General features: G+C 41.6%; 1 protein-coding gene across 5 annotated transcripts; it reads left to right on the top strand.

Moving 5' to 3' along the window:
- The first annotated feature begins 144,919 nt into the window (after window positions 1-144,919).
- ZFAND3 (zinc finger AN1-type containing 3) lies at window positions 144,920-287,950 on the top strand. 5 transcript variants are annotated; one of them, XM_082305767.1, is made up of 7 exons: window positions 144,920-145,063; window positions 180,321-180,361; window positions 182,431-182,457; window positions 238,538-238,717; window positions 249,181-249,246; window positions 266,949-267,119; window positions 287,562-287,950. In XM_082305767.1, the coding sequence occupies exons 1-7, from the start codon at window positions 144,993-144,995 to the stop codon at window positions 287,714-287,716; spliced, it is 711 nt and encodes a 236-aa protein (XP_082161893.1). In that variant the 5' UTR covers window positions 144,920-144,992; the 3' UTR covers window positions 287,717-287,950. The 5 variants fall into 5 exon arrangements, with proteins under 5 accessions (XP_082161893.1, XP_082161894.1, XP_082161895.1 ...); XM_082305768.1 differs by lacking the exon at window positions 182,431-182,457; XM_082305769.1 differs by lacking the exon at window positions 249,181-249,246.
- The last annotated feature ends 408 nt before the right edge of the window (window positions 287,951-288,358 follow it).

Here is a 288,358-nt window from a genome sequence, read left to right as displayed (position 1 = left end):
GAGAAGGCGAGGAGCTGCCTCGCTGGGCAATGCATGTCTCAGTGCCACTGAACTTCCCAGCTTTGGATCTGTAAGTAGGTGAGGTCTGAAGGGATAGGGTGCTGCAAGTCTTACCTCCGTGAGGGAGGACTCTCTGAGCTCATCTGTGGGGAGTCTGGGTCTCTCAGCCCTCATTTACATTCTCCAGCAGTCTCTGCACAGGTACTGCTTGTATATACACTTTCATCTCAGTGTTTTGACCCTGTATGACTTTAAGGAAACTTGGATGCTTGAAGTCCAAGTGTCAAGAGAAATGTGGAATGCAAAAAACCAAAGGTAGTTGGCCCCTCTGACGTAATCCAAAAGCCACTGTCTCCCTGTGACCCACATCTAGCCCATGGTGCAAAACTAGCCCCTAAGGCTCGGCTCCTCTAAGTGATTTGAGAATGAAGCCTCTACGGTTAACTCGCGCAGAAGTAGTTTCCTTGTTGGATGCTACATACAGTCTATGAGATAATCTTACGAGTTACTATTGCCTCTTCATTTTCAGGTGTTGACCACTTGTGGAACACTCAAGAATCCCATGATTTTTGTCTGTGCATGAACCTGTATGTACACACACACACACAGAGACATATCCTTTCCCCTCCTGTCCAGTGACACACTACAGCTACATTTTTAACAAACCACTTGTTCAAGTCAAAATATCTTCAACAATTCTTTGCACAAATCCAGAAGTCGCAAAAGAAATGTGCAAAGATGAGAAAATGTTTGGAACTGTGCCTGCTGAAAGGATGCTTTAAAATACAACACCCCTGCCTCCCCTGCAAGGGTTGCTGCTCCCTCCTTACCTTGGGGTGGGTCTGAACCACAATTCCATGTTGCCTCTATGCTTAAATATCCTCATATCCTTAAGGCACAGTGACATCTTTGTCTTTCCTCTGTACTTGATCCATTTTAGAAAACCTGTGGTGAAAGACTGTGTTTCAATTTACCATGACTATTTATAACACAATTCTCTGGCAAACCAGAGTTAGAAGGGCCATTACTGTAAAACGAAGTAACATGAGATGATACATACAAGAAATTAACAGAAAAACCCTATTGGGAGGAAATTATAGAAACACCAACCACATTTACCAACTTGTTTTTCATTTGAGCTGCTCTAATCATTTTAGAGAAGCTGGGGCTGGGGCTACCTGGGGACACGATACAGGTGTGCGGGTGTTGTGCTGCGCTGAAGCGCTGCTGGTGGAGAGGCACGGTTTCCCAGCAGAGCTGTTCCTGCCAGGATCACCCATCTCCCCACTGCTCCCAAGAAAAGCAAGAAATGAATCCGCGCTCACACAGACGGGTTTTGCTAGCATAGCCGTCTCAGTTGTGAATTGCACCCCTGATCAAAAGTGAATATGAAGGAGCGCTCCCCTGTGTGAGGTGGGGGGGGATGAAACACAAAGTCGAGGTGTGACTCACCCAAATTCAGGCAGCGAGGCAGAGACACGAGCAGAGCTGGAACAGAGTATTTTCTTCCCTCATTTCTCAGTGCGGCTGCTGACAGACAGCATTGCCACTGAACTGTGTATTCCGATGTATAATTACTTGCTTATTAGCTGGCTAGCTCATCATGCCAAGAAAGTTAGCGGGAATGTGGAGCAAAGACATTTCTCCTCTCCCTGTCTTTCAGACCAGAGAAGAAACGACAGATCATACAACCTGCTGGGAACCTCCGCCTCCTCCACCCTTTATAGGCTGGCCGAGGTTGAAGTTTGATTGATTTCTCAGTTACATCTAGTCCTCAGAAGAAAGAGAAACAGAGCTAATCATGCTAGCCTGATAACTAGAGCCAGAGACTCTGATGGCGGTGGCTATTACCGCTTCCAGAGTGATGTGCTGGGCACATGTGCCTGATGGGTGACCTCGCACTGAGCATGAAAATGTTGGGAGCGACCAGCTCTACCGCACACCATTGCTCAGTACCTCACAGAGGGGGAGCAACATAACACAGAGCGCCAGCCTGAGGTAAAGCTGAATACAGGGCCACTGGAGTCAAGATAGGGCTTAGTTTACATACTGTATAGGCGGCACTTCTTTTAAAGCTTGAAAACATAATCCCCTCTGTTGCAAACTCCCTCTAGGGGCTCACCAGGTGCTGCAGTATTTTCATGCATGTCCCCTCATGTCTTGAGCGTTGCACACTCACCCTGTGGGTTTCCAAAGAAGTTTCTCCATGCAGCTCTCCAGGTGGCTGCACTCCGGTGAAGGCTGAAGAGATTCTCCTTGTTAAATCAATCCCTGCATCCAAACTTCCCCAGGAAAACCAGATGAGGGTTTTGAGTAGCAGCAGCAGACTTCCCTGTTAGTGAAGTCAAGCAGGAAGATTAGTGGAAAATAGCATAATTTGTATATGGACCAAATCATTCATAGATTACAGAGAGAGAAGGAAACACTGCTGGCCTGACCTGTTCTAATCAGAGCGCATTGTGAGGAACAACCTCCAGTCCTGATTTCTGAGAAGCCAATAATAAACCATTCATTTGTGTTTCACACAGAGCAGTGCCATATTCCATCAGGATGCACAAACCGGTATTCTTAAGGAACAATATGCATTTGGGATCGGATTTACAGCTGTTCAGTAGCCCTCAGATTTACAGGTAAACCACAATATCTGACTTGCTGGAAGGTTTCATGGCATATGATGCTGGCACTGAGGAAAAATGCCTCCGATTTCCCCCCTCTGTTTTTTCCCGATCTCTGGCATCAGGACTGAGGGAGACAGGAGCCACATCTCCACACGGCTTCAGGAGTGACTGGGGGAACCAGCAAGATCCAGGAGAGAGGGAGAAGCCGGTGGGAAGCCAGGACAGGACTGACTCAGGAATTAATGGGGGCTGGCAGAGAAAGGAGGGGGTGGGAAATGGCCTGGGGGAGGGATGAAAGAGGGACACTGGGCAATTTGAAGCATGAGAATAGAAGCAAGGACTGCTGGACAGATGGTGGGGGCAAGTAGACAACCAAAACTTGGGGAAAGCCGGGATATAAGCCAGCACTGCAGCGGTGTCGCTGGAGCAGGGACTAATGGCCCTGGGCTGGGCTGAAATGGGGTCCTGGGCCATGGGCAGCACGGGGGGAGGCCCCGGGGCAGGGGAGCTGGGCAGGGTCCCCAGGGCCCTGGCAGCTCTGCCCCTTCTTTCTGCCAAGTCAGCCCTTATTTTTCTCCATCCCACCTTTTGGCACCCCCTCACTTGCTTCACACCCTGCCAGATTTCCCTTACGGTCCTTCGCTTGCAGGGAGCCGGAGTGGTTGGAGGGGCCGATAGGAAGGTGAGGGAGGAAGAGGGTGAAATGTGCCTCCCTCTGCCTGAGGAGCTGGTCCAGCTGCCCTGGGCATACCTGGTCTTGGGGATAACATGGAGTTTGACCATCTCAGCCGATGGGGTTAGCTCATCATCCCTGCTCCAAACATCCCATGTGAGGTGTCTCTTGTTAAATATTCTTCTTCATTCACCACGTCTGGAAAAAGTACCTCTGAGCCCCCCAAAACAGCAGACATTTTCATGGAAGATGCCTGAGAAAGAATATTTTGCAGGAACTGAGAGATGCCTGTCTCTCTGGAAAATGAGCATTGGCCGATCAAGAAATTACCAACAGAAATTTCTCATATTAGCACTTTTTTTTTCCTTGCTTGTCTTAGTGGAGAATCACATTTCATTTTCAAACTGTAGTTCTACATTTATCATCCCTGATTTAGTAAATTGCCTCTTGCAGAAGCAGTGTCTAACCTACCTTTATTTAAGACTTTGCAGGATAATGTGTTTTTGTTGGACTCAGAGAGGGTCACAAAAAAAGTGGCAAATGCTGCAAACATATTGAAATGGAGGTAATGTAAAAGATTTTAGATTCAAAATATTCCTCCTCAAGTAACTTAACACTTTCAGAAAATATTGTATTGTCAGTGAGACTTAAATCTAAAATCTTGAAGCAAGAGGAATTTTATTGTCTTTCTCCTTTATTTTTTTCTTAACAGGGATCAAAATCAACCTTTCAATAAGCCTCTCTTTGTAGTCAAAATAGAAGGAGGTGAAGATACCTCCATAATCAGAGTTGGCTCAAGGCTTATCAGCAGGATAGGCAAAATTTAATTTTGCAGCCCCAGGATTTCCTCTTCAACCCTTGGGCAGGCAAAATGCAGCTGTGTAGCAGCAGCAGAGTGGGTCCCTCCTGGGATGTATTTCTCCTTTTCTACCCCCTTGATACCACATAGCTCGGGGGGAACGGCTGGACACTTGGCTTGTGCCTGCTGCAGCTACAGCCATCCCCATCTCTTCCAGTCCAGGCAACCCGGGGTGCTGGTTGCCCCTGGCAGGCTCCCACCTTTGGCAGCCGACAGCTTTGCCTGTGCCTGAAACAAGCCCTGTCTGTAATGAGGTAGAGAAACTCGCATCTGCAAAGCCGAGCCTGGAATCGTTATCTTATAGCTGCAAATGTAGCCTCCTACTTAAATTAAAGGATGCAGATAATTGGGTTATCTTGTATAAAACAAATTCTTCTGCCCTATAAACTGTGGCCAGTACACATGATGCATTGTCACTGTGCCAGGCTGCAAAGGGGGGTGTTGGGAACGGGGGTGGCTTATTCACCCCAAGCAGGAGAGGACTTCTCCTGTGCCCTTAGCGCACACACCTGCACTTCAGCGGATCGTGACATTCACACATACGCCCCCTCCCCATTTCAGCTCCATGGGAATACGATCAAGCTGATGATTTCCAGTGGAATCAATAAGAAAGGTAGAGGGCATCAACAAAATCATTAATAATTTCTCTCAATTATAATCTAGTTTCTTCAAATATAGCTGTTCCCGGAGCCTCCAGCCAGAATTAATGATACGGAAAATCTGAAGGACAATAAACAGTATATTTGTGAGCTAGAGGGATGTGAACAAACAGTAAACAAAAAGGAAAATGTCAAAGGGGTTAAATCTTTAATAAACTACTGCTCCAATATCGTTTGATAAAGCTCTCCTTCAGATGTTTCACATATTCTCCCTTGCTTTCAGAGCCAGCCTGGTCTTTTTCAAGCCAAACACATTTCACAAGACAAAATTGTAGAGGAACCGAAATGGGCCTTTAAAAGAGAAATAGATTGTAACCTTTTTCTTACATTTTAAAAGCAATAACATGAATGCAAGATTACACATTCCTCGTAGCTGGGAGTCCTCATTCCTCGTAGATACACAGCCTGTCCTGTGTTCAGCACAGAGCTCATTGGTGTTCAGTAATTTCTGCTGTTTATAAAGTGAATCAAGCAGGTACATTTTGCAATTGTTAATACTAAGGGTAATAATATACACACACATGCATCCACCCACATACACACAGAGAGGTTAATACTGATCTAAAAATATTTTGTATGGCAGAAAGAACACAAAAACACTGTCAGCAGCATTGTTGGAAGACAGTAGCGGTTAATGGGAGGTTTGTAGTCTTGGGCACGGGAGTGCAAGGTTTAATTTGTGTTCATCTGTCCAGCCTGGGCAAACACTGTATTTACCTCTTTTAAAGTACTTTATCAAGTGGTTTGGAATGAAAAAGGCCACAATCTGTGTATGTCTTACAGTAGCCAGCAATGTAGATGAAAAAGGCATATTTATGAAGCCAAGGAAGGAAAGGGTAAGTTTTCTTATGCCTGATTTCATGTCACAGGTGCATTTTCGTTACTTCTGGACTTGCCAAGAGTGACTCAAAATGCAGAATTCTAATCCTCCCGAGACACAGAGACAATCAATCACTGATGAAGGGGAAATGCTGAATTCCCAGTATCTAGCCTTCTCCAAGAAAGCCTGTCGGCTGCGTAATGCAAACTAACCTGTTCCAAGCATCGGCTCTTTTTGTTTCTTGCCCTCGTTCACATATATACGCATATCCAGTGGGGAGGGGAGAGAGGGAGGAAAAAAGGGGGGTGGGGTGGAGAGAGAGGCCACATCCACACGTATCAATGACTGTTGGAAGAAAATAGCTAATACATGGAGCTGGAGTTGGAGAAAGGTGGGACTACTCTGCAACTCTCTTGGTGAACTGCAGCCGAGATTGGTCCAGAACTATCAGAAATAAAATACTGCACAGAAGACAAAAATCAGGGCATGTTTTTAACTGTCTGGGGGAGAAAAATAGCTATAGATTCTGCCTGGGAGAAGCAGATGGCAGTGAATTACGAGAACAGGGCACTGCTGCTGTTGCAGCCGCTGCTGCAACTGCCATAGCTCAGCTCTTTTCCATCTGACAGAAGGACCTCTGGGCAGCCAGAGATGAGTCAGACTCCTGTGTGTTGTACAGGCATCTCTGGAGAACCCCAGTTTTTCCCTTTCGCTTGCGTTACGCTGCTTCAGGGTTTGAAATGAGTCGCGCAGCCCCTACATCCTACAAGCACCCTTTCTCCTCTCATTGTATCTTTCCCACTGTCTGAGCTGTGGCCAGACCTGATGAGCACAGCATGGCTGGACAGCATCATGCAGGAGGGATCCCTACAGTCTCCAAGCAAGGGTTGCCATTAGCATCCTCCGAGTGTTGCGCCAAAAATCCTGAGCTAACGCCAAGCTGAGGAGAAGCAGCCATTGAGGCCACTCACATTGAAGCCACCTTGCTTGCACTCCTTGCAGGCTCCACCTGCAAACCCAAGGATGGGCAGCAGCCACATTGCAAAAGTTCAGGATTTGGCAAACCCACTTAAACCTCTAGGTTACCCATTAGCACTGGTGAATAGTGCCCATCGGCTCTGGGAGACATCTCAGCCTCTGACCAACACTGGCCCCAACCCAACAGACAGTGGAAGCAGAAGGACAGCATTTTGAACTGGAGACTGGCCAAAACACATATCCAGTGTATCCCACCGCACAACAAACTGCCGGCTGCTTGCAGAGGAGAAACTATGCCGGCAACGGCACCCTGGGTTGCTCTTTTTACACAAGACTTAGCTGTTGGTTTGAAGCTGGTGAGCAGTTTCCTATCCTCAAAAGACTATTTTAAGCTCCACAGAGAGCAGTTGTTGAACAAGCTCTGCTAATACAGAAGAGCAGCAGCAAATCTGTTTCACCTTCTTAGCTAATGGCTTCCCCTCCTGGAAAAGAGATTTCTGAGGAAAGAAACAACCAGGTACCTCTGTACCTGCCTCTGCCACCAAGCCTGAGCTGAGCCTCCCTGCAGCAGGCTGCTCCCCCCGGCACGTGGGAGGGGAAGGGGCACCTCTCTGGGGAACTGGTTTGCCCTCAAATACAGGGCTGCAGGCTGAGGGCTGTGGTAGAGGAGGGGAGATGAGCTGGGTGAGGAATTATTGCTCTCTGTGCTTTGATATCTTCTGGGAAAAAATTAGGGATACTTAGCTGCTGCCATACAAACATTTTATGCAAATCTTATCTGTGTCTTCTGCATACTGGTACGTAATTTGCATCTGATTATCAACTTTGGGTCTATTGTTTTATTCTAAACAGAATTCCTGCTGCTGAAAGGTGTTGGATTGACAGCCCTGGTGAATAAAGTCATCTCTCTAACAGGGAGGTAGGAGAAGAACAGCTTCCTACACAAGTCTCTGCCCTTATTCCCCAGTGAGGGCCAACAGTGAGGATGCCAGCCCTTGGCCTCTTCCGAGCCTGCCAGCTGATGCAGAGCGGGGCTGTGAATGTGGAATCCCTGTGAACTTTCTACAAAGGCAACACAAAATCCTTTAAAAAGGAACAGCTAGTCTGTTGGGTTGGATTCATGTTTGTGCTACACGCGGAAGGGGTTCCAGTACCTAGCTGGGTCTGAAGTCACACCCAAGGATCGTGACAAAGTTTACACAGTGGGATCTTCACACCCAAAATGAAAGCCTTTACCCTCTTGACCTAGAGGAGAAGAGGCTTTTGCTGTCTCTGGCACATGCACAAATATTGCCAGCTGGATATAGCCCTGTCTCCAGCAGCAGCAACGTGCTCGTCCTTTTCCTGACTGCAGTAGGGTGTCTTGCCTTGTGTTGCAAGGCAAAAAGGTTTGCCTGGGGTTAAAGTGGCTCAAGTCCACTGGTGTCAATGGCTTGACTTCAGTTTACCCTGGCTGAGAATTTGGCTCAGTTACACCACATTAGCAGAAACTTTTTGGGAAGCCCCGTGTAGAAACCAATGATAACCAGAGATCATGGTCTTTTAGTTCTGCAACATGTGGATCTTATCAGTTACCTCCTCTGTATCTGGAAAGATACTTTTCTTTGATCTTGAGTGGGGGCACAAGGTCCTCCCTAGCGCTGGGGAAGCACAGGGAACTATTCACGGTAGCTACAGGATGAGATGGGGACTGAACTATCAACCTACCCTGCCACACAAGGCTGCTTCAGTCAAACCAAAGGATGAGGACAAGTGAATGTTAATCCTGATCCTTAGGCTTCATCAGTCACAGCACTGAGCGGTATGAGTCTGTCCACTTGACTTTGGGATGGATGGCTGTTCTAGCTGTGTTTGTCCTGTCGATAAAGTATTCAGCCCCAGTAATAGCTGCTTCTGTAAGAGTGCCAGATTAAGACAAATAATGCAGACTTAGTGCTCTTTACATGGATTGCATGGGCTGACCCTGCTGCAATATGCACACCCACAAATCTTCTCAGCTCATTACCTCATTGAACACAGCTGCTCCTCTGTAAGGACAGGAGCCGGGTGATACCTCGACAGAATTTGAACACGACATGCTAAGTCAGAGCTGGAAATAGCTGACTGAGCTCTGGGCCTGGCCTGGCAGGGAGGTGGACCCTGTCAGAAAAATGCAGCCTCAAGAAGGACATGTGGCAGCCCAGCTGGACAGGATCCTTGGCTTTGCGGAGGAGGGGGCATAGCTTTCCTATCATTAAGACACCCCTCATTATTTCTGCACTTGTTCTTTGCTAACACCCCCTTAGTATTTCACTTCTCTCCTTCTCTGCACAGCCAGTTCTGGGTTAAGAAGGCAGGAGTATGCATTGTGTAAATAAAGTTTGTTGTTTTCCTTTGAAGTATGCGGGAAGGCTTTGAAAACCCAACTGTAGCCGTTCCCAATAATCTCGACTTTCTGCTCTATTTCTCTGGTTAACCTTGCTGACTCAAAACAACAAAAAGCATAGCCTGAAGGAAATAGTGCTCACTGCTTTCTTAACTTTCCAATGGCATCTTTCCAGAGATATTTTCTTTTTGTTAAGATCTTTGAAGTCCATTCCTCCCTTTCTGTGTGGATTCCCATTGAGACCAAATGGCTCTCACCAGCCTGCTTCCCCAGGCATGGGGTAGGAAGCATGACTGCCTTCCCCAGGTCATAACAAGAAGGAAGAGTCAGTGAGGAGGGCTACTGAGACACCAGCAGCAAACAAGTCAACACAGATGTGTTTCGTTTTCTTCACAGAGGATGGTGGGAGCGAGATCTTCCCTCACACGCATGTCCCAATTAGACAGCCAAGACGTGATCTATTAGGTCACCACTCTGCCTGTCTAGTAAGACTGAACAACTCTGTCTTTCATATTGCTCTGCAGTCAGCTCAAGAGGTCACTCTCGACTCAAGCAAACTTTCTTCTCCCACCCACGCTTGCTTCCCACCGCTCCTAGCTGCATTTACAAAGTAATTGCCTGGAGAAGGAAGCGATGGGAGCTTCACATCAAGGCAGGCTCCTGCCAAGCTTTGCTAGAATACCTGCCTGGCTGAAGATGGTGAAATCTGCCAACAAGATCACTTGAGGGAAAGCAGACACCTTCCCTTATTCCCCTCCTGCTATAGTACTCCTGGGCAAGAGCCCATCTCCTCCCTTATCTGGGACCAAAGGACTGTGGTTTGCTTGCCAGCCTTAGGCACTTTTCTCAGAAGGGTTTTCCACATGCTGGTCGATGGCCTGTGGGGCAGCCATCCCATACCTGCAAGGCATAGATATTGCTTCTGCTGAGGTACACATCATGAACGTGAAGAATGTGATGGAGAAAGGCATTTGTCACACTATGAAGTGTGTACCACAGCACCACGCCATATGGCAGGCTGAAAATGGGAAAGACCCACAGCTGGGAGATGTTGCTGCCAAGATTTTGTTGAAAGCCTATCCCATGGATAGAGCAACAGGGTTCATCCCCACCAAGGGAGCAGAATTTAATATCACCACCCTCTGCCTCTGTCTCATCTCTAAGGAAATCTCTGTTTCTTCAGGGGAAGATGAAGAAAAAACCCTATTCTGCCTCCATAAACCCCAGCCCTTCTATCATAGACATGAGGAACACAGGGAGGGAGAAAGAACTGTGTAAACAGGCCCCTCGAACGTAATTGAAGAACCAGACTAATTTGGCTTGTCTTTATAACAGGCCAGAGCTGGGCACTAGACTTATCCACAACAGATAAAGATGAGTAACTACATAATGAGGTTAAAATATTCATTAAGCTAATTGCATGTTAATTAAGTAAAGGATGCTATTAGGGATCCATTGAGCTCCATCTGTATGTGCAAACAGGAGTGAGAATAATCACACCAGAAAGCAGGAGAAGAGACAATGACAGCTCTGGGGCTCCTGGCACATGGGACCCAGGGGTGGAAGGGACAACCAGTGGGGGCAGCTCCAGGTCCTGGGGGAGCTGGCAGCTGTGAAAAGGAGGGTGGTCTCCTGAGAAGAGGTGGGGCTGGTAACAAGAAACTCCAGCTGCTGTTGCCAGCAATCACGTTGTGAATGGGCATATGATTTCCCCACACTACATTTCCAGATATGTAAACCAGGAACTATAGCCATCTCCCAAGTGAGAAAATTGATGAGAAAGCTCAGGAAAGGGTCTACCCAAACTCACCTTCACTATTGTATCAGTTGATTTTGTCAGAATTGCTTGCAGGGGCAGAGATCCATCATCCCAGAAAGCGCCGTAGCACTCAAGCCAATAGGCCGTAAGGCACTGGAAAGGTCCATTTTTGAAAATGGCCTACCAGAAGGCTAAAAATAAGAAGGCAGAAATTACACTTCCATTTAAACTTCCTCTGTCAGCACCATGGAGGACAGTTTCTAATAAATACTTCTTCAAAAAAAGGAGAAAAAAATTCCATCTGACATAATTATGGCCAGTGCTCCATAAGGCAGAATAGGGAAAATGCCTACATATTTCATGTTAAAATTCATTAATAATGGAAGGCAAGGATTAAATTATGTAACTGCCACCTTTAAGTTAAATAATATTTTCAGCAGAAGAAAAGGGAGATGGGACAACTCCATAACCAACACGTTTATTTCAGCACATGAATAATTTAGGCAAATAATACAACAGCTTTTTAAAGGGGAGAAGATTCGATGAGGAGGTTGGGTTAGAAAGGACTTGCACTGCATTTGGAGATTTGAAGGACTGGGAGAATAATTCATATTCAATCATTCATTTGATTAATTTGTCCTTTCTTTCAGGTCGTTAATGGTCAGATTGTTCTTTTCGCAAATGCACTTATAGTTTGAAGTTACTGGAATAAATCTGGTCCGTGGTTCCCCTTGAGTAGCCAGTTTCTTTCAAGAAGTCACTGCACAAAATGGAAACAGGTTTGGATGGGGAGGTTATCTCCCGGTGGGTTTCTGAGGACTGGCTCCTCAAGTACTTTTTGCTATGAATCTAAATTTAACATCTCCTCATTCTCCTGCAATAATTACTTAAAATTTCTGCTTCCCCAGGTAGACCTGCCAGCTCACCGCGCTCATCCTGCATGGGTACAAAGTAGAGGGCAAAACTGGAGTGAACATGAATGAAGCAGAGTCATTAAAAATTTCAGACCATTATTCATGAAAAATTAGTTTATTGTGTTAGCTTGTCCCCAGTGAAGCTGGCATTGATCCAAACTACCCTTCTGATGAGTAGGAAGGAGAAGAACTGCCTAAGTCATTCATATTTCTGTGCTGAAACCTGACAGATGACACTTTATCCAGGGGCTGATTATTGTCATGGGCAAAACAAAAAAATCCCTATAGATTCTGCTAAGTGCCCAAACATATGTGCGCTTCTCCACAGGCCTAGAGCCTCCCAGACATGCTCGGCTCATGAAAGACACCCAGGAGAACTGGCACAGCCCTTCCCACAGGCTCCCAGATAAAACCAGCTGCAAAAGTTAACCAGATTTCTCCGAGCGTCTGGAACTGCTGGCGAGAGCTCAGCGTGGGTCTTGGGATGCTGATGCCTGCGTAACAGCAGAGCTCTGGCGCCCAGAAACCGTCCCTGTGACTGACTCAACAGGAAACCTTAATCCTGATAATTTTATGGCTCTTAGAGGCCTGTGCCTAATGATTTTTGTCTGGGGTGCTTGCCCATTTCCAGGTAGATAAATGTCTGCGTAGCGTAAACAGAAGCCCTGAGGTGCCTGCCAAGCTAGGGATCTCAGCAGGCAGCCTCAGGGCTCGGTTCAGTCTCCACTCCATATCTAGAGAAGACTTTTGCAGCAAAAGTGACAGACAGCAAAGGAAACACAAATACACGTTGCCTCTGCTCTGTCTATAGTAGAAACGAGAAAAGAACACCCGTCTCCAAGGGTGCTAATTAATTCTGCACCATATTCTCTTCATTTAAAGAAAAATTAGAAATAATAAAAACTTCTGAAAATATTTGCTGTAGGTTTGCGATGCAAGTGAAATCCAGGGAGCTCATATGTGTATGCAAAAGAGGGAAGGAGCAAAAATGAATGAGAGCGGGGGTATGGGTGAGCAGGAAAGACTGTTATTTTATCTGAACTGCTTTATGGGCTAGATGACCTAATAAGTCTTTTCCATCTCTAATTTCTCTGCTTCACCTATCCCTAGTTTATCATTAAGGAACCACTTATGCAAATTCAATTAAGTATTTAACATTTTCCTTCCTGTAGCTCCCTGCCTCACTGATTCTTCATCCTATTTCAAATCTCCGTTGACAACAACTCTTACCTCTCTGGCTCCCATTTCTTTGCCCTTAGACTATTAACTCAGTAACTGTGTGATTTAATCCACTGAAATATTTTGGCTTTTCACTTTCTCGCAAAGGAGAGACAAAATAAGGCCGTAGTCTACTGCATTAGCAAAGCCCAGCTCACAGCTGCTGGGTGCACAATCGTATGCTGAAAGAACTTAGCACGCTGGCCTGGCAGCTCTGGTGACCCCAGTCCAACACTGCATTAAGTCAGGAATGGAAATGAGGTTTTCCTTTCCACTGTTTGTGTTTGCTTACTTGGTACGACATATGGGGCTGAGTTTAGCAGCGTGCATTCGTGAGCTTAGGATGGGAAGAAGCAGGCTATGGCATGGGCCAGAGGAGAGGAAGAGCCATGCATGAAGAGTTCAGGGCTCGAACAGCAATAGGTGAAAGGGTTGCAGGATGTACAGCAGTGATGTTTAAGTGCTGGACAGTCTTGGCCAAGAGTAACAGCTCTTTTGGGTTTTGAGAAGGACATTTTAACTGTTTAGTGCCTTGGGGTTTATCTTCCTGTTCTTTCTGCCATTAGTCTTCTGGAGTTTTGCTCTCTCTGGCATATGCTACCCTCCCTTCCCACGTACACGGTAATGCAATTGTATGTACATTTGCTCAAGTTGAAAAGCAACGTTCTAGAAAGGCTCAGGAGCAAGTCCCAGCTAAGTGCATAATTATATAGTACTTGGAGTAATTTTCCTTTTCCTCTGAAAATGCACATTGGCTCTGATTTTCCTATCTGCAGATTGTAAGCTCATAATTAGCAGTAAATTACTCACACAAGTGACAAATTTTGTGCTTTCAAGTAAACAGACAAAATACCCATGGTTCACAAATTGCCTCTTGGTGCCACAGACACCTGGCTTTTCCTGCTCCCATCTATCCCACTTGAGAGAGGGATAGATGGATCAGAAAATGTCTCCTCAAGGAGCCTGGATGATAACATCAATTACTGAGTTACCACAAAAAGCTATAAAAGGCAACTGCTGAGCTAACGCTGGCTGGTCCCTGAGGATCGTGTGGCTTGGCTGGGCGTGAGCAGGAGAGCGTGTGGCAGAGGCACCTCGGGAGCAGAGGGTCTTCCTGCAGCCATGTCCCCAGCCTGCCTAACCAGAGCATCTGAGGACATCAGTAAACCCTTGATGTAAGAACTGTAGAGGATATACCCACCCCTCTCAAGCAAGGAGAAGCAATATGAAATAACACATGGCCTGGGAAGCTGCTGCAGAGTACTGGAGGAAGGTGAACTTGCTGAGCGATTGTGGAGCAAGGGCCAGGGTGAGCACTGAGGGTGGAACAAGCTTCTTAACATCCAGTCTGGTCTTGGGCAACGCTATATGATGAAGCAATACCGATACAGTTTGTTAATCACAGTTAAACACATATTTAAATTACATTGATAGCCGGATGTCTTGCTGGGGGGATAGCCATAGCAAACGAGCCTATGATTTTCCAGTTTTAAGAGCCATCAGCTGAGAAGTGGCTCCTGGAAGAAGCCCCAGAGATGGGTGCAGCTGGATGGAAAATCATCTGTCCTGACTGGGCATCTGCCTGAGGCTCAGAGAATGGCAACAGGCCCATTCATCTGGTTAATGAGCAATATGTTTTCAGGGATCTGACGTGACGGTCATCAGTATCTCTACCACACAGAAAAAAGGCGTCTCAGAAAAAAATTGCCACAGCAGTTATCAGAAAGGTAGAGATGACAACAGAAAAGAAATTATTTCTGGGGTCAAAAGGTAGCTGTTTGGCAATGTGTAAATACAAAGGAGGGATTATTGGAACATGCAGTTAGAAGCAGAGCAATAGAAGGAAAATGTGAGGAGAAGATGCTTGGTGAGGGAGGTTGGTTGGGTCTAGAGTAACTTCCAAGAACCAGCGTGTGCAGTGGCAGGGTAAGCCCTGTTCCCTGAGCTGGGACACTGTCACGGGTGCTGCTGTGACAATGTAAGCATAAGCAAAAGCAAAAATTGTATCCTAGTTTCAGCTTCATTGGAAATTCGGGGAGAAAACCACATAATCTACTCAGCAAGCAGAAAAGAACAAAAGAGGAAAGGAAAAGCATTAAAAATGGAATTGTAAAAAAAAAAAGGGGGGAGATTACATGAAAAAAAATTGAAGCCAGAGGTTGTAGTTGGCCTGGTATCATAATCCTTTCGTTATTACATATTAATATGTAAGGGATGTTTGCAGGGAAAAGATAGGATAAAACAATTAATCTAGAGCATCCATCCAAATAGAGACAATTCTTTCTTATGTGTAGTATCATGTGAATACATTAGAAACAGGGCTGATCACAGAAGCATTCAGTCACATTTTTAAAGGTGGACTGAAATTTTCTAAAGTATATATTTAGGAACACTGCTTAAGTCCTTGAATAATAGTACTTTGCACTTTTGTAGCAACTTCCTTCTGAAGAACTCAAATGCATTTACAAAAATGAATGAATTAAGTTTCTCCAACCCACTGTGAGAGAGATAACTACTCTTACCTTATTATACAAAGGCGAGGAGGGGAAACAGCAACACAGAACAGTTAAGCAATTTGCCAGAAGTCGCACGGTACATCTGATGGTCTGAATGAATTTAAGAATGAAGTTGCAAAGTTGCTACAGAAAGCACGCAGCCTGGCTGATAGCAGCTCTGAGGAGAATCAGGGGGCGGCAGATGTTGCAGCAGCCCTCTGAAATAGGTGTTTGGGAAAGCAGAGCGGGGAGTGTTGGTTACCTGTGATGGAAACAAGACTGGAATGACAAAATATCTGAAAGTTGCAGATATAAGAGGGACTCTGGAAGGGCATTTGCAAAACCACTTCAATCTATTAGCGCTCTTTGAGTGTGTCAGCAAATATGGGACAAATGAAAATTGTCTGCCTGTTTTCACTTGGATTTTCAAAGCATTCTCAACAGGACCCAAACAAGATGGTAGGCAATCAGGTACTCTATTAATGAGAACATCATGCCGCGGCAAGCAGACAAGCTGGCTAAGCATTTGAAAAAATAAATACGTAATTTAGCATCAAGTTTGCCATTTCCAACACGGCAAAATATTAGTAGCAGTGTGCATCTAGCTCCTAGAAAGATCTGTGTTGGTTTGTAGATTAACAGACAATGTGGTAAAGGCGAATAGTCAATAAGGTGACAGTATTTGCAAATGGTAAATATTCTTTGTCAAACCCAGAGAAAGTCGTGAGGAACCAACCACGGAACAGTGCAAAGTTTCCTGGTAACGAATGAACCTTGGAAGGATTCATTTGAAGTATCCATATGTGTTCAAAATGAGACAGATTTGATGTCCTCTTCAGCTTCAGTCTACATCCTTGTAGCACGGTGCTCCTCTGCGGTCAAACAGCGCTCTCCATTTGTTGGGGCATGCATATGGAATAGGATGGAGTTTCTTACTAAAACCAGTGTGAGATCAGTATGTAAGTGCATTATGTCCAGAACATTGTGTTCAGTTCTGTATTCAAAGAAAATTACAGCAGAAATCAAAGGGGTCCAGAAATAGTCAACATAATTGTTTCAAGGCATAGCATGACTTCCATGTAGGAAACAAATTAAATGGCAGGTGTATTTATTTTAGAAATCATATGAATAAAATAGGCATTCAAAATAGTTAGAATAAATTATGTAGAAAAGCAAATTCAGTGTTCCTATTTACCTTGTCTTTCACACTCCAGCACCAAAGGCACATCTCATTAAGCAGAGCGATAGGGAAAGTATTCCATCAGAGGGAATACTTTTCCTCAGGCATCCTCATTCACCTGTGGAAATCTCTGCTACAAGATATCTCTGAGGTGCAGGGCATGGAAGGATTCAAAGAAGAAGGAGATACTTGTGGATATTGAAATTTTCCAGATTTACAATAGGACAAGTTAAGATACAAATGATGCATATAAAAGCTTCACACTATGGCATGTAAGCCAACCACTAATGAGGGTGCTAGGGAAGATATTTCCCTAAGCAATGGTTATCCTTAACTGTCCAGCATGAGATCCTGTGAGCCGTCCTTTGTAGCTTCTGGTACTCACCAGCATCAAAGACAAAATACCAAACAAATGGATAATTGGCCAGATCAGACGTGGCATTTCCCATGTTCTTGAACCTTCTTCTCCTCTGTTTCTTTCTATCCTGAAGGCTACCCTTCCTGTCATCTAAAGTGCATGGAGGTACCACTGAATCATTTAACATTTCTATCAGTGGTTTTTTGGGTCTTTTAAGCAATTGAACTCATGGTGCCCAGCGTCAGGCTCACTGCCAATTTTGACTTGACCTGGTCACAATTTTGCAAGCACTGTCAATGCCAGAGCAACAGCTGAAATGGAAATTTTAATGATGTTAATGAATAAAAGCTTAAGCTGTGCTTCCTGCACCTGGGCAGCAAAAGTGCATTTATAATTACTTGCCAAACAAGCCTCCTGGCTGCATTCTATCTGCCCCAGGCAAGCAGTTAACTGAGGTTCTGTCCTTTCACCGAGATTATTTTGAGTCAATACTTCTACCAGTGAACGGTGTTGGACTGACAGCTCTGGAGACTGAAGTCCTCTATTATGTGACAGAAGTGAAAAAATCTGTAACAACAGTTTTTATTAGGTCACCTAGTTCATCCCTCTGTCAACACAGGATTGTTCTCTATAATATATTCTTGAGTCATTTTTTTTTTCCCCCGGTTCCCCCCCACCCCCACTCTTAAATACAAATCTCTGGGTCTCTTCGGTTTTGCTGTGCAGCTCTGATCCTTACAGTCTCTTCCATACTGACATTGTAGAAAACCCCCTGTGTGTCTGAAGATACGCATGTGCATCTTCCAGGCTCCAAGAGTTCATCAGAGAAGGGGCAACAACAAAGCTTGGAACCAGCAGGGAAGATACTGAGAAAAATGTCAGATAGCAATTTCTGTGGGCCAATGTTTTTCCTCATAGATGCTTCCTGAAAGGAGACTTCAGATCAATCAAAGTTCTTTTCCTTGCCCTAATGCTAATACACTACTGATATTGTTTGGAGGACCACCACATTTTTACCAGCAGAGCACCCTGTGAACTCATCATGGCAATGTTGCCCTTGTTTAAAGAAAGAGAGTTGAGGCACACACGGATTAAGTGACTTGTCCAAGGCCCCAGTGGGTGGTTCCTCCCTACCTTCTAGCCCAATCCCTTAAAGCCTCTTTGGGGACTGGTTCAATAAAACTCAACTACCAGTGAATCTTTGCATAACAAGGTGGTGGTCCCATACCAATGCAGTAAGACCAGAGGAGTCCTGGGCTCAAAGAGTTCATCCAAGGAACATGAAGTCCTAATCAAACCTGCATTGCGTAGATTTTCAGGCATTCCAATATCCTCTTAGCCCCTTCTCCCGTTGCATATTGCCGGAGTGCTGGATTTATTGCCCCAGTATTGTAACATGATGGTATTTCTTCCAGGGTAGGTCCTTCCCTTGTGTCAAAGTTAAATCAACAAACAGATGAAAATTGGAGCCTGCTGAGCCTCATGAGAAGAGCTCTGACAGCTGTTGCTATTTAGTACATGAATGGGAATGGGAGCAGAAACTACACTAGGGATGACCAGTTTAGAGAGATGCATTTTATCTCCATTCTGAAATCTTGTATTTACAAATCATTTGAACAGCCAGCAGCAATTACCAGACACCCTTTCTATCAGACTCCCTTCCTGCTACCAGTTCTTCTGCTAGAACAGACCTGGGCTAGACAGCTTCCTCCAGAGAGGCACCCTGAAACCCCTTAGCTTCAAAGGAGCATTATATCAGTATATAAAATGGCCAAGACTACTGTCCCAGACATGATCCAGTTTGATTATCATTTGGCTTCCTGCCGCTTAAATCTATGCATTAGGTTTATAAAAGAACCGTAGCTGGCTAGTGTCAAACAGTAACCAGGTGTGCTCAGCAGGGGAATTACAACTGATTTATTCATCACTGTGATAGTACACATGGATGGATCCTAGACCATGTACTCAAAAACACAGGGCATGTTCTGCTCTTACTTACACTAGAGAACATATCTCCATCATGCAGTGCAGCTCATGCAGAAATTTCCAGGCTTGCACGTCATGCCTTAGCTGTGGTTTTGAAGGTACAGGAGCTGCACTGTGTGGTGCTGGCTCCAGGGAGCTGGTCCTGCTGGGAGCAGTCTGCTGGCATTGCTATGCCATTTCCATGACCCAAGCTAATGTTTCCACACAGCACCTTGCTCTCGGGCTCTCTCGGCACTCCAGCATAGCAGTGCACCCTGCCATGTGGATGTGCCCTCGGGTCACTTGCCAAAGTCACTGAGTTCCTCCCAGCTCACACCATGGCAACTATGCAGCATCTAGCTGCGTTTATTGAAAAAGAGGGTGATTACAAGAGGATGCAACTGACAGTCTCTAGGAGCCTGAACAGGAGAAGGGCTGGTTCAAGTCAGAGCATGAGCAGGGCTTAGAAAGGAGTCTGAGACTGGAGATGGCCTCTATGGGGATTTCACTGGGCAGGAGAAAGGTACGTGAATGGGCCAGATTCAGCAAAGAAATTTAGGACAGTGGAAGTGCACCTATGCTGAAAAAGAGTCAGCAAGGCACTTAAAAGAAGGTGAGAATCTGCGACGTAAATACTGGTTGTGTCAGATGTCTGGACCAAGCCTAGCCACCTGGCCTCCTTCTGTCTGATATCGTTACTTTGTGCTCAGCAGAACAAGGGCTGGCCGGCTATGCAAAGACACCTGGAGCCTGCCCTGTCCTGGAAGAGAGACACCTGGCTCCCAGCCAGCCTCACGCACCACAGAGCAGCCAAGGACAGGAGCTGCGAGGACCACCCTGGGGTCTCGTCCACACCATACCCACAGCGCTCATCCAGGATCACACAATCTTGTGCCCTGGCACAATTCATGCCCTCTCTAAGTGAACAATTTCCAACAGAGTAACACAAGTGATTCATTCTGTCTGACAGTCTTTCACATGTAAATATTTTATATTCCTATTGAATATTTTTGGATGATTATGAATTCTTGATGTGATGAGGACCTTGCTATGTATGAGATGCAGGCAGCAGCAAGGACTCAGCAAGGAGGAAAAGCATCCAAGAATAAAAAATAAGATATCATTACAAACTACAAATTAGAAAGAGCTGGGATAAAAACACAGGCACATATCACTCTTCCTTCCTCCTCTATCTGGACACTTTCAGAAACTGTCTGGAGCTCACATAAGGAGCTTTGCATGTGGATAGATGTGGAGTTGGCTGCCTCTCTCTCCTTCCCTCCCTCTCTCTCTTCTTCTGATTTAGTTTTAGTTTCTTTATTCCTGTTGAAAGATGCAATACTAACAGCCCAAGGGACCCAAGACTGAAGTCACTCCAGAGTTTCTGCTCTGTCTTCAGTTTGACTCTGTTTCTGCAGTGCACCCAGAAACCAAGACTGCGCCTCTGAATCCATGCAGTGAGTCTAGACTGAAAGTAGAGAATTTCTACAAAATGTGAAAAGATTTGGATAAAACAATGATTACTTTTACACCCCTGGTATTGATAGCAGCAGCAGAAGCTTCCTGTACGATTACCAAAATGTCTCAGAGTCAACAGGCGGGACTTTTGCTAGGTGGCAAGAGGTGAGCTCTGTCTCAATGATTCAGTTAGTCAGAAAGACTTGCACACATGCAGAAGTGAAGGGGTGAAAAGTGATAAGTCTCAGTCAAACTAGGACAGAGCTTGTCAGCAGAAGCATAGCCTCTTGATTTGGACTGAAATAACTAAAGGTATGAAGTAGAATTAATGTTGTTTGTCCCTATGTATCCGCATGTAAGCTTTCCTTTTCTTCTAACAGTCCTCCCCATGTGCTAAGAAAAGAACTGTTACTGCCAATCCTTTTCATTATGCCTTGACTGGCAACGCAGCATCCCTGTCTGTGGGTCACCGCAAGCTGGCTGAGGCCTCACTTGCTAGCCAACATCTAAAAGTACCTGTGCCTAAGCCTATCCAAAAGGCACACAGTTCATGTTGTTGGTATATCTAGCAAGATTAGGAATAATACTCTTTCCAAGGTTTCTCCAGGATCCTGTTTGCCCCTTGTGCCTGTGCCCAGCAACTGCATCTCCATAGAAGTCTGGTGACAAAGAGCCACACTGCTATCTGCAGAATCATCTCCCAGAAGCCTCTAGGGAACAGCAAAGATACCTTTGCCTTATTTATGTGGTGACAGAAGAGAAGCTAGCATTCTCTTTGCAAGAGTGGAAGCTAATTTGGACAGGACTAAACTGAGAAGCTGACGCAGAAAATGCTTAGCTGCTCCATGACCCATCTTCCAGACCTGTCTGCCTCTGCACATGCATCCCCAAGTAGTTGCCTGCAAGAACAGCCCCCCATGACTGCCTGCTTAACATGTTGCCTGCAAAGACAAATCATCCCACTGTGCACCAGGGAAACATGGGCCACCAGCGAGGTGGAGTTCTCAGCTGAACAAGCCCAGATAAGGATTGCACAAAGGACCCTGGTTATCTGGTTCCTGTCGTGCTGGCATCAAAGTCCTGCGCTGAGCATTAGGTTTCCATGTGTCCCCAGGGTATGGTACGCTGACTTTGCTTGAAGTGCAATTTAAGATTGATGAATTCACAGGTTTTAAATCAACTGCAAGCATCCGGGCTGGCCCCTTGATGGAGGCTATTAACTTAATGAAACTGAAAGGCTGTGAAGTCAGATAACAGACATTAGAGTCTTTATTTACCTAGAGATTTAAGGAGACCTTTCTGAGGCAGCACATGACTTCTTTTTTGAGAAGTGTAAGCTACCACCTAACAGCACTTCTCAGGCACATGTACACACAAGCACACACACTTGGGCTGCCAGGAAGGCACTGCATGCTGACAAGTGCTTGTTCCCTCTCATGTTGGCTGACAAGCAGTGCATTGTGACAGAAGAAGAAAGGTTTCTTTTTAAAGCACAGGTTCTGCTTCACAGGCTGTCCAGTACCAAAGGAGGGACACCCAGAGAGCATCAGGGTCCCACATAGCCAGCCCCCAAAAAATGAAGCAGATAGATAGATGATTAATGGATGCTCTTGACCGGGTATATGCAAAGTCACTCAACAAGTCAGCAGCGGGGTCGAGGGCAGAGCCCAGCTCTCTCGACTGCTGCCCAGCTGTGCTGAGCACCGGGCACCACAGCTTTCCATCACACACTTCAAAAGGACGAGCCAGAACAGCTCTCCAGCTGAGTGAGCCGAGATTTAGTAACAACTGGGATCCCCCTGCTCCCCGCCTCATGGTTAATGCATATGGTGTAGCACGTGCCTGCTCATTCTGTGCACAAATGTTGCCCGTTTCAACTGCTATCCGAAGGAGTCTCTCTGATAAGCTCAAACCTTATGTTTCCTGCCTTTCCCCTGCTTCGATACACAGCTACAGTGACAGGGTGCACGGTTCGAATGCTCCCGTGGCTGCGCATGAGGCAGGAGAGGCTCGGCCATCTGGCTCACTGCTTTTGGGAGGGAGTGGGGAGCAGCAGAGCAAGCGCCCAGCACATACAGCAATCCTCAGGCCCCCGCTCACGCAGAGGCAGTGCTGCAGCCCGCCCTGCACGGCATCCCAGCATCACTGGCAGTACCAGAGAAAGAGCAAGGAAGACCGGAGTGGAGGATGGACAGCAAACAGATCTAGTGACCCCCCCAGCCCCTCACCTCCTTGGCAGTCAGCTCAAGGAGGAGAGAGGGTGTTTGGGAAAAAAAAAAGGCACCAGCTCCAAGTCCCTGCTCTCATTGCAGCGAGCTTATGCGGGGCTGAAATCCCACCAAACTTCATGAACAACACAGGTTTGCGACAAGAGCTGTTAGGTCTGTGGAGTAGCCTCCTACAAGACAGTAAGGATGTCCTGCTGCTTAGGTAATTTGGAAGAACAATCTTAAGTGAACCACTGGTGGCTGGATGTGTTTGTAGTTATGCCTCCTTTTTTCAAAGATACCCCCTTGCTCACTCACTGAGGTGCAACATGGCAAATTTTTTATAGGTCACTCCTGTCCTGGAAGCCCCACTGCAGAGCCTGGCATATCTTACCCAAATGTGCTTGGACCCCTCCCAGCACCAGACAGAAGGACTCTCAGTAGCATGTGGTAGAGGATTTAAGTGTCAAAATAACTAAGGAGTATTAGGGAATTTATCTCGGCTAAATGACATATGTTTCAATTTGCATGTGGCTGAGGACTATTCCATTTAAGCTCTTATGCAGATGATTTTTGCTCCTTTTCACCTAGATATAACCATGTCTTTCCAGAGAAAGTGCAGGGGTCACTTTCTGAAACAGTCTTTCTACTCAATTCTCTTCAGAAAAAAAAAGGGGCAGTTACAGTTTACCTTTTAAACCCTTTCCAGTTTCCAGTTTTCTTCTCTTAGTGATGTAATACCTCTTTGGATTTTCCTGTGGGCTGAATGCATTAGTTAGTCTGTAGCAAAAGGACTACATTTAAATTTAAATTCCAGAATAATCTTCCATCTGCAGGAAGTTGGAATCAAATACTATACCCAAGTTCTTGTTTATGGGTACAGAGGAAACACGCACATATATATATATATATATATATATATATATATATAAAGCCAAGAATTCGTTGTTAGTAGAATTGAAATCTTAACAGTGTAATCCAAGAATAACACTCCAGATATGACTATAACAGAAAAAGGAAGAGTACTCCTGTACAGAAAAAAACCCTCAATAATAGTAATCCTGCATTTGAAAAGGTTATGCGCACGCTTCTCAGTTTCCACCTCTTTTGTTGGTGTTATGCTCACCCTTCCATTGTTCTTCTGGGTCTTGATGGTTTCTCTCTGATGGGAGGGGACAGGGATTGTCACGGTGTGTCATCAGCATCTGGAGTCCTTCGCCGGGAAGAATATGATGTTGATGGTTTCTTCTTCCTCACTCTAGGATCCTGTTGGGGTCTTTTTTATACGCTCTTTCTTCATCAGTCTGAACATTACATCCAAATTTATTATGTATGGTGCATTTTACATATGCTAGATACTTGTTCTTTGTTCTCTTTGTTGCCCAGAATAACTGTTTTTGTCCAGCTCCAGGACATTTGTCCAGCTGCATTTCTTTAACTGACTGTTGCTGAGTTGTTTTATAGCCATGCGGCTTCCAGTGCCAGCCTGTGCCCCATCTTTTGTCACTCCATACCTGTGCTCTCCTAAACCACATCCCGTGCCCCTACTTCCCAAGGCCTGTTGTTAAACCATCTGACATTTCTCTGTGCTACATCATGATGTTAGAGTCAGAAATATGGTTATACCATGGAAAGATAAACAAAGGCAAAACAAATTAGCTGTAGTTACCTGGTTAGTTAGCAACGCTGTTGTTACAGCTAAACCAAGTAAAACAAATCTGGAGGCAGGTCAAGAAAAGCTCAGGCAGAGCAGGCCTGACAAACCTCAGCCCCGAGGTCTCGCAGACTCAGTACAAAGCCTGTGACCTGTTACTAGCAATGGCAATATCTTATTACGGGGCTACAGATTTGCCCAAGCTTTTATTGGAACTTTTTGTATAAAGTAACTGGACTTTCAACCAAAAGTGCAGAGCTTCATTCATGCCTACAAAGCTGACAGAGATCCACTTGCTGCACAGCCCCGGTGGTGCCGTCCAGGCATTTTTTCCTTAGTATTGTTCTTCACTGTCACAAAAATCTTGAAGACCGAACACAAAGACAGGGAGCTTTTTCTTTTAAATCCCCATGTCTCTCATTCCTCCTACCCGCTGTCTGCCACCTCTAATTAAAGTGCAAGGACCACATCATGAGGATGGTGAAGTTGTATCCGGACTGCAAAATCTGTTTCCTAGCTCTGTCACCAACTTACCAACTGACATCAGGCAAAAACACAGTCTGTGCCCTTTGTTTTTCCCTTTGTAAGGAAAGGATGACATTGCTTATACATCTCTGTGGAACTTTTGGAGGAAGGACAGATAATGAATTGACCCAGATTTGCAGATGTGCTCTGACAACTCAGACAGTGAAGGAAGTGGCTAAAACAGAATAATTCTCTGGCCAGTTTTTCACTGTTTGTGGTCCTGAAGTGGAGAAGAGAAATCCTGGACATCACCAAATGGCAAGCGTAGGTAGTCCTCGAGGGATTATGCCCTTGAAGGGGATGGTGAAAGCACGGTGATTGCCCACTTTTCCTCTCCACATCCTTCACATGCACGGTGCCAGGGATGGGCTGGGGATGATGACCTTACCCACGAGACTTGTGCCAGCTGAGTACGGTGAACTCCACAGCAGTCAGGTACCCATCCCCTCTGGCAGGACAACAGGATGGAGAAGGTCTGATAACTTTTCAGAGAAGCAGTAATAACAGCAATAAGAGGAGCCATCTCTCTTGCAGCCTGCCTCCCAGAGCGAGAATTTCTTGCTGAGGCTCTCATCCCAATTCACTGTTTCATGCCTCCTGGGCTGCAACTACAAAAGCACGCCATTGTGCTCAAAAACATTTCTAGTGCACAGCTGCTGGCTCCATTATTAGAAAATTGTGCATTATCCACTGGTGAGTGACTTGCGTGTTAAAAGTCACCCACGGGGCCCTGTGCACACAAGTTGGTGCAGCCTTCGGTTACTAAGATCCGGCACTTTGCTTCAGACCACCTTTCCTCTCCATCACTGCATCATGCTGCCCATCGCACTCTAGCCATAACGCTGCGTACCGGAGGGCTATTTCTGCTCATATTTGTGCTGGTGCAAATGGGCAGTAGTCTTGCTGGGGACTGATGGATATATTCCAGGGTGGGTGAAAGCAGAATTCAGCCTTCTCATTCTCAGACATATCTCCTGCAGCAAACACAAAAAAATACTGTAATACAAGTAATTATGTCTCCTACGTCTTACCCTTCAGCGTTAGGCATAATTAGGGACCTGGATGTAGTCCCATATCCTAAGTTAGGGTTGTAAATTTTTCCTTCTTAGCACAGCTGATGATAGGTTTTAGAAAAAAAAAACAACCTGCAACACAACAAAATGATAACCATTTCTGCCCCAGTTCCCTGCTGGAGGCTTTTTTTCCTTTTTAGTTTTTGCAGAGCAAGAGAAATAGTAGATTGCCTGACTGTCACATTTCTTCTTTGGCAACTGGCCCTCTGAAGGCAGCACCCTTTCTCTTCTCCTTTCTGGCTTGGGAGATTGCTCCTTCCCGTGTGCTCACCAGCGGTTTTCGCCCTGCTTGGCAGAAGTAGCCAGTTCCCTGTGTGGCCCAGTCTATCTGAAGTAGTATCACCACTGGGTGCGGGAATGGGACCCACTTGGCTTGAAGGCACTCTGGGCAACTGAAGGAGAACTCTGTCAGAGAGAATAACCAAACCAAACCCATCATCGTTTGTGAGAAAAATAATTATTAAATCCACTGTGAACTACTCTAGCCTACCCCTCCTTTCCCCAGTCTGCCTGGTTACATGTCCCAGGGGCAGAAATGCAGCTTGAACCAAGCAACCACCCCAAACTGAGATCAGCTGGAGTTACCTGAGCACACGCCATGTCTGTAGGAGCAGCTGGGGGGATAGCCTGGCGCACAGGCAGCCCCCTTGGGACTACATCCAGCTGCTAGAGGGAGTCAAGATGTCTGCCAGCTGCCCTGCCCAGCTACCCTGGCCAAATTCAGCATCTACCCTGTAATACCCAAGGCGGATTTTACAAGGTGTCACTTCTGTTTTGCCCAAGAACAAACTCAGAAAGCTAGCTACAAGCGAGCCCCAAAGAGGCCTGCCTTCTCCCAGCTGTGAAGGAAAGGTCTGCGTTGCCTGCTGCTCAGGCAGGGAGGGCGACAGCCATGCAGGGGCTGTGCAGCCACATACTCCTCAGAGCAGGGGAAGACCCCCTGCCTCTGGGTCTTTGAGCCGATCACAGCCCTGCCCCAGTCCTGCCTTCCCCACCACCTCCACCCCCGGAGGGGGACTAGATGGTGCTTCTCCAGCCAGGCTGGCCCTGCCCCATGTATTTAGTCTTTTCACTCTGTTACAGCTGGATTAACCCTCCCACTCAGCTGGACAAGCTGATTAGTTAAAGAACTTGTTTCATCCCTCTCTAGGGCTTTACTTTTCATCCGTCATTTTCCTCTTTATTACCACAGTAAGCCTCTGCCTCTTCAGCTCTTTCCACGCTCCCCACTCACTGCCCTCTCCATTTCCCCTGACACCAGCCCTTCCCAGCCTTTCCCAGTTGGGGTGAGGGAGCAGGGCCTTCCCATTTACCCCGGTGTGATATGTCCCCATATCCTGTCATCTCCTCCCTTCAGGCATTCCCTTTCACACAAGTCAATCATCTGCAGTTTATTCCTCCATCATTCTGCTTTCATGCTCCCTTCTGTTTCATCCTCCTGGGGCCATGTTGGCCCCATGCACAGGACCATGCTTGTAGACCCTGGTGCTCCTGCACATGCAAAGGCAGCCCATTACCTTGGGGTCTGTCCTCACTATGCATGGTAATCTTGGGTCAGGAGTCAAGGAGGAAGGTGTATGCAGGTAATTGCCCTATAGAAAATTTGTGCATTGGTGCTCGCTTCTGGCCAACAGGTGCTTTGAACCATGAAAACGGAGGCTTCAGGACCTTGCAGTCCATCGGAACAAGAGGGACTGACCCTGGCAGCCTTCCTCAGCCTTTTGTAGGGCCAGCAACACCACCCTCTCAGCTTCTTATCATCTCAGCAGTTTGAACATGGCCTTATTTCTCCTTCTTGACTCTGTTTAGGTTGTTGGTTACCTGATCCTGACCATTGCTCCCTCCTCCTGCCACCTCCTCTCTCCGCTGTTGTCCCTCCAAGTGCCCCTGCACGTCTTCCTCCATCTCTGAGCAATACAGACAAACCCTCCAAATGGTGGGCAAGTGAAATGTATCTTTAGGGAAAAAAAACCAAAAAGAGCCTATAATTATGCTGCCCCTGTGGCTGCCAGCAACAGATCTGATCGCTTTGATTGTACATTGTGACCCCTTTTGCCATGCTCCATCTGTTTGTTTTTATGGTCTGTGAATTTGCAGCAGCAAAAGGACTGTGTCTTCTTCTTCGTATCTACAGGTCCCCTGTGCAATCTGCCCCAGTTCTGACCAGGGCCTTGCTCTACAGGAGAGATAAGTAAGAATACCAATGAAGAGTGGGAGCTGCAGCCAGCAGCACAGCCTTACTTTGGGAGCAGAACAAGACAATTAAGGAAAGGATTTTCAAATAATCCGAATGAAGAATACAAGGGAATAAATATTTAATACTCGGTCATGCAGCTTCATCCTCTCTAATAATCCCCGATGTTTCTATGAGGTCTTTCAGAAGGGAGCAGTGCATAAAGGGCAGATGCAAAATGTGGCTCCAACAGGCAAAGATCCCCCCTCTTCCCCCAGTGGGATGGCGAGTGTGCAGATACACCCAAGACACGAGGGACTTCTTTCAGTGGGCAGCCATGTCCGCAACGCCATGGAGCCCTGTTGGAAGGATATATTCCACTTAAGCAGTAGCTATGGCTATAGTTCCTATTCCTACTCCCCTTGAATCCATTGGCAGGATCATGCAGAGATTATGGATTTGTAATACAGTAATACTCTGTTTAAGATGAAATAAAACCAGTTATCACTTTTTTCAACACAGTCCACATTCCCCTCTGTCTGGGGGTTCAGCAAGTACTGTGAGGGGCAGAAGAAAGTATTTTTCATGTGGAGAGAGGGTGCACTGACCATAGCACTCCTCCAAAAACTCTGCATCACCCAGGCAATTTCTCTGCCCTCCCATTCCGCAGCACTTTCAGGTGCCAGGCTCCACTCAGGAATTCCCAGTGCAGATCAATGCCAGTACAACGAATACTGATGACCAGCCTGGGTCAAAGGGGCATTGAGGACAGTGGGAAGGGACAGACAGATTGCCAGGGGGTTGGACTGGCCAGAGAGAGAGAGAGGGACAGGCAGAGAGGCTGTGTGTACATGTTGGAGGATGCAGGAGCCAGCACTTGGGATATGTGCAGGTGGGAGTATTTTGCCTGTGTGTGTGGAGAAAGGGGAGGATTTCAACATTCTGTTTTTAAACCTTTTTCCCCGTGTTTGATCATCAGTTGTGATTATAAGCCCAAATTAACAAGCCATGCTCATGCTGGGCAGGTAATATCTGTGCACAAAAGGAGACATATATATAGCAGGGAATATATATGGGCCACCTGCAGGGCATCTACAGCCCTCTTTCCTCTCTAAGTGCAAGCTTGTTCTAGTTTTCTTCTTAGTAGTCTAGGGCTAACTGCAAGCAATGAGAGGGAGAGGGGAAAACTGTTACCAGCAGGCTGCATCCCTGTATCTGAGATTACATGAGTGTATTTGGGGTGAAAAGAAGTCCCAATGGCAAAGGATGGATCCAGATAAAATCTCACTGTGGGACCTGAAATATTTATTGGGGATGGTGTTAGCTTCCAGAGGCTTGGACAAAGGAGCTGTTCTACCACATTCCCTTCACAAGCTCTCTGAATTATATAGCCCTTTGCAATTTTCTGCAAAATCAAATGTGCACATGGAGAAAGCACCCGCTTTGTAAGATGTTCTTAAGGTATTTTTCCACAACTCAGTTTCAGGTCCTGCATCCCAAGAGGAAGACAGGCTGGCATTTCAGAACGGCATTTTCCTTCAGCAGTTTCCATGTGACCATGAGTACAATGCTGCGTAGGGGCAACCTTGGGAGGAGAAAGGAACAAAATAAAGAATTGCTGAATAATCCAGGGTGGAAGTGACCTTCCAACTCCTGCTCACAGGGTGGCTAACTTCAAAGCTGAGTGGGGTTACTCAAGGCCTTGTGCAACTGAGTTTTAAATATCTTCAAGGATGGAGATCCTACAGCCTCTCTGGACACCTCTCTCATGACCACCCTTATGGTGAAAAATTTCTTCCTTGTATCCAACTGGAATTTCCCATGCTGCAACTTGTGATGACTGCCTCATGCCTTTTCACCTCTGGGAAGAGCATCTTCACTATCAACCCTTTTAGGTAGTAGAAAACAGCAATTAGATCTCCCCTTTGCCTTCCCTACTTAAGACTAAACAAACTGAGTTCCCTCAGCCTCTCTCTCTGCATCACGTGCTGCAGCTTCCAACCATCCTGGTGGCCCTGAACTGGACTCCCTCCACTTTGCCAAGTTCTTTCTTTTACTGAGAAATCCCAGGCTGGGCACTGCACACCAGATATGCCCTCATGAGTGCCAAATAGAGGGGAATAATCACTTCCCTCAGTTTGATGGTCAGCTTAGCTTTCCAGATCTGCCCCTAATAAATCCATGTCCTGGATGTGTCCTCTGCAGTTCTGTGCTATGCATTGCATACATGTCAGAAAAGGGAGAGTTTACTGGTGTGTGTCAGGCAAAATTTCTCTTTATACTAAAAAATGAAAACATTTGGAATAATTAATGTTTGAAAATTACCAAGAGGGAAGAGATTTTAAATGTTCAGTAACATTTAAGGGCAAATTGTGTGTGTGTGCATGTGGGATATAAGTGAGTAGGTGGCTGAGTGGGTGTCAGTGGCACTAGAAAGGAATTCTTGATGATTTTTAAAATAAAAAACATTAAGGAGCTAACAGTATGAAATAGCAATTATTATGAAGCGTGATCTCATTTCTGAATCTGGTATGAATTTCAGGCTCTGCAGTTATTACATTTTGAATAAATAGCAATTAACATCTAAGGCTTTTCTATTTCTTTTTTGTTTTGTTTTGGGTTTTTTTTTTTTTTTTTGAAACTCCTGGCTAACAGACAAACTCAAGCCATTCTAAAATTCAAATACCTCCGAAGAGAATGTCAAGACCCCTACATCACCACTAATGGCAAAGAAAAAATCCAAAACATGTTGTCCAACTTTGAGATTTTGCTGTATCTTCCTGGACTGACATGCACTGACCACTTGTGGGTTGTCATTTATTGCAGTGTAGAACGCCTGCAAATCTCATACTGACTTTGCAGTTGGTTTGTATTTCAGCTTCTTGTTCTAATGCCTCACTGCCAAGTTTAGACTTTTGTTCCCTTCTTGTACAATAAGACTCGTACCAAAGTTTTGGAGACCAGACTATGTTCTACTGTCGGTGGCATCTGAGCAACTCTGTGCAATTCATTGCTAGCGATACAAGTGCATATGCTAAGTCCCCAAATTGTACCTGAAGCAGCAGATGTGGGATGCCCCCACCGCCACCGGAACTTGTGAAAATGCAGTGTGGAGATGAAGCTTAGAGAGCTGGAGCTTCAGGTCACCCTTTCAAGGCTGTGTTGGTGCTGTAGGAGACGTAACACTCAAAACCAAGGAAAATGTAGTTACCAAAGAAAACAAACCTAATTCTCAGATGGTAACATTTCCTTTCACTGGAAAACCCTTTCTGACCTTATCTTCCTCTAATGTCTCCAGTCAGGATGTCTAACATCTACAATCAGAAAAAAGCCTTGAAGATGAGATGAAACATCCACACCAATGAATGATACCATTTTTTCAGTTTATGAGCTCCTTCAAAAAATTCCAGTGCAAGTGTTATTTATTTCCTGTAGAACAAATGTAAGAAAGACAACTGACCACATTCATGTTTCTTTGTTATCATCTGCAAGTCCTGTAGGAGCAGTCTGTGGACCCCCAGGAATCTGCAGAGCTCAGATTGAAAACCATTGCAGTGATGTATAGGGAATAGATAGATATACTGGCTGCAGAGCAGCAGCTGGACTGGTATTCAGCCAGATATGAAAGCTTCTGAATAGACAAAGTATTTCAGTATTAACCTCTGTTCAATAGAAAGAGCTATTGCCGGAGGACTGATATGAGTTTCACTTCTGAAGAAGAAGCGGTACTACAGGCCACTTGATCCTGAAACGTATTAACCTTACTAAGCCAGTGGTGCAAATAGACTGAGACCATGTGCTGGCTGTTTTAAGATAACCACAAAGGATCTTCCACTCCTTTCCTTGGGAGGCTATTCCATAGCCAGATAGATGCTCAGTCAAGATTTGCCTTTAGAATGAATAATGCAGTTTGCTGTTATTTTATCTGCCTGCCCCTGTTTTACATATTGCCTCCATCTATACATTTCAAACCTCCTCTGAAACATGCTGGGGTATGTGCAGTACCCTCTGAGCGTGACGCTAAGGCTCCAGTTGTCCCTCTTCCTGTATTCCCGCTTGACGCCACGTTACCCTCTGCCAGGCACAGTGGGGGATCTGGACGGAGGAGGTTTCCTGGAAAGTTTCCTCTCCACAAGCGCAGGATTTTCCTCCGCTGCTGCAGGGACGCACCCTCCGTTGCGGTTTTCAGAGGGCAGAAGCAGGGAGCCGAGTCGTGTTACTGAATCTCTAATTTGCTGCCATTAGCAGGGGTCACTTTCAAACGCTTCACCCTTAATGAAGCACTGGCTGTTCCTTCCTGGCGTTTCATTAAAACGCAAGCTGAAGCAAGCAAAGATGCACTGGAGTGAAAACAGGGAGAGAGGGGCCCCAGCTGGAGCCCTCTGCCCTCCCTCAGCCCCTTCAGCCTCCCGCAGCTGGACCCCTCCCCCAGCTCATGAAAGATTAAAGCAACTATTTTTTGTTTTCAGGGTTTTGTTGTTGTTGTCACCTTTTCCCAGTGCCGTGCCCATCGTTCCAAAGAGAGGAGTGAATATTTGATTGCAGTAATTAGTTAATCAGTAACTGGCATAATTTTTTCCCTGATTAATGCATTGAATAATCATTGCAGCCCTATCTGTAGGCAGTCCTGTTATCAGAGTCACTTTGAAAACAGCTTTGAAAAGATAGATCTGCATCCTTACAGATAAAATTAGACAGGTCAGATGCTCCACCCTCCGAAAACTTCTCCTTCATTGAAGCTGGTCAGGGGAAAAAAGAGATCAAAAATGCATTCTCTTCTCCCAGCTCACTCATTTGCACTTCCCTGTAAGTACCATGCTGGGAGGACCTGGGGAATGAGTCCACATGGAAAATTTCAAGCTCACAGGGCAGATGGAGGCACAGGATGGGCCTTCCTGGAAATGAGGACCAGGAAAAACATTCATACAAAGACTAATCTGTCTCTGTCCCTAGAGCTTTTTTCATTGCTCCAAGGGAATGCTGAAACAGAGGGACCACAAGCTGATCTCAGGGAAGAGTAAGCTCAGTGTGGACTCTGTGTGTTTATACACATATATAGTATATGTATATATATTATATATATATAAAAATATATTGTTTTATATATAATGTTTTATATATATAAAACATGCATGTACAAGAAAAACATTACAATTAACTTCATAGAAAGAAAAGAATGTGATCTCCTCCTCCTTGCAGGAGTAAGTCCAATTCCTAAAGCGGTGTTGAAGTTCAAAGTCAGCCTTGCTTTGGAGGGATGAATAGCACTCACTGGGGATTGCTATAAACAGGCCTGGGTGGCAATTTTTCAACTCCAAAAATTTTCTGTAATAAATTATTAATTCTGAAAGACTGAAACTCTCCGGAAGAACACCCCAGTCTCAGGAACGGTCTTTTTGGCTCCTGGGTGGGATTTCTAAGAGAAATGTGAGAAAGAGCGTACAAGTGAATACATGCAATGCTCAGAATGCTCAATGAGAGGCAGAGCTCAATGGGAAGGGCCCAACTTTCAAAACCATGACCTCCCCAACTGAGTTTGGAAACTTGAACCCCAGTTTTACTCATCCCTGATCAGTGCTGTAGTCTCCTGCACATGAGCTATTCTGAGGGTCTACTCCCAGTCTGTTTTCTCTCACCAGAAAACATGAAAGACTGAAAATTTTTGCTTTTTTTCCCCCTGTGAAGCAGGGATATTTCTGAAATCCTGAAAATACTGGGAGGATGGGATACCATTTCCTGACAGCTCCACCTGGGCCACCTTGCAGAAATGGTAACATCTGGAATGGGCACGCCAGTAGTTGTATGATGGGCCCATCAGTAGCTGTGACTTGATCATCAGGTCACAAAACCAGATCAAGAAGACAGAGGGTATTTTCCCAAGGTATATTTCTGTTTATTTGACAGAACGCTATTGGTTTTTTTATCAGCCACTGTAAGCTATCAACAACAGCCATGGGAGACTGGTGATCCTAGGTGTGTCTGTTACCAGTGGCTAGGTAAACAGATCATGACCTGCTGCCATTTTTGCTAGAAGAAAAGACTGAGATGTATACAGCAGGTGGAGAAAATGCCCACTCTGTAACCAGGGCTATCACCACAAGGATGAGCTGGATGATAGGATAAAATAGAGACATACCCAAGCATCCTTTCCCAGGTACAAGTTGAATCCCCTCCTTGAGCCAGTTCTCAGAAAACCACAGCACTGATGTGTATCAGGTGGAAATCAAAGGGATTTTTAGATTAAAGGAGAAGAGAGAAGCAGCAGATTTGTGTGTGAAGACTGACACTATATCATTCAGAAGAGCTGGACCTAGCTACACTGTGTGACCTCACAGACATTAGCAAGAAAGGGTTGAAGAAACCTCCTCTATGAGACTAGGATTTCCTGTAATATGTACAAAGATATATATTTAGCAATCTTACAGTGTGATACCACAAGTAAATCAGGAACAATGCAATACAGTTACAATCAGACCATTTTATCTTTATGTAAACTATGTTCTCAGCTATGCTATAACTTAAGTAAAAAATTATTATCTATCTACTGGCTTCTTGGCAATGAGGCCATTTCTTCTGACCTTTTGCCTCTGGAAAGCCTCAAGTCATTTGTCTCACACCTCCAATATTTCCTGGACATTTAACTTCCACTTAGCCTACCTAATGCTGAGCTGACAAAAGCTGTCTTGGTAATGGGTACTCATATGTGCGAAACTACTACCTATACTCCTATCGTATTCCCTCTCTAATGATTATTGTATAGTATTTCCTACTTTCTCTTATGCTTAATACTATACTTAGACCTACTAAAAGAGTCAGGATTAAATGACATGTGAACAGCTATCAAAATGGATAATATAATTCCCCTTGTGTCAGGAAGACTCCCAGAGCGATACAGTCTGGCTGGCCAGTGCATTTGTAGTCATGAGAAACCAAGCAGGCAGGTACCTTCTTATTTCTGTCTCCCGAGAAAAGAGAGCTGCTTAGAGCTGCTTTCTGGCTGCTTAGCACGCAGTGGGCACCTATAGGGGCGAATAAAGTAGGACCCAGACAGTGACCGGAGAGGACCTTGGACAGCTCTGTCTCATTCCTGGACTTGGCAGAGCCAGGTCGCTTACTAGTAAAGCCAGTAAAAACTGTGACATTAGTTCTTGCTTATATGATTTCAGAAATAGCTCTCATCTTCCAAAGACTGTTTCTGCCTCAATGATTGACCTGGTCCTGCCAATATAGAGATATCCGCGGAGGGGAAAGATGATAATTTACTGATGTTTATTCACTCTCCTCCCAGTGGGGATGCACCAAAGACAGATGGTCATGGACTCCCTTGTCCATTTATTTAACTAAGGGAATTTGTGCCTGGAGCTGCCCAGCAAACCCAGGGCTCCCAGACTGGGGAGCGCTAGGGCTGCTGTCCTGTCCCTGCTGGTGGCAACTCCACAGCCCCTGGAGACTCAAAATGCGGGGAGTAGAAGCGGTGTTAAATTTAGACCACATTCATTTCTGCTGTCTGAGGGAAGAGGGAGCAGCTGCCTGTGCCCTGGATCCCACATCTGAGCTGTCTCTCCCTCACGCTTGGATGCTTGGGCATGCAGAAAGTCTGGGAAAGGACTAGGGCTGGGGGCAGAGGCAGGAAAGCTGGAGGACCTCTACCCATTCACATGCCCAGGGAGAATCTCCCCAGGCTTGGATGTATTTTTAATCTGTTCCATCAGCAATAACAAACACAGTCAGAGGAAGTAATAACAGGGATTTCGCTGTGTATGAACTTGTTATCACAAAAAGTAACCTCTCAGTCAAATTAGAGCTGTGTTCAGACATTCTCTTCACTGACCTTGGGCTCATCAAGAGAAAAATATTTCCTTCCAAAGGTGGTCTGTTCTTCACTCAGCACTTTCCACTAAGCACTTTCCACTTGTAATTACCTCTTTAATCTGTCGATGCCTAACCACACCTGCCTAACTCTGGCTGAGTCAACAAGTAAAGTCAAAGCAGCTTGAGATGTTTTCTTTAACATGAGATGTCCCATAAAAAACATAGTTGAGTCTGTTCAGTATTGGTGCTCTTGTTACTTCTGTCCCTGAGCCAAATTCCAAGCCAGAAGAGTTACAGCCCACCCTGGATTTATCCTATAGTTTCAGATGGCCAAGAGTACCTCTTCTCTTCATATTCTTAACTGGTGTGTAGCTATGAACTGAAAAGTGACTGCTATAGTTCACAGCAGGGCTAATTGAATTTCAGTGCTAGGCAGAGTAATCCCAGTATACAAGAGGTGTAGTAAGTTGGTGAAATTTGTTAGATACCTTGGGTGTTAGACATCATGGGTGGAAGACACTCACTCATTATTTACCTAGGCATAACTCCTCAGGCAATCAGTTCAGGATGTCAGATATCCTCCATCCCAGAGTGCCAGTGCTTAATGGCTCACAGGAGCAAATAGCTACTGCACCTGCTTCCTTGGCCAATGCTCCTTATGATGAACGTTTGGGAGGATTCCCTCCTGACCCTTAAGGCTGATCAGCAATTCCCTGATGCAAGCGGGCTGAGTCTTTGTCCAGTGCTCCAGCAGACTCATCCTAACCCACCCAGCAGAAGTTATAGGGCAGAGGTACCAAATGACCCTGCCGTGTCCTTAACTTGCCAGCTTGCATAATTCATCATCCTCAGATGATAACCTGCAGTCCTTCCACCTTTCTGGTGACTGTATCAGCATTTGCAATGCAGAGCACTCCTTTAATTTTATTTATTGAGGGACTGATTTGCACAGCAGGGCATCACTTCATTTATTCTCCACTATCGTTGTTACCTTTAATGAAGACAATGAAGAATTTAAAATAATAATTAAAAAATATATCCCCCTCAGTTACCGTGGCAACAAGCTGGAGCTTTTTAACACTGCCACATATTCCATCTGTTTCTTTCTTTTAAATGACAAAACAGCTTCCTCCCATACCAGCATTGCATGGAGGAGAGGAGGTTCTCAGGTGGTGGAAAACAGAAATTCCAGCTAACAAACAACTCATGTTACTACCCTGAAGGAAAGCCACTTTCTAGTCAAGAGTGGTTTCCTCCCACCAGTGCTGTCTAACAAGGTTTTCTCTACACAAAAAAGGACATGGGTTTGTTAACAGCAAAGCCTCCAGGACTTCTCTAACTCCTCCATCACTGGGGCAGGAGGTACAGTGGTGAATGTCTCCCTCCCTTATCTCCATCTCAAGCTAAATCAAACTGTATCAGCTGAATGTCCTTCAGCTTGGTGCAAGTCTAGACCTGGGTATGACTGAGACCAGTTTGGAAGGCAAAGAGCAAAAGCATTCTTCTGATGCTGTGAGAAGGATGTCACAACAAGGTGCTTTCCAATAGATTTGAGGGGTGTGGATTAGGGGTAAATAAAATATCATAAAATTATTATTTTCTAGCCTCAAAGTTTCCCTCACTACTCTCTCACCCAGATTTCCTGGGTGGACTTTTTTCTCTTCCTCCTCTTTCTCAGACTCTGTTTTGGGGCTTATCCCAGCCCATCCCTGTTCCCAGAAATCTCTTAGCTCTCTAAAGTGAACTCTGGTCTTCTCTCTTCCCTTGGGCTTAGTTTTGTTGGCAGATAAACCCTCTCTCCCTAAAGACTGTCCATCTGCCACTGCTCAGATGTATGCCACACCTGCCTCCTGCTTAGCATCTGACTCACAGTTTAATCTGGAATCATTTGTTATACGTAGTCTCCATCTGCAAGATTTTGCTCTTACTTGTATGGATGTAAAGCCAGAGCAATTCTCCCAGATTTGGTGGAGATACTCTGCCTTTTATGCTTGCGTTTCACCAAGACCAGAACTATGCTCAAATGTTCCCCTTGGTCTTTCAACTGATGGTCCACAGAGGAACACCAATGGACAAAACTGAATGCTTAGAAAGAAAGCTGGGAAGTGACCTTACATACACAGCAAAAGCAAGCCTTATCTTCAGAAGTATCTTCAGAATCAAAGAGGTTGTGGTCTCTCTCCCTTTCTCTCCACCTTCCAGGGTTGGTTTTTTTTCCTCTATTATCTAAATATCTCCTGTAGTCTTCTGCCTTCCTTGGCAGTAGATTTTGCTTTTTTCATCTTGTGCTCCAGTGTTTCCCCCAGAGTCCAGTTTAACCACACAGAATTTTAGTTTCAGACAAGCTGTATAATGTTTGGGGGTTTTGCCTCTTCTCATACAGTCAGTTTATTGGTTCCTTCTGTCCTTCCAAATAAATAGCAGATTGCAGCTGGGAGTGGAGGGGAAAGCCTGTTGGCTGTTTCTCTCTAGGAAGCAATCTAAGAGTCCACCCAGTGATGGAGCAGCAACCAAGCCTGAAATGAGAGCCAGCACCTGGCCAGGAGAGGTTAATGCATTTCACTTCTGTATATATGGATCCTGGCTAGAGCCAGGTCTCATCTTGACCACTACTTATGGACACCAGAATACCATCACGATAGAAATCTCTGCTTTGGAAACATTCAAGGTTGAATAGCAGAGAAATGGGACAGTCAATAGCAGGGACGCATCTGCAGAAAGCCTGGAGGTCACAGACTGGAGTAGAAGAAGGCACTCTTAACACTGACTGAAGTTGCCTCAGGACATGACTAACAGGACAGGCACCTGATGGAGCTGAAGGGACAACTGTGTAGTGGTTGCAGTGTAGAGAACTGTGACAGAAGCAGTAAGACTGGTATCAGTGGAGGATGGATAGAAGGGTCTGGGTATGGACACACAAGAAGGAAGAGCAGAAGCGCTATAAGAAAAACAGATGTTGATGGCACCAAAACGAGGAGGTCACCAGGATCACAGCGTATCTACAGGTAGTTTCTCAAGAAACCCTGAAAAACACTGGAAAAAATAAAGGACAAACTAAAACAAGGGATACGATTTTTTTGTTTTGATCAGCTCTGGTGTTCTAGTCCTGAAAAATGTCACTGCAGAGGCAGAAATACCATTAGCCTTTCTCTGCCATGCAGAGACTGAGATGCTCCTTCTCTCCTTCTTCGCCCCTCATCTTACCCCATAAAAAGGAGGTTCTCAGAAATGCTGTTAGTTTCCTGGAGAAGACAGAGAGTTATGAGAACAGCAGGGATGTTTGCCTGTAACCTTGATGAGTCATGGAGCTAGGTTTGGGGAGTGGGGAAGCTTGTCTGCTGACCAGCCCAGTGTGGGAAGCATGGTAGAGAGCTCCTCAGTGAAGCAAGAATTGGACACTCTTGGATGAGAACCAGAAGGGCTGTGTGGCCTTTTAACAAGTGGGGTGGAAGAACCACTGAATGAGTAGTAGAAGATGGAAAAACTGTGCTGGTTTTGTGACACCTTGCCTTGGGATTTCTAAGGGCAATGTGCAGTCTCTGAATGATAAACTACCAGCAATGTGGTTGATATCAGCCTTATGAGATGCTGTGATGAAATCTTTGAGGGGCAGAAGGGGAAAACAGGTCTGTAACATCTTCGATAAAATCACATGTGTGAGCCAGAAGTCCTTAGGGCAGAAATGCCACCATCCTGCCTTAGGCCTGCAGTTTCACAATTGCCCATTACAGGGGATTTACCCTTCACCCTGAGGTGTCCCTTTGTGTCCATTGCAATAAACAGGGCCCTGGAGCCAGATGGTCCCATTAGCTAGTCCTGATGCTGGCAAGACAAGAGCACAGCACTTGGTGCTTTATTACCTCCTCTATTACATTGTGTGTAACTGATGGTTGTGCTGCTAAAGAAGGACAAATATGATAAATAGCCATGGAAAAGAAATCTATGGAGATGGATATTCTACTGTAAACCATATGTCTCTGTCGAGGGCTACTGCACAGTCATTACTGAAAACAGCAGGGTAATAAAAAGCAAGTTTTCCTACATTTTCAATAATGTTTTCTGACTACCTGAAATATCAAGTATTAAGAAACTGGCTAGAATTTCAGCCCTGGAGGCCAGACAAAACCTCCTCATGTCACGCCTTCTGGGACCTTTTGCTAAGAGGAGGGAACCATTGCTGTCGGCCAGTGCTTGCCTGGCACCAGGCCCTCCTCCTCCTGCTGGTGGTGAATCTGCTCCTCCAAAAGAAGCTAGTTTTCACTGCAATCCTGGTGACCATAAAGCTAAATGTATTGACCTTTGGCATTAGCTGTCCAAGGACAGAAAACTTACTCAGGGGAAGAACACATGCATAAATTGAGGGAAATGCAGAATACTAGTGTCAGCAAAGAGTTAAATCCCCAGTTTCCTATGATCCCTGATGACAGTGTCAACCCATCAGATTCCTTTCTCACTCACTGATGAGGATGTCCTATGGGGAACAGCTTCTGGACACCCATCTACCAAATTCCAGTCATGGCTAGGCATATCAGTTCAGGTATTCCTTTGCAGGTCTTCCTCTAATCCCTGCAAAATCACCTGCTTTCACTCACTTAATCCAGCTAATTATTCACCTCAATTAACGTCCATACAGGGAAGATTTACCAGAGGCATTTCTGCTCTAATAATGCCCTGACCATCATCTTTCGCCTCAAAGTCTTCTGTGACAGCTGTCATTGTTAAGCTTTCAGTCTATGTTGGCTCTCTGAATTGCTTGATTTATATCTTCTGCAGCAAATCCTTACAAGATGAAAGCTAAAAGTGCTTAGCAAAGCAAGGACCCAGATCAATGAAATCATGAGTAAACACAATATGCTCTATGTTATAAGCAGTGCTGTCCCTTTACCTGCATCCAGGGAGACATGGTGACTGGGCAGTTAATTAACTGTTGCCCCAAAACACGAATGTCTTCTGCAATTCAAAAGAAGTTATTTTTAATCTTACAAATCTGAAATCCAAGGTTATAGTGTTTTATTGCCCTGTCACACAGAGCACTATGGGTAGGGAATTCATACAAATGGAAATAGAGTCATTTCCTCCTCTACCTGAGTAGGTGGAATAAAGAGTCCTTCCTCCCTTGGAGCTCTGGCTCTTGGGCATTGGCAAGCTGGGAAAATTACCTTTTTACTAGCAACTATGGATGTAATAGAGGTTTTCAGTTGGATTTCTGCCCCACTGGGTTTGTTGAAGTGAAGCATTACAGAAGAGAAGAACATCTGCAATCCCTCCCTCCAAGCCTTATCATCTTCTCCTAGCTGCTAAGAGGAGCCAAAGGATTTGTTCCCCTACCTGTCTTCCCTGAGCTATTTTTCATAGTGGACAGAGAAGGGCTTAAATGTTACAGATGGCTGATAATCTTGTGGCATCAGCATGGAATGGCTGTTTCTGTTCATGCTAATAGCCCGAAATGAACAGCAGCAGCAGCAACATGCCATTGTGAGCCTTGCTCTGGTCCCTTTAGTGTCAATCAACTGAAAAAAATGAACCAACGCACCTCATGTCTAAAAGATTCCAAGGCCTTTTTGGCCCAAATTTTCCACTGTTACGAAGACTGCCTTGGCTCCCTCAGTGGTAGCAATGGAAAGTGAGAAGGCTCATGCAGCCAGTTGCCAGCATTGTTAATGTGTTGTTTAGCAAAGCTGGACCTAAGTGGCTGTATAGGATATTTGTGCGTTATGCATAGCGAGGCAACTTTCAAAGTCTCTTGTTGTGTTTGAGACCATTTGGCTACCAGGTCCCATTAACTCAGCTCTCTATGATAGCTGGGAGCCCACAGGTCAGTGTTGCATAGCCTTTTCTTCGCTATATGGTTTTGGAGCAGCATCAAAGGTGACTAGCATCTGACTGTCTAACTGCTTTCTGTCTTTTAAGCAAAGCAGTAGATGAATGCGCAGCATCCTATATATGTGAGCTTTTGGTTGGAAGACCTCTCAATCTGGCCTTGTACAAGTCCTTCCACATTCTCGGTCCCTTCATGCCGTGCCTCCTTTTTTCTTACTTCTTCCTTTTATTAGAATGTAGCTGCCTCTGGTAGGATGAGAAACCAGCTACACTGTATGTCTGCAAAGCAAGCCGATTATTTTCATTCTCACATCAAGTAACAGCAGTAAATGCAGATACTTGGTGCAAGAGTGCCTGTCACTGAAACCCGTCCCTGGAGCCCTCTGCTTTCCACCCTCCTCCATGTAAGATGGGTATTTGCCAGCAAACATTTGCATGCACGTGTGTGTCCTCTCTACAGCCTTCTCTGTAATGAAGTGGGTAAGGAGGTGTTCAGACAGGCCTGTGTTTGAATTGTTCATCTAACAACAGAAAGAGTCATTCTTTAAAAAAAAAAAAAAAAAAAAAAAGATCTGGTATATTAACACTTCAAGAGATGCATTTGCTGGAGACAGATTCCAGGGTGCTCCTGAGAAGTTGAGCTTGGCTAATATTAAGTGACAGGGCCTAAAACTCCGTTTCCATGTTTTTCTGCAGATATGTTTTTAATACCAACCATGCCTTGGACTGGCATCCTAGGAAAGCAGATGGGTTTTCCTGGCATCAGGTTTCCTGGGCTTTTGGCTGTTGGAGGCTACTGCATCCTGTTGGGAGGGGAATGTGTTTTCCAGTGCCATAACAGGATTCTATCTATTTCCAAATATAATGGTTCCCTCCTAATTCTCAGGCATGAGGCACTGCCAGGCATGGCTCAGCCTGACACCATTTTACTACAATGCACATGTGAAAATAGCCTGATTTCTGCATTGAGTTTCCAAGCCAGGAATTAATTGAGCCAAGAACAAATAAATAATTCCTTGTTTATTCCTCAGTTAAGCTTTGCTGCTGCTGTCAGGCCATAACAGGTCAGGGAGGAGAATTGCTCTCTGTGCCTCAAAGAAAATATTACTCACTATTACAGAAAATTAATAAATTGCAGGACTCCAGAGTGGGAAAAGGACTTCTCCTCCTCTTCGTAATTTACACTAGTGTTTAGTAATCTCTGCCCCTTAACTACAAGTGGTTGGACTATCACTACTACTTTTTAAAACAGTGGAAAACTTTAAGCCCAAAATCACAGAAAAGATAAAATGCAGACCTCCCCTGGAGTTTTCTTCCACCTCGGATACCACGGATGTTCCCCCATGGAGAAGCTGTAGAGGTCACGCTTGGCTTTAGGGGCAAATCCAAGGACAACATGCCTGGAAGCACTGAGCTTGTGAGCTGAACACATACGTTTCCATGTGGAAGCACCTGGGAGTTAGTGTTCAACAGAGCATCATTGCCTCAGTAAAGCCATGGGATCTGAACCACAACCTCCTTCTGAAGCTCTTCTTCCTTTACCACCACAATAGGAGGCAACAGGAGTTGCTGGTAGCCGCAGCCCAACGTGCACTCTTCATTCGTAGGTGCTTTCAAAAAGCTGTGTAGTTTGTGATTCAGTTTCTGATCACCAGGAAGTTTACTCTTGGCTTTACAACTTGGGTGACAATTAATCTAAAGAGCAGGGACATTTTCTAGCAACGCGAGCATTGCTTCTACATGGTGAACCCTGAAAGGAGAGCTTTCCTTGGGGCTCAACCTCCTTTGTTGCACACTTCTTCTCTCTGGCAGATGAGGAGAGTCTCCATGGTCTCTCTTCATCACAGCAGAAGATACGGAGCTCAGGAGCCTAGCTTGTGTCCCACCGATGGAGACACATGGACTGCTAGCACCCACCTCTTGGCTGCGCAGTAGTCTGTGGTCGTGTGCTTGAGCTCACTACACTACAAGGGCACTGCAAAGGCGCCTTCTTGGCTAAGATTGCTTTTAGGAACAGGCTAATTTAGAGAGGGGCCATGGGGGCACACAACAGTCCTGCTGCAGCAAGGGAGGTGCCCAGGCCATCTCTCCCTGCTCAGGGCCGCTCGGGATGCTCCGCTTCTTGGTGAGACAAGGGGCTGCATCCAGACTCTGCTCCATGTCTCTGCCAGCCCTCCCTGCCCATAGCGTGTGGCTACTGGCTACTGCAGTGCTTTTACCTTAATATTTTACATTTCTATTCTGCTTTTAGTTTTAACATTGTTTGATGAGCAATGGGCCCCTTCCAGAGCGGTGGTAAGCACCACTGAAATAATTCACAATTGGTAGAGCCCGCCTGTCTTTATGTAACACATAATTTTCCCCCAGCCTTGAGATGAATAACTTGTGGAGAAGAACAAAGTGGCCATTTAGTGGTGTCCACTAAAATTATGCAAGAGTATAGGGCAAAAAGCAAAGTGAAAACCTGCATTAATCAGAAGTCTTAGGGAGATTTAGGGAGCGGGACTGTAATTAACCAGGCAGGAATGTGGCCAGGAAACCCTGTTTAGTGCCTCACTCTCTTTAGGAAAGGACCTGGATTTTCTGTGTGCAGCAAATAAGGGATTTACTAGAATATTAAGAATATCCCCATCCCTATATGACAGCATATCCTTGGTACAAATAGAAAGGTATTGCTTGCCACCCAAGGTCTATTGCCCTTGCTACTTAAAGACACCAAGCACTTTGCATTTTGCCAACCACTTGGAATATATATACTGGCTATAAAATGATACTTAAAGAGTTCCCGCACTTTGTACAAATGGCTATTTATGACCTGCCATCAATGTTGTTCTACAGAGAGGCGTGGGGAGGGGGGATTGATGGAGCACTGATCCTAATCCATCAGTCACTTTGCTACAAACTCTAAACACATTTTAATTGTGAGGCCAGATTTACTCCAGCCATCTGTATAGCAAACATGTCTCCCCACTGAAATAGAGAAATACTTTATCCTGAATGCTCTTTTGCAATGTATATATTGTATCAACGTCAATAAAATATTTGTCACAGCAAAAATGTAAGCCTGTCTGCTGCATAACAGAGAGCCCCAATGGAAGGCAACACTCCCAGATTTAATGCTGACTAAACTTCTCAGTTTCACAGGAAATTAATAGGGCTGGGGAAGAGCCTTGCAATTAGAGGAGCAAGGCTACAAATTCTTGTCTTGCTGTTGGCTTTCTTTATTGGAAAGATCTCAGTTCTCCAAGCAGGACTGGGCTGACGGCTGGAATTGCTGGGAGCTTTTATTTCTCCTCAGAGCAGGAAAAATAAAACCACTGGCACGACAAGCTTGCCTATGCTTCTATCCCCCGCTCTGCTGGAGCACCCCAGGTTGTTCCCCACCCAGAGCAGTGGATTTACTCTCTGCAACCCCTTTAAACCATGGCATCACTGCTGAGACTGCCAACATGGGAGCCAATTAGGTGGTGCTACAAAGATGTTGATGCCTGTGGTCTGAGATCTATCAGCTCATCTCAAATATCCCCTGAACTGCCATGAAGTGGTAGTAGCTTTTAATCACTGCTGAGCTTGACTCAGCTCAGACCATTTCCTTGAGCTATCCAGTCCTTTTGTCTGCCTCACTTCCACGATGATTAAAACTCTGTTTACTGCAAGACAACACTTTCTTCTTTAAATTTTATTCCTTAAATTTTATTCCTTTCCTCATCGCTAGCTATAACAGAATTGCTCCTGAAGATCCTTAGGTTAAGTGACTTTCATGTAACATGCCCTTCGCTTGTGGTAGACCCAGCCTGCACCTCAGATCTCCGGACAGCCTGGCACGGTCACCATGCTCGAGACCTGGTATCCAGCCCTGCCACAGCTCAGCTCTCTCTGATGCCTAGAGAGGCACTGAATTACACTGGCCTCTCTGCTCTACCACAGACAGGCCCTCTCTGCTGCTCACAGATCTGTTTTAAACCAGGTAGAACAGGTTTTCTTTGCAATTCCTAAAGCACCTGATAATGACACGTAGCACAAACTGAAAGTGCCCAGCACAGCCTGAAAGCTTATTTAGGCAGGAGAGGTTGGTCTCTGGGTCTCCCAGGAGGGCTATGCAGGTGAGAAACACATTCTCTGCGATCAACTGTCCAGTGCATGCAGGTGTCACCTTTATCCTCTGTGAAGGTGCAAATCCTACCAGTCCCATCGCATCCACATTTGTTTTTTTCTTCTGTGACACTGTGGGTACCACTTGTTCATCTGTTGTGATTTTCAGTTATTCATACAGCTGATGGCACAGGACTTTAGTCTAATTAACCTGAATGGAGGCTGGCATGCTAAACATTGCGTACTCTGATTTATAGAGGATACCTCAAACGCTTATCCTTGCAAGGCTTTTCAGAATCCAATTTGCTTTTCACTTTCTGCTGTTTGCTTGTTCCTTGGCATTTCTCTCTGATGGACAATGAAAACAGACGCCTGGCTTTCACTTCAGTTTCTAGTCAGGTTTACTCTCTGAATTTTGTGTGCTAACAGAGTAACATTTGTGTTGCAAGCCCCCAAAGGGGATTTCTCCTTGTTTTTAGGAATGTTTCTTTTATGGGATTTTTTTAAATGAATTGCTGTGCAATATTTTTATTGGTCTTACGGTATTTTTTGGCAGGCTTATTTCCAGCAAAAGCTGTACTGGGGGTTAAGCCCTAGCCTTGACACTTCCCTTAAAATGGTGGCCCCTGGGCCATAGTTATGTGAATCTAAAACATTCATCACAGGCTTCCTGTGTGCATGAAGGAAAGAGCAGATATTGACAGTCTCTTATCTCTATTTCTGGCCAGCCTTGCTTGCTATCAGGTCAGCTAGTTCTCAAAACCCAGACTTCTGCGCCATGTGATTCAGAAAGGTCTGCCAAAAGAAGAAAATAGTAGGTCAGTGTCGGTCCTTCTCTGTTAACCTGGCGATGTTCGTTGCACAGGCGAGAGCCTCGTCTCCTGGGTGATATTGAACAACCCAGGAATGCCTCCAAACTCCTCAGGCTTTGCTTTCGCTAGGCTGGCGGCACATTTCACCCTTCTCCCATTAGTGGTGAAGTGAGACAAGGAGTATATGGATGCGAAGACGAGAAGGGATCCCAGTGAGGCAGGCAATAGTTTGGCAGTTAAATTTACCATCAAAAACACTCTAATGTATTCTAGAGGCATTTTAAGTGCACTGCATTAAACACAACTGGTAATACAAAAACAGAGCAGAAATATGCCTTTGATTTGCTTGCCTGTGTTTTACTGCTCTAGTGTGTGCTCTGTAAACCACGTGAGCATTTGCATCCAGGATAAGGCATTAAGCGACAGTGCAATTCAGTGGGCGACGTTCCTGCCTCTAGGCAGGAAGATTGGAGGTTTGGATTTTCCTTCAAACTCATACCTGCTGGTAGGACAGCAGCAAAGGGCTGGAAGGATAAGTTGCGTTTTGGACCAAGGATTAGACACAGAAACATTGTGAGATGCAACAGGGTGAAAACGAGGATGCACATCACTCATTGCAGAAACATTATAGCAAAGTATATACATCTGACACATAACAAAACTTATTAAAATGACAGTACAAAGTCAAGCACTGAAAAATTAGGAAAAGAAGGAATCTTCAGGCAACCATTAGTTTGCTCCCTTATGCATTAACTATGTGGCTACACAGTGTTTTCCCTGCAGGGCCCTGTTTTATTCACTGCACAAGGTAGGCAACGCTAACTTAATAAATAGCATTTCAGTATTTCCTTTCTCCTTGGTGTTCGCTCTGCTGCCTGCATGGTTGGGTTCCTCATCTCCTGTGCCCCTCTCCCCTTTCTTGGTCCCTGTGCTCCCAACCACGCTCCCTGCCCTTGCTGGTGTCCCATGCTAGATCCTCTCCTCAGACTCAGCACCGAGTCTTGGTGCCCCTTCCCATTAGTGCCTCCAAGACACCTTGTTTCAGTAGTTTCAGCTCCCCAACATCCTCCTCAACCCACATCCAGGGGTTGCCAGTGTCCCTGCAAGGTCCCACCATTATGTCTGCACCCACCCAACCTCAGCCACTGAGGACTGGCCTTCCACAAGACCCTCACCCAGTGAGCCCCAGTCAACCCTAGGGAAGAGATGGACAGAACAACCAAGGAGTCAGCACTGCATCCAGGGGCTGCAGGGGCTGGAGTGTGACACGGAGAGATGCCCTGCAGAGGGTTTTCATGCCAGCCTGGGCCCAGGGCTCTGCTATACAGGCAGAACCCCAGTTCTCATCCTCCTCCGAAGGCTTAAAACACCCAGGGGATTCGGCAGCTGATGTCCTGCCTGAAGGCTGTGAGCCCAGGCTCCATCTGATCAAACGCAGAGGTGTCCACCTGAGCTAATCATCTGATGAGCCTTTTGTAGTCAAGACAGAAAAAACACAGCAGTCTTGGGGCATGATTCATCCCAAGCAGACACTTAATATAGGTCAGATGAATTGTTCCCTACGAGTGCCACTGACTGTCAATAGAAATAGAGCATATGAAGCTATGCAAGCTGAATGACACACTGGTGGCCAGGAGGGGGAGATCACACCATCACCTAGACGCAGGCTCCCTCTCCACAATCCCAGTGCCAGCCTGAGTCCCTGATCCCACTTCCCCCACCCAGACCATTTTTCAGGCCCAGTCTCTTTGCCCATCGTTTCTCAGTCGTTCACCCTTCTCCAGATCCCAGCCCAGTTTCCCTCTCCCTCTTGCTCTCACCAGCTCCCAGGTGAAGCTCCAACCCTCACCAGGCTCCTGTGCAAATCTGCTCCCCAAGCATTTGCTGAAAGTTGGTTCCACATGGCTACAGCCCTTGTCCAGCAAATTCAGCATAGCCTGGGGCATCAAACATGCCCAGGACAGACACACTCTTGGGGGAACATTGCTTCTACAATCCAAGTCATTTCCAGTAGGCATGTGCAAAGTGCAGTTTTTGGAGGCCAGATTTGGGACAGGTTCATGAATAGACACATGGTGCATTCCCAACTCAGAGACTACCCAAGTGCTCAGTTTCAAGCCCTATTTCCACAGCATGCAGGATACTGAAGAAAAAGGTCACCTTTATTTTTTAACACGGACAAAGGCATATTTTTTTTCTGGCTTCATTCTTGAAAACTCCTACACCATTTTGGGTGAAACAGTCACAAATATGTGTACCCCAAAAAGGAAGACTGAGTAACTAAGAAAAATCTCTGCCCAAAAAAGGTCTTATATAACTAAAAATAAGATCTTATGATGGGAAATGCCGGACAATCTTAATTACACGTGAGGCTAACAACCTGCATATAAAGATGAGACGCTGTCAGAAACTGATGTGTCAAAAGAAAAGATGCTAGAATAAATGCGTTACATTAAACACCAGTCTTTGATGGCCCAGGTTAAAAAATTCTGAAGGCACCTAAGAAAGAAATTTTGAAGGAAAATACATAATGTCCCAATAAAATTAGCTAGACAGCTGCACGATAGCAAACATCGAGTCTACCATTTTCAGAAACACTAGAGTTACTCATCCCAGGAAATACAAATCAATACATCTTACTCTGATAAACAATTTTTGTGATTAAATGTAAAATAGAATTACAGCGCCACTGATTGAGATACGTTAAGGTCTAACAAGCAAATTTTCAAGACAGAAAATCATGTTTCATTGGCCTATTGGACCTCTTTGGATAAAAAGGCAATGGAGAATTGGTTGCTACAGGCTATTGAATTCCTACAGAACTTTTAACAAAGTCTCTCTTAAGACAGGATTGCATAAACTAAGTAGCCAGAGGCAAAACAACATCATAAACTAGAGCAAGGCTAGAAAGCAAAAGAACATGAAGAGGAATAAATCGCCAATTGTCATTATGGTAAAACACCATTAGTGAGATACAATAAGGTTTAGTACCAAGGGATCATATTATTTAACATAGTCGTCTGTGATCTTGAAACAGGAACAAGCAGTATAGCAGCAAAATGACCCAATGATGTCCCTTTATTTAGCCAAAGCTGTGTAAGACTGTGGGGGCTGACCTGAGTGCCCAGGCTACTGAAACCTCCAGTGGGGCCACCACCACCAGCAGGCCAGAACTCAAGGCTATGGACCTCGTTTATAGCTGTGTTTCCCTACACTGCTTTCACAAGCCTGCAGCGGCTGTGTTGCATCTTTCCAACTTTAATTCAAAGCACAGCTGGTCTTCAAACAAATGCTCCCTTAAAAATCACTGATATTACTTAGGAAGCACAACCTTCCCTCCCGGGAAGCTGTCAGGAACAACCCATGCTGCACTCGTTCTGGACTGTGAGGAGCAGCACTTGTACCAACAGGGGTCTTTTCCTGGAAACCTTTGCTTCAAACTCTGTAAAACTTCCAACGCATTTTAAAATAGCATAGCATCATGTATATTTATAGCATTATAAAAATTAAAAAAGTCTTTTTATTACCACCAGTCCACTCTAATCAAGGGTCAAGCCAACCCAAGTCCTTCATCCTGGCACATTTGGATAGGAGGCTCCTTAAATTCCCTGCAGGGGCAGCCAAATTGAAGCCAGCTGCTCTGGAGAGTGGCTGCTTTAGTGTCTCATGTGTCTCTGCTTTTGAACTCTCTGCTTAAAGTTGCTGAGGACAAGGCACCTCTAATCCCAGCAGCTGGGCATGCATCCATAGATCACAGCTCCCATGCTCTTGGGTCTGACCCCACTTTTTGCTGTGGCACAAACAAATCTCCTAGATTGTGCATATAGTGGGTAATAAACATGCCTTGTGCTCCCAGGTACGCATCACTGCTGAGTGTGGGGAGCTGACGAGGAAACGCTGTTTCCCTTGGCCTCAGAAATGTTTCTCTGTTGGGATTTTCCTCTCTTCTCTGGTAGGTAGGAATAGCAACACCCAGGAGCTTTCAAAAGCTCACCACCCACAGCAGCTCCCCACAGCGCTGCAAAGGGGTACATAGGGAAGGAGTGGAGGAGGAAGAGGAGGCAGCATAAACTCGTCAGGAAGCAGAGCCAGAAATGGGAAGTGTTTCCAAGCCCTCACCTGCAATGCAATATTCAAAATGGTCAGGCTGGTTTAGAAGCTGTAGTAGTGGTGATAAGGTTTGGAGGGTGCTCTGGAAAGAGCTGGACAGGCCCCAGCTTGGTCTCTCTGCAGTATGATGGTAGTATGCTCTATGGCTATTCATCTCCAGGCAGTGCCAGCCACTGGGACGCACACTGACCGCGCTGTTGGATGGGGCTATGTGTTTTGGAGGTGCTGCTTTCTCCTCTGCTTCTTTGCACACAGTGTCCTAAGATGCTCAAGTGGAGATGGTACAGATCTTAGTGATCTGTCTGCTCATAATCATTAACTGTGATGTGTTAATGACATGCTGTGAGACCACATTCACCTCCTTTCCCCTCTCTAACTCTCTTCCTTGCCATATAAGCCACCAGTCTTCCCTCCTGTCTGTACGATCTCATGTTTGAGCTCAGATTCCCATATGGAAATTCATATTTTTCATGTTCAACTTCCACAAGGGCCCTCCTCCAATACCCCCCTTTTAAGAAGTGAACATCAAATCAAGATTTTTTCCTAGTCTCAGACAGCAGAAAAAAAATATTTACTGTTCCTCCAGCTACTTACAAAGGCAGGCGGACGTTCCCCTGCAGTGAGGGCAGGATGTAGTGAAAACCACACTTCAGGGCTCCTCAATAAAAGCAGCTCCACAGAGCAGCTGGCTGAGCTGAGCTGCAGTGCCACTCCTCTGCCCCTCCTTTCCCTTCTCACCCCTTTCTCCAAGTCCCCAGCTGCAAAGCAGAAAGGCAGCAAATCTTCAAACGTCAAACACTGGTGCTGGCTTGTTGGGGTGGGAGAGTTTGGTTTCTGACTTGTGATGTGGGGTCATTTTCCCTAGTGCCCAAGGCAGCATGACAGGCTGTTTTGAGGATGACACCTCAGAATTAAGATGGATATTTGGGTTCTGAGTTGGATGACAGCTGTCTAACAGATTGAAGTGTAAGAGGACAGTCATATGGCCCTGGCAGCAGGGGACCAGCCCCCTGATTAATATCTTCACATGCAGGCTGAAAAGAAAGCCCTCCCCTCCTGTCCCCATGTTTGACTGCCTCAGAGAATGGGGGAAGCATTTTCTGACGCTTCTCTGGCAGTAGAAAATCCCTTGCAGCAAGGAAAAAAATGGTCAAAAGCAGGCCAGCTCTGAGGCATGGTACACTCAGGTCTCCCTGGAGCGATGTGCAGAAGGTACCAGCCTGAATGTGTGCAGTTTAAAAAAAACTCAGCTGCCTAAAAGAGAGACAGTGAAAAGAAAATAATGAAGCTTCTGTATTTGTGGCATGAGTTTTGCGCAAGAGAGTCTATATCTGGGATCACGTGCACCCGTGACTTAGTACCTGCTGTAAGTAGTTGAGGTACAGGGGAGGAGAAAGAGGCCATCTTTCCCAATGCACAGCTGAAGATTTTGCTAGCTAGACTCCACCGTAATTTGCAGGCTAGGTGAGGTGGCAGGGACTGCTGCAGCTTTCCATGCCGACCCGTTCGGCTGGACAGATGTGGGTCACGCAGCTGGCAGAGCACATCAGGATATCTGCAATCCCCTGACAGCCAAATCTAGGAAGAGCATCTGCTCTCTCCTGCACTTAGGCTAAGGATAGAATTGTGCTTGGCCATTGACACACGCCTGGGGGTGTTTTGGTTCTGTGCATAAACCATCCCTGGGGGAAGGGAGGCGTTTCAAACACACCTTCTTGCCCCGAACAAGGGGGTTAAGTTAATGCATCTGGTGATACAAGCAGTTGGGGCTGTTAGAAACTGAGGACAATTCCCACCAATTTTTTTTTTTCTTCTTTGTGTTGAAAAAAACAAGGACTAAGAATCATTTGGGGATATTTTTTGGATCTGATTTTCTGAAAGATGTTCATAAGTTTGTGGGGAAACCCAACAGCTAATGCAAAACTCTTCCAATGCTCTGACAGGGCAAATGCTGGGGCCCCACATGTGGTCAGGTAAAGATCATGGGCAGGGACTGTTTGACTTTCTTTACAGTGTCGTGAGTCCCAGCTAGCAACCTCAGGCATGTTTGTAAAGCGGTCGCGCACCTTTTGTTTTAGGGGTCAGGCTATCACCTCATCCTGCTCTAAGTAATACCCCAGGGGAACCAAAATAAAGTTCCAAGATAGGCTCTGTCAAGCTGTTTTCCCTTCAGCTAAGCTATTGATTGGAGACATTCAGCCCCACAGCATAGCCACATACAACATCTTTAGCTGGGCAAAATGTACTGAGTGGGAAGCTGGGAGAAGGTTTATCCTTTTTTGCACCATTTTGTCAATGGTTTTCTCTATTAGACTTTTTCTTCAATAGGAATTGTTTCAATTTAGACCCTTAGGGATAGTCTGTGCATAATTTTTCATACTGACTTAACTATATTAGCTTCAAAGCCAATGTAATTAAAGTAGTATTCCCTCCTCCTCCACAGTCACACTTTAACTGGTATAAAGGGACTTATAATGGTACTGCTTACATGAAAATTAACTACATTAATTCTTCCTTCTCTGCACACCTGTATTACATCTGGACAGCTGCAAAATCACCAGGGGACAGACTGGGGATGAAGTATCAAAATCCTTCTGACAAAGTTAAATGGGTCCAAGCATAGGCAGGTAATACTAAGAAGGCAGACCTTCTTACACTCTGGTCTTACGCTTAGTGGGACAGACTGAGAATTAGCATCTACGGGTGTGAGGAAAAGAAATCTAGAAAAGTCTGATTCGGGGCACCGTGTCAAGAAAGCCCCAAAAGAAAGTGGAAGTTACAGCTTCTGGTCTCACACCAGCATTAGGATCTCCACTCCTGATGGCAGAGAACAATGTGGTGGTTTCAACTATTGCCTCTGTCTCCTCCTACACACAGCCCCATCAAGTCTCACAACTCCTTGTCTAGGTGCTGAAGTTTGCAGCTGTCCCTCCGCCCTCCCTGCCCTGCCGTACCACCGCCCCAAACTCCAGGTCTCCTTCCGAAGGACCTAGCTGCACCCCGCATCAGGCGAGCACCTCTAAGTCACTGCAGTCATCTTCCCTGCACGGACGCCAAACAAAATGCAACGTAGTTTCACATTTGTCACTTCCCAGGCTCCTTCCCAGTCTCCCTGATTTGTGATTTCTATTTCAGGAGCTCTGCAAAGGAGCTCCACTGATTAATCCTCCCTCTATGAACTAAAAGTAGCTGTAATCCCAGGGCATGGGGGAGGGACCCTGAAAGATCCCCGGTGGAAAGAGGCAGTATTAATTCTGGCATGGGAACAGCATTTAGCTTGGCTGCAGAATGACTTAATTTGTTTCTTAATGGACATGATGCTCTGCTGATAAAAGCCTTAAAGTACCTTTAAAAAAAAATTAAGAAAGTGATTGTTCATTCTTTACCCATTGGAGATTTCATTTGTAATGGTTATACTCCAGACTGGAAAGCGGAAAGGGTTCTGCTCCGGATGGGAACTTAACACGTGTGCAGGCTCAGGTACTTTGTTAACTTTGAAAGGGAAGGGAGGAGCCCACAATCGAAGAAATGCAGAGAGCAGCTCACTGTAGGAATCACTGTCCAGCCAGAGCTTCAAGGCAGGCGGAAGGGATGCCTAGATATCCAGGGAGATTTTTTACCTATGATCGTGTGTGTTACAGGAATAAGAGACGGGACATTAAACCTTGCATCTAAATTTCCCTAAACTGGATAGTAAGGAAAATCAGCTCCACCATGAGTCAGGTTCCCAAAAGCTGGCACCAAGCACTACTCCCTGGGCAGAGCATGCTACCAGCCACTTGGCTCTTCCTTCTGATGCAGCCTTCAGGTGCCAATATTTCCTTATAATTACTGATATCTCAGGGAAATGGAGGAGGAGTGGTGGGTCCTAGAGATGTGAATAAGGAAGAGCTTTTTAGATGGTATATGACATCAGAATATCAACCAAATATTCAGAAACTGAAAATCAGATCACTGCCTGGCTCTGGATCCTGGCCCAGCACTTTGTTTTGGCCATTTCTGGAGGCTGAATTTGTGCTGCTGACCACTGCCAGGGAGTCCAGCTCTGAGCTAGAAGAACCACTTGTTTAATCTAACATGACAGTTCCTGTTCTCCGTAATGCGTGATGGCTATTACATTTCTAGGTACCCTGGGCTTTCATCTTAGACCCAACATCCAGATTTTGGTGCCCAGCCTCAAATGCTGGGACTCCTGCTTGCACTCCTTGCCACATTTGCCTGGAGCTGCTGGGCGAGTGCCAGCCCCAGCACTGCCATTTCTGCACACTTCCATGGCAGGTAAAGACTTTCTGGCATCCCCTTGGTATTTGCTTTGTGCCAGGGTTGGTGCTGCAGTAGTGTTGCTTATGTTTCATGGCAAGGTTAGTGGACTACCCCCTTCCACCTCTGCTGGTCTGGGATCCCTTGTTTGGTTATTGTCACACTGGACTTCTTGGAGATGCATGTCTGGCAGGACACCATCTTCTCTTATGCCTGGAAGCCTCTTCTAATAGGATCAGGACAGAGGGGAAAGGAGCCCCTCGTCAGGGGTTCATCCCTCTCTCCAGGGCGACCACAGCAGACTGGGTCAAAAACAGAGGGCTTGGAGGTTGGAGTCACCCCACAGCAGAAAGCTTCCCCCCTATCTAGGAGATGAGGATGGAGCAGCAGAGATTCCGGGGGCTGGGACTAAAGGAGATGAGAAGCCAATGTAAAATATTTGAGCTCACAGAGAAAACTTGATGATCCAGGAGTATCAGCAGGATGAGGGAATATCTTGTGGAGATCAGAACTAAAAAGGGCAATAAAGCAAAAGAACGTGACTAGCTACTAAAAATAAAGCTTCTTGAGTCATACTGTATAGTCATTGACTTCAGCAGGAGAAAAATACCCTAAGTAATGTACAGAGCAACTAGGTACAGAAATGCTGGGCCAAAGCTGAAAGAGGGAGAAGGTGCTCAGGAGTCTCTGTTTTAGTGTCGTCCTGTCATGAGCACTCAACAAGGTTCAAATACTGGTGAAAGCTGTGTATTGTCCTGCCCCGGTAAGCAGAAAGGGCACTTGTTTGTCTGCAGAGCAAGAAGGATGAACATGAGAGAGATGCAGGCACTTGGCACCAAGCAAGGTGAAAGTCCCCTGACATTGGGCAAATCCCAGTTGAAATCAGTGCAGGAAGCCCCGTGCTCTCTTGGGTTTCCCTTTCTCTTGCCTATCAGGTCAATATGCTGTTACTTGCTTGTGCAGGAGAAACCAGGGAAATCCTAGATGGGCTGTTCTCTGGCACTGAGCATCCACCCCAAATCCTGATCTCACTTTTACAGGCATCAAGGCAGCATTAACGCCATCTGAGCAACTTCACACTTAGAGTCACCACGATCAGAATCAGGCCTTCAGTCATTCCTGGCATGAGATTCTGTCTCCCTCCCCCTCTTCCTCCCCTTATTTTCTGTGGTAAGATAATTCACTAAAAATATTGCAATGTGCTGTTTATTCTGGCTGCCTCTTCAAGACCTTCCTGTGCCTTCACCTCTTCCCCACCCCACTCTGCGGGAATTTCACAAATCACTGCAGGTTACGCTCACCTAACTTGAGGACATGCATCACCTAAATACCCTCTTCACAAACTGCCTTTCACCTCAAGGACAATAAGAAAAGATGCTCCCGCTGGCTGGTCCGCTTCTTGCCTCACAGAGGATGTGTGAGGAAAACTCCAGACGCAGCAGTATATTGATCTAAATTAAACACACACACACAATCTAATTGAACTGACAGGAAACTGGTGTTTAAAGGCAGAAAATTAAAGCTGTTAATATAATAATGAACAGTTGTGCTTACTGTCTGTGCCTCTGACATTTCATATTGTCATCTCACCAGCTAATCACTGCCTCTCCCCCTTTTGTGGGAGTTAATGTGTTTTCATCCATTCACCCAACAAGGTAGCTCTCCAATGGTTTGACAGTTACTAATATATCCTACCTGCTAATGAGCCACCAAGCTGGAGCTGCGCAGGTGATGGAATTAATAACCACCCACCGCACTGCAATAACCCTGGTCAGGCGCATTACACACCCGCTTGCTGCTCGCCTTGGCCCCTGGGATGAGGTAAGCCCCCTGGTAGCCCTACGCACCCCCTCGGTGCTGGGGGTGACTCTGTCCGAGCAGCGGTGCTATGCTTCTGCAGGAGGAGGTGAGAGCTGCGGCTGCTGCCTTTGGCTGGAGAGGTTTCTCCCCAGCTCTGGGCTGGGCTGTTGGACCCTGGCCATGGATGTGGACCCCAGCCCAAACCGCTGCACTGTCCATGGCTTTGCAGGGCAGCTGGCAGGTCTGCCCATGCAGCTATTCCCAGAACAAGTCCTGGAGGTTTTGGTTCAGCACTGCGCTGAACACTGGTCCTGGCTTTTGTAGCAGTTTGGCTCCTCAAATCTCCAGCCGAGAGCTGTGAGGACTTCAGCTGGGCCATTTCAAATGATCTCTGCAAGTTTGCTGGCCAGCTGCCACCTGTCTGCTCGCCCAGGGGGCATGAGCAAGGTGGCTCGACAGCTTTTTTCACTCAGGGAACTGCACTCACCAGTAAGTAAATATCTTTGTTCCACAGACGGGAAGCCTGAGGGGAGGACATGAGGACAGGCTCACTTGCGTGTCAGTGGCAGGACTGGGAAATGGACCCTTTCCCCAGCCGCCAGGGCTGCCAGTTTCCATTTCCAACCGTGGAAGAGGGAGAAGGGGAATGAGGCTCATCCACCTTTAAAGACGACCCGTGAGCTGATTTCCTCCACTGAGTTTCCAATAAACTTGACTACATTGCTTGAGTGGATTCTTGACAGCCTCAGCATAACAGAAAGGGCACCACACTGCCCTACAGTAGCCCCCATGAGGACTGCACAAGCTCAAAGCCTCTGGAATAAATGTTACATTACCCAGGCCAAATCCTGCTTTGTGCTGCCCACCAGTCATGTCCTAGGTGATGCGTAACTACCTTGTTAATGGTAGAGGGATGAGCTTGGAGTTGCCAAAGTGATAGCACCTATGGCTATTCATCATCATGACTGGGAGACACCTTCTTCTGCTTGCACAACCGGTGTGTGCAGAGTCCCCTGTCCAGCTGGGAAGGAGGAAATCCAGTGGAAGAAAGGAAGGAAAAGCCACCATTCTCCTGATCTGTCACCATGGGGTAAATGGACTGTGTGGGGTTAACGAGTGGGCTCTGGAGACTCTCACACTTGGGCCTCTGACTTGAAACATGGGGATGAGCAGGACCTTAAACTGGTGCTGTGGTCACGTCCTTACTGAGATTTCCAGAGGACAATGAAAAAACCTCTGCAACATAAATTTATAAAAGCATGTGTGCTTTGGGGAAACTTTCTTCACCACCCATCTCATAGAAACAGGCTTCTGCCATGAAGCGTGGGGATTTATTGTCCATCTAATAAAATTAAGGGTATTCCATTATCCGTATTCATGCCTAATTTTTTATTTTGGCCCCATTCTGTTTTTTGGATGCATTCATTTCCGACAGCAAGGAGTTCCATGGACCTGGAACTATGTATTACACAGTTTTTCAATTTAATGACTCATCTCCGTGAAAGAAAGTAACTAGGAGCATCCGGTATACCTTCTCTAACCCATCTATTGTTTTACTCTTGTCTACCATGTCCCTTGCTATTTCTCTCTTCTGTTTGATAAAGAGATCCAGTATTTTCCACACCTTTTCCAAGTCTTTTTTGTCTGGTTACCAGTTTCTTTTACTTCTCCTACACCTTTTCTGAACAGATCTCCAGGGCTGAGTACAGTATTGCTGGTAAAAGCAAGCCATCTAGCAATATCATAGCATTGCCACATAGTTGATCTCCTATCATGTTTCCAGCTGTTCTTTGCTTTGCTTCACCACCTTCCTGCATGCTGGAGGGGTTTCACGGAGCTCTCTGTACCAGAAAGCTCACTTTTTTCCTTCCCTTAAGTGAAGACACAGCAATGTCATTGAATGGTTTAAATTATCTCTCCCTGCTCCTCACCCATGATGGCTCCCGCATCTTTAGGAAACAGATTATTGGCTTTGTTCAGGTTAGCAGTTTCCCATCCTCTGCATCTCTGCCCACTTGTCACATCCTCTTTCAGGTGTCTCTGTTTATGGGGCTGCATGACTTGCCCTCCAGTCCCTGAGTTAGCCCCAGGTACACAGACCCACACCAGCTGCTGAGAGCAGCGCTGGATAGAGATGGATGGAGACCTTTTCCCCTGCAGTTTTCCCTAAACCCTTCACTGAGGAGCTGCAGAAAACCAGTCTCCAAGCCCAGTGTTCCCACCACCAGAGACGTGAAGAAAAAAATAAATCTGTGTTCCCCCAAGAAGGGATCAGTACTCGTGGGTGACATTCAGGTTTCTGTAGGGAGCAGCGAGGCAGTCAGCCTCCACTGCTGCTGCCGTGCAGCTTTCCTGCAGCTCGAGCCAGGTGGGTTCGCTTCAGTGCTTGGGTTGATAAAATCCAGAGGGCAGTCAGCAAAGGCCACTTAACAAGCAGGGACAGCAGAAATCCTATTTCAGAGAGAGAGGACAGCAAAGTAAAGTAGAGGGGGACTGTCCTACTGAGGAGAGCCGACTCCACAGCCCCTCACCACCACCACACTGCAGAGCACCAGCGTGCTAGTCCCTGGGGATTGCTGCCAGCGAGGGGGATGTTCGGTGGAGATGCTTCACTTCTGGGCAGCCGCGGCCGCTGGCACGACATGCTGCATGGCAGTCAGCAGGGATGGGAAGTGGGGATGGGGGCGATAAGAAAAGGCAAGATGTGATGAGTTGTAGCAGTGAATCAGCTCTTCTTCTGGCCTGGCCTGGCTTTGCCCACGTGAAATAGCCAGCAGACAACAGCTACTGTGGCTGCCTTTCCCATCGGGACTGAGCCCAGTCGCATCCCCCTACCCACAGGCCCCATCTTCTGACAGGTAGGTAGCATCCAGGCTTGCCCTGCAGTTTGCCACTCAGAGGTCTCTTTTGGGGCACGTTGCTCCTTACTTGGCCCACAGCACAACCGAGAGGAACACAGTGTCACTTCCCCCAGGGAAGGACGTAATTTCCCATTGCCCAGGCAATAAAAGTATCTTTCCTAGTTTTATAGACACCTGCTGACAGGCTTTAAAAATAGGGGACCCAATTTCCATTTTCATGGTCCTCCCTTATATAATATAAAGGAGCTTTAAATTGGAGTGATCTATATTCATCTCATGGTTTCTTTCCACTGCCAAAGTGCTGTAAAATCTGTTGTAGTGTAAATGAGAATCAGGTCCAAAATGTTCCTCTACAACACAGAACAGCTCTGGCACCTCCAAGGCTTTGAGCAAGGTACCTGGGAAGAGGGAGAGAAGGAGAAATCCCATGGGCGAGGAGGGAGGGAAGTAGGAGGGGAGGGAGGGAAATGTGACCTTGACACGTACGTTTGAGAAATAACCCTCTACCAGCTTGTGGCTGTGGACGGCTCTCAGGGATGTGAATGCTCAAAGAGGTCACGTGTGGGTGAATTAACGTGGGTCTAGGCTTGTGAGAGAAACAGGCAACACACAGGTAACACCTTCAGTGACACCGTATATATGTATGTGTATAAATCTATATGTATATATACATGGATATCCCTGCGTTTTGGCAAATCTTTTCAAATTTGTTTCAAGCACCACCGAGATCCAGTGGATTACTGATAATTTAGAGCTATGCTTCCTGTACAAGATAACCAGTTTCATACGCAGTGTAAGCAAATATGTCAAGCAATTTCTTGGTTCACCCATCTGTGGCTGCCAGTCATGCTAGGATTTATGTATTAACTGCGTTGGATCAAATGTCGGCTCAAATGTTGGATAATTTGGGGAGGGAGGCCAGTGTTTTTCCAACTGAAAAGAGAACCTGCAGGAAGATGAACAGGACTGCGAGCAATGGTATCGTTTTACTTTTTTAACCCCTGACAAGTGCCGCAGGCAGCAAGGCTGATCACCTACCCTGTTAAAACTGGGAAGATGACTGTAGTTTTGGTGTATACCCAGCTTACATGGAGGTAGCCACCATCACAGGCAGCACTCCCCTCTGACGACCTCCTCTTGCCTATCGGTGCAAAGTGATAGTTGCGACTCCTGGGCTTGGAGGAGGAGGAGGAGGAGGTAGCGCAGCTGCCAAGAGTCAGAGAACAGCAACTGCTGAGCAACAGGTTTCCCTAACAACTGCCAGCCTCCACAAAAAACATCTTTTTCTTTCAGCCTCTCCTCTCACTGCTCATGGATGGACCAGCGCAACTAGGAGGCATTTTGTTTTTATGACCAAGATCCACAAAGGCTCCCAAGTTGCTCTATTCATTTATCCTCCAAAAAAATTCATATGGTGAGAGGAGGACAGCAGTGCCCTGTCCTTTGGACCCACACTAAGCTCCAGAGAAACTTTCTGGCTTGAAGAAATTGCACTGAGTGAAACCTTGTGCCTTTGCTCTGATTGTGGTACCTCCTGCCCATCTAATTCCTGTCGGGACTCTGGAAACTGCTGGGGAAACCGGTAGGTGGGCAAAGGGGAATCATCTTTCACCTGACTGCCTCTCCCTTAGAGCATCATGGAAAAAGTCAGGTAAGGGTTTCTGGGATGTTGAAAGATGAAGGAGGGAAGAAGGGAGTTTCCCAACCCAGCAAGGGTGAAGGACATGAAGTTTGTAGGAGGCAGCCTCCAGCCAAAAAGAAGGCTTTGTCTGAGGTCTCTGGTGCATTAAAGATAAGTGCAAAGTGCAAACACACTGGCCAATGCTTTGCAATAATGTCCTCTCACCACAGAGTTACTGTCACTGGGTGACAGAGCATTTGGGGTGAAAGACAGGACCCTGTGAATGTCAATGGTGTGGGTAACAGACCAGGAGACCCCTTTAACTCTCTCCTCTCATGGATTTCTGCTCTAAAATAAATTGACAGTTGGCTTCAGGCTCCCCCTACAGAAAACAGCTTTCTGGTGTCCAACTGGTGGTCTTCTCATTCTGCAAACATCCATTGCTCTTTACCATCACACATTTTTCTTTAAAGAGAGGGGTCAGACATAGTTCAGAAGCTAGTTGAGCACGGCACATTTTCCAACCAGAAAATGTGAAAACAGCTAAATGAAGTGAGAGGGTTAGAATTGGTCCAGGACGCTGGTACCCTTTGTCTTAGGGAGAAAAGCTGTGGCATTTGTCAGGGATTAAAGATATCACTAGCTGTACAGTTCCTCCAGGTCTTGCTGACACTTGTGTTGAGCATGGATTCAAAGGGCAGAGAATGGCTGTTCCCTGCAAACACAGACACTACAAAATACCAGTGCCATTTCCTGTAGCAGCTACGTTTCCCATAGTAGGGTACTGACGCAGATTGCTGCTACTTACTTTTTAGGACAGGCCAGAAGCAGAGCCCCAAATGACACCATGTGCTTGTCTTCGTCCTGTAACTTCGTCTTGCTGAGACTGGTCGCATCTCCCTCCAGCCACCTTGGCCAACATATCCTGAGCAGAGAGATTGCTGTCACCAGCTGAAGCAGACCTGACAAAAAAAAAAAAAAAACCTCACAGCACTTGGCTCTTCAAGAGCAAGACCTGTCCACAGCAAGCCAAGAGATGAGCAGGAGTCAAGAGTGACTCTTCCCAAGCTCTCAGGCAAGGAGCAGCTCATCTCAGGTTGTGCTTCCCAGAAGACTTCTCTGGTTGGGATCATTCCTCCAAGGTTCGCTTTGCTTTCACAATTTCCTAGCTCATATTTGACTAGTTAAAAGTTTTATCAGCCAGGGCCATAAATTACCATGACAGCTTCTAGGGAAACTCGGCCCTTTTGTCTCCTGCTCATTTCCTCTTTGTCCCTTGCCATTGATTAAACCTGCGGAGTTTTAGACATTTCAAAAGCAGAAACAAAGAGAATTCCAACCCTGCCTAATTGAGACGTGGGTAAAGTTAAAAAGCAGCCGCCACGCATGTATTTGCCTCAATTAAATTGGCTCCTTGATATTTCCGATACTTCCTTTTTTTTTGTTTCCCTTTTTTTTTTTCTTTAAAGCAGCTTTATGATTAATGGCCACTGTGATGTGCTGACATTTCAGCTTTTCGCATATCCCATGCCCCTGTTAAATGGCAGGGGCTCGAGCTCCTATTTGCAAGGAGCGAGAGGACCACAAGTTGTACTATTAATCAATGGGGTAATTCAGCCAGGGTGCAGAGGGAGAGCTCGGAGCCCAGGTCCTGGCAAACACGATACCCCCCAAGAACCTCAAAAATGTTTGTATCCAATGCACTCTGCACCTGAGAGCAAAGCAGCTCGGCCGAGCGGAGGGCTGAAGGCAGTATCACTGCACTGCTTGAAGGTCATTAATTTGTGTCTGATGAGGAAGAAAAAAAGCAGTGAAAGCCAATGCTTTCCCGATGTGTGGATTGAGGACTCTAGCAGGCCCTGAAGAGCTGATGCTGAAGAGCAGGAGTTGTGTTTCAACCCATTAAGCTCTGGCCTGACTTCCAATGTCAAAAAGGAGATGGATGATGGTGCTGAGAGCACAGTTTCCTCACACAGGAGTTTGGAGGCCATACAGTAAACTTTGAACTGGAGGGAGTGTGAGGAATACCAGGCTTTGCTGGGGGCTGTCTCTGTAATAACAAGAGTTTCAGACATTGTAGCTGTCTCCAATTCCAAAGGGACTTCAGGAAACCCGGGTGCAGGAATCAGTCACTGTGCTGAAAAGGGAAGGGCGGCTGCTCCTGGAGGGAAACAGTCACAGTGGTATAAGACAGCACTGCATGCCAGGGAGGTGGGACCGGTCCTTCCATTTAAAGGAAGCATCAAGAGTCCGAAAGCAATGAACTTCGGTAATGTTTAACCATGCCCCTAAGGGTACATCCTAAGCTGCATGAGCACTTTGGTTGCTTGCCAAAAAGCCTCAAATTTCCATAGGCAGGTTTCTTGGTCAGGTCTCTGCTAGGTCATTCTGCAGGGGGGGAGATCGGATAAGGTCATAGCCCGAGATGGGCGATGAGCTTCATGCATGAGCAGGGAAAGCACAGCTGAGGGATGAGCGATCGGGATTCTCCCTTTCTGCCCCTGGCGCAGCATTTCTGAACAGGGGTGCCAGCCCAGCATTTAGCATCTGAAGAAGCATCAAAGCACTGAACACCCTTTCATCTGAACAGGAGCAGAATCGACTCCCTTGCCGTTGAAGGGGTAGTTGCACAATATGGTGTGTTCAGCAACAAACAGAAAAACACAGGTTAAAAATAATCCTTCGAGAAAAGGGCTGGAGAAGCTAACCTCAATCTTCTTATCAATGCACAGCACAGCCCTACAATCAGTGGTATCAAGACTACTGAGGGGGCTGCAAAATGGGGTATGAGGGCACGAATTTCTTAAGTCAGCTTTGTGAGCAAAGGAAACTTATGATGTAATTACACCCTGTCAGCAAGCACAGCAGCAGCAGGTCTCTGTTGGATTTCTGTTCCTCCATAGATGAGTGTAGTTACAGTAAAAGTAATCCAGGCAATACAAGCTACCCCACATAAAATAACAGCAGTGAAAACAACAGTTGAAAGCTTGGTCTGCCATGGCTGTACAGGGCTTGTAGATGATGTTCCCAGTTCTAGGAACAGGAAAAGCTTCTCTAGGAGACCAGGATACCTACAATCACTGTGTTGCCTAACCAGTGTGGAGATGGAAGAAGTCACACTTACTCTTTGGGAATACTTGTAGAGCAGCAGCCCTCAGAGAAAGCAGCAGCGCTGGCAATTAGCTACTGCAGAGAGAGGTCTGGTTCGGCACCACAACAGTAATTATCCCACACTGACTGGGAGGGGAGCAAAGAGCAGCAAAGCAAAGAGGGGAAACCCCCAGTCTACTCTGCATTGCCATCTCTCTTTCCAAAGCACCAGCAGAGACATACAAGAAGAGATGCAAGAGCCCCTTCTTCAGCAAGTGGTGTCCAAACCCCCTGTCTTTCCTGCTGCCCTGCCAAACCCAACTCCAAGATGCACTGAACAAGTAGTCTCCAACCTAACTAAAACAAGGGATGAGCAGCAAGTGTTTTCCCTGAACTAGAGTAGCTCCCAAACCAGGGTTTGGGAGGCCTGGGAGTCCAATAGAAAAGGATTTATAAGGAGGCTTTGACAGGGGTCTTAGGGCCACCAGCCTCAGAAGGGGAAATATCAGAGGGACACATTGGCACGGCTCACCTTGCCTGGGGAGTTTCTGGTGTGGGTACATGTCTGCGGAGAGACCTAGCTCTAACTAACCCTGCTGGGGTAGGAGGAAGGACCAGCAGATCTCATGAGGTCCTTTTTACTCCCTTTTTCTGCAGCTGCTATAAAAGGGGCCTCTTTGTAAATAAAATAAATCATCGCCTTAATTCTTCTACAACCGGAAAACAGGCTTAAGCAGAGCAAATAGATTTAGATATAAAACACAAGGGACAGGCAGCTCCATTGGAGGCCATAGCTTTATCCCCAGTCACTTCCTCCCTCCCCCGCTGAATAATTCAGAGCTTCGTTTTCTTATCTGCTCTAATCTGGGTTTGTACAAACCAGCCTTGCTGTTAAGTAACATGAGCGAGATAAAGAACAACAAGGCATCTTCGTGCAGGGGGAGCCTCAGCAGGAAACGTATACCTCCTCTTTGTGCTGCCACGCTCTGCGAGAGAGGAGCTGGCATCTTTCCTCTGCTCTGGCACATTCACTTCCCTCCATTTTCTCTCCATGCTCCTTTCCTCACAAGGATTCGGTATGTGCCTAGACTGGCCTCTACCTGGAGCAGGGAAAGCTAAGCAGCACTGGGGGAAAAAAAAAGAAAAAAAAAAAGAAAAAAAAGAAAGAAAAAAAGCCCCAAGCTCTGTAATAGACTTTTCATGACATTTACTAAATCTTTTAGAAGTTTTCCTCCTTTCTGCACTAAATATCAGTTGCTTAAGATAATCTGCGAACCTGTAGAATGGCCATTAGGAGCTCCCTGGTGACTAGGTTAATTCACAGTAAATTACAGTCACTGCCAGGGCGATTGCAGGGAGGTTAGGAGGAGATTGGAAGCGGCAGGCAGTAAAGCACTGTAGCATTTACCAAAAAAAGAAAATAGAACAATAATCAAAACTCTTCCTTGTAAGGAACAAGGAGGCCAGGCATTGAATACATGTTGGAATATGGTCATTTCCAAACCCTGACAGATGCTGGTAAGTACTGGGATCAACACTGGGCAAGTCTTCTGAGTAACAGGCCAGCAGTAGCCAGTGTTACCGTGCCCAGGAAGCATGAAGAATAGCCACCAAGACCACCCTTTCCCCAACTATTTTTTAATGTTGTAGCACCCAGGAGCACCGGGCAAGAACCAAAACCTTGGCTGCACCAGGCACTGTACTCATGGAAGGATGTTCTTCAGGGGGACAACAACGTTTTCCACCTTCCCTTCCCTTTCTCCACACCATCCTTCCATCCTCTCCCATTTCACTGTTAATATGATGGCACTGACCTTGTCACCAGCCCCATCACTGGTCTTGCTGTGAGTACCTGGGCTCTTTAATAGCCCAAACAGTGTTTGCTAGTGCACTGGGTGCACAACAGCTCAGAGGCAGGCACTCTAGGTGCGTGATCCTCGTCATGGTGATGACCAGGTAATTTTAAGCATTAAATGGGGGACAAGTTCCCTGTGCAAGTCACATCTCACAGAGCACACTTTGCCTCCTTTCTCCTGGCTCAGTTTGGATATCAAATCCCTCCCATCCATTTCACCATCCTGATGTTGAGAATAAGTACATTTCCATAATCACACTTGAGAGGGGAAAAGAGGGAAAATGCCACGATCCAGGCAATCCCCATATTACCAAACAGTAATTTGAGTCACATGCAACATTTAAGCTCTGCAACAAAATTGTGCCTGAAGAGCTTTCTGGAGAATGCCAGAAAGCAGTCTCCACTGTAGGACTGTCCCTAGCTAACTGGGGACTGCAGCTGCCCCACTGCAAACCTTCTTAGGGCTCCCAGAACAATTGTGTGCATCAAAAAACTGCCAGAATTTCTTCACCACAGCTGCCAGACGCAAAAGACTCCCTCAACACACTTGTACAGTGTCTGCATTGCTTCAAGAGACCACTGCAGTGAGGACCAACCTGGCTCAAAAAGCAAAAGGATATGTGGCACATGGCGCCATCCTGCTGCAGCTTCTCTCCAGCCTCCCACCAAAGATCCATTTCCCATCTCTTGATATTGCCAAGGTCTCTTGCTCCAGCTGCTTCTCCGGCTACCAGCCAATATTCCAATCCCTCTGATATTCTGGCTGTGGCTCCCTAGTGTACAAAAGCCCGGTATTCAACAGAGTCTCAGTAAGTTGGTAGTAGATCGCCCTCCAAAGTGCTGGGATTTCCTGCACAATTCAGCTCAATTCATTCCTCCACCACCTACCCCAAGAAGCTGCACCACACAGCTGCTTTAGAAAGGTAATGCCCTGACTGCTGACAACCACCCTTTCTCTCAAGTGGGCAACAGGCAACAAGGTATAGAGGCCTCTGGAAATTCAGATATAATCTCATCCTCCTTTCCCTTCCTCCTTTTCTTCCTTCTTCCTTCCTTCCCTTCCTCCTTCCCTCCCTCCCTCCCCAGCAGCCTCTGGGCTGCTGGTTCTTTTAATATGAACTTTAATTTCTGCTGCTAGCAAAATTTAACTGTGCCAAAACCTAATTCGTGCCTTTTTGTTTTCTTCCTGAAAATATACATTTTAAGCTATCGAAAAGGCTTCCTTTCTTCTGCCAGCCGGTATCAACAGTCAATCAGAATCTGTCAACATAGCAATTTTATCGTCTCCAACTCGGGTAGCAATGCAGTCGTCATGGGAACCAAAATAGTAACTATGGAATAGCTGCCCTAGTAACAACAACAACAAAAAAATGTGTTGGCATAAAATTGCATTTGTAGTAAATTTCAGTTAACACTTTAGAAATTAAACAGTCACTGTGTGAATCTTGGAGTTTGTAAATCCAAGGGCCCTCTCCAGGGAAAAGATGACTTTTAAAGTTCCCCAGGATCTAACCTCGTTGCTTGTGCTACAAGCTGAAAGAGGAGGAATAGAGGGAAACACATCTTTATTTTGATACGGGCATCTGTGTAATGTGAGATTAAGGACGCAGCAACTTTATCCTTCTTGAAGAGGCAACCTGCATTCCTTATGTATAGAGTTAAATTTGTGATGCTGGGGAGAACTGCTAACTACAGAGACTTTAAAGGCAGCTTGCTTTGGTCTCTGTGAAGATCCAAAAGAACATGACCATGGGCAAACAGCAGGAAGGGAAACATGGAAATTGCTGTACCAGAACAGATCTGTAGCCCAGTACTCTGGGGTATATCCACATTTCAAAGGAAAATGCATATTCTCAAAATGCTTTTGGTCACATATACACAGATATTCAGCTTTGCAGGATAGTGGGTCATTCCCTGAATCCATTTGATGGTCACACTATATTCCCAAAAGCAAGAGAACAGAAAGGCAGAGTATGTCTAAGAAGAGCACATGCTGGGTTTTTCTTTCCAGAGGACAGGTTTAATACACTCAGTGCTTTTATCCCCTCCAGAACTCTGGTTTCTCTCCTGTAACATCTTCAGAAATGGAAAAAGTCAATCCTAGCTTTACTTTGTACATGACCTCTAAAGATTCTGCCAGATCTCCTTGCATTGCATAGATGAACATGACTCTCTTAACAGTGAAGATGAATAGCTAATTTCCAGGACAGCTTTTAAAATTCTCTGTCAAGAAGGTGATCTATTCAGCTGAGCATCAACACTACCCACAGCATCAGGTTCAAACCCCAGCACTGTCTTCTCTGCCCTGCATCTGCTTATGGAAGATAAATCATGTTTTCTACCACTGAAGTCAACAAGACACTCTGGACAGTTGAGGAGGGGGTTATAAGAGTCCCCGAAGAGTAATGAAGTTACTTACGAAATCTCTTAGGGCTCTTTTTGAAATGACAGCACTATTTATTGCAGTTTGCCAACACTGCCAAATATATAGAAACCACACCTGGCACTAGAACGGCTGAGCCACAAAAGGTTGGAGGCTGGAGAAGATGCAGGGAAGTATCACTACCTGCTTACGCTGATCTTCTATTCTTCCTGAAAGGTCCAATTTTTGGCTCCTGACAGGGAAAAGATGCTGTACTATATGGATCTTTGACAGGCGCAGTTTGGGTATTTTAATATTCTTCCATACACATGCCCAGTTTGTTATTGCCCTCCATCCAAGGAACAGTTTTGTTTAATCAGTGTTGTATTAAAATTGTGAAACGACTCTGATAAAATGGGGCTGGATGGGTAGTTAATGTTTGTCTTTCTAGAATAAGAGGTAGTTTAAAAATTTGTGTAATTGATGTATCACAGGATTACATTCCATTCACTTTAGCACCAAGACACCCTTTCTTGGAAACAAGGCCATTGAGGCTGTCCATTTGTGACAAAGGCCAGTGACCCATCCTTCAAACTCCTGTTCCAGCAGATGATGTCCCCAAGTAAAACACAATCATTTAGAATGGTATAAGTGGTGTACACCATTTCAGTGACCTTTTAGCGAGCTGAATTTGTCCTAGTGACTAGTTACCTAGAGAGAGCACGTTCAGAAGAGAGCAACGGTCAGAAATGTCAAAAAAGTGTTCCACTCTTCCCTGTCCTGAAATCTTTTTGTAAGCTGAAGAAGTGAGGATGCCTTGAGAGGCTCCAGAGAAATCAATAGGAAAAATCTGCAGGAGCAGTAACAACATCTGTGTCATGTAAAGTGAATTTAGACCTAAGGTTTAATGTCATTATCTTAAAAGGGCATCTCGCTACATTCTTTCCAGCACTGTGATAGTACAGTGGAGAATGGCCAGAAAAGGTGTTTCTCAAGAGGAGATGTGAGAGCTGGAGGGTTTGGAGGATTAACCTTTCAGTTTTGGAGACGAGGGCTCGAACATAGACTTCGGCATTAGAGAAGTGGCTATGAGTGAGTGAGGGCTGCAACGCTATCAGCATGGACAGAGCTGACAAGGTTACAAAACAGTTTGTGTGATTAGCCAGGAGCCACAGCAGAATCAGTGACAGAAGTGAAAACAGATTAGAAATTCTGCAGCTTTGAAGACAGGAACCAGGACTTTCGCCAGAGAATAAGGTTAGTTTGCTCAGAGGTGTTCTTGTGTTAATAAACAGGGACCAGGGGATTGAGGAGGGCTGTAAAGCTGATCTGCAAAGCAGAACTGCAGGTGGGAGAAGGACCGGCCTTGGAGGCATTAGCAGATCTAGGGTGTCCCCATGCAAAAGAGGGTAGCTATTATTTTCTTACTCCACACTTCTACCAGTTTCTTTTTATCACTGCTCCTTCTCCCTTTCAATCTGACATATACAACTTTTCCAAGCAAAGGTGGGGGCCAGGTGAGAAACCTTCGCAGTCGTACCACTCAGGAGAGCTGAGCACTAACCAAGGTGTTCACATGAAAACGTAAAGGACTAACCAACTTCAGCAGCTGCCAAACTTCTTGTGAATGGTAGCATTCATCTTTCAAGGGCTGAAGGGGTGTGGTCGACAGTCACAGGAAAACACATTTCTAACATACAAGAGAATTATAATTCCTTTTTGCATTGGGGAGTTATGGGTTGATCCCAGTGTTAACAGTGCCTGGCTACTGCCTATACTGTTCTCATCTAATCCTCAAAAGATTTCTATATCCCACATATGCTACAATTAAAATATTTTGTAGAGATATTTAACTCCAAGCAAAAAGAAGAGGGAATACTCCATAAACTAAAATCTACTAGGATAAGGAAGAATTCAGGAAGGGCAAAGGGAGAAAATAAAGCTATTTCAGAAGACAAATGGGGCATAGCATAACATGTGCATGAGAGCCAGTTTGTCACTGTCCCTCAGTGCCACCTCTGGCTCAGCAGGTCCGGTAGCTGCAGACCACAGGCAGCCGAGAGCATGCCAAGGAAGCAGTGTTGCCTAATGGCTTATTTCCGGTGCTCTGCTCCAGGCAACAGCTGCTGCCAGATACTGGATCCTGAGCAAAGTGGCTCTTGGGTCTCACCCAGAGCAGCTGTTTGGATGGTCTCATCCTGCATTCCTGGAAGGCAGCTCTAACTACATGAGCTGGAAAGGAAAGATCTCAGTCCAGGATGAAACACTATGAGCAGTTCACAGCATCTGTGCTCTAAAAGTGTGTGCTTACCTTTGACACTTCCAAGAAAATGTTGCTGAAATCAGGTCTGCAACTGCTGACCTATTTTTGCAGTTACAGAACATGTGATTTTTGAGGAAAAAGTGACCAACTGGTGCCAATTTTCCCTTATCTCAAAATAAGGAGCCAAACAGGGAAGGCATCTCCAGCATGCCCTGCATGGCTCTGAGCAATATTCCTTGTAAAGCAGCAGCATTCAGGTGAGGGAGAAGAGGGTGAAGCCTTGTCTCAGCCATGTGCATGTCCCAGCAAAGGCAAAGAGCTCAGCCCCACTTGGGTGAAGAGCTGTCTGAATGCCACAGCAAGAGGAAACCCAGTCCTGAAATGGTCTCCCTGCCCAGCTTTGTGCAGCACCATACTTATCATTTGATACAATTATGTCATTAACTAAGTTGCAAATTTGCATAGAACCATTAATTTACTCTTTAAATAAATAGTATGGATGTAGTGCTGGTGAAAGCACTCCAGATTAACTGCTTTGTGAATGAAGCCCTTCGCTTATCTGTGAGACAGCAGCAGGACAAGCTTTATCCCCACACTGCCCTGCCAGCACACTGCAACCTTGATTTGACAGATACGTGCACAGCTTCATCTGAGGAGTCTGAGGAAGGAGCTCAGCTCCCCAGCTCAGGCACCTCGTAATCTCTCTGGGGCCAACTATTGCACATGAAGGCAGAAAGTTTGCACGGAGGGCAGCTGGCACTGAGACCCACCACAGTTCCTGCGCTTGAATCTCAGCATCCTTGGAATTGAAGTGACTAGCAAGTTGTCACAGGGAGCCAGAAATGGCCCCTCTACAAAATGAACGCTACACAGCTGTGAGCAGCCACAGCAGAATAACACTTTCACACATTCTCCCACTGTCTTATTGTCCTATGCCACCCACCTCACTTAAGCTATTTATACCATGCTCTACACAAGACACTCACACCTCCTTAGAGACGAAGAAGACAGACAAGGCGCCTGATGGTTGCGTTACGACAGCTCAACTGATTGGATTATCTTGGCTGCTTGGAAGCTGCCCCCACAACCACTGCTCTCTTGCAAGTTGCAGAGAGAGGCAGCAGTTGGGCTGAGGAGGGGCAGAAGATCCGTACGTACCTGCTTGGTGGCGGATGAAGCTGGATTCCCTCATCTACCTGTCATAGCTGGGTGGACTGACAGCTAACAGCCCTTCTCCTTTCAGCTGGAAAAAACACAGGGCCTACACCGTGAGAGGAGGAGGAGGAGGAGGATCTAGGCTCTTGCTCCGCTGCCTTTGCGAAATCCCAGGACCACGACATAACCATGACAACTACTGCTCTGCAGTCAGGGGAGTGAGTACTAAACGACAGTTGCGGCCAGCCATGAAGAGCGGCAGACAAAAATCAGAGGTAGAAAATTAACAGGAAGGGGGTGACTTTGCAGCGTGCGATGTGGAAATAGACCCTGCTGCCTCACGCCACTGCCAGGGAGGCACGCTCAGCGGCCGGGCACACCTGGACCAGCCAGTTGGCTCTCGGCTGCTCTTGTTATTCTCTGCAACGTTTCAGCATGACTCTTGACAGAAAAATTACCAAATGTAATGCACTTGTGACTTAGTTAATTTGCACCTGTATCTAATTTCAGACTTGCTAGAATAACAGAGCAGTTCCGTAATCAAAACAGGAGAAATAAAAAGCCAGATCTGCCACTCACCAGCAGCTGCAGGGGGAACAGCCCCCACTTCACACAGGGACCCAGTGCAAGAGCTTTGCACAAAGGTCGTGCCAGGATGCCGAAGTTTCCCAAAGCGAGACCCTGTGGGTGGGACTCGGGAGCGAGCCCGTGGCAGTTCACAGTGGCAGCTGGCAGCACCACGCTCCTCCCAGGTTTCCCAGGCAGGAATTGCTTTAGCCTCCTAAATGCCTCCACATTTTCATTTTCGGAGATTGTTCTGACTAGTTTACAATCGCCTACTTGTAGCTAATGGCCATGACTTTCTGGATGCCAGAGGGGGCCACATTTCATCATCAGAGAAATCACTAATGAGACAATGTCCCTCTGGCCCGTGGTTGTGGCTCATTAGGGTACTAGCCACGATGCCTCAGTTTCCCCTCCAGGCTCTGGGGAGCCACAGCAGTTAGAGTTCATGTGTCATTTTTAATTCTCTCTCTCAATCTCTGCAAGGGTCTAGCTCTTCTGGGGTATTAAAGTCCCAAAATAAGAGATATAAGAAAGTTAAAAACACTTTGCTTTTGGCAGGTCTCTCAGGACCCTTACCCACCCCTGTGCCGGGGCGCTCAGCCCAGCCCACTCAGCACCAGGCTGCCATGCCGTGCTGCCCACTGGCCCACAGACCTCTTCTGGGCTGTCCCGTGGGATCTCGGGCTGGCCTCAGCCCTCCTGGCCAGGGCCAGCAGCTGCCTCTCCTTCAGTGCCCAGCACGGAGCTGTGATGACAAAAATGTTCTTCCTGAAGGAAATCAACAAGGAAGAGCTTTGGTTTTCTCCTTGGCCAACTTCTCTGTCCAGCCCTCCCCAAAGAGGTCCTATCTGTCTGCCTCGCTTTCTGCTGTTCCCTCCCTGCATGGATCTCATTGCAGCATCTCCAGATACCCCTTGCATCCTGATATCCCTTAACCCAGCCGCAACTCTACCCTACCACATGAACTGCTGTTGCACTAAATCCTCCCAGCCCATACCCAGCATTCTTCCTACACCTTCCCTCGACGGCATCTGCCGTTCCTGTAGTACAATCACCCATCTCCTTCCCCGGCAAGAGTGGTGACTAACCCCAGACATCTTCTCCCTGTGGGGAGCTGGAGGCAATACAGACATCCATACAGCACAGAGCAGCCTGTGCTTTTCCCCTTTGAAAGACCATCAGCCTACGACAGAGCTGCATAGAGAAAGCAAATCAGGACATATAAACCATTTTGAGATCTTCAGATGAAAGGGGTTAGTACGTCATTAACATCAATTTCTTTGGCTGAGACACATGTTAAGCACAGGACTGGGAGTACGTAAGTCTGATGTTTTAACCTTGGCTTTCTCACTGACCCCACATCTCTAACACTGCTCATGCATTTTAATACCCTTGCCTCAATTTCTTGTCTACAAGGAGGCTGATCCTAACTGCCCTACCTCGGAAGGCTGCTGTGGTTCTGTAATTAGGCACAGACTGTAGATCACTGTAAATGTAAAGAGCAATATGTAAGCATTACCCATTTATGATAGCCTCAAAACTCAGTGTCCTATGATAGCGGGTGTATCACAGTAACGTGCTCACTGAGGAAATCTGTCCTTCCACCTCACGGCCTTGCCTCACTCCATGTGAAAGTGCTGTCCTGAGCAGTCTGCACAGGGGATATCCACCCACTACAGCTGAAGCTGAAGGCTGAAGAGGAAGGAATTTCAGACGCTGTCTCAGGATGTCCTCACACCACAAAGGCATTTATCACGCTGTTATCCAAAAGGTCTTCTCTGCACTACAATACAATCCCAGGAGGCGGTTGCTCGCTCACTGAGGAAGGACGATGCAAAGCAGAACCATTGATCCATGCTGATCATCCCATCACTGCTGAAATTTCCTCTCAGTGATGCCCTGCAGCAACGCGGCTTGGAGAAAAGTCTGGGTGAAGGGTATTCATGTCTGTCTTCAAAGGGACAGCTGAAGCCACCATTCTAGGCCTGCCACGGAGCAAAGGTGGACCATGAGCAGACCATGCCAGGATTCATACCAGAACCACAAGAGAGAAAGCCTATAGGGAGTGAGGCAAACTCAGGGCACTGAGTGGTGTCGAGGACTTTCTTCATATCGCAATTGGTGCCAGCAAACCCTCCACTTTGGTCAGCTGAAGAACTGTTTCACATTCACTCTTTTTGACGTTTCTATGCCAAATAGCCTTTATATTATACACTCTTTATATGTTTAGAACAAACAACTAGCACGGAGGTCCTGGAGTCCTCTCAAGCCACCGTGACTCATGACTAGATAATTACCTACAGCCCTACTCCTGTGAGACGAGCACCTACCTATCTGTTGGCATTCATCACTCCTCTTACTTTCAGTCCTAGCAGAGAGGCCGAGCCCCGAATACACCAGGGAAACCAGACATTTAATCCCCAGAGGTGGCGCCTCCAGGGCAAGGTTGAAGGCGTACTAGCGATACAGTGTGGGAGAGCTTTAGTTTATCTCAGGATCCAGAGCTATCAATCCAGCGCTGCAGTGGGGAGATGCAAAATCTTTAATTAACTTCCGCGCGCTTGCTCCCAGCACTGATGGAGGTGGGTGGATGTGATTGTCGCTCAAGGGAGGATTCTCCCCTCCCCCTGCTTTTGAATTCCCAGGCAATTAGTGCTCTGTATAGAGCAACATAAATAGAGCTCCTCAAACCTGGAGGGTTTAGTTTGGTTTTGCTTTGTTTGGGGTGGGTTTGCCTTCCTACCTGTTCTATCAAATACCAAGCAATTTATGGACCACTTTGCATGTGTTTGCACACCCTTTTTGCATCCTAACTGACAACCTACTTGGTTTTTTAATTAAAATTTTATTGGCTTTTCCATAAGTGATATACCTACTGTAAGTGAGCACAGTTCAGTACAGATAACATGTGGTTTGTTTAGCTATCTTGCAGGAGATTATTTCTGTTATCATTGTAAGTTGATTATTGTAATTATTGAAAGAGAGAGGGCTGAGAGAGAGAAAGCATGCAGAAGGAAAATGGGGGGGGAATTAAAAGATAATAATAAAAGATAATAACAGTCTCCTTTGTTCTTATTTCTTTCTCTTGACAACCTGCTGTACAGGCTAAATTCCAGTTTAATGTTAGCGTCAATCCCTCCTGTTGCTAACACACCCCCATCAATAACACAAGGTCTTTAAACCCTAGATGCCTGCAATTAACTTCAGTACCAAAGAAAGCCAGGAACTGCCTCTCTTGTTAGTACTACCAGCTCTGTGAGTATCTCAGAATGCTTCTTTTCACCTCTTTATTCTGAATTCACTCGACATTTTTAACCTTCTTTAGAAAGTATATGGCTTAAACACACACAAAATTAAAGATAAGCATTACGTATGTGGGGGATGTGTGTGTGTGTGCGTAAAAAGAGTGGGGGATAGAGATTATACACTGCACCGATAACCATGCTGTCCTGCCATCACTTTGAGGCCGATGCGTGGGATGGGAAGGCAGAAACCTCAAAGGCCAGTCCCGATGCTGTTGGTGAAACACTGTGCTACCTTGCTCTAGTCAGGAGAGACGCATGTTCCAGAGGCAGTGAACATTCCCTGCTCGTGTGAAGTACAAGGCAACCTGCAGACACTGGGCATCTCTGTAAGAAGGAAAGTGCTAACCATCCCAGGTGAGGAGATGGTTTTCCACACTTCAGAGAGACACTGACCAATGCTTACAACTGGAGGAGGATATCAGAGAGCCACCTCTTCCCCATCTTAGTTTTTGCTGCAGTGGGAAATGGCAAGACTCTCATATAATTCAGATGGTGCTGGCAAGGTGACTTTTTTTAGATACTTTGATCCAGGCTACTAAGGCTTTCAAGGACTGGGACTTTGAACTTGACTACGTATTCTCTCAAAACTTGAGAGGAGGGCATGGCACAACCAGCTTGAGCTCTTGAAGTGTTATGGGCTGCAGTGATGTCTCCCACACCCTGATGACTTTGTGCTCAATTGGGTCAGCAAAAAAGGGAAAAGCATAGGTCCTTGTGGGACAGCACCACAGCCAGGCATTAGCAGTAGGGGTGTATGTTCACGTCTCTACTAACTGGGTATGTCCCACCAAACCATCCCCACCAGACTGCAACCCCCCTCCTCAGCAGGGGCCGGCAGGGGTTCATGGTCAACAGAGTCAAACGCTGTAGAGAGACAGAGCAGGAAATCTGTCCTCTAGCCATCAAAAGCAGAAGTGCCACAAAAGCAGTTTCATTTAATGTCCTGGCCTGACTCCAGCCAGAGCCCCTGTGTCATTCCAGGAATACTGAGAGCGGCAAACCTTGCTCGGGTTGGAGGGTCAGTGCTGAAACTATCCAGCTATCAGCTATTCAGATGCTTCTCAGAAAATCCTCCCAACAGACCAAGCCCCGTGAAACCGACCTGAAAAATAAAACCCAAGAAATCAATGCTGTGCTCTTTACAGTTTCTTTGTGGTAAGTAAATACTGCATTACGTACACTGTGCTCACATTAAAGGATTTTCTTCGCTATGGGTAGTTACTCACTTCAGCATATTCGGCGTTTGCTTCCCCCTTTGCCAGAGGACCTGATGTGATGTTGCATGAAACTTCAAAATGAACTGCAGCTCTCCATTTCCTCACACAGAAAAGGAGACTAACAAGCTGCATACCCTTGCCCACCTGTCCTGGGGAGGGAGAGCTACAGTCCATGTTATTGCTTTATAATGACATGACTATTTATGGTTGCAAAAGTTCTTGCCAGGGTTCCTCTAGTGAGGACGAGAAAGGCAGCACTTAAGGCTTTGAAGGTCAAAACAACATGGACAAACCAAGAGAGTATTTTTTCCACTGGGGAGGAGATGGGGAGAATAAGCCCTTTGAGATCATCTGTGAACATAAAGCAGCAGGGATCAAAACAGATGATTTTCATTTGAGGGGTAGAAATCTGGAGATCAGACTGAAAATATATTAAAGAATAACCAATTTTACTGTGCCTTCATTATATAGCAGTGCCCATCCTGACCTGCGTGTGGGAAGCAAAGAAATGAAAGAAACTGGAAGGAAAATATTTTTAAATTAACTCAGCTTTCTCAAACCACTTCAAATAAGCAAACAAACAAATAAAAAAGCCTGAACCGTCACTCCCTTGGATGCAAGCTCACGTCAACTTTTATTTTTCTGAATTGATTCACTTGTTTGTATTGCTTGCCATTTTTATTTTTTTGTCCCTGAAAATATTGTAAAAAACAACTAATAAGGGTACAAAATAGTAAGTTTTATGTACATTGCAGAAACTTGTATATGATGCAGTTTGTTAAGATCTCTGCCATTCCCCAGCAGCGTGTCAGGTTTGTCTAACACCCCGCCCTTGAGTTACAGTTTTACGGTGCCGATTTATAGCGTTGTAAGTTTAATATAGTGCCGCATTGTAAAAGGGCGCTTTTTTTCCCCTTAATTAATATTTTAGACCCCAGGAAAACACCACAAAGGCACAGGGCAGGAGCAGGGGTATAATTTACAGAGTGCCTGGAGCACGGCATGGAAAATCAGTTCCTAGTGATGGGCCGGGATGAACCTCAGGGCTCGGCTGGGCTCGGCTGGGCTCGGCTCGGCTCGGCTCGGTTGGGCTGGGCTGGGCTGGGCTGGGCTCGGCTGGGCTCGGCTGGGCTCGGCGGGGCTGCCCGGCGCAGCGCTGCCCCCTGCCGGCGCGGCTGGGCGCTGCTCCCGCAGCAGCGGCCGCGGGCCCCGTCCCCGCCGCCCGCCTCCCGCGGCAGCCGCCGGCCTCCCCGCCGCCGGGAGCCGCCCGCCGAAACGCCCGGGACCCGCGGCCAATACACGTCAGGTGGGGGCTGGACGGTCGTGGGGAGATGCAACAACAGCTCCATCTGCCCCACGCGCCTTCGGGGTACTGAGCGAGCATCGTTAAAAAATAATAACGATTTTAGAAAAAGACAGCACTCTCTCATTAATTAAAAAAGTAACCAACCACACCCAAGAATATGGCAAGCAGAAAATAATAAAAAATGAACAGATGCAACCCCTTAATTCCCTTCTATTGCTAATGTCAGTGTCAAACTGCAAATAAGTGGGGCAAAAGTCAAAACGTGCCAGCCCTTGTGCACTGGAAGTAAAACATCAGCCTTAGGCTCATGAGTTCTTTCCCGCACTTCTCTGATCCTCCTGGAAAGGAGGACCTTGCTGCAGCTGGGATCGTCCCACGTGCCCGGGCCACCTCTGTGAGGCCTTCATCTCCCTGGAGCTCACCTCCAGCCTGACAGGGCTCCTCCAAGACACTTGGAAACATCTGGGCAGCTCCAGGAAAAGCAGCAGCATCGCTGCTACTTTTTAAGCCTCTTAATTTGCTGGTCTCCAATGAGTCTTCTTCCCCACAGACTAGTGGGATCTGACAATATTGCTTGCAAAACCAAGCTGTATTGTCTTATAATGGAGGTGGTGCAGCAGAAGCAAGTTGCAAAATGAAGTTGCTTCAGGGACAGAGGAAAGAAGAGATGCTTTGGCTTTTGCTGCAGCCCCTCTTCCATCGAGCCCCCTCTACTCCAACCAGCTGCTTGCCATCAGCCGTGCCCATCACTGGAGCTGGCTCCTGCTTCAGTCCCTGCTCCTCTCTGTCACACTTCTCTCCTTCCCTAGAACACCAAATTGTCTGATTGGTTGCAATTAACTGTTGATTATTGTGCACAAAAGTGCAAAGAGGATAATTTAAAACAGTTCAGCCAGCAGCAGTGGAAAGAGCCTGCTGCCGCAGAAGAGAGAACAGTGCACAGCAAGCACATCTCTGCTTACGGTGGACCGACGTGAGTTGGTGAGGACCAGCAAGGCATTTGTGCACATGTAGGCTGCAGGCAGGGCAGGGCAGGCTAGAGGCTGTTGGTGATCTCAGAGAGCTAGGACGAAGCGCCGCAGCTTGCTGCCCCAGCTCCCAGGGGCCCTCACGCTGCAATAAGCACAGAGTAAGTCCTGAAAGAGGATCCTTCCCCACCCCATTAACCAATGGGACCAGGAGCCCTGCAAGTACAATGTGCAGCCGGGTTCACGGCAGCAGCCGTGAAGCCTTGAGCAACTTCCTCTATAACTTTGCTGAATGGGTTGAAGAAACCCAGCTTTCTGCCTTCTCTAGCAGCATCTCTTTCTAGACAAATTGTCAGTGGAAAACCTTTCAAGAAACCACCTTGCTGTGAAATACGCTTTTGTTGCTTGAAATAAAGGACACGGGCAAATGCTGGAGCTGATAATACAAAGTGCCCACTCAGTTCTGTGTCAACACAGATCATTTTTATACACAGCAATAGACAACATGGAGTGTTGAGGAGAAGCCTGAGCAGAAACAAAGCACACATGCTAAATTTAAACCTTGAAGGATAGAGTGCAGGAAGCAGAGTTTTATTGAGGTAGAGAGGTTTTGCCTCCCCAGTTATACAAGAAAGAGTTGCAGGTCAATTAGAATGAAGTCTGTCCAGTTGTATGGGCTAAGCTGGCTCTTAACGCAGACCTCAGAGCCTCTCTCAGATGCCACCTGTGAAAAGGAACAGCCTGTGACTGTGCAAAGGGAAAGAAGGTGAATGAGAGAAGAGGGGGTTGCCGGGAGGATTGCTCTCTGTCTCTAATAGCATGTCAGAAATGAAGAAAATAATAGCTTTTCCACTTAAAAAATGAACCATGTATCCAGAAGGGGCTACTGAACTTGCTCCACCATGGGTGAAACCAAGTCTTGGTACCTGGTCAGCTGAGGCAACACAGCTGTTTCTGCTGAAAGGAAGGGACCTCCTTCCTCCCCCCCTTGTCTGTCTTTACCTCTCCTCTTCTCCTGGCCCTATGGGCCCATCTTTTCCCTTGAGCCAATTCTTGTTGCTCACCAAACCCTTCAGTGAACTACATGAATCATTAGCCTGGCAGGATATGATCCTATTTTCTGGGGTGGTTTTCAGCTATCTTAGTGAGTTAAAGCCACTCAGGGTATGACACACATGAGGTAAGAAGAGGACAGATGCAGCTGAAAGAAATAATAAATCTTTCTTCAAAGGGAAACAGCATGATGCCAAAGCTGGTGAAATGGTTCAGTATTTTGTAAGAAATAGACCCTGAGTAAAACCAAACTTGACCTGTATTTGGGTTACCATCTTGTACCCCAGATACGACCAGCAATGCAGAAATGGGTAAACATGAAGAATAAAAAGAATAATTGAACTGCTTTGATTTTCAAAGAGAGGTTCAGGACAGCCCAACTGTGAATATAATGAGCATCTTTTGTTTCGTCCAGAGGAGATCTGTAGGGATACAGTTCCTATAAAGATAGGGGCTCAACAAACTGATAAGACATGATTACAGGAACCGTGCCATGCTGCTACAACAAAGCATACCTCAAGACACAGATACAATATTTTCTCTGAAAAAGGTGGAGCTAATTGCAAATTCTCTTGGTTTTGCTGAAATCTGCTTCTTGGCTTCATTTCATAAAGCCTGAGCCAGGGAAATGTGAACAGCTGGGATACCAGAGGCAGAGCGGAAAGGAGCAGGAATTCTGTGCCGGAGAAAATGCAAGAATCCAAGCTGAATGAGGCTTAATACATCAGGGATGAACTCTGCTTTGACTTTTTTTTAATAATATCCCGCAGCCTGAAGACACAATGCTAGATGCTAGAAGAAAATAGCTCTCCTCTGAAGCCTGATGTTTCAAAAGAATCAAGGCTTAAAATCCCATTAGATGTTTGTTTAAGGACTAACACATTTAGCAGCTGTAAAACCTAACTGTAATGTCTTGCTGTTTGTCCACTAAATCACATTACACTCTAGCAGTGGGATGTATACTCTGCTTTGCTCTCCTGCCTGTCCCCAAAACCAGGGTTTTCTCACTGAATGCGCCACTAGCATTGTACGGTTCTTGTTCTAGACTTTGTATTTAGGGCTGGTCAAGAGGGATGTGAGAAACATCTTTGAAAGAGCTGACCTCCTGCCAGGCAGCCCAGGAGCAAAAAGGCAGGACTTGAGCTGAGGTAAAAAAGGAATAGATTTTCTTTTGTAAGAATTCAAGAAGCACAGGTAACTCCTGAAATACACAGCTGTGGGACACCCACTGATTCCAGTGATGCAGCACCTTCCCTACAGGTTACTGCTGTCTGCACCATGGGATGATGGACAGGGCTGAGGGAATGAGAGCTCCCCTCATGGCGGGTACTGTCCTGAAACAAAGCAGGCTGCCCTTGTTTCATTTACAATTTCAGCAGGAGCTTTGCTCTCTTGAATCCAGTCTGCTTTGGTCCATGGATCCTTTCCAGTGAAGACTAATGCATGTTTCACTGATGCTCAGATTCTCACTGAATCTGTGCTTGGGTGGACAGGTAAGTCCCGGCATCCTGGCATTCGAGCTGCTAAAATGCAACACCTTGAAGCCTCAAATCTTCAGGTCAAGCTTCTCATTTTTCTCAGTCACTGACAGGCTTTCATCCCATTTGGAAAAGCTGCTTAGAAAAAGTGCTTAGAAAGTCATCCTTACAGCCCAGTCTAGCCTCTCTGCTGAGCCTCATAGCCCATTGACAATTTTATTGCTCTCTCCCCTGCTGTGGATATGCCGGACACAGAACTGACAATCCTCGGTACTCGAATCAATAAATGGTGCCCCAAAATCGTGAGTTTTGTCCAAAAGTTGTAAGCTGAAATAGATTACTTAGGGACAATTTCAATTTGCCTTAGTCCGTATTTCCCTATGAGTAGTTGGCTGGAGATTTGGGATTTTTAGAAAGAAGGCAAGAACAAAGGCATTAATTCCTTGTAATCACCCAGCTCCAGGAGACAGACCTGCAAGACATCAGCGATCCGGTAAAACCCTGAGCTGGCAACACCCCAGCCCTAGGGCCTCTAAAGAGGCGCTGGGTGAAACCAGGCTTCATAGCTCATCAGCACATAGCAAATACAAACTTTATTGTGTAATCATTGTCACTGGAAGAATTATCTATTCTTTATCTCAGTAAGAGCGAGAGAGATTAAGTTTGGAAGCCTATTAGCCACCACTGAAATGCCATTGTTATCATTCACTGTTAATCATCACGCCCTGCTCTAAGGCGCTTAATCAGAGCAGCTGACACTTCGGCTCTAAATGAAAGTCAGCCAAGCGGGAGGAGGAAAATGCCCATGGTTGTCCCACGGGGCTGGCATCTTCTGCTCATCGCAGCTTTTGAGTCAAATAAACACCCCAGCAGCAGGGTGGGAACTCCTGGCAGATTTTTCCCGATCCCTAACTGATTACAGCCGGTCTTGGCACTGCATTTAAATGGCATGGGGAAAGTTAGCAGAAAGGCTCCTGTCATGCAACGTCCAAAACAGGACTAAAACAGACACGTTGAGGACGCCAGGTCCTGGTCAGGGAAAATGCTTCTTGGGGTCTTTTTGGAAACTCCTGCCTGCCAGCTGTTAATGGATGGGGCTTAACTGCAGTCTGAATGTTAATGAGCCTATTATGAACAGCACTTTATCTTGTGACAAAGGTGGATTTAATGGAGTTGAAAGGTTTCCCAGAGTAAATTTCAAAATGTCTTAATAATGCAATGAAGACTCCATTAGTGTATTTATTAATTACAACACAGCCATGTTTCAGCAAGGCTGTTTCAGAAACCCAGGATGTGAATCTCCCAGCAGAGGAAGCTCACACGGGCGTGTCCTGCAACCTGAAGATGAGAACATGCGGGGCCACATCATAGCAGAAAGGAGCTCTTTGCGGTTCTGGGCCTTGTGGGTGGACTGCTATAGCAAAATATCATCTCCAAATTTAGCTTGAAACATTTTGCTGGAGCAGAGCAAACCAAAGGGTGGAAAAGCCCGCTCTATCCTGCACAGACACATGGAATCCAGACCAGAAGAGACCGCTAAATAGTGCAGTCTGACCTTGTAGAAGCCTTAACACGATGTTTCTTATTTCATCTTGCACCTTTACTTCCACTCTGCTTTATTTTGAGATAATTCTAGCCTTGATGTCTATCAGGAGCTCTGGGTACTTATCATCCAAATGCTTCCAAACACCTCCTCAGCCGATCTGTCACTGATACTGTTCTGGAGCGGGATGAGGCCCTGTCTCATGTAGGTTTGTAGGTTACGGCCATATCTCTCAGCTCCCTAGGCATACCCCACAGCTTCTCTGGGCTATTTTGATGAGGCCTTTGCCTCTACCATGAATCCTCCAGCAAAAGTGACAGTCATGTCAGCTTCTCCAGTGCCTGCTTTTACAAGCTACCGTGACATGTACCAGTTCTTATTCTTCACACGCCTGGGCTCAGATCCTTTAAAGTTCAGGTCAATCTGAAGGCTAAGATGAATCCCTCTGTCGCAGGATTGATGCTGTCCTTTTGCCCCTGCTGGTCAGAGGCCTCTTCTATCTTAGATGCTCTGGCCCGGGTTTCCATGAGGATTGTCCAGAGGAGATAGGGACCATGTTCATTGTTTTACAGCGCTGACAGGTAGAGGACATCTTTCTTTGTCTTTCAGCTTATGGTTTGGGATAATAGTTAAGTGTGAATGACTGCAGGCTTTCTGTGGTTTTGCTGGAGTCAAGCTTTTGAACTCTTTCCTCTCCCAGGAACTAGCACACTCAGAGGCGAGGAAAACAAGGTGTGCAATTAACATAAAATTCTGGCACAATATCATGATTCACAGTATCGCCTGGGTTTTCTTTTCTGTGCTCATCACCTCTGTCTCTTATTGAATGCCCTCTGTGCACAGAATACCTATGTTGTCAAGCCGTAATCCACATCTCATTCAGCAACTATTCACCTGTTAAAAAAAACTCGCAAAAACAACAACTCACAACTTTTCACTGACAAGGAGAATGTGATCTTTCCTACCTCCACCAAAATCTCCAGTGGAACAACTTGCTGTGAAAGGAGCTGCACTGATCTGTAGGAGGTGCTCTCCTTCATGCCAATTGGCTTGTTAGTCATTTTAAATGAAGGGTTTAAAAGTCTATTTCAGTTGGAAAATGGGAGTAAATAGTTTCCTTCAACCCAGTTTGACTCCAAGCTCTCAGCTGCGTTGTAATTACCTTTACTATCTCCAGCAATCGAAGAGCATCTTCAGTCAAAATAAGAAATAATACTTCTTCTATAGTACTTTCTATCCAAGACTCCTAATATCCCTGAATTATTTATCATATCATCCTACTGCCTATTGCCTTCCTTTTGCTGTTGGAAGAGCTGACTCAAGGCTCTGTGAAGCAGCTTATCTCCGCTGACAATGAACAGCGGTGGGACAGACAGACTCCATCTCGCTGGCCCTGACTCACTTCCCATTCCTACACACTCATGCTGTCTCACTGGAAGACCCTATGAAAGAGGCCGTGCTGCGTGAGCCCTATTTCGTGGCAAGCATGTCTCGCTAAGTAATTCCAGACTTCATCAGAGGTCTAGCAAGTATTAATGCTGTACTCAGAAGAAAAATGGCTGCATTTTGATCTTCTAACAGGAATAAAGGTACGGTCATTTCATCCTTTCTTTACAGCAAAGAAGAAATTGCTCTGAACATGGAAATGGCCCTGTTCAGATAATCTGGACCACCCCCTGATTCGCATGCCATCATGCAGTCATATAACGGTGAACTTCAACATCATTACAGAAGGATGTCATTAGAGAAAGAGATTCTGCTTAACACAGGTATCCACACACCTCTGAGAAACAAAAGGACTATGACAGATCTAGGGAATCTCTGTTTTACACACTGCTCCAGGGGTAAATCGCAGGAGTCTTGGCAGACATCATGAGGGAAACTATCAGCTTCTTGATGTTTGTCATGAGTGACTGGAGAAGCACATAAAACCACAAATAAAGCCATTTGTATTGCTAAATGAGTCCTGAACATGGTGTTTTTTCTAGAAAATACAAATAATAGAAATTAATTTGTCAGCCCGTGTTTAGGCCCCAGTCTGTTCCACAGCAGAACATTGAGGAAAGCTGGTTGAAATAATTATTCTCGACTTATGCAATCATTCTTTTTATTTCTGAAGGCTAATGGAGTGAAAACACGCTTTCCAGACCTTTGCTAATGACAGAGTCAGAAATAATGATCGGGGACCCTTATGTTCCTCTCATAATGAGGAAAGCAACACAAAATGATAGGGATGCGAGCCCTCAACAATCACTTGTTCTTTATTTAAAAGGCAAATGGAGCGTTCAGACAAGTTCTTTAGGTTAATGGAGCCACAAATAAGGTTTTGGGGCAAAGATTTTTCATAGATAATGCAACACAGGCAATACCTTCTCTGGAGGACAGAAATATTTACAGATGTTGAGATTTCACTGACATGGAGAGGCAACCTAAAAGCCAATGCTGCGGGGGAAGCCAAATCCGTCCTCTATTTCTAATCCCACCCTGCCCCCCCAAGTCTCAGCCTGTGTTTCGGGTGCTGGAGTGGTGCAGGAAGGTAATAGGCAATGTGAGCCCCAAAACAGATTCAGAGAAGGGGCCACAGCAAATTTGAAAATTACTCCTCATGTGCCTGTCACCCAAACCTCATGTCCTCCTGCCACGCACTTTCCTACTCCATAGCCTTGCCGGAGGCACAGACGCTGGCACCAACCCAGCCTGCACAAGCCATTGCTGTTTGCCGGGGGTCGCGTGTTTGGACAGGCCAAGGCCAGGCTGGCCCAGGAGGCCCCTCAGAGGAGCCCCAAACAGCAGCTCATGTAGTTTTACCGCAAGGCCAGGAGAAGACAGAGGGAGTTGTCCACAAGACATTCAGCTTCCCTGCAAGCAGCAGCTACAGAGGGAAGGCGCAGAGTATGGGAAGTCCCCCAGGCACTTTGTTGATGGTCAGATGCAATTTGTTTGACATCTGCTACAAAAAACTGAAAGGAGAAGTGAGAGCATGGAAAGACTTCTGCCCTGTGAGGTCCTTCTTGCTAAAGGAGACTTGTACCTGTTGCATTCCCACAGGCTGGTGAAGGCAGCGGCAGAGCGGAGCCCCCCTAACCTTGGGATGGCAGTTCAGGTCCAGGTCTCTGGAGGGATCTGTTTTTTCACCATGTGACCGTGTGAAGCAGGTTCACGTTTCCCTCCTGGTTCTTGTCATGCTCTTCAGTTCTCCTGTAAATAGACCTGACACAACAGCCGTAGGCTGAGGACTTTTAGAGAGAGGGACTTTAACTCCTTTGTCACTAGCACCACATAAATTAGTTTTACACCACTGTTTTTAATTCTACTGCAGCAAGAGGACAGCCAGGCTTAGGTGCAATCTCTGCCATAGAGTCCTGAGTCACTGCTTTCTCTGTAGAAACAGGAGGGAATACAAAATCCCTCCTTCACTCTTAGCAAAGCCTACGCTGCAAGGGGAGGATCCTCTTAGTCCTTCTCAGGCTGCTGGTTCAGACAGTTAAAAAAAATCCAAATGCAGGTATACCCATATCATTGATTACTCAGAAGTAGGAGGCAGTACATAATCCACCAAACAAGTTCCGAAAGATGCATAATTAATACAATTAACAGTCTTTCATTCCTTTCAATATGAGACCATTACAGGGGAAAAAAATAATTTCTAACAACCACTATGATATTTATAACTTGGTATGTATCATGAAGCAGTTTCGTGCAAAGAGATAATAGTTCACAGATATATTTGGTTTTTATCAAAGCCTGCTCAGCATTTATATATTACAAAAAGAAATTTAAACCCATTGATCTGTCAAGGTTAATGACAACAGAAACAAATTAGAGAAATTGGTTTAATTCTCAAGTCCCTATTTTAATAAAGTTAACTGTTTTCCTAGGCTGTGATCTCATCAACTTTCACAAGTTTAGTGGCAGGAGCTTTGTCAACGTGTTCAGTAGGAGCCTGTGAGCATGTAGAGAAGCACCTTGAAGTGATGGAGGAAAGCTGCTTAGTCCTGCACATCAGGACTTGAGCCCAGCACCCTGATTGACATTTGCCTGGTGTAGTCATCTGTGAAAAGAGATGTGGAGACAACATCCTCAAAATCTGTGACCATAAAAGATTCCACAAAACTTTGTGGGTTTACATTAGGGAAAGTGATGTTTGTTTGGTTTTGAGGAGCAAAAAAGCTACTAAAATAGAGCATCTATCAATGGATACATCTTCATGTGTGCAACTTCTCCCTTAAGTTTTTTGGCTTTCACTTGAGATCCTGGATGAAATCAAGATATTCCTAATATTTAACTGGAAATAGACTCCCTTTCTATTGTCTTTACATCATTCTATAGAAATATGAGTCTCTGATGCTGTAGAGCAAGCACCACCTGGAGAAATTCTGCTACTACGACTTTCTCTCCCTACTCTGACCAAGACAGTTTGAGATGCTAATCACCCTTCAAATCTCACAGCATGAAGATTGACTCTTGAGAGTCTATTAATGAAGACCCAGCTGCAGTAAGCTGGGCTCGTGGTTTGGACAGATGGTACAAGAATGCCCAAATAATGAACTGGGAAGGGCAGTTGTCCAAGAAAGTACTTCAAGTAACTTTAAATGCACATTTGACTACGTGTAATTTATCAGCCAACACTTTAGTCACAAGCACAGCACCAAGCTCAGGGAAGATATAAGCTGCTTTAATCATCTTGCCCCTGGGCAGAAAAAGCACGCAAGGAGAAGGGTATCATCAGTAGCAGAGTGACATGTGCTGAGTGTACAATGGGTCTCAACAGTCACCAATACCCCACCGAGTCTGATTCACTCATTGCCGGTACAACACTGTCACCCTCACCTGTAAGAGACTAACACTAACATACGCAACCAGCTAAAAACAGCCTGCGCTGGCAAAAACCATTGGCAAAACAGTCAGTGATAAGATCCAAATGTATAACCCTCATGTAATATTTCAAGATATTTCAAGATATTTCAAGAGGAAAAAAAAAAATGACAAAAAGAAAAAAAATCTGTGTTAGGGCTGCCATGAATAAGAGTCAACCAGATCAGAAGAGTTCCTTGTTCCTGCAATCCACGTGAATGACTTGGCATTTGGCAACATTAAAAAGCATTTTATTGAAACGGGCACTGCAGACTGCACCATCCTATCTCCCTGTGTAATCACTCTATTCCCATCATTATTGGCTACTCTGTCAGTCTGTGTGTCATCCTCAGATTTTACCAGCAGCAATTTTATATTTATTTCCAGATCACCGATAGAGAAATCGAAATAACACCGGACACGAACCATTTTATAAAAAACTCACTTCCATCAGTCAGCATTCCCTGCCTCTTTTGACTCAAGTAAAAATATTGCGTTGGGCCATGTTGAACACATTGCAAAAGCATATTATCTCTCTGCAGTCGCTGTCGACAACTAAATTTGTAATCGCATGCAAAATGAAAGTTGTTCTGTTTAGCAGGCTCTACCTGCTTGAAAGCTATGTTGCCTGATATTAATTATATTTCTAGTTAGGAACTGAATCTCATATTTCCCTGTGCATTATTTTGCCAGATATTGACTTCAGGTTGGTCAGATTATCTTAACCGCTCCTCATGCTCCTCTGAAGTACTGTCAAAACCTAAGACCTTTGCAGTCATCTGTAATATTGCCAGCACTCCCAGATTCATTAAAACCAGATGTTTCCTGAGCCAACTCTCTTAAGACTCTTAGGTATATGTTACCCTAATAGATGATGTTTAGCAGACTCTTCGGTTACTTCTTCTTGGAAGTAATCATCCTTATCTAAGCTCGTATGCTGCGGCATTTAAAATAGAGTGGAAATCATGGCATAATGTCTTTGACTCCCTGGCCTCATTATAATATCTTTAATTATCTCTGCCTGATAATGCCAGCATTCCTACAGATCCCAAACCTACAGAAATCCCTTGTTGCCTCTACCTCCTCTCGCTAAACCGGAGGGTTTATGTGGTGTGTTTAGCTGTCCCCCGCTCCAGTGACCCTTTTTCTGCTGCCCCTTTCCCCTCCCTGACACTGAAGGGGTGTCGTGGACAAGGAACAGCAAGCAAGTCCTGGAGGAGGATCAGCAAGGGCTCCCAACAACTGCCTAGGGATTCGGCTTTCTGCAATTCACCTAAAGGTTAATAGGGCCAAAAGCCCTGCTTGCAATTAGGGGAAAAGTGTGCAAGGAGGAAAAATTGCTCCCATCCTCAGGGTCTCCAGGCTATTGTACAGGGCTTCTCTCCATCCAAAAAAGGTGAGGAAAGTAAGGTAGTAGTTGGCACAGAGCCCATAACAAAGACAGGGACAAAAGTCACCGCTCTAAACTATTAATTTTGTGTCTTTTTCCCATTCCACTCCATCTTTTTTCCAAATTACCTGCCCCATCTTGTCTTCACTGTCACACACACAACTGAATTAAAAGCTTTGCACTCAGAATATATATCTACTACAAGGAGAAGCTTGTTATAGTAATAACACATTCACCGCACACAGGCTGCATTCTGATAACTATGGTCGTGTAGAGAAATCCTCTTAAATTAAAGAAATACTGCAACAAATAATGAGAATGTTCAACAAAACTCTCTGAAGCAAACAGGGAAATAGAAAGATTGTTTGACCTTTTAATACTGTAAATACATCTGCAGTGCCCAAGGAATGACTGCATCCCACAGCCTCCTGAACAAATACCTGATGCCTTTAATAACACCGTTTTCCTGCATGTCTCTGTAACAGCCGCGTGGCTCCTCTTAGCAGCAGGACAAAGCAGTTGGGATTATACGGAGCAGTATTTACCAGGTGTTTTGTTTTGGTTTTTTTTTTCTTTTTTTCCAGGAACTGTGTCCATTGAGTAGGCTAGGTCACCAAACGCAGCATCCATTTCTTCTCGATAGAGTTAGGCAGTAGCAGAATACCAGGGATCCGCATGTGCAGCCAGCCAAGGGCTGCTGCTTTATTAGTCACGACAACCAGAAGAACCAGCTGCAATGAAACACATGTCCCACTGGACAAGCCACACTTCACTGGGAGAAGTAGGATAAATGGCCTGATCTTAGAGGTCTCGTAGTCCTGAAGAAGCCATGAGGGTCAGAGGGGGATTTTGATGAGTGCCTGGGGCGATGGCATCCAGAGCCTCCTCAGTATGTCCCTTGGCTGACAAGGGAAGCCGCCTCCATAGGTTTTGGGGTTCACCCCATGCAGAAGTGGTTGCAGGAAGAAGTCTCCTCATTGTCTGAGACAGGGGGCAAGCGTATACACTCCCCAAAGCACTTTCTATGAGCTTCCAAATGGCAGTGATGGGCACAAAGCATAAACTTGTCTGCTTCATGCAACCGTGCACAGGGCAAAGACCATCAAATTAATTCTACTCTAATTGTCTCCCAAACTGGAAGGAGAATAGCTGTGAAGCTGCTTTGCTGTACAGCAGGGCTAATTTGCTGGGCACTGAAAAGTCTACTGGATCTCTGGAAGAGGAGCTGTAACCTGCACAGAGCCGCGCTGTGGCATGAAGACTCACCAGCTTGTTAAGTGGTACCACTGCACAGCCCTGGGTCAGGTTTCCAAAACAGTTCAGTTCCCACTGTGTTAGGTCTGTAAAACTCCAGTCCCAGGTATGAGTACTGTTCTGTTTGGGAAATCAAGCCCTAAGCTCTTGAAATCTGCCCTTTCTCATGCTCTTCCAATTACTACTGATCTCCTAATTTAAAAGCCTGGTAGTGCTGAGGGGTGGTGTGATCAGCACAGTAATAGAAACAGGTTTTTGGAGTTTGCAGAGCTACCTCTGATTGGAATGTTTCAGCCATTCTTCCTTGAAAGTAGCATTAAGAATGGGAAGAAAATAGTAACAGGGTGTTTAAAATGATACCTGCAGAACGCAAAACTGTTTTACTGATCTCTCACAATTCTCTGGCCATGTCAAAGGAAAGCCATGACTTACTCAGACTGACAAGATGCTTTTGAGCAAACATCGCAAAAAAGCGAAACTCTAGGAATTAAGGCAGTATAAGAGAGGGGGGTAAAATATTTTCTGGATGAGACTTTAACAAAGAGAAAAGAAGCAAAGAAGTGAAGAATCAAATGGCCTATTTTCACCCTGGCAAACGTCATATGCCTCAAGGCTCCACCCTGGATCCCACGCTGTTTAATTTGCATGTGTTCATGAATGATCTAGGAAGGGATGGGACTGAAATAGCAAAAATGGCACCAGCCACAAATTTTTAGGTGGGTCAGTAGTAGGAACAATTATGGTGACATTCAGGAAGACCTTAGGCAACTGGCCCACGTCATCAAATTCCAGTGCTGAAACACCAAAGGGGAAACAAAATGCTTGCACAGGAATCTAAATGAAGGTGGGCAATTTTTTTCTCTACCAAGAAAATATTTTTTCTTTACACCCATCCCATGTTCTGTGCCCCCAAACTGCTGAGGCCCCTCATTGCTGCACAGTGCATCCCCACAGCAGGCACGTGCCCAGCACCTCTGGCACAGAATGCCACCGCGGCGCGGAGTGGCAATTGCCCCTGACCCACTGTGGGAGAGGCTGTGTCCCGCAGCAGGCCACCACCTCCCCTGCCTGCCTCCCTCCCCCTGGGTCACAGCACGGGGCTCTGCCAGTGCACGCAGGCAGGTCCTCCTCTGCCTTCTGTTGCCCACCACACACAAATATAGACATGGGTCCCTCAGGTGCCCCTCAGCCTCTGTCTCAGTGAGGAGCACCAAGCAGGAGAGCAGAGAAGGACAGAGGACATAACAGGAAAGAGAAAGAGGCTGAGATGTTATAAGGAGGAGGAGAAGAAAGGACAGAGACAGAGCAGGGAGGAGGAATGGTCAAGAGATGGGCCATGGGAGAGGATGCTGCACTGCCAGTGGTACAAAGATATAATGCAGGTGACACAATGAAGTAGTCCAGGAAATCACTGTAGATATATTCATGTAGATTCAGTATGTGTACAAATGATAACAGAGACCCAAAATTAATTAGAAATGAAATGCTGAAAAATGCTTGAGCAATTTTATGTAAGCATGACAGATCCAGCTGAAATGCTACACATAACATCTCTTCATAGGCTCTAAAAACTTCCTCAGACATACTGCACAAGTTAAATGGGGTTATGAGATGCAACAGGGAGGAAAAAAAAATCAAAAATTCCTGTTAAAGCAAGATATTACAAAGACATCCTAGGGAAAGAGCAGCAGACGTGGCTAATGGCTAGGGTTATGTAAAAATGACAACAATAAAAGAGCTACAGAGGGAGCAGAAAAAGGGATGCCAAAGGAACAAGAAGGCTGCAAATGCATTCTGTATTGACAGCTTTTCCACCTCCAGGATGCCTGAAGGTCTTGGGTAAGGCTGTGCTGACAAATAGGGCAAGTGGGATGGTTAGGGTTAGTGTTGGGAAAGAGACAAAAACTACTGCTCCAGCTGGAGTAGGGCAGGAAAGGGGCTCCCAGGGGATAGATTGTCTGCAAAAATACCTCTCCTATGAGAGCTTGCTCATCCTAGCCACAACTGGGAAAGCTGGGACAAAAGTCAGCCAAGGTCAGCAATTTGGACTAAGATGTGGATTAGGGTGTGTGTTGGGAGAGGTGCAAAGCTTATCTCTCTATTTTTGAGTGGGGCTGGAAACAGGCTGCAAAACCAATGCTTAAGCTGCTGAAAGAATTCGTCCCCTGAGACCTGTTGTACAATAATGTGATGAGGGAATGTGTAATCTTTAGAGTATACTCACTTTATCCCTACTCCTTACTTCATAATATCAGGAAAAGAGACATGTAGTGAAAAAAAATAACAGGGAAATCACCATAGATAAAAAGAAATATTAAATACATTTTGCAAACAGGTATATAAGCCTATGTACTCATTGCTACAGTAGAACAAGGACACAGGATGATTCAAAATGAAAATGTATTTGTCTATGGATAACATTAGTTTCCAGAGTCATGGGAGTTAATGATAACAACAATTTTTAGAGGCTATTAAATGCCATACTTCAAGGCTTAATCCAACCTCTAACTATTTAGGGATCAGGATGAGATCTAATGGGGCTTGAGAACAAGGTTGAAAGGATTGATTATCCTGCATCTGCCTGCTGTGAGGTTCTTACATCTTCCTCTGAAGCATGTAGTGCTGGCCAGGGTCAGAGGCAGGGAAGGCACCCTGGATTAGCTTGTTTGTACTCCCTCTGCTCTGCCTGGGCTGCAAGCTATGCAAGGTTTTATGTCTGTAATCCACAACTCTCCTTGAGGAACACAGAGGGCCTCTGAAATGCTAAACAATCCAGGGAAAGAAGCTTACCTGAAGCCATGGGTAAACCCAGCAGTCGAACCTCTGGCATAGATTTGGGCTTTTTCCTCTTCTAAATGGCTCAAGGTTTGGATGTCTTTGTTTTCAGCCCTGTATCTGAAAGATAAAGGAATTAGCAGGATTTCTTTAATCTTTGTGTTCTCCCAGATAAGTGTATTAGAGGAATTTTGTAGGTTATGGAAATATTTATTTTGAATTAAAATTAAAGCTGCACCATGCTGTGTGTTATTGTATCTTAGTGTAGGGCAAAGCTGAGCTATGCAGTCTCCTATGCCTGACTGCAGAAGCATCGTTCCTTTTGCCCAGACCTGGGTAAATGAAACAACGATGCTCTCTTTTCAGTGAAACCCACTTTATATCTGTTGTGACACAGAACACATGGGGTCCAAAAGTCTCCTTAAATATGTATTTTGTTTTCAAAATTTCATAGGGAAATTGAGATTTGTTTTTAAACAGCAGAGAACTAGAAGTGTAACCTAGGGCATTATGGAGTCAGTATGCCCAGTTATTGACAGAGGAGACCAATAATTGTATTTCTGTGTAAACTTCTTTTAGTGAATGTAATATTATCTCAACTGGCTTTACCTGAGCTCTCTCCAGCCAGTTTCCTCTCATTTAACCAGAAGGAATGTTGCTGCTATCATTAAGATAAAGAAGAAAATAGAAAACGTGATAGACAATTAACAGGCAGACGTGCTTCCTCACTATGAACAGAGTTGTTGCTGGTGTCTACAAAATTTCATTCCCGCCTCCAGAGGAAATATAGTTTTCAGAAAAGATCAAGTCCAGAACACACTCTAAATCCCATAGGCAAAGATTCATGAACAAAGTGAACGTATTTCTCGGGTGCAGTGCTCCTCTACCTGGACAGAGGGATATAGGGGGAAGTGGGAAGCACAATATGAACCCTTCCCATCTCAGCAGCTATGGGCCTCTCTGATTCGTCCTTGTTGACTGCGTGAAGCCCTCCCTGAACACAGCAGCCCACCAAGCAGCATAGCTCCAGCACCACCTGAACTACTTCCTTACCTACATGCTAGCAACCCTATCATAGCCTTCAGCAGATCTCCTTCACTCTTAGCCCTGGCCCAGTCACCACTCAGGGAAATGCAGTTTCATTAACCCTTTTTTACAAGGACTGCATTCAAGTACACCATCCAGATAAGTACTAGCGTTCGCTCAGGTTCTCTTGCCTCAGTTTCTCCTGACACTCTTTTTCTTTCCCTTCTGCCTTCAGTAAGCTCTTTAGATTCAAGCACTAACCTCGGGCCAATTTTTTATTTCAAAGCTGGATTACTGCCTTAACTCTCTCTTCTCATTTTTCTACCACTTATCCCAATGCTTTCTGACTGTGAGGATGTAACACAGCAACAAAGGACCAGGAAAAAGACACGGGATTAAAGTATAAATGGATCTATACACTTAATAGCTGGAAGGAAGAAAAAGTGTGACCTACATTAATCAGAGGCAAAATACTGACAATAGGTTTCAGCTGGTTGTGTACTTAATGTTTTATTTATTTATTTTTAAGACACCAGGTAGCAAGAAAACATGCTTGAAAAGGTTTCATTCAAATGTGGACTCAGACATGGTCTGGAAGTTTTCTACACTTTGGAAACAATCAGACAGCTTTTGAGGGGAAAAAATAGAATTCACCTTTATGAGAACTGGCACTCCAGACAACAGACAGTCAGGAGTAGCAGATTGAACCCTCCTGTGTGTAAATTACTGAGATTTCTGTTTAATTTCACCATGAGGATCTTTGTTGCCAGTTCTTGAAACTTATCCACATGCCTTTCAAACTGCAGCTTGAAGCTCCAGGGCCTGGAGTCAAGAGATGATATGAGAGTCTCAGCTTCCATCACAAATAAAATTGAGGCTTGACTTGTGATTGTGAAGATATTGTTGAATGTTAACAAGGCTCAGATATCAGGGGGAGAAAAACAGCCTCTTCTAGCTTTTTTGTCTTACGATTTTTAAGGCAAACTCGTAAGGATGGTGTACCAACTTGTCTTCTGAACCGCTGGAGTGAGCAGTGCAGTAAACATGGGGCTGTATGCAGATCCCTCACAGCTGCTGGCTGCATCCTTTACTTCTCACTCCAGCTGCTATGGGGAGAAAAGACAGAAGATGCAAAAGGCCAGTGCAAACAGCGAGGCTTGTGCCATCTGCTGCCTTGTGGGAAGTCTGGGAAGAAGACTTGTTCTGCTGAGACTTCTTGTCCTGCCCAAAATAGGGTATGTCTTTGAGGTCCCCTGAAGCAATGAGCAGCTGGGAGTGATGCATTCATAGCTTCAACCTATACCTTATCTGCTACCCTCCTTTGAAACACTACAGCTTGACTCGTTGACCGTACTCTTGTCTCAGTAGCCTCTCGAGCTCTGAGCTGGATTGGGTTTCCTTTAACAAATCAGCCTCCTAGCCCCCATTTTAACATTAATTGATTGGAGATGCTTTTAACTGTTCCTTCTGGGTGTATTAATTTCTTACAGATTGAGTTTGGTTTGATGAGGCAGGAAACCTGAAACTATTCCTGGCATCTCCTGCATACTCAGAATAACCGCTCTCATGCATTCAGAGAAGCACACAGCAGCAGGGTGGTAACAGAGCAGGGCTGGGAAGGGGGGAGGCAGTAGGAAGGGGGCAGGGGGAGCCTAGGTAGTCACCTATCCATTTCCAAAAGACATCAGTAAGTGATTGCTTACCCGTGTCATCTTTTATATTAAACATTTTTCCCAGCAATGCAGGTATTTCGATCAGGCTGGGGCTGCTGACATTAACAGATATTAAATACACTCAGGAGAAATATGATCAAATGTTTGAAGTGTCTAGTAAATGTGCTGTTAGCCGCCCTCCCAGGGAGGCTTAGTACAAGCTATTGTGTTTTGCTGAGTGAGAGAAAGGCTGGAATATTAGACAAGGAATCCAAAGGCAATTTTATCAGCAGTGTTATGCAGCTTTGGAACACACTGCTAAAGGATTGGAAGCTTTTCTATTACAGCCATCAAATTACTTGCTATTCTTAAACATTGAAATGCCATTTTGCATTTTAAACCCTCCAAGTTGGCACCTGTAAAGGATTGCTATGCTCAGCAACAATACCTCCTTATTCTGACACTGTGGCAAGGCTCTGGGCAGGGCCGGGCTTTGATGCCCTATTAGACCAGACAAAGGTTTCATCACTCCTGCTCACCCAGGCAGGAGTGGGAGATGCACTTGGACAAGCTCCTCTCTCACATAACCCTGCTCAGCTCAGCACGTTTAACCCAGAGATGAGGTTGACTGATTCCATTCCTAGCGAGATACCCTGCATCATCAAATAGGCCTTATCCGTCTCAGAGAGCGTTCATTTCTTCCTCCAATAAGATTTGCTACCTTTTTTCTCCCAGAGATGTAGTACCAGCAAACCCTGTCATTACAGCTCAACTACTCTGCTCCTGGAGCAGAGGAAATAACAGATGGGAAGGCAATTGGCAGAGGAGGAAGGGGGATGGCTGTACTGGAAGTTATGTGAAAGAACATCAGGAAAAAAGACTGGGAGAAGATCCTCCCTGACAGTATATCGCTGCACTGTGGCTATTTCTCCTCCATTTTTCAGCTTTTGGTTTCATGAGAAGGAGCTTGGGGCTGCTCCTTCCTCTTGGCGCATCAAGGATACCGTGTCTGAGCCTGTGAGAGCTCTGTTAGGCTGGGCAATGTAAACACTCCCTCGCAGAGGTTTCCTCATCCTTAAAACGGCCTCTTAATCCTGCAGGACTCTTCCACAGGGTCGTAAAAAAGAAACGAACCAAAAGCAAAAGGCCACTTTCTTTGGTAAAAGATCAGGTTCCCTGTGGAAAAACGGTTGTAGGTTACAGAAAGCATCCCTTTTATTACTAATAAATATGTTACATAGATTAATGACATACATGGTATTTTTCTATCCTGGAAAGCATCCTCATTCCTTTAAAACATCCCAATATATCCAAATAATCCAAATACAGCCATGTCTGGACTAGACACAGCACCTCAAAATACTCCTCTCCAGCCAAAATGGCTTTCAGTTCAATTCAGCCAAACTGAAGGACCAGATTTTTTTTACTAAAGAAATCAAATGCCATGTTTCCGGGGTACATCCAAGCCTTACCTTAGGTGGTCTGTCCCAGGAGCAGCCTGAAGCCTAGGGCACTGTTGAGACCCAGGGCTACAGCACCCTTGAAGATTATTTGAATTCAGCCTGAACTCATGCTACACACAAATCTTGCCGCCTTTCCAATAGGCAATGTTAGTGCTCTGCTAGGAAGGACTGGGACCATCTCATCTGTCCAATCAATTATGTGATGTTGCTACAAGGCAAACAAGATATTTGAGGACAGCAGGGCCATGCATCACACGCTGGGGTTTCCAGGTACATTCACCCTTTAGCACCTGTACAGTACCATGTTCCCTTTCTCCCTCCTCCCTATAACCCTGGGCTGAACAGCTGGATTGGCCCAGAAATACCCCAAGGCAGTGATTCAACAGGCTAGACAGTCAGTGCAGTTGGCTTCAGTCAAGGCTTTGAGACTAGTCATTAATCAGTCATGATGGTAAAAAAATAATTGGCCAATGCAATGCAGAGGATTTTAATCCACCGTTCATGTACTGGGTACCAAGAGGTGCTGGCTTCGGTGAACCAGTGGTCTCATTTAGCAAAGCAATCCCTAGTCCCTCCTGTTTGTTAGAGTAGCATGGTTATTGTAAATTGAAACCTGCTGTCTTTTTCTACTCTTCTTTTTCTATTGCTGAGAATGGTTTTATGACAGATCTTGATGGATATGAATTGTCTGCCATATGTTGTTTCTTTTCCTGACTGTTATCTCCATATGTCAAATGTACTTGGATCTGATGATCTCCATACAAACGATAACAAAACAAACAGACAAGGAGAGGCCAGACTACAAGGGAAACAGAATCCCAATCAGGGAACTGAAATACCAGCAGACAGCCTTTCTACTGGAGACAGTACGGTTTACGTGCTGTCACTCAAAAACAGTGACTAGCTACTCCTTCCAGGCACTCTCGCACATTAGTTGCTCTCTGACTGCTAAGAAAGGATGTGTTCGAGGGGAAATTCCCTGGGGATCCACCACTCTGGTTAGGATATACAGAGTCTAGCGAGAGACCTTGTGAGTAAGGGTTGTTTTGCCCTCAGCATAATCAGTGCCAAGCTTTTTATATCTTGTTTTTTCCTGTTAAATTGGGTAAATTATCAGAAGTGCCTCAAGTGACTTCAATTTACCAGAGATTTGATCTCCTAAGTCCCATAGACACTTATGAAAATTGGATCCCTTCTCTCTTACAGTCGTTGCCTTTCTCTTTCATTTTCTCCTTACCACATTCCCGTTCTCTTCTGTATCTTTGAGGTTTCTCTCATTCTCCAAGAGATCCAACAGCAAGGAGTATTTAGAAAGCAGAGGATCATAAATATCTGATAATCCAAGATAGTGTAAGGTGGGGATCCTACCATGTTGCTCCTAATTACTTTTTCCCTATTTGTTCCAGTTTTGTTTTCCCAAACCAGATACAGGAATTCCTGGTCATGCTTCAGGCTTCTCTCCCCTGCAATAAGCATCTGTGAACATGGGAGTTCTTGGCCTGGCCAAAGTCTCCTTTTCAAGTCTGTCACAAAGAGGATAGGCTATTCCCAGGGAGGCTGGTGACACTGAGGGCAGGTGAAGCTGTGCTCCACAGCACTCTCATCTCTGTGGTGGGAGCTTTCTTTGAGGCAACGCAGATCCAAAGTCACGTTGTGCAACCCCTGTGACCATACTGCATTGCTGGAAAGAAATCATCTTTCCAATGACAAGTATATGTGCAGCCCTGCTCCCTTGCTCCTGTGCCCAAACTTTCCACATGAGAGCAAGGCGCAGTGCCTTTCATCCTGGTTGAATCCACAAGGAATGAAGTTCTTCCTTACGGGCCAAGGTAAATCTGTGCGGTTCCTGAGAAAGAACACACAGCAAGGTAAAAGTTAAAAAACACATTTTAGGTGTGATAGTTTGTGACTTCCTCAGTTCTGCTTCTCTGAATGCTTCTTTTCCTTCTTCCCCTCAGAGTTATTGCCCTGCTGAGCTGCTCAAGAAATGAAGTGTTGGAATAGAGACGTTTGCAAGGTTAAAGAAGACACCTTTCACTTTAACAGATGACAGTCTCCATCTGTTTAGCATCCCTCTCACGTGTCTGTAACAGATACAGGCAGAATTGATTATCTTTACTTCAGGCCTACTAATTAAAGCCCTCCTCTGATGTAATGGTACCAGTAAAATTTCCACTTGGGTCATCTGTGTTTTTCTGTGGATCCTATCTTTTTTTTTAGGACAGAGAAGATAACATTTAAAGGGGTAAATTTTTTAAGGGAGACCAGATAGAGAAGAAACGAAAGGAGCTGATGAGTCAAAATAATCTACAAGATGGAGTTCTAAGATCTAGAATAATTCAGGTTGGAAGGGATTTTAGGAGTCCATCTAATCCAAGTACAAGCTCAAAGTCAGATTCAAAAGTAGATCTGGTTGCTGAGGACCTTGTCCAGAAGTTTTTAAGATCTCCACAGACAGTGATGCCACAGCCTCTCTGGAGACTTGTTCCAGCGCTTGACCGCTCAACTCTCAGGCTAACACAGCAACCTAAAAAAGGGATTTATGGCTGATATCTGTCTTGAGCTATCCTTTCAAGGCAAAACAAGGAAGGCAGGGCTGGGCGTGGCCAGTATTTGCTTGGGGCTCAGAGTCTACTGAAGAAAACTCTGTGGCCCACAAGAGGAGCTGTTCAGAAGCAGAAATGAGCAGCAAAGAGCAATCCAGGTCAGAGGACAACAGGCCAGGTTATGCCAGCTTCAGTGCCAAAGTCGATGTGTTAAAACTGTGGCCTGAGTGCTGAGCCACTGCTGGAAGAGATCTCACTGGAACAAGTCCTGATGCTTATACGAGCAGTCAGGCACAGGAGAGGGGCTGCACCCTTCAAGAAACGCCTCTTTCTGGAAAGCAGGTTACCACCTCCTAGTCTTGAGTGTACTTAACAGAGGTCAGAGGTTCCCCATAATCCTCAAAGTGACTCCCTCACTTCATAAACCTTGCTGCCGTTTTGCTGGCTCTTGTGACTATGATGGTCCCTCCGACCCTTCCCACAGAAGGAAAAGAGAGAGGCACAGGCTGCAGCAGACCTTTGAATGCACAGGGAAAGCTGAGATTTTTCTAAGAAGTTGCAATACACGTGTAGTTTATTTGTCAAATTAGTAACGCCTGAGATAACAAAAAGCTTGCTGCTTCTCTAATGAAATCAGATTTTAGCTGTTGGCTCAGGCCAATACTGTAGCAGACCAGTTGGGTTGCCTCTGTTCTACATGATGGTTGTTACTAAATGTGTATTTAGAATATTTTAAAAAAGGAATGTGATTCATTCTTTTGAGCTAAATGAAACAATGAGTTGATCCAGACAGAGTGAATAGACAGTACAACATGCTTGCACACACTGGAGTTTTTCTTTGTTCTAGCACCAACCGAGCCTAAGATTTCGGTATTTAGCAGTAAAGTTCACACTTGTTAAAATTCATATCTTCTGGGTCGCTTGCTCATTAGCCACAAAAGTGCTCTGCTTGGAAGTGCAATATAAATAAATAAAGGATAATGTATGTAATTCAATTTCAATTGAAAGAAAAATTCAAGAAAAATTCAAGAAAAATTAACCTGGAGAGTTTTTCTTAAAGTCATTCAGCTTTCCAGGACTCTAGTCTTCTGACCGTGCTTTAACAACTGCTGTTAAAGAAACAAGCAGTTTAGCAAGAGGCCCTGGGATATGGGAAGGTTGAAGACCAAGAAAGGGTCAGTTTGGGTGGACTATGACCACCCCAGCATTAACACTGAAAGAAAGCAACAATTTCAGACCCTCCTCCACCACAGCTCCCGTTACCAGAAGTCTGTCTGTAAGGATTTACGTAGTAAATAACTCCTAGTTTTGTCTCTTGTACGTCTCTGGCCATTAAGTACCAGTGTTATTGCCCTTGGGGAGCACTTAATGTCTCCATCTATTTTAATTTCATATCATTTTGCACTGGTTCTTTAGAAATGCAATTGCATGCATGGCTTTGTTTCAGTCAATACCACCTAGACAGCTTGAAGTCAGTACACAAACTCCTTAAAGATAATAATGCCCTGAGATGAAAAGAAAATATTTGACTGCTTCATACACTAGAATAGGAAGGAATTGAAAGGACCACTACCAGCATCAGACAAGCTTACCATTTAATTTTATATTTTAAGAGTCTGATTATATTTTGTTGTCAAACTCTTGCAGTTCAATTCAGTACAGTTTTTACCAACATACAGAGCACTTCAAAGCTGCTGCTGCAATTGTTTCTATTTAGATGGTGCCCTTTAATCAACACAAGATCTAGTGTTACAGACAGCATATATGTGGAACTCATACAAAGCCTTGCCAAATCAGAGCTCATGAACCTTCACAAGCTCTAAACAACAGGCCTATCTGTGACTGGAAAATAATAAAAATCATAAAGCTTCCCTAATTAGTGCATTCAGTTTTGGTGCCATCTAAAGACTGAAGCACGTAAGTCTCTGTGTTTAATTCTACAAGACAGAAAGGAATCACAGTAGTGCACAAGCAGAGCCAGAAAAGGTGAGAAAGGAGGAACTGGAACCACAAAATGACTGTGGCACTAACGATTATGGCTAATGACAAGGTGTTGCAAGAGCTAAATCATCCAGAGTGAGTGAGTGAGTGAGTGAGTGTGTGTGTGTGTGTGCGCGCGTGCATGGGGCTAGAATCAAAAGGATGAACTGTGAAACCTCAGAGGAGTCAAGCAAATTATTTAATATAAGTAACTTCTTGAATGAAGTTTATCTTTTAGTGTTTTTACAACTATTACTCTTTATAATGTGTCTGTCTGCTGATTTGAGATTTTTTTCTGAAATTAATTCATCCTTTGAAATTGTATCTGGAAGCCTGTTAATTAATTCCAATGATCTACCATTCATTCACAAGCTGGTTGTTGCAAAAATTTGGTACTAAAATTGTGCTGGATTTGTCTAGATTTCTAGATGAGTTAATATGCTTCTCTATCCCTAATTGCTGTCTCTCATTAATTGCTAATAATGGTTTTCAAAGGCAAATTCTATCACAAATTCAAAAGTCACTCTCTGAAAAAAATTCACGCACCAGCTAAAATTCCCAGTAAGATGTAAGTAAGGAAATTCTTCCTTTTTACAAACTTTCTGTGTGCACATGTGCTCCTGGGAACTCTGGCTTCCAGCTCCTCTTGGGAGAACATGGCAGGGACAATGACAACCAAGTCCCATAACAAGGGAGGGCTCGCAAACGTCACAGCAAAGGACTAGAGAAATCAAAACAAAGGATACACTCGTGGCGAGAGCAGCGGTTTGAGCTTACATCTCTCAACATGGGAGACATTTCAGATAGATGTTTTGGATCAGCTGAAGAGACTTCCTAAGCAAAGACAATCCCAGTGAATTCATTTGAAACTCACAAATGTTGATGGCAAGTTAATCCCTTAAACGGTTGATTTTACTCTTGCGTTAATGACTGGAGGTACCTTGAGTTTAAATAGTACATTTCTTTGTACAAGAGAAGGATGGTCAGATCCCATCCTGCTAATGCAGTAAATCTCTAAATGCCACAATATTTGGGATAATGACAACAATGCAGATAGATACTGCAGCAAGTGGCTGCAACTCTGCTGATGTTGAATTTTGTTGTGGCACCTAAGGAGAACAAAATAACATCCTGCACATATTTGTAGATCATGTATAGCAGAATTGAAAAGGGACAGTGTAAATGGTACCTAAATATAACAATATGTCTGTATTGCACTAAGCTAAGTCAGTGAATCCAGCTGCGACACAATGAGGACTCATGCATGCCATACGTTTTAACTACATTACAGGTGAGTTCCCTGATTCAGCTGCTTAGATGGGCTGTAAAAATAAAGTACTGAAATCCTACAGAGGATATCTAATGCGAGGTATTGTTGTGGTTTAACCCCAGCCGGCAACTAAACACCACACAGCCGCTTGCTCACTCCCCCCTGCTGGGATGAGGGAGAGAATTGGAAGAGTAAAAGGGAGAAAGCTCGTGGGTTGAGATGAAGACAGTTTAATAGGTAAAGCAAAAGCCGCGCATACAAGCAAAGCAAGGAATTCATTCACTCCTTCCCATTGGCAGGCAGGCGTTCAGCCATCCCCAGGAAAACAGGGCTCCATCACACGTAACCGTTACTTGGGAAGACAAATGCCATCACTTCAAACGTCCCCCCCTTCCTCCTTCTTCCCTCAGCTTTATATGCTGAGCATGACGTCACATGGTGTGGAATAGCCCTTTGGTCAGTTGGGGTCAGCTGTCCCAGCTGTGTCCCCTCCCAATTTCTTGTGCACCCCCAGCCTGCTCGCTGGTGGGGTGGGGTGAGAAGCAGAAAAGACCTTGACTCTGTGTAAGCACTGCTCAGCAGTAACAAAACCATCTCTATTATCAACACTGTTTTCAGCACAAATGCAAAACACAGCCCCATACTAGCTACTATGAAGAAAATTAACTCTATCCCAGCCAAAACCAGCACAAGTATCATGAAAAAAAAAACTTTGTAATAATGAGATCTGCCAAGCCAAGGGACAGAATCACAAGAGAAGGGGTACGAAACTCATTTTTGAGACACAGACATTCCATATGATAGCTGCTCTGCACAGAGGCAGCTAGAGGGGATGCTGAGTTGGTCTTTTCCACATATAGCTATGATTTTCTAGCAGCTGGTGCTAGGAAAAAAAAAAAAAAAAAAGAAACTTCTGTTTTCCTGAGGCTAAAACAACATACTATTTCAAATTCCCATTCTATTGGCAACATTAATGACTGCCAGTGAATGTGGGGGGGGCATGTTCCCCACTCCTCTTAGTGCCCCTTCGTCAGACAACCCTTCCCATGATCAGCACTCCTTTTTGGTACTTATTGCTCTCTTGTCAATGATAAACCTACATCCATCACTGCTGCTGTAGGTTATGGCATCAGGTTAGACTCCCAAACCCATGGAGGCAGGACTGGCAACAGAAAAAAACGTAAATTAATTGAGATTTCCCTCCTCATTTGGAAACAACTCAGGGAAAGCATAAACCTTGTCATATCTGAAGGACGGCTTAATATTACACTCCTAAATGAGACATGACTGAGTCTTAATCCTGCTGAGTGAAACTTGACTAGTTTGTATTAATAGGTTATTATTATCTGTGATAGTTTCCCCCACTCCAAATCCTTTGTGCATCATTTACACGGGATTTTTAAATGGCAAAGCAAAATCCATTTGGAGAGATATTTTCCCATTTTAATAACATTTTCACACACATCAGCTAAGTCAGTCACTGTTGCAAGCTCAGCCTCCCTTTTCTGCAGTGATCAAAATTAAATGCCAGTTGATCTCCAGGGAGGCTACAGACAGAGCCAAGCACAGCAAGCTCCTGTGCTAGATACTGATGCTCTCGGTGAATCCCATCACTACTTATTCATGTGTTTAGCAGTAATTCAACACCATGTTTTTTGCACAAATCACAGGATCCCAGCCCAGCAATTTTTGCTGAGGGAGTTTCTCTATACCCTGAGATTGGTCTTCAAGCCGCCTCACTCTAGCCTCTCCATTTGTCAGTGCCATGTTAGACCCTGTCTCCACACTGGTTCGGGTGAAGAAGTGGCCCTGAAGTTAACACAGGAGCTTAGAGCTAATGATGGGGGCTCTTTCAGGAACCTAGGAAGTGGATGTCAAACTCAGGCTTTGCTGTTGTGTGGAAATACTCAATTAGAAAGCTTCTGTTTTTCAAGAAGGAGCAGAATATAACTCCCTTTGTTTTTCCTTCCCACAGAACAGGTCTCTGTCTGTCTCTGCTGTGAGGAGCTGAAAGGAGAACTAGCAGAACCAGCGTGCAGCCTCCCTGATAGTCATGGGCAGCACCGCCACAGCTGGCCAGGGTTCATCCAGAAAAAGCACTAGGAACTGTTAGCGCCAGCCATGTCTTTTTACAGGTAAGGTCCTTCTTCCTAAATGCTGTGATCACATAGATCTAACTCATTTTCCTACGAATAGTAACCCACAACACCAAACAATTCAAGAACCAGCACCTTCAAGACCTCCAAATTTGGACTGGCAGACGTCCTTCTGAGGACACCAGAGGGAGATAACCTCACTTGCAGAAGTAAGAAATAATACACTCATTTCAGGGGTTCTTCCACAACTACTACCTCCTCTCATCCCCCAGGAATATCTCTCTTCTTAATAACCTGAGTCCCAGCCCCTACACGGCTATAACAAAAAGCACTCACTTTGAAAGTAATCCTTAAGGGAGGGCACACTGCTGTCAGCACTGCCATCACCCAGAACATTTTGCAGGACTACAGACCATTTGGAAAAAAACCCACAAATGTGCAGGACCGCTGTATAATAAAAAACCTTTAATTCCATTTGAGGTATGAAATGGATCAGATGTAGCAGGTGTTTTAATTGTGAGCGCATACAGAATCCTTTGCCATCCATTCTGTGCTGCAGTTATAAGTGATCATAGGACACCTGAAAATTATTGAAGGTACAAACTGGCAATGTTATAATTCCTATATGGGCTCAGATTTTGAAAAATTAAATTTTATTTGCAGGTTGCAAGTGAACAAGGCCATGGGAAGTAATGTTTTATACCTAGTAGCTTTCTAAATTTATGCCAGTTTTGTAGGGTGAGGATTGTGCTCAGTCTCCGTGATCCTGTCTTCAGACAAGAGGCAGAAGAACTAAGGAAATGTGTTACCGTGTTTTAGCATTCGCTAGTAACATTCTGTGATTGGGACTATTGTAGCATCTGAGCTAGTCTTGCTTTGCACCTTGCACAGGCATTCATGCCTGAACAAAGAACATACAAAATGCTACTCTTTGGATTTGGCAGAGTGTTATAAGCATTTGGCACAAGCATACATTTCAGTGTAAAGTGCAAGGCAACAAAGAATCCAATTCCATTCACTTCACAAAGAAAAGAGAAAAAAAAAAAAAGAAGAGTATTTTGCACTTACCTAATGACAAAATTTGCCAGGTCTGAAGAGTCCTTTTTTTTAATGTTCCTATCAGCCTTGCTTTTAAAACAGGAAGAATGGTAGCTGAGGGCAACTAATAGCTTACAGGGTCAATCTCAGCATTAGGATTTGAATGAAGAGATGAAAGAGGTCTAAAGGGAATGAAATCCCCGGACGCAGAACTATGATCCTTTTGGGAATCGTTCCCATGGGGCCACTTAGCAACAGGCCACCATCCAAGCACAACACCCCTGAGAGCAGAAGAAAAACTTTCTTCTTTGTATTTTGCCCTCTCTGTTGAAAATACTGTTTTCAGCTTATTCCCTGGGGAGTCAGTGCCTCATCAGGAAGAAATAAAGCTGGCCAGTCTGAGAGTGATTGTGTCTCATGCTCTGCAAAGGCACACATTTCTCTTATCCCCAGGAAGAAAATTGCCTCATTTTATATTCAGAATCAAATGTGCTGAAATTATAAGCAGTAGAATAATTACGTTCAACATGACACACTAGATCTGACCTTAATAAGCCAGCCTGGTGGCCGTAACTGTTACGGGACTGACTCCTTCCATTTGTAGACCTGGGGATCATTTCCACATTCTCCCTCCAGTAAAAATAAGTTATGTGCTTCTTGCATCATGTCCATGTGCTCTGTGTGACCCTGGGGGCTAAAGCAATAACTCATTCAGTTCTGCTGCATCTGAGTGCTGTCTTGGCCACTGCCACTAACACAGAAACAAAGAAAGTAAACATTTACTTAGAGAGAGGAATAGACACAGCCGTGGAGTTATTTTTAACCTTTAATTGTTTGATATTGAATTTTAGCAATTCTAGAAGAAACTGTGGCTCCTCTGACACAATGAATTTGCCCTGAGTGTTGATACCTCCAATGCAGCAAGGACATACCGCTTTGACAAAGGTATTTGGTATCAAAATCTGTCACACACCAAAATCTGCCAGCTTCTTCACTTCTGACCTCCAGGTCACATCGGTATTTCAGGGTCACTCCCACACATCTCTGCCAGTGCTGCTCATGCATGACCTACACCCCCTACTATTATAGCACCGAGCACCCCACGTGATGTAGACAGCACATTTTTCTGACGGGATACGTATAACACAAAACCAACACACAACTTTTGAATCGTTTGCCTTTGCTCTGAAACCTCCCTGCACTTAGAGGATGGAAGACTGCAGGATGGGAGGGAGAGGGAGAAACAGATCTGTCCAGGACATATCCTTGGGAGCCTGCAGATGTGGTTTTTAATCCCTCTTTTCCTTGGGGATCAGTTAATCAAAAGCATGTAAGAGATGAAAATCAACATCCCACCTTTCTGCTGAGTAACAGCAGCAGCTGGAGAGAAATGTGTAGATATAACTGAGATCTAACAACTATGTGCAAATTCTACGCTCCAGAGAGCTGCAAACATGAAAGTTTGGTTGAGAGTTTGCCCCCCCTCCCCTGGCAGAGGAAGTATTAAGGTTTCTGCAACTAAATATCAAAAAACAGGTTATTACAGTGCTTTCTTCCAGAACTTATAAAACCATTACTTATTACCAGTTCAGCTTTCTATATAATCTCAGATTTCTTCAAACCAAAGGCATGAGACACGCCTTAGACCCCCTGCACTGCTATTCCTTAGGTATAAAAGAGGCATTCTTTTATACCTAAGAGGTATTTCCTTCACAGGGATGCTGGAAGGATAACACTGCAAATGCTTAGAAGGTGTTCTGAGGCTGTGAGTGTAGATGTTGTACAATATGAGGACATGCAAAAAGAACCAACTCCTGTCTTTATCAAGAAATTGTATGTGTAGGGGCTAGATCAGGAGACTTGGAGAAAGGATATCTGTGTTATTTTCCCAAGTCTGTCCTTGATCTTCTAGGTCATGCTAGAAAAAGCACTTTCCTTTCAGTCCATCCATTTCCCCAGCCATAGTATGGGAACAGTACTACTGACCTTACAACTCAGGAGATCAGGAAAGCTGAATTCACTCACGTGCAGAATGCTTCACAATTTGCATCACAGATCACAGATGAGAATTGACAGTGTCATTGTCCTGGTGCAACCCGAGTGCAGCTGATTCTGCGCCTCTCGTATTCCACTGCTAAAGCAAGGAAAGCAAAAGACGTTCTTGCTTTAACCAGCCTTGAGCAAACCCTGCCAGCGCTTTCTGATACACACCTTGGAAAATGATGACATGGCACGTTATAGCCCATGCGTCAAGGACAACTGCACAACATGCCTCTGCAACAGTGACAAGCCATAGCACCTGTTGCATGAAGCTCCATCCCTGTTCAATGAGCTCTGCAAAACAAACCATAAGCAAAAACAAAGGCTGCAAGAGAACCCAAAAACTCTGTTGTACCTTTGCCCTCTAGAGCTTCCCTGGCTCACCTGGGAGAAGTCCCTCAGTGCCTATGATCTGCCTCGGAGAGCCTGGCAGGACAGCAGACACCTCATGGAAGTTTGTCACTCAGCATTGCAGGTCAGGGACTCATGTTCCCTCCCCTGTAGAAAGCCTCTGGCAGGAATTTTCCAAGCTTTAGTGTATCCTTTGTCTCTGAGGAAGATCCATAATCTGAAGTCGGAGAGAGTCTCCTACATGGTAGGAACTGGTCAGTGCCCTGCTGCTTCCCAGTGACAGGGGTTTTGCTCCTTGTCTTATTTTGCATGGCCTCAGCGTTTATGGTCTGTAGCCTTCTGTACACCCTGCTCTTTGCAGTGCCACCATGGAAATATCTGTATAAATGTGAATTTCAATAGCCATTATACTCCCAGCAGCAGCAATCCACGTTCAGTACCTCAGAGCCTGTTAATCTGTAGTAGTCATAAGGCTACTTATCTCCTGCTCTTTTCAAATACCTCGGCGGTGGATACAAAAGCAAAACGGCAGGAGCTATTCTTCTCCAGAGGCTGAGAGGGTTTTTTTCTCTTTTTCTTTCTTTTTTTTTTATTTTATGCTGTACTGTTGCTACTTTACCAAATGTCACATTCAAAACTGATGACAAAGTTTGCAAGAGAGATAAGAGATGAAAATCTCCCAAGTTTCTGCTAGTGTAAGACTCTTGGCCCAGGAAAGCAGCTAGTTGCAGGGTAATGTTGTAAGGGCCCAGAGTGCTTAGCTGTCTGTTAGCTAATTAAAGCACCATGATCCAAAAGCTTTGAAATATTTAGTTCAGATCTTCCTTGGGGTCATTTTTAGATCTATTACCTATTTTCTGATGAATCCTCAGCTCCAGCCTACAGGTACTGAACTACAAAAGGATGTTTGGAGAGGTGTGCTTGTATGCCATGGACATAGGCGTTGTTAAAAGACAGAGAGATGTGGCTCCAGAAAGACTTCTAGTGAGGATAATGAGAGCTGAAAATGTGCAAAGGAAATAAATTATGAAAGAAAATTATCATCTGGATTGGATTTGGGCTGCTGCCTCTAGGGCTTTTATGGTGAAAAATTTGGGATGCTGATTCACTTAAACTCTACCACTGCTGACATCCAAAGTTGAAGACATTTCAGTGGCCAAAATCTGGACAAGACCTCTCCCTGAGAGCCAGCCCTCATCCCCTTTTATCTCCCCAGGTGGAGTGCTGCTGAGCAACAGAGCACATTGCCCAGCCCTGGGAGATTTCACTGTGTGGCCAAGTGTGACTAAAACAAGGCCACAAAAAGAGCAGTAAGGCACAAGCTCCATCATTAACCAGCTAGGCAAGCTGGACACACTATGTTTAATGAGGGACTGAAGAAAATTCTCTGCTGTAGCATGAAGTGTCCCAGATGAGACTAGAGGTCTGCCAGATGCTAGCTAGGGAAATCCAGCTGTGGGACCAGGTTTACAAAAACAAAGGGAGGTGCTGGACTTACACATCCAAGCACTCCTGAGCAGAGCTGGGTCCTGCAAATGGAGAACGATTGTGCCAACTAAGGCAGGACATGGAGTATTGCAGATGTGAGGGAATGAAGATGATGCTGAAGGTGCTTAGCAAAGAGCCCCAAAAGATGGGGGTGATCTGGTTCTTGTGAGGAGATGGTAATAATAGAACTTTATTTTATACATCTAGCAATTAAGATACTTAACAGTCCTTTCAGTTCAGTTTTAATCATTTGGTAAGCAAGAGACCCTCAGTCAAGACACAAAAGGCTAAGAATGAATTCTTCATATTTATTGTCCATCACCCAGTCTTTGCTCTGCTTTTCTGGCTTATTTATCACAAGGTGTTGGTGAAAACAGCTGGCTCACTGACCACAGTGGAAAAAGGTTCAGGAGCACATGCCAAGAACACCAGTACAAACAGGGACATTTGCAACTTTCTGCTTGGAGCTGCAGGAATATTTCAGTACTGGCAGATCACCTTCAAACTTTTTCTGCTCCTCCACTTTAGAAATAAACCCTTAGGTCTTTCTCTACCCACGTGTTTTTTCTGATTGTCATGAAGGTAAATGGATATCCCATCACCACCAGCTAAGGAGATCAACTACCTGTACAGATGAGACTGGAAATCTCCTGGATCTAGAAGCTTGGAAGAGCTGATTTACTGAGGCAGAAGAAAAGAAGGGGCCAAGGACAGTCAGTTTATAGTGCAACAGCAGGCAGCCTTCCTACACTGCCTGACAAGAACAAGACATTGCTCAAATGTTCCTGTTTTCTCTTGCTCTCACAACTTTATACATCCCTGAAAAACTTTCTTCTCCTGGAACTTTTGCTGGAAGGTTCAGTCTTAGAAATAAATCCTAGATTAGCAAAACGGGAAGCTTTTCAAATGCCAATTGCTGGAGGCTGGGGAGGTGAACCAGGCAAGGCATAAATGTTCTGTTCTTACATTTACACTGAAGCATCCACCACTGCCACTCTCAGACTACTGGGCTGAAATGGACTTTTGATCTGATGCACTGTGGCTGTTTCCTCGGTTCTTTATAGAAGTGGCCAATGAGTAAATTCACGTTTTAAGAGTTAATAGCTTGAAATTTCATTCAGATTTGCCTTGTCAAGACACCTAATGATAAATTTAGCTTTTAAGCAGGAGAACAAGCTTGTAAGCCTCTCCTAATTAGAGGAAGCTCAAGGCACATTGTTGCTTCCAACTAATCCAGCCTGCAAATCTAAACAAAACCTCTGTCTTTCATAAGCAGAGGTCCATATAGACCGATATATTCATAGAGCTTCACTGATCTTCATTTTGTTGAAACCATCCTTCACTGGTGCCACTTCTGCAACTCTGCCAATGGCAGCAACAGTGGCAGGGTGAGGATAGACAGAACAGCAGTGCTGCCTCTGTCACGTTATCACATCATTTGGGCCCTCACAAATCAATTTTAGGTGATATTGCAGTGTAAATGTCAGCAGTCAGGGCTGTACTGTTGGGAAACAGTCATGGTCTCTGTTCAGTCAGGATGGCATTTCACACTAGAGATAAGGAACAAGGGGACAGCAGAGGATTTTCTCTTTTCCTGCTGCCCAGGGTCCAAGAAAATTCAGTAAAGGACAATGCTGGGCTCCTTGGAAGGTAGCTTTAATTCCTATTGAATTTCTGCAGGCACAGCCATATATAACAATAATCAAGACAAGATGAAATAAAAGCAAAGAGCAAGGCCTAGCAACCTAAGATAAACCATGCTCCTTTTGCTATTGATCACCTCAACTCCACGCTTTTGTTCCTAGTCAAATCTGATCAACACGTTGGAGAGAGAAACAACTGAAGGATTTCTGAGAAAACAGGCCAAATGCCGTATACAGGGAAAAAAATCTATCTGAAAAGCCATAGGCCAGGAGCAAAGGGGTGAAGTTGAATCAAAATCTGGCTTTCTCCCTCCCCACTTACCTCTCTTCCACTCCCCCACTGACCTAACAAGCTTCTACCATCATCTGCTTGTGGAAAGGCAAAGGCTTCAGGCACCCTCCTTTTTCTGTGCCAGCACCATTGTAATTACATGAGCAACCACCAGTGTAGTAAAGAAGTCTTGTATTTTCTTCAGCAAGTCTGCCTCTTTGTCCAACCTGGAAGGAACGTACTTGCAGTGTCTTTCCCTGTGCCTCCACATGCATGGCCCACTACAACTTGGCTGTTATTTGCTTTTCCTGCCTCACGGGGATGGATATTCAGGAGGAAGAAAGTAAATGAGAGAGTGCCCAAGGTGCCTCAAAAGACTATTTGGTTTGCCTTCTGAATTATTGCTGCCAGAAGCTAATGAGCATTTCTCCCCACACTTTCTCTCACAAGGACAGAAAACTCACTTGGTTTAACAAGATTTTCCACATGCCTGTTGTTGTGGGTACAGGCTATGCAAGCCAGAAATGAGAAATATTTTCTTGGTTTGAGGCAGCCACACAAAAGCAAGAGAAGCTTTTATAGAAATCAGGAGACACAATGAATGAGCTCAGATTTGCATTCAAACCTAAGCTCAAATCCTCAAAGGCAGAGAAATTTGAGGTGGTTGTTTCAGCATGTTTCCTTAACACCTGCTGCAGGTTCAAGTGCATGAATACAACTTTGTGGTATATGTTTGGGTGCTCATGTACCTGCTGATTATTTATGTGACCTCTGGTATGTGTGTTTATGTATATATTCAGGGCTTGCTCCAATGCATTTGGCAATACCAGTAAACCTATTTTCCAGTATTTACCTAAGCAAAGTAATAATCCAGTTGTACTTACAGCACTTTGCAGCCAGGACACTTGGGGCACTGCAGAACAACAACAGAAGCATTTCAGAACACAATACAAACACGGTATTAAAATCACCTTATAGTTCAAACAAAACATGCTGAGTTCCTGAGAGGCAGAGCAATGGAGAAGTCAGAAAGGAATAAATACGTGGTTACAATGGTTTTGTTTCAAAGCACGCTGTGACAAAAGTGTGGTTTAGATGGATTTAGCAGGGAAGCGGTGGTGGGATGAGTTCCTAGAGCTGGAGCCCTCTCTGACAAGGACTCATTCTAAAAGCAGAGCTGTGTCTGGTGCTGACACACAGTCAAATTAAGCTTGAAGGAAGAAAGTCTGGGGTGTTGCAAGGTTCGTGCCGTAAAGGGCTTTTAACCAGCAGTATCCGCGTGTGACAGTTGCTCTGCCCCAGAGGAGGCAGCCGTCACACTGAACGCAGGGCACGTGAAATGTAGTTGGTGCTGTTTTCACCTACTAGAGAGGATTGAGGGAGTGACCTGCTAGCCGATGTGGGAGCCATATGAAGGGACGGGGAATGATATCTGTGACCCCAAAGGTAAGTGTTGCTCCACGAAACAGCAAAACCCGTGTTTTGTACCTGTGGCCCATCTCAGGTGCACAATAGACACTCCCACCCTCCGCTTTTATTATATTTTTATTATATTATTATATTATACTTGGCCCTTACCGTCTCATAGATTTACCCAGAGAAACACAGGTCAGCCCACTGGGAACACCAGCTCCCCAGCTGGCCTGCTCAGCCGTGGAGGGGTCCCCAGCAGATACTGTCAGAGCCGTTGTTATTCCTCCCATGCAGTATCTCTGAGCACAGCACAGAGATATAAAGCCGGCAGGAGCCTCGCAGACAAGAGCCTCGTGATTTGTTGAGAGCCTTCTCCAAGGCTAGTGCTACGTAAAGGGAGCTGCATCTGGTGATAAGCGTCTAGCTCCAAGGCTACTGAAAGCTAAATAAACCAATGTTTATTAGTCGTGCGGCAAGCAGAGCTCTAAGCTGGATGCTGCCCGGTGCCTTTGCAATGTAATTGGGGAGTTCCTGCTCGGATGCCAAATGCTAGAGCTGCCTTTGAGGGCCTGACATTGATTTCAATGGGATGCAATTGCTGGAGCTTGGTTCTCACTGAACAAAATGAAAGACCTTAAGCAAAGTCATGCCTGGTGGTGCGGAGTTTGGTGTAGCAAGAGGAAGGCTGAACACTGCCCCCTGCCTTTTCAGCTCTATGCAATAGGCATTTTTCACTCCCGACCAGACTCCCGTAGCATTCCAGGAAAAATGCCAGAAAGCTCTCAAGAAGGAGCTGGGGGTCAGGGCTGAGCCCTGCTGGTGGTGTGCACAGTGAACTCGAAATACTGGTGGGAGGGAAGAGTACTGGAGGGGGAAAGAGCAGTAACCAGGAAAGCACCAACACTGCACTGGAACAGAGTCATTCAGTACTGGCTTGCTCAGGGAGGTACCAGGAGGCAGTGGATCGTGCCGGCTGTCCTGCAGGAGTCCCGGTGCCATCGCAGCAAAAAACCCACAGCAATCTGTCTGGCTGCCTTGACAACTGGGTGTCAGAGTTCCGCAGTGTGTGAGACCTGATGTAGTGTAAAAATAAACCCAATACTTTAATATAATCCCACTGACATAAACACAATCACGAATTTCATGTGCTGATTCAATCATGAATGTGACATCCATATTTTCCCTCTAATTTAAAGAACATCAGATGATCTTGGTCCAAACTTTAATTTAATATAACCAGGTAAGGAAAGAGCCTTCAGTGTATAAACAAAATTGCTTGTTTGCTTTATCAGAATAGCATAGAATACAAATTAGTTACCAATATTTGTACAGCACTTAGACACTGTCTGAGTGCTTGGTCTCTTGGAGCATCCTCTCAAGAAAAGGGGACAAAAGACACTGTTCTACCATCTGTGTGTTCCCTCCAGCAGCTGTCCCTGTGGGATGGGTACGAAGTACATCTGGCTGGCAGGGGTCGTACTGGAATTACTTCTCTTCCACAACTACCCTACTCCCAAATGTCTAATTGTTACATGAAAGTGCAGGGTGCTGTGTATCTCAGGTACAGTGCTCAGAACCAGTACTCCCAGTGAAGTCATTAGTGGCTGAGAGGATGAGAATCTAAGGTAGTATTGAGTCAGGAACCAGAAAAGCTTAAAATGTATAGTATTGGAGTCATTACTGATCTTCTTCAGTCTGTGCTTTAGCTGGAAAAGTTCCTGTGGCAATAAAAACAGCATCCCTGCAAGACTCGGGCAGAGCCTGAGACTCCAAGCTGACCCACTCTAGTCTCAATTTATTAGGCAGGACCATGCAAGAACAGCTACAGCAGCTCTGTCATTTCAAGGTTAAATGTTTGAAATGATCTAATATATCAAAGAAGGTGCAACATCAGGATATATTGGGCCAATTGGTGTAATTAACCCCCAAAGGAGGACTGAATTCCACCTGTCCAGAATCCCTTAAGTGCTGCCTTTCTCTCCAAAGACCTCCCATTATGCTGCCCCATGTATTGTCAGTGACATTAGACCTATATCTATGGCTTCTCTCCCTGTCACAGTGCCTACACATCACACACTGACATTGTCCTTTCCTCCTGGCTTTCATAAGGAATGACATTTTTGACATTACCCTATGAGCAAGAAGTAAAGCAGCAGCAAAGCAGCAAGATATTGCAGGATGAAAATGCACAGATCCACCTAGTTACTGATCTGAGGGTTTAGCAGGCAGGTGATGTCTCCTGTAGGTTTCTTCTTCTGCTAGAAGGAAATAGGATATGTGGAGGACAGAGTCTTTCAAGGTCCAGGGCACCTGGTGAGAAAGTGACTGAGAGTATTCAGAAACATCCAAAGTTTGTTTCATTCTTTTAGGGCACACTTACACTTTTGGGTATTTGAATTAAACAGCCTCCTGGGGTTTCCTTGCTCATTTTGAGAAACTCCTTTCTCATGTGAACACCCCACTTTGGGCATTTGGGCATGAGGAAGTGTAGAAAATGTGCAGCCTGGGAGAGAAGCCTGGAAAGGCCAGCTATTCTAGGAAGAGGTTTGAAGATGCTGAAAGAGACCGCCTATGGCTCACTGTGGACACTTCCACCTTCCTGTTCTCTTATTCTCCTTTTCCCCCTCCATTTTTCCTGAAAAGAACTTAACGATAATAATCAGCAGTAACACATATAGCAGAAAATGACAGATACCGAGAAACTAATAAAGGAGATGCTCTTCTGAGACTGGTCTGGAGTCCATAACAGTATTGGAAGTCACTGCAGAACCTGACTGCCACATTGCTCCAATCTCTCCGTGTCAGTTTCTCGCTTTATCTTTCCTTGGTGTCAGCACTATATCTATACGGCAGTGTTACATGTAAAGGAACAAACAAAGCATTTAGTGCTGCCCAATTTTCTGAGGTTGTAGCTCAGTTTTGACTCAGTCTTTCCTCAAGCTCCTTCTGGAGAAAGAGCTGAATCATGATTAAATAAGGAGCATGTCAATTGGAAATGCATAAACAGAGTATGAAATGTTTCTCCTGGAATTTTGTTCATTCTTCAGCCATTACCCTCCATGTACGTACAAATAGGTGAAAGGATGGGTACAAATATGTTCCAGGCTAGACGAAGTAAAGTTGTTGGAGACTACAGATGCCAGAGCAAATGATATCTCTGAGGGCTCAGAAAGAAACCTGCTGACATATCCATTCAATATTCATTGAAATGAGCTCAGGGAACTTTGCTCAATTAAAGCCTGGCTGTGGGGGAAGCAGATCCAAGCTGAACTCAGAAGAAGTGGTTTTCTGGACCCGTGAGATGTAGGTCAAAACAGACATAGTTGGCCAAGAGATGCAGTATGTTATAATGACATCTTCCAGAATCAGTGTTTTGGAGCACTCTGGCTTAATGATGCTCATCTCTCATAGTTACACCAGTGATGCAGCGTTAATACCTCTATAGCTAGCTTAGTAGCATAGCTATACCTATAAATGCAGACTCCCATAAACAAAGGGGACTTTTGACCTAGTAGCCAGTGAATAACAATTAGGACAGATTCTGGTCCTAGTGGCAGTAAATCTGGAATTATTCCCCTAAATTCATTGAAACTTCAGTAGATTTACAGTAGCATGGACTGTTTTCACATATTCAGTTGTGGTACTGCAAGCTTACATCGATATAACCATATATCTTGTGTCCATTTCATTTGGAGAGAGGAAACTACAGACAACTTGAGTCAGCACTACTCATCACATCCCCAGACTCCCCATAAAAGCTCCAGAACAGGCATGACTTTACCAGCGAAGGTTAAACAAACCTGCACTGTCACTCTAAACAATGCCTCCCCGCATGGTACTGAGCCATACTGATGCAGTCAATTACAGTAACATCTTACATTTCTGTAGTACCATTCACCCCAAAGGAGCCAGTGAGGGATCCAGTTTAGAGGTTTTGGTGGAATGCTTCAACTCTCCTTTGCTGCATGGGACCTTATTAATTAAAGACATTTTCAAAATCAGCGTTTGCAGCCTTTTTCTGCTTTCCACTGCTGCGGAGCCCTTTCCTGGAGCCTATGCAGCTCAGTCTGAAGCTCTGGGCAGCAACATCACCCACTGACCACCCAGTAAATGCCTCCAGCTGAAGCTGTGAATGAATGTGAAAAGCTGTCAGAGAAAAGCCACACTTTGCAGGTGAAAATCAGAAAAATCTCACTGCTTGTGCTATGCTGTGAGGCATAAGGTGGGTCGTGAATCTCAAAACAACGGATAAATGGCCTGACCTATCGAATACGAAATGGAAAGAAGCATACTCAGAGACTCAGCCTAGGAGAGAATCTGGGTCAGATGGAGGCCAGGCAAAAACTGTGCATTTTCTTCATGTTGCATTCTCAGATTACACTGTGAATATCTAACACGGAGAGGAAAATCTTCCATGTAGGATCCGACTTTCCTCTGCCTCCAATTTTGGTAATGGCTCTCATGGCAATGAAGGCAGAATAACATTTAAGTGAATTTGATAACTAACTCAGGAAATAAGGGAATTAGAGCCATTAGTAAATCTTTTCACCTCAGAACCTAGACAAACAGGATAAAATTGCTATCAGTTGTAATCTAATTGAATTCCATGGATTTACAACCACAGACAAATTTTAGCCAATAAAGAGAAGAATATAAATGTTTTATTCTGACATTTGTGACATCATAAAGTTAATATAGCTGTGCAATGAAGGGAAGATTGTCTGAGCACATTTGTCTAATTTAAGTCTCATTTATAATAGAAAATAATTAAATACATTCCATGAAATTGGAGAAAGCAGAAGAGAGCGCTGAAAAATGTCACTTTGTTTGTGGGACAGAGATGTACTTTGTTGTTTCCTGCTGTTTATCTTTTGCTCTGCAAGCAGGAGTTCCCATTTATGTTCAGCTATCAACTGCCAACCTACAGCCCACTGGAAGATGCATGTCATTTCCAGAAGGATCTTAATAAACACCACCAGTGGAGAGACATTTCACACTTGGCAGTTCATCTGTCAGAGCAAGAGATAACTTCAAATTATTCCCATGACCATTCTGCAAGTATTTGCGGAAGGAGGCTAAAACTGAGAAAATACTTAGGGAAGACACAAGTTAGGGAGAACTCACTGGCTTCATTAGGGGAGAGCACAGTTCACTGAGCTCAGGGGTGACACTCGTCTTACCGTTGATTTGCTACACCAAGTTCATCAGGCCAGTTGAAGAAAATGGAAATAACACCACTTCCTTGCAATGAACAGCACAGTGCTACTAACGGCATCCCACGGCTCTAGGGTGCCACTGCCAAACCTCTCTTAACCATGTCGTGGAGGGCAGAGCATCTGCAGGGGGAGATAGAGCCCAGACAAGTGCTTGCATCTCAGAGAGAAGTTAAGAGGGCATCCCTCAGCCTCCATAGGACCCTGCCTCTATCGCATCATCAGGGTGATAGTTGTCTTCTGTTTCTCTAAGAAGCTCTGGAAGTTGCTGAAGATGCTCCAGCTTAAGAATAAGGCCATGTGGCATACATGAACCAAGTGGGGAAATGTTGTAGCACTCACCCAAGCACTGCCCGTGCCCCTTTGCACCGTGCTCCCACTGCATCGTTTACCTGGCAATGCTCCTCTCTCCCCGTTTTCCCATCTCTCCATCACCATCTTGGATAAAAGGGAGAATAGGATGATAGCAAATTGGGAAAACAGGATACCTGACTCACAAGCAGGCAGCAGAAACTGAGGTTAGTATGGATGTCTTGCAGTCCCTTCCCAGCGGATAGGCAAAAGAACAAGGAAAGGCATGCATACACAGAGTCTCAGGACAGGTGTGTGTATAAGCAGTGTATCAAAGGAAAGGCGTGACTGAGAGGCTCTTTCTCCTGAAGCCATCTGGCAGAAGCTCCTGGCAGCTTTCCCCATTGCATAGCACTCCTTCAGCAGCTTTCCCCACAGCGTGGCACTGCAACCTGCTTGGGTCAGGGACGGCAGGAAGGCAGCTGCCCTCACTTGGGACCCTGTACTGCAGCCCGAGGCGGCTGCTCTGAATTTTCGTTCTGGTGCTGAGGAGTAGAGATGAGAGCAGGGGGAGGAGCAGAGCGCTGGCCCAGCTTGGGTCTTCTCCTGGAGTGAGTTTATTCCTTGCATGTGTTCCTTGCCTTTGGTTTTGTTTGCACATGGAGTCCAGCAGTCCTGAGTGGAGTGTCAGCGTATCTAACAGTTTTGCCCTGGTTTTAGCTAAATTGAATAAGTGAGTCCTCTCTGACAAGGATCTGCCTTTATTCATGAAAGACTTGGTGTTAAGAATGGGAGAAAGGAGTCTACTTTGATGCCCTGCAGCCACATAGTTTTGGTTTGGGAAATAGGGTTGCTAGGATTTTTTTTCACACCTTATTCTTTGCTCACAGCCCTTGCCAGTGTAACTGCTCCAAGCACACCATGCCCGCTCGCCCAGCTTTCTCCTCAGTGCCCCCGCAGCGCTGCAAGCCTGTAGCAGTTCTTACGAAATAGGAGCTCCATAACTCTGGACACGTATACTGGAGGGCTTATTCCTTCTCTGTTTGTGCCCACGGATGTCACTACATCACTATGCTGAAAGTTCACCTCTCCCAGCTACTACCAGCTGGTAACTACCTGGTTATGGGCTGCTGCTGGTGTTGCTGTCAGGGAAGCTGTGGCAATGGTGCTGGCAGTCCAGGGCAGGCAGCTGGGTGACGCACAGGTTTCTCACAGATTTGCACAGTTAAACTTTCTGATTGCATGATGATTCCTCCCTTACCCTCACACAGACACACACGCACATGCACACACATGGAGCAGCAGCAAGACTTCACCCAAAAAAGAAATTAAGGACCTGGTTCATCTCTGGTGAAGGTCTGCCTGTATTTATATAGTGTGACCACTAGGGATCTAGGATGCTAAGACCTATAAAAAGCCAGGCCTATTTCATCTAATGAGAAATGTAGCTCTTCTCACTCCAGCAATGCTTTGACAGCAAGAGTGTTGTGACTTTTTTCCGTTCTAAGAAAATCTGCCCATCAGCTCCACAGCTCATGAAACTTTTTTCTGGGCACTTCTATAAGACCTTCTCCATTCTACCAAGAGTTAATGTGGAATGCATATGAAATATATATTTGGAAGGCTGATGAAGGTATGACAAGGCTGGAGGCTACTGAGCAATATCTGCTCCTGTGAAATGTGAACCTCCTGTATTTTTTGTCCCATAGCGAAACCTATCCCTGAGCCTCACTGACTGGTAGAAAGGCGAAGTGCAAGGTCTTTGAACACGTTAAGGTCAGCAAACTGCAACACATCATGGCTCAAAGGTCAGGGTGGTTTTGCATTCCTTCTTTAAAGCTAGGTGCTAACCATGCTGAAATGCAACATTATTATGCAGCCTGGCAAGATTTCAGTGATTTTATTGAAAGGGCATTTTGTTATGTTTATTAGATTTGTCAAGAAGGCATTTTATGATGTTTATGAGGTAGCATATAAATTTATGAAACTTTAACATTTTCATCAAAAATAGCCTTTACTGAAAATCAAATAATGTGAGCAGTAAAACCTCCCATCAGACAAATCCAGGCAAAATTTTCCATCAAGCAAGGCACGGAACCATCCACAGAACAATCTGTGAAATACCATCACTGAAACCTGGGCCGTAAAGCAGTGGAATACCTGCTGGGTGCATGCAGTGATGCTGCAATGCTCCCAGGTGGGTACAGATGTGGCAATTCTGTCTGATGTCCTTGCCTGACTACAAGTGTGGGAGTTGCAGGGCACCTGCTGGTTTTGTCGCCCTAGCTTTTGCAGTAGGAAGGAAAGAGCCCTGGCTTGTGTTTTGGCAAGTGTACTGCCGTCCATAATAAGCACCTGTCCCTCTGGGCTCCAGAGCACGACTGGCTGTGCAGGAACGAGCCAAAGCCCCTTCTGCAGGTTTTTTTGTTTGTCATTGTTGTTGCTTTTAATTTTCTGCTGTTCACTTCTGTCTTCTTCCCCCCTTTCAAGTAAAAAAACTGCCTTATATTTCTGCTCAGAGAGCTCCCTTCTGCTCCTCACTTTTTTTCCTTTGTTCATACTCCACAATACCATCAAGACGATGTAAAACACTTGACCTCTCCCCTCTTTGTTTCTTAGTTAGGAGGTTAGTCTGGCATTCTGCAATTGATACTCTCCCCCTTCTTGGAGACTATAATGTGGCAGCAAGACAGGCTGAGGAACTGATGAAGTCATTACTGTGTCAGCTGGGACCTCTGCAGCAGCCATGACAACATTTCCAAACTGATGATTTTGGAATTCCATTCCCAAGTCTCTTCCCCAGGCAGGGGAAGGCTTAGCGACAATAAAATGCCTCCCACACTGCTTCCCCTTTGCAAAGGAGCCCTAAAAAGTGGGAAAGGTGGCCGGGATGAGAGGCATTGGGAGGTTAGGCAGGAGAAGTCCATGGAGTAAAGAGCTGGAAGAAGAGTAGGGTGCGGGAGGGAACACAGTCAGCGCTGCCTGTGTGTTGAGGCAGGCTGTCCTTATGCTGGAGGAGTTCGCCCTGGCATGAATCAGGCCCTGAAGGGCAGAGAAGGGAGCTATTTGAAAAGCAGAGATCAGACAAGGGAGATGTGGTCACTTCATATGGCTGAACAGTCCTCTCACAGGTGTAGCATCACTTCACCAATAACCTTCCTGGACCTGCTTTGTCTTGCACTCTTGGTGAGAAGCTGCAGCACTACCTTTGCTTGGTGTTCTCCCGTATTTCACTAGGGGACACATTCAAAGCACAATGCCAAGCAGGGTCCTGCAATAACCTTACTAGACCTAAGCTCTGATGATGCCAAGGGGTACTTAATCTACTTCCATTTCCACACATTTTGTTTTGGGAAATGTACCTTATAAAATGCCATGGGAGCTGAAAGCTGATAGCATCCATCAAATAGCAAAGTGCCTTGTTTATTGTCCAAACTCTCCCTAGCTGAAGTATCAGTAGACTTGGATGCCTCTCTTAAGTATTTATCTATCTGAAAGTGCAGCACTGTCATTAGTTTGATTGGGGTGGAGGCATGTACTGCAGTGATTGGCCTGGGCAGTATGAGAATGCAAAAGGCTGGGAGAATGGGGATGGTAAGTGATGGTGTGCAATTACTATGCAAATTTATGCAAATCACCACCAAAAAAAACTTCCCTGGTTATGGATGCTGCTTTCAGCAAACATAGCATCAAAATGGGAGTTAAAAGCCAAACAGACTGAAGAAACTTCCTAACTTTTGTTGGCCTAAAATAACACCAACTGCAGGGCTTGCAGAACACATTTGTGTGCCTTCCCTCATCCCTCTCTCTATAGCCCCAAGATACATCTTAACATAAAGTCTGCTACCACCATCTTGAGAACCCTCTTACTGCAGTGGTACAGCAAGTTTATGCTGTGTTTAGGGACCATCTTTGTCTGGGTCTGCCCTGGCTTTTTGCACAGGCAAAAGATCCAGGATTTACAGGAATTTTCCACCCTCATAGCCCTGGTTAAGTTAGGACAAGTGTCCTCTTTGCCACCAGCACGGGCTACACCTTGCACACCACCTTATGCACCAAATATCAGACCCAAAGCCTTGGAGAAGAAATAGGTACATGGAACACTGCCAGAGACCTTGCTTACAGCCTTGGGTTTTTTTCCCTCATTTTTTCCAGAGTTTCATTCCTTCATTGTTGCAATGAACTATATTCTAAGTAGATCATTCTCCACTCATTCATTTTAGTATATACTTCTATATCTCTGAGTGACTCCAGGCAAGTCTGAACAGCCTGCTTTTCCTGGGCGTATGATGACCTATGACTTCTGGGTGACCCCTCACGTATGCTGGACAAGGAGGTTGCGAGGCATGGCACAGTATACGAGATTTTAAGAGTATATATTCACAGGCTACTTTTGGCTACACGCACCATTAGCTGAATCCCATTAGCTTGACCCTTGATCCAGTGAGAGCCTACAGGTAAGCAGATGAATCAACCCTGTCATGAAGCAATATCACATGGAACATCAGCAAGAGGCCAGGCAGAAAAGTTCAAAGTATAGATGTGTCCACACAAAACTTAATACGCTGTAGCTCATCCAAAGATTTTCGTATAAGCCATTTTTTAAATGAACCCAGTCTATGAAAAGTGAACATTGACTTGCTGTAGTTCACTGTGTGAATTCAAAGTGTTTCAGGTTTGTAAGAAGAGGGTAGTACAAAAGCACAAATAGAATAAGCTGGCCATGAGGTAGCGTTTGTCATGTGGCTGCGAATAACAGAGGAAAGCATGTGAGCAGCACATACGAGAGTGCCACAAAAGAAAGGAGGATCAGAAGGAATGTTAGAGCTTCTTACTCTTAAGAATTTATTTAACCCACTGACCTCTTGTTTGTTTAATTAAAAATAAAAGATTACTGAAAGGCCTCCATGGTTTTTGGATCATATATTGAGGATACCTTAACTCAGCACTTTGGGCTGGTACCCTTCGGACTGAATGTGGTCTTGGCATAATCCCAGCGCCTTCCACCAAGATGTACCCCATTACCACAGTGCTGATTTTGCCCTCTCTTTTTGAGGCCATATAACTGCGCTCAGCAGTTACGAAAGAAATGTACGAAATAGAAATTAAATAGAAAGAAAGGTATGACTAAAGCTTCATTAATTTTACTCCAGTCTGAATGAACTTGGAAAGCTTTTAGGCAAGGTTTTGAAGTGAGGGAATATTAAACCACCAATTTTTTAAAATATATCAACACTGACCATGATTTAATATTTTCCATATCACTTCAAACATCAGGATTCATAGTCGATCTGACAGGACTTTCAGAGGAGGCTGTCCAAGCACTTCAAGGTCACAAAGGTCTTGGAAACCAGATGTCCTTAATATCTGAATGCTGTTAACAGTTCAGAAGAGTTTCTTGTCCACTGGCAACCTCACTTTGTCTGTGATAACCTGATATTGATTACCTCACCAACGAGAATTTGCTTCAGACATAGAGGTGGCTATTGCCATAACTAGTGAAGACCTGAGATACACCAACATTTGGACCATTGTTTACTGTGGGAACAACTCTACTGCACTGTGCTTTAGGGCCTCTAGAAACAAATCGATACGGGTGGAGAAAAAGAAAGGCTCTGAGGTGGTCGATCAGCCCTCCCCAGTGCAGCTTGCATGCCTCGTGATGGGACAGGAGTGAGTGTGTTGGCTCAGTCCTACTTTCCCCTTTCCGCCCCCTGTGCTGCCCCAGATACTTTCGCATCCTTCCCCCGAGTCTGTTGAATCCTCTGCCTGTATACTGTGAAGCCCTTGATGCTCCTGTAAAATATGCAGAATGAGTAAGTGAGAGACTGGATGGGCTCCTAACTACTCCCTGGGCCAGTTGAGTCCCAGCAGGGCCAATCCAGCTAGCTATTCCCAGTTGCTTAACGGCAGTCCACATATCTTCCTATCTCTAATGCTCTAGATGAGACCTTCACATCCTGAGGCTGTGCCTGGTTAGTATGCCTGCAACACATTTTGTAGCACTCTTGGTGGAAGCTGGGTTTTCCCCCCTGGTTTTGGGTAATGTTTGCACCAGGAATGATCCAAATATCTAACTGGCAGGAATCCTAGACCTTCTGGAGAGTAAATTGCTGAGGGAGGTATTCAATAGATAAGATATACTGCCACGTATATATCAATATTTACAATATTTCTAGGACCAAATCTGAAGTCTCTTACTGAATAATTGGAAGAACTCGCACATATTTTGACAGTGCTAAGAAAGCACTTGGGGCCTCGACTCTGATTTATAATGTGCTTTGGGATTAAAGGTGTCCTTTAAATGTAAGATTATTATTAATAACAATATCATTGCAAGTCCCAAAACAGTGAGCTAGGAACAGATACAGGGTATTCTGCATGTTTGTTAAACCAAACATAACCGCTACAGGAGACCAAGTTGCTCCTGCCTTTTATTAGAATGAAGCAGAGAAGCAATATGAACAAATATGATTAAAAAGACCCTCTGGATTAAATGTACCCCTGATTGCTCTTGCAAGCCAGATATCAAATTCTGTGCTGTTTTCTAGAGGTTGATTTTTACTCTACAGTCTTCATCTGATTTTCCAGTCAGCATTACTTCAAGCTTATTACATTTGTAACAGGATACAAATACAGCACCATTCATTTAATTTTATTTACATTTCAGAGTTATTCAGCTGGAATAAATTGAACACAATTTGATTGAAACTGTCCTGCAGGACTGACTTTAAGCACATTCAACAAGAGTGCTTTATAAATAATGGCAGCATTTAGTACACAAAAGACACTCTCTTGGACTGGAGGATTTGCAGGAGTCATTAGCAGATGAGGGAAAAGCAACATTGCCAAGAACAGAGCTAAGCTGAACGCTTCTGCTCTGGAGCCCACTTTTCACTGCATGCATCTTCAGAAGAGACCTCTGCTGCAGAGCATGACGACCTTCCCCATACAGCTCTGTCTGTGACCTACAGAAAGCAGTGGCTCAAGTAAATTGTTCAAATGAACCTTGATAGAAAAGGAATGAGGGATATCAGTGTTTGTTTTGCAGTGGCCCTTAGAAAGCCTACTCAACGATGGAGAAGCTGTTGTAAAGACAATTTGCAAGAACCAGAAGACCATCCCTATCTTCCAGATGAGGGTATCAAAAAGGCAGTGGATCTATCTGGGCAGAGAGGGCATAGATAGGATGAATGGACTCCTGTTTGTCAGCATGATGGGGAGTGGCCAAACAACCGTCAAGCTCTTCATAGGCAGCATAGTGAAGGAGGGCTTTCAACAGAGGTTTGGAAAGATAATGAGGGTCATCTCACTGCTCTTTACCAAGATTTCTCTCAATAACAGCAAGGAAAAAAGCACAGAAGTATTTCTATAAAAATGTTAACAAGCGAGAAATAGAGACTGACAGAATGATGAGAAGGGAAACGACACTGTCATAGCAAAGGAGAGCTCTTTGGCAGGGTGGGAAGGGCCTTGACAGGAAAGATAAATAGCTTGTGTTTGATGGGGTAAAGAAGAGGAATGTAGTAGAGAGGAGCAAAGAATGTGTAAAATCCTCAAGCTGATGGATTAGGAGGATGATCTTTACAGCAGTATTTTGCAGGGATGTGCACAGACTGAAATTACACTTGGCAAGACCAGAGAGAAGGGTGTTTCAGTAATCAAAATGCAAGACAATTGAATTTTAGCCAGGTTAGATATGACCTTCTGATGCTTTTAAATGGGAAGGCTAGGTTACTACCAGCATCTTTCCTATCTTGCATGGAAGGAAAAGGAAAAGTTTCGAAGCATTTTTTCCTTATGATTATGATTGTTCCATTTTTACCTGAATGTGTTTTGTTCCAACTTCTGACAGCCTGCAGCATCCATGAGACAATCCCATTCACATGTGTGGGAGAAGGACATGCTCTCAAAAGCTGTAGGCTGTGGGGGTCTTTGGTGTCCTACCACCTCTCTAACTGATCTCGTGTAAGCCTTGCAGGAGAGTTTGAAGGTGTCACTGTTAGGACAGATAAGTGAGATTTGTTAGTGCCTATTTGGTGGTGCCTAATAGGTGGGCACTCCATGTCCACCCCCTTATGGAGCTAGCAGAAGAAAAGAGGGATTCTGTTTCAGACCGCTGGGATTTGTGTGATCTGTCACAGCGAGACATCTGATTATGAAAAAATGGAATTGCCGTGCCATACCAAACAAATGGACCACATAGTTTAATAATCCCACTGTGATAGTGCTTGGTGAAACGCTTCAGATTAAGTACAGGGAACATAGCAGAAGACAAGTAGGGAATGACTTTCCAACAGGGGAAGTTTCTTTTTAATCCTTATCAGTTAGCAACTAGCCTAGGCCCTGAAGCAAGAGGGCTTATATCCTTTCATAACAAAAGAAAATATGTGTTCTATTTAGTGAGAACATTCCCAATTACATTATCCATATAAATGTCTAATCCTGTTTTTAAATCCTACTAATCCCTTAGGCTTAATGTTATCTTATGGGAATGAGCTAATTAGGCATTGTATAAAACGTATTTCCTTTTAACAGTTTTATATTTGCTGCCTTTTATTTCCATTGAATGTCCCCTTGTCCTTGTATTCTGGGAGGGTGAATCGGAGCATCTATTTTTTTTTCTTTCTAGCACCAACATTTTCCACATCCCAGTCAGGGGCCTTCTCTCCGATGTACAACTTTCAGTGTTTCCAGACCTTCCCTGTTAGAATACCATATTCACGTCATTTTGCAACTTCTGCCACTTTTATCCGAGAGCCTTATTCAGCTTCCTTACCAAACCAAGAAACAGAGCAGGACAAGAAGATTGTGCTATTGACTTAAACAAGGCCATTACCATGACTGAAGACTTGTTTGCCCCATACTCTAGGTAGATGGACATTTTTTGCATATTTGATCACCCTGTTATGCCTTGAGTGAGAGAATCCACTGCGCTTTCCCTTGCAGCACCCCAGTTCCCTTGCTGAGGCGTTACAGCTCAAGCAAAACCTGCTGAGGTGCCTGAGTGGCCTCCATCACCCCTTCTGGAGGCACGGCCCTGTGCCTGCCAGCGTGGGAACGGGTCCACCACCACCACCTGCTCCTGCAGGTTGCCTCTGCCATTGCTGCATCTCTTCTAGACCTGAGGAGACTCCATGGCAGTGTCAGATCCACCTCTTACACCTCCCTTTCCCCTCCCTTTCCCAAACAGTTAAACAGTGGCCATAGCAGGGATTAGGGAGGCATCCTGCTGCCAATATTTATCAGCTTAAAAGCTGATCACTTATTCCTATATTTTGTTTCCAGACCTTTTGCACGTGTTTGATGGCTCCTCCTCTCACCTTTTACCCACCTTTCCTTTTTAACAGTGTCTCAGTAGGGGGTTTTGATATGTGTTTTCAAATGACCAAATAAAATTTGACAATTTGTTCACATCCTATATAACTCTGCAGTGGTGCTGGAGTCATGATAGTAAAGCTTAGTTCTTGCTAGAATATAAAGAGCCTGTATGGAGCAGAATATAGAAATTGTGAAGGATTTTTATATTCTGGATTCGGTACAGCATTTCTTCTGGCTCTCATCCAAGCTTCTCCACATTGATTTTTTTTCAGAGCTTATACAGGAAGCCAAACAACCTTTCCATTGAACCCAGAAGTAAACTGATCACAAGCCAAAGATGAGTCCTCTCTCTGCAGCTATCTGAAACATTACAGCAGCATTTGTTGAATGTGCCTTTATTTTTCTGGTTTTAATCTGCAGTGTGCTGACAGCCCCAGGAAGATTCTTCTTAATGGACTTTAATAGCAATGCAGCACTAAACTTATATAGCACCTGCCACACCAAGGCATCCCAGTAGACTTCCCAAATAATAGAGTTTAAAGCTTCTGCTTTCACAAGCCAAAGGCAAGGCTCAGGAGAGCAAAATTAAGTTTGGGTTTTAAAATATTGACAAGCTTGACATTATTAATTTCAAGAGGGGAATTCATCACTGCTGGAATAGATTGCAGAGGAGAAACCAGGGGAGGATCAGCAGAGGCAGCATTGATCAACTTACAACCACACACCTGGATGGGAACCTTTCAAACCCCAGGAATGAAAACCATTGTTCAACATGCAACAATTGCATGTTTACAGCTGCTTAACCCACTGCAATTAAAATAAGTCATCCAGAAGAGCAACAGGAAGTCTGAGGTCAGGCTCGCTGTATGTAATTTTGAGCTTTCGTGCAGTACCTTCTATACAACGGTCTCAAAGCATTCTACAACTCTTAACGGGTACGTCTCCCTGGTAGCAAAAGCATTATAGCTATTGCAAACCAAGACGCATAAAGATCAAATGACCTGTGCAAATGAATTCATAGTAGTACTAATATCAGAAACCCAGGAGCTCTGGTTCTCAGATTTCTCATCTACCCCTTAGACAATGAAGCTTTCTGAAACTCCAAGAGGTCAATGTGTCACATGCATGACTTCTCTTTCACTTTGGTCCTAATCCTAGGAATGGTTATATATGTGCTATTAAGGCTACTATAACGTTAATAATTGTAGCCTTTAACTGGTGTAAAGCAGGTGTCATTTCCTTTCATCAATAGGATTTCATGCTTTTAAAGCCAAAGCAGCAGAAGAACCAAACCTTGTGTTTCCTGAGCTGTCCAGTCTTTCAGCAATAAATGAAACAAGCTGGAAACATCTTGCAGGCCGTCTGAAACAAGAATACAAGGAGATGCTGAAATGTTTAGAACATTTGGAAACACAGTTTAACAGATCCTGGTAAGAGATTTTACCTCTTTTCAATGGAATAGGAAAAGTCTTTCTTAGCTATCCGTGCAAGCTGATGAAAGCTGCTTCTGAACTGTGGCAGCAAAGTTCAAGACAGGTCACACTTTCCAATAGGAAATAGAGCACATGCTTTCTGAACATTACAACTAATATATACTTTTTGGTTCCATATCTTTAAAAGTTAAACGCATCTTCAAATGATTACAGCTATCTTCTTATTCTCAAGTTACTTATCACATGTCTAATAAATCTGTGAGCACCAATCAGTGCATCAAACTACAAGTTCCCATTTGAAACTCCTAAAATATTTTTTTTATAATGGCTATAAATGATTTTGATTCAGACAGCATAAGTAACTGCAGCTTATACATATTATGCAGAACTGAGCTTGGAAATAAGGCATTTTTATTTCTCTGCTGTAAGATTGCCCTCCTTGATTTTCGAACCATTCTCAGACATTTTGATGCCAGGCAAAAGGTGACATGTAAAATAAGTTGTTGGAAGGAAAGGGTATGACTGAGCAAAAGGTATGCGCAAAAAAGGAAAAAAGAGCCTTTCTCTGAAAGAGAAAGTTTATGACCAAACTCAAGCAGTGGAAAAAAAATGATCTGGGGATTCAAACTATTCTTATCATCCAATATATGAACTCCACCCTTCCCCAAGGTCCTTCTCTCCTTCTGCCTCCTAAGAAGCCCTTTTACAATCCTTTTTTTGTGTGACTTTTGAAGGTGTGAGGAGGGACATAGCTCTGACTGAGCTCTGTCTGCCTAGAAACCAATTAGTGCCCTGCACCTAATCCACAAATTTGAAGCGTGACTTCTTTTCACCTACGGACAGAGCATCCGACTCTGGAAACAAAAATGCTGAACCAGTGCCCTTGGGCTCTCCTACAGTTGATTGGTATCAGGAGAATCCAGCTGGGTAAATCAGATGATAACAGATATCAAAGGCCCAGTTCTGTCACTTTAAGAAAATATAGGACCACTGTCAGTGCTGTCCAATGAAGAGGATACTTCTTCGGTTTAAACAGAAGCAAAATGTGAAGTATTAGTGCTAGTTCCTTCCAGCATTCAGATGGGGAAATGATGAAGAGATGAGTTATTCTAAATGCCTAAGCACCACAGAGGCACAGCATAAAACATGAGGCACGCTGCATGGCAGAGCTCCCCTTGGCTCATGCCTCAGCCTGCACAAGCCAGTAAACAGGCGGTAAAAAAAGCGGCATGCTATCTTTTCTGTCATCACATCCAAAGCTGAGGCAAACAGTCATCAAGAACAGCTGATGCTGGTACTTGGTAAAGGAGGAAATCAGTCTAGGATGGGTCATGGACACCCAAAAGGATCAGACAGCGGAAGGGACAAAGAAAATTCATAGGTGTTTTATAGGATTGACAGGTCGAATCGGGTGGCCCTTCCTGAGAGATGCTGCCACCCAGGCAGGGGGGTTGGTGGGGGACTGGGAAGCAGCTTTTGTACCTTGCAGCTTGAAGGAGGAGAAAGGATGCTCACAGATTGTCTGGGGAAGAGACGAGCTTTTTGTCAGTTTTTTTCCAGGGTTGGAACAGCATGGGAGGGCAAGAGAGGGGAGAGGGAGTTTAATAAGTGGGTACTTAATCCTGGGTTTTTTAGTGGTTTTATACATGTAGAGGATTTTATGTGTTTCATTCAGGAGCCCAGTACTGCAGGCACTGTCAAAACATAAACCACCAAGGCAGTTCTGCCTTGATAAAGTTACCAGCCAGGAACAGGGAGCACAGAACAGATCAATATATAATGTGGGAGTCATCGGCAAACCACCTGCTTAACCAATGTCTAACAGCCTGTCTCCAGAAATAGACTACATGAGACAAGCATGGGTGTAAGAGACTCTGCAGTAAATAATTATGGATTAAGCTACAGCTAACCACTGATAGTTTGTCTCTCATCCATTTTTGTATTGTCTCACCTATGGCTGCAGTCGTCATGCATTTTACTTCAAACTTTATTTTCATCCTCCTGAAAAAAGCTAGCCATAGACATCTTGCAGGGGTATAAATTAGAGCCTAGGTGTCAGTGTAAGCTGAACCCAAACTGGACACAGCTGAAACCTAGAGAGCAGAGTTTAATTTTAGTAGTCCTTCAATGCCACTGCAGTCTCCTAAGCCTGTACTTTCCAGCCTCTCTATTGCCCCTCCTTTTCCTCCAGCTTACTAGAAGCCACCTGCTTGTTTCTAGCAAAGCTGAAACCCAAAATATCACAACATGCTCCATTCCTTTACCGCTCACCTCTCTTCAACAGCCTGAAAAGGTGCTACCTGAATGGGCTGCTCACTGGGCTGAGTGCTCAGCCCTGGGTGCTGACTGGTGAGAGAAGAGGAAAGAACATGGTCTGGGGATGAAAACAGCATGGGAGGCTGGCAAATTAAAAGCTTGGGCAGATGGATGTCCTGCATCGGGGTAGATTAAATGCAATTAGACCATCTCACTATCAGCTTTACAAGGCGAAGTACCGTGACAGCAAGAGCGGCCACAAGGTTGTCCCACAGCAAGGTGGCTGACAAGGCACACGGTAACGTGTTGACACGAGGTCGAAGAGAAGAGAGAACAGAGTACCTCGGGAGAGACCTTGGCAACAGGAGGAGCAAAAAAGCAGGAACAGACCTTGGGACAGATTGTGTGATTAAGTGGAGCTGGAGATAATTGTATTTTAAAGATCTCCTGGGGAATGGGCTCAGAATAGAAGCAGCAGCAGGGTTGGATCTGTAGCTACATAGATAGCTATCACCACATTTGTTAGCATGGAGAAGGAAATGGAGAACTGTGGTCTGCATGGGTAAATTTCTTTTTAGCAGGTCAGTGCAGTGTTAGACAGATGCGCCAATACTAGTGGTGTAACATTGTCCCACACAGGCTGTTACAAGTCCCAGGGCTATACTAAATGAAACTGTTGACAGGAATACTAGTCTCCAGAGGTTATTTGTTCACAGCCTGCTGTTTGGGAATAATGAAGGAAGGTGGAGAAGAGATAATTTTTTAACCACCTTCTGGTATCTCAGTTCAGCACCACCTGGATGTTCACCCCAGTTATTCCTTATTCCTGACTAGATGCTTCCCATTTTTTTACAGAGGAGAGACTTGCTGCAAGCTGTGATATTCATAAGCAGGATAAATGTCCAACAGCTGCCAGCTAGCTCTCCCCATTCATTCACATGATGATCAGTCAAAAGGTGCTGAAATCTCCCCTCTGAATAAGTAGATGGTTTTCTATCAAAAGCCCAAGTTATCCACTCTCTTGTTTAGGGGTCTACAGGAAAATGTCATCCTTGCAGGGTTTCCCTGGGCTGGAGAAGCAGTAGAACAGCAGAGGAAATGGGCCCTACATCTGATTGCCTTAACATTTCAGGTTACTATCCTTGCCCTTTTTTCTTAAATTTGTTGAATGAAACCATTTGAAACCATGACAATAGCATACGTGTGGCTGCTGCTGGTAACCAGGCTACTAATATCTTTCAAACAGGCTAAGCAATTAAATAAAGGCATGCCTAGTAAGCAGAAATACTATCTTGTGGTCATGCTATGCTGTAAGGCTTAATATAGGATTTTCTTTCTTTCTCTGGACAAAAAATAATATGTCCTTTCATTGTTTTGATAGGACTTGCCACCTCAGCATGGCTAAGGCAGCCGTTCTGACCTTTCAGCAAGAGATTTGTGACACAGGAAGATGCACAAGAACTCAGAGGGAGCAAGGTGCAAGGAAAGTCCAGTGGCTTTGTACACGTGCCTGAGTAGCAGGAGAGAGAGAGGGACAGGGAGAGGGAAGACAGGAGCAGGGGGACTGGGGACAGGGAGGTATACAGTACGCAGGGTGTGAAGAGAGGGAACAGGATGAACAGCAGCAGCAGAAGCTTAAATAGCTCATAGTTTAAACAGTCATCAAGTAAAAACCCCAGCTACAGCGCTTGTGACATTACCACCTTCCACTGTAGCAACCAAGCAACATCCACATCCTGTGAAGCACCTAAGAGTGGGTAATGCTGATGGTGAATTCCCCTCACACAAGCAAAAGTCCCTACTTACTGCCCTGTCACCCTCTGTCACCACAGGAGACCAGGCGTCGTGCAAGCCCAGCAAAACACCACTTGGTGTCACAGGTCCTTTCACACCAGGTGCACTCTTCTGCTTCATTCTTGGCGATGCATACTGCTTACGGGCAGCTGTGAAGATTTTCAGTATCACATTTGTTATTTTAAAACTTTGTTATGCCTACATAAATTGGTTAGATTGGACAGTAGATCTGTACATATATGTGGGAGAAAGAAGCAAAAATAAGGAAGTTGTATCTGAAGCTTGTAATGAAACATCACTCTTTTGTGAGTGTATAAATAAGGCTCATGTCTTCCTCTGCCCTTGACAGCTCTGTACGCAGCATCACATCCCCCCATCACAGCATCGCAGAGGCCACCCTGTGATGTCAATTGTGAGAACACAGGTCAGCCCTTTGTCACTTTGTCCCAGCCACAGCGCAGATGAGTGCCTTTGCCGGCTGCCCATGCATGACTGCAAACTAGTAAGGCTTTGAACCCCTTGCAGGAGAACTCTCCTGATCTTCTCACAGATGTTGCGCAGATGCACTGTGCTGCAGTAAATATGAGCTGCATCCAGTGGGCTTTGCAGGCAGCGTGGCCATGCCTTCAGTGCACCAGATGTGTGCACTAGCGCCAGCTTAGCACATATAAACTGCCTGCTCCCAGGTGCTTTGATTTCGGCATTTAACATCTTGAACCAAAGCAGTGCAGTCTGGTTTTCTTCAAAAAGGGATACTCAGTTTGCAGTATATGCAGTGCAGAGTCCCTTGCCTGCTTGCTGTAGCCCTTTTTCCTGGGGCAGCCAAGGGCCTGGTGAAAGACCCTGGGTGTGAGAGCAGCTGTGTCCCTCTCTGCAATAAATCAGCATGGCCAGAAAGTGCTGGGGTAGAAGCGGGAGGGTCACAGTGTGTGGCCTTCTCTCAGGGCTCAAAGTAGGGAGGTGATGTGCCCATCCCAGAAATGCAGGGAGCCACCACTGAGAATGAGTAATGGCTATCAACACCTTCTCCCAATTGTGCTGTCTGGAGGACTTGTGTCACCTCCTGATCACCCGTGTGAATGACCTCACATTAAGGAGACCCTCCTACTAATTGCAGGTAACAACAGTACTTCACCAATAAGCACAGTCAGTTCACACCTCAGAGCTGTTGTCTATAAATTGCCTTCGAAAGCTGGTAGAAATTCCTCGATAGGGTTTTTCAAGCTTTTCTTTGAAACCAGGAAAGCAGAAAGCTTTCTTCCCTGGAGAACTGATTAGCAATAAGCCTACACTGACATGGTCTTAATCCAGCCTTGACTATGAATAACAGAATAGGAAACCAAAGCAGTTTGTCCCAGATCCCATTTTGAAGTGTTAAAGACAAACTGTAATATCACTTCAGAAATAGATGCTATTACAGACACAGCCACTGTGCCAGCTTTTCCCTTAGCCTCCTTAAAACTCTCATGTCCCTGTTAAGCACTGCTGGGGGATGTAGTAAAGGAATGAGTAAACTCAGCAGGCAACACAAGTGACAGTCCCAGCAACACCAGCCAGCTTCAGGAGGCTAATTGCGACAGTAAGGGCTCGAGGATCCCTGCTCAGAAGTCTCTCAGTTTTTGTATTGCTTCCCAAGAGCTCACTGATACCTTCCCTTTTCCTATTCTCCTGTTATTCTTTTCTCCATTGCTATGGTTTCTGCCTGTGGTATTTCACTGAAATATTTTCAGCTTGTTAACCATTGACCTGTCCCCATGTTCCACCTTCTCCCGTCTCCTCCTGACAGCAGCCTTCAAGATGTACCCTGTAACCTGTCCCTCTGTTGAAAAGTTGCCTGTGAAATGTAATAATCCTCCTGAAACCCATTTGTAAACCCAAATAGTGATTCATCCTGTCTCCCCTACATGGGATAGGGGTGGTTAGACATGCATGATCACCCAGTGTTTCATTCCTGTGCCAGCACTCAACTCCAAATCTGAGTGTGGGTATTCGCACTGGTCTTCTGGCCAGACTCTTACTCTGCTCACATTCTCATTTGTCCTACAAGTCCACACATTTGTAGGCCATACAGGCCAGACTCTCTGCTGAAGTCAAAGATGGGTTTGGGAAGCTGGAGGAGTGAGAGCACCTTCAGAAAGTGAAGTTAAGAAGCTGCAATGAGTCTGTTTCCATCTTCCCTCCTCGCTCTTGGATCTTTCCATCCCGCACCTGTACACAAACACTTGCAGCCACCTTCCCTCCCACCTGCTCATAAGAAGTCCTCCCTCTCGCAGGAGCTGACTGCGACTCCGGGATCATCTGTGTACTTGGGGTGTGTGTTATATGCTATGCAATCTGGGATGGAGAGTCCCAAAGACCTTGAGACAAGGCTTGCCATGCCTGCTGCTGCGGGAAGGAAAAGGAGGGCTACTGCTTGTGCTACGGGGAGACATCAGCCCCCCCAGCAGCAGCCCCATGCCGTACAGTCCATCCCTCTTTCTGCACCAGTGGTAGCATCAACAGAGCTGTGCAGGAAGAAAATAAGGACCATCGGCTGGAGCCTCACGGCTGCTCACACTGTGGTCATGCAGCTCAGGCGCTGCAGCTTCTCTCATCCAGTCTGCTCTCCGCTTTCTCTCTCGTCTGCAACTACAATGTTGTTGTGCAACTCAATTTCTTTCTCTTGCAACTGAGCCAATGTCTCTCCCCACAGCTGGTATCTTGTCAGAAGCTTTTCCCTAACCACTGCTTCACTTCCAGATTCCTGGTCCTAACTCCCCTGGAAACCGTTCTTTCACAGCTTGCTGCTCTGGTTTCTTATCTGCTACTTTGCTCTCTAGGTTCTCCTCAAGTTTCCTGCCTGACTCTGAAACAAAAATGGAGTATCCTGGCTTCAGTGGTAGCCTGTTAAAGTGAAATGCTTTGCAGCTTGACAGAGGGAGATACAGAGATCCCCTGCTGTGTTTCCAAGGAAAATTCAAAACTTCAGCATTCTCTTTACTCACCTTCAAAGAGCACCATCTCCTCACCCTCTGGCATGTACCCCAGATCCTCCAAACTGGAGTTGCAGCTCTTCCCTCGGGGTGAAAGACTCCTTCAGATCTCAGCATTTCCAGCCCGGAGAGAGGAGAGCAGAGCACGCTGTGGCAGGTGTGTTACTGCAGGAGGCGGGACGGGACTCTCCAGCAGCCCCTCACCAACTCACCTCCTCTTCCTCCCTCTTCAGCCTCTGTCCAAGGCCGGTGGCTGCTGCCCTGGCCTGGGGAGGACCAAGCTGCTCAGGGCCACTACCTCCTCCAACCTTTCCTGCTTGTATTCTGCCATCACCTTGATGCAACAGGCAGAGTGGGAAACATTGGGGGTCTCTGGCAAGATGGAGGGGTGGCTCCCTGCCCAAGCACAGATTTAACGGGGTGGGGCAGCAGGTCTGAGCACCACCGCAAGCACTGGTCAGCCCAGCAGATGCTCCTGCGTGGCATGACACTTGTGATTGATTGACTGCACAGCAATCCCTGCCTACCAGCCTGCAAGTCCAGCCGGAGTCTGCCCGGCCATTTCTAGCCAAGAGCTGGGGAAATGTTTCTCAGAGGAGTTGATCTGAAAGGCGAGGGGACCGAGCACAAATGTGGCAGCTCAGTCATACGGCATAAAGGAAAGCCATCAGTGTGCACACAGCAGGGGAAACTGTGCCATGGGTACAACTGTTAACACTTTAAACTTGTTTTATAACAGCGTCAGACAAATTTGAAACAGCTGCTCTGTATGCTCTTCATTTCCAGCGGCAATGTCTTTTTTTTTTTTTTACTTGCTGTAAAAAGAAATTGGTGCTGCTGCTGTTTACAAAATTACCCAAGCTGCACTTACGACTTCTAACTTCTGATCTTGCTGTCATCACATGGATACCATAAGATCAGGGTTTTCTCGGCTGATGTTGGTGCCACAGCCCTGAAAAAGCTAAATGTTGGATACATTATGGAGGGGAGCAGGCAAGGGCAGCAAGGGAGAACTGAAGGCTCCCATTTCACATTCTCTTAAGATCTTTTGTCATTGAACTACTGAACACTTTCTCATGCCGCTGAGCAATTAAGCCTCCCTGACACTGGCGCATTTATGAGGGAATTACCGCTCATCTCAGCCATGCTCAGAAACTCCAGGTCAGAAGTCAGAGAACTGATAAACCTATTGAGGTGCCTGGAAATACATGCAGCTGCCAAGTCCCTGGTCTGGCATCTTCAGAGCAGTGGAGGAAAGAGCAGAAATAGCTTATATTCAAACAGATTGCCAGGGGCAGGCACCTTCCAGTCTAATGAAGGCTGGACTGTTTTATATTTATACAAGATGAGGGTTTTATTATGCTTGTTTATCTGTGCAGCAATAGAACCCAGAAGACCTAGGTGCAGACAAGGTCCCTTTGCATTACACATTACGAAAATGCTGAAGACAAGCCAGGTAGAGAAAACAGAGGAAATATTTAAATATTACTGATCTTTTATCTTTCCATTTAACCATGTTCTTTTGACCTAGGCTCCTTTTTTAAATGGAAGGACACGTATAGTGCTGTATTTATTTTTAACTCTTTAATTTATAAACCAAGTAGTTGCATGAAAGATGATCTGGAATGCCACTGTTAAATGAACCTGGACCCTGGGGCAGAGGCGACAGGTCTTGGGCGTTGCTAAAGGAGCACCCAAGGCACGAGCTCTGGAAGAGGGCACAGACTCTGCATCGGTTGCTATATTGGGAGTCGAGCGATGTGAATGCTATTACTAGATCTGCAGGTGCCTTCTTGTGTGACCCTGGGCAGCTCGTTTCACTTTCAAAGGCTGCTTTCCTCCTGGCAAAATTGCTGTAACTGCTTACCTTTTTAAAAAAAAAAGTGCTTGGAGATCATTTGCTAAAAAAAGCTTTCAAAGGCTAAGAATGGTCTTTGCTGAGTCTGCTATCCATCATCAGGAAATGCCTAGCACAACGTGATCATCGTTACATGTTAATAATTTTCATGGTTTATAATAATAATAAAAGTCTCGGCTTATATAAAACATCTGCAGGTTTATTTTTCTGTGAGTGATTTCAGTATTAGTCACTGTCACATCTGTGTGGGGTCACTACCCACTTTTGTTTTCTAGGCATCCTCTCCCCTTTTATTAAATCATGCCTAATGTTTTGATTTTTTTTTTCATTTTAAATATTCTATCTGGCAATTTTAGACTAGCCTAGAATGTTTGTTTAATTGCACTCCACTTTTGCACTTGTGCTTTTCTCAAAGTGCCCTGGATTACATAAGGGGCAGGAAGGGGAAGTAATACATATGTGGAATAAATAAAAGTATTATTAATAATAATTGCCTCTGGGTTAGTCATATGCATGCAAATTGCAACTGTCTGTGTTAAGAGTTTTCTCTTTCACCTTGGACCCTCCATCCAGCCATTAATTGCAAAGAAATGGCACTCTCTTAGCCACAGTAATAACAACAGCACTTCCTCATCTCTAAAAATGCCATCCAATACAGATTCATTTACCAGACTGCCCATGAGATTATTATAGTTTCCATTTCAGAAAACGAAACTGAGGCACAGAGAGACTTAATATAACCAGGAGAAGAATGTCAAAGTCCTGACTCCAAATTCTGTGCTGTAACTATTTAAACTTGTCCTTTAGTGCTTAAACGTATGTTTTATGTTTTAAAAAGACATAAAGACACAGCTATGAAAACCTTCTAATCTACATGACTCCTAAGTTATAATTCATGGCTGGTTAAATTTTTTTTTTTTTGCTTTGTCAACACAACCAATGTTGAGAGCCAAGATGAACTCAGCTTGCCTTCTTTAATCTGGAGACTTCCTTCAAGCAGCAAAGAAAACTGGAGTCGGATTCATTGAGGCCCAAGCCAGAGGCTAAGGTGCGGGCATTTCTCTCTTCAGACTGCTTGCACTGACACCTAACTTAAACTAAATGAATAAGCAAATCTTGAGGCATTCAGCTGAATCACACCCTGCTATGCCAGGTGCATACAAAAACCCAGATATGCTTTTCAAATGTAGAAAATGAGATGAGCTATGCATCGAAGAGCAGGCATTTGAAAGCCTGGCAGCCTTGGTCCTGATTCAGTCAGTCTTGGGCAGGGTTCAGTCACCTTTTCCGAGGTCACATCTGTGTTGCTGACTTGCTGCAGGTTAATCTCTTCATGGCTTGTAGCCTATGCCCCAGGCTCTAGCGAATCATTGTAACTGTTCCCCTTATTGTTAGCTATGACTATAGCTCAGGCATGTCCTCTCCACTGCCCTTTCCCACGTGCCCATTTTATTTTTTAGCCTCAATGCAGGGTTTAACAAGAATGATCTTCCAAGAGAAAAGATTTCACTAAGAATATCTGCCTACTGGAGAGGAATAAAAAGTGGTGATTATTTCAATCAGTTCAAGAGTCTCTCTAACAGATTGGCACCACATGAGTCACTTTTATCATTTTATGGTAATTTAGATCTGGAGATGAGAAGGAAGATGTACAATACGTGTGACATTCTCCACCTGCTCCACTTTACAGTTGTGCACGTGTACCTCAATCGGGCAATCGTGTTTATACTAAAATAAACAACCCCCAAATGTTCTGATTATATACAGGTACACCCTTTTCTAGTATACCTGAAAAAAAGGGAACACTTGAGAAACAATGGTATTTAACTGTGCCTTCAAATCTGGTGGAGTTTTGCCTCCTGATCCTGTGAGGTCTGTTACCTCATCTAATCCTGCAACGGGACCCTGCTGAGAATGAGCCAGAAGCGTGTCAGTGAGAGGTAAAAATCAGACTTCACCATGAGAACATTTTCCATATATGTCCTAAGCGTTTCTGCCCTTAGAGACATCTTTTTTACACCTTTTACTAAACTTTATGTGTCCTGCTGGCAAATACCTTCCATTTTTGTTTATAATTTTAAACATGAATGTATGGTTATGATCTCTCCCCAAATGCAATCGTTCCCTGGCCAAACTGTAAACATTAGATTTTTTTAAGTATTTCAGTGTCTGCAGGCTGTATTTTGGTTGCTCTTCTCTGCATTCTCCCTGATTTGTCTGCAAAAAGATGCCCAGAGAAGAGCTGCAGGGCCACTAGAGTCCCATTAGAAGGATTACCACCTTCCCCATCTATTGCATGCATTCGGATACGCAGCACTAAAATTACATCAGCTGTTTCTGTTGTCATATAGTTGAACTGTTGCTCGCTAGTCCTCTTCCGGCATTACTGGTTTTCAAGTTACTTTCCTATCACTAAGTAGGTTTCCCCCCACCTAATGCACATTTACAATGCGTATGTACTTCCCAAGGTTGAAACATACTTTGCTGTATCCGGACCATATGATGACTTTCTGTGTATGAATATTCCCAGCCCTATCCAACTAATCTGCTGCATATCCCTGCCTATGCTTCCTAAGTGCTGTTTATCCATTTGTCTCTGGATGCTTGTACATTAGTTGAGAAAGCATCCAAGGCTCAGACAATTTGGATGAGAAAAAGCTAGAGAAAATGTCAGTTAGCACTGAAACTCCTCAGGGAGCCAGAAGCCTGGCTCACCAGGAAATCTGTTGGAGGAAAAGCCCACACGCTGAATAGAGGTTGCGATGCCCTGCTCATGACTGCGTTCATTTTAGATCAGCTGAACCAGTTTTCTCCCTGCCAGCCTCCGAAGAAGCATCACAGACCCGTACTTCCCCTTGCTGTCACGTTGCACCACAGAAACACACTTTCTGGTGTTTGCAAATGGATGGATATGATTAGAAGAAACATGACACAAATCAAAACATTAAAGGGTTTAGAAAAGCAGGTACAGATTAAGATTAACACTACATTTTCAAGAAACAACGGTGAATGAATACATAGGATATAACAGAAATCAGTAATTTGTGTTGTTTAAACAAAGTAGGAAACACCACAATTATACAAAACCAGTGTTGCAAAAGTCATATTTAAAAAAAAAAGACCAAATATATTATTATAAACATATGGCATGACAGCATCAAAGCACACATGCTCCCTCTGCTCTGTCCCATAGTGTTCAACTGTACCATAATCACAAAGTTTTTTCCCCCCACAGATTATTCCTCCTTAGGACATTAGTAGTACGCAGAGTTAGAGTTGTTTAGGTGTCTTCATCATCATCATGCTTAGTATGTGTTTGCTTCGTGTAATGACATTATCCCTAAACTCATGTTTTTCTTGTGTTTAACTTCGGAGTGAATTACCACACCACTGTAGGGTTTTTAAAAATCTGAATTGCTAGGAAAACTAGAATTTTGACATTATCCCAACAAAACTTTACAAAATCAAGAAAAGTTTATTTGAAATAACATGAAGAGTACCGAACGGAGACAATGCTTCTCTATGACATTTGTAATACTTGAAAGTTAACTCAACATGAGCTCACTTTAGTAGCAAATAAGGACATACAAACTAACTACCAAATCATCTTTAAAAAGCCAGTGTGTACTCCTTATCTGAGGGGGAATTTACAGCCTCCAGCAGTAGTACAGGTAGCCAGCATATAAGAGACAATTTTAATTTTCAGTTGACTTACTGGCTTAAAGGGCTGAGTTAATGAGGCCAGGGCCATTTTGTTCAAGCACTCACTTCTCTTGGTGCACTCAGCAGTGCTGCCTCAGCAGCTAGGCTCCTCAGAAAAGATGTGCCAAGAGGAAGCTCTCATGCTTCGGTGCACAGGGTGGTATGCAGCCACAGACACTTTAAAGAGGGCTGGCAGTTGGACCAGTTAACGTGCCAATGAAAACTCTCAACACATGTCCCATCTCCATTGTACCACGGCGGTCTTACACCCAATAATGTTATTGCACTCAAAGTCGCTGCTGAGGAAGAGCAGTGACTGGTTGAGCTACTGAAGCATTCACGGCCCACTTGATGCATCAACGGGGAGTCAGGTCACTCCAGATTCAACGGTTAGATAAAACAACTGTTACTAGCAAACGGTCACAAACTAGTCTCTTCAAAAGAAGCCTGTTTACATGATTTCAATGAAGTTCCAACTTCTTATTAAAAAGTTTTAAGCATGTGTGTATATGTATTCCGTTACTACTTTTTTCTCTGTCATGAATTAATTTGATATAAAATTCTTTAAGAAGGTTAATGTTCAAGTCAAAAGGTCATTGGCAGAATTCATTAGTTGTTCACAAAGGCCTACATACTCTGGATTTTGTTAAGGATGTTTATTATTTTCAATGTTAAATAACCTTGGTTTTAAGTGCAAAGCAGAAATCAAAGTATAAGATGGGTAACAGCACCTCAGCAATATATCAAAATTCAACCTTCATTATTGCCACACCAGTATTTTTCCACATAGCATTTTTCACTCAGATCAAAAAGCAATTTCTAGCAGGGGGTCAGCCGCATTTCCACTTCACAGACAAAACCAAGGTACAGCGAGTGCAAGGCCCTAACTTGCTCAAGGCCATTTGCTAAACCCGTACCCAAAGTACAATCCCCATTACTCATCCCTCGAGTCCAGATGATGGAAATTCCCCTCTCCTTTCCTGTCCGTCGAGGGGAGGCAGCCGGTAATCACCTCTGCACCGTGTCCGCTGTACGCCTCCCTGCTTGCCATACCTTACCTCTTGCCGGTCCCTTTCTCTGGGGCCAAAAGACGAGGGCCAAGGCGACCCCCTTCTCCGGGCTTCAGCCAGCCCTCAGCTTAGTGTCCTCAGGCAGTGAGTGTTGTTTACCACAGGCAAAGAAATCCCCAGGTCCTTTAGGCACCTAACCCATTTTATTTCCTACTGAGGGAAACCGAGGACGAACACCTACAGAATAAGCACGAAAAAGAAGACGGAGCTTCGCCCTCTGGGCCCTCCCCGGCCTCCAGGCCTCCCTCCCAGCTCGCAGCGGACAGGCCTGGCAGGGAAGCAAATGGAGCCCACGGGGAACAAGGCCCGGTCGTCGCCCCCCCCCCTCCCCCGCCCGGGGTCCCTCAGAGGCGGCCACCCGCCAGGGAGAGACCCCGAACGCGCACAGGCCGCCCACCTCCCGACACACTGGGCCGGCAGCGAGCAGCCCCGCCTCGGCGAGGCAGCTTCCCGGCCGAGAGCCGGGGCCCCGGCCCAGAGGGTGGGCAGAGGGTGGGCAGGGGGTGGGGGCCCGCCCGGCCCCCCTGGCCCCAGGCAGCGCGGGGGAGGCCCCCGGGGACCCTCTCGCCACCGACCAACTTCCGCGTCGAAGGCCCTCCGCGCATGCGCGGCCAGCGCCGGCACCCCCCCCCCCCCCCGGTCTCCCCTGGCTGTACCACTATGTGCCTAACGTGTGGGGAGAGTCAAAAGAGGGCGGCGGCTCCAGGTAGCTCTGCAGGCCTCAGCCCCCCACAAGCCTCCTCGCAGAGGAGTTCGTTCCCTTCTGGAGTCTATAGGTGCCTTCCGAACTCGCTTCTTTCCTAGTTCCCGTCCCCCTTCTAACCCAACTCCCCCCGGGGATAGGCTATGGTATACGCCACTCCCAGCTGATCCGGTGGCTTGGCGAAACCATCCCGCTCAGGACAGGGGGAGGCAAGGCGCCGGAGGGGGACACACACACACGCATTGTTGAGTCAGGCGCCGAGCGGCGGGGGAGGGCGGGCGCGCCCCGCTGCGACAGCGGGGTCGTCACAGGAACCGGCGGGCGGGAGGGGCCGCCGCAGAGAGCTCCGCGCCGCGACCCCGGTCCCCTGCCGGCCCGGCCGGTAGGGCGCGGCCGCCCCCCTCCCGCGCCCTCCCCTCCACCGCCTCCCCAGTGGTCGCGCCCGGCTCCAGCTGACCGGCCTGGAATCCCGGCTGGGAGCCCCGCGCCCCCCCCGCCGCTGCCGCCGCCCCGCGCACCGGCCCCGCCATGGGAGACGCCGGCAGCGAGCGCAGCAAGGCGCCCAGCCTGCCACCGCGCTGCCCCTGCGGCTTCTGGGGGTAAGCAGGGCCCGCGGGCGAGGAGGGGGCTGGGCTGGAGCCCGCCCGGCCTGGCCCGGCGCGGGGAGGGGGGGCGGGCGGCGAGGCGAAGGGCGAGGCGGCGGGGGGCCGCGGCCGGGCGGGGGCAGGGCCCGGGCCGGGCCTGGCGGGCAGGCCGGCCGGGGCGCCGGGCCAGGTTGTAACCCTGGGCTCGGGCCTGTCACAGGGGCCGAGCCCCGCAGCTCGCCCCGGGGCGGGGGTGGCCGCCGGCCCCTGTCGGGCGGGCCGCAGGGGGTGCCCGCGGGGGGAGAGGGGTGTCCCCCTGCCTCCCGGCGTGTGGTGCCGCGGGCCCGGGGGGCCCGGGCGGGGGCGGCGGCGGCTCCTGGCTTGGAGGCAGCGGGCGACCCCGGGGGGGAGGTGGCTGCGTTGCCCCCGGGCGCGGGGGGGGCCCGGCCTGGCCGCGGGCGGTGTCCCCGCGGCCTCCCCCGCCGCTCGGGCACCTCGGCGGCGGCCTGCCCGGCAGCTGGGCGGGGGGAGGCCTCCTCGCCTCCCCGGACGCTCAGGTTTGCTGGAGCGGCTGCCTCTCCTTTGGGGCTGCCGGCTGCGCCCCGGGGCCTGCCTTTAGCTCCTCATAGGCGCAGACGAGTGGTGCGGGCCCCTGGCTGCCCGGCTGGGTGTCCTGGAGCGCGGTGCCTGACACAGCCCTGCCCCGCGCCCGGGAACCGGGAGCTCTCGCTGCTCTTTACACAGGGCAGCCCAGTAATGAGGAAAAAGGCTAAGGACAAAAATATACTTCTTTCTCCACCTTATGAAGGCAGGGAGGTTCATAATAGATAAGGCCCTTGTTAGCTGTTGGCTGATCCCCTTTTAGAAGGAAGGAAGTAGGGTCATTCCTGTTTGCCAAAGGTGAAAAAAAAGTAAGCCTCTTCCTGGCTAAACTCTCGCCTCTCGGGTCATGTCTGCTGAATGTTTCCATTATTGATTTTTTTTTTTTTTTTTTTTTTTTTAAATCAGATGTATCATGGCAGATGGTATACTGGCAGATACACGTGATCATAAAGCGCCTTTAATGTATATCACAGAAACGTTAGTCCCTAATGTTCTTATTTATGGAAAGTTCAAAGAATATGTGACTACACAGGCTTTTGAGGGCCCACCTGAGATTTACACTTGTCTGTGACTGTACCTTCTTGGGATTTATGTCATACAATTTAAGGTACTCTGGGGGAGTGGAAGCAGAGAGGAAAGAGATGCAATAAGAGTGATTTAGTGATGTCACTGTACATTTGGTTGGTTTATTGGAGTGGCAGGATTTTAAATGAAATCCTATTTTTGAGTTGTGACAGAAGCCTGAACTGCAACAAATGCCATGGCTCTGCTGGGAGTGATCTTGCAAGACAGATTATAAATATACAGTAAATTATTTGTTTATTTTTGTTTTGTTAGGCTCCCATATTTAGGCCTGATGCTTTCTGTAATGTAGTGGAAAGTAAGTTGCTGCTATCTCTAATGTAGTGTACTGACTTCTATAACATGATGTGAAAGGAGGGTTGCAGAAAGTTGGAAGTGAACTTTTTTTATTGGGCTGAACTTCTTGGCTAGTTCAGTGTGTTGCCATAATGAGAAGAAAATCTGGTGCTTTGTGTTTAAGGATCTGCTTAATGGTAAGAGGAGGCTCTCAAGAAAATCTGTTGCCTTAAAGCTGCTGCTACTTCTTTTTTTAATGTATGTTTCCCTTGCACAAGAAGCTATCCAAATGGCATTTTTTTGCCTTCCCCCCCCCCCCCCCCAGTGTCATCCATGCAGTAGTGTTTCTTGTAAGATATTTTCAAAAGACAACATTGTGGAAAAAAGCTCACTTTCTCCACCAATACAGAGAAGAAATTAACCTGTTTTTCAGTTTCTTTAAGTGCCTGCCAGGTACATTTCAATACACAGTGGCAAACTACATATCTATTTTTTCTACTTAAAAAAAAAACAAACAAACAAAACCCAACAAAACCCAAAACTCTGCTGTGAGCTTCCAGAGTTTGATGGTTTGTTGTACTTCTCAATCCTGAAGAAACTTAGGTGTCTTCTTGTCCTTATTTACCTAGGCCTTGCTAGTGCTTGAAAAGGTTGGCTGGTAAACCTGTGTAGACATGCCCTTCTAGAGAAGTTGCGTTGGCAAGAGTACTTAAGGGGTCACAGTTTTACAACAGCTTTCTGAAGAAAGTAAATCATGATAACAAAAAGACTTATATGCATCTGAAGTTGGAATTCTGCTGCTCAAGATGTCATCTAGGGTTATTACCAGCAGCATGTCTTAAGGCAGAGTTTTATCCGTGACTTTGATGTCACTTTTATATGTCTGTCAAGTCACATTTTGGAATAACAGGGCCATATTTGCACTTTATCTGCAGGATATTCAAGGCTATGAAAAGTTCTGAAACTTGTAATTTATTATAGTAGTTTCCATGAAATTTATAAATAAAGTAACATAGAGGAATAGTGTTGCTTTGCATTTTCTGGTCCCCATCAGTCCAGTGGTTGAGAATCCTTTCATGGTTGTTCTTGAGTGAGCCTGAACCATGTAGGCAGCAGAACAATTCAGTATCAGTGGGTCAAACGATAGGGTCTAGAATTTGCCAAGTATAAAAGATGGTGTGGGTTTTTTTTTTTTTTTTTTTTTTTAATTGATTTTATGTAATGCTTAGCCAGGACTGTTTGCAGTAAGATGCACACTTTCTGCAGTAATCCACAAGACAGGAAACAGGAAAATTCTTAAAGAAGCATTAAAATTGAAGTAAGCTCTGAGTCTCTGGGCTGAAATTCACCTATTGGTGAACAATGAAAGAAGTGGCTCCTGAGGTGCATGTTCACAGTGATGGCATGCAAAGAGATTACAGGAGAAGACTAGTATTTACTATTGCATTAAAGGTGGAGGGGTTGTTCTTTTAAAATGCTTCTTTTTATATTAGAAATTCAGATCCTGTAGGTTTCAAGACTCTCTAGTGACTGGAAAACTGCTAAACTCTTGATGTTTCAAGATCTAAGAGACTGAAAAATGAACAGCTGAAAGAAAGGACTTGAGTGAGACTGTTCAGAACTTCTGAAACATCTGCTTAAGGTCAATGGCTAACGTTTGCTTACCTTTTGTTGAAGATCACAGAATCCATCCTTAAATCTTCTGCAGACTTGCCCTTCTTTTTAGAATGTCCAGTCTGTCATTTCTGCTCAAGTAAAATTCAAATGAAGCACTGAGATGATCTTTGTATTTTACAAAATAATTTTAGTTGCCCACATAATCTCAATTGTGAAACCTCATCTGTAGTCATGTTATTTATGAAAAATTCACACAACTTATTGCTTGGAAATTTTTTGCTCCCCTTTCTTCCTATTTTTATATCTTAAACTTCAGTTAGTTGCAACTATCTTGCTTTTTATTGGAATAGTCAAAGGTTGGAAAGGGTGCAGTATGCAAGTTGTTATTTTAGGTTACTTCATCTAGAGTTTATGCTGTGCTTAACGTCTCATTCTTGTGATCAGGAAAAATTCTTCCTTCTCTTCCTGATTAACAGACCATGTAATGTTGTTTTTTTCTTACATTAGTGGATTTCAGAAGCCTGTTTCACTTTATGGCATATATAAAATCTTCAACTATAAGTTAATAAATACATAAAAATATTACTATATGTATGTATGCCAGTTAAGCCATTTTGCTTATTAGAGATGAGGCATGATCCTTTAGTGAACTACATGTTGGCGGTTCCCCATTGGCTTTTAAAGGACTCCACAAAGGTTTCACTTGTGTGTAGCTTGTCAAAGGGCTGGGGCTTTTACTATTAAACGGTTATATGCATAGATCAGACTTGTAAGCTAAAATACTCCTTGGCTGGTAGAAGCATATACTGTGAAGAAGTATGTCAGAGAGGGTAATACCTTTACAATTCTATTTGTACTGAAGTGTCTGCTGCTTATTTTTCTTATGGACCAGACTGATACCATGCCATTACATTCAATGCCTTAGAACCAGAGAGAAGGAAGTATGTTAATGGATGTAAAACAAATGAAATCCATTCTTGAAATGGTGGCAGCCAGCAGGAAGTTGATTGAAAACACAGTATGATTAGTTTCATCTCATCTTATTTCTGGCAACTATAAGGTACTGTAGTCAGCTAAAACTGATGGCAGTATTGTTTGAGAACATGCCAGCAGGGGTTTTGCAGGATGTTACCATTTGTTCTGCCTTTCTCTGACACTGCATGCATCATATGTGTGATGAGACATTGTGCCACAAGCATTCTGTGCAGGCCCAATCCAGAGTTTATTTCTGAGTCTGGATTTTCCAGTCACTTACGTATCATCGGGTCCCTGCCATGCCAATCTGGCTTTTTTCTCAATTTTGTTTACTAAAATTAAACATTTGATTGAATGGTGAATCATTTAACATAAGCATGATTAGTTTGTGACTGTATATCACCAAAGAAGCTTTTAGCTTCTAAACAAATTATGACTATGTATGTATATATATGTGCCATTAGGAAGCCTCTTCTCTGGCTAGTCTTTTCCTTCCTTTTTTTTGGTGGTTACAGCTGCTCATTCCGTATGCACTCTCAGTGACTGTGCTTTTAATAAATACTTTCTAATCTCATAGGTTGCGTAGGTCATCGTGAATGCATAATGCCTTCATAAACCTCATTTTGCTTTAACCACTGTTGAAACCTTGCATAGCTGTTCCTAAATGAGGCTTGAGTAAACTGTTGAAATACGTACCTTTCCCTCTGAGAATCAGTTTTCACTGGGCTTGTGCCATGCGGTTCCTTAGCCAGGCTTTCACTTACTGGAGCTTTGGATCAGATACTAGAATAAGCAATGAATTTGTCAGTTTATGCAAGACAACGTATGCACTACCAAATAGGTTATCGTTCATTAGACCTCAGTATTAACTGATGTCTTTGAGTGAATAGTGAGCAGTGATGGTCAAATAAGGTGCTTTGGGATAGCTGTGTGTGGGTAGTGCTGTGTGAGGGGCAGGGTTTCTCTGCAGTTATTGATGATCAGAAATGTCAGTTCTTCCTTCTAAAGCGATAAATTGATTTAAATCAATAAATTAATGACAGATATGTTTTAGGAAGGCTAATTCTTACTACTTTGTACAAGACCTAAACAATCTTTTTGTGAGTAAGATAAAAGCTTGTTTGCTTTTATTTATTGCAAATGTTTATAGGCCATTTATCACAGGAAACTGTAGTTGGTTGGAATCAAGTAATTAATTTGCCTGCTGTGGTCCTTATACTGTGCTTTGGTCTTAGGTTAAGACTAAAAATACTTGAATATTGTATTTTTTTGTTATGCATGAACTTATTTAATACCCTGTCAAGTCCTTGGGTAAAAGAACTTAAACAGTTTGTAGTTAAAGCCATCATTAACTGCTGTAACACATCTACCGGTGTATTATACAAATAAAAGCAGCGAATTATTTAACTGACAGAAACGGAGAGTCTGATGAGGAATTGATTTATTTACAAGTTTTCCTAGGAAGTGCTACAGAGGATGATAACAGGCATTGGAGAGACACTGAAATTCTTTGCTTGCATCTTAATTTTAGAAGATATTGGGAATTATGAGACATAGAGAAGCTTCTGTCTGAGGAGAGAGTGGTGGTGGGGGGATGGGGGAATTGAATGTTCCCTGCTTCAATAAGAATATGCAGAATAAAGAATGATAAATTGTGAGGTTCTTGTGATTTCCCTCAGTCATAATACAACTAGAATAGCATCGCAACTAAAGTCAAAAGATAGAAATTTTTTTCACTTTTTTATACAGTGAACAATTGCCTCTTGCAACCACAGTTGCAAGGTACCACGTTTTGGTTCAGGGCTACGTTTTCTGTTTGCTGCAGAAGCTTACCTTTAGGAGTAGAGGTTATTGGCACTCGAAGTAAAAGCAGATGAACTGGATTTAATACTTTAACTGTAATAAGCTCTTTTCTAGGAATGTGAAAACAATGCTTTCTTTTGCAGTACTTAATAGAATAGACAAAACAGAAAGGAGATTTTGTTATTTAATGAAAAACAGCTGTTCTGGATCAGACCAAAGATGCATCCAGCCCTGTTTCTGATTTGAGTGATAAGTGATGCCGAGGGAATAAGCATAAGGACAGAGCAAGTATGCAGTGATGCTAATCTTGGTATACCTCCTTTGCTTCTGGCAGTGTGACATAAGGTTGTCCTCTGTTTTATAGATTTATGGCTTAGTAGGTCTTACCTATTTTTTTATGAATTTGCGTAATGACTTGGTGAATCCATATATACTCTTGACCCTCACAACATCCTGCAGCAAGTAGTTCCATGATTTAACCATTCTCTTTATGAAAAAAAAAAAAAAAAGTAATTGATTTTGTTTCCTTTAATCTTGCTATGTGATAATTCTAAGGAGTGCATAAATTCAAACAGCTGGTGTATGAGGGTGTTTCATTTAAGAAGATCCAAAAATAGGCCTGCTTGATTAAAAATGTCTGTTTGCTTCTTCAGTGAAGCCAGAATTTGAGAAAACAAACACTTGCTTAAACCGTGAATTTATTCAAAATCTTTGTATAAAATGTTTTAGAAATATTTTCTAATTGTAGATGGTTGCATTGCTAATTATAGACAGATGTATCCAGCACCTTTTAATCTAACTGTAACTTCCTCATCAGTCAGGATGAAATTCAGTGTCATAGCTGCTGCTCCTACAAGTGGAATGAACAAGAAAGTAGTAGATCGTGTGCTGCTTTTTGAAGCTTGGAGGAGTTAAAAGTTACTGTGTCTAGGTCATCTGCCAGGTTTCTTTCTGTCTTCCTGTCAGTCAGTACCTTCTTCATGTCTTTTGTAAACTGTGATTAGTTGAAGGTATTGTGATTTGGGCAGTGCTAATGATTATTCCACAGTTAGTGCTACAAGATATCTGTCTTAATGCTAATTAGTAAAATGTTCAACTGTTGTATGGTAGCATGGATATGTTGTGTTTTGTATATTGCTTCATTTTACTGAACGTGCTTTGGATTCTCAAAAGTTTCTAATGGTAAGTCCAGTCTGTTAGAGGGCTATAATTTAGGTATCAATTTTAAGAAAATAACTGCTGTTGGTTTTAATTGCATAAATTTTAACCACTTCAACATCAAACTTCCACAAAAGTGGTAATGTTGTTGCTTCATGTTGGGCTTGGAGAGCTGTTGAAGTCTCGAATTGATGGAAGCATCATGACCCAGTATTTCCTTTAAAGTGTTTAAATCAGTGATGCAAAGCATTGACTTAAGAGAATGATCCTTGATGGATGTATTCATTGGAGATGTTTGGTTTTGACTTGAATATTTTCACTAATGTGCTATGCCAATTATTATTGGATTTAAAAATTATTTTAAATTAGGAGTTTGTGCATATGAATGGATACAGGCTTCTTTAGAGGCACTTGGTAGAAATGATGAATGCGATATATTTTCTCAGCAAAATATTGCCTATATTCTTTGAAGTTCAAAATGTCACTGTGCTCCTGTATCTCCTCAAATATGCAATCTTGACTGACTAACTTTGTATCTTAAAGTGGTATCACAAATGTCTTGTGAAAGTTTTCAGACAGTATTTGATCTTGATTATGCTGAAACCCTTACTTGGATCTCAGAGATAAACTTCATATTCAGTTTAGGTGGGTAAATGACATTGATCTGTTCTTCCTATTTTTCTGTCCTCTTTTGCTCAAATCCTTCCTGTGTATTCAGTATAGGCAGGGCTCACTAGCATGGAGTCCCTTCTTTGGTTTTGGACGAAAACTTAAATTGAAAATCAGGCAATAGCAGCAACATGAATTGACTTCTCTAGACATCAAATTTGTGAAGGAACTTCACAAATCACTCAGAGTAGTTGCAGATATTAGAAAGGCATCTTCTCAGGACACTGAGAAGGCCACATAAGATACTGTTGAGGACACTATATACAGCGAACGCAAAATGATTCTGCAAAACACTTTCTGAAAATGAAACATTTGTGTGGATGACCACGATCAGTGGTTTCAGATCGTAGACATGACGTTAACATACAGTAGAAGTGGGTTGGTATTTTTAGGTTCTGCCAAAATGCCCATCCATTATCTTCTAAATTAAGATTTTGATGTAATGCTGGTTGGTTTGTTTGTTTGTTTTATAGTAGGGATGGATCTTGTATTTGAATTGATGAGAATTTTATGCTTAAGGAGTGTGGGGTTTAAACTTAATTTTTATTTTTTTTAAAACACGTTTTTTGAGATCTTGTAACTCAGAAGTCAAACAGTGTATTGTAAGACATAGCTCCATTCACTCTAAGTTATTCTTTACCTGAACTCAGGAAAATGTATTAATTGAAGGGTTGTAGTATTCCATGAGTTGGAGAAGACAGACGTTTGCAGTTGTGTGTTCAATTTCTCTGTTAATAGCATCTGAGTAGTAGCATTGTGGTAAGTGCAGTACTTGCCTGTACAGAGAAGTTGTATTAGGAAATTGTTGATGGATTTTTACATTTAATCTGTTCTCTGGGGTCTTCCCTGCAGCAGGGACTGCTGCCCTACGTTATTTATGAAAGAATTGTAGATATCCTGTTCGCTTCCTGCTGTTTAATCTGGCCACCATATGCATGCTCTGAACTTGAACAATGTAGGTCAATGGGAGGAAGATAAATTTCAGTTTCTAAATGTTGTAGCATTTTTATTAGTGGTTTAAGGGAATTTGTTTTTAAAATGACTTTCATTGGCATTATGTCCTTTAATAAATATACTTTGCCTAGTGCTGGATTTCCAATATTTATTTGGTGTAAATTAAAGAAAGTAACTGGAAGTAATGAAAAATTTTGAATGGAGATAAAAATTGGTTTTCCTAAAGTAATTTTAATAAGCAGTCAGACAAACTGAGAGAAAGAGAGATTGATGATTACTCTCTTTAGTTTCTGTTCTTTAGTCTGCGTAGTATCTGATGCTGGGTGAGTTGTTCAGTTTGAGGGTCTGTTAACTTCTGCTTGTGTGAATGTAGATGTCCTATTTAATTCTTAAGCACCTAAGGAAGGGGGAGAAGAGGGGACCGCAATGCTAGATTGGAAGCAGAGTTTAAAAAAAAAAAAAAAGGCAAGCTGGTTCCATGATAACCTCCTAATTGCGCGCTTAGAAAAGCAGAATCCAAAGTCATGTCCTCGTTGACTTAATTGCTAAAACAGAACTGGCCTTCACAATATGACTGTTACTGAGATCAGCCCTGTCGCCATAACAGTAGCATTTTCATCTCTAATTATATGTTGTTAGAGGTGTCTCAGAGGAAGTTGCATATATAAAGTTGGGAAAATGCTGTCATTTAGCAAGAGTCCCTCAGTATTGGAAATTGTATCGTCGTTCTAACTGTTGATTAGATGCTATTTTGGTCCAAGATACTGTCAATATTAAGGACTCTAGCTTTTTGACAAATCAATTACTTGTCTTTGAAACCTTTCTTTAACAAATATCCAGTATTGCTCAATGAGATGCATCTTTAGCTGGAGAAAGGTAAATCTTAGGTCAGGTATTGCTGGCACCAGTTTGTAAGAGGAGGCATTCGTGTCAGATGCAGTAATGCTTGTTCATTGTTTAATGTCCCAGTGTTACTTTTGTTTTTTTAGTAATCTCCTTCAGTGAACTAATGGACAATAATGGTTTCTAAAATCGTCTGTGTGTTAACAAATGTTTGCTTATTCACACAGATAGGTTTCAAGTGTTCCCCTGAATTGTTAACATGTTAATCAATTTAAAATTAATAATTTCTATTTTTAGAATCAACTTTTGACTGTGTACTTCTGTACAGTGAAGTACAGGGTGAATGAAAGCATTTTTAACATTGCATGTTTCCATAATAAAGGTTCTCTCCAATTTTATTTTGCCAGCATGTTAGTGTAATTATTCAGTTTTTAATAGGGAAAAAAATTGATATGAAAAGCATCTTGATTTGATTTTAAAAGATAGATACTCAAAATTTTAGAAGATTTAAAATACAGTAGTTCTTTGAAGCAGCTGAAATCTTAGGGGTTTTTTATTTTTACACAGATGTGTGGATGAACAGTCAGCTGTGCTTTAGCTGATACAGGGCTTTTAGGATTAATCTATATATACTCATAACTTTTCTAGGTGTTAACTCATTTTTGAGCTTTCAAAAGAAAGCTATTAATAGTATTTGAACATTTCAAATATCTTGGCATTGGGGCTTTGTGATTAATACTTTATTGCAAAGTAATTTAAATTAAACTTGTCTTGGAAATAATAATTAACTTAAGATGGAGCAAATTGACTCCTCATTTGATTTGAGGAGGCGGGCTAACTCTGCTGCTTGTAACTTCTGGTGTTGTCAAATATATGGAGTGTTTGTGATACTTCTAATATGCTTATTTCAGAGTACATTTCTTTTCCAGAGTTAGTTAATGTTAGAAATGAAGTGTTGAATGTCACTATATATTCTACTCTCTTTTATCTGTAGTTTGTTAGCAATTGGCTTTATTTTGGACACTGGGCACATTCCTCTTTTAACTTTCTGCCTGGGTACCACGATTCCAAATATAGATATTGTTCTTCTAATGCTGACTTTTTTTTTTTTTGGATACATCTTACATTTATTATAAGAGTTTAGCGACTATAAACCCATAAAGATAAGGATAGTAGAATGTTCCTTTTTTAAATAAAAGTCCCCTTCTTGGCATTTAAGGATTGGAAAGGATTTATTATTACTTCTGCCACTGATGCACTGTGTGACCGTTGGTCCGTGCTTTTCCCTTTGCATGCTTTCCGTCATTAGTGAATCATATATCACTCTTCATTTAATTCCACAGTGCTTTAGGAGCCTTGAATGAAAGACTTGGTAGCAAGGAGTATTTACGGCTTCTCCAGCTCTGTCCTTCAGAGAGAGGTGTTGTTTTAAATCCGATCATGCCCTAGGACAATATTGACCCATTGACATGTTGTTTCCAAGGATGTTGCTGTAGAAGGAAGTGTTTGTGGTGGGTGGAGGAAGTCTCTTTCAATCAGAAGAGTTGCTATGCAATTAGAAGAGCAAGAACCGCCTGCATTACACATCTGGAAGTCTCAGGTGGTTTTGCAGCACTCTCTTGATGAAGATAGGACCCCATTATTATCCATTATTCTGTGATGCAGTCTCTCCTTTGACTATTAATGTTCTCGTGTGACTAATTCAGGAAAGACCAGAAATCTTTCTGGTGAATAATTAACACTTCCTGTCCTGGTGAAGTGGCTTGTAAAGACAGATTCAAAAGGTAAAAGAAAAAACACGGTCATGTATATCGTTACGTAGTAAACTAAACTGATGTGTTACATCATTCTTTCAAAATAAACTACAATACTGGAAATTCCATCACTTACCGGCATAACGAGAGCTCTGGCATTACAGGTTAGGATTCAGCTGCCTGACCTGACATGTCTTCTGAAGTGCATCTGAAATCCAGATTACTGAAGTTACTGGTTGCTTTTGAAACTCCTGTAATTGGAAACTCAAATTAAACAGAACTAGATCAGGGCTTTGAGAAACTTAAGTGTATATCTTTCAGAGGTTGCTATAATTTTCAGGTTTTTTTTTTCCTTTTTTTTTTTCTTTTTTTCTTTTTTTTTTTTTCTTTTCTTCAGATCAGGTTCCCAGCACATTGCCAGATGCCGTTCAGACGGAAAGTGATTTAGCTGCTTTCTTATTAGCATTCTTTGTCCTTATTATTTCAGTTTGCTGATTTAGTAGTGGGTTTCTGACTTCCGTTAGCAACATGTTTGTTGCAAACTTTAATACAGAAGTGCTTTTAAGTAGTCTTTATGTTGTGCTTGGAAGTGTTGAAATTGTGTGTGGATTTTTATTTTTCTATGTATATATACACGCAGACACGTAAGTTTAATTTCTTTGCAACTTTTGATACAGAATTATAAAAACTGAAATGGCTTCTTCTGAAGCACTCATGTCGAGGGATTGTGTAGCCAATGACTTACTGTAGCATAGAAGAATGCTCGTATGTGTTTATCAATTTTCAGGATGAAAACAGCTGTAAAAGAAATGTTTTCTGTTTGAACACAACTTTGACTATTCTAATAGTATTTTTCCTGGTATAAATGTCATAAAAATGAAATTAGAGATGATCTTGATTTTTTTTTTTTTTTAAATTATTTTCGAGGACTACTGAAGGCCATTCAACCAATAAATACTTCAGTCAATTTATGGTCCAAATGGATTTATACTCTTTCTAAGGTTATGTAGTAAGATTGTGACACAAACGGGAGCTCCAAAGACTTGTATTCTTCGGGTGTCTTGTGAAGGCAGTTAGAGAAGTGGGTAAGGGAAACGGTGTAGATTACCCTCATCTTGGCATTTATTATTAGCTGGTTAATCAACAGTGCTTTCTTTTGCTTAGCTTTCTTGCCCCTCATCATCTATACAGGACAAATTCTGAAGTTAGATGTTACGTTTTTAGTAGCACAACTGAGTACCTAGTTTGGAAAAAGTAGACCAGCTTTTGGAGAGAGGCTTTTCTTCAGTATATGGGGAAGCTAGTCTACTTTTTCTAATTAGATATTACCTCTATTCCCAAAATCAGTCTTGCCTATATCCTTAGGTCATCATGGCTGAAACAAAACTACTACTAGGACGTGAAAGATGAGCGTCTTTCTGTACAGGTGGTCTGAGTTAATGTTTCTGTATGTTTGTTTTCAGCTGTTTACTTGTGGATATTGTTCAGAAACCACTGTTTCTCCTAAAATCACGTAGCACGATACACAGCAAACACTGAATGTGGTATTATCCTTACCACAAAAGATATAAGCTGCTAGTTCAATTTGTACCATCTAAGATAGCTACAGATGTGTTTAATTCACTTTGATTCTAGTTGAATTAGTCGAGTGTAAACATTTTCTTTGAAAGGGTATAGATAGCATTTTACGTTGCCATAACAGAACAAAAACATCTATATAAAGTGGCTTGAGAAAAATGATGCTTAGAGAGCTAAAAATCAAAAAATTTCATCTGTCAGTCTACTGTTTGCAGGGGGTAGAGTGTTAAGTAAAAGCATTGGGAAGTAAGGGGGCAAGGAAACAGCGTACGTGAAGTTCATAGTTTCCATAGTTGCTACTGATTAGTTTCATAGTTGGAGACACCTTTTTTTTTATTTTTTTTTTTTAATTCTTTTACCTGCCACTTCATTTCCCAGACTGCTGTGGTGCTTTGGTGAAAGTGGAGAGTGAGAGAAGATTGTGTGGTCTCCTTTCAGAAGGGGCCTTCCATGAGTAAAGGATGCAGCTGAAGGAGGTGCAGAGGCGTATGATTAAAAGCTTAAAGTCAAGCAGAATCATGGAAACGTTAATTTTTCTTTCTTTTATTTTTCTTGGAGAAGAGATGACTGAAGAGTTATGGGTTGATACTGCTGCTTTCTTAATTTTTAAAATTCTCTAACTCCTGCTTCTATTTAGGATTCAACATTATTTTGACATAATTAATGAAGCAGTAGCGTTGCATTTTTTAGCTGCAGCCTGTCACAGTGGTTAGGTAGTTAAAATGTGCTTGTTCTCCTCGTGTACTGAGAAGGCTACATAGCTTGGATGAGAGTTCAGGATGAGGTAATGTTACGGTGCTCGTTTTTATTACCTACTGTTAATGATCACTGTGTGCTTGGTTACCGTGCCTTTGCTTAAGCTTACCTTCAGAAATGCATAAAAAGCTGATCCAACGAAGGAGCCTTTGCTGTTTGCTCTGCATGCACGTGAATGAAATGTTTAACTTGGCCCTGATTTCCCACTGTCTGAATTAGATGAAATAAGTGTACTGATTGTGATTTATCCCTTCAGTCTCAATTAGTAGAGGAAAATAAGAAGTTGAGGCTTGTTCCCACATTTTCTCCATGCTATTTCAAAACAGGAAGATGAGGAGGATACATAATGGTTTCTGTGAGTGCTGTGATACCCTTGTTTTTGTTCATGTAAGTAAATCTAGGCTGTCTACTTTAAACACTTACAAAATAGTAAAAGCTACCTTGTGAAAATGACAACTGTGAAGATTACAGTTTGCGTTTGCATTAATCTGGATCACCAAAGATGGAAAAGCCAAAATACCAGTCTGTGTAAAGGTTTCCTTCTGTCGCAGGATGAAGGATGTGGGATAAAGGATTGTTTTTTCACTAGATGTTTAAAACCCTTGAACTTTAAAGCAAAACGTGCATGCTGAATTCTTTCTACCCGGGTAATTGAAAAGCAATTGCCTGAGACCTGGGAAGTATGCTGTGTGAAATAGGAGAAAGGCACAACGCATTAAGTAGGGGGTCTCATCCCCACCTTACATCTGGCCCCCTTTCTGGAAAGTGCTGTTCTCTGCTCTGTCATCTGCTGAACGGCACCTGCAGCAGCCCATTTTTCATGACTAGGTGACTAGTACTAACTTAGTGGAGAGAAGTGAGCTACCTGTACAGCTGGTCCACACTGCCCTCTGCAGTAGTTGCAGTCTTACTTAGGGGTCTTTCACCTGAACAGCGGTGGAATAAGAGCTCCTGACAGTGAGCTTTCAAGGCACAACATGAGAAAGGCTACCACAAACGTCTACACTCGGGAATTAATTTAGACAAACTTTTAAGGAGGTGGGAAGGGGGACGGTAAAGCACGTTCACATTTTGATTATTCCTTTAGTTTCCTTCTTACCTTTTCTTCTGAGTCCTTACAAGTAGAAAAGAAAAACTAGGTATTTTTATTTTTGTCAGAGAATGAAACTTAACAATTTTGGATGACCTTGTTCTCTCTGTCTTCCAGCCATTAGATTGTAGCTCTGCAGTACTTGCACAGAGGCTTTAGTTATAAATTTATAAGGAAAATGTCAAGTGGCTAGGCACAAAATTTGATCTGTCTTGTTAATTATGTAGATACTGCAAACTTTTCCATGTATTGCTTAGAACTCTTACTCTTTAGAAAAAAACCTCACTGCTTAAGTGCAATTGTATTATGACAAAGCAAGGTACACATAGAATGGTAAATACCAATACTCTCCACAATTTTACTTTAGATGTTGAGGGAGTAGGTAGCATATTGGAGGGTAATGTTTAAGATGTTTGAGAGATCCTGATAATTTATTTACTTAAAACAGGCTGCTAATGGACTTTATGTAGTTCAGAAGAGTAAGCTAGAGCTTGTCTTGAATTAATTGTATGAATTAACAGAACTTGCATGTTTAAAATGCAAAAGTGGACTGATGTCGATCAAGCTAGTTAAATTTGGGAGCTTAGCTTTGTGGGTCACTGATTAACTCAACAGATTGGTTATGTCAAAGTTGTTTCCAAACAAGACTTATTGCTGTTGATAGCACGTTTGATTATTAAGCTAAACACTTAACTAACCCCCCTGTGATTTAGCATGCATAGTGTTTACTTAGTTGCATTTCTCATTACTTAGATGCTGAGAGGAGATGAGATTAGCAGGTTTTATTTATGTTTTGGCAAATGATTGTGTAACACTTTCTTGTACTGCTGCGCTACTAGGATTATAAAATTAATAGGAAATGTGTTGGTTTTTTTTTTTTTTAAAGCCTTCTACTTGTTTATTTGAGCTTTACATGATTTGTTATTATTTGTAAGTGCTAGCCATGTACACCCTGCTTTGCAGAGCTGCCACAGAGAGACTGAAGCATAAGATAAATACATTTTTCATTTCAACTTCGATTTTACTAAACCTAAATTTGGAACAGCAATCATGTGAAAATATTTGTTTGTACTTTAGAGACACAAAGAGCCCCGAAACTGGAAAAATAATTTATCAAGTTGACATTATGCAAAATTGTCAACTGTTAATAAATCAGAATGTTCTGCACTAGAATACTTCAAAATCCTAAAATGGAATTGCTTCCCAAAGTAATTGGGTAAAAGAGGAGAAGTGTGATGCAACATAGACCAGGAAATACCTGAGGTTAGCAGAGATAAAAATGAGTTCAGCTACAAAAGTATAGTTATAAAGTTGGGGAAAATGCATAGGAGATTGAAAACAAAGTTATTTGTTGTCTTACTGCAAACATAAAGGGAGATCTATGAATGGAAGGTGTGTATGGGGAATGCTGAATGCTCTCCATTGGGTATGTCACTTGCTGCTTACAGGAGCGAAATTTGAATGGTGACTGGGTGAGAGCAGAGTGCTCGTACACCGTACAGCCCGTGGGTAGTCATTTGAACTAAATTCCAGAGGAAGCGCAGAACAGCTTTTTGTTGCAGTGGATGGGTACTATCAAACGGCAGCTTTGGGGGACAAACAGTAAGAAAGGACTCAGACTTTATTTTACCTCTTATGTCATTGACAGGAGTGAGGATGATACTGGAATGCATAAGGCTGAAAGAAATTTGTGAGAAAAATAGCTAAAACTTGTTTCTACACCTTGAAGCATGAAAATGAAAAAAAATTAAGTTACATTGATAGAGATCATGAATCAATGGACATTTTCAGCCTAGAGAGTATTACACTCTCAGCTTGCTGGGCTTTTCTCCCTGAGATTGTGTAGCCTTTTTGTACGCTTTCAAATATTGAAAAGCTTAAGAATGAAATAAACCCACCTGAATTCTGATCAGGTAACTTAGCGTCTAATTTTTTTTTTTTTTCCCTTGTGAAAGTTGAGTTTTGATTTATTTACTGGGAGGGCCTAGTTAGAGAAGCCCTGAAAGTAACATGATCGGGTTAAAACCAAAAAGAACTCTTTATCTTTCATGGGTAACAAGGTAAACATAGTTCTTGTAACCGTGTGTCCTTCACTGAAAGTCCAAATATAATAAATGATTTCAAAGCATCTAAGTGACTTGTGTGTCAAATCCCATTGACGCTCAGGAGCCTTTGAAAATGTTACGTTACTATCGATACTTGTGTAATGTCATCAGCCAGTGACTGCAGGCTTGTAGGACTGAATCCAAAGCCAAAAATGTGGCGAATATCTTAGTGGGGTGATTTAGTTTAGTAGCCGAGTCAGCATTTGATAGGCTTGTGCATGACTTCACTTAAGTGCGTTTAAAATGTAGTTGTGTAGTCCTTTTCTCTTATAAAACATGTATAAGTTTAACATTGCAGCAGTTTTTAACAACTTTGAAATGAGTTACATGTTGGAATAAATAATATAGTTTTACGTTCTAATGTTTTCCCCAGTTGGCAGGGTAACAGAGCAAAAACTGTTCTGTATTTAATCCACAGTTCACATTCAGTCTTATAGTAAAATTTGAGAACATTCAAATGAAGGAATGCCATAAAACAGGATAACTAACCATAGCTCTGTCCATAGTTTGCACATGTGAAAATGAGTCATAAATACTTGGTGACTTATTAGTATTTTAAATATCAATATGAAATGTTTTTCTACGGCTGTGGACAGAAATGTAATTATTTTCATCATAGATGTACAATAATTATTTCATTTCATAAGGCAGTATTTTTTGGACTTCTTACTGGTTACTCTTTTCTGTGTTTAATTACTGGCAGAAATCATCTTGTGTATTTAAAATAAAATACATATTTTCCCCATTAGTAAGATGCATCAGTCCACAGTAATTTATTAAATTTTCTGCCCACAAACTGTTTTAGGAGAAATATGTTCTCAGCATTATGTTCACATTCTATTTATGACTATTTCTTTGACAGACTCTGTAGCAGTATACCTAATTCTTGTGTCATTTGACCTATTTCCAAACAGTTTTGAGTTGGAAATTACTTCAGGTATTTATCATGCTTCAAAAAGATATAGTCATTTTTCTCTATAAAAGTTGCAGATTTGTTGCATGAGTATGTTTAGAGCCTGCAAAATGGTCTCCAAGTTTGAGGGACAAATTTGGAAATCCTAAATTTAGTAGGTCTGCTCTCCTGTTGCATTTTAACTCCTGTGCAAGTTTCACTGCAGCCTCATTGTGCAATATGTTTAAGTATCTCATGGAAACTTTCTCCTATCCTTAACCCCTTTCCTTGTGCCTTAGACTGTGTCCTGTAACAGCATGTGGGCAGCCCTGGTAGCAATAGGATTTTTTCTGAATAGGGCAATCAAGTAAATTGCTTGAGGTAGGGAACAAGACAGGATTACTGAACACATTGACTAGTGTAGGGGTAACAATTTAGATGATGGTAATGGAAAAAAAGGTATTTAAAATACAACTTAGGTTCAGGTATCCTGAATCAGCAGGTTCTCAAATTCACATACTTTCCTGTTAAATTCAGAGGAGAGGTGGCAGGGCAAAGAAGGAAGTGCGATAGCTGTTTTTAGTATGGGTGGTTAACATTCGATCCTATCAACTTAAAAGTAGTTTGGAATATTCGTACTTTTACCACAAGTCTTTGCCATAATAAACAGTTGATACATGCACCCAAAAAAAGCCCCTTTAGTTTCAGTGAGATGCCTGCACTGCGCTGAGTACGAAATAGTCCCTTAGTCCAGCCAAGCTGTAAGCTCTATCATTTCAGGGTGTGATGTTTGGTACAGTACATTTTCAAAAGCCTCAGTAATTTGGAAGATGAGTCAGTAATGAAGAAAATGCATTATTCCATCCACACAAATTCTGTTTTCGTATTTACATGCAATATCGATAGAATGTAAAGCTTTCATACAAAATAGCTTTTATAGAGAAGGTTGATATTTTTAGAGGTGTTCTGCTTTCCCCTAACCAACCTTTGAATTATTTGAGACACTTCTATAAAATCATACAGCTTCTTTTTGTATTATATACTATAAATGCTAGAAATACAGCTACAATCACTGACCTTTGGCTGTATAATGGTAAGATAAAAATTTTCAAAACCTGTGGGCCTGATATATAAAGGGCATTGCTTCGTACATCAAGGAAACTTCACTTAAGAGTGAAGACCAGAGCATTCATGTGGTTAGGCCAATTCATAGGTCCTTTTTTCTTTTTTTTTTTTTTTTTTTTAATTAAACCATGAAATACTTTTTTGTTCCAACTAGAAGTGATGACTCAAAATAAGATGCTCACCTTTAAGGAACAAAAAGCAGTACAAGGAAGGACAGATATGACAGTCTGTCCCATTGGCAGCTGAGAGGAAAGGCAGTTCGTTCAAAACCTCTTCATTTTTTCCTTTGGACCATTCTGTCACTATTATTGAGGAGGCTTCTGGACCTTTTTGTGTGCTCTGGGATGAAATGTTCATGGTGTATTAGAGAAACAAACCCTGCCTGCATTGTGTGACCAGTTTTAGTACAGGTGTTATAAAGGATAAATGAAAGCTATTGCAGTGTAGCTACGGTTCTCTTGCTCAGTAGCAAAAATATGAAAATGAATATAACCTTTGTTGCCCTGAAACTGCTAACAGCAATGGTTGTATTGCTGTAGCTGGTGGGTAAACTATGATAGGTGAATTAGTTAAATGCAAGCTAGAATTGTATTTGTGTCTTGAAGCTTTAGGAAAGTGTTGGTCACTGATTTGCAACTAGTAAGAAAATATGGTTTTAATAGCAAAAGTAGTGTGAAATTGTTGGGGAGATGGGAGAATTTGGGTTTTTTCCCTGTGTTTTTGTTTTTCCCCAGAAAGTGTGTTGTAACAGGAAGAACTTGTTTTATGATGTTAAGGCATTTGATTTCAAACTAATGTGAGGATTTGAGGAACCATGTGGTTCTAAAGTATGTTTAGAAAGTTGTCCAGAGACAATGACTATTAAGCAATATATCTTTATATTATTTTATACTCTTACATTGGTAAAACCAAGAGCTGACTGCATGAGCTTGACTGTTGCAGTGTGTTGTCTCTTGTACCATTTCTAGTCAGTTTAGGGTTTCCAGAGAGCGTGTTACACAAGCCAAAAATTGATGATACTAGCAGTATCCTTATATTCTATATATATGTATATATATAACTTATATTGAAGCCATGGGCCTTAGTACTTTCTTATTAACTCAAATATTTAATCTGTATAGTTGACTTTAGCAAAGAAGCTGTGTTATCTTTTTTTAAACTTTAGGATATAGGGAAACAAAATTTGGTCACTTGTGTGATGCATAGAAAATTAAAAGCTTTATCAGTGTTTAGCAATTCAGATAATTCTAATTCTCAGATGACCCACAAATTAAATTTTGAGGAAAATGTAATCCTGAAGTCTGAAGCTTCAGGCAGTTGAAAAGTCTGAGGTCTTCACTTACGTTTTTAAAAAGGCACTGCTAAAAGAAAGTGTCTCTCTTGCTTTTTTTTCTCTTGTTGTTTTAACCTTTACAGAGACACTTAAAGGCTTTGAAATTTGTTTTATCAATAGAGCTGTTGGGACTGTCAAACCACTTCTTTGCTTCTGTTGAGTTTAATAAAGTCACAAGAGCAGAAGTGGGAGCTTTTGCAAACCTTTACTGAGGGAGCAGGAAGCGAGTTGAAATACACGGTATTGTTCACTTCAGCATTGCTCAAGCGTTTTGTGAATGCCTCTCTTATTCTATTTAAATAGATTAAATATTCATGTTTGGTTTCCTGGATTTTTTTTTTTTTTTTTGTGATGATACCTCCCAATGTGTCCATTCTCCCACCTTCTGATTTGCTAGTTCTTATGCTGAAAAGAGAAGCAGGAAAAAATAGCCCAGAACTCTTGTAGTGTAAAAAGGAGGCAAACAAATAAATTTTTGTGTAGATTACTCTTATTTACTGGAGAAATTTTCTGGGTTATTTTGCATACGTGATACTGAATCCTGTAATAAGATAAGTTATAAGATTTATCCTGTTTCTCTTAATATAGTATTCAGCGTTTCCCCTTCTATGAATAATGTACAAGACTACCACATCAATAAATGTATTTGGTTGCTATGTACTACTGATAGGCTCTTAATAGTACAGTCCAATTTTTGTGAGTGATATTTGTTTCCTATAGATTTATTTGCAGACATTGCAAGCTGGATTGTCATATGGTAGTCCCCACTGCAGATGGCATTCACTGCAGCCTTGCAATACAAGTGTAAGCAGGCTGTGATTTAACTTGGATTTTGTAGAGCTGAGAGGTGATCTTCTAAACTTGGTGTAACTCCTAATGTGACTCATCCATTGGTACTGAAGTGTGGTAACCTGTTTCTGTAATACATTTCCCATATGCAGTAAATTCTCATTAGTGTTTCTAGTAGTTCAGCTGATTCAGTGTTTACAACAACAGGAACCCTTGTGTGCTGATAGTTTGAGGTATAAAATGTTTCACAGATGTTGGAGTACCTGGAGAATTATAAATGTTCAGTGCAAACTGGCAGAGACCCACAGAGTGCAGATTTTGTAACACAGCAGAAAGGCAGCATGCTAATTTCTGTCCTGTGCGGCTACTTTTCTGTGATGCCTCATCATTTTATATCACCTGTTAGGTGGTTATACCTATGGTATATTTGAAAGCATATAGGATCATCAGAGTTTCTTATTGAATAAACAGTCAATTTAATTTTCTGACTTCGGCTATGTGTGAAGGCTAAGGAGAAGTGAGCACCACCTAATATTAGATGAGCAGTCTCTCCCTGACTTCCTTTGCCATTTTTGTATTGCCACGTCTGATATTTTTTTTTTTTTTAAGAGTTCTGCAGGCTTTTTCAGCCAAGAGCTAAACTGAGATTTGGAGTCCAGGCCACTTTCTCTGAGAAGGTCAATTAGACACTGGAACAATGTGCCAGTTCTTCATAAGATGTGCTCAAGAAAAGACAGGTGGAATATTTACTATTAAGTAACCACCTGTATTAGTGGAGAACACTGTGGGACACAGCTGGTCTTTCTTAGAAACTCTTTCAGTTTAACCCATACCTAGCTCATACTAGAAACTTCGCTCAGGAAAATAAGTGATTTTAAGAATGCTTAAGAATTATTTTTAAAAGATATTTTTAAAGTTGGCTACAGTTGCATACGTAACACCTGCATTATTTCTTTTGCTCTCAATCACCTTAATACCTTTAAGAAAATAAAGATTTGATTAGAAAATATTGTTGTTGTAGATCTGACTGCCTTTTCAGCTGATAACCACATAAATAAGCAATAGGGTTTGATGCTCATGCCTCTGGTTCTAATTTAACAAATTCAGGGGGTCTCCAGGTTCAATAGATGGTAGCTGGAAGTATGATTGTGGGTAAGTGATTTGAATACGTTTGTAGTAGATTGGGAGCAGTACTGATTGACAGCATAAGGAATTATGTACAGTGTTTTGTTCCTTCTCAGGGATAATAGTAGCAGCATAGAAACTTTTACAGTGACAAGTGTGAGTTAAATTTATTTTCAAATAATGAGCCTTTTAGGCCTATGAGATAAGTGCATGCTAAAATGTCAGATCTTCAGTCTTGTAGCTTTTAATGTCCACACTTTATAACTTTGATTTCCTATGCTCTGTTTAGAAGATAACACCTAAAACTTGAATGCAGAAGCGTGTATCCTGGTGTTAGTCATGACCTGACACATGCTTTAGTTTGTATGATCTCCTGTGTTAGTAAATAATTTGAAAGCTATGCAATCTGGCATGGTAGCAGACTGAGTATTTGTGTGATCACTTATTTTTCAGTCCCTTATACTTCAGCTGGTAGAATGGAGTTTGCCTTGCATCAATTTACATCTTCCACCTAGGCAGGCAGCTTATATAGATGAGGGTACTCTTTTGAACAGTTTCATGTGTCAGAGGAGTTACATTTTATGTTTAATAAGGGAGTCAAGTTTAGACTGAGAACAAAATCCTTCCAATAGTTGCAATGACGGTGTTAAAAGCAAAATCAGAGTGTTTACCTGTAATCGTCTGTGTTTAATTTTGGCTTTTAAGATTTTTTTTTTTATTTATTTTTCCCCCCCCTTAGTGTCATTTATTTTAGTAATTGTCCAAAACTGGTGGACTGGGTTAGAATATGTTTGCTAATGTTTTTCTTCTGTATCCAGTTCAGTATTTTGCCTTCTTTATCTTGTTCTCTGATAATGACAAGGTTTGAGAGGGTGGGAGTAATGAGTGTAGACAGAGAACTTTCCTGATTTTATTTATTTATTTATTTATTTATTTATTTATTTATTTATTTATTTTTTATTTTTTTTAATTACAATGCAAAAGACAGGCTGTATGGGGAAAGGTATCTGTGGATCTGTTCTTTTCCCCTGATCCTTTCTGCTCTTCCCTGGGTACAGATGCTCATACTGGAATGTAAGGGATTAGTTTTCAGGCATACTACAGTTGAACATGCGGAAGAGAGAACAGTTCTTGATCACAGTCGGAAGCAAAGCAGTTGAGGCCTCTGACAAGGTCCCCAGCACTTTCGATATTTTAACTAAGAATGTTTTATTGGGATAGCTAGATATATTAACTACCCAATCTTGAATGTTTGGGAATGAATTGCTGTTGTTTCCTTTTGGAATTTTGAGAAATATATTATTTTATATGTATTTTTAAGAGGTACAAAGAGATGAGGATGGAAAAAATAAGATAAACTCAGAATAATCTAGCGTAAAAATGCCAGTGCAGCTCCATAAGGAACAAATCCTTGTCTGTTAGGTCCAATTCGGCACTGGTACTGTTTGTCTGGGTTAGTTTTTGTGTATCATGCTCGTTCTGTTTCAGTGCCTATGGAAGATACCTTATGCTGTTGACTTCTTGTTCAATGCAGGGACTGTGGTAGTGACCATACAGCTGCGAAAGAAGGGAAAGATTTTTTTTGCCTATATAAAAGAAAAAAGGAAAAGCATCTGTATAAACAACACTTACATATTGTGACTCAAAATACTTTTGTTTAATTGTATCCTTTTGTTTTGATTGTTTCATTATTTACATAGAAAGTTAAATATGCATACATACATGTAGTCAACTTTCCCATTACAGAAAGTTATTCTTTTATCAGGTGTTTACTTCTAAGACTTTCAGTTTTCTTTGTGGAAGAAATTCATAAACATAGACTTGTAATATGCCATTTTTATTCAGTGAGTCAGGTGCATGTTATCTTGGATTAACATGTGATAAAAGAAGATGCTAAAGACCAGAATACTGTCCACTAAAAGAATGCATAGGATGCTCTTCATCCTGTTTTTGAGGCAGCTTTACTAATACTTAGCTGTTCTGTATTTGAACTAAACTGTATTGTTACAATTACAGAAAGATAAGTAGCTAGACCTATGGGCTAACTGTAGTTAACAATAAGATTGAAGATAATAACTTAGTATTTGCTGTTAGATCAGAGATGGGCAGCTTTTAAATCTGTATTTTGCAAGTAACTTCCCCCCGCCCCCAGAACTGGCGTGGAGCATTTAAGGTGATTTTTCTTCCTGAAAAAACTCAAGTAGTACTACTTCTATTGTATTTGCTTTCGGAGTTCAGGCATTTGCATGCAGAATGCTTAAAAAAGCAAGACATTGACACCATGGAGCATTACATTATTTTGAAGGTGTTTCTTATTTTACGCCACATAAATTCTGGACGCTATGGCTGAAGTGATTTGGGCTCAGGATGTTTATTACGGTGATGCTATACTTTAATGTGTAGTTGTGTAGCCCAGTTAAAAGTATTTGAAGCATTTTTCTATTCAAACTAAAATTGAGAAGAGTTTTGAAATAATGTATCTGGATAAAGTGCAAAGTTGAGGCAGCTGTTCCTCCTGGGCACATGAGTCATAGGATTTGAGGGAAGCAGCACATTTACTTGCAGTCCAGTTGCTGAACTCTACCACATCATTGAGTCATTAACTTTCCAGCATCCTTTACTCAGAAAGAAAATAGAGTTGACCAGTGTGCCCCAAGTCAAGCTCAGGTCTCAGAAATCACATTGAGAATGTACGGGGCAGTTGAGGCTTTCAGACGTTAAAAATATCCTTTGTATGCTTAATGCTTCAATCATGGCTTAAAAAAAAACCCAACCAAAAAAACCCAAACCGCTAAAGAAAAATATCCTTTAGGTATCATGAAGAATATGATGAGTGTATGGGTCACAAGTGATAGGGGAGGCAGAGATTTTTCTCAGGGGTAGCAGGAAGAGAAATGAGCATAATGATGTACTGCATGCTCCCTTGCGTAAAGGGTTCAAAGCTTACATGGTTTGCAGTGTTCCCTCTGCTGCTTGGTCTTTCAAGCACTTCCATTTCATTCTGGATTTCTTGACTTAACTGTGCAGATTTTTGCTTCCTCCCAATTTGGCGTTTGTCTTTTAACGGGATGATTTGGGATGGGTTATAGAGCACACGTCGTTCGTAACAAGTGGAGTGTCTGAGGGCTGAAGGTAGTTTTCATGGCCAGCATCCACTGTGTCTTAGAAGCTCCTTAGAAAGCAACTTTACACCGAACACTTATCTGAAAAGAAGATGCTGCTTTAATATAAACTAGCAATGGAGCTGTAGGTAACAACTTATAAGTCATCTTTCAGTGAACTAATGATGCTTAGTGTATGGCTTCTTTTGTATTTCATTACTTGTGTTTGTCCTAGATGCACATTTATGGAAAAAAAAAATCCCACCTTTTTCTAGGTTGAGATTAATATCTTGCTTTGTATAAGTCTTTCTCTGTGTCATTATCAGCCTAACTCTTGCTTATAGTGTTTGGGTTTTTTTGAGGGCTTGTTTGCTTTTTTTAAGCGGTGTTGCCAAACATTTATGTTTGTATTGGTTTGTTCCTTGAACTCTTTGTTGTTGTAAATTTTACCTGATTTATTTAGGTTTTTTTCAGACACTTCAGAAGTTGAATGTTTAACACAAATATCTTGAGGGAATTGTTTATAAGCAGTTTTATGCTGGTTAGAAATGCTACATTCCTTGGAATTACGCTGAACTCTGGCTTTGTGGTAGAAAAACCAGAAGTTACATGTGAGAGGAGATCTCAAGTTTAAATATCCGAAGTGTTCTTCTGAGTCAAAACTCTGTGTAAGATGTTAGTGCAAATGTTATTTTTTAACATTGCTGCAGTAGAGCAAGCAAGTGGCACTCTGTTTCTTTACTCTGGGGTGATTTTTGAGGCTGGTCGTCTCTGCTCATTACCTGAGAGATGCAAAATCTGGTACAGCCTTCTACCTGAGAGCTGTTAGGAAGTTGACGAAAATTTCTGGGTGACTAAGGTAAGCATTCAAACCTGCTTGTGCTACCAGCAGGATACTTGATCGTTGAAATAAAACTGACAGAATTCTGCCAGAAAGGACCTTAGTGCTTTTTGCACTGATTATGATGAGTTAACTGTTCTTTATTTCACTTCTAAAAGTGACTTTTTTTTGTATTTTTTTCTATTTCTCTCTCTCTCTCTTTTTCTTTTTTTTTTTCCCCATTGTACCAGTAGGGCTGAAGTGCTTTCTGCTGGTATAGGAGGATCTGCTTTTAGGGATGTTTGTTTAAGTAGTTAACTGGCAGATTGCTCCTAGCGTAGACATATCCTTGATACGATTCATTTCAAGTTCCTGAAGGAAGAGCTGAAGTACTCTTATTCTCTAGAACAGTATTACGAGATGTGGCTACAGTTTCCCACCTGGGAACTGAAAATGACTGTGTGTAGTCAGGTGTAGAGGCAGCACTGACTGAAGAGCCCTGTTGCTTCCCAGCTGTACAGTTGGGTACAAGGCTGGCTGGGATGGAAGAAAGTGAATTTCCTGCAGTGAACCTCCAGCTAGCCTTTTGAAGACTTTACTGAAACCTGTTTTAAATCGGGAGGAGGAAAAATGCCTGCTAACTTACACGCCGGTAGCTTCTTTTAGACATGTGTGTTTATGAACAGTGTAATAAGATAGGATTGCAGGCACCTTGTCAAAATTCTTCAACTGCTTTTCAAGAAGTGCTACAATTCTACTGTAGCATGCAATTCCAGATGGGTTTGATAAGCAAGGAGTGCAAAGAACTGTAAAACTGAGATTGTTGCTCATTCACAAAAATACACCGTTATATTGCTGCTTTTTGGGGTGGCTTAGGGAGGTCTAGACAAGTGAGGTATCCTGCTGGATAACCTGCTCATTACTGAATAGGACGTAGCTCATTACTGAATAGGATGTAGCTCCTTACCAGTCCTGAAACACTGATGCTTTCTTGCTTTCTCCAAGGAATACTCTTTCTTCTTCTTTCTGGCTGCTTTATTTCTGAACCTGGGTTTCTGTGCTTTAACTTATAGAAATGAATATTCAAAATAATTCTTGGGGTTCTGACTCCTCCTGTCACATCTTTTGCATGTAGTGCACCTTCAAGTGCTTTCTTTCTCTGTAGCTGGGATGGTCAACACTTTAAACTTCTTTTTGCTTGTGTAATGGTTGACTTCTTAGACATTAAAAATAGATCTCTACAATAAAGGAGTTTATTTTATAATTTTGATATTTTGCTAGCTTTTGAGAGAACACTTATGGCACAGTACTTAAACCAGACTTTGTGTTTTGTTAATACTATGCAACAACATTTTTTAACCGGTTTACATAAGTTGTCCTTGTAAATGTTATTTAACAACAGGCAAGGTCTTTGAAATACTTTGCAAGGCTTTTTTTTTTTTGTGTGTGTGTGTGATTCAAAGGTTCTAACCATTCCAGGCCATTATAATGCCAGGCATTTTAAAGTATTTTTTTGCCAGAGAAAAATAACTTTGATTAAACAAAAAAAATGCTTCTCTATGCTTTTGTATAGAGAAGAGACAAACTGGGCTTAAACTGGGCAAGAATTAAAAGTTTTCCTATTTTCTAAGCTAAATGTAGTTGTTCAGGTCAGGAAGTATTGCAATAGGTTTCCCGGGGAGGTTTGATATATAATTAGCCATGCCTTTAAGTCAGGGGACAAAATAGATACTTTCTTGAGGTTTCTTCCAGCTTCTTTTTTCTAAGAATGTTTTACTATTTAGTATCTATTACTGACTGACCCTGTGGTAAAAGGAATAACACAAATGGAATAGGCTTTTGCATGCTGCTTATCAGCGAAGCATTGGAGTGTCTGATCTGAAGAAAAAGTTAAAGTTGATATGATTTCATATTGTAAGTCTGAAGCAGATGATTGTGTTGTCGTATGGCAATGTTCGTTATTACCTGCAACGCACATAAATAGTAATGTCCTTGAGGAATTGGTGGAAGGTGGGTAGATCAGAACTTTCAAATTTTATTCCTACTTTTCTATTGAAGGCCTCTTGGACTCTGTTAATACTTAGTATTTCAACCTTTTTACTGTCCTTTAAATGGTAGGCTACACATCTTTGTGAAAAAGATTTTGAAGACTTGCAGAGGAGTATTTGGTATAGGATTTTGCTGCTGAGATTTTTTTTTTTAAGAAAGTGTAGACACATGTATTTATGGGAATATGAAGCATTGAGCTTTGACTGGAGGGTAACAACTTTGTAAGCTCAGCTAAAAACCCAATTGAATCTGATCTAAGTTCTTAGAACCTGTCTTGCCTAGTTTAGATGCATCAGGTTCTTTGCAGTTTATTGTATGAATTGTTGGTGAAGGCTTTAAATTGAAACTCTATCAGTGCTTTTGTGTCAGAGCCCAGGATACGTTTTGTAAGAGTGAGGAGCTACTTTGGTGCTGTGTATTTTCCCCTCTTACTCTTGTGTATTTGTGCTCTTCTCTGGCCTTATTGTCAACAAAGCACTTCAGTGTATTTGTATATTTAAAACATAAAAAGTGCTTCAGTGTTAAGAGTTTTAAAAGAATGCTTTAGTATAGCCATTGAAAAAAAAATAATAAATCAGGATACAGCTACTTCATTGGGATGCATCAGCATATCTTTTGAGTGTGGAAAGCTGCCAGAAGGGCATTGCACTAGTACACTGTACTGTGCATAATGTTTACCCTCCATTTAATTTCAAATTGAGGTCAGAATGATGAGGTCCTTATGAACGTGTGACTCGCTAACTGACGGATCATTTTCAGCAGCTTACCAAAAATCTTGAAATGATAAGCAACACTTAAATTGTTCGTGGTGAAAATAAGGAGTCCAAAACCAGAATACTCATATAATATTTTTCCAAGCAAAAAACCCTGTAGTAGTAGTAGTAATAAAATCTTATTGATAACACTTTTCTAATTGAACTAGAATTCTTATCACTGAGCGTATGGGTATAGAACAGCGGATGAAGTAGAGGTCATTGAGTGCATTTGTGGGATATTTAATTTCAGATTTTATTTCACTTTAAATATCTGTTTCTGAGTGTATGTGAATGTTTCTGGTTGCCAAGTTCTCTGTAGGTCCACCTGCATTTGACATGCTCCACTTCTGCTCTTTTATTTGAAAATAATTTGGCATACATCATTCTTGAAGAATAACTGAGCTGCCTCAGTCTAGAAATATGAATAATTGTTTAAACTGTTCAAAAAACCTTGCCTGTATCCCATTAGCAAGATCATAAATTAAGGAAGAACTATAAATATCAAATGTGCGGCGTATATGAAATCAATGAGGTGACTTCTGATTTAGAAAAGTAAAATGGCTTTCTTCAGAAGCTAGCGGACAGGATATATAGAACTTTCAAAGGACGATTGCGGGTCTTATTAACACAATCTAATTAACCTCCTTCCTCTACAAGGTGAAGTGTTATATGCTCTAAGCGAATGTTGAAAAGTGTAAGGGAAACACAGAACTGGATCAATTTTCTTTTAATGATAAATAATCCTTCTAGTCTGGTTGGATGAAAGTAAACATATGTGGGCTATGGTTTTGCTTTTGCCGTGTGCCAGGATTCAGCTCAGAGTGAATTCTTCAGCAGAGTTATAAACCTTTGAAAATTGCTTTATAATGGAAATGGTGACAGGCCATTAACTACAGTAGTATAAAAATGCATTGATTTAACATATGTATACTTGTCCTAAGTTGCCAAATACATGAAACGGTATGTGTTGAATGTATAGGGAGGAGGCTTCTTTGTAGTTTTAACTAATTAATGACATGGTTCATACTAGGTTAACATTTCTCAAACATACGGCCCCTGAGAGTATTGGACAGGTATCATTCAGGGGCTAAGATATTTGTACTGTAGTGACACTGCGATCCCACTCTAATTGCTATACTGGAAGGAGACCAAGAAATATTTAACATGATGTGTTTAATCACCAACACAATTGTAGTGCCACTGAAGCAGATATGTTTTCCTACTACCAAGTCATAGGAACTTCTGAACCATGAAGAATCATTACTAGATATGCTGGAAAACCTTGTTCCCAATAAAAATGCAGAATCTAGGATTTTGCAGTCATATTTAATTAGCATCTGTGACTTAAATATCTTCAAAATTAAATACCTATGGCATGCATGCTGTATGAAAGCATTTTTTTCTCCAAATTCCTTTTTCTTCCATCCTCAAAAGACAACTGAACAAAAATTATTTTCAAGAATGACTATTATTCTGATGTTGTTTTTCAAGCATTGAGAACATACACCTATGCTAGAATCATTACTTATTTTTACTCTAGTGCAGCTGCATGATTCTTGCTATTGGTGAGCATTTGCATTAATAATGCTGGTTCACTATTACCTTAAAAAGTGTAGGAGACCTAACATAGACGAAACTGAGCATTTTGTATTGTCCTTTGCCACTTGTGTGGATTTAAGGTAGTATTAGTTTTTAGCATTTCTGGGTTTTTTTTTGTCTGTCTTTTGTTTTCTTTCCTCTTAAAGATGGGAATGAGGAAGGTAGGAAGTGCCTGACAATCTGCTGGAAAATGTAGGCAAAACCTTCAGTATCTATTAGGTATGCCTATATAAATTTCTTGGCAGAAAGTTGTTCTCATTAGGGAGGCTGAGATGAGCCGAATTTCTGTATACTTCTTTAACTCTTTTCGAATGTGCAAGATTTCCACATGTAACTTGTTCTTGAACCTTCAGATTGAGATTTGTCTTTTTTAGATTCTGGCTATTCTGATCAACTACTGTACCTCTAACAGTCTTGTCTTTGAGATTTATGGCTAGAGTATCAACTTCATTCTCTAGAAGTGGTTTCGTACTGATAAAATCGTTTCCTGGGAGAGGGGGAAGGAAAAAGCAAACTTCCAGTGACGACAGACTAGAACGCGCATTGATTTGAATGGTACCTTGCAATGGTATACTGCCAAATGGCAAGAAAGAAAAGGAAAAATTAGTAGAATAGGGCATAAATTTGAGTAAATAATTTCCATTGCTTTTAGCAGAGTAGATAAGGTCACACCTTCAGAAGAATGTACTGGAAGTAATGTATGGAAGTGGAATCAGGGAAGCCAGCAGAGGGGCTGAACAAGAATCTTAGTGCTTTAGTTACATATCAGTGCACGGGATTTGAAGTATGGTACTTTTGATACTGAGTGCCTCTCACTGTCTCTCACTTTGCATTATTCGTCCTTAAGTGGAGATGCAGATGTTGATCTCACTGAAGTTAAGAATTTATAGTGGTCTGCATGTGCATCTATCTGAAGGCTCAAATAGTTTCTTTTGCTATGGAGGTTTGTAGGCACAACAGTGCAAGTAAGAGATGATGGTTTGAATAGACTCAATTGTGTTTTTTATTTTTATCCTTACATGTGATTTATTCTTTGCTTAAAGTATAAATATGTTATAACTTCCAGGATTTCCCATTTCTGTAAATTTCTTCCTCTTTCAAAGTCACTATCTCATTGTTACTACTTTCATGGCTGTGTTGTTAAGGGAGTGGTTTTTTTCTTTGGCAGTGGAAGCACTTTTAATACCTACACTTGTTTCAGACCAGGTCCTGGGGAGTTGTTGCATGCAGTCACTTGTAGCCTCTGGGGTTTTCCAGCTGGCTTGAAGTATCCTCTGCCTTTAACTTGCTCTGCCATTTGACCTTCCGAGCTTGCTTCACCTTGTGGTTTCCAATCTACATAATAATTTTGTGTCACCCTTTAGTTAAATGATTTCTTTTTGACAGATGGAAGTACTTTCAAGTAGGGTTTAACTTTATATTCTGCCTCAGAGATAATACCATTCTGTTTGACTTGATTTATCCATAAATATGGATGTCTTTCTGAATACCAGCTTAAGTTACATACAAGTGGAGATTGTAAATTACCAGTATAAAACTGGCTTTCTAGGGATATTGTGCATATAAAATGTATACTGTAGTAATTCTGGATTAGGTACTGTTAAGCATGAAGCTGACTTCTATGAGGGAAATCTGGGAATTACCTTGATATGTCTGGTTAAAAACTGTGGTGATTTGATAACTGATTCACAAGCGTGTCGAATATCCCCGACCTAACTGCAACAGAAGGGTGTAGAAATGTTGGGTGTCAGCCTAAAGACTTGCAGTCTAAAACATGCAATTCTTGTTGCCAGGACTGACTTTGAATTTTAGCTTCACTGTGCCTTAGTCACCTTTACTGTCATGATTTTACTGTATGTTCCCAGAAATCTGAAATGTGTTGCTTTCCCTAAAAGTCACCTGCTCTAAATAGACTTGGCCGCTGTGACCGTATCTTTCCTATGAAGTGGAAGGAAAGGAGGCTGTGTCATGACCAGGACTGTTTGATGCTTTAGAGCTTTGAGTGTTTCAAATAGAATTACCTCAAGAAATAACAGATATTACAGATGTACGATATATTTGAAAAGGCTATCAGGAGCAAGGAGATTTTTTTATTTTGGTGTTCCTGGCTGGCAGTATGAGTTTCTGGTGAATGCTGGAGTCACTGGGAAGTATTTACTGTAAAACAGCGATGTGGTTAACAAGATTTACTTCATTGAGAAAACAGCAATATGCAGGTTTGCTCAGTTTTAAGTCTGGTGAGAGAGCCCTTGCCTTCTGCACAGAGGAAATCCTAGCAATGAGAGGAGGGATTTGCAGTGTAAAAAAGAGCTGTCAAACATATATTTTAGTTGACATGACTCTCGGATAATACCTAGTAAGTTTGACATACATAAACTGCTTAATGCATTTTCTTTGTAAAGCTTTTGCTTTAATCAAATGCTGCACTTTCAAAAAGGGGCTGATTGTTGATCAACACTGTTACTCTGTCTCTAATAAAAAAATGCTGTTTTCTTAGTTCTGGTTTAATGTTGATGGATCTGTAGTGACACAAGTCACTGTGTAAAAGAAACTAAAAGACAGAAAAAACCCACTCCAAGTTTAGATTCTCATCTTGCGTAGCAGCCTCAGACTGACTTGGATGCTTTAAAAAAGCATGTAAAAGGATCAGAGAGAAAGTGATCCTTGAAACTCTTAACAGTGAACTGAAGTTATTCAGCTCACAAGGTCACTTGTCCAATAGCACTGTCCTTTTCAGAAAATCTGGGGTTTTTTGTGTTAGAGTAAATGGCAGCTTTTTTCTTTTTTCACATAGCTGTATGTTTTGTGTGTGTGTGTGTTTTCCATTGTTGGTGTGCTGATAAGTAAATATTATATGAGGCTTTGGATTGATATTTAACAGCTGAGATGGTTGATTATAGCACTGAAAACATTTGTCATTGCCCGTTCCAATGTCATCAATATGAACCATCTGAACTCTGCCTTTCTTTTTCTTTGCTGCCCCTGGGGTTTAATGGCTTTGCAGAGAAGCTCCTGCCTGGCATATTGAGCTGCTCCAGAAGGTCTAACCCATAAGCAGTGAGTACTGAACTGCAGCACACTAATGCTGTAGGTGTTGACTCACCATGCTGTTTTTAATTGCAGTTCTTTTGAAGGTAGATAATCTGTGCAGACTGTCAACGTAGATATTGAATCTTTGGATATATACCAATTTGATGATGTATTTGTATGGCTACAAATGCTGTTCTGCTTTTCTTTTCCTGGGAATTAACTTTTCTCCTGTGCACATACTGTTTGCATTTAAAACTAGCTTTCATGTGTCTGTGGCTCTTGCTATAGCTGGCAAACGCTTATGTCTCATATCTGCAGTGAACTGTGTTCTTCTAGAATTCTTGAGCCTGATGTAAGCCAGCTTTCAAATGTGCATGAACTGAAAAGCATCTGTAATGTTTTGATGTGACTAATACTAAGATATGATTGACCAAGTCTGGATTTACTTTGTTACTGGAAAGTCATTCAAAATATCCATTTGCAAAGTCTGGGGGGAAAAAAAAATTCTGTATTTCTGATAGGTGAGTTTATTTGTGATATAATTGCTTTGAAAAAATTGCCAAAATTTTTGTCTTGAGATAATAAGCAGTTTTGATTTTTATAATTTGTATATTGTAAGATGCAGATCTCATCTCAAAATTCCATCCATGTTTGGCTGGAAATAGAAAACAACTGTTTTGGTAGTCTCAGTTGTTTTTGTGTATGCATATTTCTAAAGATAACGATGCAATTAATTTGGCTAAATGATATGTTCCAGCTAGAGGCTGCCCTGAGGAGGCAAAAACGTCTTGTGGGCATGGACAGTTTTGGTACAACCTCGCCTGTCAATATGTACCTTCAGACCTGCTCAGGACGGTGTTAATGCTGATACGTAACGGCGGAGCTGATTCAGGAACGCTGAACAAATCAATTATTGGGCAGTGTGCACAGAAACTGGGTTGCTCTTGCCTAAAGACTTTTCAGCATGTAGAGAGCTTTCGAGAATATTGTCCAGCTCGCTTTGTGAAGAGATGTTGTGATGTTAGAAGAGAACTTTTTGTAAACTGGGAGAAACTTGTTCTCCCGTAGTATGCTGCTTTGGGTAGTTTCGTGGTAGCCCTGGAGAGGTCTGTAGCCTTAATTTTTTTTTTTTTTTCTTGTGGGCCTACTGACTTTCTTTATGAGGGTGAACACTTGTGGCATAATTGCACAAATACTTTGGAGACATCTGGGAGGCTTAAGATATTGCTGTGATTCTCCAGCTGTTCTTCTCTCAGCTGAAGGTTACTGCCCTCAAAGTTGAGCCACACTAATGGATCATATGAACTATCCTGGTCCATGTCAGTGCAAAGTCAGCCAGGTTATTTTAAATTACTGCTGGATGCAGCTGAGGGTAGTAATGAACAGCTTGAGGTAATAACTTCTTAAGCCATTCTAGCTGGACTTCCAAGAGCACATCTGTCTGTGTCCTTATAAGTGCAATACTTTAATCTCTCTATTGCTGTACTGTATTCAGGATTTGTCAGGACTGCAAAGCTGTTGCCAAGGGGAGTCTAATATTCAAGTGGAATGTATTGGCTCTTCCTGTCTATCGTTATTATCATATTGCAATAGAAAGATCCGAATGATGAGTGTGTAACATATACATTGAATGGTAAAGTAAGCTTATTTTCAAATATGAGATAAATGTGTGGAAGTCATGTTTGGAAGCTCTTTAAATTGGAAAGAGATTGCCATATGAAGTCTCTTCCCCTTGTCCCTAGTTCAGCCACTTCTAGCCACTTATCTTTGATTCCTAGCCATTTAAGGTCTTACCCTCTCTGTACCCTTGCTTCATTCCCCAAAAAACTTCCCTGTATTGATTAGAATTATAATGAATTTTTTAGCTCTATTTTTTTTATTTTTGCCCCAGGTCCAGCAAGACTATGAATCTCTGTTCCAAATGCTTTGCTGGTAAGTGCAGTAAAAGGTTTTGTGTTTTTGTTAGATTATCGAAACCACATTGTTGGCATCTCCTTCAGGATTTGTGCATGGGTTTTTCTTCCTTCAGTGTGTATATGTAATCAGATTTTCCTCACTTTGGTGCTTCATTTATTTGCTAATCAAGAACCTCTTGTGTAAATGTACCAATCAAACCTTGTTCTTGAAGTTTATGGAATGCTGGAACACCCTTGAACTACAGAGCTCTGCTGTCAGCACGGCTCCTATACGGATGATGTGGCTTTCAAAATGCATGTCTGAATTGTAATTTGGAATTTTGTAGGATTTATATTGTAATAACCTCTGAAATATGGTATGGATAAAAAATGAAAAGTTGGTATAGAAAACCTCTTGCTCCATTTCTTTTTAACTTGCAGCCCTTGAACATTAAATCATCAGTAGCTCATCAGTAGGCTAATTCTAATTGCTACGTATTATTTTCTTATTGCAAGGTCATTTCTACTGTCTAAAATGTTAGGAATTGCTATTGACCTTTTCCTGTTAGCATTTTCTAGCTTTGCCTTTCTGAATTTTTTTTGGTGGTATTTAGTATTGTAAACTTATTTTTAATTGTATTAAAAGTGCTGTCATAGTTCATGATTTTTAATTTCTCTTGGGGGAACAGATAGAATATTAAAAAGTTCAGATTTTTTTTCTTTTAAACTTTCAGTCATTGGCTTGTCTATGAAACATTACTTTAATACTGAGCTTGCACAATTTTTTTTTAAGGTCATTGGTTTCCAAGGCAAAATCATAGAATCTTTGAAAAGTAAGGCAAAATGTACCAAAAAAAAAAAAAAAAAAAAAAAAAGGAATTTTAAAGTTTTTTTTTTTCTGAGTTTTTTTTTACAAAAAATAAATTTTGACTTGTAGATTTCAGATCTTGGGTTCAGTATCACTTCACTAAACAAACACATGGGAAATAAAGATTGTCAAAGGCTGTTTAGCAAAATGATGTTATCTATTTCTTTGGCAGTTTTCCAAAGCCATGGATCACTGGAAAGGGTATACTGAAGAAAGTGCAAGTCCTTTCTTGTACTCTTTCTCAACTGACCGCTGTCAGAAACAAGCTACTAGGTCTTTGATTTGACTCATACAACTGTTACGTTCATATTAGCACTGTAAACAACTTCAGTTTGCGTACCTCAGAAATGTGTATTTGCTGATTCTGAGTTATCAAAATGGCCCATCCCTCACATCCTGGGTTTGACAGAGTACCCAAGACTTCACAGCCAGCAGGCCAGGCATTAAGCAAAGCATCTTTTCTTTTGGTTTTACTGTGGTTTTTGTTTTGTTTGTTTGTTTTTAACAAGAAGGAAAATTCTTGGCTTCTATTCTGTAATTCTCCTGAAAAGCCATTACCTTTGGTCAAGTTCATTTTTCTGTTGTAAAAATACAAGATGATATCTAAACATTTGTGTTATTTGGGGGGGGGGGGGGGGGGAGGGAAGCTTACAGTTTAAAATTTTCAAGACTTTCTTTACAGCCTGTTTATTTTAATGAAATAAGACTTGAAAAGTTTGAGTAACTTAAAAAGCTACTGCTAGTTGGAACAAAACCAAATATTGTGGGAAAAGGCAAATTTACTCTATCTTTTTAGATTTTTAACTATGATTCCTTCAACAAGTAGCGTTGAAATAAGCAGTCCTGTTTGAGTAGTAACTCAAAAACTCTCAATGTCATCAGTCCCACATAAGTCTCTTTTCTTTTTTCTTTTTTTTTTCTTTTTTTTATGTTACTGAAATATTTTTAGCATTTTTTTTTATACTGGGTTTCCATCCACAGTCATGAAATAAAAATGTATACTCTTGTTTCTGTAAATTTAACCACCACAAATAGCAAGATTTTAGGCAAGTAAGCTGTTGAAAGATGTTTTTCACCATTCCAAGCACTCCAAAGATACGATATGAAAAAAATTCCTGTTATTTCTCTTCTAATATGGCAAGTTGTTCATTCAAATGTATTGAAGCAGATTTATATGCAAGGGAAAGTTGGGAATTATTATTTCTCTTGACCGCCATTTCCTTTCTCTTTCATTTTAGAAAAAAGAAATCCACACAACGAAAAAGGTTAGTAACTTTGTTAAATGTTGTTTTTTTTTTTTTTTTTTTTCCAGAGGGAATCCAGTCTTCCTATTTTTTTTTTTTTAAGTAATGTCAGACACAGAGCAGCAAAGCCCCTTGCATTTGTGTAAGCATTATCTTTTTATATAAATCAGGGGAGAAGGGCAACAAGTCAGCAAAAGATGAAGACACTGTTGGGTTTACGTTGCAATATGAATTATTACGTGGAACCTTCCTATCTTTACTGTTTTTTCAGACCTTCTAAACTATGTACAAGTTTGTAAATACATTATCATGAGCCCTTCTTTGCTTCTTCCCTTCCTCTCCTCCCCATCTCCGGTCATAGTTTGATGTCTGTGATGGTTAAATAGCACAGAAATGCAGCAAAGGGCAGTGGTTGGGGACTATCAATTTGCCTTATTGTTTGACAAAATACTTGTGATTTCTAAATTTATTATCAAGATAAATTCACTGAATTTGTCCCCAGATTAAACAAACAGCAAAAGCAACAAGATTATGTAGCAAGGAGAGTGGAATTCCTTGTTTTGACTATCTTTGTACATTTTTTTTTTATATTAAACACGGGAATACTTTTCACAGGTTATTATAGAGATTAGGTTGTTCAGCTGTCTATGACAAGAGTGAGCTGGATACTGCACAGATATATGCAGCCCTTTGCCTAGAAGAGCCCAGTGTGTTGACCTAGATCGAGGAGGTTCACTAAGCTCTTCTGTACAACCACAAACCTGCTGTTCATTTGCCACAGACTAGTTCTTGACTTGCACATAAAGGTAGATAAATACTGGAGAGGAGCTTGGAGTTAGCTATCCTCTTCAGCCCTCTTTGCCTCCTCTTCACCCCATCTGCATGTTCCAAGAAGGAATACCTGACTTGTTTTATTTAAGCCCCGTAGAAGCAGCAGACTCTGAAATGTTCAAGAGCCTCTCTGAAATAATTTCAAGTTAATTGTACTTCTGCAAAGTACTTTACAACATTCTGTCTCCAATTCAGTGCTGACCACGTGCTATCAATGCCTCAAAGTCTCCAGATACAGTACAAGTGTAATCCTACGTATTAAATTGCTTCAAATAAATTTGCTCTTCAGATGGTTAAGGCATAGTTGCTTCAGACTGCTTGCACATCCAGAATACAAATGCAATAAAGTGTGGTGTTTTTTTAATCAGAATATAGGCTGGTAAGTGAAAAAATGCAAATTATGTCCAGAGTATCTCCCTTAGTGACACCGCATCTTTTACTAATACTGCAGCCTCTCTTCTTTCAATATGGTAAAATGCGAAATCTGAATGATTAAAATACAGGACAGTGATGAGTGAAATTTTTCAAAAGTACTCTTTAATCTGTCTTTGCTCCCATTAGGTTTATGGAAGTTTTAATATCAACTTTAGATAGGGACATTATTTGAGTACTTTTGAAAAGCCACTTCTACAAAGTAGGCTCTTTAAGGTAGGAATTCTACAAATATTCAGGAAAACAACACCTGGTACCTCAAGAACTCAATTTTAATTGGAACCTCTGGGAACAGTCACAGAACAAACTATTACAGAGTAAGAACAAATATTTAAACAGAGAAAACTGTAAAACTAGACTTTCTACTTAAATGACCCAAAAAATGCAGTCTGCCTTTAATCCATTTGATGGTGAGTCTAGAAAGTTTAATTTGTATTAAGGTGCAATCAGCATTGGAAAGAGGGGTGCAGGAAGTGGATTTCAGCTTGTTCAGTAGTATGTGGAGCTGAAGGTAAGTGCAGCACTGGATGGTTTGGTGGAACGATGCACTTGGAAAACTGGAAGATGATGAAATGATTAGAATATTCATGGATTTGTGAATCAATTTCATAGCCCTTCTGTCTGAAGGTGTAATTGAAACTTCTAGAGGTGGGTGTCCATCTCTTTTCTTAATCCATCTATGCAATGTTTATATTCGTGTTCTCTGACGCGCTAGATCAGCATCACTGAATTTGAGAAAACACTTCAACCATATAACCCAAGAATTCTGAGTTTTAAGCGCCTCGACTCTTAGTTCAGCTTTATTTTTAGTTTGAAATCAAACACTTTTTTTTTTACGTACTGATATCTTGATGAGTAAAAATTATAAATTTTTAATCTCAATCTATCAAGTAGGAAATCAGTATTGCTGGAACCACATAGGTATTGTCAATACATATGCTTGGCTCTATGCCAGATTATGAAATTTTGTAACTTCAATAGTATCTTTTATTCTCCTGAATTTGAAAGCTCTGATAAGGGGAAAAAAAAATATAAATAGACACTAATATCTTCTGTATATCATCTGAATTCTAGAAGTATCAGATTATTCGCTATTCTATTTCCTGAACTCACTCAGATATCTGACTATAGAGTTATTTCATGGGTTTGTGCATCTTAAGACTTCTGCTTTGTTGAGCAGACCTTTATTTTGTCATGCCTAAGTCACACACAGTTTTCGGAGCTTACAAAATTGGGGGTTTTATGTGACTCAGAGTCACTTGAATACCACAATTTCCTCTTCTCTCAGTCTTTGTAAATCCTGGGAGCTATTTAGCATGCTGCCTTGTCTGGCAGTAATAACACCTACTGTAAGCATGAGCTGGCAAAAGTCAGCGTTCCTGCCTAAATAGATTTTGCTCTTAATCAATTGCTAACTTGATCCTCCGTCAAGCTTTCAGCTTGCTTACTGGAAACCTTTTCAACAGTTGCCTCTTGCATGTTGTTAGTTCAAATTTTGTTATCTTTTCTATATCCTGTTGTATGATAAATGATAAATTATGCTTTATTCAGCCCTTCTCTTCATAGAGTTTTCATTCCTAAATGAATGATTAAAAGCCTGTTATGTTTGTATTTTCCATATCCTTGTAATTTCTGATGTGAATCCACATGCTTTAGTACTTTGCTGGAAAAGCAGCAAGCATTTTCAGAAGTTTGAAAACAGCACTAAGTACTAGTTTTCTTCATCTGTACACAAAATGTTTCTTTTTCAGTATGGTATTCCCTTTGTTGGCTCCTAATGGAAACTGGTGCCTCAATTTGTTGCTTCATTAGGCTAGAATTTGTTGCTGTATTCGTGTCTGTCTTTGTATTTTGAAGTACATGGACTGCTTGCTACGGTGCTCGCCGGCTGGCGCTTGAGAGTAGTCAAGTTTCATCTTCAACTTTTATTACACAGTCGGGCTGGAAGCTAAATAATTCTTTGGAAAATTGTATAGCTGGTTATAGTGGCAACAAAGATATTTCTACTTTCTAGAGCACCTACTAATAAAGAATGATAATGTTCCATGTATAATGACAGATACTGTTTGGCATACATTTAATTTCTTTTACTCTACGCCCAAAGAATTTTTAAAAGGGGAAGGCTGGTAGGGAAAAGATGTCTTAGCATAATTAGTAAACTTGAAAAGGTGAGATGTATACTAAGCTTGAGAAAGGCAATCACCATGAAATGGAATTAAGAAAAAAAAAAAAAAAATGGATAAATTACTTTAGTTGGGCTTCAGTTATTTATAAGCTTGATCTGCACTGCTGACCCCAAAGATTTTTTACTTTGTTAGTGTGCTTTATTCTGCAGTTTTTAAAACTGTAAAGATCTGAGTAATAGCTCTGTTTGGGTTGTTAGAACACTGCAATATTGTGTGGAAGGATTGGGAAAGGATTTATATATTTTAGTTTACTCCTTTTCCCCTAACTTGTCTTAAAGTTTTGCAGGGGAAATACGAATTAATAGAAAAAAAAGTTTATTCAGGTATAGTTGTATTATCTAAGCTTAGGATTAATTGTTTTACTTCTGTCAAAAATAGTACCATCAACCAAATTATCCAGCATATTTATGCTACATGTTCCTAGTACTCAGTATATCCAGGAGAATTGGAAATATGGGAGAGAAGGATACCTGAAGCTTTCTAGGCTTGCTGGAGTTTTAAGAGTTAACTAGAGATCACATTTTGAGTGAAGTTAGTACAATGTTACTTGAGAGGTCCACTTTTTTTCTGTCTGTACTATCATGGCATGGAAGCTGTGGAGTACAGGGCTTCTATGTTGCTTTGTGGCAGTTCTGATATAATTTTGCTATGTGTTATATAGAAAGGTGTTAAAGACGCTGTATCTGCCTGGGACCTGGTTGTGTGAAGGCCTTGCGTGCCCAGCCGTGCAACGGAGGTTGTCAATAGGGCCAATGGCTCAGCTGCTGGTTTCATTTGCTCAATTATTTTCTCCTTTGTCCTCCTCCTTCATCTTCCCCCATATAGAATAGTGGGAAGGGGTAAGCACTGACGGAGGACAGACCCATGAAGTGTTTCTGTACAATCATTAGTGGAAGAAAGAGAATTTCTTTCACAGCGGGCACTCAAATGTTGTGTATTGAGGTAGGACAGGTTTTTTCTCTTTCTCTTTTCTTCTTTCTGGCTACTACTAACTGCAAGTTAGCAGGGCTTTTTCCAGTCACATTCGAAAGTATCTTTTCACCAACACGGTCTAGGAAAACAGAATGCCTTTAATTAAGAACTTTAGCATTTTACAGTCAATCAATCCTATCAGCAAACTACTCTGTAGGACATTAGTGGCTGTTTCGTTGGATTGCATCTTGCTAAATTCACAGTCTAGTAGTCTGGGGCTCATTTGTTAAAAATATAACCTCTTCTCAGTACTGGCTACCTGAAAAGACAGCCAAATAGTCTTAATTTAATTTTTTCCTCTGTCTTGACAAGACAGCACTGATATTCTCCATGTGTTTTCTTTTTCTTATCTCATGGGATTGCCAGTCCCATTGTACAGATTGATCTACAAGCAAAGAAAAGAGCTCAGCCCTTTTTTTATCTGACTTGCATTATTTTTAGTTTTTCATAGCTCTGTTTTCTAGTATGTTTTCTTCCTTATGGTAAAGCCCAGTTTCTTTCTGTTTTGTTAATATCGCATTCACCTTCTAACTCGTAACCTTTCCAAATGACTCGTTGAAACACCAGCTGTAATTTAGTCTCTTGTGTATAGGTTCTCTGACGATGTAAAAAAAAATGTTTAGAAATATGACTTAATTGCCATGATGTTTGCACATTGCCAGCATGAAAGCAGTGTTACCTATTTAGAATGTGCAACCCACAGGTTTAATTTATTAAACTTTCTTGTAACTTCATTCTCCTATAAATGCGTGCATAAGATAGGAGAGGGAATGTTTTTCTTTTTTTCCCATTTAGCAATTTGGTTGAGTTATAGAAAAGTCTGTGCTCTGTTTTGTGTATTTGCTTGTTTGGAAAGCTTCTGTAGTTTATAGAGACACTAGTGATTTGTTCCATAGCCTCCCTGTGGAGTTTGTTCCATATTACAATCTAATTCCATGTCCGTGTTGTGCACTCCTGAGCTGTTAATTTGTACATTTCGATGCAGTTTGTTTCATCGTGTTTTTGTAATCCAAACTGAATGTAATGAGCTATGTGCTTTGGGGACCCAGCCTTGCCTTGCCAATTAGAACAAGTGGTTACTGAGAGAGAGCATGTTTTAAATAAAACATGGCACCTCTGCATGGGACCAGCAGCCTTCGGGGAATAAAAGAGGATATTTAACTCTTTCCCTCTGAGAGGAGAGGTCAGTATCAGTGAGCACATTTTAGAAACATTCAGCCCATTCCTTTGAGAAGTATGATGCAGATTCATGTTTCATCTTGCAAATAAAATTTAGTTTGTCATTGGAGACGTGTTATGCAGTACTGCATGCAGAGTATTTAGGCATGCACGAGGATAGCTGTCAAGTTGACTGCATGTTTTCTAGGATTCTAATCGCTAATGCCACATGAAAATGGTACAGGACTAGCAGCTAACCTTTCTCTTTCCCCTTGTACTGCTACCCAAGAGGCTGAGGTAGGACGGGAAGAGTGCCACGTGATAAAAGATCTAGTTTCAAAACGTATTTTACAAGAGAAGGAATCTAGAAATAACACTTACTAAATAAGAGTACTAAGGTTATGTGCTAGGTGACCATGAGGACGGGCTCATTGCTATTCTACCATTTCGACGTAACTGGGAAAGGGTACCTTTATGACCATCAATATTTGTGATTGTTGCAGAAATTACCCAGCATTCTTCTGGTCTTGACACGAACTAAACTTCCTGGTAAATTCAAGCAAGACACAACAATGCTTTTACAAGTTAACTCTACTTTGCAATTCTTTCTTGCATTCCAGCCCCAACATCTCCTTTCCTCTCTCTTCACTCTAACTTGCATGTTCTACATTCTTGTGCATCTTCAAAGGGAAGAAGTTACTGTCCACCAACAACCGTCAGCTAAGGAGACTGAGAAAGAATTTAGGTGAACAGTCATGGTGATTGACTCAGACAACATTTCAACAGTTCTTGCATACACAAGCAAGGCAAGACCAAGAAAAACCTCCTTTGTGAAAACCTTTTAGCTCAGCAGCTGGATGTAAGGGAACTATAGTTGTTTGCTAAGGTGATTTAAGCTGTTAGGTAAGCAGGTGTACAGGACAAATGTGATCTGGATAATAGAACAAAAAGTAACTGAGGGCTTTTCAATTGTCTATCCATTTTATATGAAAGGAATGTGATCTAGCAGCTAGACAGCTAGGTAGGAACTTGAGACCCAATTTCCTTTTCACAGTCAATGAGTGTTTCTTTGTGATACTGGACAAGTCACTTTTTTTTTTGTCTTCCACTTCTGTTTCTCATTAGTTACGGAGAGATAATAATATTTCCCTGTTTCAGTGGAATGTTTGTGAAGATAAAATACATAGATAATGTTCAGTAAAGTAACAGTGGTCATCTAAGGAGCTGAGATAAATCTAGAGCCCTATCTTGGGAAACAAAAGGTCATTTTGAGGAACAATATCTGTATTTTCCTCTTCCAAATCAGCTTGAAGTAAGCATGCCATTAGCACATATTAAATTAAAATGCAAATTGGCTGTCTTCAAAGTCAGTCAAGGCCCTCAGGCTGAGTAAATTGCCCAAACTCTGGGACAGAGGCTTGATCCTTTGGTTGTGTGTAATGTAGATTCACCCCCCACCCTCACCTCCCAACTCTAGCATAGTGTTAATGAAGAGTGCAGGAAATCAGATTAACAACTTAGTGTCAGATCTTATGGAGGAGGAAGGCAATTTTCTTTCACAAAATCTGTAATTAAGTTGATTTTGTCTGTTTATGCTTTCACACCCATATACTCACAAGCCCCAAGATGCATGTCCAAGTAGTCTGGCCAACATCACCTGTGTGCGACACGGAGAACAAGGAGTTGTAGCTATTGAGCTCTCACTATGACTCATTTTGGACTTGCCTTTTATACCCTTGAGGAACGGATGCTGTGAGGGACCTTTTGCTTCTTTATTTTGTCTTAGCCCTTATAAGTCTTAGGCAAAATTCTGGAATTTCAGTTCTTTTCTTTCCTATATGTGGTTATTCTAGTGTTGCAGTTCTGTTCTTCATCTTCTTGACACTTTATCTTTAGCTTGGTTTGTTTCTCTTCTTAATTTGAATGAAATCACATTGCACTGTTGCAATTAATGCATACCGTTTCTTTTAACCTTTTTAATGCTGTTTCTTGTGGAGCCTGCAAACATTCCAGTCATTCTTTATTCATACCGGTCTACATGTATCTATTACAAATCTTGTATGTTCTCACAAAGTTAGTCACCAGAGGGCAAACTGCTCATGCAGATGTAGTCAATACAACTATAACTTTGCTTTTTTAAAAAAACAAAACAAAACATTGTCTGTGAATGAGTTTACATGTAGTAGTAATTAGCTGGAAAGTGAAAAGTATAATTGCTATCTTCAGAGCTATAGAAATTCGTATTTTACATTGAATGAGAGGGAATTTTAAAAAGCTAACATTGAAACTGTTGGACTAATTTGCAAACTTTGGGGAAAAAATATTCCGCTTTAGATAAAATTTTTTCTTGTGATCACATCAAAATACCACCTGATTGTTGGTCAGGGAGAATAATGGTAAGTTAAAATAGTTTCCAGCAGGAATCTGGCTTTAACCTTAGTTGTGAGTAGATGAATCTGCATAATGGTGCGGGGCAGGGGAGAATCTTATGCTGGAGATCTCTAAGCCTGCAGGACTGTAGGTAAGGCCTTTCTTGAAAAGATATCCAAAATAACTGCATCTCTGGTAACTGAATGTGTAAGATTTTGTTCCTTTCCTTTGCAGAAAGCATAGACTGTTGACTGAATCTGGCACTGAAGATTTAGGAAATGATAAGACAGGTTATGGTGCCATAATAATTAATCCAATCTGTGTGCATGCATAATAGCTGCCTTTTAATTATGCTAAAAGGATCAAAGAGTACAAGAAAGCATAAGATTACTGGCCTAATCTCCTGGTTTAAATCACAGGTCGTTAAATATCATCTAGGTAAGCTCTGTTTGCTGAAAATGTCTCCTTTAAACAGATACCCTGTCCTGATGTGAAGACACTGGGGGTTCTGCATGCACCCTGGGTGCTAGTATTTCTAATGAATAACATCCCTCACTATTAAGTAAGAAATAAGGTACAAATTTTTAATTGCAACACTCTAGGGATGTTTCCACAGAATTGTACTCTCATTCATTGCACTGTATAGGAAGCAATGTAAGACATTCTGTCATGCCCGGATCTTCTTACTACAGCATTTGCACATTGACCTGAATGAAGTATAATTATTTTCTTTATAGAATTTCTTTTGAGAACTAATTAGCCCCCTAGTGCTTCAAGAAAATAAGTAATTTACCATCTTGACATTTATGTGAGTCGAGGTAGTGATATTCTTGTTCACTGTACATAGATAAGAATCTAAAGCACAAATGTCAAACATCCACAGATATTGGATATCAACTTTGAGAAGCCTTGGGACAGTAGCTCTTTCTTAATCTCCCTCCTCCAAAGCATATAATTTTATGATGCTTTAAACATTGAAAGTACGGATCTCCCTACCTTTATGGAACTGCAAGGGTATTGCTGCTTCTGCTAGCGGGGACCTAAGAATACCTATTTGAACATCCTGAAAATAAATATGAGTAGGAGGAACTTACAAAAGTCACGTAGGAATTTTGTGGCAGAGACAGTGGGTAGAATTTAGTTCTCTCTGATTTCTCTTCAGAATTTTCCTGGGGCTTAAAATGAAGTCAAGAGTGTAGCAGAAAGGAGCTTTGCTTTCTATAAAATTCTGATTGCATGTTTTGAACTTCTTTCATTCTATCCAGTAAGCAAGTTAAGGATCCTCTAAAAGAGAAGTTCTGTGATTGATTGCATGCATTATAAAAATAATTTAAAATTAAATAAAGAGGTCAGATCACAACTGTACAAAAATGATTAGTTCAGACACTTCCCGATTTCAGACTGCTTGACTTTTGAAGCTTGGTGTAGGATTTGGCCATCCCGCAATGCCATCCCCCATCCTTCTGGTACAAATAAATTGAGTTATGTGGAACTGTGACTGTTACTGGGCCAAAGCACTTGGAAACCATGAGTCAGGAGTGTTGATTCTGAGCCGTTGGGCTGCAATCAGGTCACAAGTTGGACCCGAATGTTCTGTCTCACTTGTGATCAGAAGTGCTGAAGCTGAACGAGCAGTCTAGTAGGTAGTCTTCTATGGAGACCACCTTCCAAGATTGCTCTTTTCTGTTGCAGCGAGAAAAGAGCAAAGTAGCTCTAGTAATGGTCTTCGGAGCATAATGCAAGATTTTTCTCTCTCTCTCTGCATTAAGATTTGTCATCGGACAAATTTGGAGGGAGACTCTGGTTTGTATATTTTTAACTACTAATGTTACCTGCAGCATAGCTGTTTCTTACTTGAATAAGTGAACACATAAATTTCATGTTGAACAAGGTTAATGAACTTAGTGTATAAGGGGGAAACCTCGGAGCTTTCTAAACTTTGTTTTGTATTTATGTAAATTTATATACATTAGCAGTTCAGCAACATTGGTAGCATTTTTATTTGATCTCAGTTCCTAAATAGCAGGAGGTGTTATATATTTTGGGATTGGGGCATTTCTGCCCAGCTCTGTGGGAAAGGTCCCATATAAATGGAGAGCAAGTTACAAACAGCCAATAGATGTCTTGGGGGGTTGTAAGCATTAGAAATGACCAAAAGTAAACCTGTGCATCTCAAATACTTTAGGATTGCTCAAAGTGGACTTGGTATTCACTTGCTTCCAGTTAAATTCTCTTTATCTGAGGTGGAAGTTGTTTGCAGTGAGCTAAATCAGCAATAAAAGACACATTTCTTTATTGGTAATTGTATAAGTTACAGGCTTTGCTCTCTTAACCAAAGATGGTCTTTTTTTGCCTTCTGTCTGTTTTTTTTTCACTTTAGAGCAGGGGAAAAACCCCCCAACACTTTAGATGGTGTTTGTGGAGGTAAATACCAGAGTCTGGCTCATTTCTAAGCTGAAAATGAAATTTATTGTGCTATCTACCATTATGCTTTAGCGATGCTTAGTATAGTGTTACTGCTGTTAATAGACAAGCTTTTGTTCACCTCTGTTGACATGTCCTGCCCCGCAATATGCGAAGAAATAGAAAGCTGATCCTAGTATAGGTGAATGCAGTCTTTCACTATGACATTTTCTGTGCCTCAGCAAAGTCTGTGCATCACTTCAAGTCCTCAGTGGAACTGCCATCTGCTGAAGAGCTTTGAGCAGCAATTTAAAAGCTAGATTTTGACAATGTGTCTTTTTTTTTTTTTTTTTAATGAGACTCACTAGTATCTAGAGAAAACTGTGATAGATATAAATAATCCTAGAAATGCAGAAGCCTATAATGGGTGTTGACATCTACCCAGTTGACAAAGGTAAGTTAATGTTTAGAAATACCTCCATTATTAGCCTTTATTCTGCACCATTTCTGTTATTGTCTGTAATTATTATTTTAAAAGAGTTAAATTATTGTATAACTGGAAACCTTTAACTGTAAGGGTTTAATTTAAGATAGACATAGCAGTCACTTGTTTTGATAATCAGCACATGAAAATCATAGCTGATGCATGACTGCTGCTGGTCAGAAGTAACTGGATGGGTTCCAATATAACTTTTTTTTTTTAATTGGGATCTTGAATCTATGAACAACTGAACTGAAAAAAGTATGTCTCTGAGTCCAAAATCAAGATGGCTGGCAATATTCTCCAAATCAATGTATCTGTAGCTGTGGACAGTAATAGGTCTCCAGTGCCTTTCAGTCCATCTTTTTTGTGTGTGTGTGTTTGGTTTTTTGTTTGTTTGTTTGTTTGTTTGTTTGTTTTCTTTTTTTTTCTTTCTTTGAAAGAGTTTTGGTGTGCTTCAGTTGGGAGAAAATATATAGGAATATTCATCAAACCGGTTTAGAAATGCAGAGTGCTGGAAGCTTTTGTAACAGAACCTGTTTTTCTCAGTGGTAACCAAAAGAGCTTTTTTGATGTAAAGGTCAGATTTCATGTATTTGTTGCCACTTGAACTCTTTTTGACAGAATGAAAGCTATTTTGCTCTTGATTTATAAGATATTTACTGTGAGTTAGTACTGCATAAACATCTGACGTTGTGAGCAGCTCTGTGTTTTGCTGACCATGCTCTAGTAAGTGGGGAAGGGAATTTTAAGATATTTATTGGGGCCTTTTCTGTAAGTACTGTAGCAAAGTACAGAATGTCCATTTACAGGAGAAGTAATTGTTTTGTTTTTAACTTGAAATAGTTTTCTCTTCCACAAAACAAGCTGCAGTAAGTAACTCCCTGTAGAGAGAGAATGAAGAGTTGTGACTCTTTCCATACACACACCTGAGTCTGAGAAATTCAATTGTGCCTTAACCTACAGGGAAGGAAAACTTAGAGCTTGCTCACTTTTGACTTCTGAAGATGTTGTCAGTGGTACTTGAGAAGAGTGTATCTCCTTTTAGGAGACTTCAGAAAATAATCAAAGTACTAAACCTTGTCTGCTATTATGGCAGCTTGTTCTATAGTTAGGCTTACCAAGGTATTCAAATGAGAGTCTAGCCGCTTTAAAAACAGAAGCTAAGCAGGTAATCTTATTGGTGTGATGACACATAATTTATATAAATTCAAGTTGAAGATAATTTCTGTGAAGAACAAGAACAGTTTCTAACCCTTTCTGCACTTTAGTAAAATTGATCAGAATCTGTTTAATGGATTTTATAAGGGTTTAGTTAAGAAAACCTTTGAAACCATTCTAGAGGTTTCAAAATTTGAAACAGATTTTTAACATATTTACCCATATAAATGCGTTTGAGGGTAGCATTTCAAGGCTTGTGTTATCAGGCGGAAGTCTTGCATCTTGTTTAGACTATGCTTGAGTAATGCCAGATTAAGTGCTCTTGTCTACATAGGTTTTTAAATATTCTTCTTCAGCGCGTAGAAAAATACTGACGTTCTTTACCAATTTCTCTTTCCTAAGGTGTTGTTCCATGACAGTCAGGAATGAAGTAAAGATCTCTTAATCTGGACCATACTTTCTGTGTGTCTACATATTTAGTGGGGAGATAAGCTAAAATGTTGGTCTGTGTTTATATAAACATATACACATGTACATACACATTCTGTATTTTTATAAGTATGTATGTTCTCTCTAGATATGTGCTCTATATTTTATGTAAATGCTCTGAAGCGGCTTTTTACTCTGAATCGTGTGTTAAATATTTCCCGTTATGAAGTTACTTGACTTTTAAGAATTTTATGTTCACTTGTCCCATTCCTAATCAAAATAATCCTTCAAAATAATACTTGGGAAATTGAAGGACCTCAGTGATGTGCCAAACCCTGTGTATGTTCTTTCAAATCAACTAACTTTTACCTGCTAGATGCTACAGAGGAACAGATGAGGCCTAAAGTTCTAGAAGTCACTGGCTAAGCACTTGTATGGAAATACTAACTACCTCTTGTTACAGTAACCTCTTCTGGAAGTGCAGAGAAAATGTTTTATTAATTGTAGTTTCTTTTAATTATTTTAATGATTAACATGAAATTGTGAAACAGTAAGAATGAAAATTAGCTTCCTGGCCTCTTTGCTTTAATCTGTAAACAGGGGTGTTAGGAAGGACTATCATGCAGAATGGGACAGTCTGAAGCAGTCATTTTTACTAACAGAGGTAGTACCTCTAAATAAATGCGAAGCATGTCTTAAACTTTAAAAAAACCTCAAAATACCAAAGCATTTGGGGTAACTTCTTATTTAACCAAGTAATCAATTTTAAATTCCTGTATTTGTGAACTTCCTATTAAATTCCAGTTTGCATTCAGATGTGTTCCTAAACTGTGAATAGACAAATAAGCTAGTAAACAAGAAATGTCCAACTGTTTTGGACAAATACTAAGCTTTATTATTTTGTAAACGTGTGTGGATATCTCTTAGGTTTTTTTAGCTAACTAAAAGAAGTGCTAAATTTCATGTAAAACCATCTTTTATTGCAAGTTGGTATGTTTAAATGTGAACAGTGACTAAGAATCAATCTTCAAACTCTGATCACCAATTCATAAAATGTTTTTGTTTAAATCAGTCTTTTGTGAAACAGGATTAGAATAACATTTACTAGATTTAAAATCTGACAATTCTTTCTAGAGCTGCCAGGTTAGAACCAATTTCTTCGATTTCCATTCCTAATGAAATTCTAAGGAATTCAGGACCTGAAAATTGAAGAAAAGTATGAACTAATGTGAGATTGTATTACTGAGAAGGTGAAGAAATCCCAGGTTTTGTTCTGCATTCTCCACCAAGTCTGAGGGCTGAGTAGCTGTAGAACCTGTGTGAGCATCTAACTGCAAGGGTTGAGATGTTTGCTGGTTTCGACCCAACCTTCCTTTTTGCTTAGCCGAGAGGAATTCAGTGTGCTTTGGCTTTGAGACTCTCAGTGGAAAGCCTTTGGCACGCGGCTTAGCATATGTCTGGGTCACCTTCTGCCCTCTTTAGTTCCCCATTCTCTGAAAGGGTAAGGGTTAGGTGAGGGGAGAAGTTACAGTGACATGGCATTTACTGTGTCCAAGACCTTGACTTTTTTTTTTTTTTTTTTTTTGTGCCTTGTATTAGAAAACTCTTCTTCCCTTCTGTATTGTGCCTTATACTGCATACGGCAAAAGGCTGTACACTAGTAAGGACGTGAGCACCTTTACAAAACACTAATTCATGTGTAACCAGGTTAATGAAGGGAAGGTTCCCGAGTTTTGACTGTACTGCAGCTTCCAGATGGAGGGTGGTTGAGTGAAACTAGTAGCAAATTACTGTCATGGGTTTTTTGGCCTGTGCTGTTCTGGCTCTCTAGTTACAGCTTTCTTTGCCTTTCTATGGTATTCTTTCATACCTTTCTGTGGTATTTAGTATCGTTTATTTCTTTATAGAGGCTTAATATGGAGTTGAATTTTGTGGTTAACTAAAACTCATTTTCTGCCCTTTGCTGAAGGGAAAAGCAAGTAGGAGGCTTCCTGCCTCTTTTCCCAGTTTTACTGCTGATTAGGGAAACTGAGACTGTAAAAGCTGGCTTTTTTTCTGCTGTATAAGTTTGTGCAGCAAGGTATTAACAATCTTTCAGTTGTGCCCTGGTCTATTAGCAGGAATATACAGTGGTATAAGAATGAATTTGTTGAAAATTTTATGCCTCCATGGCCTATTCTAGAAAGTTATCCTGCTGCAGTGTTATTAAGTCATTTTTCATCTCCTCTTAAATTAATGTTGACGTTCTATTACTGGATTTGTTCTTGTCCTCAGATTGGAACATAAAGGAAAAAATCTTATTGCTGGAATATTAAAATTAATTATTTGATAACAGTACCTTGCTCGAGGTAGAATTCTAGGAAGACTATAATGTAAGATCAATCTCTGCTTTAGATTTGCTTTCATGTATGAAAAAATGCTTTTGGAGCATTCAGGGCATCAGGAGAACGCAGGAGGTAAGGATGAGTTGAAATCACAGTGAGAAAGGTCAGAAGAAGAGATACCCGTGTCCGTCCATGCCGGTGTTGCAAGGGACAGTAACTCTTCCGAGTTCTGCCTTTAGTGAGCATTCTAATGCCTTTTCAATAACTGCCTTGTGACACTGTTTGCTATTTGGTGATGTGAATTTCATGTGATGTACAGAGAGGTGGGAAAGCTGTTTGAAATTAAATGTCAGTCCTGGTGGTTGGGTATTTTTGTTTGCTTTGAAAAGAGCCTTTTTGCAAAACCGGGTGCAGGTTTGGAGCTGGCATTTTACAAATGTTTTCACTATAGATTTTCACTCTGATTCAACTTGGGTCAACCCTAACTAGAAGTTATTGATAAGGAATTTCTGTTTGCCTGTGGAAGACAAATTGGCTTTATAATCCAGTTTCTATTTAATACCTCTATCAAAATTTCAGAATACTCCAGATGAAGCATTTGCTCTTAACTTTAGGAAAGAGGTAGATCCATAGAGATAGAGCTAGAGTGCTCAGCATAACCAGTAGGAGGTGGGGGTTGGGGAAGTGGGAATAAATTCTTTGTTTTGCTTTTAAGATAATTTCACCACCCTACTTGGAGACTTACAGTCCTTCAGACAAAGCTTAGGCATAAAGGTAGGTGACCTGGTATTTGACAGAAGTGGTGGAGTACAGACTTCTGCCAAAAAGGATGACATGTGCAAGGAAAACACTCGACACTTTCAGAAAAAAAAAGGTGAATGGCAAATAATTCACTAATTAACAGCCCTAGACAGAAGCACTCAATTTTCTGAGATAGTTTTTAAATTGATCGTTTCAGAACCTGCTATATTCATTAGGCAAATGATGATTTGCTTTTACTGTTTTGTATTTGTTTTCTTTTTCTCCTGGTGGGATGGCCAGCAACATGTGATAGCTGAGGAAGAAGAAAATTATCTTCAGTTTGTTCTATGGGACAATTGTGTCTTTCCAGGAGTTTTTCTAGTGCGTTGTCTTCTACTTGCTCTCTTGCTGAGTGGCAGCAGAATCACAGAAGGCATATATTTTTAATGCATTTGGTTAATGTCTTCAAATTATGTTCATCTGGCTCAGATATAAAAATAAAACCCATATAAAGTAAATTTCAGTAGTTTTATGCCTAAAACATTTTAAATGGCTGCGAACTGCTGGTTAAACTGGAGTCATGTACTGGCTGGAGAGGTAGGTTCAGATATGAAGGTTAGGGTTAGAGTTAGCTTCTTTCTTCTGACCCGAGTTGCTGAAATTTAGATGACGAAAGGGATAGTTGGAAACTTTTCTGCCAAAAGTCTGAATTGTGTGTCTCATCTGGTGGGACTGACTCTTGCTGTAATGACATTTATGAAGAAGAAAGCTTTGGTTTGTTGGAAGCCATAAACTAGTGAAATAAATCCAGTTTGATCACCTAGTCCATCTGTGGATGATACAGGATTTCTGATCTACTTTTGCTATGTGATGTGGGCTACAGAAATTGCTTTGAGGACAAAAGGAAAATAAGTTAATGGAATTGCTTCATGTTTACAAAGAAGAAAGGAAAATTGCTCATTTCCCTGATGTCTACCAAATGAGATACCAAGAGGAATTGAAATACATATACTTAAAATCTGAATCTTGCTTTACAAAAAATAGCTTTTTTTTTTCTTCTATTTTCATGTCAAACACCATGATATTTTTGCACTTGAGCTAGGTTTGGTCCTAGAGGCTTTTAGAGAGTTTGTAAGATAAAAATATTAGGTTTGTGCATATGTTAGCTTACCAAAAAAAAGTACGAGACACGAGTGTGAGCTTTCTAGGGTTAAAATAAGTGAGGGTAACACAGATTTTTTTTAATTTTTTTTTAATTTTTTTAATGTTCCTCCTTCCAAAGAATCTGAGGCGTACGTTACTTTGGAGCTGCCTTTTTTTCAAGTATTCATATAGCGCTGTCAGTCTAACTTAGCTTTTTCTAGCTTGTTCTCATAGGCTACAGCTTCTGCCTTAGGCAGAGTGTACTCATGATTGGTCCCAACTCAGAGTGGATTTTTTTTTTTTTTTTTTAAGATTTGTATGAAAGTTCAAATTATTCAATTTGATCTACAGAAATGCACAGAAGAAAATGGGGATCTGTTTCAACAGAAACAAACTTCATTAAATGAGGGAAGGAGTTTGGGATCCCTGTGTTCCAGATGGCAATGGTTTGCGCTGCCACCCACCAGGTCTACACATGTTTACTGGGAACAGCACCCTTATACTGGACAGTTCTTTGCTGTGTCCCTGTCCCCCCACGTTGTTTTGTTTCCTGGGCTGATTCAGAAGATGAGCGATAGATACGCATCCGTTAGTGTGGTAGCACCTTACAGAATGCAGTACAAGAAGGTTAAAGGAAAGCATCTGTATCTCTGATAGCTTTCTGAGCAGCAGTTTTAATCCCTAGGGTGTGATACATTGCCTGTCTTGTATGATCAGTGGTAAGTGTTTCTTACAAACCAGGCGTTCCATGGCAACCTCTTTAAATTCTTGAAATCAAATCCACAGTGTTCAAGAATTGTAAAACCAATATTATGATGCTTCTCTAAGAAGCAGATGTGCATTAAAATGTTAAGCTGCATGCTCCTAGTGTTTTTCACTCAGAGAAAATAAGTGAAACGTTAACAATTTTTATTCTTTGTTAATGTGGTAAGTCATTTGTGATAATGCTTCTCCCTTCCGCCTGTCGTCGTCTTCCGTGTAGGTATAAATGGTAAATGTGAGCTGCATTTTTGAAGGAGTTTTCTGCATCTGTGCTGTCTGGTGTTTAAATTGATTGGGCCTTTTCTTTTAACTCTTATAATGAGATTTCAAAACTGTTTTAGTTTCTGATCAAGGCTTTCAGATATGTTCATGCCTGAAATGTACTGGGCTACGGGTAGAGTAAATATTTTTTCTATATGTATGCTTATTACTTTTCCAAAGGAACTGAAATTTTAATCTTAACTCTAACCTGGTCATATTGTGTGTGTGTGATATTGGACTCTTCCATGATTAAAAATTCAGGGTAAGGTTAAGTTACTAGGTACTGATAGACAAATTGTGAAAGGTGTAGTAGCTAACTGGAAGAGAATCTGCAGAGAAACTATGCTCACTTTTGAAAATTTTTAATATTTAATTTTTCTTCTTGTTCAGTAGCTTGTATCTGGCTCCCCAGTACAGTTGGGGGAATCACAGCTCTAGCTTCTCTTTGCCATTAGCCAGTAAAGTGGATATGCAGAGCTCCATCCATAGGGCAGAAGAGATGAGAAAATTGTGTAAAATAAAGAGAAAAGTTTGAAAATTCGTATTGAATCGTAGGATTCAGGCTAAACATCTTAACAAAAATCTGAGTTGCTGTTTATTTACAGTATGCCAGTATGTCATGCCACTCCTGTCAAATTTCTTGCAAGCACTAAACAATAGTGCTGCGCTCACTTATGTAGGGTTGGCAGCTGGGTTGGAAAATCACACTACTCTTTTGAAACCCATCAAAGCTATTCAGTAATTAGTAAATTTAAAAATAATTGAGTCTGCATGAGTTGGTGGTACCATGTGATACCGCTGGTGATGAAAAGTTATTAGCAAGCCTGAAAAAATTCTTTACTCCCTAGTGCTCTAGTAGTCACCTTAATAAATCTTCTAGATGATCTTCAGTAAAAACAACAATAAAAACTGGATGCTAATTTCAATTTCGTTTTACAATGACAATAGAGTTTATGGAATTTTGTTGTGTGGCTTTTCTACTATTTAGGCAATTGGCTTTGTAATTTCCATGTGCTTCAGTCAAAAATAGAGCTGTGTACTGTACAAAAAAAGTGATGATTCACAGCCTGAGCTCAAGTGTGACAGCTAGGAGATTGGCAGTGTGCTGGGGAGGCAGAGGAGGTAAGGAGGAACATGCAGACAGGGTTCTTGCAGTGGGAAGAGTCCTGTACTTCTTGAAATTCTTTGTTCCATGTCAGTGGCAAAAACTTCCAAATTCTGAATGTTGCATTTTGAGTTGAATTTTTGAAGTTTTTTAATCTTTTTTTTTTTTTTTTTAAATATTAGTATATTTAAATAACTAATGAATCAAAGCTACATTTGCATCTTTAGTGGAAAACATTCGTATAAGAAATTTTTGCCTAGCTCTTGTCTGCTCTGGAAGTATGAACTGCAGTAACTGAAATATGTTTACTTTTGGGGTTCAGAGGCACAGAGTAGATTTCCTTAGCATTGAAAGGGGGAGAGGGAACAGATGCTTGAGCAGAGCTCAGTCTGTGGAGTCACCTTGCTTACAGACTGTTCTTTTCATTGGCATAGTTCAATGACCACTATCTCTTAAATTGTGATCCTGAACAAGTAGCCTGGAGAAGGGAAATACTTAACTGAATAGACTGTGTGGAAAAAGGAGATTTTTTTTTTTTTTTTTTTTTTTTTTTTTTTTGATCGGGTGAGTTCTGTTTCCTTCTCTCAAGGTGGAGAGCTCTTGTGGGCTTTTCAGGGGAGCTTGCTGCATGGTGCGGGAGAGCAAGGTGAGTCTCGATCACAAACGTATGCTTGGTTTGGAATGCCACCTTACAAAGAACTGCCTCTATAAATGGAGAGAGCATTTTCTCTCTTCCTGTTTAACTTCTTCTGTCATGCAGAGGAACAATTTATGAAAAATATGAGTGCAGGTTAAAGCAAGGCACAGCACTCTGAAGATTCTGTAATGGATGCAGGATTTTTACTCATGAGGCAAAACTTGGAATGTTGTGAGCAAAAGAAGTCAGCTGATGCTCCTGAAGTATATAGGCATGTACACATCAGATTTTTTTTTTCTTTTTCTTGATCAGATGGCCCCATATGTAGCATATTTTGGATTCATTAAAGTAAGCTGCTTTAAAAAGAAATGTTCCTTTACTTGCTTTCCGAACAGTAGGTCCTTTAGTAAAATGTTCAAATTTTCTTGCATTCGCTGAAGCAAGGAATTCACAGAGAAATGAAAGTGCGGGATTCGGTATAGGTGGCATTGGGGAAGGGTGCTCTGCCTGAGGCTGTAAAAGCCATGCTTGTCCTGTGAACCCGTGTAGGTTGTAGTAGCTTCTGAAAACACTGAAGGCAGCAAACCATTGAAACTGTTGCCCTTTTTCTCTTCTTAGGGCATAATGTATTGTTTCTTAACTCTGAGAGCAGCTTCTTTCCAAAGACTGTTCATTTGGCATGATTTAATAAAATAGATTTCTTTCTGGTTTTCAAATGGTATTAGACTGTTGTGGCTGACTTAGGAGAGATAAGGAAGAGCGTGTGCATGTGTGCACACACATTTATTTATGTTTGTTTCCCTCACAATTATATGGAGACATTTCTCAGACCCTTCCTTCCCCCCCCCCCCCCCCCCCCCCCCCCCCCGTTTTGGCTATGTTTCCATAGAAATACGTGACAATTATCCCAATTTCAGTAGAAAGAGGAAATATTCCTCATTTCAAGTTTCATTCCTTGACTGAAGATACTCTCCATTCTAGGAGTAAGTACTGGAACATTTTCTTCTTGTTACCTATCGTTGTGATTTGCAGTAATGAGAACGTTTTATCAGTAAAATACCTTTTCATCTGCTTTCTAAGTTATTTCTAACAACATACATGAAACACTTGACAGAATAACAGAATGTGTTTATAGTTCAACTCTTACTGGAATTCTGGATCGACTTTTGCAAAAGGACATTCTCTACTTTATGCATATTCTGTGCCACACGTAAATACATTTTTTATTTTTTTTTTCCCCTGTCAAAAGGGTTATCAAACATGTTTGTATGTCATGCAGCTGTTTAAAAAGGGAGGGGAAAATGTGTTGAGCATGGCCTGAAATGTGTCCTCTACTACTTAAACAGTTCTAAGTAGAAAATCTCTCTTGCTGCTAGTGAAATAAGGATTGATCAGCTACTTTGGATATGACAGTTAATGAATGGGAGAATGAGAGGTGAAAACAGAAGAGGAAAGGTGACAACATCATAATGCTGGAGACATTTGTAAAACAATATTAGGTCTATTGATGCACTGTTCTTTGTCAGGGCCATAGTGGAAGCTATTGACTCTTGCACAGCTTCCATTAACCAGATTTTTCTCAATTTAGGAAGCTTCTTAGTAGAAATTTAATTTGCTAACCTGACACGGACCTTTCTCTTTGCCTCTCTTGGATCGGTGTAAGGAAATTAATTTGTATCAAATGGCTTACTCAGAGTTTTAGTTCAAGTTCTTGGAAATAAATCCTATTTCAGTTGCCTTAGGCAAATCAAACTAAGAATGTCTGCAGTGAGTTCTGTTTGGTGCTGTCTCTAGCATGTGTTTATTCTGCTGTGTGTGAATGTATGTCCTAGCTGCTAACAGGTTTTCTCTTCTGGAAGGTACAACTCAGATGGAGAATGTAGAAAATGTACCTTATGGAATTGTTTAGTGAAACAGTGAAGAGAAGAAAAAAAAACAATTCCTATTTGCATAAGAACCTCAACATATAATATTAAGTTACTTTCATTCTCCACCATGAAAATCTGTTATCTGCAGACATAAATAGGCATAGTTCAAAGCAGTTTTCCCATTGATGATGATATTAAAACTACATTTTTTTTGAGCAGCAGATTAAAAGATAAAATTACACTACTGTTATAGCATTTAAATCTATTTCATAGTACTTAAATATTCTCATATACACAGTATCCATTTGTTTTTTTGCATCCTCCTTTTACTCTGCTGTGAATTTCTCATTTAAATCATCTATCATTTTTTTCTTCAGTTCATATGGGGCACTTGTCTCTGCTATACTGATTGCACAATACAAAAATTTTAACAGATAAGAATTGCTAAAAGAAGCTAAGAATTACTAAAACTGTACGGTTATAAAGTGTTGTTCCAAAAGTGAAATTTTCATTAGCTGAAAGATGAGAATAGTGGTGGAGAAGATGGCATCAGTCATTGTCGCCACAGGTGCAATAAATCCCAAAGCAAGACAGTAGCTCCAAAGAGTAGTAATGGAGTTGAGTCTCACTCTTAACTGTGCTAAACAAAATTAATGTGTGGTTAATATTAAGTATATCTATAAAATATTTTCTATGTGAAGAGAAGAAAACAAATGGTTTTGCCCATTTTGAAGACCAGAGATTCTTATGCATACATTTGCTTTAATTTATCAGTTGCCATGCCCTAGTATTGAATGTAGAATATGAGATAGAATAGCTTTTGTCATGAAGTGTAAACATGCAAATAATCTGCTTTGGTGAAAACCTTCAAATCTTACACTTATACTCCATATACTTTTAGTGCTTGTCAGTGTTACAAGACAAAAATGAGAGTTCGTTTCCAGTGTAATGGATGTGAAACAAAAAAAAATACGTAAAATTCTGTTTTAACAGGAGAGTGTTTGTAAGCAAAAGGGGAAGAAGTTAAAATTCACAAGAGAAATTAAACAATATTACATGGTGTCTTTGAGAAAAATCCAGAGTCATTCTTTAAAATGAACTCTCTGTCAGTACTGAAGTATGTAGATTTTTTTTTTTTTGTACTGTCATCTTTTATTATGGAATTTTGTAAGAATTACGAATGTTCTTGCCTGAAGTGCTTAAAGTGTGTTTAAATATCTAGAGAATAAAGCTTCCCAGCCATTGGCAGCCCTTCATGTTAATGTTCTACACAGCAAGAGCACAGGTGCTCTCTTATTTCTCTGTGGCACTGCATGATCTTCTAGAGGATATTGTGTTCCAGCATAGCTACTTGTCTGCCTCAAACACAGTGTTTTCATAGTATCCTGGGCTGCTAATTGTGTTGGCTCAAATGTGGTATTTTCTAATGAATTTACCGCCTTGGTATTGGTTTTTGTTTCATATATAGTTCTCCTTATTGTAATGTCTGGAATTAATTAAGCGATGTGATTAACATCTGTTATGGGTGGTTTGTTCTTTCTTTTCCCAAGGTAAATCCTGTAGGGCTGCTTTCAAATACACTATTTTATTCTCTGCCCTATATTTATGTTAGTGAAAGCCAGATCACCAAAGTATACCTTGCCTTTAGAGAAGATACTGATAATATTTGCAGTGGTTTGAGTTTCTGTAGGAATTCATTACACAGACTTGAATTGACTGTGGGGAAGAGTCTGTGCTATGCAGGTGAACTTCACCCTTGCTTTAGGCAATTCGTGGTGTGTCGGTTCACTGCATGGTTCTCTTCAGATGCCTTCTAGTACCATGTTGGCAGATAACTGGGTTTCACAAAGATAAGATTTGAGATCCCACCTGAATTTCCTCTCTGAGAAGCCAGTATAGAGGTGTAGACAGGTTTCACGTGCTGCTCACAGTATGATGACGACTGCTATATTCAGCACGAGCTGTAGTTCCCTGAGGGTTTGGGCTATAAGCATTGCTGTAGAGCATCCAGGGTACGACAAAGCTGAATGTCATTGAGGCCAGATCATCACCATCAGATGGGATGCAGCTTCCCCTAACGCAGCCATTTCTTAGAGATCATATTTACTTGTAGGTGTTGGTATATAGATCATTGCCTCCTGTAAGCTGACAATAAGAGATCATCCATGATTTTCATGGATGCTGTTGATTCGATGTTCTACATGCTGTCCAAGTCTTTTGTTTGTTTCTATTCTCAAACAGTAGCATCAGGAATACAGTCTTAGTACTGCCAGATAACTCTTTCAGCAATTAATGAGAACTGCTTTACACAGGGCAGGATTCTCCGTCATTGGTCAGACTGCTGCGTATTTCACAGAATCACAGAAGGGCTGAGGTTGGAAGGGACCTCTGGAGGTTGTCTGATCCAACCCTGCTGCTCAAGCGGGGCCACCTAGAGCCGGTTGTCCAGGACCATGTCCAGATGGCATTTGAACATCTCCAAGGATGGAGACTTTGCAACCTGCCTGGGTAACTTGTGTCAGTGCACAGTCACTGTCGCAGCATGGAAGCGTTTCCTGATATTCAGATGGAGCCGCCTGTGTTTCAGTTTTTGCCCATTGCCTGTATTTGAAGGAATGTGGTTGTCAGGGAAGGAGCAGGATGAGCAAGTGGTCTAAGTAAGTATGCTTGCTATTCCAAAATAAATATTTGTGAAGCAGGAGGAAAAGTATAGTTGGATTTTTAATCGTTCAGGTTGTTTCAAGAAATATTTATTGCTTCCTTAGGCTGTTGTGTGTTGAAGCCATTATGTGGAAAGAACAGTATTTTCAAAGTTCTGTTTGCTTTGACACGGTCACGTATCTAAATGCATAATGGTATACCAACCAAATATATCCCTGAATCTTCTTTCTATGCTGCATAGCAGTATTCCTCTTCACCTAACTTTCTGTGTTTTAGAGCTCAGTCAAGCAAAAGTGTAGCTCCTGGTTGATGACAAGTTTGTTGTTTCTTGAGAGTTCGGGTGTTAAAGGCCACATGATAGGAAGCACAGGAGAATTTGTCTTCATACCTCCCAAAATACAGTCATTTAAAGCAGGAGTAGTTTTACTTGAGCTTTTAATATAACGAACAGCTTTTCATTCTCTATACTATTTACAGGGATCTGAATACATTAAATCAAATAATTAGGCTAGCTGTAATGATGGATTTCAGAAGTCATCTTAATTTACATACAATTATTGTGATATACATAGTTAATAAGTTGTAGCTTACCATAAGGCAAGCAATTACTTTGGAAAAAATCAGTATTTGATCAAGTTCTCGGTATTTTAATTTTTCCAGGCAGAGGATTAAAAAGTGGCCCGGTATTGTGTATTGTCATTTCCAGGAGCTATTGTTCATAAGAAGAGGCAGAAGTTGTCATATAATTTGCATACCTCAGGCACAGATAGCAACAGTGTAAAACAGTACTTCAGCCTTTTTCTCTCCTCCTTGTGCTGACCAGTATTTTTCAATTCCTGGGTTCACATTACTGTTTTATAGTACCTTAATCTGTCACTGTGCTTTTTTCTAGTACCCATTAACTCCATGGTGTTTGTCATAAAGAAACAATAAGGTGGATAACTGACACTCTCCAGCTCACCTACTAAAGATGTAACTGTAAAATTTGACACTAGAAGAACAGCTAATATCATTTTAGCTTTGTATTTGAATGGCTTTGAGCAGGAATGTATCATGCCCTAGAGAAAGGTCAAGTTAATCCTCTGCATTGTGGGTACTAAGTAATTTATATAGTGTTTCCAGTAGAAAAGCAGTTTAATGGACCTGCAGGTAATGTTTAATAACTGAGAATGTAAGTTAAATTGGCCATCTGTTACATGGCTCTGCACTTGTTGCAACGGCGTGTGAGATGGTGGAGAAATTTCACACTCCTTTTGTTTCAGATTGTTCTAATTGTTTCTTTTTCATGCAAAGCATGAAAACGCTCTTGCAATTAAGAGAATGCCCTCTCTAAATTACAAGTAAACCCAGGGATTTAATCAAACTAATTTCCAAAGTACATTCACTCCCCTTCAGTGATATGCCTTGAAGGGACGGTATGTAACTTCAAAACGGACTTGAAACCAGACTTCATTGCAAATGATGCCTCTGAGGTGCCTACTGAGTTCCCTCTCTCTCATTTCTTGACTGATTTGCATGGGGTAGCAGATTACAGTTTGTCCTGGATTGTTTTACTTTGGCTAGTTGCATGATAACTTGCATATAATCCTGGCAATTTGCCTTTAAATGTAATTTTTGGTCCTGTGTTTGAAGTCACGGTGCTAACTAGAGATTCTCAGGAAGAAAGCAACAGGAAATGGAATTCAGAAGAATTTTGTCCATATACAAAATATGGCGGAGAAGGTGTTAATTTCGGAGACTCTAAATAATTAGGAAGTGGTCCCATCCCTTGGTAACTCTTGTCTTCCTCGATGGACAGCAGAAAGGTTGCACCATATGCTAACGGAATAAATAGCACTTCCTCGTTGTGAGAAGCTGTAGCATCTCAATGTCAGCTAATTTGAAAAATGTCCAGAATGAAGTCATGCATAAATGAGAGCCCTCTTGAGAAGGTGATTGCTAACTGTAATACAAGCACACTTTTTAAAAATCAAAGTTACTTCAGGGATCAACATGTTAGTTGAAAAGTGCCCTCAAGCTGCCATGTATTGGAGGGGAAATCAATGTTTTAGCTACAAAGTCTCTTTGGAAGTGTTACAATCAAGATAGTGTTTGTTTTTTCAGTGTACCTAGAATTAAATGGAAACCTGTCCATATATATATATATATATGCTGTGAGCACAGTTTATCTTATCCAGTGTTGAACCTGAGCTGTTAATGGTTCAAATGCATGCAAGTGAACTATATAAGGGATTGGTATGTACAGAAGCTAGACTTGGCATATATGTGAATTGAATTGTCAGTAGTGTTTCTTTTTTTTAAACTATCTACATGGTTTTAAGTGCTTTGTAACTGAGAAAATAATGCTTTATTAGGAACTAAGCATGCATTTTCCGTTTTTCTATAACAAGGAATTAGGAGGGGGAAAACCAACAAAAAAAACAAAGCTCATGTTCTTGGTTGAAGTATTAAATAATTCTTAGGAACTGTTTTAACCCAGTGTTAAGTTCATCAGATAATGAGTGAACTGGCTGTATGATACAGAAAACTGCTCCCAAATCAATTAAATGTCATCAGTATTTGGTTCAGACACTGAAATTTCAAGAAGGAAATATTTTTAAACCATGTTCCTGGTTTTGGGTGAGCAAAATAAAGGTACCCTTCATTTACGGATGTCAATTACTACATGTGTTTATATAAACATAATTTTATTGCCATTGCCCCTTCCCTGACCCCCACCACAACAGCCTATCCACATGATGAGTGGCCAAAGTTGTAATCTTTTGCTACCTTGATAGGGGGCTTTAAAAACATGAAATTCTGGCTACTGTGCATTACGTCCTGGAAGGTACTTCAAGCAGTGCAGGGTAGCTGTGCCACTAAATAACCACTGATCATGGGTGGTGTGAAGTGTTAGCCTTGTCTCTTTCTAATGGAAAGCTGACATGGCGTTGGCCATTTTCCAGAGAAGCTGATGATTGTATTAGTCGTAATAAAATCACCTTCTTCCTGAAGGAGGAATAGTAAGCGTTTCTGCTGGTTCAAAGTATGTGCCAAGTTCTGCAAATACTACATTTCTTAAGCTGGCTTCTGATGGGGTATTTGTTCAGTTACCTATTTTGTCTTCTGACTGAGCAGAATTACAGCACAAAAGCATCTTGACTTAAAATATTTAAAGAACAGGAATACTTATCAAGAAGTTCAGATAACATCTATCAATCCTTTATTTTGAATTCTTTTTTTGCGGAAAGTCATAGGAACAAATTCTGAGGTGTGTCTGCATTTTTTTTTTTTTTTTTTTTTTTTTTGCCCTTATAGAAGACATTTAAGTGCTCCAAGGACTACCTTTTAGGTTTCTGTAAGAATGAAGCATTGCTTATACTGCTTGATTTACTAGAGCAAAGATTATCAGTGCCTTAAGGTAAATTGCTATTGATTTGTTTCACACTTGTTATCAGAAGTTTCCTTTACTGTACATTAACTTCATGCTAACAGAAATGAGTGGGAAAGTAGCTGCATCTGTGCCTTCCAAAACAATGAACAACTGTCATTGGTATGACAATTTTTACTGTTTATTTGAATGTCTTTTATGGGGAAAATATTTGCCAGTGTCCAGGGTGCAAATGACAGAGGCAGTGTCCTATATAATCTCTCTTGCACACACCAGTAATTGTTAGTTATAGGTGATATTTCACAATCCATCTCTGTGGAGTGGTATCCTTTCCAAAACACAGCCATATATCTGTTGCAAACAGTATTTAATCTCCCAGCTCACCAAATGCAACTCAAATACACGGCAATTTATAATAACAGATGAAATTATATAACATTTTTAAATCTCTGTTTTACATCTGTTGGTTTTGCAGCAACCTGCCAAAGCAGATTTCTGTGCTTTGGGACCTCTGTTGTGGTCCTGTAAACTCATAATTCCATTCAGGAAACCCCAACTTTCTCATCTGTCACCATGCTTCCTACTACTAATGTGATAAATATTTGGATGGTTATCAAAAAGCTTGTAAGCCACACTACTTTCCTTACTTGGATTTTTAATTTCGCATTATGCTGGTTGCCAATGCATTTCACCACCTATGAATAATAACAAATGCTAAAATTCCTATCACTGCTAAAGAACATGTATCCTGTATACTTTCTACCCCACAGTTTTCTCCCAGAAAACGTAGTTTATAACTTGAGTGACAGCCAGCACTGGACTTGGTTCTAGTATGCTAATTAATATGCATATGGTCAAGAGATTATCCTGCTGTTTTCACTACTAACTGCTAATTCTCTTGCTTCTCATGTGTCTTCTCATGGCTTTTCCTTGCTCTTGGACAGTGGAGTTGTTTTTTGAGAGCAGGAATGACTTTCCAGTTAAGGAGCTGAGACGTGTATCTTGGGTTCTGCTGTAATCTACGCAGTGTTACATCTCTTAATTCCCACCAGTCTGCCATAATGGTTTAAAAATGCTTTTTGTTGACCATATCTGTTAGACTTTGCATTGATAGCCGGCACATACAGTTTGATTCTTTCCGTTCTGACTTGCATCATGTAAGATAGTCGGGATTGTGTGTTGAGCTCAGCTAAAGAAATAGTTGTAATAACAGAAGTACTGCACCATGGCCAGCGAGAACATGCTTGGGTATCCCAGGTTGTTCTTCAGACCATTAAATGAGGACTGCAGCTGTGGTTTATAACTCAGGTGGACATGTTAAAAACAGAGGGAGGTCATTCTCACTGTTCTGGATATAAGGAAAATAAAAAACAAATGCTTACTATAGCACTCCTAAATCTAAAGAAATATGTTTTATCCAGATTCAGAATAGTTCAGTAATTGCAACTTTATTTTTAGAACAGTGGGTAACACTTTCTAAAGCAACCAAAGCAATAGGGTACTTTTTGAGAAATATAACCCAAGTCATTAGGCTTGTACACGAAATAGTTCTGAAGTTCCACTTACACAAGTTTGTGCATATTAGTTTTCAATACGATAAGTTAGATAGAGGGCAAATAGTAGACGCTTCTATTGTGGGTTTTGTGGACAAGCAAATAGGAGTAATGGAAAAATAAGCTGGTTTTCCTGCTTGGGATTCACTTAGGCTGTCTTTCCATTATAGAGCTGCTTCAGCTGGTATTTGAAGTTGGTTATTAGTGTGCTCAGCCAGCCATGTATTCAGTGCTTTTAAAATACAGTCTGAAAGCTTGATCTGTTTAGTTCCACTATATCAGCGTTCCTGTTTTTGAAAATACTGAACTGCCTCTCTTCACTTTGTGCATACAGGGATTCAAGATAAATTCTGAAATGTATATTTATTCTTAAAGATTTTTCTGTTGTCTCTTGACAATGCAGAAGCAGTAGGAGGAAAACAAAATTCCATGTCTTTATAGCTATCACCTAACCTGAAGGGAAGAACAGAAAATCACATAACCTCTCGGAAGCTGTGGAGCTCACTGCTCAGATTTCTCCTAATGTTGTCCTTTGAGTTGGACAGATGATGGGATACAGGTTTCTCAGCAGACAGCAAAGTGACACTATGATGTGTTGAACTTTTTTTATCTCAAAGATAAAACCATCCCCTAGAGACATAATGTTATGTTCAGGTTACTACTTTTTCTTTAAGTCACTTTTAGAAGGCCTATACTGTCTACTGATTTAATAGCTGCTTTTATCTAGTATGTTTCTACTCTGAACTTAATTTTTCTGATTTTGTTTTAATTTTGCACATCATCTTGTATGTCATGTAGAATTAGACAAATGGTGGTATGGAGTGCTTTGTTAGACTTTATGTATTTCATTGCTCTTTCCCATTTTTACCTGCTGAACAGTAACTGTGCCTCAAAGAAGTGCTTAAGCTATCGAGTTGTCCAGTTTGCGCTTTAGATTTGTCAGCCTTTTTTTTTTTTTTTTATTTTGTCAAGTTTCTCTATATTTGGACTAATCTTGCTTCCACTCTCAGCAGCTGGTTCCAGGCTTGGTGTTGGGAAGTTTCATCTGAAGCTGTACGTGATTAAGCTTTCTATGTTTAGATGATTGAAGTCAAGCTAGCTCAAATTTAACTCAAAATTTAAGTTACACTTTATAGAGTTCCACCAGCAATATGAACTGGTATAGGTAAATCAAATTAGAAAGCCTGACTTGCTGTTTCCCTCTGCTGGTATGGCTGTTTTGGCCACACAGCAGACTGAGCTGGGGGAAAAATAACCCATCAAAATGCAAACACCTGGATGAGTTCTGTATTGCAGTATATTTTACCACCTCACAAATAGCTTTGAGACCACAAGGGAGAGGGCAATTACACATGGGTCAGAATGGATGGGTAGTGGAAATTAATAAGCTAATTACAAACTAAGGATATATTGTCAAATTGTCTGAAAGTCAATTTAGGAATAACTAGAGATGTCTTGAATCTGTCATCTCTGCATCCTAGAAAAACGGAATCAATGCTAATGACATGTTCTAACATGTTTTGGACAGGGCAATGCTTAGAGGTGCCTTCCAACCACAGTAATACAGTAGTGAAGGCCAGAAGGTAAAAATAAATTTATGAATTCCCTTCATTATTGCTGAGAGAAATTCAGGAATATCATAGAAATTACTGCACTGAGTTGGATTGCATTCAGAACTCTGTCTGGAGTGGGAGGTGTCCAGGACTTTTACTAAGAAAAGGAGCAAAAATCTAGAGCACAAAATGCACAACCGTCTAATAAGTGATAGCAAAGGGAGACTTACTTTTGACCCTTGTTGGCAACCAATTTCCCTCTGGAGCAGGAAGGTTTCATTTATAATTTATTTATTCTTTTAGATAAAAGTATTGACAGTGTTACCTCTTCTAAATCTTTCTAAAACACTGGCTCCCGTGATACCTCTGGCAAAGACATTCATGGTTACAACAAAAGGAATTTTGTCCTTTAGCTAAAAAATGGAAGAAGGGATATTTGTGGAAGACGTGTGGCTGATTTTAGAATGTTTGTTACAAGTACTTAACTGTGTCAGAGAAACAGTAATACTTGCTTATGGTTTGTAGAGTTACTTCTAAATGAAAAGTACATTGATAGTCTTATTTGAGACTGTCATACCAAAGGATAAAGAAAGGTATTCTGACGTTTTGCTATCAGAAAGTTGATTGAGCTGCATGGGGCGGGGGGAATGTGAAGGGTGTTGACATACTATCTCCAAGTTATAGCACTGTTCCTGGACATTAAAATATGTATGCCTCTATAGGAATAGGGTTTAAATTAAGAAGACTTTCCCATAAAGCTACTGAAGTAAAGATAACTAAGTTACTGGATTTTGCAAACAGCTTCAAACACTCAGAACATTACTGCTTTGAAAATTGTGGCAGTGCTTACTCTACGGGTATAGGAAACTAAAGCCAGGGTTTCAAGTATGTTTCTTCTGCGATTACTGCGATACAGCTTCAAGGACTCCCTGTTGTTTGTTCCCTCCTCAGTGTTGCCCCCCCAGTTCTGTTGTGTAGCTGGACTGGGAACTACGTGATGCTGACCAGAGTCAAAAAAATTTGACAACAAAAATGTGCTTGTTCTGGTGTGTGAGGCTCTTTTGGGATGAGAGGAGGTAGTGTATTTTTTCCAAATTCTGATGAATTTTCTGGTGTGGTTCATCACACCGCAGTACCGGCACAGCTGAAGGCACAGTGCAGGAGGGTTGTCTGAGGAACACGCAGGGAAAGCAGCTTAAAATGCCACAGCTGTTAGAAGAAATGTTTTCTGAACAGTGGCGTGTTTCCCTCTTCAAGATGAGACTTTTAAATAATGCAATCATCTTGTTTTGGACACGTTTTAGTTGGAAAGTGCTTAAAGTGCTTAAAGTATTTTTGCATTGGAAAAAATTTCAGGCTTTTGGCTCATATAGATAATTGGGCGGGATAGGTTTAGGTTTGTTTTTTTTTTTTTTCCCCAGTTTGAGGAATAAAATCATCCTTAACTAGAGATTAGATGAACTGTATTTGAAAAAATTACTTTTAAAAAGTGAAGGGAGATTTATTTTTGCTAAGGGTAAAACTTTTTTTTATTATTGAAGCATATGAAACTTTTTTCTTAAAGTTATGTTAGAAGGGAGGATGGCAAGGCTTACCATTAGCTACATAATTCTAAAACTTCAGGGAATGCTGGCTATTTATATCATTATAATATTTGGAGGTTTATAGACTTTTTTCCTAGCTCTTGGTATACAGATAGTTCAGAGAAGGTCTGGAGGAAGAGAGCTAGTAGTGGATTTACAGGTCACTTCAGTATTGCGTCTTCTGTCTTGGGAAGTGTCAGATCCTAGAAAACAGACAGCCTGACATTTTCCTCATTTTAATTATTGCAGAGGATTCATGGACTTGAAATTTCATTACTCTGCAATAAGCAGCATGCTCTCAGTGCCGCAGAAAGTTGCTTAAAAACACTAATTAACAGGATGATTACCCTTTATACTAGATCATAAACCAGTGTAGTTTGGTCTTTTATCTTAGTCACCACAAAGACGGAATCCCACAGAAATGTTACAGAAGACTTTGAGCTTGTGATTTCATTACAGTATTTGAAGTACACTGTAATATCCCAAATATACTTTCTGCAGTCTTGCCCCTGCATGTTCTCTTTTGTTTACATCGTACCTTGTATGGTAGAACAGCAGCCCTGCCCTGTTTGGGCTGCTGGTTATTAGTGCAGCATGAATAGATAAAGAATTGGTTTTTTCTTATTTAAGCATGTAGTACAGGTTTTTGGTTTGTGTTGGTTTTTTTTTAATCACTGTAGGTAGGTCTTTCTCTTTATTTCCCAATGCTGGTAGTTGGCATAAGTCAATATACTGGTTTGCTTTTCTGTCAGTAATTACAATAGTTCTGACAGTGGTTGAGGTTTGAGTTTTGAAACGGTCATAATGTGGGAGAGAGACTATCATTTCTATTACAGCCACGTTCTGAAGTGTCTGAAGAATACATGATATGGTGGCAGTGTTATTAACATGATAATTTCCTTTTAACTCAAGCAAGTCTGTGACATGCTCTATCCAGGGAGCTTACAGGTCTGTACAAAAGCATTTGCTTTGCAAAGCAGAGGCGACGGTTGGTGCACTGAAGCAACAAGGCTAAATAAAATGACTTGTGAAATTAAAGACTGCCATCTTCTAGAAGAAATGCATCTTCTTGTTTTCCCTTTCCCAGCCTTAACACAGTCTTATATTGTCCAGATTGCTGTGGGTCTCTTTGTTAAATGAGCTTTGTATCTCTCAGTTAATTTTCTGCCAGTATCACTTTAGGCTGATGACTGTGGGTGTTTGTGTATCCATTAAGCACACTGCCAGGACATGTCCACCACTTGCCACCTCTCCCATTAAATGGCTGTCAGCAGGTTTACAGAGCTGCCTTCTTTCTTTGTATTAATTGCTGCAACTCACTAGTTGCAGTTAAAGGAACCTATAAAGAGAAGATGCAGAGTTTGCCTTGAAATTTCTCAAGGTAAATAGAAATGCCATGAACAGTTAAGTCAGATTTCATGTATAGTCATATCAATATGATTAGCAGGAAAGAAGTGTCACTTTCTAAATTTTCTTTTTTCAACTAACCTTTCTCCTTGAGCTCCCACCCCCATAAGGAAAATACTGCAAATCTAAACAAGTGCATGTCAGCAGATTCTTGGATGAGACTGTCTCATTGAAGTTGTATATAATCCCATGCTGAGATTTACAATTGGTTCTGAAATGAAAATCTGGCAGAATTAGATCAAACATTACCCTAGCTGAGATAAGCAGTGTGGGGAAGATTAATGATTTGTCCATGAAAGTCGGTATATAGTAGGGTTATTGGTGTAAGGCTTTCCAAGAGACATACTAAAATGGAGAAGGAGTGCTAGGTCAATTTGATGGGCTGCAGCTAGTTCGCTGCATATTAATATCATGTATTTTTGTAGAGTAGGAAATTCTGATTCTAGTTCTTAAGACAAAGAAGCTTTTTTTGGATGGAAATTTCTCTCTGCTACTTGAAGCAGCAAAAGCAATAATAACGAAGTAGTAAAGCAGTAATTTTGTATATCTAGGCTTTTCTTAAACATTCAGTTTGAAAATCTACTGGTTAACATGCATAGAAGGCCAACATAAGACATGAGAAAACTTAAGTGTATTGACTGGAGTGAAGTTGAATCTGAAGATTTGGTATCTCTGAGAAATTTATGCAAGGCTTTACTATTCTTAGGCTTAATGCGCTGTGACTTCAGACTTGGTTCATTTTCATTTGAGTTAGCTTTCCTGAGCGTCCTTCATAGGTGAATTCTGAGAGCAAATCATTGGGCTTATGAGCTTGCAAGCTAATTTGACAAGGCCGGTATACAGGAGAAGTGGAAAGAGACTCAGCTGAGGCAATTTTTGCAACGTCAGCCAAAAAGTCAGTGTTGGAGAGCAGAATAACTCCGAAGTGCTTTGATACAAATATGTATCCTATACAGTGGACGATGCAGTCTTCTACAAATGACTGTAATAAAAATTATTCTGTTCATTCTTCTATACATTCAGCTTTCTCTGTCTTCTCACACTCTGCAGGACCATGAATTTTTCACCTAGTAGTGTTCTCTTCAGAATCTGTGTTCTTTATACTCCTTGCTGATTTCATTGAATTGGTCTTTTGAGGGCTGTTCAGTGTTGCTTTTCAAGCAGCCAGCTAAGGGTAGTATTGAATGATCAGATACTTACCTCTTCTGCCAAACCTGCTGTGAGGGTAAGCTTTCTACTTCCACTGGTCACAGCATATTGGTGAAATAAGCAATTTTTAAAGATGATTAAGATCTTCAATACCTTCTCTCTTAGTCTTTTGTGCGTTCTCTGTTTTGTCCCTGTGCAGTATTTCTCTCCACTCAATATCTCTATGCTGCATACAAATACAGATATATAAACCTAATCCTCGTGTAGGAATAAAATCAGCTTTGTCATCAGGCATGTTCTAGTCTTAATAGTTTCTAGGCCTCTTGGAGATGCCAGTATAAAACCATGTTCATCATCTGACTTAAATATTTTGAGTTCCTTTCTGCTCTTTAGTAATCATTGCATTGTTGCTCCTACAGAGTTTTGATGAAAATTTGCACAATTCCTTACCTTACTGTGTTGTAAGATGCATTTAATTCCTAGGGTCATCATCACTTTCACAGAGAAAAACAAAACCACCCCCCTACCTTTTAAACATATAGTTGCTCTTAAAATCTGGTGTCTACTTTTGCCTTCTGCTCTCGCTCCCATCTATTCCCCCCATTCTAGTGGGACTTGCTCTCTTAACAGAAAATAAATACTGTCTCTTGGGTTTTCTGTAGTTTTTCCTAATTATTCTTGGCGCTTTTACCCATTAAACATGGCTGGTGATTTGTTTCTAGCCTCTGAGGAAGCTCATAGTTTAATGGGTGAAACATGATAGGTAATGAAGAAAAATACTTTGCTGCATGCACCGGTTTTGAGAAATGAATCTTATGAGTGTTACGTACTCAGATTTTGATAGTAGCAAAAAAAGTCCACTCAAGTTTCTAAATTTTATTGGACATGCTTAAAAATTCTGTTGTGCTCTACTCCCATATAATTTATAAAAACAAACAAACAAAACAACAACAACTTTAAAAAATGCTAATGTTCAACTTTCCCATTTTCTGCTTTAAATTTTCCTGTAAACTGATATTGCATAAACTTTTTCATGGTTTATGTTACCTGTCAAAATCTTTGGGGTGCCTACTACTCCATCTTGTCCAGGATTAGTTAGCATTAAATCAGCTCTAAGGCACATTTGTATGACATTTTATTTTATATTTATTTTATATTCTTTACCATGTGTTACTATATATTTTGAGCATGAAAAAGTATGATATTTTCATGCTGGCAATTCCCTTGTCCTTTTGCCTGGGGTAAAATCATGTGCAGGCAATGTAAGTGGTTTTTGTTTGAAAGGTTTAGGAGAAGGGATGGGACTGTGCAGGTGAAAGGGTATATATGTATATTACATGTTAGAAGGGATAAAAACCATACTTTGCCTATGTAGCGGAATGAAGTGAGCTGGTAGTGGTTCATTGTTCCTGAGGGAGCTCATTGCAGATTTCAGTGAACGATTTCCCTCCTCCATTTCAGCTATCTGATTTTTATTATAAAAAAGTATTCCTTTACTCCAGAGATCTATCAGCCATTATGTCAGTGCTGTCTCTCTTGAAATGCCTTTAAAGCAGGGCATTTTGAATATGATCGCAACAGTTTTAGAAGCTGTATGAAGAAGAAAGATTAGTTTAATCCCACAACACCCTCTGGTTTTTGAGCAGATGTGCCTATATGTATCCACAACTCTGATTCAGTGTATGCATAGAAAACGTACACACAATCAAAACCAGGACTGTTTTCCACTGAGATGGGAAAAAGTCTTCTAGCCAGTAGAAAATGACAGCCATAATAACTGTTGTTTCCCATTGATGAAGTCCCCTAGAGGTGAAAGCAGAGCTCTTTAAAAGGCAATCAAATTGTCCATTAGGACATTTTCAAAAGTGACGTTTAGATTTCTTTACATTAAAGATGGTAGGATGCACAGGTTTGTAGTCATTTAGGGTCTCTAATTTTTTTTTTTTAATGTAGAGATATATAGATAGATATATAGATAGGTGCACTCACTAATTAGGGCATTATCTGGGGACCTAATTCTATAAAATTGATGTTAGACTCAGTACAATAGAAGAAAGAAATGCAGGTAGGAAAAGAAAAGGATACAAAGCTGTGGGATTAGTTTGGAATTTCCCACAAATGCCTTTACTACCCCGAAGAAAATTATTTAATTTTTCTACTTAAGTCTCATTTGTAAAATTGTGTATTGTGAGGAATCGGTGCCATTTAAATATCTGAGATAGAAATTCAGGTCTGAGTACCATGTAAACAAAAATAAAGTGCTTCTTGCGCTAAACAGTATACCATCTCAACAAGCAGGAAAAAATAGTTTTAATATTTTCCTGTATTCCAAACCTGTACTCCTGCCCCTGTACACTGAAGGTTGATATATATCCAGCTATGTGGAGATTGCATCATATATTCAGAATGTCATTGGGGCTTGAGGAAAATTTTGGGTTCTGGAAGCTTTAAGCAAGAGGGGTTAAGACTTTCTAACGTGTATAAATAGCAAACCATCAAATTACAAATAAGTTAATCAAAGATCTTTGAGACTCTAGCACTGGGAAGCAAGATACTTCACAAGTACAAGGACTTGTTCCATAGTCGAAAGCTACTAATTCAAGTTAAACCTGTCTTTGTTTAGGTGCTTGTAACTGAAATCTGATGAATGTTTAACTGATGTCTGACACAGATCCTTGTATTTACTGATTGTAACTTGGCAATTGATGGTCAGACCTTAAAGGAAAGTATTGACTGCAAGTGTCAGACATAGTCAGTAATTGGTTGGTTCTGAGGATTTTATCAGTGTAATCACAATACTTGGGTGTTTTCCTAATTGCTTTTCTTCCCCTTTCCTCCTTTTTCATCAGACCATAACTCACCCAGTGCTGTGAATATGTTATGGCTATATTAAATGTAGATGTCAGATGTTCTGAATAGTCAAGTTGCTCTCAAATGCCAAAAAGCTGCAAGTGAACAGCGTAAGTCACGAAACAATGAGTCGTAACCAAGAAGTTACTTTGTTCTTTTGAGTCTGGTGCAATAAAGAGGAAAAAAAATAAAATTCACTTTGGAGACATGTTTTTCCTCAACAACTTAGTGTCATTGCAGAGTTCTTTGCCACACAGTATCTCCTAAAGCATGGTTTTTGTATACAGAAACACTTTGAATGCATATTTTTTTATCCTTATAATTAAGTATATAAAATATCAACAAACGCATAAAAGATTAAAATCCCAGTGGAATCCTATAGCTAAATCAATTTACGCAATATTGGGTCAAGCTACAGAAAATCAAAACAAAGTTTTGAAAAAAACCTGTTTTTCACAGTTGACTGCCTTTGTAGGTGTAAAACATTAATATTTATACAAAAGACTGCTCTTCTCAGTGGAGACTATACAACCAGTATGGACACCGGAGGGGAAAGGTTCTTAATCAGTAAAAGTAAGGTGTCATGAAGTCAGCAAAAACAATTCAAGTAGTAGAAGCTTCTGAAGCTGAATGTAAGTTGCTGCTCTTTTGCACTTCTTCATTGCTCTGGCTTCTTTTCACTGCTGTGGAAAAATTCAAGTTTTGCATTTGGTTATGGACTTGGATTTTAAAAAGGGCAGAGTAGCATCTCTTGTAATTCTAGCTCATGTATTTACTAAGAATATGGTTTGACGGTATAGTGTGTATCACAGACTCTGAGAATAACTGCCTGTCATGGTACTGGATTAAAATAACTTGATGGGATTTGGGTTTCAGGGTTTTTGTTGTTGTAGTGTTGTTGTGGGTTTTTTTGTCTTTCTACAACATGTTGATTAGAAGAAGCAATGTTATACTGGCTAGAGAGCCCACTAATTGTTACCTTCTTGCTCAGTAAAGCCCTAATTAGGGTGAATGAGCATGGAAAATAGCTACTGAAATACAGTAGATAAGGGTAATACTGTGCCACAAGAGAAAAGCTTTCTTCATTGTGACCAAATTCTGGCATATTTAAAATATTAAGAGGATTAAATAGTTCTGCTCTCACACACCATTTACATTTGCAAACGAGGACTATGGTAGAGTTTGGATGAGGAGACATGTCCCAGCCTGCTCAAAATCTCTGCAGACAACAGAGAAGAGAATGGACCTGCGGGATTTCCTCACAAAAATTTTGCTTGCCAAATCATTTTTAGGATAGCAGCAGATATGCATAAACTTCATTAAATTTAAGAGAGATTTATTGATGCATTTTGCTTTAAAGTGAACTAACCAAAGCAAATGGCTTTTTTGGGTCATTTAGTGAGTGCTTGGTGTATATATATATACTTCTCTAATAATTTTGAATCTTAATTAACCTAGGACTATTTAGTGTTTTCTTAAAGATGACAAATGATTATTTTTTAAATAAAAGCAGTATGTAAATTGCATGCTGTTATTGCAATGTCTCATTGTGAGGCCCATTCTGATTTTTATTTTCCGATAAAAGTACTTTCAGGTGCATGATACCTCAGGAGCATCTTTTCTCTCTTGGTATATCTAATTACTCTCTGTTCTCTCTGCTCTCATATTTAGTTGTTGAATGGCATTATAAATAAATGTAATATTTAGGTCTCACAGTTTTAGCTGGAAAAATTACTTGAAGTTGCTATCATATGGCTGCTTTCCATTTGCATCTACAGATTTCTAACAGATGAATAATTGAACTATGGAGTAATCTGGTGTTTTTTGTTTTTTTTTTTTTTAAAGAAACAGCATAAGGTATTGGTACATAGTCTGGACATTTTCAAGAAATAGTGACTGTTCTTAAGTGGATACATATATATTCTGATGTTCTTTATTTTTCTGATGTGACTTCTAGTTCTTTAGCTTAGATAGTATTTCCAAAAATCTCTCTGTTTGCAGCCGCATACAGAAGAGATGTTGTCTTATGCCTAAACAAGGCATGCAACCTCTGTTTAAAAATTTCAGAAATGCCCAGTTGTGGACTTCCTACTTCTGACTCCTTCTGGAAAACTGAGCAGGTGTCGGTCCTGAGCACAAGAGCTTGGAGGAACTTCTAGGCATCAGTGATAGGTCCGTGACATAACCTGCTATAGACTATTCTTCTCTTCTTATGAAAAATGGCAATGTAAAAATAACTTGTAACTTTGTCAGTAAGACAAAAATCTGCAAAGTAGTTGCTTGGAAGTTTCGGATCAGTTTCATTCGAACTTCAGTTAGTCATTTTGTATTAACGTAGGGAGCTGTGCTTCCAACTTCTATTTTTAAAAGCAGATGTTTTGAAGACATTTTAGTACTAATCAGGCATCCAGGTGGAAAGCTACAGCTTTCTGTTCTTCACCGCATGAGGTTTGATGAAAGCTGTTCAGTCTGCTGTCATTGAACAGGTAATGAAGATAATAGAAACTCCACTTTCTCAGCATCCGAATAGCGGGCTAAGATTTGTTTCCTTAAAGGAGCTATGAAAATCAGTTGAGAGTAGCAGATAGCTCTTTACCTTTACTGAACTTCCAGATCTTCCTAAACATGATACTGTCAGCATGCTCTGCTTTTGACAAGATTCAGGTGCATTGGGACTGCTTTGCATTTGCCTAGTGTTAGTATGTTTTGCTAACACAGCATGTTTAGAATAAAGTCGCTCTTACTCGCTTCTAGCCTTGTTTTTTTTCCCTTGTGCTTGAAAGCAGAAGTAACAGAATGACTAACGGAAAAGAAAGTAGAATTATGCTCAAGTGAGAAGACAACACAAATATGACCAACAATATTCTTAACTGCCTTTTGTAGAATATCTTTAAGGTATCATTTACTTGGGGATATTATCAAAAAGGACAAAAAAAAAAGTTGCAGGAAGCATCCATCAATGTAAGATCTGATACTGGCTCCCTAAAAATAAGTGATGAAAAGAAGACATCTATCCTTAAGATAAAATACCTTTTACAGCACTGAAAGAAGTCTGGCATGCAGGTAATGCAGAAAATCATAAATGTGAGGCTTGAATCTAGAAGCTGCTGACACCTCATTCATGGGCACGTGCAGCTGCCACTCTCCACTAACCAATGCCTGCCTCAGTCTTTAGCACAGATTAAACAGAAAGCTTGAGAATCTGGCATTGCAATGAATTTGACAGACAAGCCTGTTCCTAACAGTCCGTGCAGGACTGCTGCACGGCAGTGACTGTAGTGCTTTTTAAAAAATCATTACTTTTCTGCTACTTAATTTTGATGGGAAAACTAATCTGAAAATTCTTAAGAGTAGTGCCATGTCCTCAACATGAAGGACTGCTACAGATTTTCAGACTGATGCAGTTATTCTCATGGCATTGCAAATCAATATCATTTTCTTGTAAAGCAAGTTTGATGGGAAATACAGAGTGTGTAAATCATCTTTAAATTGACCAGAGAACATAAGTTTCATGTTTCTAAAACTACTTTTTTGAGGGAGTGTGGAGAAGGGAAGAGATTTCAGTTTTGATGAGCAAGAATAAGAGAAAGAAGCTCTAGAACCAGAAAGTGGTAATTTTGCCGTACATCATCATGAACTACTTCAGGGTCCTCTGGAAAAGGAGAGCAAAAGTCAGGAACTGAAAAGCTCTTGATGTCAGCCGTGGCATTACTTTATTTGAATTTACGCTAGTCACTTTGCTGTTTGCAAAATAACAGGCTATTTAGATATTGTGTAATGTTTATAAAGATGTTATGAGTGCTGTTTCTTTTCAGAAAGACTGGGTGAGCTCTTTTTCAGAAATAATTTTAAAAAACAGGTTTTGTTTGTCTAGAAGGGTCAGTATGATTAAGCAAGATATAAATGGCAAACCTTACAATTTGCAAGCAAAATGGCTAATATCAGAACATTCATATTAATTGATTTGTGGCTTCGAGTTCTTCACACAGTATACTCCTAACTATATTCTTTCTTTGCCAATTTCTGTTCTTCTTTCCTCAGCTCCATTCTCTTTACAGTGTTGCTTGCTCTCTTCAAACTGTTTCCTGTGCACAAATGAACAATTCCTAAATAATTCATGAAATTGAATAACACAATGTCTGTACAGAGCCAGCCAAAGCTATGACTAGCCAGCACCCTGTCATCAGTAGTGGCCAAGAGTGCCAGACGAAGAAAACAGGGCAAACTGTTCTCAAAACTTCTAAAAATACTCACCAAAAACCCTTCCTAAAACTGAAATGAATGTAGGCTTCCTGACTTTGTCATGCATCTCCAGCATGAAATCGGGCAAGTGGCTTAATTTTCTTCATACACAGCTTTTCCATATCTCTAAAGGCAGTTGGATACCCTTACAAAATGGTCAGGAAAATGTAGCTAACAGCACTGAAAATGTATTTGCAAATACTGAAAAGATCACTCAACAATAAACACAAACTTTACCTTCAGACATATAGCGTGGGATATTTTTCAGTCTAAATGATGTACGGTTCAATATAAAGCAGCTTGAAATAATCCAGTGGAACATGCTACAGAAGCTTGGATTTCATCTCTCACCTCTGCCACCATGGTCTCTTTTGGCACACTGATTTATTTGTCTTTGTTTTTCAAAAATTCTTTTAAATGTGCAAATTTAAATCTACTATTTCAAGCAGCATCACAACCAGAACTCGGTTTGGTGGTAATTTAATAAAGCAGAATTTGATTTGGGACAGACTAGGCAAAGCAGAAGTAGCACAGCTGTTAGTATAAATGTCTGCAAAATATAAAAATGAGTGGTTCTAAAATTAAATATGAGGTATTGAAATCTTGTAATTGAAAGTTGAGCTTCTGTAATCACACTGTTTATCCCAGACGCAGCTGACACGTTCTAATATAGCCTGGGGAACTTGGAAATGAAGGAGTAAGCAGGAAGCCAGACCAGTGTTGCAGTCAAGATTGAATTATGTTCTGAACTGGGAACTGGAGGAGATTGTAGATTGAAGTCCCAGAGTGTGTTGCAGAGGTCACAAATTAATTAGCAAGGGAGTATGCTGATGGAATTGAATACATGGGTTTTCATATCAGAGTGTTTGTCGTGCTAATGTGTTCTTAGTTTTTGCTGAATTTGGCAGGAAGAAAATAGGGCATAACCAGGAACACTCTTGGGTCTTTGTGAAATCAAGTGCAGGAGATTTGCAGGAGACTTGCCTTTGTGAAGCAAGATTTAAGATTTAAATTTTGAGTTCCTGTGGAATAACAGTGCAGTTAGCATGGAAGTCTACAAATTAATTTCTTAGTTTAAGACTTGGAGAAAACATGCATCAACTTGGAATTTAGTTCTAAGAAAAAAACCTCAAACATTAGGCTGTGGATTGATGTAATCACCTGAAATACCTTCATTTTACTCATGTTGTCAGTTGAGCTGCCACTATTATTTTCCGGGAATCTTAATGTATTAATGTTTACAGAAACCTTGGACAAGTAAGAGAAAATGTTCCTTAAAGGTGACTTTTAGAATATCTAGTGCAGCCCATTTTTTATTTAAATAAACGCACAAAACTTTTGTGTGTGTGTGTGTAAGTAACATTTCTAGAGATAATCCAAGCCCATAGTATGAATAAAAGTAATGGTTCTAGTGTTCCTTTCCCATACAGAAAAAAAAAAATTCCTTTTTCTTCCCTTTTGGCCTGCAATAAATATATTTCTTTTGTTGAAGTTTATTTTATATATAGTCATAAAAATGTATCTGGTGTCACACCTGTCACTACAGTCCTACTATATGATTGTGAGAATAAAATCCATCCTTCAGAAGAACAATTTCTGAAGTTGTTTGCCTCAGAGATCTTTTAATATACAGACAATTAGGCAATATTAAAATGTTGCCTTACAGCATTTTAGATGAGGAAGAACAGTGGAAAGTCAGCCACAGGGTAATTTACCTGTTAGATTTGCTGTTGCTGTTTCCAAGCAACACCCATTTAATAGGGAAAACTTTACTCCCCTGTTTTTTTTATTGGATATATTTCTGCTTCTCCAGCAAGATCAGATTTAACATTGGAGAGTCTCCTGATAAAAGCTACCATCTAGAGTTCATATATTGAAGAACTTGCAAACTTTAATTAGAAATAGCCAATGCAATGGATGACAGGTTTCTTCTCCTGAAGACTGGAGTTGGTGTGCTCTGTATTTGAAGTGATAAACACAAGAAAACCCAATGCTCTCTTTTTCATCTGTATTTCCATTTGCTGTTGTTTCGAGTATTGCAGGTTCAGCTCTGTAGGGTAGGAAGCATATAACTCTCCTTTTTCAGACACAAGGGGGTTGTGTTTATTCCTTACGTGTGCAGAATAGGTAGAATCATTGCAAAGCAAGATGGCTGGGTTGTGAGATATTTTTTTTTCCTCATGCATAACTGCATTGCCCACTGTAGTCAACAGAGGCAAGTGAGTATTTCAAGAGAGTGATTTAGGCACTTTATATTGCAGTAGTTTTTCTCCTCATGTCACTCTGAATCTTTTTCCAGAGGTATCTGTCCACTCGTGCTTGTGCACAAAATAGATGCCCGCGGTTAGACATTGTTGGCACTACTCCTTTGTCTTTTAGGAAACTGTTACTATCGGTTATTCCCACAAATTTATACAGCAGAATTCACCAAAGATGAAATGCCATCAGTCATGCTTCTGCAACTCTCTCTCTTTTTCTCCTATTTAATTTATATATCTTTCAAGTTTGATGATTTGCTGAACCGATTTCATGCAAGATAGCAAGGTGATGCCATTTCCTTTTTTTTTTTTTTTTTTCTTCTCCCCCCCCCCCCCCCCTTTTGTCCCCTCTCCTCACTGAAGAAAGCAGGAGCAGTTTTGGTTTTGGAAAAAAAATCTGTAATGGTCCCCAGTCATATGGAAGATGAGCATTTCTAATATCTTTGTGTTATGGCTCGGGAAGAGAGGATAAAGGGCAGGGGTTTTGTTGATTGTTCGGGATGGAAATGACGGATTAGTTACCAAGTTGCTTCTGTTAAATAGAAAATCAAATTTCCATAGCAGTAATTAGTCTAAAGTGGATATACATAACAAGGGACTCTTCAAAGTGTCTTCACAGAAAGAAGAAAGCTTGTTCCCTACTGATAATGATTAAATAGAATTGAAATCAATGTGCAGGGATGAAGTTTTTTGAAAATGCGATATAATAGAACACCTCCCTCTGGTGGTAGGCATTACATAGTTTAATCTGCTGAATCACACACTGAACTGGAGACTTCATGGTGGGGGATGCTGCTTAGGCTGCTCCTGACGAAAAATTAGAACTTTTTTAATACAGAATTGAATTGCATATGGGGTTTGCTGCCACTCTAGTTCTTTGAGTATGATGGGGGAGGGTTGGGCTGCTTGACCCAGTTTATTCTGAGTTTGTCGGTTAATTAAATTTTTCTGCTACCCTCCCCTCTTGCTGCTGGAATCTGTTGCATTTTGCCATTTTTGCTGGGCTATAAGATAGGCTCTATGGATGTTTGTGCTTTAAGCAGGTGATTGGAACAGCATGCGCGATACAGCTAATATCTTCTAGCAATCATTTGGCTCTTTCTGAAAATGTATTCATCCTTCAGTTTATTCATATTTAGTTGTTTGATCTGAATTTTATGTGCCAGTCCTCAGTTAGTTTCCAAAGTAATGCCTGTAATTACTTGTACTCGAAACACAATTAGCTACCCTAACTGGAGGAGAAAGGTTGTTGTTAACATAAACAGTTTGTAGTTTATTAATGCCAAAAAGCAGATAATTTCTAAGATTTTCTATATAAACTTTTCAGGGATGGGTTCAATCTACCAATCTATAGAATGCAAGCCCCTGAAGAGGCTAAGTAATACAATTATTATTTCTAGCTTTGTTTAGGGATAACAAAAAAATGCTTGAAAGAATGCTTTCAAATGCTTCTTGAAAGCATAGTTTAGTTCCTTGCTTTTCATGGCCATTGCACTTCAGAAAGTGTAACAAACTAGCTGAATGTGCGAGAATAACATTTTTCATCCTTGTTTTCCTTTCTGTTTAGTAAGCATTTTAGGATGATTTTTTCTGTTGTTCTTTCAGAGCATAACAGAAACTGCTCTTCTTCTCCCCTCAGGTTGAACACTCAAAATAGTTTTTGCTTTTTTTTGTATGTCATTAACAGAAGAACCTGTGAAACCTTGTAAATCTTCTCTAAGGCTCTAGATGAAAAGCGAAACAGCTGGGACCTTCCCGTCAGTAGGAATCCTGATTCCATGGCCATGACACTGTTAAACTCATAGAAACAAAACTTGGAAGATGGAGGACTGGCCACAGAATCTGTTTTCATGTACAGGTTCCCAACATTATCAGCATTCAATTAATGTATTCTTCAAGGTCAGCACATTGCTGCCTTGATTTAGAGGTTTATTCTTTGCTAGCGAAGACTCCCATTTAAGGGATTCCAGATCTGTTACGCCCAATAACAACCATTTGCAATGCAGAGCTCTGGAAACAGCACTGTCGAAAGGCTAATTTTCTCATCTCCAGTAACTTGCAAGTGGTAGCACAAGAAGTCAGATCATATCAAATCACACATCATGGATATGAGAAGCAAAAGGATCATTTTCTTCTCGTGCCTTTTTTGTTTATTGCGCTTTCTTTTTATTTCCACAGTAAGACAAGAGTATGTGCTTTAGCCAGTTTCAGCAGTGATCCTCCAGCACTGGCAGGCAGAAGGATCACTTCATCATCACAAGAGATGCTTTAAGTTCATATGTATTTGCTATATAAAAATAAGTGAATTGAGGAGAAGTGTATTTATCTGTCTTTTCCACTGGGGGGACAGGAATGCATCATTCTGAGGAGAGTAGTTTTTCCATTCTTTTTCCTTTTTTTACGCTTCCTTTAATGTAAAGAAACCAGAGAAGCATCTAAATATTGAAATAGTCAGCATTTGTAAGAAAAACCATTTAAAAAAATCTATAAGCTTTAGATATAAACTCGCTAGATGACTTATTTTTGCAGCCATTTTATACTGATTTCAGATTTTGATATGTGCTCCAGCTATTTCCTTTGGGATTAATTGGCTAATAGTGAAAATGTGTGTTGTCATTGACTTGAATTCAACATTTCTACTATCTTCTTCTAGAAGACAATTTTAATAAGTAGGAATAAAATAAAAATGTTTTTATTAACTCAAAACTTCAGCAAGTTTTTGTTGCTCAGAGGGGCCTAAGCAATGTTTATTTTATGGAGGGAGTTCTTTGATGTCTGTGCATATTCATATTTTTGTTCCTAAAAGACTGGGAAAGAAATATATATATTTCAAGTTTGCTTGAAAATAAGCAAGGGGTGCTTAAGTTGGGGTTGGGTTTCCGAGCCTTAGTGTTGCATAGTCAGAATTCACTGTAACGAAGTGTTTTGCAGAAACCATATCTAGTGAGAGTTTGCTGTGTTTGACCTTTTGGATTCATAAATCTAGACCAACTTGCCTTTCCTTGGTCCTTGAACTTGTGCAGTTTTTTGTCGGCAGGTTGAGCGCTGCTCTCGTCCATTTCTGTATGATTACTGGATAGGATGGAGGGGATGGCAAGTGGGAGACTACAGCTACACCTTTAAGCCCCTGGACTCCTTTGGGAAGTTCGTAAAACGTGGAGCTTGAAGCTAAGGCACAAAGGTGTCAGATGAGTTTCCAGTGAGCTTTCTCACTTGCGTGATTAAAACATAACCTGGCTTTTTTCATGTTATTGTAGATCATTGCAGTCACAAATTGCTCAGATAAACTCCAACCATTGCAGAGTTTTTGCCCCCACAACTGAGGACTGTCAGACTTGGAGTTTCCTCTCCACACTTTTCTCTAGCTACTGCATATGAAAGGCAGGTATTTATTACAACAAGAAGCATCAGATTCCAGTAAGGTTGAGAAGAGTGAGAAGAAGCTCGCCCCTTATACTTCACCTTGCCATTCATTGCTTTTGTTGTAAAACCTAAATGGTAGTAAAATACTAAATCTTCCTCACAGACGCACATTTCAAGGGGTTGGGTTGGCTGTGGGGAAGTGAGGCCAAGAAATGAGAGTGCCTGCTCTCCCTGCTCTTCCAGAGCGGTCTCTGGCTCTGCCTCTGGGCTGTTCAAAGGAGACTGGGGAAAAGTGTCTGATAAGTGAGTAATTCTGAGGGATGTTTTGAGAGTTTCAGTAATGGTGGTTATTAAGGTGCCTTAACTGGAGTTGAGGGAGAGGGAACTGATGAGGGGTTTGTAGGTTAGTACTAGAAAGGTTTAATTTACTGTAGAGGCCTTTTACCCCTTGTGAAAATCCTGACTATTTAGAGTATAGTCAAGTATTTGGGAATGCTTGAACTATAAATGTGACTATTATTGACAGAAAATGAGGCGAATGTTCACTTTAATTGGAACCACATAAATTAGACTGGAAGAATTAATTAAAAAATAATAGACATGCGTTTTGAAATTGGAGGGTTCTCTCTAGGTATTGGAAAGGGCATGATAAGGTGACTTAAAAGATAGCTCCAGTACAAGAAAAGCTAATTGAAACATTTCTTTTATTAAAACAATATTAGTTCCTACGTGCCTGGTGAATGAAGTGTCCAGAATAAATATGAACAGTAATTAAATTATGTTTCTATCAGTTAACAGTCCCATTTTCAAGATCTCTCATTTATTACAAAAGCACCTTGAGAAGTTCACTTCATTAGTTTACTCTGTATGCCTTGCTGCTGTTTCAAAGTGTTTAGTTTATGGGTTTATGGATCAGATTCTTCTAATCAAAATGAATGTCTCTCCCTCTTTAGGAGCATAGATTTTGATGTATCATCACTGTGAATTTAATTCGAAATGGGACATTATGAAACTAAACAAATTAGTAAGCAAAGGGATACTAGTACTAAATTCTAGAGATAAAGATACAGAAGTTTAGGGGAGTGATAGAACTGCATTTTTTGTGGGTTGTGTGCTGCTCTTAGTCAATTCTAAACCTACACTTTTGAGTATTTTCTAGAATTTTGTCTTGTCTCTTTTTAAATGCTCGTGTTACACATTTTCCAGGTCTTCTTTGAGAATAAATTCTGTAGATCACAGCTGCTTAGATGTTTTCCCCAGGTACTTTTTTTTAAACTCTCCTATATTTAATTCTGTTATATCTCCACTGTTGCATTACCCTCAGATCATGTTAAATGATTGTTCTCCTTAGTGCCAAATGGATCCTTCAAATGGCTGCAGTCAGTTAGATTTACAGACTAATCCCATAACCTCATACCAGTTTACTTTTCCTGGCTGTTGGGTACCAGAGTTTCTTTTCTTGTTTCTTGCTGGAGTTGGTCGAATTATTGCCATTGCCGTCTTTTACAGCGGCAGCATGTAAGAGTCCATGGCAAGCTGCCCACTCGGTTGGTGTTTTACTAGTAGTGCATTTTGGTAGATGTCCTTCCTAATGAATTCCCACTCTACATGTCATTGAAAAATAAAATATTTCTTGCAGTCACGATCAAGGACTGGTCGCCTTGTTTTCCACAGTTTGTTTAAAGTTCATGCTTTCCCCTTGGGTTGGATTATTACCAATATCCTTTGATACGGATTCAAGAATCCATACGGTCCCAATTAGTTGGGTAAAAAATTGTCTTAATTTCCTATTCCACTGTCAGATGCAGGTGCTATATAGGTAGCCCCTCATTGGTTTTAGGTTTGCAATGTAATCGTACCTTTATATAGTACTTTCTCACCATACGTGCTCTGTAATGAATTAAATTATGAATGCTAATTGTGGACCTGAGGGATTCTGTAACAGGAAGTTTAAAGTGGATTGTTAAAAACAGTAGTTTACTCTTCATAGCTTCAGTACTTCGGATCCTGTGTTGACATGCAATAATATTTATTCTTCTTTATGTTGGTGAGTTTTATGGAATAATGAAATTTTAGTTGAAATAATGAAAGCGTGCTACTTTAGGTAACGCTAGGAAATGTGACACAAGTGTTTTTAAAATGTTATTTTCAGGCGTTTTCAGTGACCTTGTTCCTGGTCAGTACTGAAATAGCTACAGTAGGAAAATTGTTATTTTCAGGCAGAGCAAGGAGTGTTTGTTCTGTGGGGAAGCTGCTCTCAGAGGATACTTTTGTAGATGATAATGTCGTCAGACTTCCGGGGGCAGGGGGAGGAACAACAACAAAAAAACCCAAACCCCCCAAAATTGATGATGATAAACATCCCAGTAATTTTACAAATATGGCAGTCTTATTCTATAACTTGATCCTAGTTCCTGAATGATAAATACGTCATTGCAGCCATGTTCTCACTGTCTGTTTACCACCCTCGCAAATCCGTCTTTTTCATTTTTTTAATGTTTATTTTGCCCTTTTTCTAGTATTTTTTCTGCTTATTTGAAAAGAAAATGAAATGTATATGAAAAGCTCAGTATATGCAACATGCAAATCACAGTATTATTTGAAACTATTATTAATAATGTGCTGCCATTTAAAAAAGTATAGCAATCATGAAGGATAACATAAGCATAAAGAACTTCTTCATGAAGAAAAACTGAAAAAAATGAAAAAGTTGTATTTATGAATAAAAACCCTAAGAGCTGAATGGCTTTTTTTGTACCACGTGCGCTCACAATTCTAAATAAAGTTCAGTTGTATAGAAAATCATCTTTCTAATATTTTTGCTTGTTTGTTAATTCTCCTGTACTTTGTGCTTAACTGTGAAAGTGATGAGCTCTGCTGACAGAGAGACAAGAATGTACTGCAATAGTTATTTCATACTCTCCCATCTAATTTTCAATTCATCCACCTATTGTTGCTATTATTATTGTGGATGTATTAAGAAATATCTTTTTATGTATATGTTATATATTGTTTATAATTATAATTTTGTACAGTACTTATCTCGGATTTCGTTTTACGACTTTGGTTGTCGTCTTCTAATACAAATGTTTGGGCGGATTCTACAGTGCATTCCCCTGAGGGCAGGATATCTGTGATTATTCTGCAAGTGGGCTCATGCGTCTTTCTGTCTGTGTGTTATTTACAAAGAAAAAACAAAATCTTCTCTTCCCAAGTGGAGTTTTATTGCCAGTCCATTATTGGAGCTTTAGTTTAGATTCAGATATCTATTTAAAGGAAAGGTTTTATCCATACACTAATTTATTATACAAAATGTAGTTATGTATGAATGACACTTGAAATGCCTTCAGTAACCTATCAACCAGAAAAGTCCAGTGAAGAGTTCTCAATAAATAAGTAAATAAAATCTTTAGGACTTGCACTACTATTACATGGTCATATATGAACAGTTTCTCCAGGCATGTGAAGAAAAAAAATAAAATGATGCAATAACTAAAAGTAAACATTTCACTGTCTCAATGCCATAATATTTGTGTTACTTCCCATAGAGTACTTTCAAAATGCAGTTTCTTTTAAGCGTGGAACTGTTTTCTGATTAGACTAGAGTCAGCTAAAAGTCTATTGTGTACATTGGGATACTGTGGACTAGTAGACATTTGATGTGACGCACATTAATTTATGCTCTGTAAAAGAACAAGATGCTCTGGTAATAAAAAATGTGCAGATGGCACACTTAATGCAGTGTAAGAAGCAAACACTCTCCAAATAACTTTTTTGCTAGTTCACGCTGCTAAGTTATGGGAGCTGTAGGATTGACAAATAAAGAAGTGGTGTAATATTGCCTATCAACCAAAATAATTACTTTAAAGACTCTAATTTTCTCCTCTTAGCATGCTGTTTACTCTGACGCTTCTTGCAACATCCATAATTTATTTGAATGAACCCATTTCTTATTAATGAAAACATCTGTTATAGGCCAGAGAATAGGAAATGTTTGTAACCTTGACCCTTAAAATAAGCCAAAAGGAGAGCTTAAGTTTGATACCCTTTGGGAGTTTCATAAATTTTAGGATTTCTTATACCATAGCATGAATGCAAATGAGAAAACACTCTGGCTTAGTATTAAGACATTTCAGGTAATATTTTGACACGCCTGTCTTTTTCAGAATAAAATGACATGCTGATACTGCTCATATTTGCCTTTACCTCAAGTTTCAACTGGTTGTAATCACAGAAGTTACTTCTCAGAAGCTGAAGGGTTGTTCCCTGCTTAGTTACAGACCCCTTACAGTTAATCAAAAGTTGCGGACTCAGTATTTCCTTAGGTATTTTGTTGGATATTGATGGCTAAAGTAAACTAAATACTGGAATTGGGACTGTCTGATTTTTTGTGTCACAGAATGGGGAGTATTTTAGGTGACGGAAGAGGCTGAGTGCTCTAAATATTTGTTAGTTTGATCTTGAGGTAATGGGTGAAATGAACATATCTGGGAGACGGGCTCTTTCTGGTTGCTCACCCTAACTGGGTAATAGTAACTGGACAAACGTACAAGGGAGTTTGTCCTGTGCGGAAGACGTGATTTCGTGTGACACCTCTGGTTTTATGGGTTAGAATCGGAAGATGTAAAGGTCGTGGCTTTCATTATCAGTGTTATCTTATGAATACAAATGGACAAAAGATTGTCTTGCAAAAGAACTTGTCTTCTGAAGTCTGGAAACAAATCTGGCTTCTTGCCTTTCTTTTAGTCTAAACTATTTGAATTCATTATATATATAGAATATGAAAATTTTGTATCATGTCTGTATATGCACAGTCATTGTTTTGTTTACAAAGAAATCCTAAGTAGCAAAACAAAAATAACACTCTTACTATTAACATCCAGTGCATGAGAGCCCCACCTGAGATTTTCGGCTCCTGCTCAGCTAGTTGAGATGCTGGGTGCAACCCTTAAACTCAACAAAGCAAAAGGATTTTGGAGCTAGAAGCCTGGCAGTGTTGCTGCTTACTACTAGCAGCTTCTCTACCATGCAGCAATAGTTTCTTGGATGTATTTCGTGCATTTTATTGATAGATCTTTCCTTCTGGTATTGCCCCGTGCAGGAAATGGCTAATTTTCACACGTTATTTTGGTGCTGTCTCCACCTTGTAACTAACATCAGGGTATCGTGCACTTTAAAAAAAAAAAAAAAAAACAAACAACCACCAAAAATAAACCCCAAACCTGAAGGCAGTGGAGAAAAGGAGACAATGTTGAGAAGAAAAAATAAACATATTTTCTGACAAATGGGGAAAGTTTGTTTCCATTAAACCTGTGTACGACTTGAAGTTTCTGTAAAATGTTACAAAGTAGCATTTCATTAAGCAGGAAAGGGGAACGTGGATTTGATGGATTTTTGGTTGGTCCTTGTGCATTTTGGCACGGATTTTGCTAGCATAGTGAAAGTCTCAGTAAAAATGAAGGAAAAAAATCAGTTTAAATGAAAGTGGTTTGCATGTATCTCTAGTTATATAGAAACTTCTGGAAATTATGATTAATGTCTTGCCAACTCTTGTTCTGTTTTTTTCCTTTTGAGACTATTAGGAGAGGTCATTGTTCTGTCAACAGAATTACATTCTGATTTGAATCAGAATAAAGCCTCCCCTTCAAAACTTGCCAGGGTCTTGCCTGTATTGTGTGTGTGTATTTTTGTTTTGTTTTATTTGTTAAGCAGTAAAGGCTTAACTGGATTTATTCAGACACAGCTCTCCTGTAATTGTTGCCAGCTTTTATTGTGCTTGGGGGGAGATCAAGGTGATCTGCAAGTTATTTGTGTTAACGAGAGTCCTGGTTAACAGAAGCCATATGCCGTCCACCAATACACAGAAGAAACATAGTACAGCTCATCCAGTATGTCATTAGATATGTATTTGTGCCAGGTAAATGATGCACCGCAAATCATAAAGCAATATTTCCGAAACCTGTTGATAATTTAGGTCAAATGTATTATATAAATGATGTTACTGAATAGGTCCTGTATTGCTTGTTGACACCACATTATGAAGGCAACTGCTAATAATTTGCTGTAGCGTGGGTAAGCCGTACAACATCAGTTACAGTTAGTTATGTCTCGGGCACTTGAGATCAGTCTCAACACTTTCCTCAAATACTCTTGTCCTCAGTGAAAAAGTGGTTAAAAAGGGGGGATGGGAGATGTTCTCAGGTTCCATGCAGCTGAGCAGGCTAAGACTTTTTTGAAAGTTAATTGATTTGCAGTCTGAGTAAAAATCGGTTCTGAACACGAGGTTCTGGATTCATGAAGGCCAAGAGCATTTAACTGCCATGGTGGATTTTGCTGCTCTGTGACAGCTCTGAACTGTTTCTTTAGTGAGCTTGTTGGGAAATGCTGACCATTTTTTGACGGCCTTCTATGCTCTCTTTGAAGTTGGAGAATTTATCAATAGGTTGCAAAAGTGAATGGTTTTTCAGGAAAGAAAAAAACACCACCTTGGTCAATGTGCTCTTAAACTTGTGGCTTTGGGAGACACAGTGTAGCACTAGTACTTACCAAACTATCATTAAAGGACTGTCAGGACTTTTATTATATAGGCTATTTTGTGTAGATGTTTTATGTTTCTCTGTAAATGCCTTTTGTGGATGGCACTGAGCTGGTGCAGCCTAAGTATTTGCAGCTATCTAGCAGAAAAAAAAAAAAAAAACCACTAGCTGAGAATTTTTGACTTGCTGAATTTTAATGTATTTCATAGTATCTGTTGCTGTTCTGTATCTATTGCTCTACACTTTCTTTTTTTAATGCATTTTATAGATTGCTCACGATGTATAATATTGAGCGCAACCATTATTTTTGCTCTGCTCCTTCAAGATGGATTTGCTCCCACTTCTGATACATGCATACAACACAGCTTTACTTCTGTGCACTGCCTTGGGTGCCACCTCACGTAAAACACTTACAGTCTTCGTAGCCACCCTATATTTGCAGGCAACGTGTGAGATTTTCATGTATTTTCTGTACTGGTTGTTTATAGACTGGTGGTTCCCAAAACTTCTCCGGCTGCGAGCTCCCCTTCTGACAGGGCTGTGGCCTCAGTAGAGGCGTGAAGAGTTGGGTATCTCCTGGGGTGGTGGCTGCAGTTGTAACTGCTGCAGCTGTCCGATTGGGGCTGGTGCAGGATCCTGAGTGCTTGAAGCTTTCTTGATTGCACAAACACAGTAATAATATTGAGGAGCCCAAGTGGGGTGAAACTTCGTTGATAACTAGTGGGGCCTGACATCTTCCTGGGCCCAGTAACGGACCCCTGACAAAGGGCACCCCACCGCTTTCTCAGAGCGGTGTTGTGGAGGTGGATGACTTCCTGTCTGCTGCCTCCTTCCTCCTCCTCCCTGGCTTTGAGCTTGCTCCTCTCCAAGCTGGACTTCTGGCTGACTCTTCCACAGCAGAAGTTATAGCTTAATTTCTCTGGCAAATCACTTAAATCAGCACTGAGGGACTGTTTGACTGTAGTGCTTCCCAGTCCCAGTGAGTCATGTTGGTGACCCCTGTTTCTAATACGTCATCATCTGCAAATATTTATGGACTGCTCTGTTTTCCTCTCTGTCATGACATAGTAGTGAGCAACCGTTATTGATTTATGTATGTGTTTGCATAATGAATAAATCCTGCCTTTGTATGTCATTTTTAAAAAAAAGTTACGTTTAGGAATACCAAGAGGTGGTGCGCTTCATCTTCAACTATCTCTTTACAAGGAGGAGGTGCCTTTGCATTGTGCGAGTGACTGGATGTTAAGCAAACCAAAATGCAGGTGGCTGGGGGGGGGTGTTCCCCGGGGGCATCCAGCGGCAGAGCTGTGCCAGGCTGACATCCAGTAGTGTAGCTGGTAAGAACTGAGGCTAATGCTGCAGTGAATCAGGTGTCAGGACTGTGGGTTTGGGAAAGCCCCCGAGGAAGGATTTGCACTTAAAAAAGAGGGTATTTCCCCTCAAACCTGAATCTGGTTTGGAGGCAAGGTAAGCCTGAGGTTGGTATCCATCAAAGATCTAGAGTTTGGACTACGGGGGCAGTTTAGAGACTTAGCGTGACTTGGCGCTTGCTGACCAAAAAGAAAACACAAGGAAAACTTTGAAGCCAAATAATTTGTCCATAGCTTTAATGTATTGCAGTGATTTACTTCCCATGTCTAACTCTGTGGCCATAGATCAATGAGCAACTTTTAATACCAATGTTGGAGTAAGTGAAGGAAGGAGGAAAAAAACCTGCACACACACTCCCCCCTCGCCCCCAACCCCCATCAAACAAGTGGTGCAAATCCCTCACCAGCTCCTCCACGCTAACCTGAAACCACAGCTGTCTACGCTAGCTTCACCAAAACAGTTACAGGAGGGATTTTATAAAACAGCAGTGGCAAGTATCGTTTTTAGAGAAGTGTAACACTTCCTTATACTTGTATTACATGCCTTAGTTCTTCCCTCATTGGATGTTTGCTCCTTTATGCTTTTATATGTGCTTTGTGTGACTATTTTTAAAATGATGCTATGTGCTGTATACTGACCTACACAGTGGTAAGCTTTGGATGCTCTCGAAACATGTGGAAGCTGTGGAAACAAGAATGTTGTGTAGTTCTGAAATTGTTTGTCGTTCTTCAACAACAAATAACTTTTAAGATACTTTTGAATCTGAAATAAAAACTTGAAGGCTACTCTAACTTTCTGTTGCTCGAGATACACAAATGATCAGAATGATGATACCTCTGGCAGCGTTTTGGGATTATTTTTGTTACGCTCAGGTTTTTTGCTTAACATCGGATGATGAGATTGAGCAAGTGGGCTGATGTATGAAATCTTGGTTTTGATAGATTTCCAGAAGAAGCAGCCAGACGATGACTCTACTCCCAGCACAAGCAACAGCCAGTCAGATTTGTTCTCTGGAGAAACGAACAGTGACAACAGCAATACCTCTCTAACCACGCAGGCCGCTAACTCCAACCAGCAACTTTTGACAGAACTGAATGTAACTTCACCGAGCAAAGAGGAATGTAAGTGCCCAAGTCTTAAGTGACAGCAAAGGAGGCATAAACGTTTTGGTTTGTTCTCAGGCTTACGTTTTACTCGCTCCCTTTGGAAGTAAATGATTGGCTTTTGGGGCAAAGGGAAAGGTTAGAAGTTATTCAGAAAATAGACATTGATGGCTTTAACAGAAGAATGAGCTAAAAGGGGTCACAGGAGTTTCTAACTAACTTTACAGCTGTTTGAACTGCAGTATACAATTTAATTATAATTTTGAGGCACTCTCATTTTGAGAAACTTTCTCGCATTGCTGGTAAATTAATATATATATTCTAGGATAAACACCAATGTCCTGTAAATTTTTATTTTAAAACCTTTTGGTTTTTAATAATTGCAGTTGCATGTAGCACTGACTGTAATGCATGTTTGTCTAGACTGCTGCTAGGTTACTTGCATAAAACTTAAGTTTCATGTGGTACTCATCTCTTCTTTCATGACCCATCTTCCTTCTTTGTTGAACTCGGTAAGGCAAAAATTCTCCCTGCAGGTAAGCTAAAATGTTAAATCTCAGCAAACACAGTAAGATAAAGTTGTCTTTTAAGTTATTCTAAACCTCTCTATATATTCTGTGTCTAATATATGGAGTTGTAAAATCTTCATTCTACAACTTAAGCTCAACTATGTCATTTGTAGTTTCATTTTCCTCCAACTGTAGCTTTATTTTGGAAGATGCTTTATGGAGGGAATCCTTCAGCTAAGTTTGCTTGTGCCTCTTGGCTGGTAAATAGACGTACACATTGGAAGAAAAACACGCCCATTTTTTAGTAGGGAATCTGCTAGAGCTGCTCTGATTCTTGAACATTGAGGCAACTGCTGGAAATAACAATGCTGGCAAAGCACTAGGACTAAAAAGCCTTTGATACGCTACACTCATTTTCAGTTGTGTTAACTGTTTGCATAGGATGGTCTTGCTGAGTTGCTGAAGTATGTATTCTGTTTACAGGTATGTAGATTTTGCATATATATTCTTTTTACTTCTGCAGACTGGTTGTGGACAAAGCATAAAGTGTCATTTGGGGAATGTGGTAGTTTGTTAGACTAACTAAAATAAAATTTTTAAATTGAATTATTGTTTTCTATCTGTATGTGAGAATATGGTCAGAAATACAGCAGGGTTCAAATGTGAACATTCTGATACCAGTTCTTGTAATAAGAGTAAACTTGCCGTGTAACTCTTGTCTCTCCTTCGCATACACAGTTGCTGCTGACCACCCATCATCTCTTCCTTCTGTCCAGCGCTTCTTCAGGGAAAACCTGTAGTCTGCTGTAAAAACAAGGCCTTAAAACAACCTTCCTAGAGAATTCAGCACAACATTATGCTTCAGCAACACATTTGGGCCTTCACAGGGCAGGGGGCTTCAGCACCTCTGCTGGCTTATTAGCCAGGATGTACTATTTGGTGTTACAGGCTGCTGCTCCAGTGCTTACTGGGTCAGGTTTTCTGAAGATTTGTTCAGTTAGGAATTAAATTGTGTTACAACAAAGTGTTTCTGTGGTGGCTGAGAAGGACTTGGGGGTAAGTGGGAAGGTGATTACAGGGATGGGAAGGAAATTAAATAGTGTCCTTCATCCTGAATTGCTGTAAGCTTGTGAACATGCACTGAAGGTGATGGATATTAGGCAGCACAGCCTGCAGAGCATTTGAAAATATTACCTATAAAAAAAATTCTTTATGACTTCCTGCTGGGATGATTTTAAGTGAAATACAGTGGAGAGATTTATTTACAGCTTGAGCTCTCTCTGTCTTCTCTCATCCCCACTCTCTCTTTAATGAAGCTTAATATCATTTATCAGAAATAATTATACACAGACGGAGCTTTTCTGATGGGTAATGGCCTCAGCGTGGAAGATTCTTTCCCATAACGAAGAATGCCCAAACTTTAAATGTCTGTTTGATTTTTAATTTGAGGGTGTCTTTTTTCTGTGCATTATTTATTTATTTTGCAGTGAGTTCTATACAGCATGCGCTGCTCTCAATACAGTTGTGTTCTTCAAAGATTGATATTTTGCAGTGCTGTGTGATGAAGTACAGCTATGTGCTGTTCGGAATAGAACTGTGGTAATTCACCAGAAATCAATGTATGGGGTCATTATGATAGTCCCTATCAAAGCGTGGAAAGATTGGAGTACTTGAGGAGGATTCTCGTGGTGCATTCCACTCCCCTCTCTTCCCTTTCAAGGTTTTGAGAAGAGTCTCACATCAAGGTATTTGCCATAGTACTGGAGTCCACAGGGTAAACAGATTGGGCAGGATTGCAGCAAGTCGTTCAGGCAATTAACAAATTCCATTCACGCTATGACAACTGAAGACAACCACAGAAATCTCATGTGGTATGATTCATATTCTGTGTCAGAGGAAGTAAGGGGTGGTTTTGTACTTGTTTTTAAGCAGCCGTTTCCGTTTTTAACACAGAATGAATGATATAGGAGAAAAGTTCCTCGGACTGGATTTTGCAGGAGTTCTGTTTGACAATATGCAAGTATTTCTGCCTTTTTTGTTACTGTTTTGATTGTCTGAGAGTTGCATTTGCGTTCCTGAGTGTCTCATATACACAACCAGGTTGTAGTGACTTTCCATCTCCTGCCACCCTCAGTTCTGACCAGTCACCTACCCCAGTGGCTGCGTTGCTGATTAACGTCTCTCCCCCCGGCAGATGAAAGGTAGCTCTCAGTCTTACAGTTACAGTCAACAAAAACGTGTTAAAGATTTATGCCCAGAGACAGTGACGCAAGCTTCAGGACTTTGTTTTCCTCTTTCACGTGTGTTTTGTTTTTATGAAGTATTGCTTATCACCAATTTCAAAAAAATGCTGTTGCAATTGGGGGGGGGGGGGGGGGGGGGGAGAATATTCTAAGAATATCTTCCCCCCCCCTTGAGTTGCGTTTTTCTATCCAGAACCTTCAGGTCTCATCAGTTGCAGTAAGTTTTATTAAACAAGCCTTTGCAGATAACAAGTATATTGGTATAGCTTTACTAAGTCTAGATTTGTATGGATTTTAATGATCTGTTTCTTCACAGATGGTTAAATCAGTATAACTTTTGTTCTGCTGCTGATTTATGTGCAGATAAGTTTCTCTGTTCAACTTCTTGTATACTTTTCATCTGTTCTCATTTTTCCCTTCTATCTCCTCCCTTCGTTTAGGGGGTCCTAATGGTAGTTATTTCAGTGTCAGTCACCATACAAGCCGCTTGCTCTGTCAAAGATTTCTTTTTCTAATTGGGTGGGCAGGGTTTTTGTTTATTTTTAACAGACAGGAAAAAAGGGATTTGACAATGGCCCTCGCTTCTCTCTCTCCTTACCTGCAGCCACCAGCACTCTTTAAAAATTTAGCTTATTAAGGAAGGTTCTTTGTATTTCGGCAAAGAAAAGGTCACACTGCACAGGGAATAATTTTGCTTAGTTTCAGGCCTTCATTGCTTTCTTTGGGGCTGTCACATTATTTTTCTGTCTTTATATGAGTAGAGCTAAAGCTGACGCTGTGCAGGTTTAAAACTAACTGTGGTGGTATGTGACAGGAGAAATGTCAACGTGAATAACTCCGACTGGCAGCTGGATCAGATTTGATATTTCAGTAGTTCCTAGCTTCAGTTGACATGATTTTATTTTAATTATGTGCTTAAATCTTCCTGGCCTCCTTGAATTAGCAAGAACCACAATTGAAAAAGGACAAAAGGAATAGCTGATGTTTCTAGAACAGTTAGATGCTCTACATTTCTACGTTGAAGACTTTATAAGAAGATACACAAAGATCTGAGATCTTGCTGTAAATGTCAAAAAATACACTGGAGATTTCAGCCCAGCAAGAAGGTGATGATCATTGACCACACCTTACCTCTGTGTGTGCTGAATTTGAGATGCCTAAATAGGAATGTTCAGGACTGAATGTCTGTGAATTTTGGCTAGTTATTTTATACCCTCCAGAATTTGAACAGTTGCATGTCAAGCTAAGTTTTGGAAACATCATTAGTTTATCTCAAACACTTAAATTTGCAAGACAAGTTTGAAGAATGCTTTAAAACTGTATTTTATTAAGCATTTTTTATTAAGCATGTGCTACGAGCACTGAAGTACCCCCGATTAGGAAGGATTAGGAAGTTATTTTGGTGAAGTTACTTTATGTACATCAAGTGTACTACATCTGAGACAGAGATGCACCAGGCTTCTGTAAAAGATATCTGGCAGAAAGGTGAGAGATTGTTTTTTATACTGCACCTATTGGATGTTTATACTCTGAATTTCATGGCTTGTTGAAGCATGACTCTGTAAAAAGCCACAAAGACTATAGTACTAGAAAAGTAATGATATTTTTTCTGTCTTTGGAATAAAAAAAAAAAATCTTATGTCAGGTTTTTCAACATAACCTTATGAAAAATGGATAAACATGTGCATCCTTTCTTTTCTTTCTCATTTTTATGTTGAATGGCCTTCTCTCTGACACTGTGCAAGGGGTTTCTACCAATTTATAACGACTTCACAGTTTTTGCATTTTGCCTGGGTTTGTAAGCAGGCTCGGAGATGACAGCTTTCCTATGTATGCTCTGAAAATACTTCATGTTTTGAATTATTATTGTGATATCCTTAATTGTGTTTTGGGCCTTTTAAGTAAGGACAGTGATTTTTAAAATGGCAATTGCTCTTGGATGCTATCCATTGTATACTTTTCTAAATGCCCTGGCTTTGAGGATTCAATCGTTCATTGCAGTAGGAGTCAGTTTTGTGTGGCCTGTCTTTTTTTTTCTCCTAATTATGGCTATGGGGAACTCTGTTTTCTGGCTTATCTCTGACTGAAAGTTATGTGCAAACCCACTTCTATAAAGTATTGAATGTATAAACAGACCAAGCTAGCTCCTTGTTTTTGTCTCGCTTGTCACAAATGGCTGTAGAAAGTCATTTGCTTTGTTGCTAACGTGATGTATTCTGATACTGATTTGTATGTTTTTATCTGATCCAAAAGAATGCAGTAACTGTTAAAATTATGCTGAGCTACAAAACTAGCCTACCTGACCCACATGATTTAATATTGCAATTAAACTTGTACCCAAACATAACTGAGAAAGCTGCAGCTAGGTGATGGTGGTGATGAATAATTCTAATTTTCCTTATCAACTCACAAGATTGTCATGTGTTCTTTTTTCTTGTACTCAATTTTGTGTGTCTTGTATCAGAGAAAGAGGAGACACACCTCTAGTATCAAAAACCAGCCAGGTGCATATTCTGTATTACAGTCATCTTTGGATTTCTATGCCACAGAATAAGAACTAGCTATTTTCTTAGGCTTTTTCTTTTATTAAGTTACATATTAGTCAAAGGTGTTTTACATCTTAAGGGTTTTTTTTTTTTTTTTTAGCCTTGTTTTCGTTAGATGCTGTATACAAATAGCCTTTTGGTACTGTTTTTAATGTTAAAGTTAACAGTAATTCAGTTTTTCATTTGGATTATCATTAAACCTGGATTTTCTTCAATATTTACCACAAAATACATATTTTTTTAGTATCAATGCAAACCCTTTTTCTCTAGAAATTTGCAAGAATGCTTTCAAATATAAAACCAGATTGAGTTGTGGGCTATTTGAGTTGTCTTTTGAAATGCCACTAGTATTATGTGCCAGTGCAGAAACATATAGGCAGTTAGGAATTTCAACAAAACAGTGTCGAGCAGAAGTGTCTCCTTCATCTTCATTTCATGGTGTGAGGATCTTTCTGTAAGTTTCAATCTAATCCCTACAGTCCCAGTTTCATTTAAAGAACACTTCTGCCTCTTCTAACATCTTAAGCAAATATCTGGCACATAAATTGATGGAATGAACACTTCTTTGAACATCTGTGGCGTGATAATTTTGAAACGTAATGAAGACCAGCGGAATAATACCACTGTTAATTTTTCCCTCTGTTAATTTTTCGCTCTGATTTATAGTTGATTCACACTGCAGAGTAGACAGTGTATCCTAGGGTCCCATTTATTAAAGTGGAAGGACCCCATGGAACATGAAACAGGAACACAGTCACATAAGAAAAATGTGGGTTAGAGCTGCACAGCTATCAAGGTTACATAAAAATTATTTAGAAAAATGTAATTTAACTGCTGGTTTCAAAAGCACATTTTTACACTTCAACTTACACCTATAAAGTAGGAAAGTATCATGTCTATTTTACAAATGAGGAAACTGAGGAAAAGCAGGTAAGAGAGTGAGATAATAGCAGGGGAAGAAAGTGGAATTGGAATCCTCTCTCCATCTACTTCGTTATAGTTGTTAAATTTAGCAGCCATTCAGCAGCAGCCAAGCAATCCAGGTTTCACTCCTTCTCCAGAAGCTGCATGTAGATAAAAAGCCACGAAAATAAATAATGGCAGATTTATAAAACTAGAATTTAAAAAGTATGTGTTTGTATGTGATATAATCCTTTTATCTGTTTAGTAATGACATAACTTAAATTATCATGCAGCTTACCCATTCTGCAGCAAACAAGCAGTTCTTAAGTGCTGTAAAGTTATTTTGCTTTTTTTCCTTAAAGAGAGTGTATTCTGTCTGTGCAGACTGAATTTAGAGATTTATGTTCCTGTTTGTTTGTGTATTGGTGCTTGTAATCAATGACTGTTTTCAAACTCAATTGTGTAGATTAATTAGATTATGTCTGTACCAATTCAGGAGATGCACAACTAGGTTACTGGTTGGGACAGGTTTCCAAAGGTGGGTTCTTTCCCATATTGCAAGCAGCCATGAAATTCTCCCTGTCCTGGCCACAACACTGCTGTCCAAGGGAACTCAGCTCTTGCTTATTGCCCTCTTCCAGCCTGTTGCATGCAGGGAATTGCTGTGCTTTTTCTGGGAAGGAACCATCACGGTACCGAAAGCTTAAAGCAGCGTTCGGACACGTTTACGTCACTCTGATGAAATGTTACTGAGCTTCAGGCTCCTTCACTTATTTTTTCATGCTTGTTCATTAGCTGGCTTGCAGGTTTTGTTACCTATAATCGTTGCAGTGTATTAGTGTAATCTTAGGCTTTGTACTCTTGTACAAGCTTGGTTTCACTCCATTCTACATCTCTTCTTCTGCTCAGTAAGTGCTTTCAAGTACTGTTGAAATACACCTGACACGTGCACTCTTGGTTCAAACTTAGCACTCCCTCAAAAAGCAAAAAGAGCGGGGGTTACCTTAGTGTTTCACTTTTTCCTGCACAGAAAGTTCTGATGGAGTCACTTCCCTTGACAGAGACTTCAGGAAGGGGAAAGAAGTTACCCTGCCTCAGGGTCTGTCCTTCAGGACAGGTGCTACTTGGCAATTGTCACCCTCTTTCAGGAAGGGAGGTGGCCACCGCAGAAAGACGTTCTAAAGGTCAATTTAAACGTATGCGAATTAGAATGGTCTATAGTAGTAAACAATAACCATATTAACATATATATAGAAATATAAGTAATACATAAAATTTTACTACTTCAGAGAGTTAGCAGAGGAACAGGTTTTGAACATGTTTTTCCAAATTGATATATTTAGAGTACAATTAACAGTTAAGCTACAGAAGGCTAGGGATATCAGAAGCCAAAAACAGCAGCTATAATAACAAGACCTTTTGTTTTAATATATGATAATGTTGCAGTTAAAGGATCTTTTTTTTGTCCTTTATTAATTCTGTGTTTGCTTTTGCAAATTTGGTGATTCTCACAATTATCCTAATTTCTTCAGTAGCTTTTAGCATTTTTGCTTTTTTAATCATCTTCCCTTGGTATTACATCATTGCTGGGCAGTGGCTGCTTTTGTTTGGAAGAGGAGTTGCAAATGCCAGAAACCATACACTGAGAAAAAAATAGGAGCAGAAGCTGTTGTTCAATCTGTTAATTGGACATAGAGTAGAAAGATATCTTTATTCTTCCATTTTAATCTCTTGTTTGTGCTGAGAAAAAATAGCAGTCTACAGTCCTGTGGGTTATGTTAGAAGCTAGACGTGTGTGGCCTTTCACTGTGCACTGAAGTGTTTTATGTACCACAGTTAAATTCCCTTGAAACACTTATTTTTGAGGGGGATGAAGGTGCAGGTATATCCTGAATCATGCTCAGTAATAAGCCCAGCTTTGTGTATAGCCAAGAAGGACTGGTGTTCTACTGTTATCTGACTTCCCTTTTCTTTCATGCAGAATTTTTATCAAAGCTGTGGGAAATCTACTGCCCTGATTCAGATAATACAAAGATGCCCGTATTAGCCGTTAATGTATACCAAAAGAGTCAACATAATGACTTCCACGTAGAATTGCACAGTCAAGCCCATGCTACATAGTATTGAATTATGCATGGCATTTTTAATGGTGGAACAAAAACAGTAGCAGAAGAAAGTGCTGCAAAGGACGTGCAGCCTTTGCTGGTTATTAGGCACTGGTGTGTGTGCCTGCAAATCCCAAGATATTCTTTGTTGAAACTCTGGTGCTGTGCTATACAAATCAAAGCGATATGAAAGTAATACCTAATGAGGGAAGATTAAATAAAAGAAAGACTCTGACACAAGGAAGTGCAGAATACGTACCAACTTATCATACTTTAGAGAGTGAGAAATAAACATCTTCTGTTTAGTTAGAAGCTGAAAGTATCAACTAGTGTAAATATTTACTGTACAATAATTGCAAGGATTAGTCTTATTTGATAGTCCACAGTGATGATGCCTGTCAATGTCTATTCAGTGAAAACTGGGAGAATGTAACTAAAATTATTTAAAGAAAAGCTGCTGCATCTTCAGAGGCAGCTGCAGCCTAAAATCAGTTCATTGAAATTCCATACCCTGTTGTGTATGTTTGATATATTCCACATCCTATTGTATATATATTGTTTACCCAAATTCTTTATTGAAACCAAATACTGCATACTTGGCCTTGGAAAGTTGAGACTGACTTAACAGACCTGCTGTGTAATTTTTTGAATATCCAAAAGTTTAAACGGAGAATTTGGTAAGGGTTCTGTTGCAGTATTGATTTTTCTTACCAAATGCACTAAACCCTAGACTAGGTATTTTTTTGAGCCTTTTACAATAGCGTTGCTAACATAGATCAAGTTGATATTTGCATTTTTTTATATTCTAGCCTAGAAAAAGATATGCTGTAAAAAATGATTTGAGCTTACTTGACCATTTCTGGTTGTTGCAAAGCAGTTGTTGCTTGCCAATGCAACAATTTCAATTTCATTGAAATGAAATGAAATGCACCGAAATAATTTCTTCAAACCTTTCCCTCCCAGTTGCAGAAGTTCCTTTTCTTTTTTTGTAGTGTTACAATGCTATGAGTTTTACAGGGTAGACAAAGTTACCCGAGACCTGACACTTAACTGAAAAATAGAAATGAAAGAAAAACTTGAAGGGGAAGCATCTTGGAGAGAAGCAAAAAGAAAGAGTTTACTATCAGGCCAGACTTGAAAATATTTGAAAAGATAAAAACATTGCCAAAGCCATAGTGCTGCTTTCCAGATATGCAAAGACTGAAAAATGATAAAGGGAAAAAGTATTTTTCAGGGCGTGAAGACTTATGTTAAAGGTTACCCCGCCATACTAAGCTCTGCTGTGTTGCCAGCATAGTACTATTATACCACCAACAGTCCAGTGCAAACTTGATTACTGGTATTTTGATAGGCAAACTCTACTAGATCTAACTTAATTTCAGGCTCTCTAGCATCATCCAATTTATAACATCCAATTATGAAAGCTATGATGTGTTGTTACCACTGGTAATGCCACTGTCAATTTGTCTTGGCTTCACTATATGGGATTTATTTTTATTTATTCATTTATTTTTACTGCAAGTTGCTGAGTGCACTCAACTGGTTGCTATTTTAACAAGATCTCTGGAGAACTCTTCAACGATGATGCATGTAAAGAAAAAAGCCAGCAAGCACTTTACTACCAAGCAGATACCAGATGAGTGGGCAAGAGTCCAGAGTTCAGCAAAAAAACCTTAACCATGGAAAGAGTTCGTTAGCACATGCTTGTGCCACCCTTTGAAAATATAATGAGAACAAGATAAGAGGCAAAGTTGTTATCTCGCTGCAGTCAGTGACAAGTTTCTGTTGACATCAGGGAAGCGATCACTTCGTCCCTTGCGTTACATGTGGGTTAGTTAGATACATTTCTAGCTTTGTTCCAACATAAACGGTACCTTTGTCAACACTGGAAAAATTACAATTACAGTGTGTGTTTTCCTAAAACTGCCTCTTCAAATATTTATAAAGTATAACATAACCTGTCTTTTTTGTCCCAACTTCTCATCTATTTTTTCAGTGCAAGACATACTCAGATTTGACTGGGAAAGAAACACTGAGAATATTAGACTACTTGCATATGTGCTTTCCAAAGACAAGTGCTCCTCAGCCTTTTATATTCCTAACTATAATCTTGATGTGGTTGTAAATGTTAAATATAGGTGGTATTTTGAGACATATGATCTTCTCTGTTTCTAGGTGGGCCATGCACAGGTACAGCTCATGCCTCATTAACCACACCAACCAAAAGATCTTGCGACTCAGGTATGTGTTCTGTGGGGGTCAAGGAATTACATTTTGCGTGATAGAGAGCTTTATGGTTATAGTTTAATAGTCAAGGGTAGTAACCATATCTGGCGAATGCCAAATGAAAATAAATATTGTTGCTTTGCTGTCAGAAATGTGGATATAAAAGGATTTGTGTGGCAGATAGTTCATCTCAGAGTCCTGTTAAACATAATTCCATAAATACGCTGTTTTCAGTTAATCTTTGTAAACATATGGGAGTAACCAGTTTAAGTCTAATGATTGTGATAGTGTTCTGGAAATCCCACCTTTAACTGCAAACTATTGAGTAGAAAACTGTTTGGAGTATATTGACTTTACTTTCCCTAATCGAAGATGCAGTATAGACAGCTGGTGTTTGCATTGAGACTAAATTTTACCTGCTTTGGGTCCTTTCGATGACTTTATTTCTACATGGGGGATAGAGATAGATAATCCCTCACAGAGCTGTGTTAGTAGTGACCTGTTAGGTCATTGCCAGGCTGAAGTTGCTGCTTCTGCAGCAGATCTGTCACGAAGAATCGTGTGAGCACTCAGGCAGGCAGGCAGCCAAGTTACCCCCATTGGCTCCGATCTTTTTCAGACTTTGGTTTTGCATGGATTACGGAGAGCTCATATGATCCTTTCCACCAGCACCGCTGTGGGAAGCCATAACCTCCTGTGGCGTGGCAGGCCTCTAGGTAGTGGTAATGTTCTAGCAGTCTCTGTTTCCAAAATAATTTTTGCCTGTATTTGCATTTATGTACCAATTGAGCTGTACTGAGTGTGCAGAAAGGAAGGGTATTCCTGTTTGATTAAGGGCTCTTATTCTTTCAGGAGTTCAAGGTACATTTCCTCTGAAGTCATTCTTTCAAAAAGCGTTTCAAGTTACTGTATGTTTAGCTGAAGGGTGGTTATTCCACATCTGCCTGTTGTTAGCTTGCAGCAAATATGTGATGATGCAAATGGGCTTGGTCTGCAGCGAAGGAGGGTTACAGAGGTGCAGGTGCAGACCTCTCAAGTAATGCTTGGTAATCTGTGACCATGCCGTGAGTATTGCTGGCCAAAGAACTCTCTAAGTTAGGCACTGGAAGACACTGGATCCAGCTTCTCCAGAACAGGAAGACTGTGGATTGTCTTTGCTACGTAGCCATGGAGGTGTACTTAAACAAGGTGGAATGTTTGCCACTGTATCCCTTGCAAACTAATCTGCTCTGCTCATGGTATTACTAAATTATATTTTCTTTATATGTTAGCTGTTGTAATGTTTAACTCTGGTTTTCATTGCAGGGTAATTTAAAAGCTTTCTACGATGCTATAGATACTGAAAACTGAGTGTACTATATGAATGTTTAAAAAAAAATGTGCTTGTGATTAGCAAAAAGGCAAGTAAGTCCGCTATTTGGAGTGTCAAATGGCAACAGTAAAAGCTCCTTAGAATAAAGCAGATGAAGTTACTAGACATGTTGAAAAATATCCATTAAATGGTTAGCTAACTTTGCTCAGTAGTTCTCTTATTTTCGGTTTATGCTAATGTTTGGTCCCTACATGCTTGTGTGTTAATCATTTGGTGTGTTTAGCAAGAAAATAAGGAGATCTTTTTAATTTGATGCCACAAGTTTCATCTTCAGTCAACTAAACCTAATGATTTTATATTACCTCATTTTCCCCCAATGTTTTTTACATTATTTGCTCAGTGATCTGCATATTTTGTTTGTAGTCCCTTACACTAATAAACCGGTTATCAGGAGCTACAGTTTTCTTCTCCAAGCTTGAATTTTCAGCAAACTTCCATTTTTAAACTATATTACCATGTTTTCAAACTCTGCATTTGGGAATCCAGATAAATCTGGGAATTGACAAGAAAACATTGGCTACAAAATATTACCCAGAAATGGTGTGACATCTTCAGGCATAAGCAGCAGGCTATGTAGGTGAATATTTCACACTACATTCACTTCAGCTTAGTGTCCCTTCCTAGGAAGCTATTTAAGTGATACAAGTGGTATTTGTCAATACTACACGTTGTGTATAAGCCTCTTTTCTGTAAGTTATCTACATTTCTTCTGCTTGGAAGAGCTTTGAAGGAAGAATGTTTTGGTGGAATTCATCTGTGTAATTTTTTTCTCCCTTCAAGCATAGTTTTTCCCTAAAGTCTGCCATATATCAGTATTTGAGACAGAAAATTAGAAATTTGACCTAGTTATCATGTATGCAGGTTCCCATCAGGAGGATATTAAGGAAGACATAAACCTTTCATATTTTATTAGCATTAAGGTAACCATTGAAGAAAGATCAAAACAATAAATCTGCCCAGACACAGGTAAAGTTCTCTCTCTCTCTCTCTCTCTCTCTCTCTCAAAAAAGAGTTTTTACCTCACGCGCTTGTCAGCTTGCATGCTGGAGGAGATGTTCAGCTAAAAAATTGTATTATGACACCAAATAGCAGGTTTTTTCCTCCTCCTGTTCACCAGAATCATTGCTGTGGTACAAAGTATTTCTATTCCAAAGTGTGCCCATAGGACAAGGATTATAATGAAAAGAATGGATAAAGCCTTGCAATCATTAGTTTGGATGATGCCTCAAAGGTTTTTGAGAGCCAGTGGTCTGAAGATTTTGTAGGAAACAAGATGGGACTGCGTGGCCTGGTGTATAGCTGCTTATGTATTTTGATTTGTTTCTTAATGGTTAGGTAATGTTATGATTGATGGCAGATATTTTGAGGCTTACTCTAGTCAGTAGGGCATCCAGATCCCATTTATATTGGGTGCCCGTGTCGTGAAAGCGCAGCACTAAGTGGCACATTACTCTTCTTTTTCTGCTGTACAAGTTAGAGATGATTTAATACACAATTCTAAAGAGACAGATTTTAAAACACTTTCATGCAGCTTAAAGAAACCTGGAAAAATTCAGTGGAACTGTGTGAGCGCGCTCAGTTACTTTTTAATTGTGCGGTAGAGAGGGTAGTAGAAACAGGCAGATAAAATACAGTAATGGTACAATCAATTCATGTTATATCCATAAAGTTGGTGAGTTTTGATGTACTTCATTTCTCAGTAGCAGTTCATGAGAAACGTGCATCTTTAATATTCTGTATAGTTAGTTATATGGGCAGATAGCTCACATTTTTTGAGGATATCTGCCCTAGATGGGTGTGGTGGTATTTATATTGTGTGAGATTACAGTGTCTGTCTCATTGCTCTATGCTTTTTCTAGTTTAAAATTTGAGTCTAGAAGATGCAAATAATTCTTCCACTGCCTGAGCAAAGCAGTTAAGCAGGTGTATGGTCCTTTTTGAAGTTTCGCATTTATTGATGTTCTTATACTAAGTCGTGTGCTTGGTGGTAGCAGTGCCAGAAATCGAAACACTTTGAGGCTGAACCTATGCAATTGAGAGGACAGCCTTTTAGGAGTTATAGAAAGGGCAGGTTGTGGAAATAGAAGCACACAAATTTTCAGCCAGAGCCAAACGCAAGAAACCATTACTTTCTTATGATCATTTTTTATCAATCTTTCATGTGTTGAGTAAGGACAAAAAGACCTGGTATACCACTAATTAGAGTATTTTTTTTTACTTGCTCTGAAGTGCTAAGCTCCTGAGAAAAAAATATACAAAAGATAATTGAAGGGGGCTTACAACATTAAAACAACTTTGAGGTATGTTTTTCATTGGTGTTCCAAGGGACTTTTAAGGTGTTCTTTAGTATTTGACTTCTGGAGGGCATTGTGTTAGAAATCCAACCTTCTTGGAGCTCTCTCACCGACAAGAAAGTGATGATAGAACAGCCTTCCAGCAGCATGATAAATCACCCAGCCCTGGCAATAATAGTGCCCATTAGGGATGCTCTTTCCCCCCCACACACTCAGTTTGCAGCTGTACTAATAGAACAGCGCATCAGGCAAGGCTGTAAATAAAAGTTATAACCTAATAGGTGGGCGCTGAAGTGGAACGGACAGGAGCTGAGGCATGGAGGCCTTATTACTGCTCATCAGCAATTATAAACAGGATAAAGTGGCTGGGACTTGCACTGATGCAGCAAGAGCTAATAGAGGCTGGGAGATGACACCGTACCGTGATCAGATGATGTATGTTGATGGGTTTTTACTGTCTCATCTTACTGGCTGTTTCTGTGATGTGTGGTATTCTCTGTTCTGTGCTTCCATATCTATCTGGATGGACAGATTGGTTTCCTCTCCTGCTCAAAGGAGCTTGAGCACATATACTTAAGCTTGCCTTTTTGCACATACGCTTTGCTTTAGTTGCCAGGCCTGGTTATCTAAGAGCCTTCGCAAAGTGTTATGATTATTGTAGAATAAAATCCTCCTAATGGTAAGGATCATCATAGTCCTATCTGTAAACAAACTTAAGGACTTGCTGCAATTGTAGGGCTTATTTTCACTCTAACGTTGTTCAACTTTTAATGAACGAGGGTGATTTTGTAAAGCAGTGGATATGGTCACCTGAACGGTCTTTTACAGTAGGTGCATCCCACGTGTTTTAGACTAAATGTGTTACAACCAATGTGGCTGGAGAATCCAAAGAGATGGGCTTGGGGTCAATATAACAAAAAGTGCGTTAGAAGTCAGATATAGCTGTGGTGATCCTTGCCTCCGAGTTACAAAACCTTCAGCTGTTCCTGGGAAGGTTTTTAAGAGCTTGTTAGCACACAGTAATTGGTAATATTCACAAAAAAGTCTTTCTTGATCTTTTATCTGTCACAGCAAGTCTAGCGCATTTGTGTGCTAGACATCTAAATCATCTCTTTGCTAAATGTTAGTGAAAAAAATTGCCTTGAAATTTAGCCTGTACTTGCTTTAATCTAAAGGGAAGTTTTGCAAGAATCTTCATAGTTCATACATTAATCACTCATGCTGTTTACTTCTGAAGAGAATTTTCTTCTGAGTAGTGGAAAAAAATACGACATTCAGAAATGAAAAGGAGTGCAGCAGCATGACAGCATGTGAAACCAGTGACTCCTATCCTTGTCTATTCAGTACAGCCAGGATAAAATAAATAGATTATTTTTCGATCATCTTATGATATTAGGAGAGGAATACATATATCTGCCTGTGTTAAAGTACACTAAACTGAGATGAATGGAAACTCATCCTTTTCATAGTCGGGATTTCTTTGAAATTGACTTCCCTGCTTACTGCTTCCCAGGTGTTCCTTTCCTTTGCATTGTTCATAAAGTAGGAAGGTAGATAGTTGAAGTGGCCAAAGGGACAAAAAATGTAATGTGACTGTGGAAGCCCTATTTCACGTTCTGTATGGATGAATTAGAAATACCTGCAGGCAGTGTTTTGAAGATGTTTATAAAATGTGCTAGTAATTCCTATTTAGGAATACCTCCTTTTTCTAATCAATCTGTTGAAGCCATTCATGAAAGGATTTCTGTCCTTAAGAAATAAAATTACTGTTATGGAAAAGGATAAGTAGATGAATATGATAATTTATATGCTTATTAATGTTTCTCATTTTATAGCATTGTATTCCCCCAAATTGTACTAACTCAGATTAATTCTCTTAAGAGCGTGTAAGGCAGTCACATGTGATCTCCATGTTACTAATGCATCCTTTCTAAAGACAACAGCAAGACCTCAGAGACAGAGGACCGCTGCTTTGCCATGGTCTGGTACGTCAGGGTATCTTTGTAGTTAGCTGCTGCGCGCAGAAAGCGGGATTTGGTGTATGCTAGTGCGAGTGGCAGAAATGTGTACCAATTTCAGTAGATTTTGGTTATACAGGGGTGCATAGGTTATAAGAAACAAAGTTTTCCTCCCTTGTGAGGAGGAAAAAAAAAAACAACAGTACAATAGAATTTAAAAATAATCATCAAAATATATATGTGGATGGGGAATAAGGGTCTCCCGGGCTGTGTAACCTCCCAGCAGGTGCTGAGACACACACCTCTCTGTATCCTCAATACTCCCAGCTTTCTGAGACCAGTACCACGTTGTCAGTTCATTCAGAGTCTGTTTTCAAGTCCAGCATCCTAATAGATCCAGGTACTTAAAACTGTTACTCCTACTACCTTTATTTATCCTCTTAAATCACCCAAATTCATCTATTTTATCCTTCATGCTGTTTGGATATGCCCTTGAACTTTCCTTTTTCGTTCTTACTTTACCAAATAACCTGTTTAAGACTTTTTTTTGATTACTTGTAAGTCCATTCCTCAGCTTTCACTTGTCTTTATCTCTTTTTGCTGCTCTTGATTCAAATTTTTCATCTGTTTTCATTTCCATATCCTGAATCCCATTATGAAAAACACCGCATTCAAAGTAGAACAACTTTGAGGAAAATGTGCTTAAGTCAAGAGGACAGGATGATCTCTTGAGAGGAGTTCACATTGAATTGTAAGCCAGTAGGAAAATTATTTCGAATGTCAAATTAAAGGTAGTGCCAGATGATAGGAGAATAGTAAACACTGCCTCTGCATTAGCTGTGTTAGGAAGAGTATAGCCGGCAGATCAAGGGAAGAGATTTTTTCCCTCTAGTTGGCACTGGCACAGGTACCCACAGAGGCTGCAACATCTTAGTCCTTGAAAATTTTTGAACGTGGCCTGGACCAGGCCCTGAGCAACCTGATCCAGCTGTGATGTTTACCCTGCATCAAGCAGGAGGCTGGACTAGGTGACCCCCAGAAATCCCTTCCAACCTAATTTTTTCAATGACACTAACAGCAAACAAATATGATCTGAGTGATGACAGGTATTTAGTCTAACCTCAGTCGCATTCATAGCGCTTAGTGAGAGCCGAGGCAGGAAGGCTCTAGAAGTACAGGCGAGCGTTTAGTGCCTCAAGCATTGCAGAGAAGAGCCAGGAGAGAGACTCTTGGAAAGGTCGGAGAGTTGGGATGGTCAATGCAAAGCAAGGAGCTGGGAGAACGGTCCTTGCAGCAGGGTTCTCAGTGGCCATGAGCAGGATAAGCGAAGTGCGCCTCGGTAAATAAGATCCGCTCCTGTCCTGAAAAAATGTGCGTTGCTGCCCTTATCTCTTTCTCACCACTTTTTCTCTATGGTCTGATAGGTGGTTTTCAGTCTGGTTGGTGAAATTCTTGCCGAATGTAAAATTGTATGGTTTTTAAGATCATTATCTTTTAAAATTCAGATATGACCACATCTTTGTATTAAAGTCTTAGGGAATTATGACAAAGGTTTTGTCCTCAAATTCTTTGAAACAGAAGAGTAAATATTCTTTATGTATATTTTGTTTAAAATGAAACAACTTTACCTTGACTATTTTTTTAGTGGTTTCATGCCACGTTTAGTTTTTAGAACTATCAGGATCTCTTTGATCAGTTAACTGACCTTTGACAGTAGGTACATAGTTATTATTAGAGAATATACATCTGTTAAGCTTACTTGACATTATGCTCCCTCCAGCTCTGAATTCCTTGTTTCATTACCAGCATCCACCCACAGACTGCTCAAAAGCCGTTCCCAAATAACAAAATTGCAGCTCCTAACTTTAAATAAACTGCATCTCCATTAATTTCAAGGGTAAAGAAATCAGGGTTACATGTCTTGCATTTCCTAGCTACAAAACCCTTCCTAAAACTTAATAAAAATATATATTGGGAAAGTATTGGGGGAGCTTAGGGTCTGCTTTAATTTCGATTGGGCTTGCCCAATAGCAAGACAATACGGAGAAAGGCGCAAAGAATAGCTGAGATCATTAACTACTTCAAAATCTATGAGGAACTCTGCTCCTGTCAGCCTGAAGAATTGAATTGATTTTACCTCAGTGTATTGCAGTCAGCACCTTAATCTGATCTGTACAGATCAGACAGCTTTCTTGCGGGTATGCTTTACCAAATGAGACACAGCTTTTTATCATTTTAAATTTGTTATTTTATTGCACTGGAGGTTGTATTAACAAGGTCAGCATTAAATAACTGTCCTGAATTATATTTTAAAACATATAACCACTTATATTTGCCTTTTTTTTTTTTTTTTTTTTTTTACTATCTTAAATTAAAACACATGTAACATGCATGGAGCTAATCCATGAACCTGTTACTGCTGTACTTTTTGATGTGAGGGCAGTGCCCCAAATGTTTCATCTGACTCTTGGTGAAGGCCTCTGTTCTGACTAATGATTTCAGTGAGCATCAGACAGCTGTTAAGTACAAGTTTTCACTATTTTCCATTTAGATATTAATTTTCATAAGGACCTTAAACATATATGGAAGTAATTTTAGAGCCTCTTGAAAGTATGCTTAAGTCTGTTGAGCACACACGGGGGAAAGTGTATCTTCGTGAGGGGTTTATAAATATTTGTATCTTCACTGAATTGTCACACAAACAAGTTACCTCTTTTTCCTATTCCTGTTCCAAATTATCTTCCATAACACAAACTTCAGGGAATAACTAATGAGACCAACATCTTGGGGCAGAAGAGGGTTGAAAAAGAGCTGGATGTAAGGTAGGAGGCAGTGCCTGTACAGTTCCATCCTCTTGAGTTTCACTGATCTGTTCTGCCTCTCCCTTTGTGTAGACCTGGTCTTCGGTTCAGGTTAGCGTAGATGCTTCCCAAATATCTCCTTTCAAAACAGTAAGAGCTGCCCAGTAAACCAGCCTGACCTCTGATGTATCGTAGAGAGCAATCAAGTGTAGAGAAATTGTTTTCTATGCCAGAGCTGGTTGTTTTTCCCCCAAAAAAGTTGCTAGAAAAAGTAACACAATCAAAATATAAACTGATTTTTAAGCTTTATTTAAAATAACTGAATCAAAACCAAGTGGCTTTTGAAGATAGATTAGCCGTACATTTCAGAACCTACTCTTAATGCATTCAGTAACATTTTTATCAAAATACAAGAGCTCTTAGGTTTTTTCCTTAACATTAATCAGTTACAGTCCTCGGAATTATAGTCTCTCATTGCAAGATTCTGTTGCTAATGGCATCACTGAGGCTCTGCAGTTAGTGACAAATAAGTTTTTTGAAAGGTAGATATTGAGAATATATATTTTTTTCAGTGCTAGCAGGCGAGAGTTCTTTACAATTCCTCTTCTGAATCTGTGTCTTAGCCTTGGAAAACCCTCATTACACCAATGGGGGGAAGGGTATACCAAGAAAAACTCAGTGTATGAATGAAAAATAACAGAGCAAGTAGTTTCTATATAGAACTGGTTTTAGGCTATTAGTTTGAAGAATTACCTTCCTGAATACTGTATACCATCTGATGGATGAGGACATAGCTGGAGTATACTACTAGGGTTTTGAAGCAGAGCAGCAACGCTTATTTATGCACTCTTGAGCTGACTAGCAAATATGCAATATTTATAGCATTATCTATTCTTGTTAATCCAATATTAGAGAATTTCACAAAGCATAAGAGGGCTCTCAATAAAGTCAGCAAAACCAAAACTGATATTGCTGAATGCTTTCGAATTTCCCATTTTATCGGAATCAGTGTAAGCTTATTTGTATGTGTTTGTACATGCATATTCATATATGTAAATATGTGTATTTGAATACTAGTAAGTAGTCTTCAGGTGCTGTGGAATGGCCAGGATGTTCATGATTTGCCTTCATAACTTTTTCATCAGGTATATTCCTGTGTTACAGCTTTTTTTTTTCTTCCTCCTTGTGTTTCTGTTCTTCCACTTAACTACCTGTATTTGTGCATTATTCCTTCACTTAAGAATCCTGTTCTGAGTATTCAGCCCACTGATGATATCATTTGTTCTCCAACTTTAACTGTCACCAGAATCTGCCTTTGTCCCTCTCCCAACCCTAACCCTGTGCTGCTAAAATACATAATTTAATAATGAGAAAATAAGTTCAAGCTGACACCTGTAAAATATTTTTTTGAAAACTAGTGAGTTTAGCATTGTGGCCTTTTTTTCTCTTCTGGTCTTTTCAAGGTTCGTTCTTTATAATGGTCTGAATATATGAAGGGCTTGAGATGCTGTTTGTCAGCTATTAAAAAAAAAACAAACCAACAACCCAAACCAGCTTCCCTTAACATCCTTAGAACGGTATCAAGCTTCTACGCTGCATAAATTGCCCCCGGTAATCAAGACAATGGCAGTTCCGTCTCGTGCCTGCCCACGCTGGCAGTGGCTGTCTATGTATGATTTTGCTGTCAGCAGCTGTTTTTAAACACGTTCTTCAGCTGTTTACCCTTGTAGCAAGAGATGGGCAGCGAGCACCAGGCTGAGTGCTCAGCAGGGCTGTCCAGCCTGCTCGCTCTCCACAAACTCATCCGTTGTCGTGGGCTCCGGAGGTGTACAGACTTGGCCCCTTGGTGTAATTCAGGAAAGGAACCCCCTTTGCCTACTCCTCTAAATAAACAAGGTCCGTCTTTCAGTCAGCAGCAACAGGGGTGGCCGTTGCCTGAGGAAATGTTTCAACTAATTGAAATGCCCGAAGTTAATCCATCAAAGGAACTGTACAGTACAGGTGCCTGAATACATTTAAATGTGTACTTCTTTGAATCAATTGGGTGTATAATAAAAATGAGAAAGAAATGAACATTTCCATTAACTAAAGACGTGCTGACATCAGAGAGTGCAGGGGGGAGCAATGCAAGAATTTAACTATAAAACAGATGTAGTACAGGAACCTAAATATGATATGAAAACTAATTAGCTTTTCACTTAATTTAGCAATTATGAAATTTATTGACAAAAAAGGATAATGGGCATCTTCACGCTTTTTCTAATCATAGCTTAGTTAAAATGCATGCAGTAGCCTATGTAGCTCGCTATTTGTCATACAATTTTCAATGTGCATTTATCATAGAATCATGGAATAGTTTGGGCTGGAAGGGCCCTTTAAAGGTCACCCAGTCCAACCCCCCTGCACTGAGCAGGGGCATCTACAACCAGATCAGGTTGCTCAGAGCCCCGTCCAGCCTCACCTTGAATGTTTCCAGGGATGGGGCATCTACCTCCTCTCTGGGCAACCCGTTCCAGTGTTTCACCACCCTCATTGTAAAAAAATTTCTTCCTTATAGCTAGTCTGAATCTACCCTCTTTTAGTTTAAAACCATTCCCCCTTGTCCTGCCCTGCTAAACAGGCCCTGCTAAAAAAATTTTAATGCGAAAAATATTTTCATTCATCTGGGTTGCTGGCACTAGATTAGTCTCTTCCATTTCATTAGAGATGGTAGTTAATAGCCTCATTAAGTTACACTGCAGTACAGTATACTTCCTTTTTGATGGATGATAGTACCAACAACACAGGTTCAGAGCAAAACAAAACTGTGAGAGATAGGAAGGAATTAGTGTATAATAATCCCCCCCATGAATCTCAGGATTACAGAACGGCTGAGGGTGGCACAGGCCCCGGGAGGCTGCCTGGTCCGCCCCCCTTGTCAGAGCAGGGTCACCTAGAGCAGGCTGGGGGCCGTGTCCGGGCGGGTTTTGAGCACCTCCGAGGATGGAGCCTCCACAGCCCCCCTGGGCAACCTGTGCCAGCGTCGGGTCTCCCCTACAGTAAAAAAGTGTTTTCTTACACATAAGTGGAATGTTACTAAAATTATATGGTTATGCTCCCACATTTTTCTCTTTTCCTGAAGTTGTATGCCAGCAGTAATACATGCATTAATACTCATTCACACATATATGTAAAATTTTAACTAGAGTATGTTAAGTTTTGAAGCTTGGTGATAAGAAACACAAATTAGGTTGATGCCTGTAAACCACTGGGGAGGGGGGCAGTTGCCTGGTTTCCTAAGCAAATAAGGCCCCCATAGTTTGTCCTGCAATAACTTCTGAATCTCTTGGATTATTTTAATCAAATTTCACAAAGGTATCAAGGTCTTGAACACACCAATCCCACGTGCAGGTTTTGTGAAAACTGGCAGCTTAGTACTTGGAGGGGGTAGGCACGTGACACGACACAAATCCGTGTCCCTGTTGAAGTACCCGTTAGCTGTGGCTGACCTCCCCTCCGCATCAGGCCAGGTTGCTTTCTGGGGGTGACGGGTGGCCAGGGACCCACCTTGCCTTGCCTGTGTTTCAGGTTGTTGGGATTCAAGTCAGCTGGAGCACAAGGCTGCGTTGGCTGCGGTAGCTCAGCCACAGCCCCACGCTGTTACGCAGGGTATTTGCTTAAGCGTGACGCTGTACTTGGGCGCTGTAAGACATGCTGTCAGTTAGCCACGTACACAAGTTTTGTGCCGCTCTGGAGCGTTCATCTTTGTGTTTTACAACTGCCTGTTCTCACTATGCTAGCAAAGCGCTTGGTGCTGCACGAGTTTGATTCTCTTCTTTCTTTGCAACACGTGTCATGCGTGCCAGCTCATTTTGGGGAAATTACGCCATGCTGTTGTTGAGCTCAAAAATAATGCTTGCACTCAAAGCAATATAAATGCTAAATTTTTTTTCACTGTTTTTTAGTGTTCATTAAATAAAAAAACCCAAACATTTTAAGTCACTGTCTGTAACGGAAGCGGTTTTCTTAATCTCTATTGCAAAGGGGGACGGAGAGTTTTGCTGGCAGAGTTTGAAGCACATCAGTAGCGTTTCACATTTGAAACGGCTTCCAGCAGCTCTTTCCATTACGTGTCTCAAACAGCTAAGCTAAAAGTTGTTGGGGGTTTTTTGCTGTTGTTTGGCTCGTTGTTTTTACTCATTAGGGCTGGAAACAACTACTGTTGAATGCTTTTGGTAATTGACGTAGAAACAATAACTTCTGTAATGCAGCTTCTGGGGGTTATTTATAGTCTCCAGAGTGATTTCAGAGGGAGCCTCCTGAGGCAAAGAAGGGGCTGACAGGACTTGAGTCCCGCGGGGACCGTTCCTATACAGTCTCTCCACTCCACATTGTTTAGGGACGAGTTTTAGTGCAATTGCTTTTAAACACTATGCAGGGGGGGAAATAAATCAGTGACTGGTGATATTAAGGGCACTGTGATGATACTAGAAAACAGATTGTGTGGTTAAATGTTACTGAAGGGTTTATTTAAGAATTTTTGAGACATCTGTCTGTAGTGTTTTAAGAAAAATTGAGGTGAATTCACAAAATAAATGAGTTTCTTATGAGCATGAGTGCTTCCAAGAGATGCACGCTTTAAGTTTCTGACGCAGCTTTGAGATGCAGCCTTGATTGCGTGAGGGGACGAGATGTTCATCTGGATGTAAATATCCGCGTTTCAAAACAACCGTTTCCACAGCATTATACAGCAACAGGGAGGAACTGAGGTGGTCACAGCTGTCAAACTTGGCTCATAAAATGTTAATCTTGAATTTCCGTCTCTTCATTAATAGTCAACAAGCAAATGGGTTTTGGAACAACTGTGTTAATTTTAGGTTCATTTGAAGTAGTGGAGATGATTTTAAATGATGATTCTGGTAAATGTGGTAGGAAAGATTTGTAAAGAGGGACTTTCCTCTAGATGAAATTGCTAATGCATAGTCAACATGCCAGGGAATTAAGTAATCCCTCATCTAAAAATGGAATAATGAAGGGAAAAAAAAAAAACCCTAGAAACTGGCAAGAAGATATTGCGCAAACTTTAGTAAATGCCTATTATGTAGTTATTGGCTGTGACTGTTTCTTTGTGGACAGAGGTTTTAGCAGCTCAAGCTCCTTTTAAAATAGTTTCAGAGGAGATGGCAGTGATGTTTGCGGGTTCATTAATTATTGCTCTTACTGGTGTTTGCACAGGCAGCTGAGATCACAAATGTCAGTCTGTCACTGTGATGGGTTCTTTAGGAAAAGAAAAAAATCCTGACTGAGCGCCTCAAAAGCTGTCATCAAACCAGAGATTACAGAGATTCATCTCATTCTTGAAGCAAGCGGCAGCAGAGGAGGCCACCTCTTTCTCTTGCTGCTCTCCCGTCTCTTCCTTCCTTCCTCCTTCCCTGTTACATTTTCTCAGCCCACGTCTCTGCTGGGCTTAGAGCTCCCCACCCTCTCCCCAAAATGCCATGAAAGAGCCATCACGGTGGTTAGTGAAGCCATGTGCATGCAGCCTGCAAACTCCTCCATGGGAGGAGAGTAAGAGAGTGGGATTCAGCTCTGACAGTCGTAACACCATTTATTTGGAAAATTTGAGGGGAGAACATGAGTAATGAAGATGAGAACAGTGACAGTAAGGAACAAACATGAGTTTCTGTCCAAGGCGTAACAGAATTTTTAAGAACGCCACTCTGCGCGTTGTTTCCAGATAAGCCACCAGTTTCAGTCTTGCTCAACTGAATTACTTTGTTCTCTTATTTCAAATCGGAGTTTGATAGAGTCATCACAATTAGAAGAATTTCCCATCATCAGGTATAGATTAGAAGAATCCTTATTTCTCTGAATCCTTATCTCCTCTGAATTAAAGTTGAAATGGGAGAGTGGCAATGGCAGTTACTCTGCTGAGCAATTGCTTTGTGAAATTTTGGGGATGTCTCATCTCTATCGTTTTTCTTCGTTTTTACAGAAAAGTTTTATGATTTTTGACATTTGCAGGTAAAAGGAAAGCATTCTTTTCTTTCTTTCTTTCTTTCTTTCTTTTTTTGTCTCAGACTGGGTATTTGTTGGTTTAGGTGTAATGCTGAAATGCAACTTGAGTGTGGAAAGTGTTTCTTAAAAGCAAAGCAAGAAGTAATTCTTGTTGCATGAACCATCCTTCCAAGGAAAGCCCCTGTCAGTCACCGGCTGAATGAATCCTCTTCTCTGTAGCCATTTTTGACTGTTTAATAGTTCACACTGAGGATTTACTCTTGAGTCCAGTTGCAGCACTTCATCCTGTTCCTCGGGTTTTTTTTCTGCAATCCGGGTAGTAAAGCTATGCATGACAATTTCCTTTCGCTATCAGATCTCTGAAGTTTAATGTTGCAAGATTCCAGGTGCTGGAAGATTTATTTTGTGTCCTGTATTGCTTGTGTTAGTATCGTGGAAGGCAACGTGATCGGGAAGAAATGCATGCAGGACTGAATCTAAAAGTTCTGATTTCTAAGCTGTGCTTTCTCCTTGCTCTTTGTACTTGCCCGTGAGAAGATGTACGCACGTGTTCTCTTGGTCTGTTCTGTAATGAGCATTAGCTTGTGCTCGCGTCTTCAAGGCGCTGTGCAGTCAGTGATCAGATAGCTGGTACTCTCCCTGAGAGTCAGGCTAAGTTTACCTCAGTGTTAACACTGTTTAATTTATGGCAAAAAGATGCATTTTAAAAAATGAGATACATAAATTTTCATTTCTATCATATTAACCAACTTGTGTTAATATTCAATTAGTCATTACCAATTAACAGGAAATGTATAATTAAATATTTTAATTATAGGACTACTAGCCTGACATGGAGTAGCTGTTTTTCTCATTAAGGCACATGGCTTCATTAACTGATTAGACACTGCTTGACTCATGCACACGAATCCCTTATTTGGACTTTATTGTAAGCAGACCACCATGGTTTACATTGGCTTAATTCGGAATGCCAAATTCATTTCTGAGAAGTACCAGAATGGCTTATGGTTCCTGAAGCAAAGATGGGTGGGAGGCAGCTATTTCAAAATAGCAGTTTATCTGTTTCTCTGAGTAATGAATAAACTACAAATCCTGTATTTCCCCATCTTTGGCAACAAGATGGGCTGGAACAGATTGCGACTGGACCCTGAATCAGCCAGGTTACAGTACGCAAGCTGCCCGTTGAAGGTTGCACGCTACTACGTTCAAGGCCAGGCTGCTTTTCTAGGTACTAGGCATTTGAAAACAAGCGTTTGTGTGATAGGACTGTTGCCTTGGAGTCTGAGGGATCTCTGCAGTCTGTTCAGAGGATCTTTCTCTTGGATCATCTTCTGCAGAGATTTAATTTAAGACAGGACTAGTTGTTCCATAACTGTATTAATTCATTATGCGCTACTTACTTTTCCTTGTCAAGGCTCCTGCACAGCCAGGCATGCAGAGGTGGAGTACATTACGTACTGAATGTTGGTTTAGGCCCAATAGATGTATTTTGTAAGGTGTAAGTTGTAATCATGACATTGATCAAAAAGAAGGCTGTATTGAGGCACACATCAGATAAAATTATTGCACCCTAATAAAAACTTATCACCTGTATACTGTGCAGAAAGCAGCTCACTTGTATTAAATGTGAGATGCGGGGACTTTGTACTTATTGAAAAGCCAGGCGCATTTTCAGCATATCTTAAGAGCAGTATGACAGAAATAAAGTAGACCCAAGTGAGCCAAGTTCTATATTCGTAATGGCTGTAATATTGAGTCCAACAACTGGAAAAACACTGTGAGACAAGGTCTGAAACACAGGTAAGAAAAGTGGGTTAGTGTATACTGCGTGTGAGGAACCAGGGAAAGTTAATAGAGCATACCCTGGAGGGAGAGGCTGGCTAGACTGACTTCATTAGATATTTGGTCAAGGAAAGGCATGACATTGATAAGCAGTGGATCCGACAAGATCACTGAAATAACAAGGATATGGACAATGTTTTAGCCATGGCAGTTATCTTTTCATGGCTAATCCGGGACAGCTAACACAAAGTAGACATGTTTTCCATAACCATGCAATGGAAACTTAAAGGTAAAAACATGTTCAATAGGCTACGTCCTGCCAAAAAGATATTTGTTGAATTAATGTCCTTTCAAAATGAATTTAACTGAATTAATGCCTTTTTTTTTTTTTTCCCTTGATCACCATCTTGCACTAGAACGCTGACTGATTGCAGTAATGGCTTTCAGCAGTTACTCTCCTTGCCACACTACTACAAACAATTTAATTTTTAGTACAGTTTGGATGAAATTTATTTGCAGCTTCTGTTAAAAAGACATAGAGAACTGATTCCGCTATGCACACATTTGGGAAGGGAAAATGTCTTTTCTAGCCTGTCCTGACTCAGATTGCAGAGTGGCAGATCTACTGAAATCCACTGCCTGTAAAAATAAGTCAGTTATGTGCTTTTCATGTGCCACTCTAGAGCCCTGGTCAACATACCCTCCATTGTAAAAGAAAAGGAAGGGGGGGGGCGGGGGGGGGGCACTACACTACCTGAAGTAGCATTTTCCTGAAATTTAACCACTTAGGGTTTTCCCACACACTATTTTCTTATAGGCTGAAATTTATAAAGTTATTAATGCAAATACGATTCTGACTAATTCTTTAAAAATAGCTGAGCACTTTGAATTTATAGCATGCCTGTACAGGTTGGGCTTATTTTGTTTGGGTTTGTACTGTTGGTGTATATTCATTTACATTTAAATTGTTGTCCATGTGGAAAGAGAGGGAAGCACAGTATTGTGCTTTCATGTACCGCCTTCAGTCGTAAGAGATACAGTTTACATGCTGTGCCTTAAAAATCTCCCTCCTGCCCAGGGAGGACATAGGTCGAACCCGTGTTCAGCTGTTTTTCAGCAGCAGCCCACTTCAGTCAGTTTGTGCAGGGAGGACGAAGGAGGTGCAGAGGAGAAACTAAATGAGATGACAGATGAAGCCGGCAGTTGTTTAGGGTGGTGTGTACGCTACGTGTATCTGTCGTGACCCAGCCATGGCTGGGAGGAAGCTAATCGGTTCATTTTCTATTCAGTACTACCAGCAGGAGGGGTTCTTATAGGGAACAAAGATAATTTGTCCTTTACTTGATGCTCATTTTGATTGGTAAGAAAATGTGTATATGCGATAGAATGGGAAGTATCACGCTGCTTGGTGGTGACCCCAGCTGAAAGCAATATACCTTCAATCTTCCCAAAGGGATGCCTCAGCAAGGAAGTTCTAATATTTTTCCTAAAATATTTATTGTGAATACAACAGATTCACAGTCGGAGAGTGAGGCTTCTCCTGTGAAACGGCCACGGCTACTGGATGACAGTAATGACAGGCCTGAAGAAACCAGTCGATCCAAACAGAAGAGTAGACGCCGATGCTTCCAGTGCCAAACAAAACTGGAGCTAGTACAGCAGGAACTGGGATCGTGTCGCTGTGGTGAGTACTGTTTGTCAGTAGCGTCCGGCTTTCTAACACAGCCCTGCTCGGATCTGTATCAGAGGTGGAAATACAGGGAACACTTGCATTTTGTACCTTTCAGAGATACTTTAAACAGAAGCTATAGCTTCCACTGGTAGCAAAAAGTTATAATTAGTTCCTGTCTAATTTCCCGTTTAAAACTTTGGCCTTGATGTACTGCCTTGTCTCAAGAGATCTCAGATGTTAATGAATTTAGCTTCAGAAGTCCCTGTAAGGCGGGAGAGCGTCATACCCACTTGACAGGAGAAGAAACACAAAGCACATCAGTAAATATGCAAAGATGACAAGGTTTTTACAGAGCTTAAAGGAACATAGGTCAGCATCTACATTCTGCTTTTTATAATTACGTTATTATTAAAAAATTAAAACCAAAAAAACCGCTAACTGAAAATGTTTTCATTCTCACAGTTAGCTGTTAGGGGGGAGAAGACTTGCTGTTCACCGTGCACTTAAAATCATCCAACCTAGCGCTTCCGAAGTTGATGGCACTGTTCAGCTAATTGAATTGAGGATGATAATCTCATGCAGACAGCTAATTTGGGGTTTCATATTACATGCAAATAATCTTTCTGAAATAATAATTAATGTGACTAGACTCCAGAGGAGATGCTCTCTCCTTCATGGAACAATTGTGTTCATAACTGGTTTAAATGTGCTCATCAGACCTGGTGATAATGCACATGGTAGTTTTACCTGCTAATTATTTTTTCATATAATCGTGTATTGAAAGCTTATGCTTGTGCTCTCTGACCATGCTTGTATTGATACATTTGGAGAAGTTTGTTTAGTTACTTTATCGTGTCTCAGCAGGGGGATAATTTCCAAAGCATTGGCATAGACGATAGGTGCAATTCACATTGCACTGTGAAATGTAGAACATCCTTGTATTAAAATGTTTTCTGGATAGAAGGCATGTCCTTCTGAGCAGCAGTGGGGAGAGAAAGGATTGGCTAAGCTAGTTACAAAGACCCAGTTAATGAATTCTATATTGAATACCTAATACCAAGTGAAGAGAAGCAATAGAAAGCTGCAAAGATTCCATGTTATCCTTTGTTCTTTTCTTCAGCGTCTGTCTGTCTTCAGCCTTTAGAGGTTACCGTTGTGCTCTTCCGGACATGAGACAGGCTTTGTTTCAGATATTGGAGCATTGACATAGAACTGATATACGTTACCTGTGAAGCCACCAAAGATGAAATCAAAAGCTGTAATGTTGAAATTCTTGTTATGGAAATCATGCGTCTGGATACTGTGAAGTATCAAACTGAAGAAATTCACTATCAATGACACAGTTTGGCACAGCTCTTTCTGCTCAGCATGGTAGAGGCAGGAGTTTCTGCTCTTGGTCTGCTGCTGTCACGTATCAAATGACTGAGGCTGCTCACAGGTTCCTGACTGAAATAGAAGAATCCTCCCTAATATTGGGAGCAAGAGAGTTTTACAAGTTTGGGGAGAATTGGAGAAAAGTTGACTTAGTGATTATGTTATATCATTAATCTTTCCCACATTCTGCAAAATTGAAGCTACGTAAGAGCAATGAAGTTGAAAGCAACTTTTAAAAAGTCCTTCCATTAATTAGTAGTGTTTTTAAAATTATAAAATAAGACCTGCCTTTTTTTTTTTCCATAAACTGGATGACACATACATCTAGTTGGTACCTCTCAAGTTTTCTTGAAGCGGTTCCAGAATTCAACATTGTTGCAATATAAATGTTGTAGGAATTATTCTTTAAATTGTTTTGATTGGATATATACAGCTTTATGGAAATAATTCTGTTAAACTTCATAAAATGTGTTCATAAAACATGAATATGAAACAAAAAATTCTGAGTTCCTCAGAAATAACTGAGGAAATGAAAATTTGCATTCCTACATTACATACTGCATCCTATATAGTTTAAAGGATGTATAATAAACATTTATATTTCAACATTTAATGAGAGAAGTGAGAGGCAGGAGTCTATTTCCATGTTTACAACATGGCTGAAAAGACTGGAGATCTTTGGTTTATCTGTGCAGCTGTAATGTTTCGTTAATACTCTATTCAGTACATGTGTTATCTATAATGAAATGCTCTCATGATGTGAAAGCAGGCATACCCTGCACTACTTACTTTTAATAGTAATATTAATAAGAAGCAAACAAAACCCTATCACTGACCAACACAGGTCACCTCAGCTTCGCATCACCAAAACTGCTTTACCAATACTTATCAGCATGTAGCTTTTGTCATTTTTAAAGAAGCTGCCTTAAGAAACCATTCTCACAGACTTTGCCCTACTATCTGTAAAAATTAGGTTGCTTTAGGTCATGAATGACAAGCCAGATCAAAAAGCCTGGGGAAGGGTTGATGGGAAATGGGACAGAATAAATACGTTGAAATTCTCGTTCACTTAAAATGTTTTCTAAATCTACGTGTGATCAGATTATCCTTTTAGTCATAATGTGAAGCACAGGTAATGATGAGTGTTTAACTGGAAATGTTAGAAATATAATCAAGTGGTGTAAAAGAAGCATGTATATTTTTCAAAAGTAATGGTCAAGGTAGAACATTGTTTGATCTGGACTTTGGACCACTGCTATTAAATTCTTGGCATCTTAATCCTTAACTGAAGCAATGGGAAAAAAACATGGAAAAAACCTCAACTTTAAACATTAAAAGACATTCCAATAGAATCAACAAAAAGGCAGACACAGTCTTTAGAAGGACAAATGTGTGTGTTTGCTTGGTTGTAAGGAAAAAGGATTAACCACATAAATATTATGTTGTTCCAAAGCTGTGTCTGAAACACTGTTGTTAAAATCCCAATTAACTCTTTAAGACTCCACAGAACAGCAATTTTATTGTTTGCTGTTACCCATCATCTTGTCTTAGTGTTAAAAGTACTGGAAGTCATCTCCTCTTTTGCTGATGTGTCCTCATGACTCTTCCAGTGAGATTTTTAGTGAGACACAATAGCAAGAAAAACCTATACATACTGGACAATGTTTTACTATACCTGCAGATGTTAATCCAGTGTAACTGGGACTTGTCCAGTGGGGTACAACCTTTTTAAAAGGAGTCAGAGTGAGTGGGCTGCTTCTTTACACCAGATTCAGAGATCTTTGGCAAACTGCTGTATTGGCTCTACTATCTCCTGTAAGACCTGTCCTGAGAGAGGTGATGCTGCTGAGCTCGTTCCCTTGACACTACATGGAATTTTAGACAGATTTGACAGTGCTGCAGGGCTTTGCCATGAAGAAAAACAGTTCACTACTAAGAAGGGAGTTCCGGTAAGGGTTCTTCAAATTCAAACACAACATTTTTCAGCTGTAGAAAGATTTGTTTATTTTCATACACACTTACATGCATACTCTCACATTTTTTTTTCATTCTGCTTCCACTCTGTGCAAGTTATTAACTGCTGACAAGAAATTCACATCTCATAAATAACGCTTAAGAGCCATTGCTATGTAAGTTGAATGTGTTATGAATTGTGATGGGCCTTTTTGTAGTGTTCTGTGCCTGGAGCAGGAAGAACAGAGGATGTCATTTTCATTAATTTCTAATGAGGTGCCAATTAAAGGCAAGGAAGGAACTCAGAAGGGAAGAGTCACAGAGCTCCCCTGAATCCTGTACCCTGGGGCTGTCAAACAAGCGTGCTGCCAAGCCTCCTCTGAAAGTTCCAGTAAATTACAAACTCATCCAGAGCACACACAGACAAATTCGGCTTCCCTTTGATCTTCAAAAGAGCAATTTGTAAGACGAGTTCTGAGCCTTTTCACATGGCGAACTGGGAGAAGTGATAGGAATTGTTAATTGCTGATGCACTCTGCAAGCTTCAGTGAGAAAGAGAAATTTTAAAATGAATTCTCATTTTGTGCCTCTCTGACTGGATAACCTTTAAATCAACACTACTAGAATAAAACCAGCTTCCTGTGAAACGTTTTTAGATGACAGTTACACTAGGCATGTTTTCCAGCCAGCAGTGTGCTCCAGTTTTGGGTGGACCTTTAGTGTCTTACGATGGATAATGACGGTATTGAAATAATGTATTCATTTAATATCAGATTTAGTAGGCAGTTATATCATCAAGGAATTACAGGAATCATATTCTTCAAGTTACATTCTATTACAGCATTTCTGCTGGAAGTGTAAGCAGTCCAAAATCAATCGCCTATGATCCTTGATCTGAAAATTAAGTTGTCAGTTCAGTGATGTGATAAGCAGGTGTTACCACAGACTTGCTTTAAAACTAGGGGCAGCAAATTTGTGAGTTAAAGTAGCTATATAACACAGAGTTCTGGAAATGTATTTTAGAAGAAGACAGGTCGATTATTTGCAAATTACACTATAAATTTATGGGCCTTGTCTTAATTACTTGACTAGATGTATATCACTACTAAATAAAGTTGTGTACGCTTGTAAAAGATACTGAGCTGTAAAATTCTAAGCCATAGAAATTATTTGCACAGAAAGCATAGCTTAGTTTTATGGCAGAGGTTCAGTATTTTACAGCAAAAAGTAGTTCTGATATCAATCACTTGTGTAAAGCCAACACACAGAAATCTGTAGCGGTCTTTAATATTGTTGGAATTGCGCAAGTTGGACGAGGATATTCTAGATGATCAGTAAAGGAATTCCACGTCTGTCATGTTAGATCCAGTCCTAGTCAGCAATTAAAGAAAAAAACAGTACCATGTGCCAGCTCTTCAGCAGCTTTGGTGTAGAATGGTTTGCTCTTTGTAGGCCACACCCTCACGGACACAGCTGTAGCTCAGGCTCCACCGAACCAGAACTCTTGGCAATCAATGGGGTGGCCAAGATAACGGGCCCTGGAAAGGAAGCCTAGCTTTAGCTTCCGGTAGAAGTGCCTTAGAGAGATGGTGCTGATTTGTTTGTGTGCTTCTCAGGTAGGAATCTCACGTTTTTTGTGTTCTTTGGCCAGAGTAGATGCTTAATAGGATGGGAAGATGTTGAAACCTTCCAGTTTGATTGGACTGTATCAAAAAATAACTGCTCAGTTGTGGTGCAATCTGATCAAACAGTTGTTAGCAGCATTTCTTGCCTGTGTGGACAGAAAATATTTTCTTGGAGTTTTACTGGCCTAGGTTGTGTTGTAACAAGTTATAATTTCCCAGGATGCAGGCAGACTGGAACGGTTATGTAGTCATCGCCACTCTTGATGGAGACCCTGCAGTAACTACTAACCTCAGGCATGAGTGAAAGCAAAGCGTGTTGTTTTGCAATTTTTATTTGAGATGTTGGCAAGTATTGATGATTGTCTGTTTCTTCATTTGAAGGGATGCACATTCACAAGTGGCCTCTACAGTGGGAAGACTCTGAGTCGGGAAAGGAGAGTCTAACTTTGCCAGTTAGCCGGAGCGCTGCCTCGCTGTGCTGAGTGTGTGGAATAGCACACTACCAGAGTTGCTGGAGCACACCACAGGCTGCACCTTCATAAGGGCATAACTTTCCTTCCTAATGAGTTAGGAACTTTGTGTGGATATAACTTTATGCACATAGATCACTGTCCGCTGCTCATTGTGACTGAGATCTAACTACTAAAGCATGTCTCTAGAAAGAGGACCCAGATTTTAGTCTTTGCAGTATACAGTGTGCTGGGCTCATTGGAGATGGTGCTGAATGTGGCTTCAATGTAAACTGGATAAAGGCCATGTTAAATTTTTATTAGAAGTTGCTGAAATGCCTCATCAAGATGTGATCAAGTGGGTAAGATTGCCTTGATAAAATGGCATCTAGTTCTAACAAGTTTAATAGCAAGCTGCTTGCTATAGCTTAGCAACACAGAAAATCAACATGTCTGAATAGTTAATAACTCAATTTGTACCCGACTACTTTGTGGCTTATTTCTTGTGAGGTTAATGCATAAAAACACTTAAGATTTGGCATTCTTTGCCTAGATTAGAGGAGGGGACAGGAAGAATGGAAAAAAAAGAGAAGAGACCATAGTAGTACAAGATGTACATGTTGCATAGTACAGTCAGCTCAGATGACAAATCCATTCATACGGGAAAATGAAAGAAAGATAAAGGAGAAGCTGAACTGTGAAAGAGTATAAAATAGGGAGGTAAAGCAACAAACTAATTATTTGAGTAATCTTAAGATTGCTTGCCTAGAGGGGAAAAAACATGTAAATGAATGTTTAACTACCTTGATTGAAAACAAACAGAAAAAATAGGGGCAATGGGACAGGCAATTATAAATGCCTATTAGGTAGATGAAAGGAATTATTGACAGAAACACAGGTACTCTGGTTGATTATTAAAATAAGAGAAAAAACCATATTTAAGACAGCTCATCAAAAAAGGTATGTCCAAAAAATGCATGTGAAGTCTTCAGATTAATTTCTATACAGGTATTAGTGCACCACATTCCTTTGTACGTGAACAGTGATCACGAGGGAAGTTACTCATGGGAACAAAATTACAAATTTGAGAAGTCATTTGAAAAAAGTAGCTCAAAGGAAAGCTGACCTTAAGGTGATGAGGGAATAAACCCATGGGGAACACATTTATCTTGCACTAGAACAATGTTAAAAACAAACTGGCATTATATCTCTCACAAAATATCCTACATCCTAAACCATCACCTGACTTAAGTCTGGTGTGTTCTAAAGATAATTTTGTGCTTGTCAAATTATAAAGATAGATATAGATATATAAAAAAAAATATTAGCAATGGAAAGGACTTTAAAACATTAATGAGTAAATGCAGATTAAGGGAGATCCAACCACCATGAGAAAGCAGTATAAACAAGTTGTAAAAATCTAATTTTGGCAGGGACAGGAACAAAATTTTTTTAAAATATTTGGCAAACATACCTTCTAAACTATTTCAGAAACTCATATTATGTATATATACGCATGTGTATGTATATAGACACAAACACATAAGCATAGTTAATAAGTATAAAAAAGAGAGTTCTGGTATGTTACTGTGCTTTTTTTTTCCACAGCCCTGTTTTTAATTTAGTTCCGTATAAATTTGTAATAACCTGGTGGAGTTCTTTTCTTGGGATTATTTAAAAGTGTCTGTTGCTTTACTTCTGTTTTGGTCTGCCACTAAGCAGTGGGGTAAGAGAAAGAAAAGAACAGGCTCATATCAAGCACTGAGCATTTCTGTTAGCCATCAGAAACAAAATGTGTCCACACGGAAGAGACTGCACCTTTTTTACAGATACAGCTTGTGGCAGCAAGTCTCACTGTGATTCAGTAACAAAACAGGTGGAAGAAAAACAGCTGCAGATTCTTAACTTGTATAACAGAGCTGCTCGTTCATAAACACAGGAGATGAGGCACTTGTTTGGATTGTGCCAGAATAAATTTGGAATGATTTGATTTACTCAGTTAATTTAGAAATTATCTTCAAAAGGACAGGAAGAAAGAAACAAACTTGAATGGATAAGCAAAAAAAAAAAAAAAAGCTCTCACAACTTTTTCATCTTTGTACCAAGTAGTCCACCATGTATTGAAACTAATGTTTCTCTTAAAACTTGGTAAAATATTAAATCATGGTTCCATTTCCATGGAACCTTTTTCTGTGGAGAAGAATTTCGAATGGCACTGGTAAATTCACTTTCTAGATGGATAAGGTTTATCTGGTATAAACCAAAATGGCTTCAGGACATGATTATATATTGGTATAACAGATGTCCTTCCATTGATTAAAATTAAATATGCACACTGCTTCTGGAGATTATAAGTCAACCAGTTCAGTAAGAAGTATTAATGGAAAAATAGATCTTATTAGTAACTGGTTACATACTATAATTCTGGCAAGTCTTCCTGCCAAGCCTTAAGATGTACCATATTCAGATGTCTTCTGCTGACTGTTCTCCTAAGATAGTTGCTCCCAGCATAGTACTTTTGCCTCAGCCATTCCAGTAATGCCTGGTATGTTAGCTTATGTTGCTGCAAGTATTTAAAAAAACCCCAAACAAACAAACAAACAAACTATTGAGGTTTGAATTCAAACTCAAAGGGGTTTTTTGTTTTGTTTTATTTTACAAAGATGTTATCGCAAGACTGTAATTTAATTGATAGGGAATAGGAGCTGTTAACTAATGTTGGTCTCTGAGTAATATGTATTCGGAAAATACTAGAAATTAAACAGTTAAAATCAGTTGACTAATTGCTGTATCATGGGTTCCAAGGATAGGACCCTAAAAAACTCTTTAGTGTCTAGGCTTTAGAAAATCTGTCCACAGCTTTAAAAGTGTAAATGGAGTTCATGGTCTGCTTATAATTAGGAATCATGAAATACGGTCTGAAAAGGCTCTAGTATATTCCCCAGCTTGTTCAACTAATGTGGGTTTCTTACAGCGTGTACTGATTTTGATTTCTTCCACCGTGCTACCTAAAGTCCTGCAACAGGCGACTCCCTTGATTTAGTAACGTATACTGAACCTTTTAGTTACCTTCCTATACTCCCAATCGATACATGTAATTGAAATGGGTCAGTGAGTCTCTTAAGTCCTCGAGTTCTCCTTAAATAAAAGAAGTTAGCATGTTCCTTTTAAAAACAACAAAAAAAAGAGGTTTTATTTTGACACTACTGGTGTGGTAAGTCCTTCAGTATATAACCTTCAGGTGGTTTTTGCAGGGACACTACAGTATGAGGACAAAAATAAGCATTTTGTTGGTGTGCCACATTAGGTCTCTTCTTCCATACATACCTGCACTGTGGTTACAGAAGAAAGAAGCATACACATAAAGTAAAAGAAGATTCAGTATAAGTCTGCATAAGTATAAGTCCTGTATGCACAAGAGACACATGGCCTAGTGAACTTGAACATAAAAATCTAGCTGAGACTATCTTATTTCTAATTCTGTCTCTTTCAGTACCTTTAGGGAAGTAATTTGCTCAGTCTTTGAGTCATTTTTTTCTTATCAGAAAAATGAAGATAATAGCCACCTACCTGCCAGATGTTAAAGGAAACATTTTTGAAGGTTAAAGTGCTCTACCTTTTCTAATCAAAATTCTTTCTTTACAGTGTTCTTAATTTATCCAGAGTCTCACAGGCACACGTTAGGACTGTGCAGTTAGAAAGCTTCTGCTGGTCGGCAGGAGGCTGCTGCAGCCTGTTCTCAAAAGGAAAGATGCTGCCTAGAAAGCGCCCCCCTGAGAGTGAATCAAACATATTTGTCCATATGTTAACAAATAGCTATGCACATAAGTACTGATTTTACTAATGCACTTGATATTTGAAGTAAACATGGAAGGCCCCAAAATATGCTACAATTATCTGACAAATCCTGAAGCAACATTACCAGCTAGTTCAACTGACCATGAATTAAGGCTTAGGTAGGGAGGAATGATGCCCAGTGAATTTTCTTGGTGAAAGTCTAAATTCTTCATAGGAAGAAGGGGGGGGGGGGGGGGGGAATCACACCAGTTGCTGCATCAGAACTGGGAGGAGAAAAAGGATATTGAAAGGAATTGTCAAAATTTGCCTTGAAAAAGTCAGGATTCTTTCCAGGAACTAGAGGGTTTTCCCCCCCCTACAAACTAAATAAATAAAATATTACCTAAAGGAAAATGCCACTTGTGGCCTTAAATTCCATATCGAAGGTGTAAGAAAGCATTGAAGCTAGGTACTGGGACTTGAGACTACCTGGTTCTCTGCTAGAGTTCTCTACTAGGTTGCTGTGGGCCTTTTAAGGAAATAGCATAAAGATCAGTGTGCATCAGTTTTCACAACAGTTAAAAGAATAATATTAGTCTGTGTCAGGGGCTTTTGATATTAAGTATTTCTGGTCTTGGAGGAAAGTTTCAGGAGCTGAAAAACTGTATTTATGGATATTCTAATCACTAAGATATAGTATTTTTCTTCAGTAGGTTTTGAAAAGTAATACATTTATTTAACTGTATCTTTATATGTATTGAAATGAAAATGTTTACCTACAGAGGTGTTCATAGCTGTTAAACGTTCCCCAGTTGCTGAAAGTTGCTCAAATCTGTGGATAAGTGGTGTACAGGGGGTCCTGCCATATTCTGAACAAGCAGGAGCAGCAGATGTTGTGTAAGTCTTTGCACCCGAAAAAAAGGGGGAAGGGTCGAAGTGTACATCACTTTAAGCGTTCGTTTTCCTTTATGGTGTAAGTAGAGCTTCTGAATGGAGCTCTGTTTCCCTTGGGTTAGAAGAATTATTCTTGACATAGATAGCAAGAGGCTCCAGGAATAGAAGACTTGCATGGAGCAGAATGTGTAATCTAAGAGACCCTGGACATAAGGTGTAAATAGGGGATAAAGACATAAAATAAATTTCACTTAGGTTTAAAAGAAATAGAGCTGCTTCTCTCCAGTGATTTGGCCAGCAAGTCTAGCTGTTGTCAGACTGTGGATCAATATGGTGCAACCTCTAGAAAGCTATTTAAACCCAAGGCATAAATAATATAATTCAGGAAATACACTGAAAGTCAAACCTGGAATCATATTCAGCATGTGATGATTTGAAGTCAAAATACATGAAGGATCCAGGAGGATAGTTAGAATTAATACAACAGGTACAGTATGTTAGTATAGATCCTTTCATTATTCATTCCAGTTCTTTATTAGTAGCCTTATCTTTCCTGCATTTTCATTGGGCTAAACAAAATGATACACATACATTATTGAATCACTCTGTATTGCTTGCTATTTTAATTAAATTGCTGGGTACACTTTGGCTTTTAATTAAATCCTCGGCTTCTGGGAGAAGTGTATTAGCTCAGGTGGGCCTGGTGTAGAGAGAATTCTAGAAGTATTAACACTCATCTAGCTCTTTTGAAAATCAAACACCACACCAAGGCCCTGCATTGATGCTAGGATAGCTCTGTCACCCACCTGCCCTTTCTCAGGAGACTCTTTTTTTTTTTTTTTTTTTTTTTTTTTTTTTAAAGATTACATGCTACTTTCAAATTTAAATAAATACTTCCTTATATGCTGGTATGGCCTATGGAAAAATCTTATTTTATAAGAGTACTACCATTTGCAGTAGTGTTACCGATTATTATGGTTTACTTCTACTTTATTAGGTGTCTACTGTTAGACACTAGGATGCCTTTTTGGCATAATTCTGCTTTTTTACTGCATGTCGTGTTCTTTTGATTCATTCTCCCACATCCTACAGGATATGACCTTGTGAAACTAGGAATGATATGGAAGATGCAGTGTTGTTTCAGTGTGTTCTTGGCCCTGCAAACATGGCTGTGAATGTTCCTTTTACAAGTGTAGCAGCGGTATTAATTCCTCCTGAATATATCATTGCAGATTACATGATTATTCAAAAAAGCAAACGCTATTCACCTACTGAAAGTCTAAACTTCTAATTTTGAACCTAGCTTTTCCTCTCCCTCCAGACATACATTGTTGTTCGCTGCCTGGCACCACTGTTGATGCTGCAAGTTGTTGGGAGCAAAATGGTTCCTTTGAAAATTCTCTTGTTAAATTAAGCTTTAACTGTTTTGCCTTTGTGCTTCCACAACTGCACAAGCCTTTTGGAGAAAAATGTTTCTTTCAGTTATATTAAGAAAGTATGTGACAAATTAAAATGCTAATTTCTGTGAAGTTGCATCTATCACCATAGATGAACTGGGATCATACCCCAGTTCTACAGACGATTCACAACAGCGGTAACCTGCCAGTTGCGCTAGCTGGTAAGTCAACTTGTGGGGTCACAGCTACTGCTTGTGCCTGACTGCCGTTGACTGCAACTTAGACAGAAAAGTTGAGGACAGTGTATAAGGTTGGAAGGGGAGCCTACAGATGAAATGTGTAGGTCAGTTACTTCTGAGGTATAAAGCAGTTTAGAAATGAGTATCGCATGTTGTATCCGTGGGAGTAATCATCAACCAAAGTTGCTCTGTTAGACTGTCTCTGATTGATAGATGTTGGCCTTAACTCATGAATTCATAGTGGGGTGAAGAAGTTGTGATGTAAAAGTAGTTACTCTAACGTGCATGTGTTCTGTAGAGCAAGGAAAATATTTGGTCCAAACCAAAAGATTTAACCACTGTCATTTTGTGGTACATAGCGGGACTGAGATATCCTGACTGAGCCCTGCTGTATTTAGTAAGACCTGAACCCACAGCAGTTTACTATTACAAAGCAGGTATGCTGTATTTATCACTTTGATTCATCGAGGATTCTTTGAAATTCAGAAATAATTTCCTGAAAACCTCAGTTCTGTTCCTGAAGATGCTCCCTGCTTCTGTGGAGTTGGTATCCGCTAGAGCAAAAGCAGGACTTGAATCTAGAAGAGTGCCATATCTTAATTTTTCCCACTCCAAATACACTGTCTTCAAAGCAACAGGAAGAAACTGTTTCTTTTGAGTTCTTCTTCTTAGTTCCTAAGTCAAGGAATAGAACAGTGTCTTACGTAGAACGTCCTTAAGAATTGCTGATTCAAAAAACCCCTATGAAATCAGCATGTGCTCTGTCCTCAAGTGATATAAATTCTTTGTTCAAAATTTGTGTCACATTTAATGTAGGAAAAAATAGTTTGGCAGCTTTCTGTGCAAGTAGTAAGATAGACAGGAAGGTGAATTTGAAATTAGTGCAAATTGGGATAAAAGGTAGTTGGTTTGCAGAATCTCCACAGTGCAAAACTGCATCTCTTGCGTGCTCCCTAAGGCAGCTTCCCAGGCTTACGATCGTCAAGAAAATAGACAGAAGATGCTTTGAAACACAGGTTTTACGTGACTAAACTTGGAAATACAAGGTCTTTGCCTTTCAGTCTGAAGAATTCTTGCAGAATCTTTAACCATACCTGTCCAGCGGCTGTTACAGGATTAAGATGACGTCATCTTTCTTTTGTATACAATTTCTTCCACTCATTTCCTGGGCAGTTTTTTTCACAAATATCTTTTTTGTCTCTAATGCATGCTTATACCTATTGCTTTGCCCTCTTTGTGGTAGACAGCAAAATAGAGCAAGAAAGTTGGGGGGGGGGGGGGGGGGGGGAAGTCTTTGTTCCCTTTTCTTCTCCCGAGCATAAACCCAGTAGTAGATATACAAAATGAATCTGCAGCATCTCGCAAGCATCCTGACTCTCAGACATAACATTTTATGTAGCATCACAGATGTCACGGAGCTGTGTGCTTCTAGCGTGAAACCTGAGAGTATGACTGACTTAAGAGCAGGATGGACATCCAGTCCTGGGCACAGACTGGCAGATTAAAAGAAACATTCTAAGGTGTCTTATACCACCTCTTTTCTTTTCCTCTTTTTGATTCAGTTATTGATCATTTTGGTAGTCATGAGTAAGTATAGACGATAAATACATAAAGAAAATATTGAAAGGCAAGTTGCAGTGACCATAGCAAATGGCTAGAAAAATAAGTTAATAAGGTAAGTTATGTACACTTCTTCCTACTGTGTGTTTCCTGAATCTTTTGCAGCTGTGGTGTTTGTGAGGGAACGTGGAACTGAAATGCCTTGAGAGGGCAATTTTTAAGATACTGTGCCTTAATATTTAGAGACTTCTAATTTTGAGCACTTAAGAGGTTAACATTCCCCATCCGCTTTTCTTGGGAGTGGAAATGACAGAAAGGACTGCCTCAAGCTATGTTTTGTGGAGTTTTAATAAATACATCTGTTTGGTTAAAAAACTTCGCCATAATGTGGCTTACCCCCCTTTCCCCTTGGGAAGGAACGACAAGATTCCTAGCCAAGTTATTCTGCTTAGCACTTAATCAAAGTCCATGACATCTTGCAAAGCTGGGAAAGGGAAAGAGGAGAGTAGTTTAGGTCGCTTATTTCCAAAAGCTTGTTGTTTAGCTTGTTGGGATTTGGTTTGGTTTTACAGAAAATGTCAGTAAAACTGGATATTCCTTGAGTCGTGTAATGAAATCTGACAATGCCAATCCAGAGCACTCCTCACAGACGAGAGAGAAGAGATAATTAGAGTATATGCAAGAATGGAGCTGTCTAGAAGGAGAATAACACAAGGTATCAGCAGACTAGACTATTTTGATACTGTAAAATAGGAGCGCATACAAGCTGCGCTGCAAGTTTTGCTAGGCTGGACTATAGGACACTTTTACTTTCTTCTATTGCTGGATGTTCTTTTTGAACAATCTCCAAAATATTAGGGGAACAAGCTAGATTATACTGAAATCCAGAGAGCGAGTGTTTTCTGAAGGTACTCGATGCACAAGCCTTTAGGATCTTGGCTTTGTATTTTGGTAGCTATTTGTTCTACTCCTACATTCATTTCTTGCCTATTCCATGTCTTGGGGAAATATTTCCCTCCCACACTTTTTTAAAATAGCTTTATTGTTTGTATCATTTACAATACATTTAAGTCATCTTTCCAGTTGGAAGGGATGGGGGAGATGCATGAATGTTGTTTTAGGGATTACTAGACTCTTTTGGGAATGATGTCCAATTACACTGAACAGTGCTGCAGCAGCATGTGTCACTGCATGAGCTAATCTTCTCTGCTGGTTAATCTGCCTGGTTTTGCTGTGTTATAAGATACCCTGTAGATACGTTCGCCTTTTAAAGATCTGTTAAAACCTGTTCTTGCACAGAATTCTGCATATGTAGACTCACACATAATTTGTTAGACAGTACACCTTTGGTAGAGAATTTTTGCAGCACCTTCATCTCTTAAGGTTACAAGGTATTTTTAAGTTCTGTTTGAACCTCTTGTTGATTAGAATTTCAAGTTAGCAAGAAAGGTAAAATTTCTTGTGAAGCACGTGAATAAGCCAAAGCATACAGCACAGACTTCTGCTTAGGAATAAGTCTATGCCATTATTAAGACTACTATTTTTGAATAGGCTTTATATGGGCGATCTATACAAACAGAAGTTGTTTATTAAATAAAATTTGGAACTGACTGCAAATTCTGGCAGTTTTGAACTTCTGCCTTTTGACTTCGGAATGAAAATGATAAACAGCAGTACTAGTGGGCAGGTAAGATGGTTTTAAAGTGTCAGAAGCTCTGAATTTGTATGGTAATTGTGGCAGTATGCAACTACTTTTTAGGTAATATGCATCAAGATGTTTCAAATAAGGACACTTCTAAATGTTTTTAAGCCACTTCCTAAATGTGTAAGCTGTATAAATATTTAATAAGCTTGTTTGGCACTTTCAGCATTTCTCAAAACATGCTCACAAACAAAACAAACAAATCTGTCTTCCTTTAGCAGCTCTCTGAATGTCTCAGCAATGAGATGAGGACCAGAATCTTGGGGTGGGAGGAAAAGGAGCTTCCTTTCTATCACGATGCTACTCGTGTAACAGGAATCATTATATTTATTGTATATCTTGTGTAACGGTGCGATGTTCTCCAGCAGTTTGTTAGAAGAGTCTGGGACTACTCCATGCCTGGCCAAGGATGTCCACTAGAGTAGTCCCACCAGTGTGCTGTGCTTCTCCATCGGTGGTTTGCAGTAACCCAATTACTGGGCATTTGTGCTGTGTTCCAGACAGTCTGACCACTTTCCGTTGTGTTAACAAAGCGAAAAAAGAAATTTAACAAAATCAGGGACCCTCCAAAATTGTAATTTGACTTTTGTGTTGTGGATTATTATGGCATTTAGTTGAATTGTTTTTGATGCTTCAGGTATCATGTTGTTGGTATTTTAGCAGCTTAGTGTTTTTCAAATTTGAAAACAAAGTTAAGAATTAAATGTAGGTTTTAGTTGAAATATTTGCTTATTGTCATTCCATACTCCCATCAAGGCAGTACTCTTGAATATAACAATGAGGAAAATGCCGTCATTTTTCATCATCACCCGCACAGAGCAAACTGTAGGTATGTGGTATTCTCTGGTCTTGAATATGGAAGATTATTTTGTTTTCTGTCCTCTCCGATTGCCTTTTCCCAGCAGATTCCTCAGGAATGATGAAAGCAGCTTCACAGTTGCTTGTGTACTATCTTAGACTTCCTTTGAATGATGTTTTTTTGCATGTCCTATGCAAAAGACTCATCTGTATGGATACAAGTAAGGCAGAGATGGTACACTGCTTTATGGCTTTAGCCATTTATGCTCTGGTGATGAAATGGAAGTGAATTTTTGATGATATATTGTGAAGTAGTTGCTGAGGTGCTTAGAGGAGCTCAAATGTTTTGAGGCACTACATAATGTTTTTCCAAGATGTTTGCATTGGAGGCCTGAGGAGTAGGTGATTCATAGTTTACTTCTAACATCAGAAAACAACAATTGCAATGCTGTGAGATGTATTATTACATTTACTAGACTGGAATCTTCTGTGCTCGGAGTGGAAGTCTGGCATATTTTTGGTTGATGACTAGAGTAAACTAACTTTAGTTGGCAGATAGATGCCCTTCTCCAATGCTCTTTCCCCTAGCAGAAAGTTGTTTACTTTGTCTTTTAGTTATAGTGTGCTAAAAGAAGCATTTCTGCAGTAAAATCCTTTAGGGAAGACAACCTGTATTTGATACCTTCCCATAATGAACTTAACAGTAAATACACTGCAAGAATTCATTAATCTAACTTGCTTTATAACCATAAAAGCAGAGTTCTCAGGAGAAAAGGTTTCACCTCTAAATCTGGATTGGTTTTCAGGATCAAAACAGAAGTACATACATTGGCCTTCTGCCCCAGTGCACATAAGTTAAGAATGAAACTGTTGTAAAAACTGATGGTCTTGGTACGACATCAGGCATTTGTGCACATGCAGACCACAGTATGTCCACTCTGATTTCCAGACCAGTGAAGAAGCAAGGAGTGAATATAGCAGTAATAACTTAAGTGATTATATCCACTCTGAACTAATGAACAAATGTTCAGAACTACTGTTACTCAACTAGCTACTATATAACAGTATTCAAGTTCTTTAAATTTTAAATAAAACCCACAAAATTACAAGTTGCAATCTTTAAAGTGACTTAGGTGTTTGGAGCAATGGGACTAAAGATCTGACGTCTCTTTTGGAAATGAGACTTCCAGAAGATCCCCATTGCTGATTCAACAAGAATAAACCCCCTCCATAAGAACAGCCAATACATGCAAAACTACCTTCAGTAACGTTCAAAGTGTGCTTGGGTATTCTTTCATTAGGTACTATCAGTTCTAATTAGCAGTACATATTTAAATAGATATATGAATAACAGGTTTAGATCATTTAGTTGCTGAAATTAGAAATCCGTTTCCCATAGACTGGAAAAATGAAAATCATCTTTGTGGATAGTTATTGAAATTCTGTTCAAGAATGCATAAGGAAATACTTCACAAACAAAAAATAAATAATATGTTTCACCTGGAATAAAAATAGCATACAGTACAGCTTTTCCTACATGAAAACAACTAAAAAGAACTAAAAGGTGTTCAAAAAAGAAATAACCATATGGCAAAGCACAGAATGGATTGTATTGGAGGGGTGGCAATGTAGAAAGGAACATCATTAAGTGACACTGGTCTACAAAAGGTAGGAGGCTTTGTAGAAGGTGAGGAGATGGGGCAATTGAAAGGTCACATTCAGAAGTGATAAATCATGTTGTATATGTATGTTCTTATTAGATTTATAAATTGTGAAAAGGGTCTTGCTGAAACTGTGTAGAAGATTGTATACACGTTCAAGATCTTTCTTAGATAACATTAAATAGCATTTCTACATATGCTTGTTAACCACGTGGAGAGGATCTGTAAAACCATCAGGATTTAAAACCATTTTTTACCTACAAGGGACTAAAAGGACTTCAGCCCAATCCATATCTGCAGGGTTTCTTGCATCTGCTTCTTACACATCCATTGCAGACAAGATGACAAACTTGATTTTTGAGCTCATCTAGTCAGGTATTTATGTATTCTAGTGCCTGCAGTGGACGTTGGTTCAGTAATTTGAAGTCTTATTTCAAGAAATAAGGGAAGCCTTCAGTCCATGCTTTCTGTAAGAGAGAATTGAGTGAAATGCCTGTTCAGTATTGAAACTGTAAGTCCAAGGATGTTTTCATTTTAACAATCAGACCTTGAATTTTTGGCACCTCAAGAAAGATATTTGTCACACTTGAGTGTGGTATGACCCAGATTGAGATTGAAGTGGAGGCAATGATCACAAGGGGCAAGATATATATCAATTCAATCTGCATCTTTCCATCCATATTTCTGAATCAAATATACCAATACAGAAATCTTGTCTTTTTTGTTTTGTTCCTAGAACTGGGTTTCAAAGCCAGCCACAGAGAATACATGTGTCTTTTCATAGCTGGTCCTATTGAAACAAAAAGCAAAGATAAATCAGTTTTTCTTCACTTTTTTTTTTTTTTAAATAATTCCATGTGTGATACTTTTTCCCTTTCTGTTTTCTTAACAATCACACTAACATAAAGGTAGCCTGTTGTTCTCTCCTACAATTGATGTTTTATAGTCCAGGAGCTTGAAATACTTTACACACATTTTTGTATGTATATATGTATGCACAAATACACACTCTATCAATCATTCACTCATTTTTATCCTTTTTCATCTCTCAAATATCATCATTTTGTAGTTTTAATATCTTTTGAGCATTCAAGGAGCAACAGTAAATGTAAAGCATTCAGTGAGAGGCAGAGAAAAATATTGCAGCATAGGCGATACCGTACTTCGTTTCACGTACAGTGGACTACATGAACCCTGTAACTGTGCGACTCTTTTCCCTACTATATCATCTTAATACTACTTATCACTATGTAATACTCATTTTAGAGGTAGGAAATTTGAGGCAATTTCTTTACTGTTTTAAAGTGTTAGGGCCAAATAAGAAAAAAGCTGTTTTTTCTTTGTAGACTAGAAAGAGGTGGCTACTAAAGATGCCCTCCTCACCTGTAGGAAAAAGTATTGCCATGTGTTTCTGAATCACACACTCCCTGGAAAACTGAATAACATTGACTAGTTTTAGACAAAGAGACAAACGACACCAAGCTGAGTGGTGCGGTTGACATGCCTGAGGAGTGAGATGCCATCCAGAGGGACCCGGACAAGCTCAAGAAGTGGGCCCATGTGAACTTCGTGAGGTTCAACAAGGCCAAGTGCAAGGTCCTGCACATGGGTCAGGGCAACCCTTGGTATCAATACAGGCTGGAGGATGGAGGGATTGAGAGAAGGACTTGCGGGTACTGGTGGATCGAAAGCTGGACATGAGCTGGCAATGTGCGCTCACAGCCCAGAAGGCCAGCCATATCCTGGGCTGCATCAAAAGAAGCGTGGCCGGCAGGTCGAGGGAGGTGATTCTGCCCCTCTACTCCACTCTGGTGAGACCCCACCTGGAGTGCTGAGTTCAGCTCTGAGGCCCCCAACATAAGAAGGACATGGACCTGTTGGAGCGAGTCCAGAAGAGGGTCGCAAAAAAATGATCAGAGGGATAGAACACTTCTCCTATGAGGAAAGGCTGAGAGAGTTGGGGTTGTTCAGCCTGGAGAAGAGAAGGCTGCGGGGAGACCTTATAGCAACCTTCCAGTACTTAAAGGGGGCTTATAAGAAAGATGGGGACAAACTTTTTAGCAGGGCCTGTTGTGATAGGACAAGGGGGAATGGTTTTAAACTAAAAGAGGGTAGATTCAGACTAGATATAAGGAAGACATTTTTTACAATGAGGGTAGTGAAACACTGGAATACGTTGCCCAGAGAGGTGGTTGATGCCCCATCCCTGGAAACATTCAAGATCAGGTTGGATGGGGCTCTGAGCAACTTGATCTAGTTGAAGATGATGTCCCTGCTCATTGCAGGGGGGTTGGACTGGATGACCTTTAAAGGTCCCTTCCAACCCAAACCACTCTATGATTCTATGAAAGCCTCTGCCTTCAGTGTAATAACCTACATCTTTTCAGCTACAGAACAAGATGATGTGGCATGACATGTCCCTATGTCAAATGCCTGTTCACCCCCCATGCTTAGTGTTAGAACAGTTCATGAAGAGAAGCTTCTGAAAACTGGAATAGTAGTGGAGCAGTGAACTCTCCTGCAGTTGCTGCCAACCTGGGGTGCTGGCAGTAAGGAGGAAGCAAGGTGCTCAGCTTTAACAGTTCTGACTTGAATGCCTGCTTGGGAGCTAAATCTGAAGTACCATAGGCATGAATTTCAGAAATTACAATCAACTCCACATAAAGTAGAAAAGATTTCAGTGAAAGTGATCATCTTTATTTTTTAAAAACATTAGTTTTGTTACTACCTGGGCATACCTAGTTTAGATGATTTTGTGGGCTTCCTCGATAAAAAAAAAAAAACCCAAACCTAATATGACTTTAGCTTTGCTACTGTGTTGATAAATACTCAAGAAAATGCAGTAAATAATTCTTTATTAATTCCCTGTAAGGAAGAGAACTAAAAAACTTAAAGCTGGCATTAATTTTTGAGAACTTAATAATCCCCCAGTAGGTGATTCTTCACTTCTGATTCAGGTAAGATTCTGCCACTTTAACCAAGTCCCTAACTGTATTTTTTTTTTTTTTCTCCCTTTCCATGGTAGGTTATGTGTTCTGTATGTTACATCGCCTGCCTGAACAACATGACTGCACATTTGACCACATGGGACGTGGGCGTGAGGAAGCCATTATGAAAATGGTGAAACTGGATCGGAAAGTAGGGAGATCTTGCCAACGCATTGGCGAAGGATGTTCCTGAGTGCAAGACTGCAACCAAATGCTGTTCTCTTAGTTCACTAATGTTAGCCTTATTTAGGACAAAGTCAGCCAGACACCTTGTACTAGGCAAGTTTCAGACTACAGCCAATCAGTTTCCTTTCTTTAGCCAACCGTCCTGGTACTGTAGTTTAGGGGTTGATGGTGGTTGAAATTGATTTCTGGCTGGTTACTAAGGTGCCTGCTAGCCACCGTATAAAAATAAAACATGAAGAAATATTATTTTTGAGCATGGCTAGTGGATTTAAACAAAACAAGAAAAATCCAAAGGCTTCTGTTATTGCTGGAGTCACTCTAAAAGCCTTACGCTGGAAACATTCCAGCTGCAGAGTTAAAACAAATAGTTGTATAGAACCTGGTGTAAAAGTTTGCTATGCACATGGCTTTCGGACAAACTGTTTAATGTGCAGCCTTTCACCTCTTCACTGCTAGTGAATCCTGAGGAGGTGAAATACTACTAAGAGCAGCAACTGCAGCTGCTTGAGCCCAGAAGACCTGACTGGTCACTCGTGCCTTCATCGCGTGTGGCTTTTGAGTTAGGCAGTGTCACCAGCATCAGGGATTCTGTTGGGGTAGGAACATCTTTCTGGTTCTTCCCAGGAAGCCAAAAAGAAAGGGGGGACAG

This window comes from Platalea leucorodia (genome assembly GCF_965183815.1).
Source record: "Platalea leucorodia genome assembly, chromosome: 3".
NCBI classification, from domain to species: domain Eukaryota; kingdom Metazoa; phylum Chordata; class Aves; order Pelecaniformes; family Threskiornithidae; genus Platalea; species Platalea leucorodia.
This window is presented reverse-complemented; position numbering and strand designations above follow the sequence as displayed.

Bases quoted from the DNA above. Each gene is read 5' to 3' on its own strand.
- ZFAND3 (XM_082305767.1), top strand. From the start codon at position 144,993: ATGGGAGACGCCGGCAGCGAGCGCAGCAAGGCGCCCAGCCTGCCACCG. The intron at 238,718-249,180 runs GTAAGTGCCCAA...CTCTGTTTCTAG, and splicing joins TTCACCGAGCAAAGAGGAAT to GTGGGCCATGCACAGGTACA. The intron at 267,120-287,561 runs GTGAGTACTGTT...TTTCCATGGTAG, and splicing joins ACTGGGATCGTGTCGCTGTG to GTTATGTGTTCTGTATGTTA.